Source organism: Watersipora subatra, chromosome 11, assembly GCF_963576615.1.
Source record: "Watersipora subatra chromosome 11, tzWatSuba1.1, whole genome shotgun sequence".
In the NCBI taxonomy this organism is placed as follows: Eukaryota; Metazoa; Bryozoa; class Gymnolaemata; order Cheilostomatida; family Watersiporidae; genus Watersipora; species Watersipora subatra.
This window is the reverse complement of record NC_088718.1, coordinates 44,360,230-44,648,587: the sequence shown is the minus strand read 5'-3', so window position 1 is coordinate 44,648,587 and position 288,358 is coordinate 44,360,230. Positions and strand designations below refer to the sequence as shown.

At 37.5% G+C, this 288,358-nt stretch overlaps 9 protein-coding genes across 14 annotated transcripts in view; 3 read left to right on the top strand and 6 right to left on the bottom strand.

Annotated features, from left to right (window-relative positions):
- Positions 1-20,126: 20,126 nt before the first annotated feature.
- Positions 20,127-33,519, bottom strand: LOC137408861 (T-complex protein 1 subunit beta-like). The gene is made up of 14 exons (XM_068095443.1): positions 33,432-33,519; positions 32,636-32,704; positions 31,932-31,997; positions 29,033-29,224; positions 28,811-28,923; positions 26,670-26,872; positions 26,325-26,425; positions 26,009-26,136; positions 24,528-24,631; positions 23,575-23,682; positions 23,275-23,409; positions 21,319-21,428; positions 20,574-20,673; positions 20,127-20,426 (listed from the first exon to the last, which is right to left on the bottom strand). The coding sequence occupies exons 1-14, from the start codon at positions 33,432-33,434 to the stop codon at positions 20,257-20,259; spliced, it is 1,602 nt and encodes a 533-aa protein (XP_067951544.1). The 5' UTR covers positions 33,435-33,519; the 3' UTR covers positions 20,127-20,256.
- A 3,418-nt stretch (positions 33,520-36,937) lies between these two features.
- On the bottom strand, positions 36,938-56,056 carry LOC137408859 (palmitoleoyl-protein carboxylesterase NOTUM-like). 2 transcript variants are annotated; one of them, XM_068095441.1, is made up of 11 exons: positions 55,904-56,056; positions 54,029-54,324; positions 50,418-50,566; positions 50,194-50,304; positions 48,710-48,812; positions 47,440-47,628; positions 46,883-46,980; positions 46,560-46,734; positions 45,772-45,819; positions 42,424-42,662; positions 36,938-38,168 (listed from the first exon to the last, which is right to left on the bottom strand). In XM_068095441.1, the coding sequence occupies exons 1-11, from the start codon at positions 55,961-55,963 to the stop codon at positions 37,789-37,791; spliced, it is 1,848 nt and encodes a 615-aa protein (XP_067951542.1). In that variant the 5' UTR covers positions 55,964-56,056; the 3' UTR covers positions 36,938-37,788. The 2 variants fall into 2 exon arrangements, with proteins under 2 accessions (XP_067951542.1, XP_067951543.1); XM_068095442.1 differs by having other exon boundaries at positions 42,433-42,662.
- A 27,516-nt stretch (positions 56,057-83,572) lies between these two features.
- On the top strand, positions 83,573-130,901 carry LOC137408896 (uncharacterized). The gene is made up of 7 exons (XM_068095516.1): positions 83,573-83,672; positions 97,149-97,355; positions 98,079-98,251; positions 103,527-103,660; positions 123,496-123,607; positions 125,002-125,188; positions 129,829-130,901. Exons 1-7 carry the CDS (start codon positions 83,651-83,653, stop codon positions 130,044-130,046), a joined length of 1,053 nt encoding a protein of 350 aa, XP_067951617.1. The 5' UTR covers positions 83,573-83,650; the 3' UTR covers positions 130,047-130,901.
- Positions 130,902-131,028: 127 nt separating this feature from the next.
- Positions 131,029-147,830, bottom strand: LOC137408895 (oxygen-dependent coproporphyrinogen-III oxidase-like). Its single transcript, XM_068095515.1, has 11 exons — positions 147,685-147,830; positions 146,609-146,708; positions 146,451-146,496; positions 146,101-146,331; positions 143,593-143,717; positions 143,045-143,114; positions 141,929-142,054; positions 135,230-135,341; positions 134,195-134,274; positions 132,544-132,753; positions 131,029-131,356 (listed from the first exon to the last, which is right to left on the bottom strand). The coding sequence occupies exons 2-11, from the start codon at positions 146,704-146,706 to the stop codon at positions 131,264-131,266; spliced, it is 1,191 nt and encodes a 396-aa protein (XP_067951616.1). The 5' UTR covers positions 146,707-146,708; positions 147,685-147,830; the 3' UTR covers positions 131,029-131,263.
- Positions 147,831-148,023: 193 nt separating this feature from the next.
- On the top strand, positions 148,024-158,717 carry LOC137408174 (uncharacterized). The gene is made up of 8 exons (XM_068094574.1): positions 148,024-148,108; positions 148,435-148,614; positions 149,042-149,145; positions 150,845-150,918; positions 155,155-155,597; positions 156,024-156,609; positions 157,171-157,310; positions 157,711-158,717. Exons 2-8 carry the CDS (start codon positions 148,441-148,443, stop codon positions 157,957-157,959), a joined length of 1,770 nt encoding a protein of 589 aa, XP_067950675.1. The 5' UTR covers positions 148,024-148,108; positions 148,435-148,440; the 3' UTR covers positions 157,960-158,717.
- Positions 158,718-158,836: 119 nt separating this feature from the next.
- On the bottom strand, positions 158,837-200,267 carry LOC137408172 (protein-associating with the carboxyl-terminal domain of ezrin-like). Of its 3 annotated transcripts, none has more exons than XM_068094572.1 (13): positions 200,172-200,267; positions 189,523-189,746; positions 189,220-189,405; positions 184,265-184,441; positions 182,288-182,369; positions 180,316-180,499; positions 178,539-178,681; positions 175,822-175,994; positions 175,243-175,407; positions 172,315-172,429; positions 169,527-169,744; positions 167,072-167,435; positions 158,837-160,135 (listed from the first exon to the last, which is right to left on the bottom strand). In XM_068094572.1, the coding sequence occupies exons 2-13, from the start codon at positions 189,700-189,702 to the stop codon at positions 160,035-160,037; spliced, it is 2,088 nt and encodes a 695-aa protein (XP_067950673.1). In that variant the 5' UTR covers positions 189,703-189,746; positions 200,172-200,267; the 3' UTR covers positions 158,837-160,034. The 3 variants fall into 3 exon arrangements, with proteins under 3 accessions (XP_067950673.1, XP_067950672.1, XP_067950674.1); XM_068094571.1 differs by having other exon boundaries at positions 182,288-182,372; positions 200,172-200,191; XM_068094573.1 differs by having other exon boundaries at positions 169,536-169,744; positions 182,288-182,372; positions 200,172-200,191.
- A 7,663-nt stretch (positions 200,268-207,930) lies between these two features.
- LOC137408396 (uncharacterized) lies at positions 207,931-237,007 on the top strand. Of its 2 annotated transcripts, none has more exons than XM_068094911.1 (17): positions 207,931-208,041; positions 209,823-210,017; positions 211,321-211,506; positions 211,668-211,796; positions 215,515-215,658; positions 217,408-217,452; positions 217,705-217,830; positions 220,268-220,401; positions 220,820-220,865; positions 222,997-223,250; positions 224,783-224,895; positions 227,826-227,991; positions 229,399-229,579; positions 229,705-229,799; positions 234,620-234,749; positions 234,919-234,964; positions 235,910-237,007. In XM_068094911.1, exons 2-17 carry the CDS (start codon positions 209,850-209,852, stop codon positions 235,960-235,962), a joined length of 2,016 nt encoding a protein of 671 aa, XP_067951012.1. In that variant the 5' UTR covers positions 207,931-208,041; positions 209,823-209,849; the 3' UTR covers positions 235,963-237,007. The 2 variants fall into 2 exon arrangements, with proteins under 2 accessions (XP_067951012.1, XP_067951011.1); XM_068094910.1 differs by having other exon boundaries at positions 220,817-220,865.
- Positions 237,008-246,143: 9,136 nt separating this feature from the next.
- LOC137408277 (MFS-type transporter SLC18B1-like) lies at positions 246,144-274,225 on the bottom strand. The gene is made up of 12 exons (XM_068094734.1): positions 274,041-274,225; positions 271,062-271,341; positions 259,734-259,807; positions 258,697-258,844; positions 256,943-257,011; positions 255,046-255,133; positions 254,620-254,762; positions 253,424-253,519; positions 252,660-252,769; positions 251,828-251,923; positions 251,083-251,254; positions 246,144-247,103 (listed from the first exon to the last, which is right to left on the bottom strand). Exons 2-12 carry the CDS (start codon positions 271,335-271,337, stop codon positions 246,834-246,836), a joined length of 1,542 nt encoding a protein of 513 aa, XP_067950835.1. The 5' UTR covers positions 271,338-271,341; positions 274,041-274,225; the 3' UTR covers positions 246,144-246,833.
- Positions 274,226-278,296: 4,071 nt separating this feature from the next.
- LOC137408334 (threonine synthase-like 2) overlaps positions 278,297-288,358 on the bottom strand; it is a 10,077-nt gene continuing 15 nt past the window's right edge. The window contains exons 1-11 of one of the 2 annotated variants that reach the window (XM_068094826.1): positions 288,309-288,358; positions 287,893-287,961; positions 286,656-286,826; positions 284,295-284,492; positions 283,720-283,872; positions 282,927-283,078; positions 281,242-281,311; positions 280,415-280,557; positions 279,947-280,072; positions 279,217-279,347; positions 278,297-278,671 (exon numbers count right to left, since the gene is read on the bottom strand). The exon at positions 288,309-288,358 is cut by the window's right edge and continues 15 nt beyond it. In XM_068094826.1, the coding sequence (XP_067950927.1) occupies positions 278,440-278,671; positions 279,217-279,347; positions 279,947-280,072; positions 280,415-280,557; positions 281,242-281,311; positions 282,927-283,078; positions 283,720-283,872; positions 284,295-284,492; positions 286,656-286,826; positions 287,893-287,941 (1,425 nt within the window). In that variant the 5' untranslated portion in view covers positions 287,942-287,961; positions 288,309-288,358 and the 3' untranslated portion in view covers positions 278,297-278,439. Of the gene's footprint in view, positions 278,672-279,216; positions 279,348-279,946; positions 280,073-280,414; positions 280,558-281,241; positions 281,312-282,926; positions 283,079-283,719; positions 283,873-284,294; positions 284,493-286,655; positions 286,827-287,612; positions 287,631-287,892; positions 287,962-288,308 lie in introns of those variants that run through there. The other variant, XM_068094827.1, reaches the window with a different exon arrangement.

The window sequence follows — 288,358 nt, the reverse complement described above, 5'->3', positions numbered from 1 at the left end:
AACTGTAATTCCAGTAGTCATTGGGGCACTGGGCACAATAACACCTGTGCATCAAATGTGGCTTGCCCAGATACCGGCAGGAATCCACTCAAGTGAGTTGCAGAAAAGTGCACTATACAGTAAATAACAGCTAAGATCCTGAGGCGAGTGCTCAAACTCCCAGGTCTCGGGTAGGAGACCCGAGTTAGAGCAGAATTTACCACCCATACGAGGTATCCGGGGTGAGGAAACAATTTTTTTATCTCAGTGTTTGTGTGTCTGTTATTTTGTGAATTGGTGTGCCCAGCTATAGCTATTAAAATCTTGGAATGAAGAAACCATATAGCAGAATATTTCATCTTGGTACCTTTCATCCCTCAGGCGATATGCTAAACCATTGAGCTACCCGAGATTGATGGATTCATTGGGTGGTATGAGTCGTTATGTCAGTTAAAATACCTGTAGCGACTCGGCATCACGTTACAGTATAATGTCAGTAAAGCTTGCTCTCATGGCTCTTGTTAATAAGTTTAGCAATAGGGTTACTAGTTTATTCAAATTAGCCATTGGCAATGAGCCAGACTAATGGCAATTGGCAGACAACTACATTACCTGCGACTGTTTATAAGCTGTTTTTAATACCTGTGCAATGTCGGGTTTCCGCTATTTACGTATATATACGCATGATATAATATTGTGGAGGACTGGTGTATTATGTACTCGTTATTTACCGCTTATATATTGTATCCATTATAGTTAGACTCTTATATAGAATAATAGGATAGCCTGCCCGAACTTGCCTGCATGCACTTATGTAATCTTTGTGTATTGTCCATTACTTAGGTCACGCATGTATCAATAGATGTTTTTTCTATGAGCATAGATAGGACATTGGGCAGAGTCAATGCTGTTATATAAGCCAGTGCACGAGTTGCACCGGCCCACTTGGTACCATTCTATGCTGTTATACACATGTACTCAAGATTATCATAATAAACGGAATAACTATACTCAAAAGAACTGATCGTGTTGACGCCTGCCTGGGTGTCTTAGAGGTTGTAGAAAGCAGGCTTTAATCCAATGCAAGACAGAACTGCCGGGGTGGATCTATAAGGCTAAGAATTGGTCTACGCTTCAACTAGACCTAATCGGATATGCAATGGCATAAGAGATCAGGCCCTAGAGTGAACTGCTAGTAGACCTAGACTAGTCGAATATAGAGAAACAGAGGGCAGGCTAGTTTGGGTTCTGAGTAAACCTGACTGCTGGATACTTGTCGTGGACTGGCCTGACCCTTTGGGTATGTCAGGCAGGCCTCAGATAAAGTATATCAGGAGTTTAGGTTACGCCTACCTGTTAGTGTGGTAAAGCAGACTAAGCTACCGGAGTCCAGGCTTTAAACTGGTGGCAGCAGTGGGATTGATCTAAACTCTCAACAGGATAACTAACAGGAGCTGGGGAGACACAAGTATGGTCAGACGCGCTCGTAGTGCAGAATGACCTGGAGTTCCCCAAATGGAGGGACTAGGGGGTCTGGTCCCTCCATTTGGGACCAGTCCCTCCATTTTTTAACCATCTGTACCTAGAGACCTTTAAAGCTCCAGAATACGATGGGAGCAGTGATGTAGAGGCTTTTATCAGGTAATTTAACGATGTAGCCATTGCAAATGACTGGGGAGCAAGATCAGCGCTACTACACATCTTAGAAAGACTGCGAGAGCAGGCTATGAAGTGTGGGTACGGACAGACCTTACAGGCTGTATTTAACAATCTCTGGGTTAGGTTTGGCATGACGCCTAGGGAAGCTAGAAACAAACTACAGAGCCTGAAGAAGGAACAGCACACTTCTCTGTTTGAGCACGCTACTCAACTAGAAGATCTCACTGACATTGCATTTGAGGACTTATCAGACCGCATGAAAGAAGAGATGGCTGTGGACACTTTCTGCGGATCTCTTGGAAACGTCTACTTACAGAGACGCCTGCTAGCAGTGCCAGTCTCAACCCTAAAAGCGGCTGTGAGAGCTGAGAATGAGTATCTACAGATACGACCTAATATGGCTCCTAATCTGGCTCACCCGCTTAGGTCTGGTATAAGGGCAGTTCAGCCTGATGAACTGGATCAGGCTGAGGAAAAGCAGGCCTTCGGAGAGCAGGCGGTATTGGCCCAGACTACGCCAGACACTATGGAGATGCTGCTGACAACTATGAAAGACTTAACGAAAGACGTGGCTAACAAGAAGATCTGAGTCAAAGAAATGAAACCAAAGAAAATACTGTGGTTAGATACTGGAAATGCAACCAGGCAGGCCACTGGAAGAAAAGTTGTCCAAGAAGGCAGACCGTTGGTAACGCACCCCGAATACAGAACCATGGAAACGCCTATTGCACGCAGCAATAGGTTTACCTACTGGCTGCAATAGGACACCAGGACTTCCAAATTACGGAATACCCAAAAGAGCAGGCCGAAGGAAGTCGGATGTTGACCCAGGAGGCTGGCAACATCCTTTTAGATCGATTGTTCCTGCCCAGATGACTCCAGTAAAGATGATTCTCGTCTACAATCCTTACCAAAGCCGTTGGGATCTAGATGAGATAGAGGAGAAAATTGAGATAAGCCCTCAGGGCTCGCTACAGACGGCCAAGCAGGCTCAGAGACAATACCACCAGCAGATCTAAAGGCAGGCCAGACAACGAAAGGTCTCCAGACATGCCTGGAATCCGGAGGAGATATCTGGAGAGGCTGAAAGACCAAGAGTTGAGAGAAGGGGAAAGAAGGGACGTAGAAAAGGAAAAATGGAAACTGGCAGCGGTATGGGAGAAGGCTTGACTGAGGTCAAGCCCTCTGGGCAAATTAAATCAGGATGGAAAGAAGGCTTAACCAGAACTGATCACCCCGAGAGATCTGGGCGGCGCGGGTCGAGACAGAGGGCAGATTCAGCATTAGCTAAAGCTCTCGAGAGACCTGAGCAGCACAAATCAAGACGGGGGAAAGCTCAGCACCGGTTGAACATCTCAGGAGATCTAAGCAACCTAGGTCAGAAAGAGAAGACCAAGCAGGCGCTGATCCTTTCAAGAGATTTGGGCAGGGCAGATCAGGAATGAAAGCCAACTCAGCGAGAGCTGAGGCTCTTAAGAGATTTTTACAGCCGATATCGGGACCAAAAGAGGATCCAGCAATAGTTAAACACCTCCAGTGATCAGGGTTTTACAGATCTAGGGGAGAAGAGAGCTTCAACAAAGCCGAACTTCCCAGGGGATTTGCGCCAGAAGGGAAAGAAGTTCTGAGCAAAGTTGATCCTCTCCGGAAAGAAGAAGCGTGTCAAGACATGCGTCTTGTGTCTGATACGGCAGGCCAGTACGGGAAAAACTCGACAACGACTACTCCTGTGGAAAGCTTGGAGGACCATCAAGAGGGAAGCCCACAACCGGGCAGGCCTCGGGGGAGGATGTATAACGCCGCCACAGATGAGGAAAAATTACCCAAGATTGGCGCCTTAGAAAAACCTCACAAGTCGAGTTATTTTCTGCCGGGGAAGGTGGAAAGGCAAGACTTACTCTTTCTCGTAGACACTGGATGTAACACTAACCTGTTGTCTAAGAAAGTGTTTGACAGGATGCCAAAGAGAATGAGAATACAATTAGAGGAGAATGACCGGTATGGACTCATGGCAGATGGTAGCAAGCTCCGGTTTCATGGACTGATCAGACTATCAGGGGGATCAGAGATGTGCCTATTGAAGAGAAGTTCATTGTGGGCCAGATCAGCGTGGATGCTTTTTTGGGAATGCCTTTTTTGATCTCCCACAACTGCAACATAAATTTTGTCAACTAGTCATCTCCCTAGGAGACAGAAAACTCACCTGCACGAACAAGTATGGTAGTATGATAGAAGACTATGACCAGAATATACTTGGGGCGTATAGTTTTAACCAACCAGGAGTCAAGGGCGATGTAACCATACAATGTCTAAATCCAGGAAATCAACCAATAGAACTAGTCGCTGGGCACATCATAGGCTCATACACCGCCATTGAGAAAGAATGTGTGCAGACAGAACTCTGACCAGACCGGGAACACAACTGCACGGAAGAGCCAGGAATTGGATGTGCAGCCATGCAAGCTGAGGAAACGGTTCCGGAACATCTGGTTGAGTTGTATGATCAGGCCATTCGGGGTTGCATGCATGGCCAGGAAAAGCAGAGTTTGGCGAGTCTGTTGACCAGGGACCAGAACGTGTTTAGCAAATACGATGGTGACATGGGATGGACAGATCTGGTTGAACATAGCATATCGCTGATAGAGGGAGCGAGGCCTGTCAGACAACCTCCTCACAGATTGGGACCCCTCAAAGAAGCAGAGGCAGACAAGCAAGTACAAAAACTACTAGAAAAGGGTCTGATCGAGCCTGCCAATAGAGCATGGAGTTCTCTAGGCGTCATGGTAAGGAAGAAGACGGCGGATAGAGATTCTGCACTGACCAGAGGCAGTGGAATGCTATAATCCAGCAAAATGCCTATCCAATTCCTAGAATCGACGATAGCCTAGACGCCTTAGCGGGAAGTTCTTTAGCACCCTAGATCTGACCAGTGGGTACTGGCAACTACCATTAGACCTGGAGGTGCAGGAAAAATCTGCTTTTGCGACGAGGAGTGGACTATGGAAGTGGAAAGTGCTGCCCTTTGGCTTGACTTCTGCTCCTGCCACCTTTCAGAGACTGATGGAGTCAGTATTACAGGGACTTCATTAAAAGACCTTCCTACTGTACTTAGATGACATCATAGTGATAGCTCCGGACTTTGATACTCACCTGGCCCGTTTGGAGGAAGTTTTTCAGAGGTTAAAGGCTGCCAGACTGAAACTGAAACCCTCCAAATGTGAGCTCCTCCAGGAGAAAGTGAGATATCTTGGCCATGTAGTAAACCCTGAGGGAGTATCCACGGACCCAAGCAAAGTGAAAGCAGTTGCGGAATGGCAAATTCTCAAGAATGTCAAAGAACTTCAAGCCTTCTTGGGGACTACAGGGTATTACAGACAATACCTGAAAGACTACGCTAGCGACGCCAAGCCACTCACTCTCCTGACCGGAAAATGGAAACCATGGAAGTGGGGAGAGGCTGAACAACAAGCCTTTGAGACCCTCAGGCAATGCCTGATCTTTGCACCTGTGTTAAGATACCCCGATCCTAAAAGTAAATATATTCTGGATACCGAAGCTAGTAAGTTGGGAGTGGGAGCTGTCCTGTCTCAGAACCATAAAGGTGGGGAGAAGGTGGTCGCTTATTATAGCAAGACACTTAGCCTGGCCAAGCAGAATTATTGCGTAATACGCAGGGAACTTCTGGCTGTAGTGAAGGCAATCAAACATTTCCATCCCTATTTGTATGGAAAGCAGTTCGTACTCCGCACCGACCATGCTTCTCTGAGATGGTTGTATAGGAGAAGGGAGCCATCAGCTCAGGTGGCCAGATGGCTAGAAATCTTGTCAGATTTTACATACCAGCTGGAGCACTGACCAAGAACTAAACATGAAAATGCTGACGAATTGAGTAGACAGGCCTGCTCAGATGGCTGCCGACAGTGCACAGGGATAAAAGAAAGAGATGGAGGTCCTAGCAAACAAATGTTGTTGGAAGGGGAATCCGACACGGTGGCAGCCATTAAGCTATCAGGAGATTGGAACTTCCGACATTTGGTGCAGTGTCAAGTAGAAGGTATACAGGTGGTGGAGTCCGAATGTATTGGGCAGCACAAAATGACCAAGAATTGTCGGAAGAAGAACTAACCCTGGAGAGCAATGAACTCAGTATCTTGCACAGGAGTCGGGAGGCCATGAGGTTATCTGTGAACGGCGTGCTGGAAATCAGGCTGTCGGCAAATGGACATGCTAGGTGGTGTACCGTATGCCCCAAAGCTGACAGGAACAGAGTAATCTGGAAAACCCATAAACTGGCCCATGCGAGAGTACATAAGATGGTGAAGAGACTGTTGCTAAACTGGTACTAGCCAAGGTTGAATGCGGACATAAGAAGACTCATCAAGACATGTGAAATCTGCAAAGGCAAGCAGAAACCATGCGGCAAAAAGTAAGCACAGACTATATGCCGGACGGCCCTGGCAAAAGCTTGCAGTTGATCTGGTGGGACCAATGCCGGGAACAGAGAGAAAAAACGAGTGGATATTGGTGATTAGTGATCATTTTTCCAGATGGCAAGACGCCTTGGCAATTCCAGATGCAACTGCCCCAGTGGTGGCAACGGCTCTGGACGAAAAGATCTTTTGCTACTTTGGCCTGCCGAAAGAACTACACTCCGATCAGGGTGCGCACTTTGAGTCCAAACTCACGAGTGAGCTATGTAGCCTGTGGAACATAGACAAGACTCGGACAACCCCATATCAACCCCAAGGAAATGGTATAGTAGAAAGAAACAATAGGTCGTGGAAATTCCTTGAGAGCACTGCTCTTGCGCAGAAGACCTACAGAGTCGGACTTACTACTACCCCAGATAATGTGGGTCTTCCGGGGCGCCCCCTCTCTCCCCCCCTCCCCCATCTACTCAGCCACAAGAGAGACGACCAACTATATGATGATGGGTAGAGAGCTCAGGCTACCAGATCAGCTCTCAGAACCTGTGATGACAGATAGTCAGTCTGTGCAACCTTATGTGCTGGAGCTAGCCGGTAGATTGGAGGAGACCTACGAAATTCTCCGGGAGCGACAAATGAAAGTCAGGCTTGAAGAAGAATAGGAACCACCGTTGTTTGAGGTAGGGGACTTGGTGTTGTTGGTGAACAAGAGACGTAGGCGTGGGGAGAACCCAAAACTACAACATAAGTATGTAGGACCATATACAGTCACCAGGTGCAATGCCAACAACACATATCGAGTAGAAAGACAGGGCCAGGTGTCAGTACAAAACGAGGAATGCCTGAAGCTATACTTTGCATGCCCAAAGGCTGACGGAAGGGTTCCGGCAACCAAAGAACCCACCAGTAGACCCAACATGAAAGGTGTCACCGGGAAAAGAGGGAAGGGCTGGGTGGCGTTAATAGAATTGTTGCCAACTCTGGAGTTTACCAGGAGAGAGTTTCCTTCGGTACCACTAATTCAACAAAAGGTAACAAATTTGCCTCCGCAAGGAACCAACACTGGCATGTTCAAGAGACAACTCCTAGATGCACTTTCTGAAATAGTAAGACCAACTCCATTAGGCAATGGCTCTACTGAGGAAACCGAAGACGTTGCAGACCAGCCGGGCATCACCAGTACTAGGCCTGATGGGCCTGATCTGGAGTTGGGCCATAAACTTCTAGCTGAGGCCCCAAGGCCAGCCTCGATGGAGAGAGGCGGTTGGTACACCAACAGACGATGTACAGACACCGTGAGTTGCCGGACCGGTAGATTTGTCACGACCTGATAGCTCTAGACCGGCTCAGGCTGGAGGAGAGGTACAGGTAAGACCAGAACCAATGGAGACAGAAGGACCTATTAGGAGGAGGCGAGATGGAAGACCAAGCAGAAAGGCAGGACCACCTGTGAGATACGGACAGGCGGTATGCCATCAGATCGAACCCGAGACAGAACAACCAACCAGATCACAGGAACCTGAGGCAAGAGGAGGGGATCCTGAACTGACAGAGCAATACCAGTCAGCAAAAATTATAGCCGGAGAGTTAGAAAAAACGTTTGAAGATGAAAATCTGAACACCAACCAAGAATTAATGAAACAATACCGGGTGATAAAGGAATTAATTGCGGAATTAGAAAAAGCGCTAGTCATCAATAGCCAGGAAGTGGGAGAACAACTAGGATTAACTGAAAATGATCGAGATACTTCAAAAGAGAGAAAAAGGGTTGGAGAGTTCATTAAAATTCAAGAAATAAAAGAAAATTCAGTTAATTCAGTCTGCATATAAACCTTGGCAACGAAGTCACAAGAGGCCGATGCAGATATGCAACCGGAAATTGGAAGCCATTTAATTTTGGCGCTAATCCTTGCAAGTCCGTTCACGATACCTTGACAAAAAACCAATTCATATTACCGCTGAAGAGCTGCATCGATCAAATCAGCATGAACAAAGAACAAATAGGTGAGGGAACTATCGAAAATAGTGAATTCCAACAATTATTAATGGAACTGGACTCTATATTACAAGAGACAGAAATTTCAACGATTCTAACCGAGCCTGATCGGAATAAATTACATAAAAATATGGAAATTGGTAAAAGCACTGTGCCTATAGCGTATAAAGGAATAAGGCCTGCTGAACCTACTGTCTCAAACATTAGGGTGATACACCTGGCCAATAATGTACCCGAAAAAGCTAAAGGAGGTTTGGTCACCGAAAGTACGCATGGCCAGATGATCATGGAAAACGTGCGCTCTAAAGGGGTCACCACAGGACCAGACTTTAGGAGACACATAAAGAATAGCGAGGAGAAAAGGTTCCCTGGACAAAGCAGTAAAGGAGAATAGGGTATCCAGGGGTGACGTCGACCTAAACAAAGGCAGCCTGATCCCACGGATCAGAATTCTCAGGTCAGGAGCAAAGGTGCATTACCCGTAGGTAGACCTTCGCTAGAGAACGAGGGTGTGTGCCACCTGGGGGTCCCGCTGAAGGCTAAACAAATGGCTACCCCAAAATTGTTGGCTACAGATAATGTAGATGGCCAGATGCGGATGAGTTCTTGCGCTGTGGTAATGCAACCAATTCCTACCAAAAGGAAGCGGGAAGTGAAAGAGACCGTGGATGGTGTAGCAAAGGATGTATGGTATACCGTCACATCCTACGGAAAGATGGAGGCCGCCGAGGACAGGGAAAAAGGAGAATGCCGTCTTTGTGGATTCCAGAACAAAGAAAGCCAGGTAGTTAGACAGCACATCCGGCAGCACTACTGGTGGTTCTGGTGAAAATGTCAGAAGAATTCTCCATCATTCTTTTCAGTCTATAAGCACCAGAAAAAGGCAAAGAATCCAGATCTCCACCCCAGTATAGTATACCAGGTAGACCAGAAAATGTTTGCAGACTTTTGCGAATGCATCGAATGGAAGGAATTTCCCACCTTCGGAGACTGCCTGCCCGTGAAAGATGAGGCTGGTTGGGTCAAGGGCAGAAGGACGAGACAAAAAAGAGCTAGGCCCAACCAGCCGGAGAGGATAGTATGCTCTTATTGAGAAACCACCAAGGAGAAGAAGGCAGGCCTCCCTAGCCTAAGGGTACAAGTTAACAACTGCCACTTGACGGACAAGGGGGTGATCTCAGATAGACCACCCTTGCGAGGGTACACGACTCCAAAACTGGACCGAAAGGTACTACAAGAGGTGAAGCGCACTGTACCCATCAACCAGGGAGCGCGCTCACCACCCAGCATGGTTTTGTGCAGAGACCCGAGGGGACGCTGGTACCCAGTTGAAAGTAATAGGACCTGGTGACTCGATATTGGTTGACCATGTCAGTGCGGAGGATACAGCAGGGATCTATTCGGACCCCGACACGGAAGTCTGCACTCTTGTCTGTGTTGGTGCTGAGTGCCGTGGGACAACTAATGGAGGAGACAACGCTGACACGGGACGCGAGCGGGAGGAGTATATTCGCAGGGCTGAGCGTGAAGAGTGCCACCACCAGAGATACAGTCGACTGGCCAGGGAATGCTGACAAGAAGTCCAACGTTTGAGAGCCTGCGCTGGGAACTACGAATGACACGGACTAGTTATATTTAGACTTAATTGTTTCACCCCTGGGCTAAACATTTGGGGGGAGAGTGTGGAGGACTAGCGTATTGTGTACTCGTTATTTACCGCTCATATATTATATCCATAATAGTTAGACTCATGTATAGAATAATAGGATAGCCTGCCCGAACTTGCCTGCATGCACCTATGTAATCTTTGTGTATTGTTCATTACTTAGGTCACGTATGTATCAATAGATGTTTCATTTATGGGCATAAATAGAATAGTGGTCGGAGTCAACGCTGCTATATGAGCCAGTGCACAAGTTGCACTGGCGCGCTTGGTACCATTCTATTCTGTTATACACATGTACTCAAGATTATCATAATAAATGGAATAGCTATACCCAAAAGAACTGATCGTGTTGACGCCTGCCTGGGTGTCTTGGAGGTTGTAGAAAGCAGGCTTCAATCCAACGCAAGACAGAACTGCCGGGGTGGATCTATAAAGCTAGGATTGGTCTACGCTTCAACTAGACCTGTTCAAATATGCAATGACATAAGAGATCAGGCCCTAGAGTGAACTGCTAGTAGACCTAGACTAATCGAATATAGAGAAACAGAGGGCAGGCTAGTTTGGGTTCTGAGTAAGCCTGACTGCTGGATACTTGTCGTGGACTGGCCTGACCCTTTGGGCGTGTCAGGCAGGCCTCAGATAAGGTATACCAGGAGTTTAGGTTACGTCCACCTGTTAGTGTGGTAAAGCAAACTCAGCTACCAGAGTCAGGCCTTTACAATATAGACCAATGATGTAAAAATTATTAGCATTGCCAAACCACTGAGAACGCTCACCAAAAAACCAAGTCCTGATCAAACAAGGGTGAAGAGTCATGTTAACAGACATATAAGACGTCTATAACAGACGTCTATGGTATATAGTTGATGGTAATAAGGTTTAATATTTATTTAAACTCCTTTGTTTTAAATTTAATTTCTACCAACCTTGGTATTTCTACATCCAAAATTGTTGTTTTTTATTGCTTATTCAGACATTTGATTTTAGAATTGCTTTTTGTGTCAAAACAGTTATTTACTCAATCTTTATTACGTGCATTATAAAATTTCTACGTACAATGTAGACATAATTGTAAGTTGAGGTTGAGCTACTTTTATTGTATTTTCAGCATTTTGAAAGCTGTTGTTTGATAACACCACCATGATATTGGCTTCTATAAAGGTTATCACAAGGGAAACAAGACATCATATTTATAAATACTGCTTCAATATGTCAAGAACCTTTGTATAGTGAATACCATTTGATATCATGCATTGCTTCACAGGTATTGCATAAATATGTCTGCCATCATGGCATTGTTAGGGTGGCACCAGATGCACCCTGCAGGATGAAATTATTCGATGGATTTAATAATTTGCAAATTCGCTGACAGTAAACTCTGCGAATTATTAAAATCCGCGAATAATTGGTCTTATTTTTAACACTAGGGAGAATAACTACTACTTCAAAATAAAAACTAGCCGCTAAGCGAAGTTAGTAAACGTAGCTGAGTTCCAAACTCTTTTAAAATCATCGCCGGGGCTCTGAGTTAAGCAAATTGCCAATGTATCACTTCTTTACAAAATTATGCAAGGTTGTCACAAGTTATTCGGAATAGCATCTTCATTGCAAAAATCTCTCCTGCAGTTCTTTACATTGAAAAAACTCGTAACTCAAAAATTTATAGCTTAGCATGATCGACATAAATTTTTCAGCTAAATAGAAACCTATTCATGTGGTATACGCACATGAAAGTTTGACTCTATTGCTAGCCGCATTCACGGATTAATTTGTTCGCATATGTCTTTATCCGCGAATAAATTAGTCTGCGAATATGCATGAAAAGATAATTCTCGCGAAATTTAACTCCACGAATCATTTCATCCTGTAGGGTATATTATGACATATAACAAGACATTATGATGTTTGTGAGTACAAAAAATGTATTTATTATTGCAAGATGACATCTAGTCATATATAAGGATAGACAACAAGAGTAAATGTTTCATGACTACGCGCTTGCATTCGTAAGACTAGCTGAAGCAGATGATAATAGAGTTACAATATCAACATTAGCATGCTATAATCACAGAATAAACAGATATATAAACCACAAAACTGGCAAATAAACTATGTATACAAGTCTGAGTTACTCAATGAGTTATGTCCTCCTGACTCTTGGTGGCTTTGACACAGTCTTAGTAAAACTCATCTCAAGAACCTTCACATTTTCATGCAGTAATTTATACTAAACACTTAAATTATGGCTGGTTTGAGAGTTTAATGTTAATAATATATTAAAAAAGGGAATGTTAGCCATAATAAAAAGGACTGAAGTGTAGTTTCCTTTAATCAACTTCAACATGCAGTCTTCTGACTAAAGACAGTAAATATACTGATCAACAGTTTTATGTATGCATTAGGTAGATTCCTTCTGCAGTCATCCAGATGAATCTGCAATGAAAACATATAAACAATAACTCTCAACTAAACAGTTTAAAATCTTAGATGATTACAGCGTATATTTTCTCAAGCTAAGGACTTCATGAACTATACAAGTAGAATATGTGACCAAAGGATTGTCCATCAGACAGATAGATGAACCTCAAATGTCTGAGTAAAATTAAACAAAATTACATCAAATGCATATATCTATATTATATACATGTATATATATATATATAAAATATGTATAAGTGGAACTTCATTCTATAAGTTAAACATTTTATTACTAATAGTTTCATGTGGTACAATAAGTATCACACTCTTCAGATAAAATGTCTAAATTCATTTTTAGACATTTTATCTGAAGAGTGTGATACTTATTGTACCACATGAAACTATTAGTAATAAAATGTTTAACTTATAGAATGAAGTTCCACTTATACATATTTCATAATTTAGCTCTGATTTATCATTGAGCACTCTGTAACGAGCTGTGCAGTATCCACTTTGTATATATATATATTTACTATATATATATATATATAAACTATAAATTCCTAAGAATTTTGAGCTAGTATTACTAAAATTAGAGTGCTCAACAATATATTGGAGCAGCTATATACTAATAAATCATTTAAAAGCAATACTTATCTTTTTTTCTCAGCTACTGGCAGTTTCATGACTTTCTCATTCATCAGGCTGTGTTGAAATAAAGATTCACCATCTTGTTTATTTCAACACAGCCTGATGAATGAGAAAGTCATGAAACTGCCAGTAGCTGAGAAAAAAGATAAGTATTGCTTTTAAATAATTTATTAGTATATATAGATATTATATATATATATATTATATATATACATATATATATATATATATATATATATATATATATATATAGTACATGAAGATAGGTAAAAGTCCCTGCCCAAATCAAGTCAGCTGACCTACCAGAATCTTTCTATTTTGTTGATGAATCATCAGATTCAATCACCCCAGTTTTTTTCATGATGTTTGAGAGCAGTGCAAAGAAATGTGTGAAGGCTTGAGTCATTTCATCACTCCAATCTTCTTCCCAACCATCTTTCATTACGGAGATGAAATGAAAGTGAAATGCCTAAAAAATGCATAAAGATACATCTAGTTATTGTAATGGAAAGTGGGAAAATAAATTCTTTAAAAGCTGTGAAGAATCAGAATCCACCAGACATCATGACAACTTTTTAGAAAGAAACATTCTGAAATGATTGGTGATTGTCTGCCCCTTCTAGTAAAACTAAACTCTTGATGTAAGCTAGCATTGATAAAAAATATCAACAGTATAAATGGAAGATTTAGGGCATTTTCTTTGAAAAGCAAAATATTAACGAAAGGTCACACTCATTCAATGATCAATTTTTGAATTTTGTTTACTCATTAAATTCATAAATTCATATTTCAAATTATCCCCACTATTTAGTCAAAGGAAACTTTTATCATTGGACTTAGATACATTTAGATTAAAACAAAATAGCATAATGAGTAGGCAACTCCATATAATTTTGGATGCGAAGAAATTACAGTATGTAGAGCCTAGATATTAGATTGAACTCTCATAGTAGCTAAAGGCTGGTTGGCACTGTATCGCCGTATTTCGGCATTGATGTCATAATACTTTGATGATCGTTGATGATAGCGATGTTCGCACTATCATAAACCTATCCGAGTTTGCATCAGGAAATACTCCGTGAAGTAGTGCTCTCATTTTTCTTTTTAAATGTTCGCCAAGAAACCTCTTTGTTTTTGTGTGCTAGAATCAAAAACTAGTCCCGCAGCGACTATCATAAACGGAAATTAATACTGAACTGGTTCACATTTGAAAGGCAGTCGTCGATGCTCGACAAAATATCGAGAAAGTTTGACAGCTGCAAGCTTTCTCGACGTGTCCGCATTGCTTCATCGATAAGTTACTTATCTTACACTTACCATTAACTACATTGTATGTTACTTATCTTGCCATAATCTATTTTACCTACCTTCCGATTAGCTATGTCATTTACCTCGTCATGAACTATGTTACACACTTTGCCATGAGCTATGTTACTCGCCTTCCTATGAGGTTGCCAAGACCACAATAGCTATATGGTAGTAGATATAATGAGCCAAAAGTTGTAAAAGTTTACATTAAATATTGTAATAGGGTGTAGATTCATTCTGACAATACAAAGCCTTAGTTCTTTTAGAAAAGCAAGTGCTACCTATATTTTACTTACTTCTACAGTTGACTCGCTGCAAGGCAGGCCTTGATCTTTTGCGTCTCGTATTACTTGTAGCATCTTAGCCTCGTCTTCTATGCAATGAACTAGTTTCCTCACAAGGTTCAGCATGCTGAGTCCGTGTTTTGAAATTTCTGCAGATGTGTAATCTTGAAAAGACGTATTCGTGGTTCTGACGGGTGGCAGAGCTTCTTTTTCTACCACTTGAGCACCCAATAAACTACATATAAAATTCATTCAAATGACATTAAAACAGAAAGTAAAACTGCCTGCTAAATGGTTTGAAGGCAGTTAATCCTTCAAGTAGTTACCGAGCACAATTGCTTGACATAAGCTATTTATAAGGACTTATCTCCACTTGCTTGGTACACAAAAACTTCACTCATTTTATGAAGCTTTTCAAACAAATTGAACTGTCTTATTTATAGCAAGTTTTTAGCTGCCATATTCCATAGTTTGAAATATGGGATCTCCAAAAAGAGAGTTTACTCAATTGAATCCAACTTGAGCAGTTTACGAACCGGAGGGAAAGTTCTTCGTACTTATTGTGGCAGCAGTTAGTATTAATCTACAGCAGTGTAGGTAATAACCAAGAGTGAAATGACTAGAACGCCTAGTTATGCTAGCCACTGTGCAACAATCTGCACTTTCTAGTTCTTGGAAAAACGGTGATGATGGCTGAGGTCAGCTTGAAGAGAACTTGAACTAAAAACAGTCAGCCTTCTTCACAGGCTGCTGACTTCTTCCTGTGTTTGTTAGTTGGTAAATTTTTGCCTCCCAGGTCATCCATCACGTTACGTACTTAGAAGAGTATCTGTGATTGGCTGATGCTTCTGTGTTGTCAAGCTCCGGCAGCAGAGATGCCTTTTTGCATACAAGAATGCTTTTGCTAGTTTTTGTGTTAGCCATGATGGCGAAACCTTTTTGCTAAGGTAACACTGAAGACCAGTGCAAGCCCTGTAATAGACTCACTACTCATACAAGAAAAAAAAAAAAACAATTTAAACAGTTAAAATCGTTGTATCAGATGAGTATTACCAAGGAGGTGAAGGAAAAAAAATTAAACATTTAGCTTGCATGTACACAGCGGCCTATAATCAGACATATTTTGTTTTAAAAAAATCCCAAAGAATTTGAACTTACCATCACTAGTATACATATCAGACATATAAACTTGAACATGCGTTACAATCATTCATATCCAATATAATAATTGGTTATTTTCCGATAATCATTTAGTAGACAAACAATTCTTTCGCTCTCAAGCAATTATCTTCAAAGTTACACGCATATACCAGACATAAATCTTAACATCTTCGTAGAAGGCATAGCAGAGATTATCAAAGACTTCTTATTAAAAACAGAGGTTACAATCTCAGCGGTTTAAACCATGTTTAGCTTAATATTTTAATCTAGAATGCTCAGAATTACTAACTGCGATACAACGTGGTAAACAGATTTTGGTACAAAAACTAAGATTAGGAAAGAATGAAAATTGGCCCACTTGAAGTATGTGAGGGGCTCAATCAGCTGGATCTCCAATTCTATCCCGAGCCATGCTTTTTTGATCAGAGTCTTCTCGGAGACAGAGAGAGATAGCGGACTGAGTCTATCCAAGCTGTTGAAAACACCTTTCTTTGACTTTCTTTCCCTTTGCTTTTCTCGTAGACCAAACTGCAACTTCCCCATTTTCCTTGCAACAAAGCGTAATAAAATATAGCAAATGTGTTCAAGTTGGAAGGCTTCAGCTAACTTTTATTTGGAGTTGTGTACTCAGTGACAAGTAACCATTATTCTATTTCGTAAATATATCGGTCTCATTTTACATAAAAAAGGTTTATTCCAATGATTCTGGTTATTTAGAGCTAAATGCTTGTTGTAGTTAAAAAAATATTGTGACAAACGAAATTAAAAAATTAATTGTAAGTCTGTTCCACATTTCATTGTTGTCTCAAGATTAACTAGCTAGCATTGCAGCCGAGTTTACTTGATTCGTTTAACGTGGTCTGCTCTGAGCTTTCTTGGTCTCTTTAAAATTTGAATCGAGTTTATAAAATACAAAACCTACCGTGCCACAGCCAGGGATTGTCTCGTCAACAACCGTGTTCCTTTGTTACCATTCGGTAGACAGCTGATTTCTCCACCCATTACTGTTTTTGCACCAAAATGATTTTGTACCAACAATATAAAACTTGGCTGTAGGAAAAGTGTAATGCTTAACCAAACTGCAAGTAGATCTGCTGTCCTTTCAAGAAGCTTATATAGTAATATATCCTACTCCTAATAACAAGCAAGACATGGTGAGCTCTATAATTAATACATATTTATATATAAACAAATAGCAAAACATGACGTAGAGCTAGATGTGTTTCTGAGAACTGGTATATATAATTATCTTTGCGTTAGCAATTACTTTCTTAGAAAGGTAAGAAAATCATTTACAGACAACCAGCTACAATGTTCTTTTTGTCAGAACTAATGAGATCTTCATGTTATTTGCTCACATTTCCACAGTTTGTATCAGAACCAATGAGACCTTCAGGTTATTACTCTAAAATCATGGCGTACCTTATTATCAAGGCAGTGACCCCCTCCCTATTCATGAACCGCTAAGAATACTCCGACTCATTCTAATAGCTCACGTAGCAGTTTTTAAATATTGATCTTGCAAAATTATGCAATCATTGATAGAGAGGCTAAAATATTCGCAGCTGACAATGTTCATGGCTCCTTTGTAACCATAAAATACTAACATAGAAGTGTCATACAAAGGTTACTGTACAGAATATCAGCTATTGGCTGGAGTCAGATTAGAAGATTCCATGATGTTATTAAATATATAAACACCAAATAATGTATTGAGTACCAAGCTTTCTCCATCCTATATGTATAAATCTCAAAGTCCGTCGTTCGGTCTGTTCAGCTATAGCTATTAAAATCTTGGAATAAAAAGCTCACTTCGTGCTGGATTTAAACTCACGGACATTGCATTAGCAAGTTTCTAACCACGCATTTAACTACTAAGCTTTTCTTACAATTCTAGCACTCTTATTATATACCGTAAACCTTTTTCTCGATTGCCCATGCTAAATGAAATATTAATTGATACATTGCACCCACGGGTTACGATGCCCTTCTTATAAACTATTTTTCACTTGACTATGAAACATGATGCTTTTTCATCCTTGCCATACTAGGGCGAATTTGTTTTCCGCCATACGATATCAACAATAATTACTCTCGTAATTCAATTTTGGCAATTGTTGTACTGATTACAACGAAATAACAAAAATGTTGATACGCTATTTTGGCGCTATTTCAGTTCAGCGTTATCCGTTACGGTAAAAACGGATTCGCAAACAGATGAGTGATAAAATTATAATTAAAAGTTTGAAGTTTACTAAAATATGTAGTAAAACTTCCTTCAAGTATGTTTTTAGTAAACTAAATTCATTTAAGCTAGATTCAGCGTTTATATTACACATCTGTTTTGAAGGTAAAAACTCTGCACATAGTACATTGTAATGTTACATTTTCTTTCAGATCATAACCACAAAATGCACTAAAGTTATTGTAGATAACTATAGTTACTAAGGTTATATTGTTTTGTTACTATTTTTTAATGATGAAGATTTTGATGATTTTTACTAGGAGGTGATTGTGTTAGATAATTACTATGGGTTTCTACACCACTCTATACGTCTATACAATGTTTTCGCCTTATGATACCAACACTGAAACGAACTAAAACCATATAATTGTATACCAAATAATTTTTTATTGTAATTGTAGCAAAACAAACTATATTTAGCTATTACTTAGTAATAATTTTACATTTAAACACCATTACAATTTTATTTCTCCTCTCAATTTATTTCAACAAACCCTTCTTTCATAATGTGAAATTTAAAAGTTGGTTGTTTGAAAAAGTTTGAAAGCCTTTAGTTGTTTTATTTTTTCTCTAACTTTATTTAAACTGCACAAAAAACACTTTTCTTAGGATATAAAGTTTAAAAGTTAAAACAGTAAATGTTGTACATGTTAAAGAAAAAGAAAAAATAAGTTTTCGGTCCAGACTTTTTGACTGACCTGGGAAACGCCAGGCAACCACCTAATCCTGATATACAAGAAAGCCCGAAACAATACAAAACTATGCAAAGTAAGATTCTGTGGTGAATACACAAGCACATCCCATCAGCTACATGCATTGGTCACAAATCAGTTGCAAGGTGCTAACTTGATAATGTTGTGAACCCTTGCAACTATTTCCACTGTTTTGGCATCCGACATCAGTGCTTGTTTTTTAACTTGAATTGACTCAGTAAATCCAAATTCAATCGTGTCTATTGTACCATTGCCCATGTCTGTGACAAAACTGATACAGTACGATGTTAGACGCTTGACTGGGTTTCAACTCAAAAAACAGCTGGGAATAAACAGTGTACAGAAATACTCAGCAATTACAGACGGAACCGTAAAATAAGATTCAAGATGGGTTAAAACAGACGGGAGAGTTGTACAGTGAAATGGACACATAATAATCTATATCCATTACGCAGTAATTCTATCATTTATCACACACCTTCACCTCAAACAGATAGACATTACCTAAGGTTCCTTTACATCATGTAAAATAGAATTCTGTGGTTTAATTCAACTACATTGTCATCCTATAAAACATGTGTGATAAAAGAATTTCAAACAGAAGTGAGACTGTCCTAATTTCAACTCAGCTGGTCCCATAAGAAGCGCCGAGTCGCAAAGATAGTGAAATCTCATACTGACACAGCCATGTCTCCGGATTTCTGGCAACAACTATGGTAATTAAACAATGCTCTATATGCATAGCATGGCTGTCTTCTTGTCTTTCTCTCAAGGACACCGAATAATAACTTTATGACTAGTTCAGTTAGCTATTTAGGGTTTTACCTGGGTAAGGCGCCTGCAGCTTTGTTTATGATCTGCTTGAAACCATAAAGAATTAATGGTACAAGCAAGTCTTCCAGGTTGTCTCAACGCACTGCACAAATGAGATATCTTTTCATGCTAAGTTTAAGGCGCTGTTCTGAGTACAAAAAGCCAGAGGAAATGCAAAGACCGATAAGGCTCGATTAATTAACCCTGTCACTGCCATCCATGTACAAATTTAGCTTTCGGCCTACTGCTAGCCATTTTATTAAAAATTGCCAATTTTGCAGCATAATACATACACACTTTTTTCCATTTCACACACTATCTAGAACATTTTTGTTAATATTTCATGTTGCCAACATATTGACGAACAGAACTATGTAAAAAAATTCAATGTAGAAATATATTGTCCATTGCTAAAGCTATGTAAAGCTAGAAACATTTATGAAGCTATTGCTGTCCTCAACAGTGTTTCTTACTCTTACAAATTACCACCTTCAACATCATCAGAGTCAATGAGTCACTTTCCTTGATCTGAGTAAACAATAGTTTGAATTTGAATTGGCTACAATGTCATAAACAAAAGCTATTCTTTGTCTAACACGGGAGGTGCTTGCGGAAGCCACATTACAACTAAAAAGTTTGAGCGTCCAAAACAATGTACATTTTTGACATTAAAATTCCTGATCATAGATAATGATTTGCTTTAGGAATATAGACTAATTTTCGAGAGAATTATTCGGGCATCACTGTAAATGCCGTAGAAGTACCAAAGGTCGCTTGGTTATGTTGTCACAAAATGAAAAAGAATATTTCAGAAGGTAAATGAGCACTGATAGCTTCATTTATTCGCACCCTGATAAAAATGGAGCGTACAAGAGAGAAACAATATAAAACCTATTAAAAGTAAGCATTAACAGTAGACACACACACAAACATCTCCTACATGCATTGGTCAGGCATTCGTTGTCTAGGTGCTGACTTGACAATATTGTCAACCCTAAGAATCATTTCCGCTGCTTCGGCGGCTGACATCAGAACTTGTCTCTTAACTTGAAACGATTCGGTAATTCCAAGTTCAACCATATCTGCTATTGTGCCATTGTTCATATCTACAAAAGGTAAACAGCATTGGACGTGAAGCTGCCAAACCACAAAATAAAGTGCGAATGAGCCCAGTAAATAAGGGCTATGTTCAGAAACACATTAATACAGAGTTGGAGCTCACAGAATTAGAACGAATACACTAGAAGACCTACCTAGCCCATACGTATCCTTGTTGTCATTATGTACAGCTCTCAACTGTGAGACTAGATCAGAACTGTCATACCCAGCATTGTCAGCTATTGTAGTAGGAATCTACAAGGAGACGTTATCTTCTCTCGTAAAGTAAACAGTCATGATTCCCCGGCACACCTGCTTGTCTCATGCATAATAGAGAAAGTGGTGCATGGATAGGCCAAACCAAACAATGCAGGAATTCTACTCACAAAATTACTGATGGCCACAATTAGGCGGCTTTCCCAATCTCTTACCCTTTCTGAACTACCCTCGATGCCAGCTAATAAAGTAGAAGGTTCACTAGCACTATTCTTGATACAAAATAAAATCCATCAAGGGAAAGCTTTTACTATAGTTACACAATCCCTCAATCTTTACTATAATAAGAGCCGTGCCCATCTGACCGAAGCCATGGTTGGTTGGGAAAAAAGACTGCGTCATGAGAGGATTCGAACCCACAATGATTGGCTTCACCAGCGGCATGCATCGTGTGTCGACTGGAGTGTCCCGTGACTGGTGCACGTTACCAGATGCACTAATAATTCGCCTTCAATGTATCAAAATTATTAGCACACCTGACAATCTCTCACAGCACACCGAACTTTCGGGGTACTAGTGTACATAAAACTTATCTATGTCTTGTCTAAATCAATATACATTCCACAAAACTAAAGTTGCTAACAGAAATGATACAAGGGCTTCACAGAAGATACACGGGCTCACCTGTCGGAGAGCTCGTGCGAATGCCTCCATAGCAACAGCCTCTTTCCCAGGCGTCGTTTCAGCAAGCTTTGTTACAGCGTTACTCATTACCATTTCGGAGCAGCCACCACCTTGACATGAAAGGATCTTGTGTTACAAGTCATTAGATAGCAGTGTTGGGCTACCTTTATATAATGCAACCCCATCATTTTGACAGAAGTTGTCTGTGGAATTATGCTCTCATTCTTCAATATTGCAAAAATAGAACTTCAAGTTTTAAAGTGTTCATTTACACTGAAATAGTTTTACTTTATTTTTATTGAAAATAATATGAACATTCTACAAGTATTAGCGTTAATACTTCAAGAGAGTCTAGTGTGCACCATTAAATCGATATACAGTGAGTGCACTCACAGGATATTATTACCCTGATATACGATTTTTTGACCTTACGAAGTGGAACATGATTTTTTCACTTCACCATACAAATTTTATTTCACCATACAAATTCAACAAAAATTTGGCAGTCGGTGTGCTTATTAAGTACGTCAAATTAACCAAGAAACCGAAATGCTGTTCGCCGAAACTATTTTCACAACACCTGAAAAAGACACGATGACTGATTTCTTCCGGTTCAGTAATTCCCGTGTGAAAACGGTAAGATTTTCCCTTCAAAACCAGTAGCAAAGTTGGAGTTGCGATCTCTTCATACAGAAAGTTCAGTGGTAAGAAAAACTTCTCTTAACCCGCTAACAAAAATCCACTTCATTACGAAAACAGCTTCGTTCGGGTTTTCTTGCCCACTTAGGTCAAAAACGTTTCAAACATGTCTGATATAAGTTATAGTGAAAGCGGAGACAGAAACTGATAAGTGATAAAATTTTAGTGATAAAAAGTTTAAATTCTGTAAAATAGTTAAAAATACATACTAAAACTTTAGTAAGCTATACTTATTTGAAGTGAATTCAAAGTTTGTGTAATACATACGTATGTCTTGAAGGTAAGAACATTCTACAGTACATAGACTGCTCATAGCAGTAACGTTACATTTTAATGCAGATCATAACCAATAAATTCACTAAATATAATAAAGTTACTGTAGGTAGCTATAGTTACTAAGGTTAACATACTGTTTTGTGACTAATTTTTAATATGTACAGCACTTACATAAAATTTTGACGATTTTTACCAGGGGAAGTTTGCATTATATAATTACTATGGTTTCTATACCCCTACATACGATTTTTTCACCATACGATGCCAACCCTGGATCGGATCAAAATCGTATCCTGAGGGTGCACTGTACCATCTAATATACCTCTCAGTTGCTTAAACTGTAGGTTAACAGCAAACTTTTCCAGTTTCAGTGATTCATTTTTCATGGAAACTCGTTAACAAATAAAAAATTATACATTCTTTAAACTAGAGCAAGGCAAGTAAGGAGATAGGGTTGGTAAGTCACGATGACGTAACTAAACACAAAGCATCACACATCCTACACTACACTGATAGAAGGTGATTTTTGATTCCACATGCACATCCGTGAATAGTCGCTAAAAGAATTGACAATGACACCATACGCATATCACCCCACCATAGAATACACAGAGGTATACATGTCCTCTATCACCCCAGCATAGAATACACAGAGATATACATGTCCTCTATCACCCCACCATAGAATACACAGAGGTATACATGTCCTCTATTACCCAGCATAGAATACACAGAGATATACAGGTCCTCGATCACCCCAGCATAGAATACACAAAGGTACACACGTCCTCTATCACCCCCATAGAATACACAAAGGTACACACGTCCTATATCACCTGTGCATAGAATACACAGAGGTGCACTGTCTTCCATCACCCGACCATAGAATACACAGAGGTATACAAGTCCTCTATCACCCCACCATAGAATACACAGAGGTACACATGTTCTCTACTGGTACACATGTCCCTTTTAACCTACCATAAACGACTCTCGTTTCTTTCACCGTTTCAGTGAGCACGCAGAGAGCATCGTGCAGTGAGCGCTCAGCCTCATCAAGTATCTGTTGAGTTGCTCCTCGAAGAATGATTGTGCAGGCTTCCCCTAAGGCCACCCCTATCAACATGCAACCAATTCATTAGGCCAAACAAAACAATCTAAAGGGTCATGACAAAGACACTATTAAAAAAAAATCTTGCCAGGACCGAGCAAAGAAGCATACAGCTATTTAAAACGATCAGCTGACAAAGAACCTGCAATGGAGCAGAAAAACTGACTTACCTGAGAACTTGAGTAGCTTATCCTCTCCAATCATGATCTCTTCTATAAGTTGACATGTACCTAATTTTACTGATCCTGGAGTGTCAAACGTTGAACATATTTCCCCGCCTGTTATCACACAAATAGAAGGTTGTAAAATTAAGGACAATTCTCCTACACACTATATGGCTAGGATAGTAGTTGTACACCAAAAGGAAGATGCCATCATATTCTTTAGAATAATTACCAGCTTTGCTAAAATTAAATGACTTTTACTTGAAACATATAGTAGCAAGAAAGATGTAGTCAAAACATCACAGATCGTGAACAAATCACAGTGGAAACCAAATGTGCAAAATTATTTTGTTTTAGTTGTCAAAACAAGAATTTGAAACTTGAACACCTTCGAGATTGGCCATAAGCCCATAACCATAAAGCCACTTCCTCTCCTTGAATCTTCTGTGTAAGTTAGTTGTTTTACTCCCGTAAACATTAATAAAATACTAACTTCACTTTCTACTAATCTGCTGCCTAATTAAATTGAGAACCAGTTTTTTGTACATTGCAAGATAATTTAGGACTCGCTACTCCGAGTCAATATATAATACCTCAATGACACCGAACTGCAACGTACACAAGCTTAGCACGACTTAAAGATCGGACGAGTGATAAACCTCATATACTGGATTATTTTCCTGAATATTATCAGTGAACATACTAATAGCCATGCCATGAATAGCAGAACCCGTAAAATGAGTTTCTCTCAAATTGTCTGAATGCTCATGCCTGTAGGTACAAAAAACAGTTTCCATCCTCAATTTAGGCTGTTATCGATTTTTAGAGACGTGACAGGTGTGGTAAACATACAAGTAACCATGGTGACAAGAGCTGCACTCAATGAAAATTGTGTGTAGGATTCTAGGCATAAGTGCATGTAGAACCACAAAACAGCAAGTTTAAAGGGAAAAATATACCTGTAACGAGTGCCAGTCTCTCCACGCCTTCAAAATCTGCATGCTCAATAGCCATGACACCCTTGTCAGCAAACAACTGCTCGGGGTAGTTGTATATCAGCTGCCTGTGAAAAAGGAAAGACAACTGCAAAATGCATAACACACTAGCTATACAGCCATGATAACTGTGAGATAAGAGGGTAAGCATTAGCATCTTCTGATCAAGTATACTTATTAATAGAGCATAGGCTAACAATCTAACAACCTCTACAACAGATTAACAATCTAACAACCTCTACAACAGACTAACAATCTAACAACCTCTCTACAACAGACTAACAATCTAACAACCTCTACAACAGACTAACAATCTAACAACCTCTACAACAGACTAACAATCTAACAACCTCTACAACAGACTAACAATCTAACAACCTCTCTACAACAGACTAACAATCTAACAACCTCTACAACAGACTAACAATCTAACAACCTCTACAACAGACTAACAATATAACAACCTCTACAACAGACTAACAATCTAACAACCTCTACAACAGACTAACAATCTAACAACCTCTACAACAGACTAACAATCTAACAACCTCTACAACAGACTAACAATCTAACAACCTCTACAACAGACTGCACTTTCACAATCCAATATATCAATCAATGCAAGGTGTATCAATGAGCAGTGAAGTCACATATGAGCTCTTATAATAAACCAAATCATTGGTTTCCTTTCAATTTCCTCATGCGCCTGAGAAAAATATACTGCATCTTATTATTTTAACTCAAAACAATCGCAAAAATCATTGTTATAAAATATATTAATGTATTATCACTTTTGTTATCATTTAAAACATCTTCAAAATAACAACTCAGGGAGCCTTTAAACCCTAGTGTGACAAATATTTAGACACAAAATATGGTTTCCAATGTAAAACTTAATTATATCATATGCTTGTATTTACAAATGAATAAGACCTATAAAGGTGATATGATGACACTGTTAGCTCACTAGTCATTTATCTCCCTTAGAATCACAGATTAATAAAATCTAGTTATAATATCATTTGAAAAGAAGATTTACTCAATTTTATACTTATTCAACAAGATAGTATCTGTTAGGAGATTACAATGGATTAAAATAGATTACCAATAATATTATCTGTACAATAAACGCATGTGCTTTCTTAGCTTATGTTTCAGTTGAAGACTGAAGCTTGTACGTATGCTATCGGTACTATGTTTTACTTGGCATATATAAACAGTACTTGCTAAACAGTTGTTTATTGTACACTCACTCTACACCGAATAATGCTTCATCAATGAAAATACAACAATTTCAGGGTCTTTCTGTAGATTACTAATTAACGTAAGGAAGCTACAACTGAATTAAATTACTGGTGTGACAATCTCTTCAGGGTGTCATGTCTTCCAATCAAATAGATTACGGTTGTACGGTGGAGATTTGGAGATGCTGATAGAGTGCATACCTATTAATAAAAACTGTAGGATTGTGTGAAAGAATGAGATCCACCTTTTCCTTCATCTTCTCTTTTTCTGCCAGCTCGAGTTCTGCAACCTTGGCGACGCCATCCACCCTCACCCTCGATCCAAACACCTAAACAATGTCAACATAGTGCTGTTAATGACGATAGCTTAATATGGAATAGCACAACAGTGTATCCTTCAATCACTACAAATTACTCTATGCTTTTAAAGCTAACACAAAGACTTGTCCCTCGATTCCCCGACTACTCGCATGACAGACTGTGTTTGAGGTAAGGTTGGTTCAAGGGATATCCTCACCTTTATTTTGTCTGTATCCATTGGCGTATTGGCAATTAATATCCGTGCATTTTCTACTCTTTTGGGTTGGTTTACACCCACTTTTTTGTCTAACAGGAATCCTGAAAAAATTTAGTGTATGGTTGAATCAATGCACGGCTCAAGAATAACTAATGAATGCTAGTGACCATTACAGTAAAAGTCAATAAATAGCCAAGTGAGCTGATATTGAGTGAAGACAAATCCTAAAGATGAATTTCAGCAATTCAGAATTCGAGCATTTGAAAAATATTTGGAACAGGACCACTTCAGCTAGAAATCGCTTAGACTGCGAAATTCAGACGAGCATTTTGAAGAGCAACTAACCCTCATCAAGATAACTGTCATGCAGGAACCCGCCAGGCTTTTTGATTATCTGTATGGCGTCCAGATTGGCGCTTCCCTTTAGCCTTAGCACTGCCTCAACAGCTAGATTAGAAAAGTAGTCCTTGTGTCCAGTAAGGATCTTAGATGAGAGGGTTGTACGAGCTATGTTCATGAGATCTTCTCTGAATTTCACAGCATCATCCCTGTGAGATCATTTAATGACACTTGAAATAACCCTGCTGAAAAAATCCTGATTGACGGTGGTGAACTTTGATGAACAATAACTAAAGGAAGATAAATCTGACACTCAATTACTGGGCTCTAAACAGACTAGGGAAGCTTAAGGACGGCAGATATGGAAAGCCAAGCCTGCAAAGACATCATGTAAGAGGTCTAGATTTGTAAAAATGTAAAAAGAGTTTAGTATTTGTCATCATTTCTCGCAGGTTGATGGCTTGGTGTAAGGGTAGACAAATCCTTACAGAGCGGATAGCTTACTGTAAAACCTGTATTTAAACGCCTTGGCACTCTATTTTTCAACCCTTTTTTTATAGTGGCCATCAAATAGAGATGGCGTCCAAACAGAGGTCGACGTTGTATTTCTCAAAAAGCTGGTCAGAATTTTGGGACGATAATTGACGCTTTTACGGGCGAAGCGATGTCGCTTATATTTTGCACTCTCCTTCAGGCGGAGTGACATTAGCCTTTTTAGATGCAACATATGCGCTGACTTCCAACTTACGTAGATCTCTAATCTAAAGAAATATGCGTTGAAAAACCGAGAAATATCTCTACTAGTTGATATGTATTGCTTGCAATTAACCTGCCATGAAATTATAGCCCGTGTCCTGCTTTGCAACTTGTTAGAGCGTTCTATTTTTTATTTCATTCTAAATTTGAAAGCATATTTTAATTATATAACTATAGTTAACAATGTTGCATAAAAGGTCATTGCACTCATTGGTATGTTTGCGACAGTTGGCAGCCAAAACTGGCTTTTTATCTGCAATAGAAGGAGTTACAAACGCCGTAACAATTTTTTGAGCAGAGCTAAACTTTTACAAGTTGCATTTCACACAAATGATAAACTTTTAGCAGCATTGCTAAGCACAACTGTTAGCCTAAAACGATTCATTCATATACCATTGTAAAAGTAAACCGTTTTCCGTATATATCGAAGTATCAAGACCCCGTTAAACAAGGAACTACTAATAGCCTGATACAATTATTAACTATTTCTATGGTGCTGCTTTCAAGTCTTTAGCGAAAAAACTGAAGTTGGAAATGCATTATTAATACCATTTTGTGTACTTTTTTATTGACCACTTGTTATTATGGATTTGTAAAGATCAAAGAATGTCAAAGTGGCAGTAAAATTGAGGTAGCGTCCAATTAAAGGGTGGCTCTAATTTTCAACCCTTATCCTATAGTGGCGGCCAAATAGAGGTGGCGGCCAAATAGAGGTGGCGTTAAACTAAAGGTGGCGTTCAATAAGAGGTTTTATCGTATATAAATCTCAGAGTTTGTTTGTCTTTTTGTTGGTCTTTCTGTTTTCATTTCTGTGTCCAGTTATAGCGATTAAAATCTAGCAAATAAAAATCCACTTTGCATAGGATTTCCACTCGCGACATTCAAATCACGCAAGTTTACAAACAAACGCGCCTAACCACTAGGCTGAGGTAGTGTAAAAGGTAATGCAGTAGGTAAAGTAAGGTTATGTTTATAAGCTATTTTTTCATTATCCATGCACCGCATGACATTCATCTAGTATAGTCATAAACATGAAAATATGCCTTCAAATTTAAATGAAATAGAAAAACTTGAAACCTCCAACAAATGGTAACGCAGGCTATAGGAATAAGATCATCTTAAGTTAATTGCAAGTCGTTGATATCAACTGGTAAAGACATGTATCTAGCTTCCTCGTGTATATTTACTTGGAGATCTATAACAAGTTGGAAGTTAAGAATTTCTTACATTCAAAAAGCTTAATGTCACTCTGCCACAAGGAGAGTGCAAAATATAAGTGTGCTACTCCCATGAGCACTTGTCAACATAACTTTAAAATTCAGCTTAGACACAGACCAGATTGTTGGCAGATCAGACACCCTATCCATACTGCCTCATCATTTTAAACTTACCCATGATTCCTAGCAAACTTTTGCAAAGCTTCCCTTGATGCATCTACCGCCTTTCTCCAGCCAGAAATGATTGTCTGTGGGTGCATCTTCTGCGATACAAGCTGTTCTGCCTCCTACAAATCCATTAACATTAGCTAAAAAAAGGTTACCACAAGAGACAGGTAAATGGTCTAGGACAATTGCTTGTGTAGGTGAATGTATGACAAACATGTGTGGGATTACCTTCAGGAGTTCGCAGGCGAGGACAACTACACTGGTTGTACCGTCACCAACTTCGTCATCCTGCACTCTACTGATGTCCACTAGCACTTTGGCTGCTGGGTTATCCACACCAATAGATTTCATGATGGTCGCACCATCATTAGTAACTGTTACCGTGTCTGTGTTAGGGCCTACGGATTGCAGTATCTTGTCCTGTTAACAGATAATGGGAAACGCATTGTAGAGTTAACTATAGAAAGCAAAGTTTTTCAAAATGGTTGCGAAAAATAAAGGCTCGGAAAAAGTTTCAAGTTACACAAGGAGAACTATAGATTAAATAAAAAATATTGAGAATTAAGTTTTTAGAATTGTTTTTTGAAAAGTATTTTTAACCCCTGTTTAAACAAGTCCACAGCTTTGCTTTATAACATTAATTTACACATTTTTAGTATAAAATACAAAATATACAATGCAACATATATATATAACGCAACAACAAATTCTCGCAAAAACTTCAAAATAAAAATAACCCTCTTATGACACAAATTCCTTTTTAACAACACACAGTCAGCAAAGGTTAATATAAGGAACCTAGGCTGACCTTGTTATATTATTTCTAGTCAGAAATACCAATGCTTCAACAATGAGCAAAATCAATTTAAAACAACAGTAGTTGATCAGCGAGATTAGCAGACAGAGAGTAACGTCGCAAGTATGAATACTAGATGGTTTAGATATATTTGAACAGAAGTTAACAGAATTCTATGTGTATAGTTGGTATGCAGGCATCCATATGCTTAATACATGGAACATTAATTTGCTGACATTGGCTTCATCGTTTTCCAAATACATATTAGATGGTGTTAGCCAACATATCACGCTAAGCACATTTGTAAACATTAATTCTAAGTAAAGAATTAGGGCTTTCGATACTAGAAGGTAACAGAAGTAAGATTTAATAAATATTTCAGACAGCTTGTCATCATGTCAATGCAAATACTTGCACTCTGCCGCAATGTTTGCTCAATGTTACCTTCACCCTAAATTTAAAGCAATATAACGAATATTAATATTACTACTCCATACAGTTACCTTCACCCTAAATTTAAAGTAATATAACGAATATTAATATTACTACTCCATACAGTTACCTTCACCCTAAATTTAAAGTAATATAACGAATATTAATATTACTACACCATACAGTAAAAAACAAAACTCTTGGGCAAACTTCAATTTTTGCTTTTGAAAAAAATATACTTTCCCATTCTAATTAAATGGAATATTTTGTTATTCACATTGTCATGTAGTATCGAATGAAGGTTAATTATCTAGTTTACTATATTGTAGTAATATTGGGATGACAAGATTATAGGATTAACACAGCGAGATCAGCGGTAGATGTTGTCTAGTTGTTGTTTGTTCAAACAAGCGTGTCATGAAATTATGAGATGTAATAATATGAGATAGAACAATGAGCTAGAAAACCAGATTAAAAAGCGATGGAGCAATTGCCAGAGGGGTCAAATATAACATCACAGCATAACATCGAGATTAAAGCTGAACTTGTAATCGGTTTTCTGAATGCAAATGTAGTTGAACCAATAATAAACCAATAATAAAGGATAAACAAGAAGTTATTTTTCACCTACACCGAGAGAGTAAATCTATGTTATGAATCTAGGTGGGCTGAAGCAAAATGGCGGCTTGACAGTGGAGCAATAGCGACAAGAGGTTGCAAGGTTAGATCAAAGAGTGGAAGATCATGGATTACAACTATCAGGGCGAAGCAAACTCAAGGATAAGATCTCACACAAAGACCGCCATCAGTCAAGTCTTGAGCTAACCAAATCATGATGACACAACCTTGAGGCTGACATAAATCACTGGGTTACCAAATTAAGTCTGCTGAAGAATGGATTTCAAGGCTGCATAGCTCGCGAGCAACCATTACAAACAACAACGATTAAACTGGGTAAAATATCACTAGTTGTGAGTTGTGGATATTAGAGAACAGATTAATCAACATTCACACCGGACAAGCTTTCTGGCAACTCCCGATGTCCATAGACGCCCTAGAGATTAGTTTCTTCTATGGCGTCTCACACAGAGAGTGAAACAGCCAACGCACTTGAGAATCTTTGGGAGTGGTTCCAGCGAACAGCTGGTGAGACACAAAGAAAAACACCGTATTATGAAGACAGCACGACACTGTGACAAGAGAACACCTAAAAAGGGTGGTGATGAGCATGCTGAAATGGTGTGAGCCTGATATAGAAGCCAAGAATGGACGTACCAAACACCAGTGCCACTCTCTACAGAATAAACTCAATGAGCTTTCCTGAGGGCCACTAATTCATTTAAGGCATTATTTGCTCAAAATGTCCTAATGCAAATACACAACATAATACATTTACCAATTTTTAATAATGGTCACATTTCCAAAGTTATTATTTTTCATGGTCTTTACAACAATTGTAAGCCTTGAAGTTCCTTGTTCTAATTATATACACATCCGCCACAGTTTTAACCAAATTAACAGCTATTTCAAGCGTACAAACTTGGGTTCCAGTAATTTTGTAAAGGCTTTCATCTTGTAATGTATATTAATTGCTAGTGTGAAACCCTGAGCTGCCATATTTTAGGCCTATGAAATGAAGGCCTAAGTTATTTCCAATAGAGAAAACATAAGAATGAACTAAATATGAATATACCAAAACATATCAGCGTTTGATGCAATACTGTAGTAGCAGTGTAAACATTGACCTTGACATAGTGGCTGCTACTTACACAGGTGTATGCCTAAGACTTAATATAAATGAATAACCAGCTGACCATTTATAACAGAAATATAACAAAAACAACATAAAAACATTACAAAAATCAGAGCAATATGATAGTGGAGTAAGGATTTACTAACCATTCCTTTGGGACCAAGTGTACTCTTCACTAGATCTCCAACAGCAATGGCACCCACAAAGGAAGACTAAAAAATTTATATAGATTCCAAGAAGCTGATAAACATTTGACAATCTAGACTAGTGTCTGGCCTAATAGACCAACCTACATATATCTAGGAACCATATCTATAGTTCGCTATAAATTTAGTCCGCATCCAACGGCTTGTGTGCTATTCGCATATATTTTGTTTGCACAATAAAAATGTAGGTCACTCTGGAGTTGCCTTTTCTTTTACTATTTAAATAAAACAAACAATTGGTTTAGTCTGGTAGTGTGATTACCATGAGTGTCTCACTTTTACTGGAGCTAAACTGTCTTGGCTTCCTGTTAATAACTAGAATTTTTCAATTCATTGTAACAACTTTCATGGTTTCAAGTGAGCAGTACTTATAATTGATGGAAGCAATTTTCATGTAAGTTGAACAGATACTGATGGTTAGTACCTGATAGTTAGTGATGGTCATTTACTCTTAGTAGGCCTCCTAATGATGCTATCTTGTGGAAGTACAAAATCAAAATTACGTATTGTTAATTTTTACTATCTACAATAAATGTTGGACATAGAGAAACACGAACCAAGTTTGAGCTGAGCCTCACGTAGATAAAGGAAAACTCAAATTTCATTTTATCATTGTAATACCGTAAAGGGCAATATGTGCATACCATACGAGCCATTTCTGACCGCTCCTCCTCAACACCAGCTTTCATGATAGAGACGGGCTGTAACGATGCCTGCAAGAAAAAACCTTGTGCGCGTAGATGCAAAGAATGTTCTAGCCAGCCTTTTGAGTAAACAGCGGTTTGAAAATATTATACTACTATACTGTAGCAAGTAGCTAGGACAGATGAGCTGCGTAAAGTTATATGCACCTATTTTACGAGTTTGTCTAGATAAAAGGCTACTAGTTGAAATTGCATTACAGAGGAAGCTTTGTATGGTTTAATAGTGACTACAACCTCATGGTTGTAAGAAAGCAATAACAGCTTTGAAAATTCGGCGAATAACAGCATAAAGAAACTGCACCATGTCAGCAAGAATAAGTTGGATCATGAAAGAACATAAAAATTAGATTAAGCCAGCGAACAAATGCCAGACCATAGTGACGAATAGCAGTCAATATAAAACTAACAGCTTTCCTTAATTGAAGTTTAAAAAAATTATCTGTTTATCCAGACACCTATAATAGCTTAGTGTCAATTGAAGTCTAAAACACTAACAACGATATCTCCTTTGTAGTACACATCACAATTCATTTTCTTTAGTTCTCATTCTTGAATATGTCTCGTGACCAAATTAGGTCTACCGAAAAATGTAAATAATTTGGGACCAACTGAAGGATTATTGTAATGGATGGTATGTTTTACGCAACTTATGAACTTCAGTTGCTTAATTGTTTAAAGAACACTTTTATGAACATAACTACTGCGCTAAATAACAAATTGGTGCTAAACGGCTTACCATTTTTGTTTAGCAGAAGCCTCGGTCCGGAATATTCGAGAACAAAACTAACGATTTGTTTCAATGAATGAACCATGCACAAACAAAATGGCAGCTGAACTTAGAAAATATCTCAAGGTCGCACTTTTTTGGGAGTCTGGCTCAGCTACGTCCCTTAAAAACTTAGTTCGCTGGTGCATAAAACTTCAGCGTATATATCATCCCAAATAAATATCGTAATGATTTCGGACATTAAAAGCCATGTAAGAAAGTTCGGATACCATAGTCACGTGATTTTCTATTCCAATCGAATGGCAAAGCGCTTACTAGCATGGATATTATAAAAACTGATGCCCATTTAGTGATTTACATGTATTTTGCTCTAATCTATGCGATGTGCAATATTTTTCCAGCTTTTTATGTTATTGTTCTAGTTGGCAAAAGCTTTATCAATATCATAAAACAATGCTTTCCTAGGAGCAACCAACTCCACAAAATATTTAACACACACACTTTAAGACTTAGCTATTCTTGTATGCCAAACATGAAAGCCAAGATAAATGCACACGGCATAAGCATTCTCAAAAAATCTAAAGACAAAGAAACTAAAACTGCAAAAACTTGCAACTGTAAGCAAAAATAGATCTTCACTTGATGACGATTGAGAGACAAAGAGCATAGTGCATCAAGCAACAGTGACTAGAACAGACAACAACATGAATGAAATATATGTAAGACTTTGTAAAACCGACTTTCAAGCTAGGTATAAAAACTGCAAAGCGTCATTCAACAATGCGAGTAAAATCAATTAGACTGAACTTAGCAAGTATATTTGGAGGCTGAAAGACCAAATGGTAGCGCCTTAAAAGGAAAAACGTTAAGCAATGTAGAGCCTACTCAAACACCACAAGTGCAATATATATATATATATATATATATATATATATATATATATATATATCCCTCTTGGAGAAGAGATTGAAAAATGCTGGAATGTAAGAACAACTGTAATCCCAGTAGTCATTGGGGCACAGGGCGCAATAACACCGGCGCATAAATTGTGGCTTGCCCAACTACCAACAACAATCAACTCAGGTGAGTTGCAGAAAAGTGCGCTATTGGGAACAGCTAAGATCTTGAGGCGAGTGCTCAAACTCCCAGGTCTCTGGTAGGAGACCCGAGTTAGAGCAGAATTTACCACCCATACGGAGTATCCGGGGTGAGGAAACAATTATTTTTTATTATATATATATATAATCTTTAGTAATAATATGAATGGCGAGATTACTAAAGATTGCGGCTGTAGAGTGCAATCTTAAGTAATAATAACAATTGCAGCTACATCTAGTTATTATTGTAAAAACTAGACCATCAACTCAGCTTCTCGCTAAGCTCAAAAAATAGGTGTAAAACCAAAGAGCCTATCACTCCTTTTCCAGAATCATTTATTCTCTATTTTGTCACATGCTGCTCCAAGCTGGTATCCCTTTGTATAGAAGACTAATAAAGAAAAATTAGAGCTGTCTAAAAGTATGTTTTAGGGTTATGCTACCTTGTATGGACAATAACAATCAGCAACTAAATGTCATTAATGCTGATGAGTCAGCTGTCTTATTAGATATTAGCTGTCTAAAATACTTAAATCATATCTCTAATCTGCCTGACTATCCACTACATTCCTACTTGCTTAAAAAGTTCACTACCTTTTGTACCAAACACCGACACCTTCCCTATTTACACTGTAGAACAGCATTAGACAAAATGAGTTTTCTCTTCCCATGTACGTAATTTTGCTCTACTATTCCTTATTTTATTTTTAATCTTATTTCTGTCTATTGGTCTAATTTACTTTCAATTTGATCAGTGATAATTGATCGGTAATAATTGATCGGTAAAAATTGATTGGTAATAATTGATCAGTAATAATTGATCAGTAATAATTGATCAGTAAAAATCTATCGGTAATAATTGATCAGCAATAATTGATCAGTAATATTAATCAGCAAAAATTGATCGGTAATAATTGATCGGTAAGAATCGAGTTCATATCTATCTCAGTCAACATATGCAGAATGGATCATAGAGAAATGGAAATGCTATTTTTCCTCAAAACACAAGAATTATTAGGGTACATAATTGTTGAGTAGCCAAGTTAGGTTTGAGCATCATGCAGCAATCAACAAGCAATATCTTTCAGTAGCAGTACTAGCCAAATAGCAGATGATAGTCCAAATAGCAGATGATAGTCCTAGAAAGCATGCAGGAAATTTAAAAGTGATTTATGACAAATCACATCAATATCAAAGTCTAAAAATAAAACCAAAGCAATTTTAAAACTGAATCAATAGAAGATGACTGACTACAAAAGATCCGAGATCTTGTGAAGCAAGAGTACAAACAAACAACAAATACACTCCTTCAGAGAAAGGTTCAACCCCTTAAAATTTCTGGCTCTACAATATGGATTCTTACACTCAACTTTGTAAAACTGAGTGCAGACAAGTTCCATCAACAGAATAAAATATTTTTGATTCAGCATAAGAATTCTACTTTTCTAACCTTGCCCTCTCTCATTTCATAAACAGTCAAAAATGTGCTGTGGATATTGGGTAAGCAAAGCTGCGTAAGATTAGGAAATATTATAAGACAAACAAGTTACTCTAAAAAGAAACCATGTATAGGTTATCCAATCATTAGAAGACAAACAAGTTACTCTAAAAAGAAACCACGTATAGATTCTCCAATCATGTCGTTATTAGCTAATTACTTTCAAACCCAGCTTCATCTATAAGAAGAAACTTTGCTTAGAATAGGGTTTCTACAGAATTCATATAGTATGCAATCATACAAGTGGTAGTACTGCGCTATCATCAGTACAAGCTCTGTACAGTAGTCAGGTACTGTAGTTAGGAATACAAGCTCTGCAACCTGGTCAGTAGCTAAGAATACAAATTCTGTACACTGGTCAGTAGTTCAGAGTACAAACTCTGTACACTAGTCAGTAGTTAGGAGTACAAATTCTGTACACTAGTCAATAGTTAGTAGTATAAGCTCTGTACACTAGTCAGTAGTATAAGCTCTGTATAATGATCGGTAATTAGGAGTACAAACTCTGTACACTAGTCAGTACTAAAAAGTACAAACTCTCTACATTAGTCAGTGGCCACTGCCGTAGCCTGTAATAATAACATCTGTGTTGTATCTGATACTGTAATCGCTGTCTTTGCATATAAGCCAATCTACACAGTTTCAGACCCATGTCTATCCCTGACCCCCTCCTCTTTCTCACTCTCATCAGTTTTTTTAACACAGAGAGCTTATTGCTTAACTTAGTATGAAGTCATGAAAAATGAGAAACTGAGATAAGCCTAGCTCAGCACCCATAAAATGCTAACAAATTTCTTTCATCTCTATTGAGAACAAATGAAATAGGGAGAGCATATCGACTATCAAACCATCGGAGAGACTAGAATCAACCTTGACTGAAGATGATAGTCGAGAATTAGTTGAATAGAATGAGAGAATAGTAAGCATCAATAAATATTTCTTATTTACAATCATGCAGAGAATATCTATTACTCTCAAAACTGAGCGGGAGGCATAACTCCTGCGTGTTTACAGCCATTTGTAGGCATAATATAATTTTAAATCTGACGAGATTCTTACAAATGTAGAAAGTAAGGAGAGGTGAAATAGTAAGTTCAAACCTCTCCCAGCTAGACGTGGATTAAAATAGAACATAAATTAATAGACTCTGATCGAAGTTCAATCATATGTAATAAAAGCTATAAATAGAGCAGGCTAGTACATCAACTGGTGTGATAATGCTCATCTAGGCAACCGCCAAAGCCATATTTTGTAATTTCAATTATGTAAAGTTACACAAAAAACCTGAGGGAAAAAATATAATTGAAATGAAATTAATTAATACAGAAATAAAAATTTTAGCCAATATGAATAAAAATAGCAGTAAAACTTGTGATTTACAGGTTAATTATTAGGTTGACTAGAGACGCATGAGAGAACAACTTCTCATTCTACACACAAACCAAAATATAATTATTCAAAAGAGAAAAATGGCACAAAAGTTTTTGTGTCGACCGCCGCCACCAGAAGCCTTATTACTTCATGCATTTTATGTTGATTGTCTTTCCGCTTGAAGTTGAGGTAAGAAAATCACAACCAAATATTATGTCACGGAGGAATTTTGAATCTTTTAGTTTTAAACTAACTATTGAAATAATGTTAGCACAACATTTCAAGTAGTTAGTATTACACAAAAGGATCCACGCCAGTTACGCAGCTATAGTCCGATGTAGCTGCGTAGCGATCCGTAATAAAATGCATGAAATAACTGCTTACAGGTGGCGCGCGCTAGTCACCTTTGCCGAGCTATGACCTCTTTAAGCGTTTCTGGGTCATCTATATAATTTTCTATATCTTCTAGACCAGCATTATAAGCACCATCGGCTTCGGAACTGTCAGACTGATCATAGTTGCCACCATTGCTACTAGCTAAACCAAAGATGTTGATATATGACGGGCAGTGAAGGTTACAGTTAGGAGTCGTACAGCTGTCATAGAGCTTATATACGCATTGTTCATGCCGCTCATCGGCCAATGAGTTGAGACTGTTGCTTCTCAATGCATTGGCTAGTATCTCATCATCCTCGTCTACGCTGCGCCGCATCCTTTGGAGCCGTCTGTGCCGATTCTTATAAGCTCGCTGCTTCTGCCTTGACTTTAGCTTGCGCTGCTCTAAAAAAGATATTATGAGGCAGCTGGTTAGTAGATCTTAATATTGAGATATGAGAATTCTAAAAGCTTTACACAATAATAATGTGTTGGTTTTTATGATAAATCTATTTCAGGTTTGTCTCCCTCGGTTGGCTCTTTATACGCCGGCGCTTGTAAATGCTGTTGACTGGGTGGTTTTCCTGGTGCTTAAGTAATACTTCCAGAAAGAGTGGAGAGAAAACGATGAATAAATGAGTCGTTTACATACTTCTAATGCAGCAAAAATAGGATATACCGCATATACTATTTTTGTAATATTTAATTAATTTTAATAAGAACAAACAAACAATAAAGTGATGTTAAAGTTTACTAATGTATTATTATATTAAATTACTTGAAATGATGAACAGCGAAATGTTATCAACCTAAATTTTAAGGATAGCCTACATTGTCGAAAAATTTGGTAACGCTGCATCTATAATAGTTTTTGTGGTAAGATTCGTTTCTGTGAGAAATACGTTAAACAAAACTATAAAATCCTTGGAATTGGTAATGAATTGGTAGTTACTCATATGTTACCCGAGTAGACAGTCAGATGGTGACTGCTCACAGGCAAGCATCGTATACAATTATAAATTGCTTCACGAGGAACTGATTCTCGATTACAGCAAAGTTGTCTGTCCTTTAACTCTTTTTGCATAACGTTTAAACTTTGCAAATCAAATGCGCCGTTAAAAGTGCAACTTGTCAATAAACCAGAAAATTTTGATAGCTCCCAAAACACAGCTATCTTGTGTGGTCCTGATTAGACAAAAATCATTCTCTTGGTTTCATTAAAAATGTTTTGTAGGTTTGGCAACATTATTTTTTACATTTAGAAGCTGGTTTCCTTCTTCCCGTTTCCTATTCTTTTTATTGAATAAACCAGACATTCTTTGAGGGTCATAAAAAGGTGGCAATCATTTTCCTAGCTAGGATGATGATGCTTCGGTAATTTGTTTAACATCAACCAAACAATACACAGGCAGGTGACAGCAGGTGATTGGGTGAGACATGGGTAGGCAGTGGCTTGCGGTAGCACTAAGGTAGCACTAACGCATGAGGTTAATGCTGAACGATTCTAATAAAAACCACCAATCAGCAAAACAGCTCATTACTCGATGTGAACGGAAGAAATATAAACAAAATGAGCTTTTCTAGCTAAAGATGAAAGAAAAAAGACCAAAACAAGATCATATTGAGATGAAAATAAACCGAGTAAACATTTGCACTGAATAGTCTGATTACGCAAACGGATTTTGTATAAACATGTCAATGGTCATCTAAGAAACTGAGAGTGGGGACAAAAATGTTGCCATGACAAGCAGGTGTTCTTTAAATTGTGTGCCGCTATTATTGCACTTCTGGGTGTTGGAAGGGCTTCAGGGTTTCAATACCATTTCCTATTGTGATTTTTAAAATTTTTCTTTAGTTTTAGTCACAAAAGGTTTACAAATTCCTATGTAACCTCTCAATATGGCTTACAGCTATATCACATTGATATCTTATGACATCATACATAACTGGTCATAGTAACATCATATGACATCATACATAAGCGCAATGATTGCTCTCTTTAGCCGTCTGTTATAACATTGTCGGTAGCCAAGAGTCACGATTAACCTCACTCAATTTAGTCACATTTGCCAAACTTAAAAAACTTTGACAATAAAAATATAAGTATCCAATTTACACAAATTTGTACTTTTCAAGTTTTAGCTAGCTATCCTAGCTAGCTAGCTTAGTTTTAGCTATCCTAGCTAGCTAGCTTAGTTTTAGCTAGCTATCCTAAACACTTTCTTTGGATTAGACCGCGCCTTGATAGCTCGACCAGTATTTTAAGATTTCCCAGCCTTTACTTTTTTACAATGTAATTATTGGTGCCATGATGTGACATTTATTCATGTTCAATCTGTCTGCCTAAGAGTTGTGCCACCATTGAGCATTCTATCGGACTTGATAGAGAACTTTCTCCCGAGGCGGATATCTAGTGGCTAACCAATCCAACATTGTTTATTTATTTTACAGTAAACTGTTAGTCACAAGTTTGTAGCCAGATCAGGTGTATAGTTGAGAACCTAACAGATCTGAGGCAGACTACCGGGCATTTACAAACCGTACCGTTTCTTGTCAGCGATCTAGTCAGGCTCCTGGTGCATGACTTAACGCATGATTGAGGCTAAGATAGACGATGCTTTAACATATACCAATATATTATATATAAATTCATTGTTTATTTTTATTTATCACTGGATTATATTAAAATCATTTTTATTATACAGTGGTGTGTGAAATAAACTGGACTCCTTCAATGAAGAACTAAATTTTTATTTATAATATTGTTAATCATTGAGAATTTAGTAAATAGCCATTAATAATATATTATATTAATATAATTATTCTAATTATATTCTATATAATATATATTAATATATTATATTAATCTTTATTTTGTCTTGATTTCAAATATGTAAACTAAACAGCAGTGAAAGTATGTTTTTGAATTATTATTTAGGATAGATTCTGAATATTTTTTTAATGTATTGAAGATAACAATCTATATAGATATTATCATACCGCATATATTTTATTTACTTATTTCAAACCGTATACATGTATAAAGTATAACATACCGCACAAGGTCACAACTGAGGGCTCTCTGCACCTAGGTTTGAAGTGCAATACTCAAACCTTATTCATTACGCATTCAAAACAACCTGCAGATAATGTTTTCAGCGTGCAGTTGAAGTTAATTTGTCTTTTTTGAACTCACGCTTGGCAAGTTCTCTTCTCTGACAGTCATTAGGAGAATGACCAATGAATAATTTGTGAAGAGATCTAAAGAGGCATTCATGTGGCAGGTGTACGCACAGCTGCCACATGAATGCCTCATATGAACAACATCTACAGCAAAAAAATTTGAACTACTTCTAGAATATTCTTTAAACTTTTAAATCACACAAATCTATTTAAAACTTTTATTTTTCAAACAATCATTTGTTTAAAATCAATAAACTCTAATAGCTCATGGGCAGAATGAGAAAAACTGATAGCGACAGCAACGCTGCCTTTATGAGTACCAGAACTCACTGTAATAAAGAGTTAACTAATTTACATGTTAGCTGAATGCATGCTAAAGTTGTAAGCGTTGTGTGTTCCTTGGATCCTTTCCTCGCCACTATATGACAGTAGACATAACAAAAGCAATTAATGGATCTAGCAAAATTGATTTTTTGTCATAATTGATAGCTGTTCATTTTATTGAATGCCGAACTCTTCTGCTAAACTCTTCTGGCAGATGTTAGTCCAAGGAGATACTTTTTGGAAAAAATTTAACAAAAATGTTTGTTATGATGAGAATTTTAATTTTCATGTACTAATTGTCATTATTAATTGTCATTATTAATAGTAATTAATAATTAACTATTTGACTACAAAGTAATTGAATTGTTCGTCATAACGAGCAAATACCGCTTTATTATACCAAAGCCAGGCCAAAAGGCAAGCATTAGTTGATATTTATTAATATTCATGCATAGAACATCCTTGGCTTTCCACTGATACCCATAAAACTATAATTTATTTAACAAATTTATAAGAAACTGACTTAATTACGAATAGTGTACATTTTTAAGCAGCCTCATATTATGATCACCGCTGTATAGGTTCTGCTTGGTGAATGCTGCCTGCTGCCGTTCCACACAGGTATTGAAAAGATTATGCTTATCCATAAAACTCAGGGATAAGCGTGTCTCTACAAACCTTCAGTCTTTAATCTAATCTGCAGACTTGTTATTTGTTTATTAGTTCTTTCTGGAGTTTTATGCTTCTTCAGTTCTGACTGGAGTTGCAAATTAAACTCCGAAAATCACATTTTAAAATTAAAATAAATCGTATTGCTGAAGCAACACAAATGGTTTTAAACAATTCACTTTTCCATTTTGACACAACCACAAACTGATTGTGTCAAAATAAACGAGGGAAATATTTTCTGTTCTCTCAGTAGGTGAACAACAAATTGCATATTTACATGTAAAATTAAATCAAGTGGCCTTTTTTTTCATTTGTCTAATTCTGTCGCAAAACTATCCAGCAGAAAATGTTTTACACAAATCACCATTCAATAATATGAGATCAGTTTGTTTTATCTGCTCGTGAGAAAAAGCATTTTCAAAGGAGATATTTTTTCGCTAACTTCAAGCAATAGTAGGCACTGTTACATATATGAAATACTCACTACGAAGGCGTCTTCTCTCGTCCTTGTCTTTATTCTTTGAATGTCGAATCTCATTGGCCTTTTCATTCTCAAAGTCTTCCGACAAGCTCAGCAGTTGAGGCATGTCAAAGCTGCCGCTTGTCCATGGGTAGGGAGATGGAGGCTCCTGACGAGGCCTGTTCGTCATCTCTTGACTCCCTTCCCAACATCTGAGTGCCTCGAACAACGTCACTTCATTTATAGATATGCTGTGCCACTTGCTGCAAAAAGACATGAAACTGGTTCAATATGATATTTGAGATGCAACGGGAATCAATATACAGAAAGTTCACGTTAGGAGAACCCAGCATTGCGGATACGCAAGTTAACTAACATGCAGAATGATGTCCCTTGTTGCTATCGTTGCTATCGTTGCTACATAGTTGATATCAGCTATTGTGTTCAAATTACAGCGTTAGTCGTCTCTATTCAGTCGGTCTTTTTGCAACTATAGACGTCATAATCGCACTTTCGCTTGTTCTGAGCATTTTAAATGGGATCAAGTTTTGTCAATTTTAATCTTGAAATGCCCTGGCAGTCAGATCATCTTAAAAATTAAAAGCAATTGCAAATGATAGAACAATATCGATACTTTCTGATAAAATTTACTAAAATTCTGTGTAAGTTCATCTGTAAATACGATATTTCAGTTACGATGGGAATCACCATATAGAGAAGTTCGTGTTAAAAGAATCCAACGTTCAATGACTGTGGATTCTTTTAATTATAACAAGAAACTTAAAATGATCAACTCAACTTTTATGACAATTTACAAACTGAAATAAAAAATGAGCAAAACAGCAGTAATATTGTTAACAATTCAAGTTTAAAAATGTGTTTTCAGCTAGAAATAGGTCTTTGCATCCTGTTTTGTTCTAAAACATGATTTAATTGACCTGTCAGGTGATGTCAGATTGATGCAAAACGAATACCACCTTAGCTGCGTAGTCAGGTTTAGCAGCAAGAATGTGTCATAAATTATTTCAATGAGATTTCTATTAACGAGCGATTGTTTTTTTAGCTTTTTAGTGACCTACAACCATATCTATATAATCAATATACGATTAGAGTCTCTAGGAGACTGCGAGGTATAATAGCGAGGAGATGCCTAGGATGTCTATAAACCGCTGGGGTGTCATGGCACACCCAATAAACCACTAGATTCCCTTCTCTCAGACTTGACGAGTTCTATAAATAGAGAGACACCTAAAAATAGGCTTTGCTACGCGTGTACAGCTTCACCCAACGCTCTATCAAATATCAAAAGATCTCTGCAAATACTATGCAGTATTTTCAATTGCCAATCACTGCAGAAGACAATAGATCAAGTATTGACTCCAGGCTTCTCCGGCCCTTTCATTTGATGGCTTGCCGCTGCGCGTGACCCTGCACCAATTGGCTACGGTGTGCCCATGCAAAGAGTAACCACCGAAGAGCTGTGGTGGGCGCCCGTCAACAAAGACTGCGAACATAACACACTCTTGTCACGTTCTCCTTGTTTGTTCCCCAAATAGCCTATTCACTTTGATGTCATTGCGTGTGCGGCATAACAACCATTGAAAAAGAGAGCATTTAGCCGCGGTCTCATTACAATAGGTGAATAATACATCTGCCAACTACAATGTGGTATTGAAGGTCAAGGCAAACTAAAAAACCCCACATCAAAGGACAGGAGATGAAAATGTCTGAAGCATCGCATTCCTCCAGGTGAGGTAGTAAGGATATTTGTACTTTGATCCTAAATCACTACCTCTGTATAGAGAGCATTTCTAAATCAAGCCTTGGACCATTTCTCTGCGCACTAAATTGGTAACTTTCATATTCCCTACACGTACTCTTCCGGGTGCTCTGGCTAACATATCAAGAGAATAACTATTTTTGAATATGGTATGCGAAGTCTTAAACTTAGAGTTATCCTCTGCATACCATTTTTGGCGACATGTGACCAACACATTAAGTAGTTGCTTTATCAAAAACCCTGAATGAATCCAACGAAACTATTTTGCTGCACACCGAGCAAGTTTGTTATTAGACAAGCATTCAGGTATCATGGCCTAAAGTTATTAAAATGTTTTTAAAGATTCAGAACCTCGAGTTTGATTAAGAGATTCCACATATTTACTGTCAATAGACGCAACCTGAGTCAATTATTGTCTACCCTTGTTTATCCGGATCAAAACAAAGGCTATCATCATTACCTAAATTTTGTGAAAGGTATGTATTAAAGACCAAATGCTTTACGTACCTTCCTACGGACTCTTTTATGTACCTTCCTATGTAGGCTACCTCCCTACGCACCTCCCTACGTATACTATCTATGCATAGGGAATCAAAAAGCACACTAATCTACTATTCATCTTAAATAAGCGTAAGCAACAAGATTTCTGAAATAAGAAAGAATGAATACCAGGCTATTGTCGAGATTGCAATAGATTTATTATTATTTTTTACAAATTGTTTAGCTCCTACCACAAGTAAGGCACATTTCTTGAAACGATTTTGAATCTTCATTTTGATTCTATGGAATCAAAATGAAGATTTTGATTCCGTAGAAATAATTTTGTATAGTTTTAAGTTTGAAAACTTAAAGCTATACAAAAAAGTATGGTAGTGAATGCTTTGACTTGTTCTAAAAAAAACAACTTTACATGTACTTTGGGTGACTGTAAAAAAACGATTATGATCTTTTTAAAAGTTGGAATGATGGTAAAAAAAAATAAAGATTTGCCTCCTTTGGCAGTCTTTCATTAAATATTTCCGTTTTATAACTGATAACAAATCATCACACAACTTTATGTAAGCCAATATATCTCAGCAACCTATGCATTAGCATTGACCGGTCAACTGAGATTAAAAACTCATTTTATATATGAATTTAGATAAAAATTAATACTACAAAAACATATAACAAAATTACTTATAATAGATATGTACAATATATCAACACAAAAAACTTTTAGTATTTTCACATACTTCTGATATATATAAATATTTACCATTTTATTCATTTCTATATTTAATGCTTAATAACTACATATTTTCTTTAATAATTATTAATACATGAATAGTTTTAAAATCTATCAACTCTAAAATGAAGCAAAACCTGTAAATTGGTGAGTAATATATTTGTTAGATTAAAATTTAAAACTAGTAAATATTGGTTTTTGAGGACTTTGTTTATTTTAATTATGTCAATGCTTGACAAGTCGCTTCACAATTAAATCACTTCGAACGAAAATGGTTATCTTCCCATGATCAATTTTACATCATTATCACCAATCTTGCAACTTACTGATTTCTCTTAAAGCCTTACTTTTCTGATAGTCTTACCTGTTTAATAAGAGCTCATGGTCTAAGCAGGAAGGAGCAAAGACAGCACTGCAACGAACAACATACGGATAGTTATGCAAACAGATTTGTCAAACATTAAATTATTTTATTAATTTAATAATTACGTGATAATATTTATAGTGAGTTTCCAATGCAAGAAGTTTAGATAATAAATATCATGGTTGCTAAAATTATGCGTGTGGGGAGTTATGTTATCTGGGGAGTTATGTTATCTGGAGAGTTATGCTTCTCTGAATCAACTGTAGGCTGCTAATAAAAAAGATGAAACTCGCTTTGACTGAAAGCATTTAGTTATGGATTTGAAAACTGATGGAAGAGTGTCAATACTCATCGTATAACCCTGCATATAAGTCGACTGTAAAACACAAAACTTTTTGACCAAACTAAGAAGTTCGGCTTATACACACGTACGGCGTGTGTATAAGCCGATTATACGATTTATAGGGTTGGCTTATATGCGAATTTTTATAAATTCTCTGATTTCAGGTCTGCTTTTTATATGCGAGGCTTATATGTGGGAACAGACTGTACTTAGAAATGTTCAACAAGCATGAAAGTTACACAAAAGGTAGCTAGTTTTGTTTAATAATAAAACATGAACAGGTCAACAGGGCAATATGCTTTGACAGATTTACTAAGATGCTAAATTTTATGAGAGTTAACATTCGAGAGAAAAAATTCTTCCAGTAAACCAAATTACTTCCCAAAACATGCCAAGAATCATCTTTCTAGTTGTAAGCTTGAGAATAATGACTAGGAAGACTCACGAGACGTTGGAGAGGGTGTGATTCATGAGACGAGCTAGCTCCCTCATGTAGGTGGCACTTTGAGTATTCCGCTTGGCGTGTGTGTCCTGCTGGGCCTGTTGGTAGCCACTAAAGCCTCCCATGGATGCCACCACCTGAGCCTCATCATATAGGTAGGTTATTACGAAGAGTGGACCTAAATAGAGATGCAACTATTTTCAAAACAGCTGAAACTTGTGAAAGAGTAATGAGACACAAAATCCAAAGTATAACATCTACTAATTCTTTTCTTGTTTTAGAAAGGGAGACAGATATAAACAGGTGTCTCGCTATTGGCTACTCACTCTTTATATAAGGGTACACTCGGTAACCGAAGAAGCACCGCCAAGGTTCAGCCGGGTATGCACGCCGACACCGTTTGGGAACTTCTGGCTTCCATAGTCTACAGCCAAAATATAATCATGACCGAGTCTTGAACAACAGTATTTCTGATCTTTTTAAAAAAGTGGCAAACTTCAAACCCTATTTGCAGCAGACTATCGACTCTCCTTACAAACCATTTTTAACTGAACACTCTTATTGCATATTACATCTAAGATGACGAAAATGAAAAAATAGAAAAACACTGGATTAATAATGAAACAATGAAAAACAACAGAAAATTCTATAGTCGTATCATAAGGCTGGTCAACATATATCTTGCGAAATACGAAAGTGAAAGACTTATCCAGGAATGGATGTGTTGCACCTATTTGAACACCTACACACACTAAGCGTTTATATCACTAAATACTTTGAAGCTTTCTTATTGCCTGGTAGCGCCAAAAGATTACTAGGACCATAGAAAATATATTAAAGAGCTTGCAAATATGACATAGGCGGACCAATCTTAGCCTCATACCGGAATCCCTTTTTGACAGCTTCAGCAGGTGGACAGTTGAGAGTGCTGGTGCACTCTGTGTTATGTAGCTGCTCTGGGTCAATGAACCAGCCCGAGTCAACGATTCCATATACATCAAGACCAGGGGCGTCTCTTGCAAGAGTATCAGCCACCCTGTCTATGTTTAGTAGGACTCCTGTAGCTCCAGCGCTGGAAAGTTGTAAAGTTATATAACTTGCCAAACATTCATCATCATACATAATAGTTGGCTTAAACAAATTAAGGGTTGTCCTATCCTACACCTCATAATCTTTAAAACAATTAACTTTGGTGGCCTTATTGAAAATACTCATGATGTGAAAACTTTTTTTATTAGTTAACTACGGGGTTTTGAAACAATAATATCTTTTTAATATGAAATTATGTTTTTTATTTTAAATGACAAAAGCATGAGAAATAGAGCTTCATGTTAGAGGAAATAGAAATAGAAAGTAAATGTATTGTGTTGTTAGTAGATATATAAGTAGTTGAGAGAAAGCGTAAGGCAATGAACAGATTGATTGCTCAGGTGTGTGTGTGTGTGCGTGTGAGAGATGGCCACTAGCAAACATCTGGCTTCAAGGGTATATAGTGGCAAACATAACACCTCTTTGAACTATGATGTGCCTCCATTGATGTTAGGCGTGAAGGGTATGCGATAAAAGATGCTAGAGTATCAATCGAAGAAGTACGAAAATATGCACTCAGAGGCAACACATCTTCTCTCCTCGCCGCGTCATAACATATACAAAACAGTGAGCTTTGAAATAGGAGGGGAGAGGAAAGAGCTGATAGATGATACTGAGCAATGGAGACACGTCTCTAATTGTTGAAGATTGCATTCAACAGAATGTTCATCAGATAAGACTAATGCAGCCAAGATAATTTGAGCATTATTTTACTTTTAAAAGTCTAAACTAGTTGAAGCAGTCATTGAGTGCTTTCGCATACACGCTGCCCAGAAAAACAACATTTACTGGCGCGGGCTAGTTGTAATTATGAGCCAATCATAACATCTCCAGACACAAAAAGAAGAGTGCTAATAGAGGTGTGATAGCATCATACTCTGATGATTCACATCAGGGTATGATGTGAATACCCTGGCTAAAAGACTCTCAGGCTAAAAGCCTCAAGATTATCGATTTGGACAAAAAGATGTCATTGAGATATCTATTTAACTTCAGAGCTCATAAAAACAAATGCTAGGAATGTAGGCATACAATTTGAACATAAAACGGACATGTCTTTTTACCTGCTGCCCGCGAAAAACAGCTTTTCTCCTTGTTGCAAATCATGATTATACAAATCCTTGACCACTTCTTCTACAATGTTGGCTCCCATAAAATACATCCCGTCTACAATAAAGATAGTTAGAGGAATCTCAACATTGGTATCTATAGGTCACAAAAGAGTTGAGAGAAAAGAAGCGGTCTGTGTGGTATTATACGTTTCTTTTCAGATTTTTGGTATTTCCTAGGCGTAGGGATGCACAGCTCAGGTTCATCTGAAGAATTTCAATTCAAATTGGTTACCTCTTAACAGAACTCCAGTAATTTTGGCTTGATTTGGGTACACAATGGATGCTTGGGGTCTACTGATAGTGAATAAGTGCATGTGCGGTGATGCAACACTAAAAGATGAGGCGTGAAACCTTGATAAATATTTCGATATTTTAGGGTATAATATAATAAATCTTTAATAATACTATAAATAAATTTATAACATAATAATTGAACGTTTATAACAAACACGTACCGTAACAAGTAAATCACCTTCCAAGTCATGGCGGGCATATAGAGGATAACTCCAAGTTTGTGGCTATGCATAGAAATACTTATCTCTTCTCACAATAAATATTTTATCAATATTTTATCATACACCTGTAAGTATGTGTAGGGAATCCTAAAGCGTCTTTGGTTGTATTATACGATTAGCCATTGACCACAGGAACTAGCAAGTGACAGACCTAAAGGTGAATGGCATTAAGCTAGCGATCTGTACTGAAACAGTAGAGCAGTTGTGTGGCTTCACGCATGAGGCAAGCTATGCACCAACCTCTGTGGCTCGTCAAAAAGCCTTTTTCTATGATGAATGAAAGACTCGATCAACTCTAGGCAGGAGGATCAAAGGAACCGGAATGTTAGAGATAGTTGTAATTAGTGGAATACACCAGTATAAAACAAGCCACTACAATAGCATCTCTATACATTACTCAGTGCAAAACCACCATCTCCCATCTACCTCCCCGAAAGCTCTCTTCCACCGACCACCTGCCGTGCTCATTAGCATAATGTAACAAAAACAAAGTGGCTTGCTGGCTGTTATGTAATCGTAGAGACAATTCATTAGGTAAAGGAAAAAAATTGAGGCAGAATGCAGATAAGGAGCAGGATTGGTTATGCTTCCATCAAAATTAGTATAAGATCAAAAGCCTGGTTTCCATAGAGGTCGCAAGCACAGGTGATAGGCTCGTCAAACTACCACCCTAACCTGAAGTGCTGTCAGAAGTCTGCGCAAAAGTCAAGCACTATCCAACTTTTACAAGAAGCCTCAAACAGAACTTTCCCACAATGCATTGTGCAGGTAAATGTATTTAACATTCTATAAAATAACATATTTACTAACATACATGCAGTAGAGATGATTTTAATATAGGAACTTAACAACAGATGGCACAATATTGGTTAACATCCAATAAGAGAAAAAGAGAAAAACCAATGAAGACGTAAAGCCTACTTTTAGTATTGTTTCCGGCAAAGGCGTCTGAGGAACAATAAGGCACGTAGACAACGTTGGCAGAATACAGAAAAGGATTTTCCTCTGGGTTCCAAGAAAGGATTCCACTGCCTGCAATGTATAAATAGCTATACCAAATGGCTGGAATACGCTCATATGAAGTTTGAAGGGTATGGAAAGTCATCAATGATGAAGTACCTAGAAATATTATTTAACATTCCTACCTTCTTTGGTGAGAGGCCAATACGTCGAGCTTGTCATATTTGGTGTGTTGTCTGATCTCGATCTGCAGGATCTCTTATCAAAGCAGTAATGGCCGCCATCCAAAAACAGGAGCCAACGCTTACTGCCAGACTTTTTCCTGATGTAGTAACTGCAACAAGTATATTATCTAAGACAGCACTTTCTTAAGACGATGACAGCGGTTGGAAACGAAGTAAAGCATGCTATGTAAGCAATAACAAGTGAGTGGAGTAAAGTGGGTATCTGCTAAATGTATTCAACACAACCGACAAGCCGATGAACGCATTCATTGGCTTAAAGCCAGCACTTTGCGTAGTCTGCCGTGTGTCCCGAAGAGCATCCTGTCAGCGGGTAGTAGCGGGTGAAGTGAGAAGTGGTTAGGTATAGGAAAAGAAGTGAGAGGACAGTGCAGTCCTGTGAATCAATGAGCTTGATGAGCCAGGGAGTCTTTTCTCATAGCTGACAATAGAGTCATCACTCTCGTACCAATCAAGCCAGACGGAAGTAGGTGTTGACTCAACTGAAAGCCGATGCATTAGCACCCAGTGGTCATCGAAAGAGAGAAGAGGCCTTCCTCTCAGTTCTGATGAGTTTGTAAAGGCAAGAGCAAAGGGATGAGTATGAGTGGAGTGTGGCCAATAGAGTATTCTCAGCCTGGATGCGTGAGAGCGATAGAAGACCTGAAGGGCCCTTAGCTCTCTCAAGCACTTTCAAGCCCGCAACCAATACCATTCAGCTACAATGATTGGGAGCTTATAGGACAGGAAACAGATGTTTTGAGTACAAAGTTGCTTGTCCTATTACTACTTTGTTTTGAAGTTCTACTAACAATAATATTAATAATAGTAATAATAATGCTACCATAGTCTATTATTATGAAATCTTTTATAAAAAAGGTATTATCCTTACTTAGTAGGTGGGAGTAAGGGTGTATGGCTGGTGTGTTTTACCAATATATTTAGCCTTGACGGATTTAGATTAGGTATAACAACCTCCAGCAGGTTCTGTTTACCTTCATCAAACGTTCGAAGGGTAATGCCTCGCTAATCTGCCTTGTACGAAACATCAAAGAATTATTTATCTTAACTCACGAAATATGTGATACTGTTGTATGAATAGGTCATAAGCCATAGAAGCTACGCATATCTTAAGAGTTATCCAATTGTAGTGACTGTGCCTCACCTTCCACACTCGCAACTTCTATGGGGCTGACAAATTATTCATACAACATGATAAAAAATGTTTTAATGCAAGAGATCCCATGTGGTTTACACTTTTTATCTAGTGTATTTATCCGGGCAACTTTGGCTAGACATGTTTTAACGCGAAGGGGATCGACTGTTATCTGTTAAGGATTACAATACCGGGGTATTTATTTTACTCTCTGCCTTGGTGAGATTCAATTAAACTCGATCCGTGATGCGATAATCTTATTTATCCAATGGCATGTCTGGGAGTTTAACAATTGTACTGAATATTTCACAAGACAACTTTGATTAAACCATCTAGGTTAAAGGAACACTAAATATCCTGAACTAGTGTTTCTTTCATACATCATCTGCTCATCAATTGATAAATGAAGACCTTTTACTTGCCCTTCAGCTATAAAAGCGATGCCAAGCCTGCCGACACAGGATGTATACCGAAAGGTATATAAAACTTGCCAGATAGTGTTGTTGACCAAAAGGTTAATCAAACTTGCCTACAAGCGATGTGATGTCGACCCAAAGGTATATAAAACTTGCCTCAAAAATTGAAGTTGACCGAAAGGTTCATCCAGCGTGCTAACACGCGATGTCAACCGATAGGTGTATAGCAATTGCCTACATGAGAAGTTGACCAAAAGCTATAGCAAATTTGCCAGCACGTGATGTTGACCAATAAATATATGAAATTTGCTGACACAAAAATTTGACCAGAAAGATATAGGCTATCAAACTTGCCAACAAACAAGGCCACCAAATATCCATAAAAAATTGAATTGATGAGCAATGAAGATAACACGGGTTGTGAGATATATAATGTAAGACCTTATTGAGCAGAACAAAAGTGTCTATCAACAAACTGGATAGGAATGAGAGAAAGAGAATAATAAGAAGCCAAGGTAACCCTATGTCGTTTGTCACGGAATAACATGAAAGCCTGCTAACAGCTCGCATTTATAATCTCTGGAGGCTGGTAGAGGCCAGACTTGCGAAGATGAGAGAAAGTAGGCGTGACGGCGAGGTGTTTTATTAGAGGTGGAGACAGGGCTGGTGTGATGCTGCCGCAGTATACTCAACAGCCTCCATTATCTCTTTCTAACAGGTAATTAATTGAGCAATTATGGCAACTTCAAAGGCAGCAGCTTCCTAAGCAACTCTTACCCGGATTGTATAAGACTTGGCAGCGGACATTAGGCATGAAGATATAGCAGCGTATAAGATATGGCAGCGTATATGATATAGCAGCGTATATGATGTGGCAGCGTATATGATATAGCAGCGTATATGATATGACAGCGTATATGATATGACAGCGTATATGATATAGCAGGAAGCATGAAAACAGCTTTTTAAACCGTGCAATGACGCAGAAATCATTGATATGTTGAGAAGGAATTATGACCAATGGAAGAGAGCTTCATGAGATTTAACTGCCAACTATGTTGTGTTTTGGCTGGTGTGCTAATGTTGAACTTCCATATTTGTGAGCTATTCCTTTGGAAAAATTGATAATAATTACTGATCTAGCTCTTGAAGGCTAGTCATTTCCTACCCAGGCATATTTTGTAATAGTTGTGGTATTATTGGAGGTCAGGGTGAAGGAAACGCATTAGTTGGTGTTGTGTTGTTAACAAACAAGATGAGAAGAAATGATTGAGTGCGAGACAAGTCCTTGTTAGTTCATTTACATCATATATAAACAACAACAAAAAATGCCTTAATGTAAAACAAGAACACTCAAAGAAAATAACTTGTTCTGGCAGAAACCCAGGCTGACAACTAAAAAATTAGCCATGACTTTCAAGTCTTCGAAAACCGCTCAATCGGTTAGACAAATGAGTAGCGTAGCCGTGTGACCACAGCTCATCCAAAATCGCCACAGTCCTATTGTTCTCTCACAATCAGGCGCATGGCCTTTGGCTCACAAACGAGTCCTCAAGCCCACCAGCCGCCTTCGTAATCGCATTCCTCTCAGCTGCTAAAAGGCCAAACACAGAAACTGCGTGCTGGAAGCCTGTGACCACAGGAAGCAGTGGACTGAGACCAGGTGAGGCTTTGCTTAGATAACGCTGTAACTATCTTTGTCAATGGATATCAAAGGAAGCCTCATACCAAAAACAAATGCTTATCTCTGCCAGATAAGAGCAAACAATGGCATCCTCTGTGTGAGAAATGACTGACTGAACCTTGTCAAATGTTCAACGCCACATGACGTAGTGTAATGTCACGAATACGCATGTGTCAAGTATTTCAGGCAAATGAATTCGACAAAAATAAATGCATTGGATGTTGGGTGACATTTTAAATGCCAATAGATAACCTTTGCATCTCAGCGTTAGAATCCTAGCACACAATCACTTGTAGAGAGGTGTCAATATAATACATACCCCGCTGTTGTTCCATCCATGCATTTAGCATTGCTATCACCTGGCAGCATTACTCGTTGGAGTTCTGTTATACCTCGAACATCTACTCCACATTTATTTAACGCCAACGCTAGACGACTGATCGTTGACAAAAGCACATCCGTATTACCAATTGACGCAATTTTTTCCACATTCAGTTCAATTTCCTCGACACCGCTCTCGATACTCCCTTCGCTACACAATACACTTGCGAGCATAGCAAACAGTAGCATTTGCTGAAAGTGTCCTTCCATCATATTGTATGTACACCTCGGGTTCTACAAAAGATAACGCTGAATGAGGACTTATAATTGTCAATACCCTATTAATAACCAGAAGGTTTCTGCGTAATAATCTAGTCAGTCGATTTATTACAAGAGAGGTGAACAGTTATTAATCCTCACTTGTCATTTGTCACCAGTCTCACCTCCAGTTATATCCGAACCTCGCTATTATTCGTCCCCTTCAATAATTATTATAGCTTATTTATTCTAAAAGGATATTGACAGAGAGGTTGTTCCTTTCTCATAGTACGGCGTGTCCCCAAATCGCTGTTTGTGATGTTGTTTCCTCGCTAAGATATATTAAAACTTCGAAACATTCCATTACTTTGCATTTATATCAATCCCGCTGAAATGATATATGTAAGTTCGGTTTACAAAGAATTGTATCACATCATTATGCTAATTTAAATATTAAACCAGAAATCTGGTCTAAGATATGTTACCTCATTAAACAAAGCAGTTAAAATTCTTTGCATTCTGGTATGCTATAAGCGACTAGAGCTAATCTGTTAAACACCCAATTATTGAATAACGGCGCAGTCTTTAATTTGATAGAGTACGACAATGTTTCACATTTGTGAATATAATTAAAAACCTCTACTTTTAGCCTGAGAGAACAAGTTTAATCTAAAAAGCTTCAAACCATAGATTATTACAACAGATAATTTTCTAGCTCGCTGAAAGAAAACTCAGGTGAGCATATTGCTAAAGGACTGCATATCAACTGATGAAGCTCAAGTGAATATTTAAGTAAAAAGTGAACTTTTACAATAGTGAGAAAATGCGGTGAGTGAGATAATAAAGGAATGGCATCGTTTATTCATGAAAGAGCTGCCAATAGTCTAAAGCATCTGACGTGTGAACATTGAACAGTAGGACAGAGTTCGATTTCCAGAAAAACCTATGGCGGTGTAGGGAAGGGCACGCTACCTCAAACTACTCTCTCAATCAAATAAATTTTTTCCTGAATTCTGACAGGCATCTAGAGTTCATTAAGAAAACTCAGTGAACTACGGTATAAAAAGAATTTAAAAATTCAACGCTAAATGATTCTGTTTGTTTAGATTATTGGGTCTCCAACTTACACAAGTAATAAACTACTATGAAAACTAGAAGCTTACACGCTAAAGATTTTAGTCAAGGAGGAGTTGGCCTGCTGAGAATGGTGCAAGCAGAAATAATCTAAGTTTTGGTTGGTAAAATTGTAGTTAACCCTCTAGAATCACAAGCAAGTATTGCTGAACCAATATTTTGCAAATACATGTTTTTCAAAAATGTCTTTTTTAGGAACAACAATAAACAGTTTATAGCTATTTATTAGTCTTTTGGCAATGATTCAGACTTCACCATTTAAACCATGAAAGAGCTCATGAACCACAAAACAATAATTTACTTTTAAACTGGGTGGGAGAAGTATTACACTTCTAACCATAATACAGCAAACCTGGTAAACAAATCTATCACCATAGAAATATTCCAACCCTAATAAGTAATGATAGTGAATAACAAAACTGGAATGCAACAATAAATCTTGCAGAGAGCATTTGTGCGCAAATTAATGTAAAGTTCTTACCAATGGGGCAGCGAATATATCTAGCAAGAATTCTGTTGCTCTCAGCGCATATCCTTGCATGGAGATACGAAATAAAGCTATATGGAGAGTGTATATGCAAATGGCAAACGTCCAACTGGTTCCTAGAAATCCTAAGTGTGTGATTTGCAGTACATTTCCACAGCGGTGCGTGTTAAACAATGAGCTGAGATGAGGCTCTCTATTAAAATGCTATAGGCGCAGGGGGCTGAACCCTTCGGGGAAGCTGATTGGCTCGCTCGAGATCAAAGGAATAGAATTCTTGTGATAATACCGCTGCGGTGAGGAGGCTAAGTGCCAAGCTGGTAGTCAACACGTGTGAGCCCCCAACTCTCACTTCGACACTGTGGCGATATCACAGTCTAAATAACTAATTTGAGTTAATCCTGAATAAAAGCAATGCAAATCGATGGCGTACTCGGGTATCTGTAAACAAGGGAAGCACTTAGACCGAGTTCATAAGTCCGTACAACACCAGAGTTCATGCTAGATTTTGCAACAACAAAAATGTAACAAGAGTAGAAGGCGAGATCATAACAGGAGTAACGTTGCAAGATATTAAAAATGCTAGGCTATGATAAACTCCTATAACGTATCGAGCCGTATGTACTGGGAGTTGTCTCTCTAATGAATGCCAGTGAGTTATCGAAGCTATGTAATCATTTCATGAGCAATTCATCAACTTGAAATATGACTTTAAATGTATGAATATCTAACAGATGCACATAGTATACTTAAAATAAATGATTGTTACAAAAAATTTAATTGTAGTGGAAAGATAGTCAACTACAGTAGAGAATAGAAAGAACTCAAATATAATTGAGCAAGTTATTTTTTGCAGGTTAGACTGTGTACCTAAGCTTTACAAACTTAACAAATTTCAGCAAAAAAGAAACAAATATGTTATAATAAATACATTAAAATAAATACGTCATAATAAGAGGAACAGAAATGAACAATATAAAATGATTTGGCTTAAAAATGTAACGCTTATGATATTAGGTATAATCGGATTTTTAAAAAAAATATAAAAAGCTCGTGTAAATCTGTAAACTATAACAAAAGGGATTTAGGTCAATCTTTTAGCTGCTCCATAGTACTTTGGCACTGCAAATGTTGCACAATCATGCAACGTGATATCACGGTCAAACATGTATGATTTACTCAAAGGCACTGCGTGAAGAATGGAGCTATGGCTAAGCGATTACCAATGATCAGATTAATGGGTGGAGTGGGTGGATGAGAGAATAGAAGTTGAGGGGTATGTGGGTAGGGGCAGTTCTGTGAAAATCTAAAATATACAAAAGCTTGTCATGTATAGACGATGAAACGCAAACGCATTTTCTTTTACCAATTCAACAAAACAAATTTAGAATGCTATCAGATGCTGCCAATGATTTGGAGCTAAATTTTTCTTGACCATGACCTTCCTTTAGACTGATCAACATAAGGAAATGATTCATCATATATGTTCTTGATAAACTATTCAATAGTACTCAAAATTATTTTAGTAGAAAATAGCAAACCATATCTACTGTTGGTTAACATACACTTAGATTGCTCCTTATTGGCTAGCACACAACCAGATGGTTTCCTATCAGTTAACATACAACTAGATGGCCTTTTATTGTCTAGCACACAACCAGATGTTTTCCTATTGGTTAACATACAACTAGATGGCTACCTATTGGTTAACATACAACTAGATGGCTCCCTATTGGCTGATTGTCGGTTGACAGACTCTAGCTGTTAGTTAAACTATTAGTTACTAAAACATGGCAAAGTTAACCAATGGCTTTCCTAAATCACTTCGGTGACAAGACACCGTTACACTATGAGTTTTTCTGAGACAGATTACAAAAATATTCAAGATCTTAATCATACCAAGTAATAAACATGTTTACTATGATTTCAATTAACTGGCCGAACTGGTTTTACTCTGCTTTTGCCAGAATTAACACTTTGCAGTAAAACGGATGACCACTTCAGCATGCTAATTTCTCAACATATGATAAACAACTTGATCAAATATTCTGCTCTAATCAAGCAGTAGTATTTAACATTCAACTTTCAAAGTATTCAAAGACACTCCAGTTTTTTAGGAGGAGATGAGGAAACTGGTAAAAACTGAAATTTAAAAAAAATTAAAATTTAGAAAGAACATAAACCAAGTTAGCCTAGACATTGGTAGACAAGTAGACATGCCTAAACATTGGTAGACAAGTAGACATGCCTAGACATTGGTAGACAAGTAGACAGGCTTAGACATTGGTAGATAGGCCTAGACATTGGTAGAAAAGTAGACAGGCCTAGACATTGGTAGACAAGTAGACAGGCCTATACATTGGTAGACAAGTAGACAGGCCTAAACATTGGTAGACAAGTAGACAGGCCTAGACATTGGTAGACAAGTAGACAGGCCTAGACATTGCATACTCTGTGTACCCTTTTTTTAATCTCGCAGTCTATTCACTATTCCACTATTGGAAAAACCTGGAAGTTTTTCCCAAACTTCCATGGTTTCTCTAGTAAAGTAATGGTAGAAACTAGAGCTGCACAACGATTATAGATATTAATCGCGATTAATAACTGATCTGAACCAGTTAATCTTTGATTAATCTTAGAATTAATCTAGCAAAAACCTGCATATTCAAAAACAAATAATACAGCTACATATAAATTAATTATATTTGAGACAATTATTGTTAACAGGAGTACATGTTATGTACAATGTACATAAGTTACCATGTATTAATTATTATGAGTACGAAAATAGGACATGGACGTCTCTAATTAAGCCAGCCAAAAGTTGAGGCAGAACAGTTAGTTCACATTGTCCGAATGAAGAGACAGGAGACAGTAGTGGCGTTAGTCAGCAGTAGTAGTTATTGTCTGCGACCGCTGGTGATGAATTCTGAGCTGTATGATGAGAATTAGTTAAATGACATCTTAATGATGATGTGCTGTGGTGGTAGACAAATTCTTTCTGGCATATACAGGTATTGCACTTCACTTTCTTGTTTATGCTTCCAACAACGTCTTTAAATGCGCTACCTAGTATGGAGAACATTTTTCTGCTTTCATGTTCCAATAAAGTGTCAATCTTATTATACTATTATTCTAAAGCTAAATATGATCGTGATTTTTTTGAAAAACCAAAATACATGTATAGTTTACCTAAAAAAGTGTTTAAATATAAAAAAATAGACTGTAAGATTTTAAATAATACTGAAATCGCTGTTGTAGCTATTACCTAGAAACATGTTGAACAACTAACAACATGTCCGCTTGCAACTAGATCGGCTCGGCACTTTTTTGTTGTATAAACAAGTTTTACTTATTGACTCACTTAGTATTTTCATAGTTGAGTGCAAAATAATTGTGGTTGTATTTAATTGGTAAAAAAGTGTTGCTTGTCATAAACCACCTCGGTTGCATTTTATTTGAAGATTAATTGGCTCAACTCAGTTAATCGTGTATTTGTATTGATTGCGTTAATCGGTTAATTAAAGCGATCATTGTACAGCTCTAGTAGAAACTATTATTTATTCATTTCCATCACTTGACTAATTTGGTTATTATATACATAGTTTCACAAAATACACTGGTTTAATAATATATATTATTATTGACGTTATATATATTATTATTTATGCTTTATATGATTAAGATTTGTGCTATCTATATATTATTATTTGCGCTATACATATCACTACGTAGGTTATATGCCTACACATTACTATTACTTATGCTATACATTATTATTATTCATGCTATATATTACTATTATTCATGCATTGTTATTCACGCTAATTATATTGTTATTTAGATCGTTATTGGTTATTTATGTATTATTATTTATGCTACATATAACATTATTATTCATGCTACATATAACATTATTATTATTTATGCTGTACATAATTATCTGAAGTATTTTCTGGGAGGTTCATACGGTTGTCGAACGAATTACGCTAATTACAGTGTGGTCATATAGGAATATTTGCTCCAACTTACGACAGTTTTGACATATGAAGCAGCATGTGGAGTGTAGTAACTTGGTATTTAGAGGTTTGACTAATTTAAAAATAATTTTACCATTCATACAGAGCTATTTAAATATTTTGCTGTATCTAAAGACCAAAGATTTGTCCTACATTAACATAAAAGTGTTTAAGATATTGTGTAGCAGTATTGCTATGCACACTGAACCAACTGACACCCTAATTATATAAACCTTTAGAGTGCAGACAACTCCAACAAAAAAGATCTATATAGCAACTGTTTTAAAAAAAATTAGTATAAAAAACATTACTCTACCCATATATAAATGTATACCAAACAGGAGCTCATGTAAGTTTAGGCTGAGCAAGCGCAGGAGCACAGAGTTCGCAGCTCTATTTTAAAAATACCTGCACTCTAGCCTTTCTTCCAGGGGCCTTTCTTCCAGGGGCTTTTTTTCCAGGGTCACATCCCAGACTTGCAAGTCTCAATTGTCTGATGCAGTCGTGTCTGTTTGAAGAATGACAACTTCGACCAATAGGTAACTTTCGTGACAGATGACACGAGGAACGCGTGTGCTTGTGTATTGTACTGTAATTTTTTTGTTATTATCACTGCAACTAATATTATTGCAGATAAAACCATATTTACTCTCTCATGTATACCGTATCAGCTGAATGTCTGGCATTGCAAGACTGGGTAGTAAAAAGATTTTTCACAAAAATTATATCTTTAATCGGTACTTCCCATTCTAGTTTTTAAATGAAAGTGTTTGTCTACTTTAATGTTTGCTATCAGTTTAATTAAGTTTATACTAAATCTATATACAGTAGATGCTCCTATAACAATATGTACCGCCTATAACAATATGTACTTCCTATAACAATATGTACCTCCTATAACAATATATACCTCCTATAACAATATGTACCTCCTATAACAATATGTACCTCCTATAACAATATGTACCTCCTATAACAATATGTACCGCCTATAACAATATGTACCTCCTATAACAATATGTACCTCCTATAACAATATGTACTTCCTATAACAATATGTACCTCCTATAACAATATGTACCTCCTATAACAATATGTACCTCCTATAATGTAAATTCCAAATGACGTAAAGAATTCATGTGAGGTTTTTGCTTCGTACAACGTAACAAATTCCATATAACGTAGTGACGAGTTTTCAAATTCGATTTGAATGTTTATTTACTTCGCCGCACTTGCGAGAGAAAAACGACGTGGGTATTGTGTTATATTTAATATATATACAACTTTCGCAACATTCTAGTTCATCGTGATAAATCGTCATGCGTGTCGACAAAACAAAGAATAGGGTAGTTGCTCAATTATTCACAAATACAAAGGCGATCGATTGGTGCAGGTGATACAGCGTCGGTCTACCAATCTGAATGTCACGAGTTGGAGTAACGTCGAAAGTTCTCTTGTATCCTGACCTTGACCCCCCTAGATACGGATAGCCAAAGAATAGGTAACACATATAGCCTACCGCTTTTTTATAGCAAAAATATTTTGCTGTTTTGCTTTATTGTAGATGTATAAAATATTTGCTATTAGCTTTACTTTGCTGTTTAGAAAAAACAAACAAATCGTTGTAAATGAACGTCAAAGATATGCGCTACCCATCAACTTATAGTAAACATTATTACAATCATGGTCTATAAAACCAGTGAGATTGATCAGAAGAATGAGAAAAGTTGTTGATGAGAACGAGTAAAACTGCAATTACGGTACAAATTAAAAAAAATTAAAAATTTTAATTTTTAAAAGCCCACAAATTAAAAGTGTTAAGTCAAGTTTTCTCTAGTTACATGGCCAAAGGGGAGAGTTTGGAAAGACCTTGGAACGGATTAGGCAATTTACACGCATTTTACTGTTCTCATGAAGTAAAATCCCTATAACGTAAACGTTCCTGGAACAGATTATTTACGTTGTAGGAGCGCCTACTGTATATAAATCTCAAAGTTGGCCTGCCTGTCCTGGGTATGTCCATTAAAATTTGATTTAAAATAAAATCTTAGAATGAAGAACTCGCATCGAAGATTTGATGTCGAAACCTCCTGTTCACCAGACAAATAAATGCCTTACCAACTTAGATGGACCAACCTTACCAACAAATTGATGGATTCATGGGGCAATATATCATATGTGGGTAAAAATACACTACCACTACACAATGTGATTCTATGTATTAGTAAGAGCTTGCTTAAATTAGCCATTGGCAATGTGCCAGGCAAATGGCATTGTTTATAAGCTGAGTTTACAAGTGTGGCATTGCTACTACTGTTTATAAGCTGAATTTTAATACTCGTGCAATGCCGGCATTCCGCCAGTCCACATGTATTTATAACCTTTTTCGGAAAGCTGAGGCATGCGTATTTCAACCAATCGCCATTTAAGATTGGCAGATAGACTAAGTAAGCCTATGTCCACAATTATTCCATAGTATGGCATTGTAGCACGATTAGCGCGCCTGTCTGCAAAACAAATGTTCCTGAGTTAAAGTTCAGGGTGTAGCAGTTTTTTCGAGCATATCTCATAGCTGAACATATGTCAAGTAAACTGACAAACGTTAAGCTTTATATACTGTATATATGGTAGATATGCGCATTGTACCATGTTGTAGCCTAGGAGCATGTGTGGAAAACAATATAGACTGTGTGATGCACAGTACAGTACTCAATTTCCAAATTCCGTACTTTTTCAATGCCCAGTGATGGCCTAGGCTGTATTAGTTTGAACAAACGATGGTCGACTGTACTAGTTGTTAAGGTCGACTACTAGTTGTCATTATTACTCTCAGTCTGCTGATATCTGCGCCGGTTGCACCCGACTACCAGCGAAATGATAACGATGACCGACAAAAAACATCCTTAACATTTTCATCTCTTAGATAGCTAAACCATTTGCAACATACATGTAATTGTTAAAAGGAGACGTTAATCTTAAAGCAATATTCAGTTAAGTTTGTTTAGAACGGCTATGAACCGTTAGAGTACAGACCCAACAGTATTTATTGAAAAAAACATGTGGACAGCTACCAATAAAGCTGCCATTAACTTTAATACATCAGTGTTCTTAGCAAAGAGATTTAATGAAATCTACTTTTAGAAATTTGAAGATGTTTTCACTTTTTAAATTACAATAACAATTGCGATTTCAAATCGACTGTTCAAGATTCTTTTAAAACAAGAAAAAAGTGAATTATTTGGTTTTAAGTAAAACTATTATAATATGGGTAAAACAGTTGAGGCACTACAGAACGAACAGCTGTAATTTTTATCTCGTGCATTTAGTACCATCGTTATTAGCAATTATTGTCATTATAAATAGCCACAAACACATTAGAGGTTATCATGCTTTTTTTTTAAATTGAACCTAGTTCCTCACGTCTGTAATCCCATAGACACTAATAGATTTATAATGAATCGTAAAAGTAACGAATATAAGCACTTTTTTGTTTGAACTGTTGTAACAATTTTTTCACATATTCACCCCAATCGTTAGTGTACTATTTCACATCCATGATAACAAATTAGAGACATTCTCTGCTTAAAAATGTGTCAGGCTAAATTTTGGGCACTTGAAAAATAATTAATTGCTACTCACATGAACGATCCAATAGATCAATAAGCTTGAAAAAGATCATAGTTTGCCCTCTGACAAGGTGAAGTTACTCTATGAATATGATGTCATGTTGTAGCTCTATATACAAGCGTTGCTTCACACACAGTTCGTGTACTTAAAGGGTTGGCTACTGAGCAACTGATAGTTAGTAATAACTAACAACATAAAATATGCTTATCACTCTCATATAAATATTATCATCGACTGGGTGATGCTTTAGTTCAGCGAGTGATTATTCAAAATGGTTTAAATTAATTGGTTTATTATTATTCAAAGAGCAGACAATATTACTATTAATTGGTTTACATAATTATGCATGCAAGTTGGTAAGGTGAAATCCCGGACTGTGAATTAATTTTAATATGACTGGCTGGATGTGCAAACTTCTCACTTAATTATTATTTTAAAACTTATAGGCACCAAAATTCATCAAAAAATGTGGCTTTGGCAGTAATTAAGACTATGATTTTATTCATATACATGACAGCCAATGGAAACTGACAGACAGCTTAATCTGGCATCACCAAAAGGTATGCTGTACCTAGATTACTGGACATCAAATAGATCAGCCCGACTATAACCTTTGATCTATCGGCAGCATAGGTCAAATGCTGTTGTATTTAATATAGAAGTACAGACAAAATGCTTTGCGATCAAAATATGTTGATTATGGCTAACCATAGATTAACACTTCATTCCGGTATATAAACTATGGCTGTGAAGAACATAGAGCAAGTTTTAGCCGTACATATTCTTGTCGACTTTCCTCCGGTGATGAATCTGGTGATAAAATCAACATCTTGTGGCTTGCCTTATATGGAAATGCACCAAATGACTCTTAACTAGAGATGCGAGACACGACACGCAAGCCAAGCGATAAAGCTTTCAAATGACCAAACAGGTTGCCAACCAAAACATCATGTAATTGGTAGTCTCACAGAGAGTGGACAGCGAACAAACATGACTTATGACCTATGAACACGGCGAGTGGCAGCTAAATGTATACGACATAAATATTCATTTTTATATATATAATTACATGAAATCACAAAGCCGATATGATCAACATTTTTTGCTGGCGAGTCTAAATAAGATAGATGTAGTTACGATAAAAAAAGTTAAGCAAAAATGTAAGCGACTATTGTTTCCTTGAGAGCAAAATTTAAATCATTTTAATTGGTCGAAAAACTTTGTCCTCGCCCTATGGCAGGAGTCGTGTGGCTTAATAGGATGAGGGTGTCAATTTAAGTAATAATGCCTTCTTACCCTGATTAATGGGAGACCTTTTATATAAGCTGCCAGGAATAACTTTTAAGAAGTTTATGCTTATTTCAAAAAAAGGTTCTATAAATAGACATGAAATTAAAACTCCTCGTCATCAAACTATCAGATATTTTATTAAGAACTTGTTACAAAAAATTGCGAATATATGCAAACATTTAACATCACTTAAACAATCTTTGAGTATTCCGTTGCAAAAGGTATGAGCAACAAAACCATACAATATTAACATTAAAACAATAATACTGCATGTCCAAAATTCTTATACCAGAAAGCTCGATAGATAGGAAAAAAATTACAAAAAATGTATCAAAAAATAAAACAAACTCTGCAGTAAATAAACAAGCAAATGTTGGCAGAATTTGAAAACATCAAATTAGCTTTGAGGTTTGACAGCCTCTTGAAGTCTACAATATAAGATATTAAAAATCTGTCATATTAAAACGATACAGTAGTTATCGTGTATCATGTGGAAAATGTGAAGCACCTTAATTACATAACCATGAATAGTAGAAATCTAATTAATTATAACTAATATAACCAGCACTGCAATCAACGTGTTTTCTCCTGGTACTAACAGGACTACAATACCTACACTTACAGTCACGGGTTGGTCAGTGGTTACAGTTAGTTAGTGGTTACAGCGAGTCAGTGACTACAGTTAGTCAGTGGTTACAGTTAATCAGTGGTTACAGTTAGTCAGTGGTTACAGTTAGTGGTTACAGTTAGTCAGTGGTTACAGTTAGTGGTTACAGTTAGTCAGTGGCTACAGTTAGTCAGTGGTTACAGTTAGTCAGTGATTACAGTGAATCAGTGGTTACAGTTCATCAGAGGTTACAGTTCATCAGTGGTTACAGTTAGTCAGTGGTTACAGTTAGTCAGTGGTTACAGTTAGTCAGTGGTTATAGTTAGTCAGTGGTTACAGTGAGTCAGTGGTTACAGTTAGTCAGTGGTTACAGTTCGTCAGTGGTTACAGTTAGTCAGTGGTTACAGTTAGTCAGTGGTTACAGTTAGTCAGTGGTTACAGTTAGTCAGTGGTTACAGTTAGTCAGTGGTTACAGTTAGTCAGTAGTTACAGTTCATCAGTGGTTACAGTTCATCAGTGGTTACAGTTCATCAGTTGTTACAGTTAGTGGTTGCAGCTAATCAGTGGTTACAGCTAGTCAATGGTTACAGTTAGTCAGTGGTTACAGTTAGTTACTGGTTACAGTTAGTCAGTGGTTACAGTTTGTCAAAGGCTACAGTTATTCAGTGGTTACAGTTAGTTACTGGTTACAGCTAGTCAGTGGTTACAGTTAGTCAAAGGCTACAGTTATTCAGTGGTTACAGTTAGTTACTGGTTACAGCTAGTCAGTGGTTACAGTTAGTCAAAGGTTACAGTTAGTCACTGGTTACAGCTAGTCAGCGGTTACAGTTAGTGAATGTTTACATACAGAGAATATTCCACTTATTCATTACATAAAATAGTTTCTGTAGACATTTGAAATGTTGAAAACATTAATTTCACAAATTATTTATCCTTAAACTTCTTAGCCATAAAAGGAAAAGTTGCACACCAAAAAACTAGCTTTGAAGGCATGAAAAACAACCAGATATTTCAATGAATGACGCAGAGCCACTCTTGACAACTTAATAACAAGTGCTGTTACCTAATACAGTATACCATAGACAAGCATAAATTAAAGACTGCCATATATATATACATACATGTATATACATTAGCAATAATTTTATTTTAAACAAATCATTTTTTCAAATAATTTAGAAAAAATAAAAGAATCACAAAAAATGCAACAGCTAGTCAATAAAGTCAAATAAATGGTTCGACATATAGCATTTAAAATACCTTTCTCTATTAATAGAAAGGATATTAGGTAGGATATCGTTTAAGCAGCTGGCAGTGATGTTTTCGCAATAATTTTAGAGATTGTATGCAATTTGTTCATACCACCAAAAGGATAAGAAAGATTAAAAACTATTTCTGCATAATAATTAAAATTAGCCGATTCACCGTTAACATTTAGTAGACGGTATCCGCCATTGCAACTCACACCTACCTATAATTTTACTCTTTTTCAAGTAAATATAATGTATTTGTTTCAATTTTCTGTATACTGGCTAAATGTTAACAAGTTTCAATAAGCCTTTTAGGTGATGGACTTAGATGAATTACAGTGTATGTTTTTAGAAAAATACTTGTCTTAACGATTTTAATATAATATATTTAACAAATATTGGAAAAAAACTAACTTCAAATATAGTGGTTGGACTGTATCGGTCACCCAGCGCCATTTTATAACAAAACGTGCAATTTGTCTTTTATGGAAAGATTATGTATTGCTAGAGCTATGAAACTGAGACAAAGATAAAAATAAAACAATGGTCCAAGTTTTATGATAAAAATGATGGATGACATTGTGATGCCAAGAATTAGTTGGCAACCCTTTTAACAAGCCCGTGGAGCTGATCCGCGTTTAGGTAAAAGGCTTTGAAACCTCCGCTAAATGTTAAAACAAACCTAATTTCTATATCTAACAAATAAACAGTCATTAGAAAGATACACAAATCCTAAGTATCATGTGATAACAATTATATAATAAACAAATGCCATGACTTTAATACTAAACAGTAACAAAAATGAAAAAAACTTTAGCTTTTTGCACAAAAAATAAAAACAGGGTTGAAGAGTATGCTGAAGAAGTGCTATGATGCTGAGCAAGACAAAACTGAAATCACAGAAGAGATAGCAAGCACAAGAGTAATCAGGTCACGACATCACAGATACAGTCTGTGTTCACTGTGACGCAACAGATTTTGGCTGCTTTGAAAAACATTTGGACACAAAAGCATAGAGCATCAAAATGCACAGGCAATGCTGTATTGTTCAAACCAAGATGATTTGCGCAACAGCCAAGAATGTATAGATGTTTGATTCTAAGTGCCCGATTAATTATTTTATACAATTGTCCATTTAACACTTGTAATGTTTGATTTATCTTTATTGATACTGTTCAGAATTTTAGTTAGTCATTTTTAGTGTTTTAAATGAACTTCCTATTTATTAATTAATGTTCAGTAATTGCTATTACTTATATTTTAGAATCGCGAATATCGACTGGCATCTGCTGGCTTTATCATATAAGGAAGCCCCATCTTTGAGCAAGACCCGTTCAGAGCTAGAGGCTGTCAGAGATTATGATCTGATTATTATAGTTATACTCGAGAGTATGGAAACTATTTTATTCAATCTATGGACTAGTGCAAGTGCACGGTTGAATAGAATAAGTCAAGCAGTTCCGTGTTCAATATAGATTTAAACAAATGACAATACTCATTTGCTATAAGTAGATGCTCGCCGACGCAGCATAAGTAGATGCTCGCCGACGCAGCATAAGTAGATGCTCGCCGACGCAGCATAAGTAGATGCTCGCCGACGCAGCATAAGTAGATGCTGCGTCGCAGCATCTACTTTTTAGAGCAGACTATTTTTCTTATTAGTTTTTTTCCTTTTTGTGAAAAGTCGATTGGATTATCCGACAGAGGAAAAACCACTCAGGACATAAGTTAAGATTTACAGTTACAAAACCTGCGAAAAATCTAGGTGACAGAAAACAGAAAAATACAGCTGTCCTTCACCAGAGCGGTAAGATATCAGCCAAAAAAAGTGGAAACCTCTCACAACTACATGTATGTGGATGCAACAAATTCACAGCCAGTCCCCAATTATTGGGTTCATGCACTTTCTCATTACTAAAAACAAACAAAGAGTACCTAACAACATATTTTACGAATCGAGTTTTAGAAACAAGCTCAATTGATTGCAGTCCGACCTTTCACTAGTAACATATAGGGAATGGCAGATATCTAACAAAATTCTTCTGTTCAAGGTTTAATCATGAGTTAAACCTCAGAACACAAAACGAATAAATGCATATACTGGCAACATTAATTGACACTTCTACTGGTACCGATAGTAATGGGCCTATGGAGGCAGCTCTAAAATACTGATGACATAGAGTTTAGAAATCATTTGACTTTGGTGGTAGCTAAGTTTTGGACCCTTTCCATCCTTCTCATTTTCAGAGAAACTGTTGGATTTTACAGTATGATATTACTACTGTTCACATACAAATAAAAACTGAACCTAAAACTATTTTTTACTCCCGTATACGCTTCTCATGCGTTCATTTGAAGGCATGGTAGAACTCCCATGAAAAACCTGACTAGCAGGATTTATTTTCAAGGTAGTGTAGTGGCTTGTGCCACACACCATGCTGCTAACATGGCCAAGGTATACTTGAGGCACAGGAGCAATTTAAAAAAATTAAATGAAGAAGTACCTATTCTTTATTTCATTTTTATTTTTGGTCTGAACATACAAAAGATTTTGGTCAGCAGCATTTTTCGTGATAGCGCAGTGATACCAATTATTCAGTGATATCAGTGCAGTCAGAGATAATAGAGTCTTCATCTAATGCTCTTCCTGACATCCTTAATGAGGATCGCACTGTACGAACAAAGGAATTGAACCACTGACCTGCTATTCAGCAGTCCAGAGTGCTAACCAGTGCACCCCAGCTGATCTGTAAATGAACTAAAAGCTGAATTAACTAAACTCAAGACATCAAAAAACCAGTTTCAGAAACCAGTTTATAAAATACCAGCTTCTGAAGATACAACAACTGATGAAATGAAAAAAAGGATTTTCAACTGATTGCTTCAATCGATGAAACCAAATGGTTTATAACCGAACACTTTCGGAAAACCTGACACTTGCAGAATATAGTTGACATCTATTTTGACTTTCAATCTTTCAGGCTAAACCAAATCCAATCACTTGACATTTCGTAAAGACGAAGATCAAGTGCTGTTTAACATATAGACTAGAAGTCTTTTAGAGCATCTGACAGAAGAATTTTTGAACATATCTTATTTGCTTGGTTACCAATGTTAACTCCATACTGCTATTTACATTAAAGAAGAATGGTATCATGCAGTGGAATATTCAAATTTGGTATATATGAATGGCATCAAATGAACAGGAAGGCAAACACGGTATTGCAAGTCTGTCATCAGCTAAAACACTTGTGATCCTGCCAAATTATCTTCTTCGGCGCTGTTAATATAATTTGTTGCACATGTTCTCCCGATAATGCCATGCTGCCCAGTTTTTCATCAAGCTCTACCTGCGCTGCAGCCTTCAGATTTTTCTTTTTGGCTACTGCTCTGGTACCGTTGATTTTTTCTTGGATCAGCTTGCTGATTACTCAGATTTTAAAGTGCTTCAGCAAATTCTTTTTTTAGCATTTTTCTACACTGGTTGTTTCTAGCTATGTTTATCCAAATTGCGACAGTCATTAAGTGGCTTATGACCCAATCATTTCAGTTCCCAGAATGATGAACACTCAATCATCTTGTTGCATGTACCTCCATAGTGCTTCTTAAGCACTTTCGCTAGCTTGTCAAGTCCCCACTGTTTCATACATCTGCTTTGGCAAACCCACAAAAAATATTAACCTTGATTTTATTGCTGTTCTCTTGTAAGTAAAATAGCTCTTAAATCTATCCATCAATAGTTTCACTAACCCTCAAAAATAGGAGCGTGATTCAGAGCAACCATTTTCATCTTTGTCGCCAATTATTGTACATTAAAAAAGAGCAGCATATCAAATCTGGCACATACATGTTACAGAAAAAAGCAGCTTATATATTGGCGAACAAACTACCAAAATGAAATCTTGCAATTTCTGAGAATGCACTTTGGCAGCTATCATTTTTTATCAAAAAAAACTGCTGCACCACTAAAGCGGATTTTCATGAAACATGTAGAGTGGGACTGGAACACAACCCATCTAAAGTCTTAGGTCAATCACACTAAAGTTGCTGTATCTGCACGGGTGATGATACACGTAAGCCTATCACTTTGACTTGTGATGCGTCTAAAGAATTCTAAAATGCAGCTTGACAACAAAAAGCAAACAAGTTGGTTATGCTAGTGATGTCATGACTGAAAATTGACATAATCAAATCGAGCCGATGCTAGCTTTCTTGTTTTCTTGCAAAAAATCCAGAGTGCTTCAAATTTTAGAGCAAACACCATAAGGATTTCATAATTTGAAATCCTCAGGTCAATGTTGATATGAACCACATCCTATTGGTATCAATCACGGAGCAGGCTTTTTCAACTGCTTATTTTGGTTGCTGACGCATGACACAAAATGTACAATTCTATGATCTTACTTTGGCCAATTAGAAGAGCAGACATGCTCAATGCCAAATAGCCAACATTTTACTGACAAAATTCTCATTTTTATGTACTTGAAGGGAATAATTGTAATCTACTATCTTTTGTGAACAGAACTCCAGGCACACCAAGAGCCAATGAGACCAACATCAGTTGGTCCCATTGTCCCCAACTGTTGCCCTGGTATAACGCTGAACGAACAAAATCATAGAGCTCTTAATGAGATTCTCAAACATTATTTTTCTCTCTGAAATATAATTGAGACTGATGAAATAATGCAGTGATATGCACATAGGCTTATGTATTGAACCAATATGTATTTTATTATTGAAACCACCACCAGAAACTGATATTTGTCAAAAAGCATGTAGCCATCAGCTGAGAATACCAGTGGGTAATTATTCTTTGTAGAGTCAACTACTTGAAGATATAGCCATAAACCTTTTGAGTGGCACAACAAATCCTGCCTTGTGACAGTTGGCTTGATCTAAAATTGGATCTATGTGGACATCTGAAGAACAAAGTGAAAGGTTACTTTTTTCGATTTGAATATCTTGTGCAAATCATTCTTAACAATAGACCTTGTTTATCCAAATAGATCAATGAATTCACACATCTAACAAATAATAGTCAATAAAATTAATTGGCTGAAAGGGCGGCTTAAATTATTAGGAATGTAACAAAAAAGACTTTTAATGACGGGGGACAAACACAGATGATGCACCCACGCGTTATGACACCCCTGTTAAGAAAAACCTTTTGTAAAGCTTAATTACTATATCTGAGGTCAAAGCCAATTCTCCTCACATGGAAAACTATATTGCCTCCGTGGGAAGAGCCTCAACATTATCTTTCCATTCGGTCAGGCAAAGACGGTATGTATCATCAACAGACCAGTATTGTTGTATTTAAAGTTTTGATGGACAGCTTCTGGTGGAACAGTAACCTTTTTTTATACATACACATTTCTATGCAAGAATTGCTATTATCAATTCTACATGTTCAGGATTTTCCTTTCGTTTTCTCAGTTTGTATCAATTGTATCATTACCGGATCATCTTTTATTGTAATCATAGCAAAACAGACTTAATTTAGCTATTACTTGCTAATTATTTCACATTTACATCTAAACCTTTTTTATAATCGTTTTATTTTTCTTTATTTTCTACCATTTATTTGACCTAGGAAACACCACGAGAATCTATTGGTTAATCAAAATGTAAAGATTTGTATACTTTCAAAACAATTGTAGATTTATCCTGTACAAATATACTCTTGCGCTCATAGAATCATTTAGTTGACAAAAAGATGATTTCATCTGTTTGCATGGTTATTCATTTCGGCATAAACACACTTGTGTGGTGATCAAACCAGTTTCCTGTTGTTTACACTAAAACTGTTTTGCTGACCTCGAGCTTGTTGTTGCTGACCTCGAGTTTGTTGTTGCTGACCTCATTACTGTTGCGTTTCTTCAGGGTAGCCCATACTGTCATTGAACCGGAGTATAGTTCCATGTCTGGTGGGACCAATAAGAAAGTAATAGCTAAATATCTTTGTTTTTTTGCCTTATACATTTTACCTGCACTCACCCTAGTCAGTCTAACTTTGCTCACCATTAAAAAAAGGATATGTTCTTACAAACTTCATTTAACATTTTTATACACTATTATATTTATCAAGTATTTTCAATAAAGTGCTAGAAAGAAGGCAAAAGGTATGTGTATTTTATTTTTTCTGCCTTTTGTTTACAAACTAGTGATCATTGAACTGGGCTAGCTTTGAATGTTTTCAGAATATCAACTGCTTGATTGATGTAATTTGCTTGAAGAATGCCTGTGTAATGTCTTAACTTGATCGCTTATTATAATCAATTACTTGTGACCTAATATTGCTGTTTATATTTAGTACTTAGAGCATTTTTATGTTTTCAGAATTCGCGGTGTTGGTGCTGGTCATTGTAATAAAGAAATAATCATGTCAAAAGTTCTAGCAATTTCAAAGGTTTAAAACAAAATTGCTAAACAAAAGAATACAGTATCAGTGAATGTTCAAAACGACTGATACCTAGACAACTCCCAGCCTTAAATCAAAACCTGCTGAAAACAGAAAGGTTCTACTCAACGTTGATTTTCAAAAAAGGCAAAAGAAGCACGGCTCTCAGCAAAGTCATATTAGCTACCTATAAGATAGTGACACCAGTTAAATGTAATATGACAAAGATATGTAAAACTCTGCCACGTTATTGCTCAAAGTCACTCCGACAAGTGTTGTAATTCGTAAAATGCCTTTAGATACTGATAAGCGTGCGTCACTGTTTTCCGTACTTGTGCCATTGCTACAAAGATTTGTTTTTATACAAGACAATATCTGTTCTGATATAAACAATTGGGAGTTTGAACCCTTGTAATGAACCACCTAGCTTTAATCTTTGGCATTTGCATGCAAACACATAACACAGTACCCAGAATGTTGTGAATTTAGATGTACCAATACTTTACAAAATATTTGGACACTCATTAACCCAGCATGGCAAAATTTGATAATAGCGAAGGAATTCAATTTTGACTTAACACACTGGACAAAATGGTTTACCCACAAAAACCGCTACAGTGCAGTATAGAAACTCCATGAGGAGCACAATCGGAAATTGAGTCTTTCTTGCCTAAAAAACAAAAGTGAAAGCATTTTCAACGGATTAAGCCTGTCTGAAGATGACGCCAAAAGCTACAAAGAAGCTACTAGTGATTTTCAGAATAATTTCATCTAATATAGCATATATGAAATATTATATATGAATTATCTATGAAAGACCCAGGCTGTTCAGACCCAATCGGCAACCAGGAGAAACAGTTGGACAATAGGTTTGTGTGGTCAATGACAAAGCAAAGATGTTAGTGTTCTGATGACGTTAGATCAGATGAGAGAATGAAAAGTAGTTGGCACCCTCGACCCTAACTGCAGCCATAACATGCAAAGAATGAATGTAGATCAGTTGACTGAAGGAGTTGCCATTAATCGAGCTATACAATCAAAGGAAGTGGATAAGCGTATCAAAGAGTTAGTTAAAAGCTGTCGGCCTGTTGCGAACCAAGCTGATGCTGTTGATGCCATCTCTGAGGCTGAAGTACCAGCAGGCACAAGAATAACAGCATCGACTTAGCAAGTGCTAACACTTCTAAACAAAGTAATATACCATGCCGCAGATGTGGCTATTTAACCCATATAAGAGAAAAATGCACTGCCAAAGATGCGAAGTGTAAGTCCAACGAAAAAGCTAGTCGCTTTGCAAAGATGTGTAGGTCTAAACCCGAACCTAGTATTTAGCAAGTAGGAGAAACCGAAAAAGAATTTCTTGAATAGTTAATTGACAACAGTGTGGGTATATGAACAAGAATGATATTTGTTGACAAGCTTAATACTCTGGTTGAGTTCAAATTGGACATCGACATAGATGTCCCCATACTACTTAATGCCTTTTGCACACATCTAGTTTTGGACAAAACAAACAGTGTGTACGTCTAGGTAATACTAAAATTTAAGGCCATCCTTTCTACCAATAATGCTGGTCACACTGAAGCCTTGTACGTAGTGGATCAAACTAAACCCTTACTTCGTCGCAGTGCATGAGTTGAAACTAAGAGTAATATCTTGTGAATGTGATGTTGACTCCCTTTTTGATACACCTAAACTTTGTGTATTTTGTAGGGAAGTTCCTAAACCCTTTCATGGCTTAAGTAAAGTGGATCAAGAAGTAGGCATGGAGTGGTTTTATGACTACAAGCTCTTTGCCATCAGTACCCCCGGTCTATACCCTAACCCCTACTGCCAAATGTTAAACAAGTGTGGGATATGGGTTCTAAAAGTGTTGTATTCCCTATTTGTAATCCTACCGATTGGAATGCCCGCTGGCAGTTGTTCTCAAAACTGACAGAAAAGTTCCGCATCTGTGTTGATTTCCTGGAACTAAATGGTGATTTGAAAAAACATTCACTCGATTGCTTACATTGAGTGAAGCCATGCTGAACTTAGGAGTGGGATGATGTTTAATGTCCCTGATGCAACTTCGGGTTTTTATCAGATTTCTTGTTCCCCTAAAGCAAAGCTGGTAACCATGTTTCTGTCTCTATTTAGTAGGTTTATGTTTAATTGGTAGCCCGTTAAGCTTTTCTCTAGCCTGAAGTTGTATTCAAGATGACATTTCGAGTCCTTGAAGGTCTCAACAGTGTAATACAGTAGTTCACCTAGATGGTGTATGAAAATGAGTAGTCTACTGCTGAGCATGATGCAAAAGTTCGTGCTGTTTCGAGTAGGATGGGCAAAGCCAGAATGCCGGACTCTAAACATTGACAAGTGCAAAATCTCTCACAACAAAATTTCACGACCATGTGATATTTGCGTCTGGTATTTGTGCTAACCCTAAAGCTGTTTAGGGCATAAAAGGTTTTGCTACACTGAAGGGGGTTGAGGACAGTCGAAATTTTAATCAATGGCCAATCAGCTCAGTAAGTTTACTACAAAACTTGGTGAGCTTGTATAGACAGATATGCGAGTTTTGTTTCCCTGTGCTTGTGCTATTGTTACAGAGATGTGAGATATTATGTGAATATCTGCCGTTTCCTCGCTATATAAACGGGCATGAATAAGTGGTGATTAGGAGAATCTTCAGTGATGAGAGCAACGAGAGTAAACTTCGATTTTCCTCTAGACCTCCTTTGATGGGGGTAAGGGGAGGACCTCCCTAATGATCTGTAATTACCTTTTTTTTACTAAAATGTTTTCTGCCAGTCTAGTATGAACATAGAAGGCATGAAAAAGCAGTATGGAAAATTTAAAAAGGTGGTGTTGATTTAGTATAAGTTCTCAAGTGGTACGTGGTAACAAACTGAAAAGACAATGATCAGCGTTACGCGCAAAGGCCTTGGCACCAGAGCTTGTTTGTATATTGGTAATGGTCTCAATAATCTGCTCATATGCATCATTTAGACTTGGATACTTACCATGATTGAACTAGTGGATACAAGCACTAGTTCTCCGTTCTTTTAGCAAATCTAGATCTAATACTTTTCTAACTACCATTACCGAGTAATTTTTCTTTGCATTTTCAATAAACTGATAGCTTGTGACTGAATTCTTCCAAGCTTATCTATGAGCTTTACCCGGTATGGATCCCAAGCTTCCATTGCATATTCTAGTAACAGTCTACATAAGGAAAGGTATGCTACGTACTTTACTTTGGGGATGAGCTTGAAATAATACATCTTTTATCAATCCAAGCACCCTGGATGCTTGGATTTCAATATGCACATCCTGAGTAGTATCCCTACTGATATTCACATCTAAATATTTTATAGTTTTCAACTAGCTCAAAAGTGGTAATTTTCAAGCATATATTATCCAAACACTATAACATGTGATTTTACAAAATTGACCTGCATCTTCCATTTATCTGTCCGTGTATTAAGTCTATTAAGGTCATCCTGAAATTCTATGCAGTCTTGTTTCGATTTAGTATCTCGGTAAAGCAAGACATCATCGGCATAAAGCCTGATTTTTGAATGCTCGATCATATTAACTATGCCATTCATGTGTATTTTTGAATGTTCAATCATATTTAATACATGTATGTCATTTATGCATAGGACAAACAAAACTGGACTATGAACAGATCCATGAGAAACTCCAAATGTAACTGGCAACATTTCTAAAAGTTTACCATTTACCACAATCTGTTGATACCTTTTGGACAGAAAATCTTGTATCTCCAACAAAAGCTTAGGATTTACATTGTATTGAGATTGTACCTTAAGTATTTGTTTGTTATGATCTATTTTATCATACACTTTTGAGAAGTCTAAGAAGGCAGTATGTACAATCTTTTGTTGTTTCAGGACTTCTGCAAGTCATTTAAGTGACGGTGACATTTGATGGTGACGCGCTTGTTTTGAACAACACAAGATAAATGTGTTCACGTGTGTCACAGCTCATTATTAAACTTTCAAATTGCGTAATATCAGCAGGATTGTCCAACAATTTGCTCGGGTATTTACAGGAAATGCGTGATGGTACTCCAAATAGAGTTGGCCTATCTGCTGCCAATAAAAATGCTATTATTGTCTCAATTGGTTCTATCTTAGGGAAACACTTCATATTCCAGTTGCTGATATATCTATATAAATGTTGATGTGTGTGTTTCATCTTGCGCTTCGATATTGTTTCATGGCCGAACTACTGAATCTAGCCACACTTTAGATAAAATATGAGAAGTCGGAACACTATGCTGCAGGAGCCTCAACTGTACAGAATGTTAACGCTTTTACTGATGCCATCACTGCTGCTCTCATTACTACAGATAGACAATGTAATAGTTATGTGGCCTCAATGAAGGACATGTTCACAAACATAGTTTGCCTAGTAGCTTATGTATTCAGAACACATGGGCACCACTATATGGACGGCTATGATGTGGTCTATGATCGTGTTTGGAGCAAACTTTGCCCAAAGAAAGCAAGCGGTATGCTAAAAGCTAAATGAACACAAATAGCCACCATAGTGGTACATGCAATTGCACTAATTACTTTAGATGTTTTCTAGCAATATTTAGCAGTGCATGGAAAATGTGCTGCAACTTTCGCAACTAAATTACACTTGCTAGCAGATGGAACAGCAGCTGTGTTTGCATCGCGTGATAGCCTAGATTATTCCAAGAATCTAGTTGTGCAGGGCAATATGGTGAGTTGAGCAGAAATGACTGGACTTATGACAAGGCTCAATGCTGTGATACATGAATGCACTGAAGAAAGATTGAGATATTCAGTTAATGCCCAATTATATGGACTAAATTCCGAAAGATTAGGCTTGGAGCCATTCCAATTGTATGTGCCATGGTCTTCGATGTTTATAGATTGATTTCAAAGAATAGCAATCAATCTATAAATCTACTTTTCCAATCTGAGTCACTCAAGAGAAGTGAACAAAAACCCATCACTGAAGGTTTAGCTGCATTACTTGGTCAGGCACTGAAAGAAAAATGTCGTTGACATACGTTAAAATTCCACTGTCTGAGCTCTCCCTGCACCTCCTGTGAAAGACATGGAAGAAAGTGATGCAAAATGACTAGCACATGGAACCGGGACTAGGTACACCACAAGAATGCAGGTAGAAACCAGAATTCTGATGATGAATACATCACGGCTGCAGTCGCCTATTCAGCGGTCTCCTGTTGTCAGGTCTCTGGCTGGGGCCGGTGACGCAACACCTCCTTCCGACTGAAGGCATTCGCTTTCATGTTGGTCTTTTTCTTCACCAAAGTCTCCGCATATGGCCATACTGCTGTCCTTGGACAGAGATGGTGGTAGTAGGACTGTAGCAGCAGACTTCTTCTGAAGTCTGGGGGTTTCGAGAGCCTGAAGAGTCAGCTGAAGCACGAATCTCCATGAGGAGGGGACTCTTTCATACTCTCATTTCCACGAAGCTCTCCCTGTTAGAGAGAGAATTGAAAACCTCGCTTTTCGCTTTTTCTGTCCCCATTTGGTCGAGAGCGGAGTTACAGCGAGTCGACCATATTACAATAGTCATTAAATAGTTTTTGCTGTTTTTTGACAATATTCTTTGCTCTTTTGTTAAACCATTCGGGTTCGTTTCCCTTAGGGATTCTAGGATTTATTTTACTAACAAATGGATTTAGAGCATCCATAACTATTTTTTGGAAAGTAACCCAAACAACATTTATTTCTTCAGCATTTGATATAAGCATATCTAATTCTGTTTTGAGTGATGGCGGTAGGATAGATAGAGTGATGGTGATAGGAAGAAAGATGAATGGTCAACTATTTATAGTCTCATACAGTCTTACTTGGCTTTTTTTTAGAACTACATCTGCCTAGAGAAAAACTAGCAAAATTTTGTGTAGTGATCTGATAAACCAGGATTTACAACTTTTAATTTATCTACTGCAATTTTATTGTTTGTACATGTAAAGTCTAGGATGTTTATTCGCTTTCACCATCTAGCATTCATCGTCAGCATCTGCTTGCAAGTACATAACAACATTGCTGAGGAATCCGAGAGTAAGGCTCATTGAAAATTGACAGAATAACTGTACTTGTTGTATATGCAGGTGTTTCCTGTGCGCCTGACTATGTTACAGAAGCTTGACCTAAGAAAGCCAGATAGGCTTAGGAAGGCAAAGCCTTTCACACAGGCTTGCAGGATTATGCAGCTTTCTCAGCTTATTAATAAAGCTAAGGAACAGCTATATAGAGATGGAGAGAGGTGTATATGAGAGCATTCTTCCTCCTGCTAGGGGGAGTGAAATCGTGGTGAGTGAATATACAACACGGCGTCGTAGGCAAACTTGGTTTGTGGAGGACAGTGATAGTGTTGCCAGTGTTTAGTGCTCAAATAGTCGCGTGGACATTTGAGAGTGGTGTAAAGAAAAAGGATACAATGTCAAGTGTTTAGTGCTCGAATCGTCACGTGGACATTTGACAGTGGTGTAAGAAGTGATACAATGTTTAGTGATTGTGCTACAGGATTAATTATCTATTCGCTTCAGAAAGAGCGAGGGTAAGTGTCTTGATTACTTTTGTGCAGTAATCAGATAGCGGCCTTCGTTATTTTTAATGATGGCAGAATTCAGGTTTAATGTTAATGACTTTCCCAGGTTAGTTATTAACTCTAAATATGCAGCTAATTCTTATAAGTCTTGGCTATCAGAATTTAATTTATGTGTAGAACTAACCACTCTGCAAATCGGTAAGGCTGAACGAGGTCAGGTTAACTTTAGCGGTCGCATTAAACTGCTTGCACTATTGAGTGTTATAAGTAAGGATGGCCGTGAGGCTTCACAGTCTGTAGAATTTAGTAGAGTCTCATGCTTCTACTTATGAGGCCATGGATCACCTAAATAGAATTTATGGTGGAGAGGAAACAAACATTGTATGTTAGTGTTATGAAATTCGTTACTTGCTCTCAAACATGTGACAAAAATGAAAGGGATTATATGTTAAGGGTTGAGAAACTCAGCAGGAATTTGAACTTTGTTGTTGATGATAACAGGAAAGATTTGGCTTTTGCGATAGCTGTTAATAGACTCAGAGAGTCAACACTATGTAAGCAATTAATGCAGGAAAGGGATTTAGATTGGGCAAGGTTATTTGACACTCTCGCAGCTAGACAACTTGCTCGCGATTCAGAAACAGCACTAAAAGTTGCTAAGGCTAAAGCTAGTGGTACAGAGGTTTCAGAAGTAGCGACTATTGTTTCTAGGCAATCTGAAAATAAAACTAAAAGTACTAGTCATTACTAAAGTGAAGGTGCATAAGTTCATAGAACTTCTCCGAAGGAGTGTGAGAACTATTATGATAACAGGTACCCCAAGTCTGGGTGTGGAACTTCAGGTCATGAGTCTACTAGACATGAATGTAGAAGCCGACATAGAAACTCTTTTTGATCTTCTAGAGCTGATAGACATAATTGGCGCACTAGGTCTAAAGAAGAACTTTCACCTAAAAGTGATAAATGTTACAACTGTGGTAGTCGGCAGCACCGGTTTCGCAGTTGTCCTTCTGCTAGGAGCTTTGCAATAAAAAAGGCCATACTAGTATTGACTGTGCTAGGAATGGTTCTGAAGACTCTCAGAAACAGGATGTTAACAGGTACCGCTATGATAGGAGTAGCATTAGCAAAAGTGACAGGAATATGGACAGAGCTACAGGTCAACACATGTTCCCGACATCTTAGTAGGAGTGTGAGGTTTTCTTCCTCTAGTCCTAAATGGCTAAACAATAAGATAGAACTTTAAAGGTAAATGACATGGAGATTATGTGCTCGATACAGGGGCTGAGGTTTCAACAGTAACCGAAAAAACAGCCAACAGGTTAGGTTTACAGTTAACAGCGCCATCAACTGTTTTGACTGCAGTAGATGGTTTCGTGTTAAAGGTAGTAGGTAAAACAGAGGTTCAGTTGAGAAGTAAACACAGATCTATGGTCACTCTGGTTCATGCTATGAAAATATTGAGCAAAACCTTTTTAGGCATAAATGAGTCGAGGCAGCAGAAATTGTTAGCTGTTTTGAATGCACTATGTACAAAAGGTTTTGAGCCAGTTACCTTGTTGCCTCCTAAACCTATTACTGCTGGCCTATGTTAGCATCTTTCAAATGATGGCAAGTTGCAACATTTGACAAATCTATTTGATAGAAAAGGTAACGGTTCCGGAGATGGGAAAAACAGGAAGGAAGGTTAACCTAGCAAGTTATTAATGAGGGGTGGTACCAGCTCAGAAAAAGCTGTTCCACAAACAAAGGTGCATGGTCGTAGCACCAGCTACGCAGAGGCAGCTCAGGGTACGCCACCACTTTTCCTGAATCAGGCAAGCAGCTTTCTTTATGAGGTTCAGTCTGGCTTCATGTCACGTGAGGTTATCCTACAGCGTAAACATGACTTGCTGAACGCAGGTCCAAGATAGAGGAGTACAGGACGGCTATTGCAGCCGTAGAAGTTGACGAGCGCCAGCTCTAACTGGAAATTGAGAATGAGCAGGAGTTCAAGGCTGCTTTGACAAACTTGGCTACCCTGAAAAACAAGGCCCTAAAGGACACTAGACTGCCTGCTCCCCAGGCTAAGGTAAAGTCACCTACAGACAAACAGCTGTCTGTGGGAAGGGAGGCCCACTTGGCTTCCCATACCTTACATCAGGAAGGTGCAGAAGGGACTGCTTTGTCATTAACCTGTTCTAGCCAAAAGGCTAGTAAGGCTCAGTCACAATGACCTACAGACAATCCGCTGTCTGTCGGCGGGGAAGCCCACTTGGCTGCCCACACCTCAAAACAGGAAGGTGCAGAGGATGCTGTCTCGACAGCAACCTGTACTAGCCGCGAGGCTAGCCATCCCAAAACAGGTGGCATAGTTGCCCAGAAGAATGCTTTTTGGACTAAAGATATATAGGAGGAGGCCTTGCTAGAGGATGAGCCAGGCTTTGAGAAGTGGATGATTCACCCACTCTATGATTCAGATGATCCGATGACGTGACAGAGGGTAACTTCGATGCCTATTCAAGGCACGGGAGCAAGTAATGACATGAACAGGTATATACTTGGGACTTGCAGGTTAAAACTGAACAAGACAGGTTAGGCTAGTAGGAGCTATTATGACATGTAGAGTAAGTATGGGAGAGGAAGACTCAACCTATACAGGTAAGGCCACTTTTGATTTTAGTATGGGTTAACACCTGGTTCACAGGTTACCCTTATGCTCGTGTACTTTTGCTAAGCTCCCGTTTGACACATTGGCGAGCTCATGATGATGCAGGCTCTATTAGTGTACCAGAGGATAGTATACATGCCTGTCAGACACCGTGTCTGGAGCTTGTTGACTTCCAACATGATTGGTAGTAAAACCTATGTTTGAACCCCATATAGTTACTTTGAACCCCGATAGTTACAGGTCCTATGTTCAGGCTTCGAAGAAAAAAGGGCGCGTTGCATATGCAGGCGTCTCTTGTGCGCCTGACTATGTTACAGGAACTTGGGCTAAGAAAGCCAGATAAACTTTGGAAGGCAAAGCCTTTCACACAAGCTGACAGGATTATGCAGCTTTCTCAACTTATTGATAAAGCTAAGGAACAGCTAAATAGAGATGGAGAAAGGCGTATATGAGAACATTCTTTTTCCTGCTAGGGAGAGTGAGGTCGTGGTGAGTGAATATTCAACAATATTCACACGCTATATTAGTATACCAAACTCGTTGTAACCAAGGAGTAAATAATAACGACCAGAAATAAATACTAAATCTGATACAGAATAGCTCTGTTGAGAATACAGTCTTTGAACAATGATTTAGACTGCCTCGTTCGGTTATAAATGTTTACTCGGCATGCACATGTTTAAGATTTACTCGTCACCTTGACTAATTTACACTGCAATTTTGCTGTCTAACTGAAAAAATCCAAAATATTACGCTACGTAAAAGCGATAACAATACTGCCACCTTTACCCATTTTTACTCCGATTATAGCGCATTACTGAAAAGAAAATACAGTATACGGAAAGATCAAAATACGAGAACATCTAGAAGAAAGCGCTTTTAGCAGTGCTAGACTATGTCTATGTAACATGGTTATATGACGGACCCTGCTCCCGTACCTAGTAGCTTGAAAGGTATGATTTGTGAACGGAAAACCCAGGCCAGTAAATAACCAGCCGTCGATTGAGAATTTCATTCATTGGCATCGAGTATGATGGCTTCAGCCTTTTGTCCTACACTAACATTTTTAACAGATGATTTTTGGAGAGCATGCAGTTGAAAAGCGTCACATCTGTGCTACAAACGCGGGTCAACCTATGACAGTTCTGAATAGCGGGCTTTCGCTCTGGGCGCGCTTAGTTAGTTAAATTTGTTTACTAGAGTACATAATTATTAAGTTAACGTCGTAGGCTTCGTGCGGTTTTTAAACATTTTATTCACAGCCATTTTGCACGGCATAGCTGTTAAGTTTGTGTCAACCCTCGTAAAACATCACAAAATTACTTAACCATTCACAAATGAAGGAGCAATCTTTTGCGGGTGAGGATAATGGATTTAACATATCAAGTGGCGCACTAGTTTTCTTGTTCTTGTTACGTTATTAGGTACTTTCCTTTAATATTGGCCTTAAACTTTTATCAAGGTTGTTTCGCACCACTTCTTGTGCATCCTAGCTTTTTGCTGTTAGAAGAAACAGAACAATTATTCTAAAGCAGCTGTGACAGTCTGACGTTGACTCGTTCATGCTTTGCCTTCTGCCCACATGACCGGCATTTACAACTTCCGCTTATTCTGCTAATAAACTATTGACATCTTGACTAGATATAATTGTGCTGGCAGTAAAAAAAGGACGATTAGTGTCACAATTGTGTGTATCATTAACTAATGCGTATAATCCATTACAGTCATAAAAGGGCTGAGACCATATATATTCACTCTTCAAATGTAATCAGTTTTCTGTATCACTGGGCTTGTAAAGAATATCAATTAATTTTACTGCAGTATAGTTGTTTGTTGCTGAATGGCTGTTGATAAAAGCTGTTAATATGGAAATCACTGGTTCCACTTTTATTCAATTGTATTCATTTTGCAATATTCAAAGTTAGTTATTCAATTGACTTAAAATTCTGCACAAAGTATGTACCTAACTAATACGCCATTAAAAATTATAAGGCTTTTTGTGTTCAACATACTACAACACTTTTTTTGAAGATTTAGGTATCATCTTGATAACATATAGAGATATCCGCATGTATGCTAAGTGTACACGTTTTACATTTAGGTTAGCTAATAAGATATAGTCGCTAAAAGGTAAATCAGTTTTCAGTTTACGCCACCTTTCCCTCGTCTTCATTTTGGTTTTGGAAGTTCACGACATTTGCACAGCGTAAATGATCATAATCAATATGTGTTGCTGTTTCTGCTCATCCATTAGTAGTTGTGCCCATATTAAAGGTTGACTTGCAATAAAATTCACATTACAGTTATTTGGTATCAAAAATTTCACCATGTCTTACTCTGTTGTGTTGTAGGTGTCAAATACGTGGAAATGTGATTACCAGCTCTTAAAAGCTCAAAAACGAAAAGCCGCTGTAGATTAGAATCTGTTTATTTATCTGACGTAGTCATTCCAGTTTGGTTATCGTCTTGTCACGTATGTTCTCACGTGAATTGAAAAGCCAATAAAAAGCTCAATATAAAACTTATCGTAGCACTAGTTTATGACAAACACTTCGGGTTTTACCGAAGACCCCATATCAAATACAGATGCTCACTACTTTACAGTTTTCTTTCGGCATTATTCAATCGTCAAGTCGTAATCTGATCACGTGACCCAATACTTCGCAAATGTTTTTTGCAGTTCTTTTCGATTATCACAGGTAACCAAAAGGCTCGTCATGATTATCAGACAATGATATATACTCCTTCGAGGTAAGGTTAAAAAGTTTAACGATTTTTTACGGTAAGTTATAAGATATCAGTGCTAAAAGTGACAGCATTACAATGACGATAAAACAGACGCGTAAAAACAATAGACATGGTTTTATTGAATGCGTGAAGTATATTTGTGAAAATATTTCGACGAATGAGGTTGCATGAAAGTGTAAACATAAACCATCTTGTAACAACTACGTCCCATTTGAGACGTTTTGGAAAGCGAATCCAAACTACGGCGATCTCGTGTGGCTGCGATTAACTGTTCGTTTTTGAGCTTTTAAGAGCTTGTAATCACATTTCCATATATTTTGCACGTACAACACAACAGAAGAAGACATGGTGAATCTTATGATACTAAATAACTGTAATGTGAATTTTGTTGCAAGTCAACCTTTAAGGTATTTCGACAAATATAAAATAATTTTTTCACAACCTTTTTTACTTTTAAAAATGAATGTAATTATATAGGCTAATGCGCATGAAAGTGTCTAAACTTTGCTTTACATACTGTTACAAGCCGTTATTGCATTACTGACATTACCAGTGTGTGTGCTGTTATCCTATTTTGTGTTGTCCAATGGGTGTTGTCTAATTTTGCTATTCAATTAGTACACAATTTTTTATTAGGCTTTGTTGCAATTACTTATTAATGTAATTAATTGTAGTAAAGTTAATTTGATTTGATAGACTGCTTTACCAAGCAATGAAAATTGCAAATTATATGGTATTACATTTCTAATTAAATCACCCCAAGATTCCAAACCTTCCGCCCCTATTCAATTTGTCTACCAAGTTGTAAGTCATTCTATGTAGGATAATTAAAAATCCACTCACTAGGTCAAAAATGCACCTGCTATTATAACATCAGGTATGTTTGCTGTATTTAGAATCAAATATAGGCTATACAGTATATGAAAACTGTATAGAGTTCAGCTTACAGTAGCTCAGTGAATTATACAGTATTGGAGAAAATTTCTACTGTCATTGCCTCATCATCTATATATTCACATAAATGATATTAGGCAATATTTACATGTATATTATATATATAATACTAGCTGGATGCCCGGCGTTGCCTGGGTATTAAGAATCAGCTTATAAACAATGAGAGGCACATAGCCTGGCATATTGCCAATGGATAATTTGAGTAAGATTACTAATAAGACCTCTCATGACTTTACGCCGTCACTTTGCGTCGGTCGTGACGGAAATCAGTAGCGTATTTGCTACCATATAGCGACATATCTATATATATATATATTTCTCAAAGTATGTCCGTATGTGTATTCTAGGTTTGATCGTCCGGCTATAGCAAATATTAGAATAGTTGTAGCTGGACAACAATACAGACGCAAAGTCATGGCTTACTGCCATTAAAAGCCTATCTTATTAAGCAACTTACTAGAATTTTCTATTGGCTGTGCGCCTGGCTAACAGCTTGAAAGTCACAGTTGTTCGACAAAGTTTTAAAACCTTTACAGTTGTTTTTATTGTTCTTTTAATTTATTTCAACTACACAAAACACTTCTCTCATGATATGTAATTTGAAATTTAGAATGGAAAATGTTGTTATATGTTAAATACAAATCAATTTCCTGTCCAATAGGTTTTTTATTACCCGGGCAACGCCGGGTAGCACAGCTAGTACATGTTTATGCAATGCCGTGCCTTCAGCTAGTTAAGTAATAAAAGGATTCAGGTCCACCAATAAGGTTTTGTTATTAAAGGTTTTCAGCTGAAGTGCAAAGCTATGCATCTTTACGAAGTAATATCGCCACTGCTATGCTACGCCACTCGACTTAGCTTGAATATAATTGGATATTTTTGATGAACGTATTTAAAACCATCAGTATGCTGTCAAACATGGTGCTATTCTAGAACTTGCTAACATTACACATGTGTAAGCATTAGACACTGCTGATTCATTCTCGAAAACAGAAGCAATTGGATCGCCAGCTTTCTTGATGTCTTAACAGCCCATCTTATTTTGACATATGGCTGTCACTAGCTCTATTATACTGGTTAACCAATACCAGTTCTACTTTTATACATTCGTAGCTGGGACAAATGGCTTTATATACTGAAGGTTTACACTTTAGATAATCCACATTGGTTCTTAGCTGTACAGCTGTAAACATTTTTGTCATTGTCAAATAATCTTCATGACTGTTTCTCCGTTGGCTTGGAACCCATAAATCTTTTTGAGAATACATCGCCAGCGTTTCTTCAATGTGCCTTTTCTTTCAGATTTTTGCGTTTGAGGTCACCACCGCAGCATATGACCTAGGAGTAACATAACTGCATGTCATGCAAGTGCCAAGTATTACTGGTACTTTGCCAACAAACATTATGCTTTTTAGCTAAAGCTTTATACAAGCTAATATTATATAGTACTGTCTCATTATAGCTATTAATAATGCTTGTAGCTTTTTACAAAGCTTTTCTATGACCAAACATATAAATACTTGGGTTTTCTGTTATCAAATCAGTTGTCTCTGGAGTGTGCAATAAACCATTCCTCTAATTTAATACTCTATTTAATTGCTTCTGTGCAGAAACATAACAGAAGCTAATTGGCGACAAGGATTTCTCTTTTGAACAGTTACAAAGAGTTTTGTTCAGATTTTATCATTGATAAAATCGATACAAAGAGTTCTAGTTTATTACAAGAGTAACTGTTCAAAATTGCACCACTACAATGGCAGAAGTAGCAGACCTGATCAAGCTAATGCAGAAGCAGCAGGAGGACCAGAGACAGCAGCAAGAGGAGCAGAGAAAGCAGCAAGAAGAGCATAGACAACAGCAGCATGAGGAGTTCAAGCAGCAACAAGAGGAATACAGACGTCAGCAAGATGAAAGAATGGAGGAGAATAAGAAACTGATGGAGCTACTACTACAAAACCTACAACGGAAACAAGAAACAGCTGCAACCGCTGTTCCAGCCTTCCCAGGTTTTGACCCAACAGCAGAGCTACTAACAGATTACATAGACAGATTCAACACATTCATTGCAGCAAATTCTATACATCAAGACAAGATTGCTGGCACTTTTCTCACCAACCAACAGCCTACACTCTACAAGCAGCTTAGTAATATGGCAGCTCAGCTTTCAACACCCAAGCAGATCAACGACCTCAACATGGATGAAATACTGGAATTTCTCAAAGACCAGTATGACCCTAAGCGCTTCATTGTTAGAGAGCGTTACAAGTATTGGAGTGACATGCAGAGGAAACCTGGAGAAACTATTCAAGAGTTAGCTGCCAGAATTCGTCAAGATGCAACTACATGTGCCTTCATAGACATTACAGATCCATTAGATGAGGCTCTCAGAACAAGATTTATCTGCTCTGTAAACAATGAAGCAGTTCTCAAATCTCTCTTCAAGGTCAAGGACAATGAACTCAACTTTAACAAAGCTATACAGGTAGCACAGGAAACAGAAGAAGCAGCTAAAGTTGCCAAAGAGACAGTTTATGGAAACTCGTCTAAAATCAACAAGGTTGCTCAACAGAAATCAAGATACAAACCAATCCAGAAAAACAACTCTACACCTGACAAGCAGAAGGAAGGAAAGCTATGCTACAGATGTGACCGAACTAACCATACAGCGGATGACTGCAGATTCAAAGCAGCCACCTGCAACTTTTGTTCTAAACAAGGTCACATAGAAAGAGCATGCAAGAAAAAGAAATCATCTGCAGCAGAAAAACCAGTAAAGATGATAGAATGCACATCAACCAAGATGGTGAAACTTGCTGAAAACATCAAACTGGAGGGAGACAACTTCACACTTGAACTGGACACTAGAGCATGTGACAACTTCATCTGTAAATCAATATGGGAGAAGCTAGGAAAGCCAAACCTAAAACCTACTACAGTTAACTACAAATCAGCCTCAGGACATCTCATAGAGACGCTTGGCAGATGTGAGCTAACTGCCCAATTGGATGCACAGAAAGAAGTCAGACTACCATTTGTGATTAGTGCTGTACAAGATCTCAACCTACTAGGAAGAACTGCTATACAGCAACTAGGCATCTCTATTGATGACAAGCTACAACAGAACCTTGTATCAACAATCACAGAGAACCAGCCAGATGGGAGGTTACAAATCAAGTGTAAGGAGATGTGCAAAGAATTTCCAGAAATATTCAAAGACGAGCTAGGATGTCTCAAGAACTTTGAACTAGAGATAAACTTCAAACCTTCAACAAAGCCAGTCTTCTGCCGACCCAGACCAGTTCCTATTGCCTTGACAGAAGAGCTCAACCAAGCATACGAAGCAGGTGTAGCTAAAGGCATATGGGAACCAACTCAATTCAACCAGTATGGAACACCAGTTGTACCTGTACGCAAATCTACAACAGGTCAAGCTGCAGGGAAGATCAGAGTATGTGGAGACTACTCCAAGACTATCAATAATCAGCTAGAAACACATAGGAAACCTATCCCACTACCAGAAGATCTAATCAGAAAACTAGGTGGAGGCTATTGCTACACAAAGATTGATTTAGCAGATGCCTACAATCAAATATTGTTGGCACCAGAAAGTCAACGACGACTAGCACTATCAACACACCGAGGAGTACTACTACAGAAGAGGTTGCCCTTTGGCATAAGCTCAGCACCAGGGTATTTTCAAGAAATCATGGAGCAACTGACACAAGACCTCCCAGGAGTAGCAGTATACCTAGATGATATACTAGTGAGTGGAGCCAATGCAGAGAGCCATCTACAAAACTTACGTCGACTTCTTCAAAGATTAGAAGAAAGAGGGCTCAGATGTAGAAAAGACAAGTGCTGTTTTGCTCAACCTACAGTAGAGTATCTGGGACACAAACTCACTTCAAAGGGAATCACTAAAGGAAAGAAGGCAGATGCAGTACAACAGATGCCAGTCCCAACAGACTTAACTCAGCTAAGATCTTTCTTAGGAGCTACACAATTCTACAGCAAGTTCATACCCAATCTGTCACAACTCACAGGACCATTGCACAAACTGACACGCAAAGGAGAGACCTGGAAGTGGGGCACTGAACAAGAAAAGAGCTTCAACAAACTGAAAGATATGCTATCAACTGATAGTGTCTTAGCACACTTCAACCCAGATCTTGACATTGGAATCTCATGTGATGCTTCAGAAACTGGACTGGGAGCTGTACTATTTCATCGTTATCCTGATGGAAGTGAGAGACCAATAGCCAATGTTTCAAAAACACTGACCAGCACACAGAGGAAATATGGACAAATACAAAAAGAAGCTCTCTCAATCATATTTGCTCTAAAGAAGTATCACCAGTACCTGTATGGTCGACGGTTTATCTTGGTAACTGACCACAGACCTCTTCTCACACTTCTAGGACCTACCAAAGGAGTTCCAGCTCTAGCAGCCAACAGACTAGCAAGATGGGCACTGGTACTAAATCAGTATGACTACACCATAGAATACAGATCTACCCAGCATCATCAAAATGCAGATGTCCTCTCAAGACTGCCAGTTGGACCTGATAAAGAGTTTGATGCAAGAGAAGATGAGGATGATGTTGATACAGTATGCACTATTCACACTATTGGACAACAGCTCAACTCTACAGACTACAATGTTCTAGCAAAGGAGACAAAGAAAGACCCAACACTAGCCACAGTAATGCGCTACACAGCAGAAGGATGGCCTGGTAACAAAGAGATGAAGGAGACTCAGCTGTCACTCTTCCACAAGATCTCAGATTCACTTTCTATCACTGAAGGTTGTCTTTTATATGGCAACAGAGTAGTCATTCCTGTCAAGTTACAACAGGAAGTATTAAAGATCCTTCACCTTGGACACTTTGGAATGGAAAGAATGAAGAAGCTAGCTCGAACTGTTGTCTATTGGCCTCGCATTGACTCTGATATAGAGGAGACAAGCCGACAGTGCACTGCCTGTGCTGAACACCAGAAGCTTCCACAGAAGTATCCTATACATCCCTGGATGCTACCTGAGAAGCCATGGAGTCGTCTTCACCTAGATCATGCAGTGAACTTCATGGGCAGCCAATGGCTAGTGATGATAGATGCCTACTCAAAGTATCAATGCATACACAGGACGTCATCTACTTCTACCAGAGCTCCCACAGACATCTTAGAGGAGATATTCGCACACTTTGGATACCCTCACACCATAGTCACTGACAATGCTACCAGCTTCACCTCAGGAGAGTTTCAGCAGTGGTGTCAAGAGAGAAGCATTGTTCACCTCACTGGAGCACCCTACCATCCAGCTACAAATGGCGCAGCTGAAAGACTAGTACAATCCTTCAAACAAGCCATGAAGAAATCGTCACTCTCACCTAAATCTGCACTACAACAGTTCCTGATGCACTATAGAAGGACACCACTTCCTACAGGATACTCTCCCAGTCAGCTGCTGAATGGAAGACAGATGAGATGCAAGATTGACACCCTATTGCCATCACCCGCACACATAGCACAGTTTCATCAATCCAGAGAAGTCAACCGATCGGCAGAAAAGACAGTTAGCAAGATACACAGCTACAATCTTGGAGCACCATGCTATGCCTTGTATCATGGACCTAGACGCAACAGACAACCTAGATGGGTTCCAGCCATTGTTACTAAGATATATGGAACTCGTAGTCTCAATGTCAAAGTGGTACCAAAGGGACCTACTTGGAGAAGACATGTTGAACAACTCAGACCAAGATACTCAACAGAAGAAGATCAAGACCCTGGAGATAAACCTGATATAACAGAGGAGACAAAACTGCAACTACCAGCCCCTACAACTGTAACAGAGCAACCTCCGTCTAGAAGAAGACCACGCAACCCTCGTCTACCTGATGGAGATGAGCATAGCAGAGACAAACCCCGAAGGTCTAAAAGAACCAGAAAGAACCTTTAGCTTAGTGAGGAGGTGTCATGCAAGTGCCAAGTATTACTGGTACTTTGCCAACAAACATTATGCTTTTTAGCTAAAGCTTTATACAAGCTAATATTATATAGTACTGTCTCATTATAGCTATTAATAATGCTTGTAGCTTTTTACAAAGCTTTTCTATGACCAAACATATAAATACTTGGGTTTTCTGTTATCAAATCAGTTGTCTCTGGAGTGTGCAATAAACCATTCCTCTAATTTAATACTCTATTTAATTGCTTCTGTGCAGAAACATAACACTGCATATGGTCCATGTTAACAATATCTCCTACACTTTTGGCGTAGGATGTATTGCAACCATTTGCTCTTGAGACTTGACACAAGAGCAATTGTGGTTGAATGCCCTTCCTAACACCACCAATGGTCCTTGTGTGATTCCAACAACCAACCTATTAATCACAAACCAGCCTTCTAACCTCTGAACTACCAGCTTTTTTTTAATGATATTCTTTATTGATAATAATTAAAAATTCATTAGATCTTTATTGAAAAGTTTGTAATTTTAAACATTTCTCTTTTCACTGGTTCCTATTCAGACTTACATTTACTTATATAGTTTAGATTTTGTATGATACCCTTTTTAACTTACCTTTTATTCATGTTTCATGTAGGAAGAGCTTTTAATTAACTTACAAGACTTTCAACCTGGCTTGCGCAGAGCCTGATACTTGAGGCTTTGAATTGCCAACCTTGTCAAATAAAAAAGCCCTTTCCTATATGTAGCTCGGTACTGGTTATATACTTTGTTCAAACAGTCGCTTTTATCGTTGACTCTAGACTGGTTTGTTTTCACATTCAGGTAGTGCTCTTCAGAACTCTCATCTGTTTTGGTTGTTTTGACTTATTCTTTCTGATTAGTCAACACACCGGTTCACGTGGATGTAGTTATTTTATAATAGGGATTTTCTTAGGTTGATTTTGCTTTCGTAGTTGATGCTATGCTGGGTGTCCGTTTGCCATTCCTGTATTTCGCCAATAAGTCACTTCTTAGCCAACAATCTGTTTTGTTTAAAACCATTAAATTTTGGTTATACTGCGATAAATTGTCAGTCTCTACTTACGACTCTGATTTAAACACAAATATATACGTGTATTGTACAATTTTATTCTGAAATACTCAAATTTTTGCTGAGAAAATAATATAAACATTGCAAAGATAATCGCTACTTTCATATGCTTTTGAGATTATCTTTCATAAGCATCTTGTGGTCTGTTGGCACAACTAGTACCGTTCAATCATTGGAAGGAAGCTTTTTCTACGAAGAATACATTATACCCTACGAAGAAAGAGTCTTTCAAGGTATGAACCCTGCAAAAGCTTCTTTGAAGAACAGATTCTATAAAGGATCATTCGAAGACCGAATTCTACAAATAGTTCTTTGAGGAACAAATTCTACTATAGGTTCTTTGAAGAACTGGTTTTAGAAAGTGTTGTTCAATGTACAGGTCCAACATAAAGTTCTCTCAAAGTACAGGTCCAACATAAAGTTCTCTCAAAGTACAGGTCCAACATAAAGTTCTCTCAAAGTACAGGTCCTACATAAGTTCTCTCAAAGTACAGGTCCTACATAAGTTCTCAAAGTACAGGTCCAACATAAAGTTCTCTCAAAGTACAAGTCCAGCATAAAGTTCTCTCAAAGTACAGGTCCAACATAAAGTTCTCTCAAAGTACAGGTCCAACATGAAGTTCTCTCAAAAAGTGGAAAATTAAACTTAAGCTCGCAACACCTTTGAGCAATATCCAGCTTTCACCAAAGACCCTGCATTGCAGTTTTCACTGGGCCTTTTGTATTAGTTTTCTATAAAAAGTTAATTGTATGCACATGTAATTTTAACTAATTTAACTAAAACCCAATTTTGTAAAAGCTAATTATTATTAACCTTTTGAACATAAATAGCCTTAACAAATAGTTTAAAGGTTTACTTGCAACAAAATTCACATTACAGTTATTTGGTATCAAAGGATTCACCGTGTCTTACACTGCTGTGTTGCAAGTACAAAATATGTGGAAATGTGATTACAAGCTCTTAGAAGCTCAAAAACTAACAGTTAATTGCAGCCATCACAAAACCGCCATAGATTAGAATTCTTTTCCAAAACGGCTCAAATGACGTAGCTGAACAAGAAGGTTTCTGTTTACACTTTCATGCAACCTCATTCGTCGAAATATTTTCAAAAATATACTTCTCGCATTCAATAAAGCCATGTCTATTGTTCTTACGTGTCTATTTCATCATCATTGTAATGCTGTCATTTTGAGCACTGATATCTCAAAACTGACCGTAAAAATTTGTTTAATTTTTTAGCTCGAACGAGTGCGTATCATCCTCTGATAAACATGACGAGCCTGTTGGTCACCTGTGATAGTCGGAAAATGCTGCAGAAAGTATTCGCGCTGTTTGGCAGGAAGTATGGGTCACATGATCAGATTACGACTAGACGATTAGACCAAGCCGAATCAAAACTAAAGTAGCGAGCATCTATATTTGATACAGGCTTTTCGGTAAAACCCAAAGTGTTTGCCATAAACTAGTGCTACAAGAAGTTTTATATTTGAGCCTTTTATTGGCCTTTCAATTCACGTGATAACATCACGTGTCAAAACAATAACCAAATTGCTTGAGTACGTCAGAGAAATAAATTTATTCTAATCTACGGCGTTTTCGTGATGGCGGCGATAAACTGTTCGTTTTTGAGCTTTTAAGAGCTTGTAATCACATTTCCACATATTTTGCCCCTACAACACAACAGAGTAAGACATGGTAAATCTTTTGATACCAAATAACTGTAATGTGATTTCATTGCAAGTCAACCTTTAAAGTTGGTGCCATTATAAATCAATAACGATAACTGATTGCACTAACTTATCAACTCAGTGTTAACTCAACTCAGTGTTAACTCAACTCAGTGTTAACTCAACTCAGTGTTAACTCAACTCAGTGTTAACTCAACTCAGTGTTAACTCAACTCAATGTTAACTCAACTCAGTGTTAACTCAACTCAGTGTTAACTCAACTCAGTGTTAACTCAATTCAGTGTTAACTCAACTCAATGTTAACTCAACTCAGTGTTAACTCAACTCAGTGTTAACTCAACTCAATGTTAACTCAACTCAGTGTTAACTCAACTCAGTGTTAACTCAACTCATTGTTAACTCAACTCAGGGTTAACTCAACTAAGTTGTTAACTCAACTCAGGGTTAACTCAACTAAGTTGTTAACTCAACTCAGTGTTAACTTAACTCAGTGTTAACTCAACTATGTGTTAACTCAACTATGTGTTAACTCAACTATGTGTTAACTCAACTCAGTGTTAACTCAACTCAGTGTTAACTCAGTTCAGTGTTAACTCAATTCAGTGTTAACTCAATTCAGTGTTAACTCAACTCAGTGTTAACTCAACTCAGTGTTAACTCAACTCAGTGTTAACTCAACTATGTGTTAACTCAACTATGTGTTAACTCAACTATGTGTTAACTCAACTATGTGTTAACTCAACTATATGTTAACTCAACTCAGTATTAACTCAACTCAGTGTTAACTCAACTATGTGTAACACACTCTCGGCAGTTTATCAAGTCATCAACCTGTTTTGTTGTTAACTTAACTGGAATTCGTGAAATTTGGTTACTTCCAATCTTCTTTGGTTATGGGAACTTGTGTGCAATTATTTATTCTAAAAGGAATAAAGGTACTTTCACAGTATGACAATTAAGTGATTCATCGCCATTTTTTGCTTATCCAGATACCTGGGATTGGCAAGAGTCAACTTGACAGATTTGTTGTTTAAAATTACTGGTGAAACCACACATTGATAGCTAATAGCTATATCTATTTGAAGTAAGTGAAATAGTTGGTGAAATGTAATTGGTAAAATGTAGTTGGTGAACCTTGGTTGGTGGAACCTCGATGCAATTTACATGCAAGTCAGCATGCAACAGCATGCTGACTTGCTTTGCTGTTCATTTAAAAAAACAGCATTTCAAGTCAGCATGCTTTTCTTTTAAATATATACATAAAAAGTTGACAAGCTTATATCATACACAGTGATCCAAATATATATGCAGTCAAACACTACCTATGAGGTTGATTCGTTCTGAGGTTTTCTTTGTATCTCAAAACTGATGCATGATGAAACACATTATATACCATATTCCACACGTTCCACAGCCCACAAACTGATAAATAAAATAAATATAAATATATGATAAATAAACACAATTTTAATGATAAATGATCAAATACTTGCACATAGCATTAAAAAAGGCATTATATAAAACTTTGTAAAATAATTGCAAAAAGATTATATAAAGTATTGTATATGCAAAACTGAAATAATGAAAAATTTTCTTTGATTATTTACCATAGCGACGCGTTAATGGAAGTAGAGGTGGAAGTGGTGGTAGAGCTACTTAGCATAGTTTGGTCTAACCTGGGAAAAGTCGAAGTAGTTTGTTTTTCGTTATTTAAATATTTTATTATGCTGTATATAGTTATATATATTTATTATTTATATATAAACATTGTGATACAAAAATGCAGTTCAAAGTCTTATTTTTTCTACCTCTATACATCTCTGCGTACATCTCAGCGTACATGTATGGCTTAAAGTCTTTGCTTTTTATTACATTCACCCCTAGAGCTAGTCCAGTTCATTAACAAACTTCTTTCATGAAGCTTAGAATAAATTAATACCTTCATTTATGAGTTTACATTTACGTAATTGCGATCAATTTATGTTCCCAAGTGTAAGATATAGCGGTAAGGAGAGTCCCTGAATTCGTTAGACTAGTCTGTACTGTCTCTATACCAAAATATCTGAATAATTACAAAATCATTACCAGATTGTGTGAAAATATGACACTTGTTATTGCTGTCACTTAAAGCTGTTATTAGTGGATAAGCTATTTATGATGTGGCATGGTTCAGTAAATGAGCGCAAGCGTAGCGGAGCAGTTCACTCCTCATTCATTATCATAATTTCAAGCTTGATTAACAATAATTGCTCTTTTATAAGATCTCTATTAAACCCATTTTAATACTGATTTCATGAACACGTATCTTCAGTAATTCAAAGCTTGGTTTAAGATTAATCCGCTGATTGCTGCTTTAAAAGTAGCCCTACTGAATGGTTGTAGATTCATACATCAACTTTGTAAGAGTATCACTGGCCGTGGCGATCATCAAAAATAAACCAAGCAATTTAAAAGACGGCGAGGCTTACGCGTTGCTTCTTAGTGGGCATGCGAAGGATGAACAGAATGACTGGAAACGAGAATATAACATACTCAAACATGAGCTGTTATGTCTGAAACAAGCTCAACTGGTAAAGGAGATGAAGGCCGGTAGGTACACTCCAACGCATTTTTTGTGTCTTGTTTGAGTTATTTGACGTGCCACCTTCACAAACTGCCCCGGACCCTTCATTATGCAACTTATCATCTCAACTGATTGGTCAGGGCTGGATTATTCAAAATACAGTCAAACTTCTACCTACAGGGTAGAGGTTTGACTGCACTGATTGGGTCTGAGCATGGAGTTATTCAGCGTGCAGCGTAAGTCAGAACCCCGGATAACAAGCAACTTAAAGACTTTGAATGATTTCTAAGGTTAATCATGTTATTAAAAAACCTTTGTAAAATAAATATGTTTTAGATCGCGACGGAAATTTTTTATTCTGTTTAAAGAACGAATTATGAAATTGCAAATATTTTGAACTTTGCCGCGTAATCAAATGATGAGCATATCGAAAAGCCTTATCCTCTTTTACGATTTTCCTTATCTTCTCTTACGGCTTTCCACATCCTTTTTCAATTTTCCTTATTCTGATACATCGAAGCTTTATTAAAGTAATGCATTTATTTTCCATTTAAATCCTTATTTTTCATCCTAATCTTATTTATTATTTTGATCTTATTAATTATTTAGTGATGATCTACCTGTAGGTATGTGATGAAAGATATTTAATACTCCTGCATTTAGCTATTTCCTTTAGTTTTTATTCTCTTCATACGCATGCAACACCATGGAACACTTCTAAGTAACGATACGCCGGTTTTTCTTTTGAGATGGAGGACACAAAATTGATTCCGTGCTGACCCCGCCTTTAACCCTCGAGTCTCAGCATCTCGACAGCCCAAATGATGATGACCACCAAGCACTGTCCTTGTCCAAGATGACCAGCCACAGTGTGTTTCTTAATAAAATTGCTGCTATGAAGGACCTCACCTCTGGCTCTCTGGTTTGTATTTAAAGGCTTTTGTACATACCTCGAATAATTTTTAAAATTGATTGAAAAGCTCTTTAAATCAATCTTTTCGGGATTGTCCGAGGCATCAACTGGGGTTTTGAATTTGAACCCCCTTCGATTTTCATTAAATGTAAAAAATTTAGTTGACTTGTACATAGTTCTGTTAGTGCAACGATTAGCAAGCCATTCTGGCAGCAAAGTTGATGTTGTTTTAAAACCATTAAAAAAGGGACAAATTTTGACGCTTGTTCTAGAAACAGTTGATGCTATAACATTACTTGGAAGTGAGCACCCGTATGGCTTCGGTTAAATTTATTTTTTTTATGATACGAAACAACTTTCTCACTACAAAACACCTATTATGTTTAGAGATTATTACCAACAATTTTTCTATCTTAGCAGTTCTAAATTTTTTACTACAGTGGAACCTCGGTTTTCGAACGACTTGCAGTTTGAACAAATCGGAGTCCGAACAAAAAATTCGAGAAATTCTTGCTTCGTAGTTCGAACAAAAATCGGAGGTTGAACGCCGGTACGACGCGTGAGTGCGTACGTGAGGGTGGGATGCTGAGCGGCGTATGGGTGTAGATCGCTCTCTCCGTGACCAACTGTTGTCGCATTGTCCGAGATTAAACAAATGTGTAGCAAATGGGCCGAGTTACAGAATTTCGTCGAACTCCACCACCCCGATAAAGCTGCAGCCACCAGAGTCATCAATGACTTTAACGACACTATCATGAACCACTTCTGAAAAGTGCTAAAAAGAAGGCAGAAGCAAGTGTCATTGGATAGATATTTTAAGAGAAAAGAACATCCTGTAGCCGATTAAAAAATCCTATTCATAATTCTTTTCTTTATCCTTTTGTTTTATTTTTACACGTTCATGTTAGCGTAATCTTTCGTATGGAAGATTACGACAACGCGAACGTACGATTAGCCTGGGTTACATTTATGTTTATGTTATTTGTGTCTGCCATTTTGCTTAACATTTTCTGAGATATACATTGCTTTTTATGTGTTGGTCAGCATTTTAATGTGCAATTTCATGCATACAATAATGTATAAAATACTAAAAAAGTAAACATTCAGGGTGTTGGAACGGATTAAAACTTATATATATTAATTCTAATGGGAAAACCTGTTTCGGATCCCAAACAACTCGGTTTTCGACCAACCTTCTGGAACGGATTGAGTTCGAGAACCGAGGTTCCACTGTAGCCTTAAACAGATTAATAGAGTAACTTCAAAGGAGACATCTGATTGGCTTGAGTTTAAAGAAGGTTTCTCTGATTGGCTTATCTTTAAAGGTTGATTTGCAACAAAATTCACATTACAGTTATTTGGTATCAAAAGATTCACCATGTCTTACTCTGCTGTGTTGTAGGTGCCAAATATGTGGAAATGTGATCGCAAGCTCTTAAAAGCTCAAAAACGAAAAGCCGCCGTAGATTGGAATCTGTTTATTTCTCTGACGTAGTCATGACAGTTTGGTTATTGTCTTGTCACGTGATGTTCTCACGCGAATTAAAAGGCCAATAAAAAGCTCAATATAAAACTTATCGTAGCACTAGTTTATGACAAACACTTCGGGTTTTACCGAAGACCCCGTATCAAATACAGATGCTCGCTACTTCACAGTTCTGTTTCGGCTTGATCTAATCGTCAAGTCGTAATCTGATCATGTGACCCAATACTTCGCAAATAATTTGTGCAGCACTTTTCGATTATCACAGATGACCAACAGGCTCGTCATGATTATCAGACAATGATATGTACTCCTTCGAGCTAAGGTTAGAAAGTTTAACGAATTTTTACGGTAAGTTATAAGATATCAGTGCTAAAAGTGACAGCATTACAATGACGATAAAATAGATGTGTAAGAAAAATAGACCTGGTTTTATTGAATGCGTGAAGTATATTTGTGAAAATATTTCGACGAATGAGGTTGCATGAAAGTGTAAACAGAAACCATCCTGTAACAACTACGTCACATTTGAGCCGTTTTGGAAAGAGAATCCAAACTACGGCGATCTCGTGTGGCTGCGATTAACTGTTTGTTTTTTAGCTTTTAAGAGCTTTTAATCACATTCCCATATATTTTGCACCTTCAACACAACAGAGTAAGACATGGTAAATCTTTTGATATCAAATAACTGTAATGTGAATTTTGTTGCAAGTCAACCTTTAAAGAAGGTTTCTCCGAGTGGCCTGTGGCGAAAGAAGGTTTTCTGAATGGCCTGCTGTTAACGAAGGTGTCTGTGATTGGCTTGTCTTTAACCAAGGTTTTTCTGATTGGCCTGTCTTTTAAAGTTTCTCTGATTGGCTAATTTTTGGACATGCTTTTCTGGTTGCTTCACCATTGTTGAACTGTTAAAGGTTGATCTATCCCAAGCATAATTATATGATAAAAATAAAGTAGAATTATTTGTGGTGTGGTAAGAGCCCTGTTTTGCTCATATGGGTAGAGGTTAAATTCCCCTACTACAGACAAACAGACAGACTTATTTATTCACTCTGCTAAACCTTCTTGTTGTCTAGTTTGTTAAAAATAAAAATATTGAAATATTACAAAAGCGGAGTTTGAAAGTTTCAATATCTTTTGTCAAGCAGATCTTCAGCAGACTTTGAAACAAAATTTTACTTTAATTTCAGCCAAAATGAGAAAATTTTATCGCTAAAATTTGTAAACTTCTTTTCATTAACACTCTGTTATCATGTCAATTAATATGATAAAATCAACTTGTTAGCACACTTGTTATCGTGTCAAGTAATCTAGCTCAGTTATTCACTGTTCATGCTGTTTTCCCTTAATCCACATTGCAAAGCGCTCTGGACCTAGAAAAAAAATACACTGATAGTGGAATTTAGTGACAAACTCATTCTGTATACATTTCTAACAGACTGAGGAGCAGGAAACTCCAACAACAGATGTATGGCCGATTCAAGCGCTTTAATCAATCTCTACGGAGTGTAAATTACTTTCTGGAGTTTACCGTGCAATCAATAATACTGTGGTTAGACATAAACCAAGTCATGCTTTTATATCCTTCAACTTTGACTTTTCATTAAACATTGTTGTATATCAATCAGATATTGGCATTCGGTTAGTTTGGATCCAGTATTGAATAATCGCTTGTGGTTTCAATTAGAGGTTCATCTATTATACAACATACTTGAAATGATGCAGTAGTTCATCTCAGGGCATTAATGACGTTCCTCCATGCTTTGAAGTTGGTAATAAGTGTTCATTCTCTTCATTGGTCAGATTAATATGCTTGATCACATATAGCCTTGTATAGCTGATGTGTAACCCTCCCATATCCCTTGCATAACTGATGTATAACCCTCCCATATCCCTTGTATAGCTGATGTATAACCCTCCCATATCCCTTGTATAGCTGATGTATGACCCTCCCATATCCCTTGTAGGCTATAGCTGATGTATAATCTTCCCATATCCCTGGTATAGCCCCGGGGTAGCCCTTGTCTAAACCTCCCATAGCTTTTATATGACTATTGTGTAACCCTCCTATAGCTTTGATATAGCCCTTGTACAACCTTCCCATAGCCACTGTATAGCCATCTTGTAGCCTTCACATAGCCCTTGTTTAACTCTCCCATAGCCCCTGTGTAACCCTCATGTAGCCTTTGTAGAATCCCTAGTAGCCTTATGGTAGCAAGTGAAATACAGTGAAACTCGGATAACTCAAACTTCAAGGGACCGAGCAAAAGTGTTCGAATTATCAGAGCGTTCAAGTTATCAGAGCACTGTCACAAGTCCATGTATTTACTTATTTATTAGTAGATACATGTACATATACAATCTATAATATAAATCCAAAGCACAAATGGCTTGTTTCAAATTAAATGCTTCTGATGTAAAATTTAAAACGTTTTTATCAAAGAGTATAGAGATTTTTCTATCACTTGAGATTGGTTTGTTGTTTGAGGTGATGTTATTGCCAGGACGTTTTTTAGATTGACATTGGCAAAACTTGATCGTTGTTGAAATGCTCAAAAGAAAAGACATCTTTTTCTTTTGAGCGTTTTACCCACGATCAATTTTGCCGATCTTTCTTGAAGTTTATGCAAAGATTACCTCACTTTACCTCGCTTCCGAAGGGCGATCGCTAAGCGGATGTTTGGTATAAATCAAATTTCACCAAACCTTTAGAAAAGTCGTTGACAAAAATATTTTGCCGATGGTGGTAATAACGACGCTTATGAATTACGAAAAGTTGAGGTTTACCTCTATGGCTTGGAATAAAGTGATTTTCTAAAGCGATAGCAACCGTTTCGGTAGCCGTTGGGCAAAAAACAGTTCGAATTAACAGTGTTGAGTTCGAGTCATATAGAGCCATTTATCATTGCGTGGTAACGGACCAAGCAAATCCATTCGAGTTAACCATGTGTTCGCTATATCCGAGGGCGAGTTAACCATGTGTTCGCTATATCCGAGGGCGAGTTAACCATGTGTTCGCTATATTCGAGGGCGAGTTAACCATGTGTTCGCTATATCCGAGGGCGAGTTAACCATGTGTTCGCTATATCCGAGGGCGAGTTAACCATGTGTTCGCTATATCCGAGGGCGAGTTAACCATGTGTTCGCTATATCTGAGGGCGAGTTAACCATGTGTTTGCTATATCCGAGGGCGAGTTATCCATGTTTCACTGTATAAAACTTTTATTAAGCACTGAATGCAGAGACTCTCAGAATTTGTAATTCATCACTATTATAAACACCTCCTGTTATTAATCAGTTGTACATGTATAGTTATATCTGTACACTGTGTATATCTGTATAAATACAGTGAGTACGCATGTATATGGCCCTACCATATATGAGACACATCGTGCACACGTGTACAGATCATGCACACGTATACACATCATGTACACATCATGTACTTAGGTATAACTAAACCATATACAAATATATAGCTTTATTCAGCATGTACATATACGCGTATATACACATATATTTAACCATACTGAACCAAGTGTAACTGTACACTAGTACACGCTAGTCATACGGGGCACTGTCAGTCAAGCCGGGTAAGCTCGCTGTCGCTTTAGGAGTTTTTCTAATAACTTTGTGTGCTTTCTTTGCTTTCTCCTATGACCTTCACTTGTATTTTAATGATTCTGCTGTAACCATGAATTGAAACTTTCTAACAAGACCTGCAGCTATGCTTCTCACAATTTATTCTACAGACTCTAATCCTGTAATTTTCCTAAATGCATCAGAGATTTTATGCCCTCGCAGGTGATTCTGAATTCAGCCGCCCTTCCAACAGTTGTTGAGACATTTTGCGACTCACTCGATTCCGTAAAACACAGTCTTCTATCCATGGAGATGGCGAGCTCTGAGATGAGAGACACGAGGGCGCAGTTAATCAGGTAGAATTTAATTATCTCTATTTCATCACCCCAATAACTGACGTCTGTTAAAAGTCTAAACAGTTTATCGGCGCAAGTTAGGGGAGGATTAGTCCTTATTGATTTAAAGGAAATTAAGAATTAATTAATACCTTATAGGTAGATTATATGCCGGTGATACCAAATCCATGACTTTCTCACTGCAAAAAATGAACAGTTTTTTTTCAAATAATGAATTTACGAAACAATGACTGCTGTCGGATGCAGGTAATGGTTGGTTGACGGATGGTATCACCAGCAATTATTCGAACAGGAAATCGATAAACAATGAAACCTGTCAGGTGTGAATGATGAAGCTGTCATCTTTGCTGACAACCAATAAATTGAGAATAGTTAACAAAATGCCTATATAAAAATGTTTGCCAAGCACAAACTATTTTTAGCATGCATGAATCTGTTTAGAAGAGCGGCAGGCCAGAGAGTAAGAGTTGAATACTATAGCTATGTAGGAGGCAAAGAATAAGTGCAGGATAACGATAATAGGAATGATGGTGCTGCTTATTCTCTATGTTATGTAAATAATAAAGGTCTCGCCATGTTGACCCTTTCCGGTGCTTTCCGTAAACTAATAATCATTGTTTGAATGATGCGGTTAATTCGCAAGTTGTCTGCAAGATGGAAGGGGCAAGAATCTGCAAGTCAACCGAGTTTTGTTACCAGCAAAATTTTATCAACTGTTTCATGCTTACGAAATATAAAAACGGCACTTGTGAATGACGCGCAAGAATATACCATACAAGCTATTCCATTTTAGACATTTTAACATTTCAATTGTTCCTATTTCGATTTGAGTGAGACAGGAATACGCCGCTATGACCTCTGATGTAGAATTCCTTATCTTTTTTAATAAAAGTGCCAGCGTTAATCCGCAACCCGCGAATGTCCGTTGAAACACTTATTGTGGTAACTCAATGTGTGCACAACTCCAAATATATCGCGTGGTAACTCAATGTGTGCACAACTCCAAATCCACATAATTCGCAAAATAAAATCATAGTGATAGAGATGTGTCCCAAATGGGTCTGCAGGTTTTCAGCTTAATCGAGCACTTTGTTATGATTGGTTTAATCTCTAATCATCGTCTCCCAAAACTATAATATTAAACAAAAATATTACCTGCATTGATTGTGATGGAAATAATCGACAGCAATCTAGCAGTTTGACAACTAATTGACCGATAGCGGACCACAGCTGTATTTTAGCTTTGGTCCGCTAAACTACAGCTATGGTCCGTCAAAAAAATCGGATTTTTTCAGATTTAAATCAGATTTTTTTAAAAACATCATTTACCAGCTTTTTTCATAATCCTAACGATTTTATTTTTTGACGTGGGCCACATGAAAATATTAGCAACATAACAAAACAACTTTGCATCCTTTAATTTATCAAAAGTTGTTTTTATTTTAATTTTGACCAAGTTGTGTAGTTCATATTCACAGTAGACCCTCTATAAGTCCCATTTTTCAGGGTCAGCCTTTGAGATGGGAAAGCTTTGAAAAAAATAAATCAAACATGATATTTTAGGATGATTTAAATCCACAGCCTTTGACATAAAAAAATCATCAAACATGATTTTTTAGGATGATTCAAGTCATGATTTAAATCATTTGATTTTAAACGGCCAACCCTGATTGGCTGTTGATTAAACTGATTAAACCCTGATTGGCTGTTGATCAGCCAATCAACACCCCTGATTGGCTGTTGATCAGCCAATCAGGGTTGTATGACCATATCTTTCACTCATATCTAGAGCATTTATTCATTTATTTATTGTTACCGTTAGCTGATACCAGAAGAATCTTAGCTTCTTATGTAACCAAGTGGAATTAACTCCCATCAATCTATTTCCTTTCAGAATTCACATCTCTGACTCACTTAGTTTAAACAGTTCATGAGGTCCATACTTCGTGCACTTGTTGCCCTCGTTTTCATTAGACCACTGTCTATAGTATTCATATATTATCGCTGTGATAACTCGTATGGAAAGTGACTGATGACATATCTGATGAAAGAAAATGATATAGTCCAAGGCGCTTGGCTTTAATCCACAGAAGGTTCCTGGTGAATTGTATGACTTGATTTATTACCACAAGAAGTGAACTAGCTTAGATGTTAGATGGGCGTTCCCTTATATTAAGACAGTCGTATGAAGGTCTTTGCGCTTGCCAAGGCCGAGGCCCAGATGTAATTTTGACTGTTTAAAATTTTAGCTAACATTAACTTAAGACTGGGTACCTCAACCAACAATTATTTAATATAAAAATGACAAGTACAGGGTCCAGACTGTACTATAGTATCTTATTAAAATAAATAAAGAACCATATATACCTCTATGATTGTTAAATATATTGATTACCTTGACTTACGACTATCTCTACTCACAAATCTTTTTATATATACATATATATATATATATATATACCAGAAAATTAGTGTAAAGATTCGTTTTGACATACAAAATAATTTTTAACATGTGACATTACAGTTTTATAAATCAACTAGCATTAAGCCTTTCACTGCCAATCATGTAAAAATTCGGCTATTGGTTTAGTGCCAGCCATTTTACCGAAAATTGCCGATATTGCTTCATGATATGTGTACAGTATTTTTTCAATTTCAATCTCCATCTAGAACATTTTTGTTACATATTTTATTTAGCCAACATTTTAACTAACATTGCTATGCAAAAATTCAATGGATCTATACTTTGTGCAATGATAAAGCTGTGTGAAGCTACGATCGATGCGAAGCTAAAACGATCCTTCATAATGTTCCTTATTCTTACAAAATTATTACTTTCACCACTATCAGAGACAGTGCTGCTGCTTTAATTATCTGTATAATCACGAAAATCTGAATTAGCTATAATGTCACCAACATAACTAATTACCTGTTTTCTGACTCGCGCGCGGTAATTAATGAACTCACACAAAAATTTTCGTTTTTAGATTAGAAATTCTCAAACAAAAGTTTAAAATTGCTTCTTTGTTTTAGGCTAATTTTATAGAGAAATCTTCGGACAACACTATCAATTTCATAAAAACCTTAAAGACCGTGGGTTATGCTGTCAACAAATAATAAAATTAAGTTGCTACGCAATTGCTGGGAAAGTCGCAAAAATGCGTCTATGGCAGTGGACCTAGAAAATGCATAAATGCGTTTACGGCAGCGCAAGGGTTAAGCCTGGCCATGCCCAGGGTTGCTTATATTTTCAATGAAAGAGCACACAGCCGGGTGTTTGACAGGCTCGCACGCACCAGACAGAGTTTTGAAATAAAATATTTTTGGCCACCTGGGGAGCCTATGCGGGTGAAGTTTGGACACAAGCTAGGAAAAATTGGGGAAACACACAGCATTTGCAGACTAACAGACAGACACTCTGTCTAAGTATGATATAGCAATACAGTATAGTATAGCAATACAGTATAGCAATACAGTATAGCAATACAGTATAGTATAGCAATACAGTATAGCAATACAGTATAGCAATACAGTATAGTATAGCAATACAGTATAGCAATACAGTATAGCAATACAGTATAGCAATACAGTATAGCAATACAGTATAGCAATACAGTATAGTATAGCAATACAGTATAGCAATACAGTATAGCAATACAGTATAGCAATACAGTATAGCAATACAGTATAGCAATACAGTATAGTATAGCAATACAGTATAGCAATACAGTATAGCAATACAGTATAGTATAGCAATACAGTATAGCAATACAGTATAGCAATACAGTATAGCAATACAGTATAGCAATACAGTATAGTATAGCAATACAGTATAGCAATACAGTATAGCAATACAGTAAAGCAATACAGTATAGTATAGCAATACAGTATAGCAATACAGTATAGTATAGCAATACAGTATAGCAATACAGTATAGTATAGCAATACAGTATAGCAATACAGTATAGTATAGCAATACAGGTTTATATTTCAAATAATTTAAGGTAAAAAAAGAGAACTGTAAACTTTGTGAATCGAATATATTAAAATACGCGGTTTTTGATTAAAATTTTCTGCGGCCGCTACAATGTTGTTTTACGCTAGGCACTCATCTGACTCTGACTGATGGTTTCTGTCAATCCGTCTGTGAAACAGTCAATGGCAGCCTGACGAGCGCCAAGCATGAGACAATGTTGCGGCTGTTGGGAGAAATTTTGGTCCACAAGCGTCTAGATTTATTAATGTGGATAAGCAGTTATCGTTCAGATAGTTTGGTTCTATGGTGCTAGAATAATATTGACCGGTACTTCTTACCCCCCTTGGTGTGAGGGGTAGCGGTTATAGTTCAGATAGTTTGGTTCTATGGTGCTAGAATAATATTGACCCGTACTTCTTACCCCCCTTGGTGTGAGGGGTAGCGGTTATCGTTCAGATAGTTTGGTTCTATGGTGCTAGAATAATATTGACCCATACTTCTTACCCCCCTTGGTGTGAGGGGTAGCGGTTATCGTTCAGATAGTTTGGTTCTATGGTGCTAGAATAATATTGACCCGTACTTCTTACCCCCCTTGGTGTGAGGGGTAGCGGTTATCGTTCAGATAGTTTGGTTCTATGGTGCTAGAATAATATTGACCCATACTTCTTACCCCCTTGGTGTGAGGGGTAGCGGTTATCGTTCAGATAGTTTGGTTCTATGGTGCTAGAATAATATTGACCCATACTTCTTACCCCCCTTGGTGTGAGGGGTAGCGGTTATCGTTCAGATAGTTTGGTTCTATGGTGCTAGAATAATATTGACCCATACTTCTTACCCCCCTTGGTGTGAGGGGTAGCGGTTGTCGTTCAGATAGTTTGGTTCTATGGTGCTAGAATAATATTGACCCGTACTTCTTACCCCCCTTGGTGTGAGGGGTAGCGGTTATCGTTCAGATAGTTTGGTTCTATGGTGCTAGAATAATATTGACCCATACTTCTTACCCCCCCTTGGTGTGAGGGGTAGCGGTTATCGTTCAGATAGTTTGGTTCTATGGTGCTAGAATAATATTGACCCATACTTCTTACCCCCCTTGGTGTGAGGGGTAGCGGTTGTCGTTCAGATAGTTTGGTTCTATGGTGCTAGAATAATATTGACCCGGACTTCTTACCCCCCTTGGTGTGAGGGGTAGCGGTTGTCGTTCAGATAGTTTGGTTCTATGGTGCTAGAATAATATTGACCCGTACTTCTTACCCCCTTGGTGTGAGGGGTAGCGGTTATCGTTCAGATAGTTTGGTTCTATGGTGCTAGAATAATATTGACCCATACTTCTTACCCCCCTTGGTGTGAGGGGTAGCGGTTATCGTTCAGATAGTTTGGTTCTATGGTGCTAGAATAATATTGACCCGTACTTCTTACCCCCCTTGGTGTGAGGGGTAGCGGTTATAGTTCAGATAGTTTGGTTCTATGGTGCTAGAATAATATTGACCCATACTTCTTACCCCCCTTAGTGTGAGGGGTAGCGGTTATCGTTCAGATAGTTTGGTTCTATGGTGCTAGAATAATATTGACCCGTACTTCTTACCCCCTTGGTGTGAGGGGTAGCGGTTATAGTTCAGATAGTTTGGTTCTATGGTGCTAGAATAATATTGACCCGTACTTCTTACCCCCCTTGGTGTGAGGGGTAGCGGTTATCGTTCAGATAGTTTGGTTCTATGGTGCTAGAATAATATTGACCCATACTTCTTACCCCCCTTGGTGTGAGGGGTAGCGGTTATAGTTCAGATAGTTTGGTTCTATGGTGCTAGAATAATATTGACCCATACTTCTTACCCCCCTTAGTGTGAGGGGTAGCGGTTATCGTTCAGATAGTTTGGTTCTATGGTGCTAGAATAATATTGACCCATACTTCTTAACCCCCTTGGTGTGAGGGGTAGCGGTTATCGTTCAGATAGTTTGGTTCTATGGTGCTAGAATAATATTGACTCGTACTTCTTACCCCCCTTGGTGTGAGGGGTAGCGGTTATCGTTCAGATAGTTTGGTTCTATGGTGCTAGAATAATATTGACCCGTACTTCTTACCCCCCTTGGTGTGAGGGGTAGCGGTTATCGTTCAGATAGTTTGGTTCTATGGTGCTAGAATAATATTGACCCATACTTCTTACCCCCCTTGGTGTGAGGGGTAGCAGTTATAGTTCAGATAGTTTGGTTCTATGGTGCTAGAATAATATTGACCCTTACTTCTTACCCCCTTGGTGTGAGGGGTAGCAGTTATAGTTCAGATAGTTTGGTTCTATGGTGCTAGAATAATATTGACCCATACTTCTTACCCCCCTTGGTGTGAGGGGTAGCGGTTATCGTTCAGATAGTTTGGTTCTATGGTGCTAGAATAATATTGACCCATACTTCTTACCCCCCCTTGGTGTGAGGGGTAGCGGTTATCGTTCAGATAGTTTGGTTCTATGGTGCTAGAATAATATTGACCCATACTTCTTACCCCCCTTGGTGTGAGGGGTAGCGGTTATAGTTCAGATAGTTTGGTTCTATGGTGCTAGAATAATATTGACCCGTACTTCTTACCCCCCTTGGTGTGAGGGGTAGCGGTTATCGTTCAGATAGTTTGGTTCTATGGTGCTAGAATAATATTGACCCATACTTCTTACCCCCCTTGGTGTGAGGGGTAGCGGTTATAGTTCAGATAGTTTGGTTCTATGGTGCTAGAATAATATTGACCCATACTTCTTACCCCCCTTAGTGTGAGGGGTAGCGGTTATCGTTCAGATAGTTTGGTTCTATGGTGCTAGAATAATATTGACCCATACTTCTTAACCCCCTTGGTGTGAGGGGTAGCGGTTATCGTTCAGATAGTTTGGTTCTATGGTGCTAGAATAATATTGACTCGTACTTCTTACCCCCCTTGGTGTGAGGGGTAGCGGTTATCGTTCAGATAGTTTGGTTCTATGGTGCTAGAATAATATTGACCCGTACTTCTTACCCCCCTTGGTGTGAGGGGTAGCGGTTATCGTTCAGATAGTTTGGTTCTATGGTGCTAGAATAATATTGACCCATACTTCTTACCCCCCTTGGTGTGAGGGGTAGCAGTTATAGTTCAGATAGTTTGGTTCTATGGTGCTAGAATAATATTGACCCGTACTTCTTACCCCCCTTGGTGTGAGGGGTAGCGGTTATCGTTCAGATAGTTTGGTTCTATGGTGCTAGAATAATATTGACCCATACTTCTTACCCCCCCTTGGTGTGAGGGGTAGCAGTTATCGTTCAGATAGTTTGGTTCTATGGTGCTAGAATAACATTGACCCATACTTCTTACCCCCCTTGGTGTGAGGGGTAGCGGTTATCGTTCAGATAGTTTGGTTCTATGGTGCTAGAATAATATTGACCCGTACTTCTTACCCCCCTTGGTGTGAGGGGTAGCGGTTATCGTTCAGATAGTTTGGTTCTATGGTGCTAGAATAATATTGACCCATACTTCTTACCCCCCTTGGTGTGAGGGGTAGCAGTTATCGTTCAGATAGTTTGGTTCTATGGTGCTAGAATAATATTGACCCGTACTTCTTACCCCCCTTGGTGTGAGGGGTAGCGGTTATAGTTCAGATAGTTTGGTTCTTTGGTGCTAGAATAATATTGACCCATACTTCTTACCCCCCTTGGTGTGAGGGGTAGCGGTTATCGTTCAGATAGTTTGGTTCTATGGTGCTAGAATAATATTGACCCATACTTCTTACCCCCCTTGGTGTGAGGGGTAGCAGTTATAGTTCAGATAGTTTGGTTCTATGGTGCTAGAATAATATTGACCCATACTTCTTACCCCCTTGGTGTGAGGGGTAGCAGTTATAGTTCAGATAGTTTGGTTCTATGGTGCTAGAATAATATTGACCCATACTTCTTACCCCCCTTGGTGTGAGGGGTAGCGGTTATCGTTCAGATAGTTTGGTTCTATGGTGCTAGAATAATATTGACCCATACTTCTTACCCCCCTTAGTGTGAGGGGTAGCGGTTATCGTTCAGATAGTTTGGTTCTATGGTGCTAGAATAATATTGACCCATACTTCTTACCCCCCTTAGTGTGAGGGGTAGCGGTTATCGTTCAGATAGTTTGGTTCTATGGTGCTAGAATAATATTGACCCATACTTCTTACCCCCCTTAGTGTGAGGGGTAGCGGTTATCGTTCAGATAGTTTGGTTCTATGGTGCTAGAATAACATTGACCCGTACTTCTTACCCCCCTTGGTGTGAGGGGTAGCAGTTATAGTTCAGATAGTTTGGTTCTATGGTGCTAGAATAATATTGACCCATACTTCTTACCCCCTTGGTGTGAGGGGTAGCAGTTATAGTTCAGATAGTTTGGTTCTATGGTGCTAGAATAATATTGACCCATACTTCTTACCCCCCTTGGTGTGAGGGGTAGCGGTTATCGTTCAGATAGTTTGGTTCTATGGTGCTAGAATAATATTGACCCGTACTTCTTACCCCCCTTGGTGTGAGGGGTAGCGGTTATCGTTCAGATAGTTTGGTTCTATGGTGCTAGAATAATATTGACCCATACTTCTTACCCCCCTTGGTGTGAGGGGTAGCGGTTATCGTTCAGATAGTTTGGTTCTATGGTGCTAGAATAATATTGACCCGTACTTCTTACCCCCCTTGGTGTGAGGGGTAGCGGTTATCGTTCAGATAGTTTGGTTCTATGGTGCTAGAATAATATTGACCCATACTTCTTACCCCCCTTGGTGTGAGGGGTAGCGGTTATCATTCAGATAGTTTGGTTCTATGGTGCTAGAATAATATTGACCCATACTTCTTACCCCCCTTGGTGTGAGGGGTAGCGGTTATCGTTCAGATAGTTTGGTTCTATGGTGCTAGAATAATATTGACCCATACTTCTTACCCCCCTTAGTGTGAGGGGTAGCGGTTATCGTTCAGATAGTTTGGTTCTATGGTGCTAGAATAACATTGACCCGTACTTCTTACCCCCCTTGGTGTGAGGGGTAGCGGTTATCGTTCAGATAGTTTGGTTCTATGGTGCTAGAATAATATTGACCCATACTTCTTACCCCCCTTGGTGTGAGGGGTAGCGGTTATAGTTCAGATAGTTTGGTTCTATGGTGCTAGAATAATATTGACCCGTACTTCTTACCCCCCCTTGGTGTGAGGGGTAGCGGTTATCGTTCAGATAGTTTGGTTCTATGGTGCTAGAATAATATTGACCCATACTTCTTACCCCCTTGGTGTGAGGGGTAGCAGTTATAGTTCAGATAGTTTGGTTCTATGGTGCTAGAATAATATTGACCCATACTTCTTACCCCCCTTGGTGTGAGGGGTAGCAGTTATCGTTCAGATAGTTTGGTTCTATGGTGCTAGAATAATATTGACCCATACTTCTTACCCCCCTTAGTGTGAGGGGTAGCAGTTATAGTTCAGATAGTTTGGTTCTATGGTGCTAGAATAATATTGACCCATACTTCTTACCCCCCTTAGTGTGAGGGGTAGCAGTTATAGTTCAGATAGTTTGGTTCTATGGTGCTAGAATAATATTGACCCATACTTCTTACACCCCTTGGTGTGAGGGGTAGCGGTTATCGTTCAGATAGTTTGGTTCTATGGTGCTAGAATAATATTGACCCGTACTTCTTACCCCCCCTTGGTGTGAGGGGTAGCGGTTATCGTTCAGATAGTTTGGTTCTATGGTGCTAGAATAATATTGACCCATACTTCTTACACCCCTTGGTGTGAGGGGTAGCGGTTATCGTTCAGATTGTTTGGTTCTATGGTGCTAGAATAATATTGACCCGTACTTCTTACCCCCCTTGGTGTGAGGGGTAGCGGTTATAGTTCAGATAGTTTGGTTCTATGGTGCTAGAATAATATTGACCCATACTTCTTACACCCCTTGGTGTGAGGGGTAGCGGTTATAGTTCAGATAGTTTGGTTCTATGGTGCTAGAATAATATTGACCCATACTTCTTACCCCCCTTAGTGTGAGGGGTAGCAGTTATAGTTCAGATAGTTTGGTTCTATGGTGCTAGAATAATATTGACCCATACTTCTTACACCCCTTGGTGTGAGGGGTAGCGGTTATAGTTCAGATAGTTTGGTTCTATGGTGCTAGAATAATATTGACCCGTACTTCTTACCCCCCTTGGTGTGAGGGGTAGCGGTTATCGTTCAGATAGTTTGGTTCTATGGTGCTAGAATAATATTGACCCATACTTCTTACCCCCCTTGGTGTGAGGGGTAGCGGTTATCGTTCAGATAGTTTGGTTCTATGGTGCTAGAATAATATTGACCCGTACTTCTTACCCCCCCTTGGTGTGAGGGGTAGCGGTTATCGTTCAGATAGTTTGGTTCTATGGTGCTAGAATAATATTGACCCGTACTTCTTACCCCCCCTTGGTGTGAGGGGTAGCGGTTATCGTTCAGATAGTTTGGTTCTATGGTGCTAGAATAATATTGACCCATACTTCTTACCCCCCTTGGTGTGAGGGGTAGCAGTTATCGTTCAGATAGTTTGGTTCTATGGTGCTAGAATAATATTGACCCATACTTCTTACCCCCCTTGGTGTGAGGGGTAGCAGTTATAGTTCAGATAGTTTAGTTCTATGGTGCTAGAATAATATTGACCCGTACTTCTTACCCCCCTTGGTGTGAGGGGTAGCGGTTATCGTTCAGATAGTTTGGTTCTATGGTGCTAGAATAATATTGACCCATACTTCTTACCCCCCTTGGTGTGAGGGGTAGCGGTTATCGTTCAGATAGTTTGGTTCTATGGTGCTAGAATAATATTGACCCATACTTCTTACCCCCCTTGGTGTGAGGGGTAGCGGTTATCGTTCAGATAGTTTGGTTCTATGGTGCTAGAATAATATTGACCCATACTTCTTACCCCCCTTGGTGTGAGGGGTAGCAGTTATAGTTCAGATAGTTTGGTTCTATGGTGCTAGAATAATATTGACCCATACTTCTTACCCCCCTTAGTGTGAGGGGTAGCAGTTATCGTTCAGATAGTTTGGTTCTATGGTGCTAGAATAATATTGACCCATACTTCTTACCCCCCTTGGTGTGAGGGGTAGTGGTTATCGTTCAGATAGTTTGGTTCTATGGTGCTAGAATAATATTGACCCATACTTCTTACCCCCCTTGGTGTGAGGGGTAGCGGTTATCGTTCAGATAGTTTGGTTCTATGGTGCTAGAATAATATTGACCCATACTTCTTACCCCCCTTGGTGTGAGGGGTAGCGGTTATAGTTCAGATAGTTTGGTTCTATGGTGCTAGAATAATATTGACCCATACTTCTTACCCCCCTTAGTGTGAGGGGTAGCGGTTATCGTTCAGATAGTTTGGTTCTATGGTGCTAGAATAATATTGACCCGTACTTCTTACCCCCCCTTGGTGTGAGGGGTAGCAGTTATTGTTCAGATAGTTTGGTTCTATGGTGCTAGAATAATATTGACCCATACTTCTTAACCCCCTTGGTGTGAGGGGTAGCGGTTATCGTTCAGATAGTTTGGTTCTATGGTGCTAGAATAATATTGACCCGTACTTCTAACCCCCCTTGGTGTGAGGGGTAGCGGTTATCGTTCAGATAGTTTGGTTCTATGGTGCTAGAATAATATTGACCCATACTTCTTACCCCCCTTGGTGTGAGGGGTAGCAGTTATAGTTCAGATAGTTTGGTTCTATGGTGCTAGAATAATATTGACCCATACTTCTTACCCCCCTTAGTGTGAGGGGTAGCGGTTATCGTTCAGATAGTTTGGTTCTATGGTGCTAGAATAATATTGACCCATACTTCTTACCCCCCTTGGTGTGAGGGGTAGCAGTTATCGTTCAGATAGTTTGGTTCTATGGTGCTAGAATAATATTGACCCATACTTCTTACCCCCCTTGGTGTGAGGGGTAGCGGTTATCGTTCAGATAGTTTGGTTCTATGGTGCTAGAATAATATTGACCCATACTTCTTACCCCCCTTGGTGTGAGGGGTAGCGGTTATCGTTCAGATAGTTTGGTTCTATGGTGCTAGAATAATATTGACCCATACTTCTTACCCCCCTTGGTGTGAGGGGTAGCGGTTATAGTTCAGATAGTTTGGTTCTATGGTGCTAGAATAATATTGACCCATACTTCTTACCCCCCTTAGTGTGAGGGGTAGCGGTTATCGTTCAGATAGTTTGGTTCTATGGTGCTAGAATAATATTGACCCATACTTCTTAACCCCCTTGGTGTGAGGGGTAGCGGTTATCGTTCAGATAGTTTGGTTCTATGGTGCTAGAATAATATTGACCCGTACTTCTAACCCCCCTTGGTGTGAGGGGTAGCGGTTATCGTTCAGATAGTTTGGTTCTATGGTGCTAGAATAATATTGACCCGTACTTCTAACCCCCCTTGGTGTGAGGGGTAGCGGTTATCGTTCAGATAGTTTGGTTCTATGGTGCTAGAATAATATTGACCCATACTTCTTACCCCCCTTGGTGTGAGGGGTAGCGGTTATAGTTCAGATAGTTTGGTTCTATGGTGCTAGAATAATATTGACCCATACTTCTTACCCCCCTTAGTGTGAGGGGTAGCGGTTATCGTTCAGATAGTTTGGTTCTATGGTGCTAGAATAATATTGACCCATACTTCTTAACCCCCTTGGTGTGAGGGGTAGCGGTTATCGTTCAGATAGTTTGGTTCTATGGTGCTAGAATAATATTGACCCGTACTTCTAACCCCCCTTGGTGTGAGGGGTAGCGGTTATCGTTCAGATAGTTTGGTTCTATGGTGCTAGAATAATATTGACCCGTACTTCTAACCCCCCTTGGTGTGAGGGGTAGCGGTTATCGTTCAGATAGTTTGGTTCTATGGTGCTAGAATAATATTGACCCATACTTCTTAACCCCCTTGGTGTGAGGGGTAGCGGTTATCGTTCAGATAGTTTGGTTCTATGGTGCTAGAATAATATTGACCCGTACTTCTAACCCCCCTTGGTGTGAGGGGTAGCGGTTATCGTTCAGATAGTTTGGTTCTATGGTGCTAGAATAATATTGACCCATACTTCTTACCCCCCTAGGTGTGAGGGGTAGCGGTTGTCAAAAAGGAGAAAACAATTCATTTTTTAGAAGTAAGACAACAAATAATACAGCAACCTGAGCAAGCATTTTTGTATCAGTTCTTTGATATTTATCTGAAAGTATCCTGTAGTTATCATGAGCAACATGGTGATAGGGAAGCGGTGAAAGCCTTAAATGTGTGAAACTGGATAGACTGGCTGTTATAATTAAATTAAAGTAAATACCAAATATAAAAATGTATATGAATATGTTATGTTAGTTTAGCGAGTTCACCTACTTTAAATTAGACCGGCTCCATAACTTGGTATCAATGTATCAGCTACGCATTAATTCATCAGTTGTTCAGACGTGAGACAATACAAACTTTTTTTCTTCATTGCTACTTCAGTAATTTAGTTTCTTTTACATATAATTTGGTTTTTACATTCAATGTTTTACATAGTATTATATAATGCTATAAGTAATTGCCGGGAGTTTTAATTATTATGTTTTTAATCTTTGGAATGAATTAAACAAACTGTAGTAGTATTCTTATAAGCGGTTTTTCTCCAACATATGACTATGTCGACATGCAAACCGAAAATAACAATCGATTAACTTTGTTTCTCAAAGTTTGGCCTTACTCCAGTAACATATCGGTCCCGCAGCTGACAGGAGAAGGAATGAAGACAGCTGGAGTACTTGAAGAAATTGTACTTATAATAACTAGTACCCCTAAGCCATAAGACAGTCATTGTTGACATGACCAACTGCGAGAGTGAGAGAGAGAGTGAGGGTACCCGGGCAGTGCGGTACGCCGTCATAGCTTGTCAGGTGTAATAACTAACTGCATAAGTATTCCAAAAATGCGACAAGGCGGCTGATTGTGGGAGGTAGAGCGTCAGGGTACGACGCCAAAAGTTGTGAGTTCGAATCCCATTGAAAGCAGTCTTTTTTCCTAACCTCAGAAGGTGGCTATAGACGAAAATTATAATATTAAAGATTTGTTGACCAGTGAAGATAAACGTCTACCATTTCCAAAAATTTAAGTGCACTATAAATTTTATCTAAAATTTATTTAGCGTTAATAAATTATTTCCATAATATAAATAATTATTTAATTAACTTAAGCAGTGAGCTCGCTAGTTTTTAGTAGCTGAATGTGAGATCTCTGTCCATAATAAAACAAGTATATTGATTAACTAAAGCAAGGAGGGGAGCTAACACCTTGACGTAGGTACCACCTGGCTCTTATTTCCTGTCATATCCTCGTTCATGCTGATACATGGGGATTTTCACGGGTTGAATACCCGTGCTGGTAACATCCGTTTGTTCGTATACACAGGTATCGACAGAAAAAACATTTTTATTTCTGAAATGAGTGAAATTCCTGAAGAAAATCTCCCATTATGAATTTACATATAGATTATAGATAGCAGGTTTGGGTGTTGTGGAAGCATTGGTATCCCACATATATGTTGCGACCTTTCAACGACCTTGAGTCATATGATTTTGCCGGAACCTATCTCTTTTCGATGTCGCTCCTTCATCAGCCTATTTATTTATTAGCCGACTTCCTGTGGCCGCCTAAGCCAGGATAGATTACTAATTGATTTATTGTTTCACCCTGGCTATTAATGGCGAGACACCTTATTCATTCATAAGTTATGAAGGGATTGTGAAAAAGTCAAAGCTTGCAGCGAAGATGGAATTGTCTTATAATTTATGCGCATTTTTTTGGTTCGTTCAATCATACGTTGATGGGCTTACTAAAGATTGATTTGAAATAAAAAACATGACGAAGATAAGTTATTAATGATAACTTTGTATTCAAGCTTAGAACTGAGCGCCGGTTGGAAATGAGCCATCGGGTCGGTCAACACCGAATGACTAATAATCAGTTCTCATGTTCTCATCGCAGCTGCGACTGACCATAATTAGCTCACTCCACCACCACCTGCCGGAGACTGTCACATTGTCGTGAGTAAATGCAGCTAATTTTGAACACAAGAACTTCTCCCAACGCTCGAGTCTGTCTCCTCTATTGTGCTATTGTGCTCAGGTTCTTTACATAACTTCTGTAGTCACGCTAGTTCAGCTCCTTTGCCGCATTCCCTCGGATAATGAGTTTTCAGTTTGGCCTTAATTTCCTGCAATCATCAGGTGCTGATGAAATTCTTCCTTGCCAGCACGAATATAATGACCTCTGAATTCTACCTCAAGATCATGTCTGCTCGTTTATCACTGCGGTAAAGGAGTAGATAAATTTAGCAACAGGAAAGTATTTCTTCATTTTACTGCCAGTCATACCTCGCATCAGTTTTTACTGCGGTGGCAGTTATACATATCTAGTCATGAACATGTAAAATCGACAGCTGTCAATATGGCAGCTTACAGCGGCGTGTCAAATATTTCGCCCATGACTGTCAATTTTTCTAGCCTGTTTGCAATTGCAGGAATACGCTAGCAGGATAAATATTCGTGTATTCTATATCCGAGTATCTTCTTTTCTGCTGTTGCGCTAGGCCTACTTATTTTTGCACATTTGTGGTCATATGCACGACTCGGAGCACCTGCTGCTCCTTTTTTGAAGATGTCGGATCAATTTGAAGATGGAAAGTGTAATGAAAATGATATGTAAATTTTTAAGAAGGAATCTCTGTAAACAGTACAGTTTCAGCATATAGCATTTTGCGTAGGCACAAGTGGCCATGTGTCACTGCTTGAACATTTTGAGTTAAAAATAAACAGTTACCTGCAGGCGGTTCTCTTGGACTTTTCTAACACTTCTGCTGCAACATCTTGCTTGTCCAATCAAAAATAGATAAAATTACAAAATGCCATACGATATCTCATGTGAACTGCCCGCCGCCGTTAGCCAATTCTGAAGATAAGATGTTCTGCGATTGTTCAAATATACAAATATATATTTTATTTGTGATTCAATTCTAACCACATTTTCTGTACTGAATATGAAACACGCCATTCAACTTGTTCCAATTTTAAATTAGAATTTTAATGAAATTTCAAAACATGAACTACTTAAATGTTTATAAAGAATTTTTTTGTTATGAATCTTCTGGTCAACAGTCATGATGCAGTAGCAGGTGAGAAATAAATCGACCAGCAACGGTCAATAGGTCACCAGCAAGGGTCAACAGGTCAGCAGCAATGGTTCTCTAACAGGTTTAATGATATTTTAGTACACAAAGTAATTCATCGCTGATTTTAGATTCCCAAATTGGTTACAGCCAACGATCTTATACATGTAGTACTGAGTAATATTTAGTGCGGTTTAGATGCACCAATTGGTTACAGCCAACGATCTTATACATGTAGTACTGAGTAATATTTAGTGCGGTTTAGATGCACCAATTGGTTACAGCCAACGATCTTATACATGTAGTACTGAGTAATATTTAGTGCGTTTTAGATGCACCAATTGGTTACAGCCAACGATCTTATACATGTAGTACTGAGAAATATTTAGTGCGTTTTAGATGCACCAATTGGTTACAGCCAACGATCTTATACATGTAGTACTGAGAAATATTTAGTGCGTTTTAGATGCACCAATTGGTCACAGCCAACGATCTTATACATGTAGTACTGAGTAATATTTAGTGCGTTTTAGATGCACCAATTGGTCACAGCCAACGATCTTATACATGTAGTACTGAGTAATATTTAGTGCGTTTTAGATGCACCAATTGGTCACAGCCAACGATCTTATACATGTAGTACTGAGAAATATTTAGTGCGTTTTCGATGCACCAATTAATATTATTATTTTTATAATTATTATTATTTGTGCCAATTTAAAGTAATTCAGCAACCTACTGATCAACAGCAGAAAGTTATTGTTTTTATTGATGACATATTTATCATTTAACAGTATTATGTTAACAGTGTTTTGTTAACACTCATGTTAACAGTGTTTTGTTAACACTCATGTTAATAATGTTTTGCTAACAGATTTGTTAACAGATTTTTAATGGTGTTTTGTTAGCATTGCTCTGTTAACAGTGTTTTGGTAATAAGGTTTTGTTCACTTTATATTTGTTAATACTGTTTTCTTAAGTGTTACCAAAACAGTGTTAACATTTGTTTACAGTGTTTTGTTAACAGTTATATTAAAGTATGGGTATGCAGAGAACTAATCTTTTGTTATCGGACCTATGCTCTTCACTAATGTGAATGGCTCATAGAATACGAAACCAAAGGGCTGATAACTAACATACAGCAGTTTTAGAGACTGTCAGCCATGATAAACTTACCTGTAGTTTCAGCTCTCAGTAGTTTTAGCTTGCCTAGCGGTCTTTTCTTTTGATTAATCTGAAATCTAAATATACTGACACCTTTTATACAGATGTGAATGGTGGAGTTGTTATCTGTACATACGCTAACGTGCAGGCGCTATACATAAATAAAATACATAAACATTCCCATCATATGTAGGTAGGTAGTAAATATAGCCATACGCTATACATAGATAGTATACATAAGCACTCTCATCACATATAGATAGATAGTAAATACAGTCTTACGCCATACATAGATAAAATACATAAGCACGCTCATCACGTATAGATAGATAGTAAATATAGTCATACGCTATACATAAATAATATACATAAAAATGCTCATCATATGTAGATAGATAGTAAATACATACTCATACAACACAAAATAGTTATAAATTTTTACAATTTTTGCCAAGGCTGTTCAACTACGAGCAAATCTTGCATGAAAATAATTTGAATAGGCGGAGTCATCTTTATAATCCTCTAAACATATTTTGTTTTGAGAAGTTTGGCCAAAAACAATAGTCCATAAATCAGATTTGCAAGTAATAACAATAACAACAAAAGCATTTGACAAATAATGAGTTTTTCTTCGAAATACAAGTAGGTGGTTGCACGGTTTGCGGTCTTGTTACCCTGACGAAAAACAAGAACTTATCGAAGTGGAGGGAGAAGGGAGGATGCAGTGAGGAAAAAATGTGAGGTTGTGAAGAGAAGTGAGGACGCGTAGAGGTCGGTGAAGATGAGGAGGGAAGAGGTGAGGATGAGGAGAGATGAGGTGAGGTGAGATGAGATGAGGCTGAGAAGAGGTGAGAAGGGAAGGTGAGAAGGGAAGGTGAGAAGAGGTGAATGTGTGGAGAGACAAGAGGTAAGGGAAGGTGAGGAGAGATGAGAAGTGAGGGAAGGTGAGGAGAGATGAGAGGTAAGGGAAGGTGAGGAGAGATGAGAGGTAAGGGAAGGTGAGGAGAGATGAGAGGTAAGGGAAGGTGAGGAGAGATGAGAGGTAAGGGAAGGTGAGAAGAGATGAGAGGTAAGGGAAGGTGAGGAGAGATGAGAGGTAAGGGAAGGTGAGGAGAGATGAGAGGTAAGGGAAGGTGAGGAGAGATGAGAGGTAAGGGAAGGTGAGAAGAGATGACAGGTAAGGGAAGGTGAGGAGAGGTAAGGGAAGGTGAGGAGAGATGAGAGGTAAGGGAAGGTGAGGAGAGGTGAGGATGAGGCAAGGCGAATGGAGAGCAAAGGTTTTAGAGGTCATAAAAGTATCAGTCTCAGTTGGAGAGAGCAATGAAATGAAGGTAATAGGCAATAGTGATTAAATATGCCATAAATAATTGTTGTTGAAGAGATCAAAGGAGCCGCGGTAGTGCATTGATAGAATGTTTGCATAAATACATTAAAGAAATAGATTACAAGCGATAGAACATCGGAGGTATGTTCAAGGTAATAGCTTTTGTTTTACCTTCAAGTATTTACCAGCAATAAATTATGTAGATGAATCTATTAAGGTGGTACCTTATTCAGGCTACCGAGTATATCTCTCACAAACTACTATATGATTCGCTATGCGTACAGGTATGAGCAGATGTGCACGCCTCATGAAAAATATGCATTTATTTAAATGCTATCGGAGAGGATAAAGAGTTACGTACAAAAGGAGACGAACTTTTTGCCATAGATCCCTAGTATATTCAACTTAAAGAAATGCTAGACCGAGTGCTCAGCAGGCGCTATTCACCGACATTATATTTATTGTTTTTTGTATACTAAGACAAAATCTTAAGCTATATTAAGACTTGTGTCCTACCGATCACGTAGTCCGGCTTACCACACTTCTACCCACCGCGTCACAAAATCTCTGAACATATTGTCTTATCCTAAACTCAGTCATTTATGGATTCATGTTACAGGTTTCAAAATCTTGCATAGACTATGCCCAGAATATTTGTTTTTATTCTCCCACACATATGACAAACATAGTTTTCTATTCTGTGACACCAACATACTACATCCACCATTGTATGTTTCAGTTTATAAACTTTCCGTTACTACACCCTACAATTCACTATCTCGACTTCTACGCAATACTTTTAGATTATCAACTTTTAAAACACATCATTTAAACTATCAATAATTCCTGATTTCTGTCTTTTCATTTTCTTTCTTTTGGTATGTGATTAAACAACATCATTTCGTTGATGATTATTGATTACCAAAGCCAATATTAAGTTATACATACATTGTACCTGTTGTATATAGCTGACTCCATGTTGTATATAGCTGACTTCATGTTGTATATAGCTAACTCCATGTTGTTCAACTAAAACTCAATATCTTGCGCACCTTCTAACACGTTTGTCGCTATCTAGCATGTTCTCCAAGCAAGTACAGGCATTACTGAAATGTTGCTCTTCAAATATTAGACAAATGTAGGGAAATATGAGAGGTTAGCGGTGTATCAGATATAGAATAAATACTAAGGGTGTAAAGAATATTAAGGATGATGACACGTTTTGCAGGTGTCTTGTGGATCTACTCAACTTATCAGCTGGCATTTCTACATGTCAGCAGGTGAACAAAGATATATGCAGCTTCCAAGAGGCCTGCGTTGAAATGATACTTTCCACTCAGGTATTGCTCACCTCACTCCTAAGTAGAAGTGGGTTAGCTAGCCGGAAGAAACAACATCGCATATAATTGTCATATATTTAGAAGTTTAACAGAGAACCTTTGCTTTTCTTAAAAAGTAACATCTCGTTTGTTTGTATACTAATTTATGCTAACACTCGATTTTAGTTTCCTTGGGTTGCGCTTATTTGGAGTACATTTAAACATTGCTCACTACTCATTCTGACAGCTGCGCACACAATTGTTCATGCATGCCTATATAGCAAGAAATAGGAGAAACTCTCTAGCAATGTTAAGTGGGAATTTTTACCGCTTTTGCAATACCTACAATCGTTTTAATCGAGGTATAAAATAATGCAAAGTTGGAAACTACTGACTTTTACAATGTTTCCACATACCGCAGTATAAAATTCAATCATATAATTATAATTTATGATCAGTATTATAAATTGGGGGTAAATAGTAAGCACAGATACAAGGCTCTATGATGACTCGATACGAACAAAGAGTGAAAGAGTTAGTGGGTGGATGCCTCTAACTCTAACAAATGCCTCTGAATCAAACTGGTCTTTGTTAACTTTAAACTTTGTTGAAAGTGTTAAACTTTGTTGAAAGTGTTAAACTTTGTTTAAAGTGTGAATTATTTTTTAAGAATGGCTTTCCATAAGATGTACATCCTAACGTCAGTTGCTGTACCCTCTTTTTCTCACATAAATACCAAAGTTTTCAGGAATAGCTGAAGCATTTATACAAAACATCTAAGGGTAGGTTTTAGGAAGCTTGAATTTTATCCCGTTGTTATTATAATTTCTCATTTTTAACCTGTAGTGTTTTATATTTACACAAAGGGAAGATTTTCTGTACAATAAATTATTTTTATATGAAATACTTGTTATATAATAAATAGCAATTATATTAAAATATTATATTTTTCAAATATTTATATTTATAAATAAAACTATATATAATATAGTTTTTTCCATGCACTTTGGCCAGAGAATATGGTCATCTCAATATGCAATAGTCAACTCAATCACATGTTCGCTAATCTCTAGCTTTGTCTGCCTCCACATGACAAGCTCATTATTTTAGCTTGTCACAACTCGGCAATCACAACTCACTATAAAAGGCAGACAACTCCATAGCTTGTACTACTGCCACCTAAATGAGAAATTTATTGCTTCTACAGTGTAACTTAGTGCAGGTGATCATTCAGACAAGTAAATGTAGAATGTCTAAACCTGTGTGATGGTTAAACACTGGTTCATCATTTAGCCAAGTGGTGCTTTTTGGATTTTTTTGGAAATATTAACCCGTTTCCCTTTCGACATTGCCTCTTCATTGATATCTTACAGTCTTTGTGTATTAATTGTGCTTTTCATGGCTTTTCCATTTAGGCTGGAAACTTTGAAACCATCTCCCAAACCCTAAAGTGCCTTTCGCGACACCCTCCGTGCGCCTTTTCTCTATCCCAGATGATACTGAAGCGAATCGTTGGTCTAACAAAACAGCTCGTAACAGCCTCTTTTTCAAGTCTGATGCGCAACCACTCCTTCCTCACTCAGCTCGAGAATGTGCCAAAGGGTGAGTATAGATTGATACAGATAGTTTGGTTCATAAAAAAGAATTTCGTGAGAAATTTATCAGATGCGCTACCTTGATCACATTCCAGTGAGAAGGTGAGCAGTCTTTGATCTCCGTCAAACTGTGTTTGGGTTTCCTTGACTTTCTTACACGCTGCCAAGTGCATTATAAACAGCCCAGCAAGCCTCAGCAGCCTCCAAAAGCGTTTTAAGATACGCCACACAGCAGACCCCGCAAGTTTTTGATCTTGAGTGGAGACGCATTTGGTGGTCCCAACTTTTTCCGATGCATGACACATACTGTACTCTGAATGTTCTTTATTGAAACAGCCCAAGGTATGGGAAGTTTGATACTCAATGCGTTGAAAATATTCGTTTCAAATTATTAATCTCAAAATCATCAGTTCAAAAATTAAGTAATGAAAGGAGTAGTATGTATTATTGTATAGTACTATTATTATAATAGTACTATTATTATATTATTTTTATTACTAGTAATATTTAGTAATTTCTTTATTCACTTTAATTATTTTTATCACTGGAAATCCCTTGCGCTGCAAGAGATCGTCATGTGTAATAACTATGTGTACAATTATTCCACTATGGTCCAAGGTAGTTGAGTGGTGCGGTTAGTGGCTCGCTAGGCTCTGAGCGCAAATATCTGGGTTTGATCCCCATGCGATGCATTCCTTTTTTCCAACTTATTAGCGTAGCCTCAGACGGACGGATGGATGGTCACGGCTCTTATGATATCGAAGACTATAATAAGGATTGTTGGTATTGCATAGCCAACAATAACAGTAGTAAACATGTTTTTTGTACAGTGCGACTCCGTGCATCCCGTGTCTATACTCTGCCTGCTAGGTTAAGACCTCCATCATGGTTATCCATACAGCCTTTTTGTGATCTCTTGAAATTAAACCTGGTTTTGGAATGCATTTTTGCTGCATAGCTTGCTCAGTGTCTTAAAAACTTGAACATTTTAAGCGTTCACTAGGTTACTGCAATATGTATGATGTACTAACTATCGTAATCAAAATGCTGTTCCAATAAGGAAAGTTCTGGCGGTTTTATTAAATACTAGAGTTTTTGAGGTTTCACAAAGCTGATAAAATCAGTAATTCACAATTGTTGAAGCTCTCTAAAGCAACGCATCATTTGCTTTTCATAGCTACTCTCGTGTAAATAAACATGTGGCTAATTCGTGGAAAAATCATGTCTAGAATTGGAAAAGCTCAAGAGTGGAATTTGTAAAGTATGTGCAAAACCATCACCATTAGCAAAAGCTGTGCATTTCGCTAATCGTGAAAATTTTCACCTGCAGGAGGCTTGAAGATCCTCCCTGCGCAGGCAATCAGCTCAAACATGAAGTTATATCATGAAGCTTCGACCAAACCTGTGTAATTTATGTCACATCATCAGTCTGCAGGCCAGACAGCTATTATCCCGTGTTTTCTTGTCTCCATTTTGAAATCTATGATCTTGTTATTGCTAACTTCAGAGTTATGAGATCCCTTTATCTCGCCCGCCTGCATTCCTTCACTTCTGAACCTCAATTTATTGTATTGCATAATATCATGAAAACTGTATCAATTTTCCCTTTCATGATTTTTATTGGCTTATGACTGACAATTGGTTTGAAAAATATGGATTCATTTTTTTATCCACTGATTGATGTAGCCAATAGTTATGTAGATTTTTACTCATCTATTGTCGAGATATGAATTGGGTAAGATTAGCTAATTGATTCGTGATTTAAAAGCAAGACATCTTACGCTTTATTATCTAGCTGCGGTTTGTTTGTTGTTCTCCCAGTTCCATTCCTGTCAGAAACTCCCTTTTCAGATGAGAGCTATTTTTTGCCGTTTTTTGTTTTATTCAAAGACTATCGTAAAAGCCTGTTGACAGGAAGACGTGTACTACTGAGATATGAATGTTACTCCATTAGCCAGCCTCTAGTAGTACAGCTGCAAGACAAGCCTGAAACCTAGAAACACATTATTCCAGTGAAATTATTTCAAATACGGTAGACATTCTGACAACGTATACCTTCTATAATGTAAATTCCGCATAACGTAATACCTAATGCCTTGATATGCAAGTGTCTAAAAATACGAGAAGTTTGAGATTCGAGGAAAATTCTAAACAAATTTTACTTTGAGATACGAGACAAAGTTGAGATATGAGCATACAAGACAGTTTCTGATCGGCAGCTATATGGCTGAGTATGCGGCAGGCTGGTTACGAGAACAGCATCGCTCGATCTTTCTTACTGTCATTCTTGTTGTCACATTTTATGCGGATCAGAACTACTAGATAGGTATTTGTTAATTATTGAGCTTAAGTGGTAAATTAATACAATTAAAAACACATTTTTTTTAATATCCTGTTTTTCGGTAGCTTGTTCAGAGAGTGGGAAAGGATTAATTTGTATTTAGTTATTTATATAGGAAAATTGATTTGAGATACGAGTGAATTTACATGAGTAATCACCTCATGAGACTAAAAAATTAAATTCGCCATTTGCATTTAGCAATTGCAATTTGCAACACGGCAATTGCATTGTTGCAAATTGCAATTCGCATTTTTGCAATTTGCAACTGCATGGTTCACATTTATGCATTAAGCTAAAGATACGATGTGTCTGTACTGCCATTACTAAACTATAAACCTATAAACCCTCTCCAAGGACTCGCAACTTCTATGAGATATGACTTGGAGAATAGACAATAAAGAGATCCCCAGCTACAAACTGAGGAGTTATCACACCGTGTACAACAGGTCTTTGTTAAAGCTAGAGGCTGATAATCGTTCTCTGATAAGCCATTAACCCTGCTTCAAAACTTATAACAAAAATTATTTGAAATTTTGGAATCTCTGTTCTGCTGTTTGTTATATATTAATGTTTGGCGATGAAATTGTGTATTTTTATATAATTATAATTTAAAACTGGAATAAAAAACAATAATAAAATCCATAATAGTTTAATTAAAGAGTAAATAGATTTTGATTGTAAGATGCATGGAAATAATGAAGCTCCTGAAAATTTGCTACTCGAACAATTTCTCTTACGCATAGTCGTTTACAATGCTCTCACTTTAATGAGAAAAGTTGAAAATATGTCATAACACAATTTTTAGAAACGCATGTTTGTCCGTAGTTAATTTTAAATATTCAGTTGCTGATCTGGTACATAGCTAGTTTGCTGATTCACCTCCCCCTAACGTTGCTTCCATAACTTTTAATACTTGTGGCTCCTGTACATTCGTTAGATATACTATGTTACCGGTTGATTGGTTAGACTCGTATATGCTCTATTATTGATTGGATAGGCTGGTGTATACGCGGCTGTTAATTGGTTAGACTCGTATATGCTCTATTATTGATTGGATAGGCTGGTGTATACGCGGCTGTTGATTGGTTAGACTCGTAGATGCTCTATTATTGATTGGATAGGCTGGCGTATACGCGGTTGTTTATTGGTTAGACTCGTATATGCTCTATTATTAAATGGATAGGCTGGCGTATACACGGCTGTTGATTGGTTAGACTCGTATATGCTCTATTATTGATTGGATAGGCTGGCGTATACGCGGCTGTTGATTGGTTATACTCATATATGCTCTGCTATTGATTGGATAGGCTGGCGTATACGCGGTTGTTTATTGGTTAGGCTCGTATATGCTCTATTATTGAATGGATAGGCTGGCGTATACACGGCTGTTGATTGGTTAGACTCGTATATGCTCTATTATTGATTGGATAGGCTGGCGTATATGCGGCTGTTGATTGGTTAGACTCATATATGCTCTGCTATTGATTGGATAGGCTGTCATATACTCTACTGTTGATGGGTTAGGCTGGTATATACTTGGCTATTCATTGGTTAGGCTAAAGTATACTGTATTGCCTTGATTGGTTTGGCTAAGGTATACCGTATTGCTCATTGGTTGGGCTGGTTTATACTATTTCATTGATTGGATAGGTTAAAATATGTCGTAAGAGTCGTTAAGCTCTATGTCATTGATCGGTAAAGTTAAAATATACTTGATCGTTGATTATTTGGACTCACTGAGTCCGCTATCTCTGCAGCAGTTTGCAAGAATCTCTGATGTCTGTATGTGGAGATAACTGCTCTCCTGTTCCATATGTTTAACTTTAATGCTTGTAAACTAATGGTTGTTTATTATTACTCTCTTGAACCTATAAGTTCAATAACCAATAGGTTCTCCAATAAGCCCGCAGGGTTACCAAATACCAAAAAAAACGAATAACCTTGAAATGTCAAAAACAAGGTTGAAGTACACTGCTTCGATTAATAGTAAGAATAGTCTATAATAATTATTACCTAATCTGCGAGTCAGCAGTCAGATCTCTTGCACAAGCTGTCTCTCAGCCGTGTGGCTATGCAATAAATATTCTAGGACATCCATTTATTTTCACCATGTACTTATTTCAATGGCCAGAAAGTCTAATGAATTTAATGATTTTAAGAACATCTAAGGAAACAGAATTGTTCTACCACGGCATACCAGCCATTGCAATCATGTTAATATACAACCTGATCAGGTAAAGATAACATGTTTATGTGCATCTCTTGTTATAGTCTTCTAGCTATTCCATTTTATTCATTCCTTTTAGTAACAACTGTATTCCTGTCAGCCCACAGTCTGCGAGTACAATCCGCTAACTGCGCCAAGCTTCAACCATGTCTGACGCTTCTCGACCTCATGACCTTGAGGGATGACCTAGATAAGACGTTAAGCAAGTACCCTCTATATACGGTGCACATACGAGAAATTCTCACAAAAACAGGACACCTGCTGCCCAATGACGGTGGATGGTTGGATGCGGAATGATGACAGAACTTTACATTGTGGTAAAGGACCTGCAACTGGTATATTGTACGAGGGTGCTGTAATGCTGATTATGCTGTTTTAGTTTGAAATTGCTTGCCTAGTGCCGTGGATTAGCAGGCAGAGCCAGTTATTCCCTTGCATGTCAATGTTACGACCAATTTTCTTGTCAACAAAGCGAGACAATCGTAGACTGAAGCGTCCATCTCACACCTACTGCGAGCTTAATAAACTCCTGCGCAGAGATTCTTTGATGTATTGTCACACGTCTCTTTCTTTGCCTTTCAAGTGGTCCGTCTCTCTATTTCGGTTCATTGCAATTTCGCATAAGTGGCTCTGAGAGACACTATTTTATGTTAACAAATAATCGGACTGCTTGATCTGTTGCCGTTCCCATGAAGTTCCAGAATAGGCATTAATCAACAGGTGCTTGTAGGTACTTGAGCATTCTTTGCCTATGGCGCATGTCTCAGAACATTCGCATAGAGAAATTGGTGTGGAAATAGCCTAAAGCATGCTGCCATTAGAACAAAGTTGCGCGGACACGCACTCAGTTTATAAACATCAGGTAGTCAGGTTTTATTTCTATCTGCACCCTCTCAATAGGCTTATGTACAGTTAGATTAATCCCCAAAAACATGGCAACCTGGACCATAAGCCAATAATCCACTGGTAATAACGAACTAAGTCCTTAATGATTGTAAGATTATCATGCTAGAGCATGGATGAACGCGAAACAATCACCAACAAGGAACTGTTATGCAGGTCATCAGAAAAACATCGAAATGTTTCTTCACTGTCACTGCGTACAAAACGATTTATTCAAGTCTATCTATGGCAATACTCTTTGCGCGGAGTTGTAGCCTCTAACTGTACACTCGTAGACTGAGCTCCCTGATGAATTCTTAGTAGGGGGATTTTTTACGAATAAGACTAGCTATATTTTTCATGAACAACCCCTGACAGGTAGGCAACAACAGACAGGTGGATTAGATAAACCGCTAAATTGGGAGATTTAATAGTCATTGGCAGTCAGCTGCATATGATGACAAAACTAACAAAAAAGAACAGAGGGCAAGAGCTTAATCGAGTAAACTCTGTAAAAATATTAACAAGACATAGATCTATAACAATAAAGCCGTAACAAATATTGCGTCAATAGACAGGAAATGTATAGAAGCTTGATATCTCTAAGAGCAACGGGTCTAAACAGTAACGGTCTAAACAGTCACCCATTCCTTGGGGTGACGCAGTACCTCGAGTAGCTCAGCCTCCTCACTTCCTTTAGACGGCTCGTGACAGTACCGCCATGTCTACAATCATGATTACAATATTCATATGTACAGAACCAGAGCCTCAGATGTCCATAAATATAAGTGTGAAGCATTGAAAATATGTATTAAGGCTAAAAATTAGAGTCCTAATGCTAGGCAGCATTATTTTAATGAATACAATTCCTGTGGAGTAATTTTTGACAGGGTTACACACAGGCAATGCAGCTATCATCATTATTGTTACATGTATGGTATACATGGCAACTATTTACCAGGCTAGCTGAAAAATATAATTAACATGGAGTGTCGTACATCATTCTACCATAATATAGAACTACTGCTATACGCAGACACTATTTCTAATTTTCAACAACAATCAATTTGTTATCGCTAAAAATGAAACGTACAGACTGTTATCTTCGCTATACTAGAAACATATACTAGAAAGTATGCCGCATCAGTCTTACAACAGCGCAAAATACACAACAATATAACTACAGTAAATCTAAATTTAGTTTATTTAATAAAATATAAATAAAAAGTATAAAAATATATTATTTCCCCGAAGTTTAAATTTTTGTTTCCCTCTAATGAAATGGAGTCTACATTTCTATTTTCTGGATAGCTGTAAGGCAATTGGACTCGGAAAGTGACCTTGAAATGTATACTATTATCCATGAAAATATATGAATCACACAAAAGTGCTGTTATCGAGTCGTAACTGAGTGGGATAATTAGCAACAAACAAGAGAATGCACAGAAGACAAGTCAGTAGGTTTGCAAGCTTTACAATTGAGGATACACCTAAAACTATTTGACCATAAATGCTGTGAACACCAACCATCTTAACTCTGAAAGTGAGGGGGAAATCGTCTGGCTTATTAAAATTACAAAAATCTTAAAATATTACTAATTTAGTCAGTGAGGGCAATCTCAGTTATGATTCCAATATCAGTTATCAAACAGCCATGAGATCTATCGGCTTCAGGAAATAATTAGTGGAATTTTGATAGTAACGCATTCACAATGTCAATGCCTTGACTATTCCAATCTTGCATGACAAACAAGATTTCACAGATGTTACTAATTTGTGATGAGAAGATAACTCCAAGTTACTATCACATAGGAGTGGCATTAGTCTAGGTTTATTGGGCCATAGTTCAAAGGTTAAGATGTCTAAATGCTCTGCTAATGACTTTAGAAAAGCTCGAATCACTGAAACTTACGGCTCGAGGAGGTAGAGACATGAGAATGCTTTCATATCTTGCACCAGGGGTGGTGAAACCAAACTTGGTACCCCTATCATAGAGAAGGTTGAATTCGACATAGTGACCTCTTCGGAAGAGCTGCCATTCTCTCTCCCTCATACCGAATGGATCATTCTTATGGCGCTGTACTAGAGGAAAGTAGCTGGGTATGACTGCATCTGCGCATGACTGCAATGACAATTAGTAAAACACACAAGTTCTTACGGATATATGGTACATCTCAGGGTGTTGCTAGCTGCCCAGCTTGAGGTGTCAGTTTAATTTTCCTTGAGGTATTTTCAAACAGAGTTGTCTTCTCTGTGTATAGCGACGAGTTGAAAACTGCTTGTATATCATGATCATTCCAAGTCAACATTTATAACACAATTATGCTTATTATGTATAATTATACATGTATAGGTGTATATATATACATGTACAGTCAAACATGGATAACTCGCCCTCGGATAGCTCAAACACATGGTTAACTCGAACTGTTTTTTTGGTCTGCTCCCACGTAATGATAAATTGCTTAAGATAACTCGACCTCAAATCTGTTAACTCGAACAGTTTTTTGCCCAACGGCTACCGAAACGGTTGTTATCGCTTTAGAAAATCACTTTATTCCAAGCCATAGAGGTGAACCTCAACTTTTCGTAATTAATAGGCGTCGTTATTACCACCATCCACAAAATATTTTTGTCAACAACTTTTCTAAAGGTTTGGTGAAATTTGATTTTTACCAAACATCCGCTTAGTGATGGCCCTTCGGAAGCAAGGAAAAGTGAGGTAACCTTCGCATAAACTTCAAGAAAAATTGGTAAAATTGATTTTGGTTAAAACGCCCAGAGAAAAAATATGTCTTTTCTTCTGAGCACTTCAACAGCGATCAAGTTTTGCCGATTTTGATATAAAAAACGTCCCGGCAATAACATCACCTCAAACAACAAACCAATCTCAAGTGATAGAAAAATCTCTATACTTTTTGATAAATATCTTTTAAACTTTACATTTGAAGCATTTAATTTGAAACAAGCCATTTATGCTTTGGATTTATATTATAGTTTGTATATGTACATGTATCTACTAATAAATACATAGACTTGTGACAGTGCTCTGATAACTTGAACGCTCTGATAACTTGAACACTTTCGCTCGGTCCCGTGAAGTTTGAGTTATCCATGTTTGACTGTATATATATATATATATATATATATATATATATACATGTATATATATATATATATATATATATATATATATATACACATGTATATATATACATGTACATATTTATGGAAAGGGTAAAAAATGAAATGAACAAACATGATACTCTGAGATTAGCAGAATCAAATTCCACCAACTGTTTTCAGTTGTCAGCATTATGCAGAACAACTGATGCCTGTGATACTTTGTTATTTTGCTAATCAATATATTTAAGGTGATATTGTTACGGTTGATGAGATTTAAATAGTACCATTTCCTAGCTACTCAAGAGACACTTGCACAAGTTGAAGTCCTCCGTATCAAAACTGCGGACTTGGGCCTCAGGCTACAATCGTATACTCACACACTTGACAGTTTTTGTTTACAGACATTATTAGACACGCACCACACCTGATTTTCTTACCTTGACAAAACTGAAGCATGCGTCAGCATTCTTAGATTTAAAATCATCAAAGAATATCCCTCCAATACCACGCCTCATGCCTATTTAAAATGAACAAATGTTTACATGTTTCCAGTTTTTCAAACTTAACAAGTTTATCAGAAAACAAACTAACCGAAATGTTACAACGCTAATTACACAACCAGAGTCTCAATTGTAAACATTGAAATGCTAATCACCAATGCAATAAGCAACAGCTTAACCTAGTAAAATGAACACTGTTATTAATAATACTTTCAATGCAAGTAAAAAGTATATATATTAGTATACTCACACAACTAGTATAAACTGTATACTAGTTTACTTGTACTATGCGTACAGTCAAGGACTTACGGCCGATGACCTTGACATACAAACTTTCTGACCGGAAATCAAAAACTTTAGCAAATATTTGTCTTGACATACAAAGCAATTTCCAATGAATGACGCCTGAAATTTTTTAAAACATTAGTTTAACTACATATAAAAATAAAAATGATAATAAAAATTAAAATAAGTGGTAAAAACAATAAAAATACACAAGAAAAGTAACTTCAGTATCAGTATATTTACTTCATGCTCTTCTAGCACTCTACCATTGACTCCAAGCCGAGTCATTACCAACTACATTACCGAGTCTAAACTTCTATTGAGGGTCTAACTTAAAATAACAAAGGCCATTTTCTACAGATTATTATGTACGGTAATTATTTAACTTTTATATATAATTTAAAGTTTCATTTTGTTTTTACATAGTTTTGTGCCATGTATTAGTTTTAATACCTCGACTAATTTTGCTTTCATTGGGCTCTGGAATGAATTGAGCGAGATGTAGTGTATTTTTATGACAATATTTCAAAAAATTACAGTTCACCACACAAAGTAAATATTGCGCAATAATCATTGACTTAGGAAGAACTTTATAAGCCGAGGTTCAATAATTAAAATCTTTGCTAATCTAAAGTTCTCTCTAATCTACCTCCTGCAATAACTTCATACTATGAGTTGTCTACTCACAGCGATGCTTGATGTAGAAGTAGTCATCGCACCACCTTTTAAACCTGGCATAGTAGGAAGGACCGTGCATGTCACACGCTGACTTATAGGTGCAGTGGAAGTGCTTAGCATCCTAAAATAATAAAAAACCCGATTAATATGACCAAACTATAATAATACAGTAGACACTTCTACACCGTAAATAATTCATCCTGGAAATTTTTACATTTAAGGATTTTATTTCACATGAACAGTAAAATACATGTAAATTGCCTAATTAGTTTCACGATTTTCCAAAACTTACCCATTTGGCTCTTCAAAAAGGGAACAACTAGACCTAAATTAGTGATGGTAATTATGGGATCACTTAGAATAAACCAGTTTTTATTGTTAATTCATATATTGTTCCATCAGTATTATGTGAATTATGACAGCATGCACATCGATGGAAAGCTCAGAATGTAATGGATAAGAATATTATGTAAAACTAACTGATATTTGCTTTATTAGTTTGATTTTGGTACGATGTGCCATTTTTGTCATAAAGCGGTACAAAAATCCAAAACAAATAATTTTTGAGTTTGTGGAAAACGCAACTTGTTTCGACATAATTTTAAAACATAGCTCTATAAAAGTGGTGGTGTTTTTAAGTTTCTTCAGAGTATTTCTAGCATCCTAGTGTTTAGTATGTCACCATAAGCCTAGACTGACCTGATAGGATATAATTCATGCCCATTAAACATATTTTATTACTAGAGTGCATCTTTGCTGGTAGACAGAATGTCTAGAAACTTTGCTTTTCAAATATGTATAAGATGTATGGTCTGAGACTATGGGGAAAAAGAGTTTATGCCATAAATGAAAAAAATTATTATGAAATTACCAGGCAGTCCCATTATTATAATCACCACTGTACCTTTTTAGTTTAATGACTGCCATAACTGTTTTATTATTGGTTTGTATTGACAAGTTTTTCTTACTAATTGCACTTGGTTTACAGTCCATGATTATGGTAATTTTACTAAAAGTTAGGGGAACGCAGACCTTTAATGTCAATTCGCATCGATCTTTTCATTTTGTTCTAGAAAGCATAGTCTGCAAAGGAAAATGATAAACAAATATGTTATATGTTTAAAAGTAAAACAAAAATTTGTCTTTACTATTCGTAATAAGAGCAGTGTCTGTCTGTCTGTTCATCCATCCATCACCAGGGGTGGTGGTTAGGACAAAAGGCTGCTTTCGATGAGATTACAACTTGTGACATTTACCTTGTAGAATGTAGACCAACACTAACACCTGCACCAATCAACCCCCTTCAGGTATTTCTGAATAATAGTCCAGCAAACCTTTCTCTATGCTTTATCTACTCATCTGACTATCTCTCATGGCGCACTAGATTGTCAGGGTACTTGCATGTATATGTATATAATAGAGATAACACTCTGCGTAGTTTTCTCCTCCAGTTGGGGCAAGTGAGAAAGTGAGATTTGTAAGGCTATCTATGAGATTTCCGTTAAGCAAATTGAATTTGAGAACTTGCACTGACTTGACACTGCGCAGTACAAAGTAAAAACTTTATATAATTTATTAATGTTGTGTGGGATTTACGTTATAGGAGTGTCTACTGTTTAATGGAGAAATATAAAACCGTTGCCGCAATTAATGTTGTTATCGATGATCAGATTTAATACATAACAAATAAGCATTACCCATAGATAGATAAACCCATAGATATATAGGTTTACATATCGATGGCATTACCATACTTACTTCAATGGAGATTACTATCAGCTCCATTTGATGTAAGAGTTATCATCTCATACACATAAACTAGGAGTAGTCACTAATGACTACAAGGTACTCTACATTTGTATATCTACCAACATACAGAATAAGAGTTATCACCTCTTGCAAAGTAAAAACACCCTGTAATGTAGTGTAAAAGTTTTTGGCTCCTACAGGTAGAATAGAATATTTAGTTATCACTAAATATTTATACATATACATATTTATCATCCTACTTATAATGCACAATAAACAGAATAAACAATATAGAAAAATCATATTTAAAAGTAAACATTAACTGAACCTCAGAAGATAGTTCGGGAAAATGATAAGTTGGATAGATGCATATCTAATAACTCAAGTTGCACTAAAAACACTTTTTGTTGCTAAATGAAATGAGGGAAAAGTTTGGTACTGCAATATTTCAACACAAGGCGTTAAGTATTACGATTCAACAGTGTAAAGAATTTATTTGTGTGACAAAGTCAAAATGGGATTTATGTTACGTTCAGTGGTAACAATGATGACTGGATGCAAAGTTAAAAAGATTTGATTTTGCCAGCAATGTAGGCCACTCTAGGAGAAAATATGTTCAGTTATAACATCAGAACAAATTCTGAGGTTATAGAGAAGTGGAAAGAGAGCGGTTGTAAATGTTGGAGCTGATTTGTAGCAGAAACTTTACTTCACAAAATACAGATTAAATCTTGAAACTCATGCATTTATTCTGATTCTGGGAAACATGATGAAAAAGGAGGTTTTAACTGCAATACTATGCCAGGTGTTAACTGTTCACATGATCTGGCCATTTTGCTGATGAGCCCTGTTGTGGTAGCTATGACAATGAGCACCATGTCCTGTCAAGTGTCTGCAGTCAATAACCAAATAATAAGAGAGACATTTGGGCGTTTGACTCCACTTCCAATATGATGACTTGAAAATTCACACTATATTCTTAAATTATAATTTTTATATTTGTTTATTATTATTGTATATAGGTATATTACTGTATCATATATATTACTTGTACACATTGTATTAGTATTGTATTATATGCATATACTATCATTGTACTATATATATTATTTGTATATATACTGTTTGTATGCATATAATAATTATTGTAATATAAGTATTATTTGTATATATTATTATTGTATATATATATTGTATTGCAGGAGATGATTTTAGTTCATTGCAGTGTTGACATCGCAAGGCGAAAATGTTGTATAGAGTGGTATAGAAACCCGTAGTAAATATCCAATGCCAATACACCCTGGTAAAATCATCAAAATTTCATATATGTACTGGACATATTAAAAATTAGTAACAAAATAACATGTTAACCTTAGTAACTATAGTTACCTTTAGTAACGTTAGTGTATGTAGTTGTTATGATCTGCAATAAAATGTAGCATTACAATGTACTATGCGCAGTACATACCTTGGGGAGTTCTTACCATTGAAACAGACGTATAACATAAACGTTGAATTTAATTTGAATGAATTTAGACTAAACACACACCTAAGGCTAAGGTTTAGTATGTATTTTTAACTATCTTACTGAACTTAAAATTCTTTCACCGGTTTCCGGTTTCGTTTTCACAATAACTAATAAAGCCAAACTGAGAGAGAGATCGAGCATCGTATCTCATTTGCGCGTTGTGGGAAGGATTTTGGCGAATAGCATATCGGCATATTTGTTATTTCGCCATGCTCAGCACACTGACTTCCAAATTTGAACTTCGAGAAAATTTTTTGTATATATCGTATGGCGAAAAATATTTCGTTTAGAGAGAGCGACAAATCATCGTGTTGTACAGTGCATCGCAGGATGAAAAAATCATGCATACCTATCTCAAGTGGTGATAACTCCATTCACCACAAAGGAATTAAATAACTAACGCAGGTACATGTGACGCAGTGAAAAATGACTTGTATGCATGACCAGTATGAATGATTCTATTCTGATACCGTATGGTAGCACTGAAATGAGCACAGGTCTTAATCGTGGCTCACCACGCGTGCATCTATAGCCATCAATCACAAACCGCTCCTATTACGGATAGTGAAGATATATCTTGAATGTGATTAATGTAGAATATTTGAGCAGCCATCAAACCTCGGTACACTCGTATCTCAAGGTATAAGCAAATAAACCTCAATCAAACCGAAACAATCAATCTCAGTATGTGAACCAAACTACGCGTGTTCACACACTGAGATCATCAGAATGACTAGTACTCTGGCAGCCACGTGTGCTGTGAGAGAGCATCAGGTGTGGCAATAAAGCAGAGAATAAGTATGCACACAATTATTCTAGTACTAGAAAGCGAATGACTGGTGCAGGTAGTGTGCCAGGCGGCAAGGCCAAATGCTACAGGCTTGAATCTCATATGATGCAAATTTTTTTTAACCTCCAGCTGTGGCTTCGGACAGACAGACGAACAGACAGATGGACAGAGCTTTCATTATACATGTAGTAAAATTGTATATACTGAAGTTGTGTTAGTCGGACCCCCAACATGTCAGAAGACTTCAACTGGTACATGCCTTATATTTATTTGTACTCATATCAACGAGTTTTTAAGTTGCCTGTAACTGGCAGCTTCAGTTAATTGACAGCTTCAGTTAATTGACAGCTTCAGTTAATTGACAGCCTCAGTTAATTGACAGCTTCAGTTAATTGACAGCCTCAGTTAATTGACAACTTCAGTTAATTGACAGCTTCAGTTAATTGACAGCCTCAGTTAATTGACAGCTTCAGTTAATAGACAGCTTCAGTTAATTGACAGCCTCAGTTAATTGACAGCTTCAGTTAATTGACAGCTTCAGTTAATTGACAGCTTCAGTTAATAGACAACTTCAGTTAATTGACAGCTTCAGTTAATTGACAGCTTCAGTTAATTGACAGCTTCAGTTAATTGACAGCTTCAGTTAATAGACAGCTTCAGTTAATTGACAGCCTCAGTTAATTGACAGCTTCAGTTAATAGACAGCTTCAGTTAATTGACAACTTTAGTTAATTGACAGCTTCAGTTAATTGACAGCCTCAGTTAATTGACAGCTTCAGTTAATTGACAGTTTCAGTTAATTGACAGCTTCAGTTAATTGACAGCCTCAGTTAATTGACAGCCTCAGTTAATTGACAGCCTCAGTTAATTGACAGCCTCAGTTAATTGACAGCTTCAGTTAATTGACAGCCTCAGTTAATTGACAGCTTCAGTTAATTGACAGCCTCAGTTAATTGACAGTCTCAGTTAATTGACAGCTTCAGTTAATTGACAGCCTCAGTTAATTGACAACTTCAGTTAATTGACAGCTTCAGTTAATTGACAGCCTCAGTTAATTGACAGCTTCAATTAATTGACAGCCTCAGTTAATTGACAACTTCAGTTAATTGACAGCTTCAGTTAATTGACAACTTCAGTTAATTGACAGCCTCAGTTGATTGACAGCCTCAGTTAATTGACAGCTTCAGTTAATTGACAGCTTCAGTTAATTGACAGCTTTAGTTAATTGACAGCCTCAGTTAATTGACAGCCTCAGTTAATTGACAGCCTCAGTTAATTGACAACTTCAGTTAATTGACAGCCTCAGTTAATTGACAACTTCAGTTAATTGACAGCTTCAGTTAATTGACAGCCTCAGTTAATTGACAGCTTCAGTTAATAGACAGCTTCAGTTAATTGACAGCCTCAGTTAATTGACAACTTCAGTTAATTGACAGCTTCAGTTAATTGACAGCTTCAGTTAATTGACAGCTTCAGTTAATTGAAAGCTTCAGTTAATTGACAGCTTCAGTTAATTGACAGCTTCAGTTAATTGACAGCTTCAGTTAATTGACAGCTTCAGTTAATTGACAGCCTCAGTTAATTGACAGCCTCAGTTAATTGACAGCTTCAGTTAATTGACAGCTTCAGTTAATTGACAGCTTCAGTTAATTGACAGCTTCAGTTAATTGACAGCTTCAGTTAATTGACAGCCTCAGTTAATTGACAGCCTCAGTTAATTGACAGCTTCAGTTAATTGACAGCCTCAGTTAATTGACAGCTTCAGTTAATTGACAGCCTCAGTTAATTGACAGTCTCAGTTAATTGACAGCTTCAGTTAATTGACAGTCTCAGTTAATTGACAGCCTCGGTTAACTGACAGCCTCAGTTAATTGAAGCACCAGCCATGATGCGAACCTAAAGCTGCGTTCAAACCAGTCGATTTTCTGCCCAATTTTCTCACTGACCGAAAATCGCATCATGTGAACAGAGCAAACAAGCTTGAGACAGATTATGTCCCGAGAGAAATTTTATCGGGCAGTGCCAGATCGATTCTAAGCCGATTTTCAATTTGAGTAGACAAAAGAAATCACATTCACAGCGAGTCACACAAAGTAATAATTCTGTTGATAGCACCCTGAATGTTGCTATCAACAGAATTATTATTCGGATTTGATTATTATAGCAACGGCATGATAATTGAAACATCTGCTTCAATTATTATACCGTTGCTATAATAGTTGCAGCAGATGATGTTAGCAAAAGATCGTCCTTCTTATAGTTATTCAGTATTAGTGATGAACTGAGCAGTGCAGAATAATCAGTAAACTCGCTAAAACATCAATGAGAAACCTGTGGAAAACAGTCAACAAAATGCAAAGTATGGCTCCCTGAAAATATATTAGCCAAAGTCATCTAACCCTGCAAATAAAAATTGGCAAAATTTTGGTCCAAACTCGGCCTGGTGTTAACAAAAAAAATCTGGCCGCTAGCTACACCCTAAAATTGTTCAGAGAAGATTGGGCACAAAAATTTGGTTTGTAAATCAGTTGGTGTGAGCGCAGCTTTAAACTATGCATATGACCAGTTTAAACACGGATGGAACGGAAAGGTCTGCGAAGAGGATTTGCCTATGAATAATTATGTTATGTAGCAATTCTACCTTCTCATTGAGATAGTAGGGAGTGAGGTCAGACCCTCCCCCAAACCACCACTGCTTCTCACTCATGTCAGGATTCACTTCAAAGTATCGGTAGTTGAAGTGCATTGTGGGTACCATTGGATTTCTCTGTAACAATAAAAATGTGAAAAGTGACAGCAGGTTCCATGGAGTATGCTCTATCAATGCAATTAGTTTACACGGGAATGATGCTAGCCTGACAAGCATTGTAACGAAACCTTTTTGGTGTGTCAATCAGTTTGAATCAGAAACAAATTTGGAGTCGAGATCAGAGCCAGTTGTAGATCTGTAACATTTCTGATTCACACAAAGATATGTTATGCAATCCCTGTCCACACGAAGATCTGTTATACAATTCTTGTCCACACAAAGATATGTTATGCAATTCCTGTTCATACAAAGATATGTTATACAATTCCTGTCCACACAAAGATATGTTATACAATTCCTGTCCACACAAAGATATGTTATACAATTCCTGTCCAAACAAGGATATGTTATGCAATTCCTGTTCATACAAAGATATGTTATACAATTACTGGCCATACAAGGATATGTTATGCAATTCCTGTCCACACAAGGATATGTTATGCAATTCCTGTCCACACAAGGATGTTATGAAATTCCTGGCCATACAAGGATATGTTATGCAATTCCTGTTCATACAAAGATATGTTATACAATTCCTGTTCATACAAAGATATGTTATACAATTCCTGGCCATACAAGGATATGTTATATAATTCCTGGCCATACAAGGATATGTTATACAATTCCTGGCCATACAAGGATATATGTTATACAATTCCTGTCCACACAAGGATATGTTATACAATTCCTGTCTACACAAGGCTATGTTATACAACTGATGTTTACCTATGAATATTACTTGTATAAAATGGGAGAATAAAGACAATGCCTAAAACATGCCATAATGTGTATTTCACATGGTGATGTTTTGCTATGTGCACGAAAATCATGGTGCAGTTCTGTTAACATGTCACCGAAGTGATCCAAGTCGGTCTCCAAATTGACATGCACTAATATGAGGTCAACAACAGCATGAGAACAAATGGTCTGAAGGCCCTCAATACTTACGGGGTGGATTACCGAGCTGACACCAACAGCAGAAAATGTCATGGTTTCTTCAACTGGCAGGTCTCGACCCCTAAAAATAGTTGTTGGTTAATATTTAGAGAGGAGATAGAGTTTTCTGCTGTTACCATTGTTGTAGCAGTTGCTGTAATACTGGCAGGGAGTACACTTACTAACTGTTCATAGTAGTGATAATACTAACAGACAATACTGACTGACTGTACACAGTAGTGATAATACTAACAGACAATACTCACTGACTGTACATAGTAGTGATAATACTAACAGACAATACTCACTGACTGTTCATAGTAGTGATAATACTAACAGACAATACTCACTGACTGTTCATAGTAGCGATAATACTAAAAGACAATACTCACTGACTGTTCATAGTAGTGATAATACTAGCAGACAATACTCACTGACTGTTCATAGTAGTGATAATACTAACAGACAATACTCACTGACTGTTCATAGTAGCGATAATACTAATAGACAATACTCACTGACTGTTCATAGTAGTGATAATACTAACAGACAATACTCACTGACTGTTCATAGATTTGACCGCTTCAGGTCTGAGGTTGCCAGACACTACTGAAATGTTAACACCAGCTCTCTCAAAGACAGCGCCGTCTTCAAGGATGCATGTGATGCCCCCTCCCTCTATCCCCTGCCAACAGCATAGCAAGGTGTTGATATGGAAAGAGGTGAACTAGTCAACTTCCACAAAGAAAAAATCACAGAAGTCTGAATAGCGGAAGTACAACTGAAGCTAGGCAATTATTAATCTGGCTACTAAGATACACGGATAAAAGTTAACAAAACGGAAAATATGGGTCACTATAAAAACTAAAGGAGGTTCATCAGACCACGGCGACATTTGGTGAATGATAACAGTGGATGTAAGAGCAGACAATGATGAATGAAAGCTATGGAGTTCGGAGAGGAGGTGGTATGTATGCATATTAAGTTATCACAATGTCTAAACGCAATCCTTTCTCTTTAAGACTGAGAATTACCAACTATATGTATAAACCATTCATTGAATATTATAAAGAATAACATGACTGTTTGGTAAAATAAACGAATTAAGTGTTCACAACGCTATGAATAGCTCTAAATCATTTTTAGATGAACAGTTCATAGTAAACACACCCTCACATATAGAGAGCTCCTAGAGTACATAAATAGTAAACTACCTCAAACATTTCTTCATTGCCCGATTTTCTGTCAATGAGCATCGGGTAGGCAGACTCTTCCCAAACCCTTTTTTGGCAGCGAACCTCTTTGCCAGCCCCCATCACATGTGTTTTACGTTTGTCAGACTGATAGTGGGATGAAAGTTGAGGAAGTATGAAATTAGGAGAGAAGAGTGAACAGAGCCAAATGACAATCGCTGTATTCTCATGTTTAAAGATGGTCTTTCATAACATTTTTGATGCATAATATCATGTAACAAAATATTTCTGATATGTTTTGATATTTGAAAATTGCTTTTTTTTTAACTCAACAATATAATAATTTAAATAAAAAAAAGCTGACTCGTTGTCACTGTCAATCTCAAGCGATGAGTATATTGTTTGCTTAAAATGCTTTACCATATAATCTTCTACAATATCTAAGAGCGTGTTATCAAAGAGAGGACAACTTCCACAAATGAATTATGGAACCACACTGATGAGAAACAGAGAAAGGTGATAGTGAATATGAGTCTGCTTGTAATATGCTAATATTCAAACAGAGAAGGCCATTTTACATGCTAATTAATATTTTACACCATTATTGTAATTTTTTTTAACTAATAAATACTAGCGGAAATACTCGGTGTTGCCGGGCCGCTTTTACGAAATCAAATTCGCACTTTGCAACTTTATTCATCAATCACATATCCTACTATAATTTCAAATTCCAAGTATGATTTTCTCCAAACCGTAAATTTTTTTATTAGGTGGCATTTTACAAAACCCTTTCACTATCACAATCGATGAATATAATCGCTAATCACTGAATATACGTTCAAGTAATGTTGTCCTGTTCAATGAACAGCTACAATTTTATGAAATAAGCTAAATAAGTAAGATCTTCTCCTTATATACACCCTCCAAGAGACTTCTAGAAGCATCTGGAAGTATCTGATATAAGTAATTTACCTTAAGGAGATGATATAATTATTCTGAGGTCTTGAATGTTGGCTGATTAGCTCAGTTAGTTATAGTGTCAGTCTTACATGCCGAGTGTCATGGCTTTGAACTCTACATTAGTCAGTGTTAACACATGCGTTAACCCTGTTATCAGGGTTCACACTGGTGTTAACACTGTTATCAGGGTTCACACTGGTATTAACACTGTTGACTGTTAACAGTGTTGACAATATTAACAACGTTAACACTGGTGTGAACACACTTAACATTGTTAACACCAGTACTTGCGAACAGGTCCTTCTTCATAAAGTGATCCGCTCATCTAATCCAAATCGTAAATCGCTTTATTTGTTGTTCAAATCAAATTCCAAACTCATACATCTGTACAACTCATACATCTGTACAACTCATACATCTGTACAACTCGTACATCCGTACAACTCGCACATCTGTACAACTCATATATCTGTACAACTCATACATCTACACAACTCTAAGGTAACTTAAAGCATTACCAAAGGAAATTGTTACAGCACTGATATGGACACAGCCCTACTAAAGGTACCCCCCAACAGCCTTGTCTTAGCATGAAGTTCAAAGATATGTGGAGACAGGCCTGATGATGGTCGCATGCATGATATAAATAGCCTAATCAAATATTCATTAAATTCCAAGTAAAATGAGGGAATACACTATGCTAATTATGCTGAATCACGCTGGTTAGTTCTACAGTTGTTCTACAGCCAAAGCAGTATGTGACCAGAGCAGTATCAGCTATATAGACCGACGCTACGTGACAACTGCAGGCCACTACAAACAAAGCCAATGAGTAACATGAAGCTATCAGTGGCTAAATGAGGTATCACTATTGACACAGTCGATAGCTCGTTAGCAAGATAAAATATGCTGTACCTCACATTTGAGCCACCTGTCAACTTTGAACTTGGTTGTGCCCTCGATCCTCTCTATCTCACGGCAGACATCTCCTTGTACTTTCAGACAGAGGAGCTCCATGCGATGCATCATTTCTGAAGATGTTTCAAGGATCGCGCTGGGTGTAATAGGCGTGGCCATAAACTCTTCCAGATTGAGAGCTGTGTCATCCTCATCAGATAGTCCTATCACCAACTCCTTGGCACTCACCTGACAGTTAGCATAACATGGTGAAAAGCGACAAAGCAGCCTAAACAAACACTGCAATTTAAAACATGAGTTACAATGCAACTAGTAACACCCGTCAGACAACAAAACTGTGAGCTCACCGTAGATATGCCAAGCAAAGAACCTCCAGTGATGCCCAATATAAGTCTACAAACAACAACAATTATGATATGAAAGAATAATTTCATTTGTAACAAATATTAGCAACACCATATTTGAAAAAGTTGTGTACAAGATCGTTTACTTTTGATCACCTCACCCTGAACGGTAGAACTTTCTTGAATTCCGACGCAGACCAACAGCGCCAGCTCGAAATGTGTTCGATAATAGAAACATTAGTCCTCGGCGAGAAGCCATCTCTAGAATAAACTGATGGCATGAAAAACAAAAAAGGTGAACAATTATTTAAACTGATTAACTAGATGAAAAAATTTGAGCTGATCACTTAATTCAAGATAGAAAACATTAACTTGATAGTTACTGTGCCTTTGAGAGAATAATTTTTGGTAAAAATGAACGGAACCTCTGTGAGTAACCACAAAAAGCTTTTTTACATTGCTATTATTACATTGGCTTCCAAATACAAGTTATGATTTTAATTGTATTTAAAAAGTATATTATAAAACAAAACTACTGTTAAGAGCACAAAAATTTCTACATCAAGACATTAGAATTACAACAACAGAAATATAGTATTACATATTAGGGTTGGAACATTTAAAAATGAGCAGATTACATACTGCATTACTTTTTATACAGTAGACAAAAAATATGACTGATCAAAGCATAACAAGAAACCCATTAAAATTTTTAAATACTTCAGGAGCAACATATGGGTTTCTCAATTATTTATGCTATACGATCAGATAATAATGGCAAAATCTCAAACACACCGTAATACTTTGTAAACGTCTGTACTAGACACCTTCTTAATTGTGATTACAGATAAAAAAAGATACCAAATGCCCAAATGCTTTTGGGCATAAAATAAAAAAAATGGTTGCCAAAAACAAATTAAATTAGCGCAAACAGAAATCCCAATAATAATAATATTTATCTATTATTAAATGCACAATAAAAACTCAGATAGCTGCAAAAAATGGTCATAATCTTAGTAACACAATGACACACGACATTCACACAATAGCAGAGTCACCCTCTTCAAACTAACAGTTCAATTTGAATATTTCTTAAAGCGTTTCCAGATACTTCTTTGCAAATTTTTAGCAAAAATTAACATTGTAGTAAAAAAACCAGCGAAATGTACTACTAATCTATAACCTGGATTTTTATATGATCGAAGTTGCTGAACACTTAATATGTTGAAACAGTTACCTTTAAATCTAGACAAGTCGTTTTCACTTATAAAAATTAAATTTGTTAAAATACAGCCATTGAGACTATAAAAATCTGATTAAAGAAGTGATTTTATCTTAAATAGCTAAAAATTGCGTACAACTCAAATGTCACGTCCATATGAATGGAAGAAAAACCGGATGTACATGGCTTCAAAATGGCAATCTGCAAACAATCACAAATGCTAACTACAAATAAATTCTGTTGATTTGTGTATTGAATACTTTTATAAATTTTTAATGTAAAATGTTGCAACCTTTTAAGCAAAGCTAAAATTGTTGTAGTTAGTCTTTCTTTTAAGAGTCAAGGTCACCACACTAGTTTTTGGTTGTTCCTCTGCTTTGTCACAGAATTATATAATTGTTTCTTGGCTAAACTGACTTCCAGCGCTTTGCATTAGGGGGTTAGTATATAAACTTTTAATTAGCTTAAGAAATAGATGCTAAGATTTTTCGCTTTACCATAGGGAGTGTAAGCTACCATCTGGTAGGCCTCCTACAGGTGTGCGTCGTTTTTTGTTTAGGTTTTGGTTGTTTTGAATAAGGTTGATGTGATGATATCTTATTGTAATATTTAGTGTTTGTACTGTATTTCTACCGAGTCAATTATTTAGTTGGTATATGTAGATATGTATTTTCGTTGGTAACCTCAACATCCAACAATATTTGTTTTCCTTTCAGCCTAAGTATATAAACTCTTGCTCATTTTAAAGATGTGTTATATTTTTAGGCTATAATGACCGACGTCGGAAAAAATGGAAAAGAAACGCAGATTAGTTTGACTGAAATGAAGTTGCTCATTACAGCTGTCATCTCCTTTGATCCTCAACAAATTGTCTCAGCATTCCTTGATGTTGAAAGACTCCGAGATTCTCTGCTCAACCAGCTAGGCAAAACATCCATCGCATCGGTGTGTTTTTTATAGTACATAAAGCTGAACCAATTAGCACTTACAAGAAGTTTTAAACTACCACAAGTTACACAGTCCATGACTGTCGCTATTAGTGTTAAACATTGTGTGTGTTAGCTTGCTCAGCAGTTCTAAGACTGCAAGATAATTTATAATAGTAATAATGACAAGTGCTTTGTTGTAAGGCTGCAAGATAACCTTCATATAGTGGCAAGGTTTTAGCGCTAAAGTTAGAAGTAATGATGTTATACTGAGAGGTTTTTCGTGCTAAGGTTACTAAGGTAACCTTGTTATAATGAACAAGATAACTGTATGATTGATAAGTATTTGATTTGCAAGACCAATGCTTAGTTGAAGTTCTCTTTTTTTTGACTGCCTATAGCACTGCAACCATCCACCATGTCTATACACATCCACCTCCTTGCAGGATTCAGGGCAGTCCGTCTCTCTCGCGGATCAGATGCAGTCAGCATTCCTCAGGCCAGACACTCCTCTGCAAACAAACGTATTTCAACATTCCATTACAACTGAGTAAGCATTACTTTTTGTACAAATTTTCTGACAAGAGTGGGGTTAGTTTAGACACGGCTGTTTATTAGCAAAGTAGAACAAGTTATTACCATTTAATGCAACAGTTAATACCATTTAATGCATTTAAGTGGAGCCATGGCCCTCTGCAGGTAGAATAAAATAAGAGTTATTACTTCCTACATATCATACCCACAAAAATACAAGTAGAATAAACAATCAAATCATATTTAAAAGTAAACATTGGCTGAACTTCGAAAGGTTGTTCTGGCAAATGATAGGTTGGATAGATGCATATCTAATAACTGTTGAAAATTGCACTAGAAGCACTTTTTGTTGCTAAACCAAATAGTGTGAAAGCTTGAGGGTAGTTTTTAGAATTTCAACAAAATAATAAAAAAAAAAAATTTTATAGCATAACCTATTAGGAGTTGAATAAGAAACACTTACCTTTTCAATGTGGAAATTTAGAAGTTGAGAGTTGCGTTTTTCTAGTGGCCGCAAGAAACAAATGTTTACGCGACCTTCTCGGTACACGTTGGCAGTAAATATTAATTGCGTGTAAATTACTACGCACTAACCGGATATGACGTGTTTATGTAGAAAAGATGATTAAGTTATGTATAATAGAGGCATGTACTAACCGGAGATTCCTGTTAATGCGCCCTAGATACCTAGTAGTGGGTAATAGTCCGAAAAGTACGGTACTCTATAACGTGGACACATGCACACATGCACACACACAGACAACGATTGCCGTTTATATAGTAGATACATGTATATACTAAACTAAAGATAATAATTTTACTATTCATGAACATGTATACTAATTAAAAAAATTATAATTTTTTTGCTATTACCAATCATTGTTTCATTACTTTTTTATCATTTCACCTAGCTATATTGCTTCAAAGTTTCTATGGCAGTTTTAGCTAGTAAACTAGATTCATGATTAGAAGTTGCGTTCACTTCTCAATTGTAGAAAGTGAGGAAAATCAATTGATCAATGCTCATCTTTAACTCCCAGAAACAAAGCTTTGAATTATTGGCTTGGCATACTTATGCTTTTGTTAAACATATGTTCTTTTTGTAATTTTACAGTCTCAATCTATACAACTCCAGGGGCTATATAGTGGCCATCGAGAACGGGCTCGTATCTCAAAGGTTATTCCTATTATCAACAAGCGGATAAGACAACACCATTTGTCTTATTGGCGTGTTCAAAAGCTGAGCGTATTGTTTTCTAAATATATAAATTTTATGGTTTATACTCTGATCTATTGAGACAGTAGCAAGAATCTATTGCAGTAATTTTCATAATTGAAGAGTTGATGAGAATCGAATACATACAAAGTTTCTTTACAGTTTTGTTGGGGGCTTGTATTGGTTAGTTCGCTTTCGTTAATAGAAGCATTTTTTACATCTCGATTGGGGACATGGCTAATCCTTGTATGATGTCTAATCATCATTGTAAGTGACCTTGCTGTGACCTTGCTATAGGCCTGCTCGATTTGCTTATCCTCATCTCATCGAAAGCTATCGATCTGTTCTTAATCATCAGCAGTGCCTTTATATGTATAGCTAATAATTATGTATTAGTTTTATTGCATTCTTTCGTTTAATTATTGATTAAATTGTTTAATTATTGGTTATCGATTCGTTTAATTATTAATTGTTTATTGTGATGTTTCACTATTTGCAGCGACAAAACTGAACAAAGTTCCTACATCCATTCACTTCCTGATAACAAAGATCTCCAAGCATCGCCAATACTTGGTTAGTAGACACAATAGTTTATAAATCAACCATTCTACATGTGAATATCCTATCTGTAACCCTCTCTAACACACCTAACATGTCTATCACTGAGCACGTGAAATGCATTCATTCAAGTTGTTACTTGGAGTTGTCTTCTGCTTGCCACTTAGCGATATGCCACTAACACGGAAATTACTCTATCGGTTAAGAGTCATTCCCAAGTGAATCCAACAAAAAAACTTTTTAGCATAGATCGAACGTATTTGTTATATTACCAGCGTATCATAGCCTACAATTATGAGCTATTTGTGTAAAGATATTGGGGCATGGGTTTCGAGGCTTCATCTTCAAACATGTTTATATGCTCGCAACAAACCTTTTCGACTTGGTTATTGCCCACTCGTTGCTAGCCTGATCGAGGCAAAACTATAATAGATTTTTGACACTTGTGAAGGTTATGAAATGGAAATTCATTGCAGAACCTGAAACCATTCCTATGAAATGAATCTATGGTATAGAGAATGGTAAGATGTTTTTGGGATAATTAATTTATAGTAAGTATAATAATTGAAGGCCACAATGCGAAAACCAGTGATGTCACATTTTGGGTTTTTGGAGTTATTGCTACCTTCCTGTAGTTTTGGCACTGTAGAATTGTATGGTGAATTAAAAAGTTGGAAAAACCAGTGTTGTGCTATGGAAATCTGTGTTTAGATTTTGTACTCAAATGATTAAACAGGAGATGTCCAAGTCGTAATATAGAAAAATCGGATAAGTCCAACAGCTAACCAATCAAAAAACGTTTTGTTCGTTAACGTGGCCTTGCATTGTTTATTATTACTTAGCTAGCATAAATGATCGATACGTAACTCGTGCTTGTTCGTTAAATTATTATTAAAAATGATGACATCTGGAGATAGATCTGAGTATTCACAATAAACAAAAAAGCCTAGAAAACAAAAAAAAAGATGGTAGTGCACAAAATAAGGCTAAAAAGCAAATTAAGGTTTCTAGCCATACAACAGGATAAAATTGCTTATGCAAATGGTCAAAATGCTTTGAAATTGTGTGTGCCGCTGACAGTCAGCAATTGTTTACTGATTTTAATCAATTTTATGCTACAAAGAATCAACAAGAAGCTTATTTATTTTTGCTAATAAACGTGTGTAAGGTGGAGAGAAGAAGGCTCCGTTGAAAGTCACATTGGTCCCGAAGTAGTGGAGTTAGATTTGTTCTGTGATGGTTACGCTGGACAGAACAAAAACTACACACTCATTCACTATTTTCGTTGGCTTGTGGATGAGAAAACCTTTGTTAACAAGATCACAATAAGCTATTTAATGTGTGGACATTCCTACGTGAAATGTGATTGAGACATGACTGCAGTGAGTTGCAAGTCAGATGTAGATCTACCGTCTGATTGGGTAAAGTTGTTTCAAAATGCTAGCAAACATCCTAAACCCTTTAATACAATTTATCTAAATTTATTGAATCTGCAAAAACCTAACTTCTAGAGTTAGAGTTCAGCTATTGTAGCTGCAAGTTGCAGGGATTTGTTGTGCAAAGCAGTATAGATAAACATGTATTATGCAGTTGTATGTCTACTTGATAGTCAGCATCTTCTGACTTGCTCCACAGATTATTTTCAGTGCCCATCCTTTTCAGACATGGCTGAACATTAATGTTATCATGTTTTATAAGAAACGGATCAGTCTCCAACCACTCATCTCTTCTAACTGAACATGTCTATATTATTGTATGCTTCTTAATGACTGCTGTTTAAAATTATCCAGGCTATTTTGTGATATTTATCTTCACTGAGGCTGTTCAACTTAATTGGCGCCTTCACTCCATGTTTGATTGACCTTAGTCAAGGTCAAATCAACTTTGGTACAGTTGTTCAATGGGGCTGCAGTCACATCTTGACATACAAAGCTAATCTGTTCAGATATTTCATATGTCAACACTTGTACGTTGAAGCCAATTTTTTATAAGAATATATGAAGTTATTTTACTTAATTCTATGGCTCAAAAACAATTATAAATATAGTAGGGGCTCCTCTAAACCTAGACTCCACTTAACGTAAGAATTTATTGAAATGTTTTGCGTAGCTCTATGTAAAAATTCCATACAACATAAAGTTTCAAGTCGGTACAAGTTGGCAAATTTCATTTGAATAACAAGAATCTCGTAGCTAGCCTTAAACATATCTTGGCACACTTGGGCGTATAGGGGTAGCTCTATTAATTGTACTGTATCTCTATTAATTGTACTTTATCTCTATTAATTGTACTTTATCTCTATTAATTGTACTTTATCTCTATTAATTGTACTTTATCTCTATTAATTGTACTTTATCTCTATTAATTGTACTTTATCTCTATTAATTGTACTTTATCTCTATTAATTGTACTTTATCTCTATTAATTGTACTTTATCTCTATTAATTGTACTTTATCTCTATTAATTGTACTTTATCTCTATTAATTGTACTTTATCTCTATTAATTGTACTTTATCTCTATTAATTGTACTTTATCTCTATTAATTGTACTTTATCTCTATTAATTGTACTTTATCTCTATTAATTGTACTTTATCTCTATTAATTGTACTTCATCTCTATTAATTGTACTTCATCTCTATTAATTGTACTTTATCTCTATTAATTGTACTTTATCTCTATTAATTGTACTTTATCTCTATTAATTGTACTGTATCTCTATTAATTGTACTTTATCTCTATTAATTGTACTGTATCTCTGTTAACTTGATAACTCTGTTAAAATTGATCTACCGGTCTGAATGTCACGCTTTCTCTTATTTTAATCGTGAACCCTGACGACAGATCGGCGGATGTACAGATGACATCGCTCTTATTATAATAAAGACATAAGTTTTTCTTTATTTTAGACCTACAAAGTTTGAATTTAAATTTTATGCAGAATAGCCTTGCTGTCTAAGAAAAGGAGAAAATTGATGTACATTGACATTCAAGCTGTGCGCTCCATTTAACTTACCATATTATAGAAGTACTGCAATCATGGACGCTAATAATACTATAGTAACACTACAGCCAATAATACTACAGTAACACTACAGTCAATAATACTATAGTAACACTACAGCCAATAATACTTCAGTAACACTACAGCCAATAATACTACAGTAACACTACAGCCAATAATACTACAGTAACACTACAGCCAATAATACTACAGTAACACTACAGCCAATAATACTACAGTAACACTACAGCCAATAATACTACAGTAACACTGCAGCCAATAATACTACAGTAACACTACAGCCAATAATACTACAGTAACACTACAGCCAATAATACTACAGTAACACTACAGTCAATAATACTACAGTAACACTGCAGCCAATAATACTACAGTAACACTGCAGCCAATAATACTACAGTAACACTACAGTCAATAATACTACAGTAACACTACAGCCAATAATACTACAGTAACACTACAGCCAATAATACTACAGTAACACTACAGCCAATAATACTGCAGTAACACTGCAGCCAATAAATAAAAATGTTAAGTTTAGATTTCCTTTTTTAACTGTCGAAGGGGTGAGTTTGGGATGATCTTATAACGAGTTAGGTAGTTTACATGTATTTCACAATAATAGTATAACATAAAATCCTTATAACATTATTTACGTTGAAGGAGCGTCCACTGTACTTGAAATAATAACATGAAACATTAAAACAAGGCCATTATATAAAATTATGCATCGCCAACTGTAAATATCTGAATTATGTGTAAAAACTAAATTAATAATTATGATAAACAATAAAAAGGTTTATCTTGTTAATTTACATTAGAGACAAGTAGAAGTAATCTCGGTAATGTGTAGGTTTGGTGGTGAGGTTAATAATAGTAATAAGGCATAGCTTACTGTAACTTATACTGAATATAATTTGAATTATTCTATAAATGTATTTTTGTGAATTTATTGTTCAATTTTACCAGCTCTATACTTATATTATTTGAAGTTGTTTTCCGTTTGCTGATGAGCTGATCTGATGGTATATTTTGAGAGCATAAATCTTTCCTTATGTGTTCCTGTCTGATATATAATATTCCTTATGTGTTCCTGTCTGATATATAATATTCCTTATGTGTTCCTGTCTGATATATAATATTTGTCTGAACTAAGCACTAGTTGACATGCTCATCATTTTAAATAAGATACGATTTAAAAAACTCAATCACATCCTTGTTTACAGACTCCATGCATAATGACACAGAAATCCCAGCTGCAATAGCTAAAACTATGCTGCCAGCCCTCCCATCACATCACTCATCTACGAGCATCAACACAGAGCCACCTGTTACTAGTGTCACCACGGTAGCGTCTAGTACCTCAGGCGACCCCCTCACAACAGTGCATTCTGCTACTTGCGGGAAATCTTGTGATCAGGAGACACCCGTAACTGCTGACAATGGCTTGTCAGTTGCTGCTGTGGATTCTGAAATTAGTAGTAACTCGGTGACACCTGTCAGCTTGATGCAGCCTCTCAACATTATACGAAGCGCTAATCTAACGTCCATCAATAACAGTTTGTCAAAGAAAAGCAGCCGGCTTGATAAGATGTTAAGGAACCACCTAACAACGAATTCATCAACCCATTCCGACAGCAAGCGTAGGCATGAACTCTGCACTCAGCAGGTGAAAATCCTTGGCTCTCTGGCCACAATATGTAAGATAGGATAACTCCATTTACTGTTTTATCTGAATCAAGTGCAGTTTGAAGCAGTTTGTAGCATAGGATCTGTAAGTGTGAATACAAATCGGACTCAGGATGAAAAGTTGCAGTAATTGTCATGCTTTGCGCGTATGAAATACTTGGAAGAATCTTTTAGCGACACCTTGCCTGTTGAATCTATAAATAATATTTAATAATATAAAAACTTTTGGTGCAGACACTAAGAATTCTGGTTCAAGAGTGCTTGAGGTCTCATCCATATTTGCTCTGTTATTTTGTCTGGCAAAAGAGGTTTTTACTGGGTAAAACTGGCCATATTCAACATTCTTTTACAAGGAAGTGATTTTCTTAGGTGTGGTCTTTTCTACTTTCTCTTCTCTCACCTCCAGGTGCACGATGCAGTGGAACAGTCTTCAGTCATTCCCCGGCAGCGGAAAAGAAAGAGCGCTGCACCTCGCTATAACCCCTACCAGCCAGTGTATCAGCCAGTTGCGCAATGTGATGATTCCATCTCCGACAGCAGCCATAATGTCAGCAGTAAGATAGCCATGCTGCTTGACAATCAATCATCCAATGCACAGCACAGTTCTGCTTCAGGTGTCATTTTAAACAGTACATGCTCTGATCTCACTCGGCCTCAGCCCGCCGCATCACTAGTTGAGTCCCTTAATGCCAATGTGGAACTCATGGCAGCTGCTGACCGCTTGCTTCCGCCATGCGGTCCTTTTGTCACCCATTCGCAGTCTGAGCTGCGTCCGACGCATCCACACAATGCTGACTTGGATTACCAGCTGTCCGCGATTGGCTACACGGACAATATAGAGCTGCCGAGCTTAATGTTAGAGGAGTCGGGACTGACTGATGTGTCGCTTTTCTCCGAAGTCACGCAGGACAGGACCTGCTTGCTAGAGAGTAAAAAGGTGAAGACAAAAGCGAAGAAAGGCAGACCGAGCAACCTTAGTAAGATAAAAACTGGTAGGTGAATGTTAGTAGCTTGCTAAACACAGCATCTGACAATTTTGTACAAATACAGATACTTGGAAATTATCGAGCAAACCGTGAATTCTACATTATCATGCTTTGCTTGCGGGAAGCAGCAACTGATAGTGTTAGAAATGTATAATTCCTGTTCGAATAAGTGACATTTAATATATTAAGCATTTTTAACATACCTACTTGATATTGAGCATGCCATGACATCTTAGGGTACAGTATATTTTTAGCTCCCGAGTAAACAATATGGTTTATGCTCTTTATGTAGCAAATAAAACTCTAACACCCTGGTCATTTGTTGCTCACAGCCATGCAAATAGGACTGCTATGGCTATTTGATAAAGCCTGCCCCTGTGTCTCATTAAACAAAGACCATTATCTTTTAAGGAATAGCAAGCTGTAAACATAGTTGCATACCAAGTTTAAAAACTTTCATTTGTATTCGTTCAGATAATTGTTTGTTGCACTTGTTGTTGCTTCCATCATTGCTTTTTCTCAAGACATCATTGATAGAGGCCTGGATGATTGTGATTCTTTTCTTAGACAATGTTCTTGACCTGTCAACGACCTTTAAATCTGAATGTGAAACCAAGTCTGACAGCGCTCTTCTGCGGCTCCGGTGCCGGCGGTGCAGCGAGCGATTCACATCCAAGTCGGATTATCAGCTTCATCTAAAATCTCAGGTAATTTTTATTTTTTCTCTGCTCCATATGAAACAGTAATAAGCATGGTTGTATAGAACTGGTGCCTTTATTATGTTCTTAATTATGTTCCTAGCAGAACAGAGCAGCACTGTTCTGAATTTGGGAAATTTAACAATAAGTTTATAGTGAATAGATCAATCATTTTGGTTGATGGTTTTATTAGCAGTTGAAGATGCAAACAAAACGGACTCGATTTTGTGTTATGATAGCCTATAAATCTATATAGGCTAGGTCAGAGGCGGTATCACTATGTACCTGAATGCATTAAGCACTTCTACCACACTCCTTCTGTTTTACTCATTTGTAAAAGGCTATGCATCCTCCAACCCAATCTTTTTTGGTGACTCACATCATTTTGGCCATCTCATTTGTATTTTAGATTTGTTCTACTGGTTTCACACAGACCTACACTTGCCAGGCCTGCGGCTATTGCGCACTTACTCGCCAGCGACTCATTGTACATATGCGCACACACAGCGGGGAACGACCCCATCGCTGCCCTTTTTGCAGCTATGCCGCCACTCAGCAAGCCCCGCTCAAGAGGCACATGCAAAATATCCATCTTAAAGCTGGTGCTGTCTCCTTGACTGCTGCCAAACATCCATCCAATCCTCCACTCGCGTCTTGAACGGACTACATGATCTCTTTAAAAACCCATCCTTTGTGCAATAGTTTTTCTTGTAGTGGGATTGCCTTGGTTTTTTAGCTTTTATCCTATTTGTATTGTTTAAAGTATCACATAAGCTAGTTTCTCTCCTAGTTAGGAACCCCGGCTAAGAGATATTCAATATGAATTTAAGCAGTAAAGCACAAGTACAGTTACGCGTGTACTAGCACCATTAACATTAAAGATTGAACAATGGTGAAACTTTCTGTTTCTGAATATCATTCATATTTTTATATGGAGGGTATGGTCTTAAAAGTCAGCATTCTTGTATCTGATACAAATTGGCTGCATTCGATTTTCGTACTCCATGCGTATCCTACCAACAATATCCTTCCATTAGCGTTTTGCAGTACAGTGGTAAAAGTATCACTTCAGTAACCCTCACTGTGTCATCGGCTAGTAGATGTACTACTTGGCTAGTAGATGTACTTCTTGGCTAGTAGACGTACTACTCGGCTAGTAGATGTACTTCTTGGCTAGTAGACGTACTACTCGGCTAGTAGATGTACTACTCGGCTAGTAGATGTACTACTCGACTAGTAGATGTACTACTCGACTAGCAATTGTTCTACTCAACGGTTTTTCTTGTTTATTTACCTGTGACTTTGGCCATTAATGTTTCTAGTATTTTTGTATATATCATATATGTAACGACATTGTAGAAATGTACAGGTCTTAGCGTAGGTGACATGCAATTGTAATAAATATCGTCTAATGAATTGAATTGTCACATGTTCACAGCCTCACATCACCGATGTGTTGATAAATTATAAGATATCGTTTGAGATTGAGTGTTGTTACACCTTGAACAACATCGGCTGTTCTTTGGCCATACCCTTCCAATTTCTTATTTGTATAGGCCTCGCGGTCGCCAGGTTGTTCATAAGGGTGTTGATAAATGTGGTAGCTGTCAGCAAAACTGGTTAAATTGTTAACTTCATTGTGAATTTCAAAGAAGAAAAAATAATTTGATACAATCTTGTTTAGTGTTTTACTCCAGTTTTAGGAGATTCTGCAAGCGAGCCACACATCTCACAACTTATGTAAAATTTACAAAGAGCTCCATGACTTTTGAACCTGCTGTTTACTGGCGTACTGTTGACTGGCGTACTATTGACTGACGTACTGTTGACTTGCATTCAGTGCATTTAATAGGAAGTAAAACGGCTTGAACATTTTCCTATCAATGGGTTGCCTACTTTGTCACATGGATTGAGCGCATTTTGTTATATGAAAAACATTCTAGCATGCTATTTTCAAGTACTAACTTTGAATGGAGTTAGTCTGCCTATTGAATTTTAAGCATTTTTGAACATGTGGAACATTTTCAGTTACTGCATTCTGATTGTTAGCAACGGTAAGTGTTGACGAAGACACTATGTATGTTTTTTTCATCAACTAACAATTATCTTGCACCCATGAAATGTACCCTGTACCTGTACTCACAGGCTTTAGTACTTTGACTAGCTAATTTGACAGAATGACATTAGAACTTATGTGAGCTTGAACAATCTGCCACTGTATAATGCCGTTTTGTTTTCATTCAAGTTTTTATTGTTTTTATGCAAGAACATACAAACACACTTGACTATTTTGTTGAAAGCAGATCTGGAAGTGACTATGTAATTATCTATACAATGAACAGTAGGACAGCTTCCAAAAAATCTATAGCATGAGAAAACTAATACAGATGTACAAAAATAATTGATTTGTTTAGTGTGTACATAATCGCACAAAAACAGAAAAGACCAGATACAATTGCCTTAGTCTTAGCTAAAGTAAGTAACGTGGTAAAGGAGGGGAAGTATATAGGTTGTCCTCTCTGTTCATAGTTATAATTATGGCTAATAAAGACAATGCATGGACGCACAACTCAGTAAATTCGAAAGAATTCATAACAACTATACAACATGTAATATTAGGGAAAAATAGCATGACACACCACTTTGTTGCGACTGCAAATATTGTAAAAATAGATAACTTGGTAAAAGAATTTTGAGCTTTTGACAGATGTTTGTTGAGACCTATCAAAAAGTTCACCAGCCAGACCAGTCGTCCTCATCCCAGCCGTTCTTAATCTCACTAGAATCGGCCAGCGCATGGGCAAGGTTAATCGCTGACTTATTTGTTGACTTGGCTGGAAAAAGAACCAAGCTTGACATAAAAGTGATCATGAACCCAAACAAGTAATCATGAACCCAAAGAAGTAATCATGGAACCATAGAAGTAATCATGGAACCATAGAAGTAATCATGGAACCATAGAAGTAATCATGGAACCATAGAAGTAATCATGGAACCATAGAAGTAATCATGAATGGAACCATAGAAGTAATGGAACTATAAAAGTAACCATAGAAGCAATCATAGAACCACGGAAGTAACATAACCATAGAAGTAATCATAGGAACATAGAAGTAATCATAGAACCATAGAAGTAATCATATAACCATAGAAGTAATGGAACTATAAAAGTGATCATAGAAGTAATCATATAATCATAGAAGTAATCATATGACCATAGAAGTAATCATGGAACAAAAGAAGTCCTCATGGAACCATAGAAGTAATCATGGAACCATAGAAGTAATTATAGAACCATGGAAGTGATCATGGAAGCTTGGAAATAATCATGGAACATCCTGAATTGCAAACAAATACTGTGCCAACTATGAAGATAAACAAACTTATATGAAACTAGCATATTCATATGACACAAACTTAGTCATACGAGACTAACATAGTCATATGAGGTTAACATATTCATGTAAGACAAACACATTCATATGAGAGCACCAGTAATAACAGAGCAATATAGACAGCGATATTAGACAGTCCAACATAGACAGCGATATTAGACAGCAACATAGACAGCGATATTAGACAGAGCAACATAGACAGTGATATTAAACAAAGCAACATAGACAGCGATATAAAACAGACCAACATAGACAGCGATATTAGACAGACCAACATAGCCAGCGATACTAGACAGAGCAACATAAACAGTGATATTAAACAAAGCAACATGACAGCGATATAAAACAGACCAACATAGACAGCGATATTAGACAGACCAACATAGACAGCGATATTAGACAGAGCAACATAGACAGCGATATCAAACAAAACAACATAGACAGCGATATAAGACAGACCAACATAGACAGCGATATTAGACAGACCAACATAGACAGCGATATTAGACAGACCAACATAGACAGCGATATTAGACAGAGCAACATAGACAGTGATATTAAACAAAGCAACATAGACAGCGATATAAAACAGACCAACATAGACAGCGATATTAGACAGACCAACATAGACAGCGATATTAGACGGAGCAACATAGACAGCGATATTAGACAGAGCAACATAGACAGTGATATTAAACAAAGCAACATAGACAGCGATATAAAACAGACCAACATAGACAGCGATATTAGACAGACCAACATAGACAGCGATATTAGACAGAGCAACATAGACAGTGATATTAAACAAAGCAACATAGACAGCGATATAAAACAGACCAACATAGACAGCGATATTAGACAGACCAACATAGACAGCGATATTAGACGGAGCAACATAGACAGCGATATTAGACAGCAACATAGACAGTAATATTAAACAAAGCAACATAGGCAGCGATATAAAACAGACCAACATAGACAGCGATATTAGACAGACCAACATAGACAGCGATATTAGACGGAGCAACATAGACAGCGATATTAGACAAAGCAACATAGACAGCGATATTAGACAAAGCAACATAGACAGCGATATTAGAAAAAGCAACATAGACAGCGATATTAGACAGAGCAAAGGGTAACATAAGACAAACACTGGGTTTCCACGCTTCGAATGAATTCGGAGTTGACCTCTGCTGATGAATTCGCACCCTACCGTTTCGATGATTCAGAGTTGCACTTTATCAATTTTCCAAGACTAGCGATGTACTCCTCTAAACAGAACTTTTTAAAGTAGACTCGCTCACAGGTCACGGTCACTTTTCAATTCGGGCTTTGTACACTTGTTGCACTAATTCAGACAGGATACCTGATCAGAATTTTCTCTATTTATACTTGTATTTATAAATCTAAGTTTTTCTGCCATCTGTCATTCGTCTGTCCAACTATAGCGTATGAGTATTAACAACGAAAAATCACTTCGTACGAGATTTGAACTCATGACATTCAAATCACAAGTCTACTGACAAGTGTGCTAACCATAAGGATTAGCCATTCTTATTACATGCATCACTCTTACCATATATTGCATATCCTCTTTCACGATTGCATATGCTATATTATTAACTAGTACAGTGCGCCCTCGGACTACTATGCCCCTGTTGTAAGATTTTTCTCGCCTTACTTTATGGAACATGATGCTTTTTCGTCCACCTTGATTCTTTTTCACCACACAATATCAACAGAAATTTCTCTCGAATTAAAATTTGGCAGGCAGTGTATTGATGACAAAATAACGAAAATGCCGATATGCTATTCACGGAAATCCCTCCCAGAAAATCCCTCGCCTGAAAGAAATTTTCGAAAGCCTGAAAGAGATACGATGCTTGCTATCTCAGTTCAGCATTATTCCTTATAAGTTATAGCAAAAACCAAACCAAAAAAAGATAAGTTTTAGCCGATAAAAGTTTAAAATAAGATAAAAGAACTTTTTAAAAATAAAAGCCGATAAGTTTTAAGTGATAAAATTTTAGCCTATGACAAAGTTGAAGGTTAGTTTAGTAAAATACATACTGAAACTTAGCTTCAAGTATTTTGTTTAGTAAGCTAAAATCATTCAAATTTAATTCATGTTATACGTCTGTCTCGAAAGTAAGAACTCTCCACAGTACATACTGCACGTAGTACATTGTAATGTTACATTTTATAGCAGATCATAACAACTTAATACACTGAAGTTAGCGTAAGTAAATGTAGTTGCTAAGGTTAACATATTGTTTTGTTACTAATTTTTAATATGCAATGTACGCATATAAAATTTAGAGGATTTTTACCAGGGGTGGTGGCATTAGATAATTACTATGGGTTTCTATACCACTCTATATGACACTTTCGCCTTACGATGCCAACACTGAAACCAATTAAAATCATATAATTGTATACCAAACAATTTTTTATTGTAATCGTAGCAAAACATACTATATTTAGCCATTACTTGCAAAAATGTAATTATTTCACATTTACATTTAAACACCTTTACAGCTGTTTTATTTTTTCTATTAATTTATTTAAACAGCACAAAACACTTTTCTCATAATATGAAGTTTGAAAGTTAGAATGGTAACTTTTATTATATGTTACATAAAAATAAGTTTTTTGTGCAAAGACCTTGTTATTACTCGGACAACGCCAGTATTCAACTAGTTATTAATAATATTAACGTACCTCTATATTACTAAACAGCAACGAAATTTACTAGGCCTACTTGTTATACAGTTAGTACTTCACTTCGAAGAACGCATGAATGACAATATCTTTTAGTAAAAGTTTTCTATGCTAAAAGAGTTAAGGCTAGGAAGAGGTCAGCACAAGTGCAGTTGGAATCTGTACAATTGGTAAGTGCAGTTAATTAATGAATCTATCTATGTATATATATTTCACATATGCGAATAATTATATTGAGTAAAGACTGAGGAATCTATATGCCCTACAAGATGAAATTATTTGATGGATTTAATAATTTGCGAATTCGCGTACTGTCAATTCCGCGAATTATTTAAATCCGTGAATAATTTGTTTTACTTTTCAACACAGGGGAGAGTAACTACTACCTCAATTAAAAACTAACCGCTAGGCAGTGTTAGTAAACGTAGCTGAGTTCCCAAACTCGTTTAAAGTCATCGCCGGGGCTTTGAGTTAAGCCCATTGCCAATGCATCACACTTCTTTACGAAATGATTCAAGGTTGCCACAAGTTATTCGGAATTCAGCAGTGTCATCATTGCAAAAATCTTTCCTGCAGTTCTTTACGTTGAAAAAACATATAGCTTACCACAAATGGTTGGTTTACCAAAGGCCTTCAAATCGATGAGTATTTATGAAGACCTCTGGTTGCAGCCAAAAATGTATAGCTTAGCATGATCGCCATAAATTTCCTAGTTAAATAGAAACCTAAAGGCATGGTATACGCACGTGAAGGTTTTACTCTATTGTTAGTTGCTTTCACGGATTAATTTATTCGGGAATGTGTTAATCCGTGAAGAATTTAGTCCACAAATATGCATGAAAAGACAATTCTCACGAAGTTTAATTCCGCCAATAATTTCGTCCTGTAGGGTATATATTTCACAAAGTTTGTGTGTATTTCTGTCGCTGTGTATGTCCAGCTATAGCTATTAAAATATTGGATTAAAAGTTAGCTGGTCGCTGTATTTAAACTCACGGTGATTACACACACAATCTTCCAATACATGCTCTTAATCACTGAGCTAAACAGACTTTATATATGTGTTGCACTCATTATATAGTGTATACTGTACACATACGGCGCAAAAGTGCACGCCAAATGTGCACTTTTGATTATTAACTAATATTACCTTCTGCATTTGTTGTTTTTTCAAAATGTTGAAAAACTAATTTTTTGCTACCATTTTTTTAAAATTTGTAATTTGTAAATGTGCCGTTTCAATTTCAAATGTGGGTTAGACTTCTATTTCTAGTTTTTCGTAAGGTTTGATTGCTAAATTGGTAAGGGAAAATATTTTTCACTCGGGACAATTGTATTATCTCGAGTGAGAATAGCCTCTACATTCTCTCTCCGTTCGATCAGACAAAGTACCGGACAAAGACAGTCCGATATCTCATTTTTACATTTGTACCAGTATCGATAAGTACCAGTATTGTCGTATTCAAGGTTTTGATGGATAGCTTCTGGTAGAACAGTAACATTTTTTATACAGACACTTCTATGCAAGAATTGTTATTATTAATTCAACATATTCAGGATTTTTATTTTGTTTTCACAGTTCGTATCAATTGTATCATTACCGAATCATCTTTTATTGTAATCGTAGCAAAACAGACTTAATTTAGCTGTTACTTGCTAATTATTTCACATTTACATTTAAACACTTTTACAGTTGTTTTATATTGTTTCTTAATTTATTTGACCTGCACAAGACATTTTCCTCATGATATGAAGTTTGAAAGTTACAGTTGGTTGACAAAGTTTAAAAACATTTACAGTTGCTTCATTTTTTTCTCTAAATTTATTTAAATTGTACAAAACACTTTTCTCATGGTATGAAATTTGAAAATTAGTATGCTAATTGTTATTATATGTTAAATAAGAATAAATTTTCTGTGCAAAGACTTGTAGGCTATTACCCGATCCTAATCGCCGGGCATTCATCTAGTAAGGTGACAAAGGTAACAAAATATAAAGGTAATTATCTCCTCGTTGTCGTAAGAGCAATCTATCGTTGGCAGTAGTAGTTAGAATATACCCGGGTGGTAGTGTGATGAAATACATCACATTTTTTCCCTATACTGGGGAGAGCTTCACTGAGTATTATTGATCCAAATCCATCTGCAGTGAGCGTTCCTGTGACGTTGAATAGTAGGCTCACTGTGAATGCATTTGCACAAATTTTGCGGAGCGGAATAGCGTCAAATCCATTCAGATTTTCCTATGTTTATAGTTCGGAGTGAAAGCAACTCCGGAGCCATTCGAAGCATGGAAACCCAGTAAATGTAGTAAAAGATAAGATTGTGGAGAGGGTGATATAAACCGGTGAAGAGGGAGACAGGAGACACAATAGGACCCATTTCTATTGTGAACTATGTCTATAGTGAACTATGGCTATACTGAACTATGGCTATAGTTCACTATGGCTATAGTGAACTATGTCTATAGTTCACTATGGCTATAGTTCACTATGGCTATAGTGAGCTATAACTAGAGTGAATCATAGCCATAGTAAACTATGGTTATAGTGAACTATGGCTATAGTGAAATATGGCTATAATGAACTATGTCTATAGTAAACTATGGCTATAGTGAACTATGGCTATAGTGAACTATGGCTATAATGAACTATGGCTATAGTGAACTATGTCTAGATAGTAAACTATGTCTATAGTGAACTATGGCTATAGTGAACTAGGACTATAGTGAACTATGGCTATAATGAACTATGGCTATAGTGAACTATGGCTATAGTGAACTATGGCTATAGTGAATTATGGCTATAGGAAACTATGGCTACAGTGAACTATGTCTATAGTGAACTATGGCTATAGTGAACTAGGACTATAGTGAACTATGGCTATAATGAACTATGGCTATAGTTCACTATGGCTATAGTTCACTATGGCTATAGTGAGCTATAACTAGAGTGAATCATAGCCATAGTAAACTATGGTTATAGTGAACTATGGCTATAGTGAAATATGGCTATAATGAACTATGTCTATAGTAAACTATGGCTATAGTGAACTATGGCTATAGTGAACTATGGCTATAATGAACTATGGCTATAGTGAACTATGTCTAGATAGTAAACTATGTCTATAGTGAACTATGGCTATAGTGAACTAGGACTATAGTGAACTATGGCTATAATGAACTATGGCTATAGTGAACTATGGCTATAGTGAACTATGGCTATAGTGAATTATGGCTATAGGAAACTATGGCTACAGTGAACTATGTCTATAGTGAACTATGGCTATAGTGAACTAGGACTATAGTGAACTATGGCTATAATGAACTATGGCTATAGTGAACTATGGCTATAGTGAATTATGGCTATAGGGAACTATGGCTACAGTGAACTATGGCTATAGTGAATTATGGCTATAGTGAACTATGTCTATAGTAAACTATGGCTATAGTGAGCTATGGCTATAGTGAGCTATGGCTATAGTGAACCATGGCTATAGTCAAACAGCTATACCTAACACTTGTAAAGTACACTGCAGTACAGTACAACCATGTACTGTAGTCTCAATCTTTTTTTTGGCTATTTTATCACAAGCTTCATGAGCAAAAAATAAAAAGGGTAAATGAGAAAACAGAAATGCTATGATGACTTACAAGAAGACGTTTCTTCTGCCATGTTTGTTGATTGGACGCTTGCTTTCTGGGTGCCTAGAGTCGGTGTCATTCCAGCGAAAAAATCTATTTCCTCCACCTCCTTGCCAGAACCAGTCTTGATGTCCAATTTGGAAAAATCCCTGTTTATCTTTGTCTCCTTTTTGGTGACTTTAGAAACAGAGTGTAGAGATAAAGGTTTTATTGTATCCTGATCACGCTTGTGGTTAGGCGTAGGTTGACTAGCTACTGACTTTGGAGGGCTGACGGGTGTCTCCCAATCGGAGTTGTCATCTTCTGTCGTGAGAAACTCACTCGGAACAGGGCTGCTCTCTACTTCCTCTTCCTCCTCCTCTTCCTCCTCTTCCTAGCAGCAATAAATCTAGGGTATTTTCACCAAAACTAGCAGCATATTGGTTACGGCCAAATGCGCCAAAATTTTCAAAAGTTTTGACCAAAAAACGAACTATATGACAAACACAAAAATATATGGTTATAACTCACAGAATTGTCAAAGCTGCGCATGCAACCCGAAATCATCGACGAAACGCTTTCAACTGGTTGAACAAATTATTTGCGAGCGTGACTTTAGCAGCTATCGTGATTGATGTGGTGCGAGACACATATAGCAATACGCAAGAAAAATACCAACGCAATTCAAGATAGTAAATACGATGAAATTGATTAGATTGTGCTAGAGATGGCACTTCTTTTTAATCATTTGCCTTGTATTTACTGTGTTGAATTGTGTCGGTATTTTTCTTGCATGTCATTATATGTGTTTCAGACTAGACCAATCATGAAAGCTGCTAAAACGGTTTTCGGTAAAACTGATTTCGATGTGCAAGCGCAGCTTTGACAAATCGTTGAGTTTCAGCCAAATATTTTTGTGATGCTGGTTTATTTCGTGATTTCGACCGAAGCATCCGAAAATTTTGACCGAAACATCCGAAAATTTTGACACGTGTGGCCATACCTTATAAAAGCTAATCTTGACAGAACAGTTTAAGCAGTCTAGTCACTCCCATAGCTAGGAGTCAGGGCCAAAGTATTATCAAAAAGCTAGAAACAAAGGGGTAAGTAGCATCATGTTCGATCATGAAGATATCAGATTTCCTAATACACTTTGTGTGAATTAAAACCTCTAGATTGAAAGTTTGTTCAAAGATTGGCTTTGTATGTCAAACACTTTGTATGTCAAACACTTTGTGTGTCAAACACTTTGTATGTCAAACACTTTGTGTGTCAAACACTTTGTATGTCAAACACTTTGTATGTCAAACACTTTGTATGTCAAACACTTTGTATGTCAAACACTTTGTATGTCAAACACTGTATTTCTTTTCATTCCTCAGCCCAAAAACCCATTGAAGCGCACAATCAGGTATCATACATAGTAATCGAATATATAAAAAATCTCAAAATAAAAACTACAAATAAAAATATAACAATATACATACATGTATATAGTTTTCATTTATCTCAAAGAAACTGGCTTTTTAGACTTGGAATGTCCAGCATTGCTTTCCCATGCCAGGGTATCAAAGTGAAATCCCAAACAAAAGGCAGGCATCGTCATATTATTAAAAATGTCCCGCGCGTCACAAATACTTCTACTCTTGTATTGACTATAAGAGAAAAGCAAAATTTATTTCAGAGTGAATAGCAAAGTTTGAGAGAAAATGACCCATTGTCCCACGCGTCACACGATACCAGGAAAATCTACTCGCACACCCAATATCATCATGAGAGATTATTTCATTATAAAAATTTTGTTTTATATTATTAAAAGAAGTGTGCAGCAAGTCTGATGGCAACTACCCAAACATTAAATTAACTTACTGCATAGATTTATCTCGGTTATATATACTATTACCCTAACAGTCTAGTTCGCCGTGAGAAATCGTCATTTGTGTCGATAAAGCACCGATAACAACTAGCTGCGCAATTATTCGATTAGAGTATTTTCAACTCGTGCCATTCAGGTCTACTGATTTAAATGTCATGAGTTGGAGTATCATCAAAATCAATTTTTTATCATAACCTTGAACCTGCTCGACGAATAATTTAATAGTTTAGTTCGATTAGATTTAATTTGACTAGATTTGATTTAGTTTAATTTGTATGTAAAGGCACCACTCATATTTTAATTTTTATATAAAAGAGACGTTGGTATTTTAATTTGTATGTTGAGGCGCTGCTCATAATTTAATTTGTATGTGGAAGCGATGCGCATATTTTAACTTGTATGTAGAAGCGACACTCGTATTTGAATTTGTATGTTGAGGGAATGTTCATATTTTAATTCATATGTTAAAGCAACGTTCATAGCTTAATTTGTATGTAGAAGCAACACTTGTATTTAAATTTGTATGTTGAGGCAATACTAGTATTTTAATTTGGATGTTGAGGAGACACTCATATTTAGATCTGTAGGAAGAGGCTACAGTAACTAGACAGCCAGTACCTGAGAAGTAGAGCGTACTGGAGACCCTGGAAGAGACTCTGAGAGTGCGGCTCCATGCGCAGTCTCAATGTTATTCGATCTTGTCTGAACATCAGAGAGACTCTCCCTCAGACCATCGACTGGTTCTTCAAAGCAATTACTGCTGCCTTTGCTACTTGTACTTAATCGTCTCTCTACATCCATTTTCTTCACACCCAGTTTAGGTCTCTCTGTACGATATTATCACTGCGTTTCATACCATGTCATCTTTTGTACCAACATATCATGATAGATACCTGCCTAGATACTGCCTAGATCAAACTACAACTTAGGTACGTAGATCTCAACCCTGGCTGAACATTCAAAAGATTAAAGAACTCATCTAGCCCAGCGAAACTAGAAAAACACCTGAGCTGTATGAGATTGAACCGGTTTCTATGGCAATCAATAGACAAAATTAAAATGTGGAAAGTAGGATTTTTACAGCTTCCTTTTACCGTTATTATTTTTAATGCTATTTTCCATTTAAAAAAACATTTTTTAACCATGCCATTTAACTTTGGTAGAACAACATAACGCTATCGACAGAACTTTATCGATCATTATCATGCTATTAAATGCTTAGAGAGAACATAACTTTTACTACCACCAAAGCAAATGCATGTCTCTATTTATATTTATTATTTTAATTTATAATTTATAAAAGAGGGTATATATATATATATATATATATATATATATACTATATGTTATATAGTATATACGAGGGGCGATCGTAAAGTTCCAGGAATTGTCTCAGTACACAAAAACCGTTAATCGTAATTACCTAATTTAAACTGTCCCCTTCAAAGTAATCGCCTGAGCTTGCTATGCACTTATCCCATTTGTGTTTCCACTGATCCATGCAATGCTGGAAATCACTTTCCGTGAGGCTTCGGAGTTGTCTCATCACATTTTCCTGAATAGTTGGTATGTTGTCAAATCTTTCACCTTTCATTGTCAATTTGATTTTGGGGAATAGGTAGAAATCACATGGTGCTAAATTAGGTGAATAAGGGGGATGGTTAAGCACAGTCGCCTTATTTTTTGCCAAATACTGACATACCATCAATGAGGTGTGAGCCGGAGCATTGTCATGGTGTAGGTACCAGTCACCTGAAAGCCACAAATCTCGACGTTTCCTTCTGATACTGTCTCTAAGTCTTATCAGAATGTCTTTGTACCATGCTGATTCACAGTTTGACCATGTGGCAGAAATTCAGAGTGTATCACACCTCTAATGTCGAAAAATGTTATCAGCAGCGTTTTTACATTTGAGCGAGACATTCTAGCTTTTTTAGGCCTAGGAGAGCCAGGGGATTTCCATTGAGAACTTTGTGATTTGGTCTCTGGGTCATATTCATAGACCCAACTTTCATCCCCAGTCACAACTTTTGAAATAAAGTCAGGATCTTGTGTTAAAGCATCTTTTAGTTCGATACAACAGCTAACTCTTTTTTCTTTTTGGTCGTCAGTGAGCAGTTTGGGTACCATCTTTGCAGAGATCCTTCTCATGCCTAAATCTTCAGTGAGAATAAAATGACATGTACCGTAAGAAAGCCCACTTTCTGCTGATATAGTCAATCGCCTATCTCCCATTACCTGCTGCCTCACAAGGTCTGTGGCAGTTGTGGTCCTTGAAGTTGCCGGTCTGCCCATGCGGTCATCATCTTTAGCACTTGTTCTTCCCTCTCTAAATCTTTTGTGCCATTCATAACAGGCTGTTTTCTCAAGGGCAGAGTCTCCATAAGCTGTCCGTAACATTTGGAGCGTCTCAGCACCGGACTTTCCAAGTTTAACACAAAATTTTACACAAACGCGTTGCTCTTCTACTTCAATCATTTTCGAAAAATTCGACGAACGATAAAAAATGACCTTGACATTGCCTACTATAACTTCATTGCAGGTGCTCTGACAAGCGTAAAACTTTGGCTATAGGGAGATTCCGTGTTGCTTAGCAACATGGAACAATCAAAACAACTGCACATGGTCTTATATTTGACTAGGAAAACGATTCCGGGAACTTTATGATCACCCCTCGTATATACTATATATATATAGTATATATATACGTATTATATATGTATATATATAATATGACAGACAAGTGCAGGCACACAGAGAAGTGCAGGCAGATGTATGCATAAGGTTAGTGTGGACAGACAGGTTACATGGAATTTAAATGCATGTAGTAGTGCATATTTCCTTCCACACAAATACCACCAGGTTTTAGCTCACATCACTTGAAATCACCTCAAATTACTTCATACCATATAGGCCTACCCTCTTGACACAACACACACCTGTCATCTTATGCCATTCGCGCCAATAGATTTTATTTGTTACAGTGTAATTGAAGCTTTGAAAAGTAATAGTCTTACTTCACTGAAAGTGATAACAGTTGTACTGATTATTTAACCGGTGGCTAAGGTGAAAAAACTGAGAAAAAAAACATTTAGGGCTGCGACTAATCAATATTCTATTAACCTTTAAAACTCCTTAAAATATTCTACTAGACTTTCCATCAAGTATTTTGACAGATATTTCATTAAAAATCAAACTCTATTATTAATTATACTACTAATTATTAATCAACCTAATTTATTATAGGTTTTGATGTTATGGAAACCTTCAAATGTTCAATAGCTCCAAATTAGACGCATCCATTATCCTCTGCCTTAAGCTGCAATATACAGGTTGGAATAAGAGTACGATTTAGATTTCGTTGCTCTCGACTAACCTAGATCCTGATGGCTCTTACCTTGATGGCGCACTCTCGGTTCCCTGGGTTTTCGTAAAGGTCGCTTAGGCCTTCCTTTAGGTGGGTCCACCAACGCTGGCTCTGGTGGAACTTCCTCAGCTTTTGGGAGGAGAGGCTGCGTATGACAGAAACAAATATGCACCATAGTTACACCGCCATAGACATGTCTGAAGGATACATTTTTATGCTTTGAGAAGAGTACAAAACAATGGGGATATACATGTTGTAAAGTTGCTGGGTTGACGGTATCAGCGAGTGACTTAGGTAGGTAGATTTAATAAATCAATAGTGAAATATTGTAGGTTAAATGTTCCATGCTCACGGACCGGAAACTAGCCGCCGCGCATGGTCACCTTTTATTTCATATATAAAGTTATAACAAGCGAGTTTATACCAGACTCGCTAAAAAGTCCAAATGTTTTGTATAACAACAATCGCTAAAATCATTAGCGATTAGGATACTCAACACATGTATAATTCTTCCAGTAAAATGATTAGAGATTTGCTGAATGCTTTCAAAGCACTAATAACAGACACTGAAGGTAGGTTTACACCGATCTGTCTTCAGCCTGTCTCCATATTTTCGCCTTCCTCTTTCAAAGTAAAACGGTTTAAACTGACCGGCATTCATGGCAAGACAAAACGGCGTGCGCCGAGTTTTTACCTACAAACCTCCGTCTCAGTGAATGATTTTTCAAAAGTCAATTAAAGAAGGGCCCGAAGTTATAATGAGACCATGACCATAAATATGGCTGAGATAGATAAGCGAAACTGATTTGTGTAAAATGGCTATCTGGAGCGGGTGACGGAAGTTGAAGCATAGAAGGACCCTTGTGAAAAACTCAACGTTTGCCTCAAGCGGAAGCAAAGGCTAAAGAAGGATTCGGATGTAAAGCCTACTTCAGTTCAACTGTAGGCGGATCCGTTACCCTTTTACAGGTTCACGAGCCAAAGAGTAAAGGGGTGTGTGAAACACTAAAACCTTGAGATGCCGGTGTTTTTGGTGATGTGTGTCATAAACTGTCAACGTAAGCGGCAGCATCCACTGCATTAGCAGAGTGAGCGGGAGTGTTGGCATCTAAATGCATGAAATGAAAAGGTGTCTCATTTTGAGCATTTAAACACAGTTTGATGGCTGATCAGAGCTTGCTCTGCCAAAGCATTGATATCGACTCCGATGAAATCAATCCATACGATTGGTTTTCTCTTCAGTGTGGGTAGTTCTCACACATTATGTATTAATTTCAAGTATCTATTACACACAATATGAATGATGAAATCGATAACACTGTTTCTAAGGGAAGGTTTAGAAATGAGATATTTAGGGTGATAAAAGGTACCTTTCTTGGACGAGTCAGAGTATTCTGAAAAAGCCATTGGCTTACGGAAATAAATTTCTGGGTAAAGTCAAGCTTTGCTACCACAGCAACTGCAGCAGATGAACCGCATTGAATAGCAACTGCTCGGCTATTGACTGATGTGCAAGAAGAAATCGGAGTGCACATGCTAAGTGCACGTGTAGAGTTATTATCTACAGCGCAAGGTGTCTATGTTAGGCGATCAGCGTCTGTCACTAATCCCACAGCATCTAACTGTAAAAAGAGACCATTACAAGGCCGATAGCGCAAACGCACTTTTATGGCAGTTTCAGACTTTCTACCTTGAAGTGAAAAATATTGAAAAAATATTCGCAGATTATGCTATGCTATAAGCGTTTTTGAAAGCCTTTTGTGTTTTTTTTTGTGCAGACAAAACTTAGTTTGACAATGCGTCCGCAATGTGTTGCCGGTTCACCATTACGAAACAAACCTGTCGGCTTATGCCTGTAAATATTCAACCGACGCACAACTGATGGCAATTCTCATTGGTTAAGATATTTACGATTTTTGCATCGTCCAGTAGTGTTGTGTGTGTGTAGCCACCGAAAATATCTACTCTAAGTATCGGCGAAGCATTTTGTCGGTGTGTAACCAGCCCTTTTACCCGATGCCAATGATGTGCAATTGACATGGTGATTATACTCTATTGATGGCATGTGAACGAATGCAACAAAACATTGTTGCATTTTTTTTCAACAAGCATTTGTTTTACAACAAGCTTTTGGTTTTCTTGGCCTAAACCATTAAAATATTTATAAACATCTGTGAGCCTTTGGCTTTTGCTAATGCATTGCCACACATGCACTTATCCACAGACCCTACCCACCTCTCCACTGTACACAGGCCCTACCCAACTCCACTGTCCACAGACCCTACCCAACCCTCAAACCTCCACAGACCCCACCCAACTCTCCACTGCCCACAGACCCTACCCAACTCTCAAACCTCCACAGACCCCACCCAACTCTCCACTGTCCACAGACCCTACCCAACTCTCTACTGTCCACAGACCCTACCCAACTCTCCACTGTCAACAGACCCTACCCAACGCTCCACTGTCCACAGACCCTACCCAACTCTCCACTGTCCACAGACCCTACCTAACTCTCCACTATCATCGTCATGCATGATGATGTACCTCGATAAAAAGACAAGCAACAAATCTTTCCTAAAATCTTTGGGCTGAGTGATTAAAATTCAAACACCTCACGCATACCCTAATCACATAGCCTAGTAGATTCCGCAGCTCCCCTGTCTTATCTTATAAGTGGCTCATGCACAGTTTTTGAGCTTGTGTCTCAGAAGTTACACATACATTGAACACAGCATTTCGTAGCTGGTAACCTTATCAAAATGACACCATCAAGCGCGTTGACTAAGCCACGCTTTAACAAAACCGCTGTTACAAACACAGCCTAGTATTAGTACCTAGTCAGAATCTATGAAAAGGCTCTCCATCAGTGAAGCCAAAAGTAGAGAGCAAACAACTCTTGCACACTGAACATACTATAGGAAGGAAAGGAAAGAACTATAGGACCCAACAACCAACCTCATCAGGCTCAACAGAAGTCTTGACTTTGCCAGCAGACACAAACATTTCCTGCCTTTCAGTACCAATGACCACCTCTCCGCCGAGGACAGGTACTAGGTCTGCGAGGGCCCGTAATGAGAGTGCAACTATGCTGTCATCAATGTCATGCAGACCTTGCAGTACCTAGTTAATGACAGACCTTTGAATTATCTCTGTGAATTACTCTTTATGAGAGTAACTTTACAATATATTACTTCTCAGTGCAGAAAAGTCTTGCATGATATACAGAGTTCATATGTTATGTTAACACAATAAATATGTTATTTTAACACAGCAACTATGTTAACACAGTAACTATGTTATGTTAATAAAGGAGCTATGTTATGTTACCACAACATATATGTTATTTTACCACATCAAATATGTCATATTAACACTGTACATATACACAGCGAATATGGTAAATACACAGTGTAGGTCATGGATATACAAGAGAGAACAAGTCATGTATATATAATGTATATAAATAGTGCATAATACATAGAGAATGTATGAAATATGAACACTGCGCACATGGCGAACATGATTAAATCCTACCATAGGCATGACATAATGCTCCAAGTCTGTCACATCCAAAAGAGAACAATAAGTTCCAAAGTGGCGCAGCAGTAATATCCTGACATTGTGTTCCCTCACAGTGAAAAGCTTGTATAGCACAGGAGCAACATATTTGGAAAACAAGGGAGGTGACAGGAGCCCTTCCGCTTCATCTAGACGTTACAGAGAAACGCAAGTCAAGGTTCATCAAAGTGTATCTAAAACTTCATCTGACTCGTGTAGCTAGTAATGATATCACTGATGGACTGGAGGTAGAAAAATGGCGCAGAGACAGGTAATCCTTTAGTTTAAAAAGACAGAATGTGTGTGGCTCAATATAACTTTATAAATTACTAGAGCACAGGCTAAATGAGAGCTTATATACCTGCACATAAGCTAAATGTAACCTTGTCTACCTGCACACAGGCTAAATGCAAACTTGTTTATTAAAATGTGACTATACCTAAGCGTGAACTTTACCTAAATGTGAGAATATCTACCCAGACACTGGATGCGTGAGACTGTCGCTACCTGCGCACAGACTCAATTGAACTGTATCTACCTGCGCACTGGATAAATGGGACTATATCTACCTGCACACTGGATAAATGGGATTATATCTACCTGCATGCAGTATAAATGGGACTATATCTACCTGTACATCAGATAGGTGGGACTATATCTACCTGCACACTGGATGAATGGGACTATATCTACCTGCACAGAGACTAATATGTTCCACAGGTACACACACACGCGCGCACACACGCGCGCGCACACACATACACTCATGTAATAATAATGCCTACCAACTGAAGTTGCATGGAGAATGAGTGTTAATTAATGAGAGTGAGAAAGGACATCAGTGCACAATGACAGGCGCTAGGCCTGAGATGGTGGCAGACGAAGGGACATTATTACCGGCACATTCAACAAATCACTGACAGTTTTCCACTCTGAATAACTTATTAAAGAAACACAGTTACGCACATAAACTGAGCTTCAATAATGGAAAAATTTCATCCGGAAAATAAGGCTGTCAACTTATTGTAGGGCTCTCCGGTGTCTACTGTATGCTAGACAGTCTTCCTATAGCCAAAGCCATTACAAGTACGGTTGACTTTGGCACAAACAAGCGACAAGTTTTCCTTATGGGGCGCTAAAAGAAAAAATTTCATACAAAGAAGAACAAAACTCAGCTGTCTCGCGCCAAAAGGAAATTATCATGGGACATCAAGCAAAAGTTGATATTAAGCCTTATTTGACTTAGCATATATAATATATATATATATGAATAATGTATATATTATATATATCATATATAGACGTTACATATTAAATGTAATATCTATATAATATATATTATTTATAATAATATATATCATATTATATACTAGAAATTCCACTGTCATACAGCCCACGACCAAAGTGATATTGGAAAAAAAGGGGTACTGATGGTTGAGAAATGCAATATTAACAGTCAAATAGGATAACAGCAATGGTAGCTGTAATGCACTGGGTGTGGGTGTTATTATATACAACAAATAGCAATAATGAAAGGAAATGATTATATGTTTATATCTCTCCTGCAAAAAGAGAAATGCAATATTGGCCAATACTAGAAGTAAAATGCACTGATATTATTAGAATAACCAATATTATTAATATAGTAATAATATAAAACCAATGCACAATTTTGTTTACATTTCAAAACGTTATAGCTATCAATATCACAAAGTTGTGATATTTATATAGATTTTTAGAAAATCTGTACTATGTAGTCATTGTTCTGTAGTCATCCAAACTTATAATTAATTATTGTAATAATCTCATTAGAACCATTAGAAAAAATATCATCGTCATTCCCTTTACTTACACTGCGTTAGAATTTTAGAAAATCTGTACTACGTAGTCATTGTTCTGTAGTCATCCAAACTTATAATTAATTATTGTAATAATCTCATAAGAAAATGAAAAAATTGAAATCGGCAAAAATGAAACGATTTCTGTACTCCTATGTTAATTGCCGAAACCTTCGGCAATTCGACAATGCTATAGACTGGTGAAAAGTGCACGTTATTTTTTCGCGAAATGCGCATGACTTGATCGTTCTATTATCTGTCGACTGCCGTTTCAATTTCCGGTCCTAACTTTGATTAAACCAAGCTTTTCAAGCGTTTTGTGACGATTTTCGTCCTAATAAATCTGTCTATTTGTGTAAAATCTGATCAGATGGGTAAGTTTTAAGAGAATTTTGATAATTTACAAAGACTTGGTAACATATTTAAATAGGCCTATATGTGTTTTGTATTGTTATTATACTTCAACTAATCTACAAAACGATGGTCAAATTTGTTGATGAAATTTTCAAACAAGGGTTCGTCTCATCGTTGATGAATAATTTTCGTAAGTTGTGTGCACATGCATTTATCATAAAAACTCCCTAACTGCGCATCCGCTCATTTGGTCGTGGGACAATATACATAATATATTTATTAATAATATATAACCTTATATTTATAATACATAACATTATAAATGTAAGGTTAAAGTATCACACACCTCGTACACCATCTCAAAGATTCACTGGCTAGAATAAGCAGGCAAATGATTATAGTCGCAATATAAACCATATATGAAAAAGTATCAATAAGAGATGGACAGCTACAAACAACTCAGTGAGCAGTAACTGCCGAATGACTTATGAGCGAACATACCGGAGAGCTTGGGGGTGAGCAGGACGGGAATAACATATGCGCACGCCTCCTCATTTTCCACTACAAACCGTTTAAGCAGAGGCTTGACTAAGACCTTTGCTATGACTTCCTCGGGGAGCTCTCTGAGGCGCCCTACCAGTGAGCTATAAAAGGAAACAGGCAATAGTTTTCTGCTAGTCTGGTTAGACGTACAGATACAGTGACGGCAAACTAGTTTAGACGCAACTGTTTAAAAGGCAAAATCAGACCACATTTGTTATCTCAATATATTTGTTGTCTCCCATTCAAATACTATGTATATTTATATATCAATAGGATGCTTAGACTCTGAGCAACCCAAACTAATCTAGCTTTCAAAAATTTAATCTCCTCTCCATTTAGAGAGCAGTTTTCTTATAACTCAAATGCTAAGAGGATTACCAAAGTTACTCGCTGGATAATGAGCCTACCAAATACTAAAACAAATTTCCTTGACCCAACGACTATTTGCAGGGACACCATATTACAAAAAGTTGTTCAAATCGCTAGAACAAATACCATTAGGGAGTTTTATTCACATGTTTTTTATTACAAGTGCAACAATTGGTGATACTTGTAGATATGCTCCCTTAAATGGAGTCAAACTTGATCAAACATGATAAAATTAACCACACTAAATTATTACTAATATAAGGAATCAGAATATATATAGTTTTAGGAATTAATTTGTAAAACTTGAAAGTTATTCAAGTCAAAAGCAGAAGAACCATGCATTGCTGATTGTGTGCCACAAACATTTTGTCCGACACTCAGTGTTGACTGCAAACTTAAATGATAAGAGTAAAAAAAGGAATAAGATTAATTAATCCGATTAAGAACAGAGCTGAGCTCAAGAAGGATCTATTCGCCCTGAAAGCATTGGAGAGATTCTATTGTTAATGACTCAATCGCCTAACTGATATCTCATCGCTACCTTACACCCCCACCTTATATCAACCTGTTATCAAATAAAAGTTCATCTGCTGTGGGTAGCTAATTACATATAACTATTCTATGGTTTGTCACAGCTTTGTGTGTAAATATTCCAATAGACATAACCCTAACATGATGATAGTATATATTCTAGTACATATAGCCCTAGTACAACCCTAACATTATGATAGTATATATTCTAGTACATATAGCCCTAGTACAACCCTAACATGATGATAGTATATATTCTAGTACATATAGCCCTAGTACAACCCTAACATTATGATAGTATATATTCTAGTACATATAGCCTTAGTACAACCCTAACATTATGATAGTATATATTCTAGTACATATAGCCTTAGTACAACCCTAACATTATGATAGTATATATTCTAGTACATATAGCCCTAGTACAACCCTAGCATTATGATAGTGTATACTCTAGTACACATAGCCCTAGTACAACCCTAACATGATGATAGGTATGATATATATTCTAGTACATATAGCCCTAGTACAACCCTAGCATGATGATAGGTATGGTATATATTCTAGTACATATAGCCTTAGTATAACCCTAACATGATGATAGTATATATTCTAGTACACATAGCCCTAGTATAACCCTAACATGATGATAGTATATATTCTAGTACATATAGCCCTAGTACAACCCTAACATTATGATAGTATATATTCTAGTACACATAGCCCTAGTATAACCCTAACATGATGATAGGTATGGTATATATTCTAGTACATATAGCTCAAGCGTAACTCTAGCAGGTTAATATCTATAAAAGTGAAGAAAGAGAAACTGTACCTAAAGAATTTAGTTCTCTCCTTGGTGGTCTTGACAGCGATGTCTTCAATAAACTGGAGAGTAGTTACAAGAGGATTTGAAAGTAGAGGCTGGGCAATAACCTCAGCAGCTGTTGGCACTTGGCTAGGGTCAGTAGACTGCATGGCATCTATTATGTCAGTGAACTGTGTCAATAAGTCTTCCTCTACAGAAACAACCGAACTGATTTATCCTCTCCAGTCACTTATAGCAAGCAATATACATGTAGTTGAAGACTATGATTATTCCTACAACCTAAACTATAAAAGGATACAAATTTTACACATCTATTATTACCATTTTTCCAATATATCTAGCTTTTAAATTTATCATAGCCTACTGGATGCTCGGTATTAGGCTCTTTAAATGTGTACACAACTCCTGGTCATGTGAGTAACACATTTGAGCTCTGTTCTATAGTGCTACTTTTGTATAACAGAGTAGAGTTGAATGTATATCAGATGACCTCTTATACAACAGAGTAGAGTTGTATCAGATGACCTCTTATACAACAGAGTAGAGTTGTATCAGATGACTTCTTATACAACAGAGTAGAGTTGTATCAGATGACCTGTTATACAACAGAGTAGAGTTGTATCAGATGACCTCTTATACAACAGAGAAAAGTTATATCAGATGACCTCTTATACAACAGAGTAGAGTTGTATCAGATGATCTCTTATACAACAGAGTAGAGTTGTATCAGATGACCTCTTATACAACAGAGTAGAGTTGTATCAGATGACCTCTTATACAACAGAGTAGAGTTGTATCAGATGACTTCTTATACAACAGAGTAGAATTGTATCAGATGACCTCTTATACAACAGAGTAAAGTTGTATCAGATGACTTCTTATACAACAGAGTAGAGTTATATCAGATGACCTCTTATACAACAGAGTAGAGTTGTATCAGATGACCTCTTATACAACAGAGTAGAGTTATATCAGATGACCTCTTATACAACAGAGTAGAGTTGTATCAGATGACCTCTTATACAACAGAGAAAAGTTATATCAGATGACCTCTTATACAACAGAGTAGAGTTGTATCAGATGATCTCTTATACAACAGAGTAGAGTTGTATCAGATGACCTCTTATACAACAGAGTAGAGTTGTATCAGATGACCTCTTATACAACAGAGTAGAGTTGTATCAGATGACTTCTTACACAACAGAGTAGAATTGTATCAGATGACCTCTTATACAACAGAGTAAAGTTGTATCAGATGACTTCTTATACAACAGAGTAGAGTTATATCAGATGACCTCTTATACAACAGAGTAGAGTTGTATCAGATGACCTCTTATACAACAGAGTAGAGTTATATCAGATGACCTCTTATACAACAGAGTAGAGTTGTATCAGATGACCTCTTATACAACAGAGAAAAGTTATATCAGATGACCTCTTATACAACAGAGTAGAGTTGTATCAGATGATCTCTTATACAACAGAGTAGAGTTGTATCAGATGACCTCTTATACAACAGAGTAGAGTTGTATCAGATGACCTCTTATACAACAGAGTAGAGTTGTATCAGATGACTTCTTATACAACAGAGTAGAATTGTATCAGATGACCTCTTATACAACAGAGTAAAGTTGTATCAGATGACTTCTTATACAACAGAGTAGAGTTATATCAGATGACCTCTTATACAACAGAGTAGAGTTGTATCAGATGACCTCTTATACAACAGAGTAGAGTTATATCAGATGACCTCTTATACAACAGAGTAGAGTTGTATCAGATGACCTCTTATACAACAGAGTAGAGTTGTATCAGATGACCTCTTATACAACAGAGTAGAGTTGTATCAGATGAACTCTTGCATAACAGAGTAAAGTAAGCAAGCAAACAAACTCATAATGCATGAAGTTATAAGTGAATCACACAATTTTTGTCACTGAAGACAAAAAATATTGCTGAAAGAAACAAAAAAGCTCACCGAAATCTCCGAGGTGATCGAGGAGAACCTCACATACCCTCCCAAGCCCATTGATGTCACGACAGTGAGATGGTGGAAGTGTCTGCTGCAAACAAAAGCCACATGCATTTTTGCAGAATATTAGAATGCCTTCTAACATCAAAAGGTTTGATAAAAGCGTCTCATTCAGTACAAATGTTAGCATCAACCAGTGAGTAACAACTACGTCTTAGCGATAAAAAACAGACATTTAGACAAGTTTTTATCTTGCGTTTGATTACTCGAACATGATCTAGCAGAGATTTATGTCCCCCTACTCCACTTTATTTATAAACATTTAATGGTGGCCAATGACCACATACCCTTCATGTATTGAAAAAAACTTACAGGACAGAAAAAATCAATTAAGGTGGCAGTAATGTAGTCATAAACAGTTTGTTACTAATTTGGGGCACACTAACGCCTCCATTGCCTTCTTAAGCCACTCCTACATCGACCAGCCTCACTTTACAACCTTGGAGGTATTTGAAATCAATGTTGCGGCTGTGTCAAGGTCTTGCCATAACATTTGTTGTGAAATTATTTTGCTTGTTTTTTATATATACACGCTAAACTACAATCTTTTACAGCTTCAAAAAAACTTACGCTGCGATGTTTACAATTGTGCTTTCGGCCAGCTACATCTTGAGCTCTGCATGACAATGTTTATACAGCCTCATTTCCAAGGAAGGCAAAGAAACTGAAGGTTCAAGAATTGGCATAAAACAGACCTCAAATGTTACAATATCTTATAATATATACACCTGTGCCCTTATAAAAACAGATATTCAAACTATGACAACTAGAGTTTTAAGTTATGGCGATTTTAATCTTGAAACTTCCTGGCAGTCAGATCACCTCAAACATCATAAAAAATCACAAATAATAGAAAATACTGTTACTTTCTGATAAATCTATTAAGGTTTTGTGTAATTTCATCTATAAACATTGTTAAGTATGATATTATGAAAGTTCCATTGAAATTAGGATTTTATAATTCACTAGGATATGAAACAAAAGCTCTTCAGAAACTTTATATCCATTAATGATTGAAAACTAGGAACTCGTACAGCAAAATATTTCGTTAAAAGTTTCCAAATCTCATATTAGCCGATATCTGAAAACAGGCTATTGCAGAACTGGGTAGTCATGGCGTTCAACTCTCTGCGTACTGCCAAGCGTGTACTGCCAAGCGTGTAGTACAGCTCAGCACAGTCTTAGCGTATGACCATGAGCTGGATGTAGCTTTACTTATCTTTGTACAAAACGTTTCTGATTAGTGAGTAGTTAATTATCCAACCGTAACTGGACTTAAATGAAAGGAAACAATCATCCGCTAAGTCAAAAGAAAATATGTTTCCAACCAATCGCAAGCTTAGTTTTGCTTTGCGAAAATGTTTTTGTTGCAATTACTCCTCCGCAATGATCAGTTGTATCAGTCTTTACAGCTAAGGAAGTTCCCTAATTGTAGATCAATGGACTTCTGATGATTATGTATTGAACAATAGTACTACTGAGACCGACTATTTAATTTTTAGCAGTAATAATAATAATGCCGCAGACTGTAATAATATTGATAACTCGTCCGGCTCTGAAACGCTCATGGTTGTAGCGAACACGGCAAAAGGTATCCAAGCAAATTCTGCAATACATTTATGGCATTTTTATAGCATCAGCTGGTGTAAAATTTTATGCTGATTAATTTGGTGTCAAACATTTTCTTATGGTTCAAAAGTTATATGTCAAATATTAGATTTTATTGAATAATTAGTCACGTAAACAAATAATTTAATATAACTAAATTGTGTTTGGTAAATAAATTAATCTGGTAGCAAAAGAGTCAAGTTATATCGGCATATTATATAACAAAAGCTGACAAGTTATATCGGCATATTATATAACAAAAGAGTCAAGTTATAATCTGGCATATTATAACAAAAGCTGACAAGTTATATCTACCTTGGTGCTCCTCTGGCCTGTGTAGATGTTGGAGTCGCGCAGAACATGAATGAGAGATATATAATCGGAAGTATTGGCAGCCTGCTTCCTGGCGCAATCAAGTCTAGCGAGCTTCCAACTGCCATCTGGCGTTACGTATATCGACTCCAAACTTATGTTGTTGTGGCTGAAGCCTGCCTGTTAACACACACTTGTAATAATAGCTCCTGCTGTCAAGTGTCACAACATTGCAGCAATCCTATGAATATACCCATTAATGTGAAATGAATGTGTGTATAAAAACAGGCAATAGCGGACACTTGTGATTATAACACAGCCACACCTTGATGTGCCATGTTAATCTGTTCCAACTTTTGCTTTATATGTTGACATTTTTTTTAGAAAAATAAATTTTTATTATTTAACTCAATTGACAGCTTAACAATTTAATCATAGTATTTAACATTGAAATAAATGAGCCATAAGATGAACTATGTACAAAAATGTTATAATACTGAAATTTTACGTATAAAACCAACAAATAAGTAATGAATTGCGAAGTATTGAGTAATACCCACTTCACATTCATGTTGAAGACTGGCGATATACAGGAAACAGACGGTGTGAAGACAGAAATCTCAAGATAGTTTATCTCAAGACTGTAAACTTTAAAAAATTTATACATTCCTTTTTTATACTTGAATGTTTTACATTTTCACTTGACCTTGACCTAGCAGTAATCACAGCAATGCCAAGGATTTCTCTTTATTTTAACCAGATAGTTTGCAGGAGGCTGGTTCTCAGGACCCAGATGGAGTTCTGCAACTAAATATTTTAAGGGACCTGGCGGAAGGCAGAGCTTATACTTGTGAAGTTTGGAGAAAGTCGGCCAAAAACCGACAAACAGACAGAGGCACACAATGAAAAAGTGGAATTTATCTATAGATATACATCCCGATGTTTGTCTTATCTTGGTCTGTTGTCCGTGTATCCAGTTACAGCGATAAAGCTTAAAGCACAAAAAATCCACTCCGCTTCAGTTTGATCTCAGAACCCCCAGGTTTGCAGACCAATGACTAATACACTAAACTGTATGTCCTACTCACTGTAGTGATGAATGTTTGTGATGACATTCACTACATTGGTTAAAATACCCATGCTAAGTGCTTGGGGTTTTTAACTAGCCCCATGCATCATTAAGCATGCATCTCATCATGTAATCAAGCATGCAACTAATAATCAAACGGCTCAATAATCGTTACAGTACTTTAAGGGAACAATTATTAAACTGGCTTCAAACATGGCTATTGTTTAAGTAAAGATTTAGACTACTAATTCACCAGGTGCTTCCTCACTTCCTTTGGTTATTATTTTATTACCCGTGACATTCTGCTAGTAATGCATATTATCATGGCTAGTTTTTCCACTTTCACTAGGATCAGCCATTTTTGTTCAAATCAATTTCATTGTCTTCCATCTGATAACAACTAAATGGTTTAGGAGAGCTTTTAAATAATCTGATTTGAAAAAATGTTTCCATTACTTGTTGCTTCAATATGAAGAAAACATTGTTTTCTTCCTTTCATCACCACTACTACCACTCACCATAGTCTTCCTTTCATCACCACTACTAACACTCACCCTAGTCTTCCTTTCATCACCACTACTAACACTCACCCTAGTCTTCCTTTCATCACCACTACTAACACTCACCCTAGTCTTCCTTTCATCACCACTACTAACACTCACTCTAGTCTTCCTTTCATCACCACTACTAACACTCATCCTAGTCTTTCTTTCATCACCACTACTAACACTCATCCTAGTCTTCCTTTCATCGCCACTACTAACACTCATCCTAGTCTTTCTTTCATCACCACTACTAACACTCACCCTAGTCCTCCTTTCATCACCACTACCAACACTCACCCTAGTCTTCCTTTCATCACCACTACTAACACTCACTCTAGTCTTCCTTTCATCACCACTACTAACACTCATCCTAGTCTTTCTTTCATCACCACTACTAACACTCATCCTAATCTTCCTTTCATCACCACTACTAACACTCATCCTAGTCTTCCTTTCATCACCACTACTAACACTCACCCTAGTGCTCCTTTCATCAACACTACTAACACTCATCCTAGTCTTCCTTTCATCACCACTACTAACACTCACTCTAGTCTTCCTTTCATCACCACTACTAACACTCATCCTAGTCTTTCTTTCATCACCACTACTAACACTCATCCTAGTCTTTCTTTCATCACCACTACTAACACTCATCCTAGTCTTCCTTTCATCACCACTACTAACACTCACCCTAGTCTTCCTTTCATCTCCACTACTAACACTCACCCTAGTCCTCCTTTCATCACCACTACTAACACTCATCCTAGTCTTCCTTTCATCACCACTACTAACACTCATCCTAGTCTTCCTTTCATCACCACTACTAACACTCATCCTAGTCTTCCTTTCATCACCACTACTAACAGTCACCCTAGTCCTCCTTTCATCACCACTACCAACACTCACCCTAGTCTTCCTTTCATCAACACTACCAACACTCACCCTAGTCTTCCTTTCATCACCACTACTAACACTCACCCTAGTCCTCCTTTCATCACCACTACCAACACTCACCCTAGTCTTCCTTTCATCACCACTACTAACACTCATCCTAGTCTTCCTTTCATCACCACTACTAACACTCACCCTAGTCTTCCTTTCATCACCACTACTAACACTCACCCTAGTCTTCCTTTCATCTCCACTACTAACACTCACCCTAGTCCTCCTTTCATCACCACTACTAACACTCATCCTAGTCTTCCTTTCATCACCACTACTAACACTCATCCTAGTCTTCCTTTCATCACCACTACTAACACTCACCCTAGTCTTCCTTTCATCACCACTACTAACACTCACTCTAGTCTTCCTTTCATCACCACTACTAACACTCACCCTAGTGCTCCTTTCATCACCACTACTAACACTCACCCTAGTCCTCCTTTCATCACCACTACTAACACTCATCCTAGTCTTCCTTTCATCACCACTACTAACACTCACCCTAGTCCTCCTTTCATCACCACTACTAACACTCATCCTAGTCTTCTTTTCATCATCACTACTAACACTCACCCTAGTCCTCCTTTCATCACCACTACTAACACTCACCCTAGCCCTCCTTTCATCACCACTACTAACACTCACCCTAGTCTTCCTTTCATCACCACTACTAACACTCATCCTAGTCTTCCTTTCATCACCACTACTAACACTCACCCTAGTCTTCCTTTCATCACCACTACTAACACTCACCCTAGTCCTCCTTTCATCACCACTACCAACACTCACCCTAGTCTTCCTTTCATCACCACTACTAACACTCATCCTAGTCTTCCTTTCATCACCACTACTAACACTCACCCTAGTCTTTTTTTCATCACCACTACTAACACTCACCCTAGTCCTCCTTTCCTCACCACTACTAACACTCATCCTAGTCTTCCTTTCATCACCACTACTAACACTCACCCTAGTCTTCCTTTCATCACCACTACTAACACTCATCCTAGTCTTCCTTTCATCACCACTACTAACACTCATCCTAGTCTTCCTTTCATCACCACTACTAACACTCACCCTAGTCCTCCTTTCATCACCACTACTAACACTCATCCTAGTCTTCCTTTCATCACCACTACTAACACTCATCCTAGTCTTCCTTTCATCACCACTACTAACACTCATCCTAGTCTTCCTTTCATCACCACTACTAACACTCACCCTAGTCCTCCTTTCATCACCACTACCAACACTCACCCTAGTCTTCCTTTCATCACCACTACTAACACTCATCCTAGTCTTCCTTTCATCACCACTACTAACACTCACCCTAGTCTTCCTTTCATCACCACTACTAACACTCACCCTAGTCTTCCTTTCATCACCACTACTAACACTCACCCTAGTCTTCCTTTCATCACCACTACTAACACTCACCCTAGTCTTCCTTTCATCTCCACTACTAACACTCACCCTAGTCTTCCTTTCATCTCCACTACTAACACTCATCCTAGTCTTCCTTTCATCACCACTACTAACACTCACCCTAGTCCTCCTTTCATCACCACTACCAACACTCACCCTAGTCTTCCTTTCATCACCACTACTAACACTCATCCTAGTCTTCCTTTCATCACCACTACTAACACTCACCCTAGTCTTCCTTTCATCACCACTACTAACACTCACCCTAGTCCTCCTTTCATCACCTCTACTAACACTCATCCTAGTCTTCCTTTCATCACCACTACTAACACTCACCCTAGTCTTCCTTTCATCACCACTACTAACACTCACCCTAGTCTTCTTTTCATCACCACTACTAACACTCATCCTAGTCTTCTTAAAACTCATGATTTTAATACTAAAACTGAAATTTACATGTATGAAGAACTGATTAATATGATTTGAGCACTGCATATAAACTGTAGAGTAAAACAATATAAAAGAAAAAGGCATTTATATATATGCACTGGTTAACAATTGCAGGAGAAACTTCACTTGTATGTTAGACATATGCTTTGTATGTCGAGGCAAATATTTGTGTGTAAATAAGAATGATGATAAGTAAATAGGAACGATCTCGTGCCATAAAATACTAGTAAATAAAAAGGGTGTCCTTAACAATGAAGCGCTGTCTGGTACTAGTGTGGCTTTGCCATATATATGTCAACGGGATGCTCACAATTGTTGGCACAAGTCATGATTTACTGTAAATTCAAGACTTCTTGGGCATGTGCCGTTTAAAACTATGAAATGGTTCAGAAAACTGCAAAACTTTGTAGCAGTAGCTGTACCTTTCAGGGTACAGATATGAAACCATGTTACAGCAGATATGTAGCATTGTGTTCAAGGAACAGAGAGACATACATACAATGATTTAATGTATACGTTACCGTCTTATGGAGGAAGTCGAGAACTTGAAGAATCTTGACCAAGCCAACGGTTATTTCCCACCTGTTAACATACTCTAGGCAGACAGAGAGAGGAGTCGCTGGCTCTGTAACCACATGGCAGGTGTGGGCCGGCTCAGTGCAGGTCACAAGTTTAAGGATGTTAGGGTGCCGCAGAACTTTATGCGACTGTAGGTGTAAGATATAAAGAAGTATGTTAGTAACTGAGAGCTTTACAAAACTCTGTATGTCTTGTAACAAGTGGCTACCATGTATCTAGAGTACAAAGATATACCTGTAATATACCTGCATTGTATTTATAGCGACAGGTCTATGGTCCCTGTCCGAAGTGTACGTGAAAACCGTAACGATCTCATTTTCCAGTTCAGCTGAATGCACTTGAACCGCCAGAGAATCGTCTCCTCTTTCAAATAACAATTCGTCGAATTGATCCTCTTGTATATCTGAGCTTTGGCCAGACCCCATACTTCGATGGTCCAAACTTCACAGAAAGTGGTAGACCTACATTTCTAAGGAAAGATCATATGAATTGCATTATCAATACTGTTTCCTATCTTAAAAAGTATGTTAAACATAAGCCATTCAAATTAAGTGTTTTGCAGACCAGACTGAATCTATTTAATAACACTAATACTAGTCCAACCAGAGAACATTTAAACCCTTTTAATCCTGGCATCAAACATGCTGTAAACATTACAAAGCGAGTGAAAACTTTTAGTCAAACAGAATATGACAAAACGACTGAATAGCAAGCAATGATCTTTGGTAAGACCACTTCAGGCTAGGCTGTTTTTGTGGATCTGCTGAAACAAACTACAGTCAAACATGGATAACTCGAACTTCACGGGACCGAGCGAAAGTGTTCAAATTATCAGAGCGTTCAAGTTATCAGAGCACTATCACAAGTCCATGTATTTACTTATTTATTAGTAGATACATGTACATATACAAACTATAATATAAATCATAAGCACAAATGGCTTGTTTCAAATTAAATGCTTCTAATGTAAAGTTTAAAACGTTTTTATCAAAAAGTATAGAGATTTTTTTATCACTTGAGATTGGTTTGTTGTTTGAGGTGATGTTATTGCCAGGACGTTTTTTAGATTGACATTGGCAAAACTTGATCGTTGTTGAAATGCTCAAAAGAAAAGACATCTTTTTCTTTTGAGCATTCTACCCACGACCAATTTTGCTGATTTTTCTTGAAGTTTATGCAAAGATTACCTCACTTTACCTTGCTTCCGAAGGGCAATCGCTAAGCGGATGTTTGGTATAAATCAAATTTCACCAAACCTTTAGAAAAGTCGTTGACAAAAATATTTTGCTGATAGTGGTAATAACGACGCTTATGAATTACGAAAAGTTGAGGTTTACTTCTATGGCTTAGAATAAAGTGATTTTCTAAAGCGATAACAACCGTTTCGGTAGACATTGGGCAAAAAACAGTTCGAGTTAACTGTGTTGAGTTCGAGTTATCTATAGCAATTTATCATTACATGGGAAAGGACCAAAAAAACCGTTCGAATTAACCATGTGTTCGAGCTATCCGTGGGCGAGTTATCCATGTTTGACTGTATATCATAATTAAGTTTATGTTTGCAAACTACAACAATCAACAATTATTTAACAGTTACTAATAAAATGAAATGGTGAAAATAACCATTTCTATCAAGACAGCAAAAAGATTCCAATTCTCATTTAAAAAACTAAAAGAACTTTTGATAAGCCGAGTTTTTATATAAACAAGCTGCTTTAATAAAACAGAAATTGTGTAGCAACATAAGAAAAAAATAGTTATGTTTTGATAATAAGCAGGCCAGCCAGTCAAGGTTTGAACGTTTTATTACAAAAAAAATGAAACAAATGAATAGATTTTGAGTTTAAGCCAACATCTCCACGTAGCTTAATGTGCTTTTGTCTCTATTCGTATTTAACAAACAACTCTATTTTGACTTCACCATCTGATGTGATCTGCCCAGCTCGCCTGCCCTCGTGTTGCATAAACACAGATCCCTCTAATCCAGCAAGCCATCAATAAGCAGCTTCCTTGTGGAAACCAAATGCATCTAAATTAGAGCTGTAATTTGGTCGTATTGGTTAACGAACAAAGACAGTCAATTAATTTCAGATTAATTTTTTAGAACAAAAATTGGCCAAAGTTAGTCTAATATAATTAACAATTTTTTTCTATTATATTAAATTTAATTTGCTTGAAATAAAAAAAGAAGTTTCAATAAAAACCAAACCACTCAAGTTTGAAAGTGTTTCCATTTGGTCGCCATGTGAAATAAGCCATTAGTGAATGGATTGCTTATCCCGGAACAAAATGAATGAGTCTTAGTAGGTTGCACAGTTTATATAAACAGTAAAGTATCATCCCTCCACTACAACTATAAACTATATTTTTTAAATCAGTCATCTTTTCATTCGCGTAAACAGCAAAAGATGGAAGCACAAAGATGATTGTGACGCTGCTAAGGCTGCATCTTTCTTGACTGACAACAACAGCATCTATTGATTGACTGCCAGTATCACCGTCACACCTTTATTGGTGGAAAATAGACTATATTCGACGGTTCTTTCAGCCAGGAAAGAATAATTAGTATGCATTACTAAAATAAAATTAAAGCATTGTGTCTATGGATAGCCCCTGACATGAGACCAGTAGCTGTACCAAAAGATGCAGGCTTAACAGTTGCTGAAGATGGCACCGGGTGATGAGATTTTTGCGCCAGGTGATGAGTCTGTGGCACCGGGAAATGAGACTGTTGCACCGGGTTAGGAGACTGTTGCACCGGGTAATGAGACTGTTGCACCAGGTGATGAGACTGTTGCGCCAGGTGATGAGACTGTTGCACTGGGTGATGAGACTACTGCACCAAGTAATGAGACTTGCACCGGGTGATGAGATTGTTGCACCCGGTGATGGGACTGTTGCACTAGGTGATGAGACTGTTGCAGCAGGTGATGAGATTTGCACCGGGTGATGCGACTGTTGCACCACCTGATGAAACCAAGTGAACAGCTTCTCGCACTAGCTGTTCTATCATAGTTAAAGATCATAGATCTCTATGACAGAACATCTAGTGAGAGAAGCTGAGGTGGCAAATCTGTTGCAATGCAACACACAATCTCAACCCAGTCAGCAGATCGAGATGCTCCAAACTTGAAGCATTCAGTGAACGACTAGCCCGATGTAAGTGAGATTCAAAGTTGTTTGGCAAGGAGTACTATTTTGCTAACTCTATTGCCTTGGTTATTCTTGTCTTTTTAAAGAAATGCAGAGTAATGATGATGATCCAGGATACATGAGAAAATTAAAAGAAAATGCTTGTAGTGACTTTCTCAGTCGTGTGAATAAGCTGTCTGACAACATCCTTTTCCATGTTGTCACTGCCCTTGATAATCGTTTAAAAAACTAAATCTATGAGAACAATCAATTGTGGCAGTGCGGAAAAAGTGTGATGAAAGAATTGAACTCAAATGGCATCAAATCGTCAAAAAAATGATTCGTTCTAGTGGCAGTTTTGTGTGGGTCTGGTTGGCAGATTCGTTCTGGTGGCAGTCTGCGTGTTGAGCTCCTTTTGTGACTAATGCTGATAGTATATCATGTGAACTGAATCTGTGTTGTGTCATACCTGCTGACCCCGATACCTCAATAAATCCTTTTCAAGGAATCAAGTTTCTGGTGTACAATTTAATAAAGGGATCTATTGTTTCAAAACAAGCAGAAAATTACATTTCCCTTCCTGCAGCCTCGGTTGTAGAGTGGAAAAGCTTTTTTCCCGCTAGAGATTGGATCTTACAAAAGCGAATTGCTTTTCATCCTGGTCAAGTGAATATTCCTCTTCATTTGTATTCATGGCTGAGAGATCTTTAACTAGACAGCAAGAACTATATGAACAAGCATATTTCAACGATGTATAGTTTACAAAGCTGCTATTATGTTTAGCCATGCTTATAGCATGTTTTAAATTTTTTCAGAGCAAATAGCAAGTTGGCTATATGCTCTAGATTATGTAGAGTGCTTACATGTACGTATGACTGATTACCTTGTAATTCTGTTTGGTTTTTCTGAATTTTGTTGCATCATTGAACACATTGTTTTCAGTATTACGTCTTGCAGTTTATTAATTTTAAATTAATAACGCTTCTGTTATGTTTCTGCACAGAAGCAATTAAATAGAGTATTAAATTAGAGAAATGGTTTATTGCACACTCCAGAGACAACTGATTTGATAACAGAAAACCCAAGTATTTATATGTTTGGTCATAGAAAAGCTTTGTAAAAAGCTACAAGCATTATTAATAGCTATAATGAGACAGTACTATATAATATTAGCTTGTATAAAGCTTTAGCTAAAAAGCATAATGTTTGTTGGCAAAGTACCAATAATACTTGGCACTTGCATGACACCCCCTCACTAAGCTAAAGGTTCTTTCTGGTTCTCTTAGACCTTCGGGGTTTGTCTCTGCTATACTCATCTCCATCAGGTAGACGAGGGATGCGTGGTCTTCTTCTAGACGGAGGTTGCTCTGTTACAGTTGTAGGGGCTGGTAGTTGCAGTTTTGTCTCCTCTGTTATATCAGGTTTATCTCCAGGGTCTTGATCTTCTTCTGTTGAGTATCTTGGTCTGAGTTGTTCAACATGTCTTCTCCAAGTAGGTCCCTTTGGTACCACTTTGACATTGAGACTACGAGTTCCATATCTCTTAGTAACAATGGCTGGAACCCACCTAGATTGTCCAATAGTGTGAATAGTGCATACTGTATCAACATCATCCTCATCTTCTCTTGCATCAAACTCTTTATCAGGTCCAACTGGCAGTCTTGAGAAGACATCTGCATTTTGATGATGCTGGGTAGATCTGTATTCTATGGTGTAGTCATACTGATTTAGTACCAGTGCCCATCTTGCTAGTCTGTTGGCTGCTAGAGCTGGAACTCCTTTGGTAGGTCCTAGAAGTGTGAGAAGAGGTCTGTGGTCAGTTACCAAGATAAACCGTCGACCATACAGGTACTGGTGATACTTCTTTAGAGCAAATATGATTGAGAGAGCTTCTTTTTGTATTTGTCCATATTTCCTCTGTGTGCTGGTCAGTGTTTTTGAAACATTGGCTATTGGTCTCTCACTTCCATCAGGATAACGATGAAATAGTACAGCTCCCAGTCCAGTTTCTGAAGCATCACATGAGATTCCAATGTAAAGATCTGGGTTGAAGTGTGCTAAGACACTATCAGTTGATAGCATATCTTTCAGTTTGTTGAAGCTCTTTTCTTGTTCAGTGCCCCACTTCCAGGTCTCTCCTTTGCGTGTCAGTTTGTGCAATGGTCCTGTGAGTTGTGACAGATTGGGTATGAACTTGCTGTAGAATTGTGTAGCTCCTAAGAAAGATCTTAGCTGAGTTAAGTCTGTTGGGACTGGCATCTGTTGTACTGCATCTGCCTTCTTTCCTTTAGTGATTCCCTTTGAAGTGAGTTTGTGTCCCAGATACTCTACTGTAGGTTGAGCAAAACAGCACGTCTTTTCTACATCTGAGCCCTCTTTCTTCTAATCTTTGATGAAGTCGACGTAAGTTTTGTAGATGGCTCTCTGCATTGGCTCCACTCACTAGTATATCATCTAGGTATACTGCTACTCCTGGGAGGTCTTGTGTCAGTTGCTCCATGATTTCTTGAAAATACCCTGGTGCTGAGCTTATGCCAAAGGGCAACCGCTTCTGTAGTAGTACTCCTCGGTGTGTTAATAGTGCTAGTCGTCGTTGACTTTCTGGTGCCAACAATATTTGATTGTAGGCATCTGCTAAATCAATCTTTGTGTAGCAATAGCCTCCACCTAGTTTTCTGATTAGATCTTCTGGTAGTGGGATGGGTTTCCTATGTGTTTCTAGCTGATTATTGATCGTCTTGGAGTAGTCTCCACATACTCTGATCTTCCCTGCAGCTTGACCTGTTGTAGATTTGCGTACAGGTACAACTGGTGTTCCATACTGGTTGAATTGAGTTGGTTCCCATATGCCTTTAGCTACACCTGCTTCGTATGCTTGGTTGAGCTCTTCTGTCAAGGCAATAGGAACTGGTCTGGGTCGGCAGAAGACTGGCTTTGTTGAAGGTTTGAAGTTTATCTCTAGTTCAAAGTTCTTGAGACATCCTAGCTCGTCTTTGAATATTTCTGAAAATTCTTTGCACATCTCCTTACACTTGATTTGTAACCTCCCATCTGGCTGGTTCTCTGTGATTGTTGATACAAGGTTCTGTTGTAGCTTGTCATCAATAGAGATGCCTAGTTGCTGTATAGCAGTTCTTCCTAGTAGGTTGAGATCTTGTACAGCACTAATCACAAATGGTAGTCTGACTTCTTTCTGTGCATCCAATTGGGCAGTTAGCTCACATCTGCCAAGTGTCTCTATGAGATGTCCTGAGGCTGATTTGTAGTTAACTGTAGTAGGTTTTAGGTTTGGCTTTCCTAGCTTCTCCCATATTGATTTACAGATGAAGTTGTCACATGCTCCAGTGTCCAGTTCAAGTGTGAAGTTGTCTCCCTCCAGTTTGATGTTTTCAGCAAGTTTCACCATCTTGGTTGATGTGCATTCTATCATCTTTACTGGTTTTTCTGCTGCAGATGATTTCTTTTTCTTGCATGCTCTTTCTATGTGACTTTGTTTAGAACAAAAGTTGCAGGTGGCTGCTTTGAATCTGCAGTCATCCGCTGTATGGTTAGTTCGGTCACATCTGTAGCATAGCTTTCCTTCCTTCTGCTTGTCAGGTGTAGAGTTGTTTTTCTGGATTGGTTTGTATCTTGATTTCTGTTGAGCAACCTTGTTGACTTTAGACGAGTTTCCATAAACTGTCTCTTTGGCAACTTTAGCTGCTTCTTCTGTTTCCTGTGCTACCTGTATAGCTTTGTTGAAGTTGAGTTCATTGTCCTTGACCTTGACGAGAGATTTGAGAACTGCTTCATTGTTTACAGAGCAGATAAATCTGGTTCTGAGAGCCTCATCTAATGGATCTGTAATGTCTATGAAGGCACATGTAGTTGCATCCTGACGGATTCTGGCAGCTAACTCTTGAATAGTTTCTCCAGGTTTCCTCTGCATGTCACTCCAATACTTGTAACGCTCTCTAACAATGAAGCGCTTAGGGTCATACTGGTCTTTGAGAAATTCCAGTATTTCATCCATGTTGAGGTCGTTGATCCGCTTGGGTGTTGAAAGCTGAGCTGCCATATTACTAAGCTGCTTGTAGAGTGTAGGCTGTTGGTTGGTGAGAAAAGTGCCAGCAATCTTGTCTTGATGAATAGAATTTGCTGCAATGAATGTGTTGAATCTGTCTATGTAATCTGTTAGTAGCTCTGCTGTTGGGTCAAAACCTGGGAAGGCTGGAACAGCGGTTGCAGCTGTTTCTTGTTTCCGTTGTAGGTTTTGTAGTAGTAGCTCCATCAGTTTCTTATTCTCCTCCATTCTTTCATCTTGCTGACGTCTGTATTCCTCTTGTTGCTGCTTGAACTCCTCATGCTGCTGTTGTCTATGCTCTTCTTGCTGCTTTCTCTGCTCCTCTTGCTGTTGTCTCTGGTCCTCCTGCTGCTTCTGCATTAGCTTGATCAGGTCTGCTACTTCTGCCATTGTAGTGGTGCAATTTTGAACAGTTACTCTTGTAATAAACTAGAACTCTTTGTATCGATTTTATCAATGATAAAATCTGAACAAAACTCTTTGTAACTGTTCAAAAGAGAAATCCTTGTCGCCAATTAGCTTCTGTTATGTTTCTGCACAGAAGCAATTAAATAGAGTATTAAATTAGAGAAATGGTTTATTGCGCACTCCAGAGACAACTGATTTGATAACAGAAAACCCAAGTATTTATATGTTTGGTCATAGAAAAGCTTTGTAAAAAGCTACAAGCATTATTAATAGCTATAATGAGACAGTACTATATAATATTAGCTTGTATAAAGCTTTAGCTAAAAAGCATAATGTTTGTTGGCAAAGTACCAATAATACTTGGCACTTGCATGACAGCTTCGCTTGATGTGATTAATTGGATTAAAACTTTTGGGTGACAATTAAATGGATGGCCATTTATTGTAAGCAGATTAAGTGTACATGTACTAACAGCAAGTGTTGGAAAAACTGGGCAAGCTCACTACATAAACCATCTAGATGAAACGTTTGTTTGATAAATCTGTGAGAATCTCAACTGGTGATAGCTAGCAGAAGGCCGTGAGGGTCTTAATAAACGGACTTGAAGAAAGTGGTACTTGAAAAATAAGTGACTAGAAGTGCATACCGAGTTTATGACACAGTAAAGCAGTATCAGATGTTGAATCAGCTCTTTTTGGATATTCATTGGGAAAAATAGTTGTTGAACTCACAGGTTACTTGTTGCTGAAGTAAACCATGCGACATTGAACAATGTCAAAAAAACAAATCTCTCATCAGGTATGTGTAAAGAAGCAAAATATGGCAAATAGCCCATTGTGTAATGAGGAAGCAGGGTACAAGCAGTAGTAATGCCCTGTTAATAAATGATTTAAGGAAAAAGGCTGAAAATACCTATGAATTTAAAAAATAAATGACATTCTTATACATGAATCTTCTGATATAAAACAAAATTTGAGTCATATCTATCTAGAGCATCCAGCACACAACTGAGATCTAAGCTGGTGTTAACAGACATCCGCAGGAAATCTCCAGCAAGATTGGCTTAAAGGGATGAGTGGAAAAGTACCTCAGAAATTGCCTACTGCCATTAATAATTCAATGCATCTAATCATGACAGCTATGGATAAATTCTAGTAAAGAAAAGCTGTCAAGCTTAAATACTAATTATCTTTCAACTGTCTATTATGAAGTCTGGCCGGAGTTGACACACATTAAAGATTGTCAGAGAATTTTCTACACATTTAAGATCTGCTGACACATGATCATGGCATAATCTCACATCTACCCAAGCCGATAGGAATATGGGCGTTATTAACCAGTTCATTCATACGCGAATGTAAAAAAAATATAAATTCTACTAGTACAAGCTTGCAGACGGTTGCTATTTTAGCCCTAACACCGAGTGTTAAACGAGCGAAGAAATGAAGCCCAATGCTAAACTTAATATCTCTTAACTAACTGACAGCTTTGGAGTCAGTTTTGATCTCGACTAAGTGCACAGTCTCCTATGTCCATCACACCTGTTTATACATATTATCAAATGTCAACTTACAAGCATGATTTGTTAGTTTATCATTCGTCAGCATCACAATCAGCTGTAACCTAGATTTAATCAACAAACTTTGAGATCTTTGTATTAGGCTATAGTGATTTTGGATGTGTATACAATAATGTACGGTTTATTTTGATTGATGTGCATTTCAGTATCAACTTCTTTACACGCCATTGTACAATTCTCTGGCCATCTACATCCTCAAACTGATGAGACAACATCTTGAAGACTTGGGTAAAATTTTGAGAAGGAGATGTAGAGTAATCTAAGAATTCTAGAGTTAAACCATAACTGTCACGAACAACTTTTATTGTATTTACTAGGTAAATCAGACACGCCGATTCCGATTTTGTATTCAAAATAAAGATTAGTCCACTAACCTTCAAAGTCATTTAGGCTTTTTTAAAGCGTTTCAATATCCGTTTCGAAAACAACACAATCGGCATTACAAGCTCCGCCCAAAAATATGTGACGAAACCTAGCTTTTTCAGAAACGGAAGTTAGGAAAGTTTAGTCCGATTTAAAATAATAGAGATGGGTGTCTTAAAACCCATTATTGTCTAAATCCAGCCTGTAAAATAATTTCAGTTTTTTATGAAAGGGATATAAACTATTTAAAATTGCTCGCAGCTTGTTACATGACGTTTAAATGGGCTGGACGCCGAGAAAAAGGAGCTCAAAAAGCGCGGTTTTATCACGAGCTAGCGTTGTTATCGCGCTTTTTAAATACGCAATGCTGAATAGCTTATCTACCTTTCAGAAAAGACTGATATTATTTTTAAAGCTGGATTTAGATATTAATAGATTTTAAAACACCCATCTCTATTATTCTAAATCGGTCTAAACATCTTTACGTAACTTCTGTTCCTAAAAAGCCAGGTTACGTCAAGTATTTATGGGCGAAGCTTGTTATGCCGATCGTGTTGTTTTCGAGACCGATATTAAAACGCTATAAAAAATCCTTTATTACTCTGAACGTTAGTGGCCTAATCTTTATTTTGATTACAAAATCGGAATCAGCATGTCTGATTTACCTAGTAAATACGATAAAAGTTGTTCGTGGAAGTTATGGTTTAAGGAATAATCCAAAATCGATCAGCAAGAATGGCAGCTTAGGGATGACCTGATGGGATCAGATGGGCGAGGTTGGGACCTCCACAGAAAGATGGAAAAATTAATTGGCTTACATTAGTGCGAGATTCATGCATGGCTTGACAGAGAGACACTCCGAATCAAAACTGAGCTTCATAACGGGTGCTTGACACTGCATGTTTCTGTGTGTGGCATTCAAACAAAGACTAACCCAAGTGAACCGCTATAACTATTATTGCTTTCAGTGTAAGATCTAATATGTACATGTAAGTACGAAAAGGGAGTGTTACAGTTGGTATAATTAAGAGTTATAATCCCAAAATGTTATTAATACAAAAATTATCCTTCTCTTTTAAATCATGCTTTTGGTGCCTCTTGCACTAGAGTAAACGGCATGTGGGAGCGCAATAAAGGAGAACTAATCCTCACACTATGAGATTTAAACTGCAGTTAATTAGGGCTGGCCAGCTAATTAGGTTCAGTACAAACAGTCACAACACGTAAATATGCTAACATCTAACAGTGCAGATAGTTTCATGTAGCTTAGGGTTGTTGTACATATATCACCAAAACGAAATACAAACATGGAGTGAAGCCAGACCACAAAATAACCATACAATACGTACACGTGGCAGAATTCCCAAGACATCGAAAGATTCAATAGTTAGAAAACTTCCTCTGTCAGACATAACCTAGATACCAAGAGTAAGTCACGAGCTCCACCATACCTGTCTACATCACGTACATCAGCTAGAGAATTACACAAACAAGATATTATCATACACCTGACATGAAGCATTGAACCTACTCCCAACAGGCTAGCTTTCCCATATGCTAGACAGCTAGCCTTCCCACATGCTAGACGTCTATAGAAAAGAACAGCTCCAATGACTCAGCCTCTTTTTCCCAAAGGCCTGCAGAGCTCTCTTTCTTTCTGGAAGGCCTGCAATGCTTTTTCTTTCTCGAAAGCCTGCATTGCTCTCTTTCAAAAGCCTGCTTAGGGCTCTTCCCTCTACCTGCTGAGGAGCCTATTTCTCTCCTACCTGTAGAGTCTCTCTTTCCCGAGGGCCTGCTTAGGCGCTCTTTTTTCCGCCAACTGAGGCGCTTGTCTTTCTCTTGCATGTAGAGTATTTTCCTCCAACATCTTCTAAAGCTCTTTTTTATTGACTGTCATGACTATCGTTTGACTGTCAAAACTCGAAGCCGTACGGACTGAGCAAACGAACATGGACGACCGTTCGAGTAAAGGTGTAACATCAGCTGTTTTAACCTTTTTCATTAATATTATTGTTCAGAATTTTGATAGTTGTGTATTTTATTTGCTGGACTTGTAGAATAAAGAAATGACTTTTAGTGGTAAATATCAATATTGCTTACAATAGGTTAACACTTTCAAGATTACCTGAACCAGTAACATTCAAATTGGTTTCCACAGTGTATGCAAAAGTGCTCAAACTTAACATAGTCAAGATAGAATACGATGGCAAAGCAAATTCAACACTGATGTTGCGTGTTTTCGGATTAATTATGTATAACATACTTTCTCCATGTCCACCCATAACAGGGCTAAACCTAGTCTCAATACAATATTAAATTTTGTTTTCTTTTACTATTATTGAAAGTAAAAAAAACTTGATGCATTGTATTAATTACATGGTATTAGTTTTACATATTACGACATAATCTGTACGATGAAGATTTGTACATTAGGTACAATCTATCTCCTTCTGCCATATCATTAATCTACTTCACCAGAGTAAAAATATTGTGCGAAATACACAGCTATTTTCCCTTATGCTAAAAAAAGCAATTCAAAAGTAAGTCAATTACATGTCTAAACTAATTGCTCTTAAAGACAACTAAGGTAAATAATACGAATTTTATTAGAGGTGTTGCGTCGTCAAACTGATCAATTTTGCATGCAGAGTTTACCGGAAGTTAAAACAAACCTATTAAAAATCCGGCACGCACCTTTTTTACGGGTCTGCGGCTTTTCTACGATACTCTTTACGTCTGGAAATAAGAAATCTAACTTCTACGATTCCATCAGAAAATATGTTTCCAAAATAAAATCAGCCCTTGTATTTGGTGCATTCTTGCTTGCGCAAAGATAACTCGATATTTTTGTTAAAAACCATTTTTAGTGCTTAAAAATATCATTTGAAATTTTTTTTTGTCTTTGTATACTAAATAATAATCAAATAACTAATCAGACTTTATATCAACCGATCAAACAGTGTCTATTGAAGGCAGAAGCTACACACTAAATGATACGCCATTCACCCGAATCTTAAAGTATGGCTGTTTAACTAAACTGACAAGCAAGGTTCAGAAAGTTTCAAAAATTTTAACTTCATCTAATTGAGCTATAATAAAGTTATAATATAATAGCTGGCCAGATAAAAAGTATCATCTTGATAAAAAGTGCATGTTCGTGGCCACAAAAAAACTAAATCAACAGACTTTGCTTCACACAAAGCCGCAAGAGCTATTGGTGTGTAAATAAACCCGCCTTTTATAGTTAGTAACATAGGTAAAACAGGGTTTACTAACAGGTCTTTTTATCTTGATCTGGATCTGGATGATGTTTAGTCCCTAGAGCCTCATGAGAAGCAAGAGAGGGACCCTCCGATCACTAGGTCTTTTTTTTTTGTTAGTCCGCTACAATCTCCCCAGTGCGGATCTCCCGAGATGTCCTGAGGATGAATCCCTGCAAAAACTGACCAGAGTCACAGGAAAGGGCGTTTAGATTGTTAGAACGTGTGGTCATGTAGTGAGTAGATGCGTTCATTTCGGTCAGTGTGTCATGGATGGATGGAAACGTATCTTTGTTTGATACGATATTAATGTACAAAGACAATCTCTGTTGCTGTCTTCTGTGTTTTAAAGACTTTAAGCCACACATGAATTTTTCTTCTGAGACGGACACCTCTCTGCCTTTAATATTTTTAATGAACCTCACAGCTTTATTTTGTATGCGTTCCAGCATGTCGGAATGCGTGGCTGTATGAGGGTCCCAGACCTCGGCTGCGTATTCAAGAACAGGTCGACACAGCTGCTTATAAGCAATCAATTTCACTGCGACTGGGGCATCACTAATAGTATTTTTTAACAATCCAAGGATGCGTGATGCTTTCATACAAATATATTCAATATGTGTATTCCACTTGTTGTCTTTTGAAAGGTACACACCAAGGTATTTTACAGTGTCACATGTGATTAAAGGGGTGTTCCCGAGATGGTAATTTATGAGGTATTTGTCTGTAAGAGAGGTTTTCCCGAATGAAACAATAGTGCTCTTTTTGGCGTTAAATAACATACCATTGGACTGTCCCCATTGAAATAGGTTATCGAGGTCAGTTTGTAATAGTGTCATGTCGTTCGAGTTTGTAATAGGGTGATATACTAGAGTATCATCGGCAAAGAGGCGTATAGAACTATTGGCAACACAGTCAACTATATCATTTATAAACAAGATGAACAGAGTAGGGCCTAGTACGCTCCCCTGCAGGACTCCTGATGTGACCTGTACTGGATCCGACATCATACCTCCTACCAGAACTCGCTGAGACCTACCTTTGAGGAAGGATGCTATCCAACGTATAAGTATGGGATTTATACCGAAGCCTATAAGCTTAGTTAGGAGTTTGCTATGATTTACTACATCGAACGCTTTAGAGAAATCTAAAATGGCTGCGTGTACAATGGATCCGGAGTCATTAAATTTGAGTATGTCATGGTTTACTGTTATCAGTTGGGTACAACACGAGAGACTTTTTCTGAAGCCGTGCTGGTTTGAGGAAATTTTGTTTGTAAGCTGCGCATTTAGCTGGTGAACGATTATATGTTCCAATAATTTACAGCATATACAAGTTAGAGAAATGGGGCGATAATTGGATGGTGAAGTTCGACTACCTTGTTTATAAATAGGAGTCACGTGGGCAATTTTCCATTCTTCGGGCAAGGTACCTGTTTGAAGTGAATAGTCAAATATGCTCGTCAAAATAGTGGCTGTTCCTTCGGGGTCTAAAGTGAGTTGATTTTTTCCAATCTTGTCTGGGCCTGCGGCCTTACCAGTTTTCAGGTTATCTATTAATTTTAATACTCCATTGGTTGAGATCGAAATATTTTGGGGATCGGCAATAAATGGCAGTGTAGGTAGAGGGGAAGGTTTCGAGAAGACGCTCTGAAAAAAAGAATTTAGTATATTAGCAGTTTCATAATCATTTTCAGTCAATACTCCATTGTCTTGTTCCATCGACACAATTTTGTTTGCATTTCCTTTTAATTCTTTTATATATCTATAGAAGGGTTTGGTGTCACCCTCTACCAGTGGATTGTATAGTCTATTGGTCATGTAGTCTTTTTTGAGGTTTTTAAATAACTTTTTGTTACTTCGACGTAGTTGTTTGTATTTATTAAGTAATTCACTGTCTCCTTTTTTCTTATACAAGGAGTATAACTTACGTTGCTTGTTACATGCACGCTTTGCAGATTTATTAAACCAGAGTGGTTCGTTTGGCCTTTTAGGCTGTCTTTGTCTGGTAGGAACATGATCATTTATTGCATTATGTAAGCCAAGTTTAAAAATGTTCCAAACGTTGTCTATGGTACCTCCAATGCCTATACACTCCGTTACCCGTTTGTGAATTGCAGCTAGCGACTTCTCAAAATTGGGCAAGTCAACTTGCTTGAACAGTCTAATAGGAGGTAGGTCTACATTGTTTTGAAGTTCCGCTGTCTGCGAAGTGGATATGTTTATTTCGATCATATAGTGGTCACTAAGACCAGGCTGTATGACGCTTGTATTCGTTATTCGGTAAGACAGGTCTGTACATACCAAGTCTAACGTGTTTCCAGCCACATGAGTGGGATCAGTTATTAGCTGGTCAAGTTGTAAGTCAAATAAATTGTCAAGGAAGTCTTTGTAGTGGGACCGGTTTGCCCCAACTATAACTTTTTGTTTCCAGTCTATGCCTGGCAAATTGAAATCACCAACGACTAGTAATTTGTTTGCTGGGTATGTTTGTTTGAGCTTATGTATGTGAGAGAAAAGATCATCAATACTGTTTTTGGTAGGAGGTCGGTAGTAACATAATAAAGTACAAAATTGTTTTTCATGTATTTGGAAAGCAATTGATACTATTTCTGCATCAACAGTTGTGGCAACGATTTTGTGAGATATATCAGTTTTCACAGCTATGAGAACTCCGCCCCCGTGATCATCTCTATCCCTTCTGTAAATTAACTTATCATTTGGAAGGAAAAGTTGATTATTTAAAAATGATTTATCTATGTGTGTTTCAGTGATACATATTATATCATATTCTGAAGAAAGAGCTTGGATTTCGGTGAGCTTTCCTTTTATAGATCGGGAATTCACAGAAAGGAGTCTGATTTGATCTGATAACTTTAAATCTTGGGGCCTGTCTTTATTATTTTGCTGTTGAAAATCTTGTAATTGTTTTCCGGGTCCTGATCTCTCTGCTCCCTTAACTCCTTTCTTAGAAGAAAATCCCTCTCTTGCTCTTCTTTATTCAAATCAAGGCGAGCAAAAACTCCAGTTATTTTTTGTGCATTGATTCTTTTCAATAAGTCCCATTTCTGAGTTTCAGAAGACAAGCACACTCTGATAGGTCTGAATTTGCTCTCTTTTTTAACACCTAAACGGGTGGTGTTTGACTTTGACACCTCCACGTTGAGACTCGCCGATCTAAAGAGGTCGGACAGTCTCTCGATAGATGCCTCGAGAGTAGTGTCCTTATCCTCTTCCACTCCAAAAATAATGACATTTTTAGCACGGGATTCGCTGGTGATTTCGGTTTTGAGAGATTGCATTTGAACTTCTTGTACTCTTAACTGATTGTTTAGCACACTTGTAGACTGGTCGACTTTTTGGACTATCTGGGCATACGTTTGTTCGTGTTTTTGAGACTGCGTTTGAAACTGCTCTCTAACTTGGGTTTCAATGTTTTCCATTCTAGAGTCAAGCGACTCGACAATTCTAAGAATAGACTCTTCTAGCCGGTCCTCAATAGTGCTAACTTTGGCAGTAAATAAATCTTGGACCGAGTCACAATCATTACAGTACCAATGAAACCCCTTCTTCCCGGCCGTGATCAGGTCACCTTTATCAAGAGCCACGCATTTCGCATGCAGCCACGCTAAGCATTTCTCACATTCAATAGCAGGTTCAGAGGCGTCAGTAATGATTTTGCTGCATATTTTACAGTGATGCAGTTTGTTGGAGCTCCTTCTAGAGTCCCGTCTATGAGTCAGAGATGAATCAGCACTGGATGCGCTGTTCGATCTTGGTTTATCTTTTGCATCTTTTACTTTAACAGGCATTTTCAGTTTTTACAGAGATGATTAGTACACAAGTGATTAAATTTTACAAGACAAAAGAAAATTATTAATAAAATGGGAAATAAATAAAGAAAATAATTAATTTGTCCTGAACAATGGTAAGCAATGGCAGATCACCAAGACTCAGCTGGCATCTAAGACAACCCAGCAAAGGCTCAATGGCTTGATGGCTTGATGGCTCAGGCTTGATGGCTGAGTACACTTCCTGTACCTAGCATTTGGTGACAAAAACACGCCCAAAATGTTACGTGTGGTATTTTAGGAATTTACTCACTTGAAAACTGCTCTAGCATCATTGATTAATAACTACTATGTTCTCGCTTTATTCAGACTATGCTTCTATGATTGGTTACTCAAAGGCAAGCCGCCTTATTTTGATATGGCTATCAATAGTTGAGAGTTCAATTTATAGAACTTGACCTAGATCTTTAGTGAAAGTCTAACTATGCTATTTCCCATATGTTAATGTAGCAATAAAAATATTCTTTATTCTCATAACCAAAACCTAATACATAAGTAGCAAAATTCTAGAATATAGCAAAGATATTCACAAGTAGTAAAAGCAAAGTATTATAAAATATATCTTATGCCAACAGCCGTATCTGCTCTTAAGCTCCATCTTGCATGTTTACAAGGCTTCAACGTCAAAAAAGAATGAGCTATTATAATTGTTCTCTTTTGTAGACATTTGATTAGCTTGAATGTAGATGTATGAGCGATCAGGGTTGTGTCTATATGTTACTGAGGTTGGTCATTGAGAGAGCATTGTCTTTGGGTACGTCATCGGAAGTTTGCCAGATTAATGAGATGGCATATTCAAGTTATTTTGTCAATTTTCGGTGTTAGCTGGCAGGGGAATGGATTTCAACTTCTCTTGGTGGTTTCTTTGGTGTGTAATAAGCTCATCTTCTGTGATTGGTTCTTCTCAGTTTGGAGTTTCTAATTAGCTTGTTGCTGTTGGGTAGTTAATGGACTTTGGATGCTTTCAGGGGTCTTGTTGCTGGTGTGGCTTGCTTTCTGTACGTCCCGTTGCATGCATTGTATGTATATATTTTGGTCTTACTCTATTCTTTGTCGGTGTCTTAATATCTCCAAGCAACGACATAATGTATGTATATCCAGTGGTCTGACTCCATTCCTTTTCTGTATCGAGTTAAGAGCATGCTGCTATCAAATGGCTACATTGATAGTAATGGAAAGCCATCATGTTTCAATCATGTCATCAACAAAGACCTGAAAACAAGTTTATAGTATACAGAGCTATTGCGCTAACACCTTTAATTTCTAGTTCAGAAATCTGGATAACATAGTCAAGTCATGAGAACAATGCCATCAAAGCTACCTTTTGAAAGTTATGAACACACACTGTTCAAAATAACACACAAACGGCAACATTCACATGCCACATAGGATTCATAGCACAAAGCCATTCTTCTCTAAGAACCTTCTGATAAGGAGAGGTTATATTATCCTGATATAAATCATAGACACTAAAAATAGTTTCTATTTAGAGAAATCAAGGAAGGTAAATGATAGCAAAATAGTCAGGGAAGATATTTCGAAGACAATCTCAAAACATTATCCGAAAAGATATTTTTTGACCTTAGCATTTTGAAAACTCTGTGGAATGTACGTAAAGTTAAATGGAGAACACAAATATATCCAAGTGTGGAGACTTATTGAGATTGAAGCATGCAGCATCAGGAAGAGCTAAGATGTGCTTAGAAACGGTAACAGATTTTCAGTATTGACGAAAGTCGAGACTTCAAGTGCCTCCAATGCTCAAAAATTCGCAAGTTGAGAATTCTTTTAAAAGAGATTGCAAAGGAAGGTTCTTCTATACATTTCACACATACGGAAAACAATACAAGCCATAAATTATCAGTTATTCGTCTGCAATACTTGTTTGCCTCTTTATTTATGTAGTGCTGCAGCACTGATGACACAGTCACCTGATTTGTGCTCATCGGTATGTTTTTGTTAATTCACAATAGGCATTTTATATTAGAATGTTTCATTTTGTAGAGCAATGATTGCAGTGAGGGTAACAAAGAAAAATAGGTAATTACACTGCCTTTGCAATGTAGCATCAGCTGAAGCATTTGAAGTGTTTCATCAACACCAAAACAGGTACCAGTTGATACTAGCCAGTGTCTATGTACTTTTTGGTGATACTATATTGTAGGTTATAATAGAGGCTCTTTTTGAAGCCGCTGTCTTCCATGCAGCCTAATCGGTATTTTTCTGAAGTGGCTAGAAAGAGGAAGTGAACTAGAGGAAGAGTGAGCATGTGCTCCTCTTCCTCTAGTTCATTATCAATTTATCTGTCACTTGTTTTTATCTTCCCTATAATGATAGTGCAAAGATACCTGCGCTTCATCGACCTTTCATCACCATTTTGGTCTGGAAATAATAACTTTTTATTGCAATCACAGAATTTTTTCCAGTTGGAATTTTCTTTTTAAACCACAGTTTGGCTATAAAACATCATAAAAGGCATTGCTGTCTATAAATTGGCTAAGCATCTAGTGGCATTTATGAATCATTTAGTGTTATAAATAGGCCTTTCTTTATCTGTCACATATAAGGAAATTTTGCATCAGTTTCTTTTTGCCTTTTTTTCCCACCATGGTAACACGCTTGTTGCTATGGGCTTTTCCATTTATCCCTGTACCATGAACCAATTGTGAGACGGCCACTAAGGTGTTTGCTTTAATGCTAGGCACCAGTACTTCGTGGCCCACGAATTTTTCGGGTATCAGGTTTGTTGATACGGGTTTTATGTCTAAAATTTTCAACCATCAGACATTCGAAAATTTACAATGCTATTATAATTCTATTCAGTTTATTGTATTTTACTATTTTCTAGTGACCAATATTTGTGCTCGCAGCCTTAACCCTTTGAAGTTTAAAACCAACTGTCGGTTTTCAGGCATTGTGTAGGGTGTGTCAGAATCTCTATCGGTCGGAATTCTGGCATTCACATGGCTTTGTTTACAAAAGCCGTTTTGAGTAACAGCGTAAACCAATCAAATTAATTTTTGCACAAGATATCAGACCAAAAATTTCACTTCTATTTGTAACAGTTTTCAAAAATCTTTACCTACTTCCTTCATTTTAATAACAAAGTTTATTTGAACTATATTGCGAAAAGATCGACATGACTCGTTTGTGGTAGGTCATAATTAATTGTGATGCAAATAAAAATTTTTATAGTACTAGTTATAATTTTCCGGTATATTTCGAGTCATAAAATAATGATGAACATGTGCTCAATAGAAATGATGCTATTGTACATGTTTTTACGAGTTTTCTAAAATTGTACAAACTTTATAGTTTTAGCCCGAATAATGGTAAAGTACTGTTTTTTTTTGTTTGATGACATTTGCTATGGGTTGCCCGACGTTTTTTGCTAGTGTTTTACCAAATATTGTATTATGAGCACGTTCAGATATACGTATAATGAAAGTTTAAAAACTTTGGACCGTTGGATAGATTCTAGGCCAGGGCTAACAGGCGGGTTATCAAACAATGTTTAGAGCACAAGGCGAAATAGACTGAGTTTTTGTACACTCTACTCGACGGATCCGTGTACTAGAACCCGAACTCGCAAACCAAAACCCGAACCCGCAAGATCGAAATACTCAAAACCTCTATTACCCGAGATTCGAGAGAAGATGAACTCACGAGTTCAACGAGTTTTATTAGCCGTGCCCAGCACTATTTTTTTTACATTTATTACAAGCGCTGAAGATTTGTAATGTCTGTAATTTTATTCTATTGTCAACAATCTTTAAAAACGAACAGAGTCATATGCAAGAAAAACATATGGGGGTGGTCTAGGGGCCTCCTACCTATCAAGCGACAAGCATTTAGCTGCTTGAGCACCTGCCATGTGACTTTCTGTTTAGATGGTTACTGACAGGGAATAAAATACTATGATCTATGGAATGGCCGAGGTATTGATGAACCAAGAATCATCTGATTCATTGCCTTGTCTTCCAAGTTTTCTCCAGCCACCTGTCAATCCAATTACCAAATCGCGACTCTATAGAGATTTTTTTATGCTCACAGAATTCACTGAGGACCTGGGACCTGTGCCCGTGGTAATATATTAGTTACCTTTCTACCTTCTATTTGTACAATTTGTAGTTTCATGCTGCTTTAAAGTAAAAAATGGAGAATTTTAATCTTCAAGCTCTCAACCAATTTTGCTGTCCAATTCAACACCTCACACGCATGCGCAAACATGAGTCCTCATATATGTAGGTTCGCATACAGAAAACTGTGCATATATCTTAATGTGTAGTTTATTGGTAGCCAAGCAGTTTATTTTTTGTTTCCCCCATAGGCTTAGTTACTCATTGACTCGTGTTATATTGCTGTGTTGCTAGGCAATCAGAAACTGTTGGATGCGACATATTTTTTATCATGAGAGGCAAACTGTAGAAAACTCTTTGGAGGTGTAATTTGACATCTGAAACATTGACCAATCAATGTCACTCGAGTTCTTTTACAATGCCAGTTTTATCAACAGATAATTTGTCGTTGCGGTGTTGCTCAATCCAAATTAGTAGACAACTAGTAATTGTCCGCTCGTGCGGTCACTTCCACTAGAGCGCTATTGAAATCTATACAGAAGTTTATGCAGTTTGTGAAGTTTATAGAATTCTTAGTATTTTAGAGTAGCTGTTTTGCAATGCTAGCTCTATTATAGCCAACAGTGATTAACTCTGTTACAAAACCGTGATAGCTTTTGGGTTAAACTTGCAGCTCAATAAATGTTGAGTGTATGTACGCTGTTAACCTTATGTGTTGCCCTACAGTACCCGATGTGACATACATGTATATATGTAACAACAGTTTTATAGAGTTGTTCTACCAGGAGTATACATTCAAGTGGCAAACTTTCACTTAGGCGAGAAAGAGTAATCTGTCAGCTACACGATGAAACTGAATTTGATTGGTTTGCAACAAGTCATGTGACCTGGGAACCATTTTTATTTAGTTTCTCCCTAGTTCGAAGTAACTGGTTAAGCACACCAGAGCTATCAAGTTCTGGTAAACATTGTAATATGTCAATATATGTTACATAATAAAAAGTTGTGTAAGATTATAGAATGGCAGCCTTTGTCCTCATATTACAAAATATAGGTGAAAATTGATATAAGTTGAAGTAAATCATTGAATGTTCATCTTAATTTACACAGTCTGGATACTGCAAGGTCAAAAGTTTGATTTAAATGTATAATTATTGAATTGTTTTGTTATTACATGTAGTTCATATTTGTAACGTTTGCATTTTGACATTAGACCGTGATAGATGCACATCTTGTTTTCACTTTCAATAATGAAGCTAACATTATCTCTGAAAGTGTCTCAGTGTTGTACATAGCAAATATATTGTAGAGAGACTACATAATACCCGACCGACATACCATTGAAAATGAGCGAGCTTTTAATCTCGATGACTTCTCCATTAAAATCATGTCAGCAGACTACTTCGTACAGGCAGCCAACCAAGCAAGCTTCTTCCGTATGCCGGAGGACATGCACGCTGTGATCAGTCATGCCGGCACAGACTGCTACACCCTTGTATGTTCAGCATCACCCGTCACTTACTCTGTTTAATTAAACCTTTGATATGCGATGGCCATGCCAAATTATTATTTCTAATTCTCATTCAAATATCGTTTGTTGGTACAAGTTGATTGTGATTATTAATAGTTGTCCTAACAAATTTATATTCTTTGTAGCTCTATGCATTCACTTTGTATGATATGTATGGACGTGGTTACGTCAGGCCTCTCTACCTGGCCTACACTTCGAGTGTCAGAGACAAGATCGTCTCAATGTACCATTTACTAAGCCAGGCTATATCCAAGGTATGTCACTATCCTCCGTAGGGTTTTCTCACCATCGTAGTTTTGCTATCTACATGTTGTTCTTCTATCCCATAGACATAGGCAGTAGTTGAGTAGACATAGACAGTAGTTGAGTAGACATAGACAGTTGAGTAAACATAGACAGTAGTTGAGTAGACATAGACAGTTGAGTAAACATAGACAGTAGTTGAGTAGACATAAACAGTAGTTGAGTAGACATAGACAGTAGTTGAGTAGACATAGGCAGTAGTTGAATAGACATAGACAGTAGTTGAGTAGACATAGACAGTAGTTGAGTAGACATAGACAGTAGTTGAGTAGACATAGACAGTAGTTGAGTAGACATAGACAGTAGTTGAATAGACATAGACAGTATTTGAGTAGACATAGACAGTAGTTGAGTAGACATAGACAGTTGAGTAAACATAGACAGTAGTTGAGTAGACAAAGACAGTTGAGTAAACATAGACAGTAGTTGAGTAGACATAAACAGTAGTTGAGTAGGCATAGACAGTAGTTGAGTAGACATAGACAGTAGTTGAGTAGACATAGACAGTAGTTCAGTGGGAGTAATCACTGCATGCTATGAAGCCATTTGTGTGAGGATATTTTAATGACCTCGTGTCACTAAACACCTAGTGTCACTAAGTACCTCGTATCACTAAGTACCTCGTGTCACTAAGTACCTCGTGTCACTAAGTACCTCGTGTCACTAAGTACCTCGTGTCACTAAGTACCTCGTGTCACTAAGTACCTCGTGTCACTAAGTACCTCTTGTCACTAAGTACCTTGTGTCACTAAGTACCTTGTGTCACTAAGTACCTCGTGTCACTAAGTACCTCGTGTCATTAAGTACCTCGTATCACTAAGTACCTCGTGTCAGTAAGTACCTCGTGTCACTAAGTACCTCGTGTTACTAAGTACATCGTGTCACTAAGTACATCGTGTCACTAAGTACCTTATGCCACTAAACACCTCGTATCACGCAGTACTGAAATATATAGTGCAGAGATGTATTTCCAGAACCCTAGTTTATGAACAGAAAGAAGCTATTAGAATAAGTATAAGTACTAATACTAATAAGTATTAAAATAATAATATAATAAACATATTAGGAAGGCAAGTGGTTGAATAAGAATGATCTGCAGTATCTCATGGAGCTCCTTTAGCATAAATAAGTCTTTCCAATGTTATGCAGAACTACATTTACCATTCTAATTACGCTATACACGATTGCTTGAACGAGAATCTTCTGGGAACTCACTGAAGTATGTTAAATAGTAGAACTGGCTCATTTATAGTGATGTGTGGACTTCATTACTAAGTTTTAACTTTGAGTTGTGCGCAAGTTAAGATACCGCGCACTTGAGTGGTTTAATAAACATCCGCACGATGCTCATTTAAGATGCTCATTTAACGCCAGCGCTTTGGTACAAATACTAAACTGTAGCGAAGCAGTGTTGCCACGCTTAGCAGAATACATTCGGAACATTAGCGTATTGGAACGGGTCAAATCGAAATACAGTGCCCCCTCAGGATACGATTTTAATCCCTTCCAGGGTTGGCATCGTATGGTAAAAAAAAGTATGGAGGGGTATAGAAACCATAATAATTATATGATGCAAACATCCCCCTGGTAAAAATCATCAAAATTTTATACAATACTGTACATATTAGAAGTTAGTAACAAAATAGTATGTTAACCTTAGTAACTATAGTTACCAGCAGTAACTTTAGTATATTCAGTTTATTTGTTGGTTATGATCTGCATAAAATTTAACATTGCAATGTGCTATTTGCAGTACGTACTATAGAGAGTTCTTACCTTCAAGACAGATGTGCGTACAAGATAAACTTTGAATTCACTGTGAATAAGTTTAGCTTACTAAACACACACTTTAAGCTAAGTTTTTGAATGTGTTTATAACTATTTTACTGAATTTCATCTTTTTATCACTAAAATTTTCTCACCTATTAGTTTCTGGTATCGTTCTCAATGTAATTTTAGCTGATCTCATTAATAGATTTTCAACCTAATTTGGCAAGAAAGCTCAAACGAAGCTGTTTCCGTTATGAAGTGGATTTTTTTAGCAAGTTAAGGGAAGTTGTCTGACCACTGACCTTCTATTTGAAGGGATCGTAACTTCAACTTTGCTACAGGTTTAAAAGGGAAAATATTACCGTTTTACACACAATAATTGCTGAACTAAGAGAAATTGGTCATCGTGTTTCTTTCAGGGGTTGTGAAAATGTTTTCGGTGAATAGTATTTCGGCATCTTTGTTATTGACTTACATAATAAGCACGCCGACTGCCAAATTTGAACTGGGGTGAAAATTTTGTTGAATTCGTATGGTGAAGTAAGATTCATATAGTGATGTGAAAAAAACATCATGTTCCACTTCATAAGGTGAAAAAATATATATCAGGGTAATCGTATCCTGAGGGTGCACTGCAAAAACTACGAAAACTTGAAAATGTTTCGAATGGAATAGCCTGTGTGATATAATGCGCATCATTCACAAGCACAGTTTCCATTATTCGCGAGCACCGTTTCCATTACTCGCAAGGCAAAAAACATTTGATAAGGATTTGTGAATAGTAAAACTCGTTCAACTTGCACATTTTTGCTGTTTCTATCGTGCAGATTGACTCAAATTTGCTCGTCATGAAAAAATAGTGTAAGATGATGAGTGATGAACCAATCGACTGAAGGAATAGAATAAAGCTGATTGATGTTTCAATAAAAGCAATGAGTATCCTTGAACTTGTTGAAGAATGATAATACTATTTCAGAGTTCTCTCACCTAAAAAAGTTTTATTAATCAATTCTCAGTTTTTTTATTCAAGAAATTTATTGTACTGCATGAGTTTTAAATCAAGTTTTTTTAAATTTACATCATTTGAAATCGATTCAACTTTCCCAGGAGTACTACTGAAATCAACTTACTCTCGGGTACTACTTTAGTCGACTCATTTGATGTACTATTCAAATCATTACACTCTGAAGTACTGCTCAAATCAATTTACTCCCGGCATTATTAAAATTACGTCACTATATAATGTAGTACTTAAATCAACTCACCCTGTTGCACTCATTCAACTCACTTTTGGGCTCGGCTCAATTCACGCTAGGCTGCTATTCACTTTTGGTTACTTCTCAAATCATCTCATTCTGGAGACTCAAATCAATGCACTTGGGTGTACTACTTGAATAAATTCACTCTGGGGTAGGCCCTACTATTCAAAGAAATTCACTCTGGGGTAGGCCCTACTATTCAAAGGAATTCACTCTGGGGGAGGCCCTACTATTCAAAGGAATTCACTCTGGGGTAGGCCCTAATATTCAAAAGAATTCACTCTGGGGTAGGCCCTACTATTCAAAGGAATTCACTCTGGGGGAGTCCCTACTATTCAAAGGATTTCACTCTGGGGTAGGCCCTACTATTCAAAGGAATTCACTCTGGGGTAGGCCCTACTATTCAAAGGAATTCACTCTGGGGTCGGCTCTACTATTCAAATTAGTTTACTCTCAAATTCTACTTAGATCAATTTGTTTCTGAATACGGAGTACCAACACCCAACACAATTTGGCTTTGCAAACATTATATAAGAGATTTGTAAATAAGCTTCAACTCAGCATATTTTACATCTTGCCCAAGACCACAGAGGGTTATGGTACGCAGAAGACATAGCCAAGTTTACGCCTTGTCTTTCAGGCAGTTCACCGTCTCGTACACGGAAATATCCGTAGGTTTGCTGATGAGCTCCAGTATGACACTGAGTTACACCCGATCGATCCTTCCCTTCAGGACGAGGTTCCCTATGTCAATATTGTTTTGGAAAGTGTCAAGGCCAAACTGGTTAGTGAACATTTATTGTAACTTGATCATGGTAAATGTGGCAGTGAAGCCGATAAAAAATCCAAACAAACAGATTAGACAGGCAATCGTAAAGTGTTGGTTAATTCATTGACTCGTCAGATAAGTTAGCAACTAATTCTCACCTTTTAACTCTGCCTACATGTTCTTCGTTAGCCTCTATTGTTGTAAGTGTTGTTCCTCGCTTTTGTAGGTCGTGGTTGATGTATTTTAATCACTTCTTCTAGTAGGTTTATCAAACCACTTCTTCTAGTAGATTATTGAAACCACCTTTTCCAGTAGGGTTTTTAAACCACCTCTTCCAGTATGGTTTTTAAACCACCTCTTCCATTAGGGTTTTTAAACCACCTCTTCCAGTAGGGTTTTTAAACCACATCTTCCAGTAGGGTTTTTAAACCACATCTTCCAGTAGGGTTTTCAAACCACCTCTTCCATTAGGGTTTTTAGACCACCTCTTCCAGTAGGGTTTTTAAACCTCCTCTTTCAGTAGGGTTTTTAAACCACCTCTTCCAGTAGGGTTTTCAAACCACCTCTTCCAGTAGGGTTTTTAAACCGTCTTTTCCAGTAGGGTTTCTAAACCACCTCTTCCAGTAGGGTTTTCAAACCACCTCTTCCAGTAGGGTTTTTAAACCACCTCAGATTGTTCAGGTAAAACAAACAATCTGTTCAAGCAGGTCGTAAGCAGAATATTTATATAGTTGGTGAAGTTTCAGTTCATTTAGTTGAAGCATCAGTTTCTTGTTACTGGCTAAACTTACGCACGCGTACTTGGCCACGGCTCAAAATACAACTTTCGTCTGAATTATTCATTTTGAGACATATATAAAGATTTGTCTGTTACTGTTTACATATGCTAGTCCGTGATCCTCAACGCTTCGACCAATCACAAAGACTTTTTAGAGTAAAGATCTCTTGCTAGCGTTATGCGCAGAACATTTCAGTATTACATTCACGAAGGCACCCAATGATGTTTAAGGGAACAAGCGCGATATTTGACCTTGAATGATAAACCTCGCCAGCGCATTGTTGTAATATTTTAGAAATCTACAGATTCAACGAAAAGAGTGATATTATTTTAAACAATCAAAGGAGATGCAAATGAAAGTAGTCCTCTTTCTGCCTCAATAATGACTTAGTTTTATTCAATGTGATAACTGAGAAATTTGGCTATCGCTTTTGGTATGATCATGCTATACGTAAAAGTAGAGTGCTTTCAATTCACAGGCCACCTGCCTAATCAATGTAGGGCAATTATCATTGTTACACATCAATTAGCTGGTTGAAACCTCAGTTGTTTTTTCTAACCGTGGCTAAAGGTATACCTATGTATATGTTCACTTTAGCCAGTTGCAAGAAAACTGATGTTTCAATCAAACTGAAATTTAGTGAATTTAAATACAAGCCTACGTAACAACATGGTGTTAACAGATGGTTTCACCTGAACACTATGTAACAACATGGTGTTAACAGATGGTTTCACCTGAACATAGCTCAACAAAACCATTAACTTAAGAAAACTAGTTACCAAAAAAGAGGTGTTTTTTATACCCACATTTTTACTTAAAGATGAAGCTGGAGAAATTTTATGCTTACCGTGTTGTAGTCATACAATAACTATGGAGCTCTCTTATCAAATTTTTATCTTTTGCAGAAACATTTTACATGTATATGAGTTGCCAGCTATAGCTTTCCTGGAGAGTTCTATTTTATTGATTTACCCCTTAATTGTAGGACACAATGGGCAGCTGCTGCGACCTGCTTTTGTCCGCCAGATCGGTAGGTAACCCTATTGTTTATCTCTGTATCATTATAGTTGGGAGTAGTGGCTGAAAGTAGTACAGCTGAGTCATTACTAGTACCATAGCGTAACTGCAAGGTCAGCATACAGCACTGCTACTAATGTAAAGCTCCGGTAGTGTGTTCAGGTCTGAAGACTGCATTTTGGCTCTACCTTAGTTTGCATTCAATCTTGCTGCATGCGCTTGTCAGGTAGCTCTCCTAAAATCACTTGACCTTGTACCTTTGCAGAGATCTGGCTCAGTTGGCTCTGACTGGTGTCCGACTCAATCAAAGGGGGATGTGGAACTTAGGCAGATCAGTGAGCTCAGTGACTATTGGTCAGAGTTTCAGCAGGATCTTTACAAGATTTACAGCGTAGGTTTAGAAACCTTTTTCTAGGAAATATATATGAGTGGCATTTCTCCTTTCAATCTTTCCTTTACAAGATGTACAGCGTAGGTTTAGAACCTTACTCTAGGAAATATATATGAGTGGCATTTCTCCTTTCAATCTTTCCTTTACAAGATTTACAGCGTAGGTTTAAAACCTTACTCTAGGAAATATATATGACCTCTCTACGAACTCTGTGACGTATATATATGACCTCTCTACGAACTCTACGACATATATATATGAGTGGCATTTCTCCTTTCAATGTTTGTTTACTATGCGTCTGGAAGTTGTTTATTATTGACCTTGAGCTGCAAGAGATTGCAATAAACTCTAACAAGAACAAGTACATATGGAGATGGTACATCTCATAGATGGGACACACACAAGTTTTACAAAGCTAATGACCATCTATTGCTAGCAGATAACAGTCCATCTATTATAGCTAGCAGATAACAGTCCATCTATAGCTAGTGGATAACAGTCCATCTATAGCTAGCAGATAACAGTCTATCTATTATAGCTAGCAGATAACAGTCCATCTATTATAGCTAGCAGATAACAGTCCATCTATAGCTAGCAGATAACATTCCATCTATTATAGCTAGCAGATAAAAGTCCATCTATAGCTAGCAGATAACAGTCCATTGATAGCTAGCACATAACAGTCCATCTATAGCTAACAGATAACAGTCCATCTATTATAGCTAGCATATAACAGTCCATCTATAGCTAGCAGATAACAGTCCATCTATAGCTAGCAGATAACAGTCCAGTTAGACTACAACAAAGTATCATAATAATTCATTTGTATTGAAATTTTTAGCAAACTCAGGTGAATGTGGTATTTTACTCGGCATCAAACAAAAATTATGAGGAAATCAAGATAGGGTATATTATTACCTCTAAATCAAACTCAGTCTTGCTGATAGAACTCTGCCAACCATGAGAGCTGAATGTGGAGAGTATCTAGTAATGATGGGATCTACTCCTTGGAATACGCGTGTTATCACTCTATGGATCATTCTCATTTGAATAAGTGTGTTATCACTCTATGGATCATACTCATTAGAATGCGTGTGTTATCACTCTATGGATCATACTCATTAGAATACATGTGTTATCACTCTATGGATCATACTCATTAGAATACGTGTGTTATCACTCTATGGATCATACTCATTAGAAGGCGTGTGTTATCACTCTATGGATCATACTCATTAGAAGGCGTGTGTTATCACTCTATGGATCATACTCATTAGAATACGTTTGTTATCACTCTATGGATCATACTCATTAGAATACGTTTGTTATCACTCTATGGATCATACTCTTTAGAATAAGTGTGTTATCACTCTATGGATCATACTCATTAGAATACGTGTGTTATCACTCTATGGATCATACTCATTAGAATACGTGTGTTATCACTCTATGGATCATACTCATTAGAATACCTGTGTTATCACTCTATGGATCATACTCATTAGAATACGTGTGTTATCACTCTATGGATCATACTCATTAGAATACGTGTGTTATCACTCTATGGATCATTCTCTTTAGAATAAGTGTGTTATCACTCTTGATCATACTCATTAGAATACGTGTGTTATCACTCTATGGATCATACTCATTAGAATGCGTGTGTTATCACTCTATGGATCATACTCTTTAGAATACGTGTGTTATCACTCTATGGATCATACTCATTAGAATACGTGTGTTATCACTCTGTGGATCATACTCATTAGAATAAGTGTGTTATCACTCTATGGATCATACTCTTTAGAATAAGTGTGTTATCACTCTATGGATCATACTCTTTAGAATACGTGTGTTATCACTCTATGGATCATACTCATTAGAATACGTGTGTTATCACTCTGTGGATCATACTCATTAGAATAAGTGTGTTATCACTCTATGGATCATACTCTTTAGAATACGTGTGTTATCACTCTGTGGATCATACTCTTTAGAATACGTGTGTTATCAGTCTACATAGTTTAGTCTCTGGTAAACCTATAGAACTTGCCAAATTTACATTACTGAATCATATATCATACTTGTTAATACTCTTCATCACCCATCAAACCTTGCTCAAATCTGCCGCAGTGGAGAATCTAATCGAATCCTAAAACATGATGAAAGAGTAGAACTGGAATGGTGTTACAGTGCCAGCTAAAGGTTTCGTTCTGGTTGCTGTTTTATGTAGGAGTTTGACTCTGGAGTTGATCTCCATTTTGAGACTAATTCTGATAGTATATCACATGAACTGGCACTTTATTGCGCTATTCCCACTGACCCTGATACGTCCATAAATCCTTCACATTTTTGGTGCCAAAATTAATGTATCTATTCATTTCAAAGCTGGCGAAGAATTGCAGAAGTACCTTTCAGCGCTTGTCATGTTTTGCAGCTGTTCAGCCAGCATACCTCACAGATAATGCAGTGTTTGAGAGAAGAACAGTTGGCTTGTGATACTTTCAACTCACTCAATATTGGCGGATCTACTTTTGCCTTGCTCAGATCTCATAAAGAAACAGAGTCAAGGTAGGAGATGATATATAGATAGAAGGTGGAGTAGGTGGGAAGCTGAAGGACAAATATTGAAAAGGAGTATAGGTCATGGTAATAGATGGGAGACATGTAGGAACATGCAGTCACCTGTCAAGTGGTTATAGTTATATAGAGATTTATATGAGTCAAGGTAAGTGAGAGCAATTTAGATACCAAGGTATTTCCACTCTGTTTGGTGCATTGGCAACGCATCTGTCTAAGTCAAACATGTTGGTCTTTCAAACAACAATGGCAACTGGACCTCACACAATTAACCATTTATTTCTGTTCTTTTTAGCTGGATGGTCTTTCTTTCCAGTTCTTGAATCGACATTTTAGCTGAAGTACTGAAAGTTCAGTTCCATATGGTTTGTTTCACGCAAAATTTAATGAACATCAATTTCTTTAGCAGGTCTGATGACAAGAGAAGTCTCTCTCAACATAACTCAACAGCTAGTGTAAGTCTCTAACATTTCGATTGATTGGCATGATCTGATTGGATGCCTCTGAAGGGCTTAAGATTATTTCATCAATGCAGCTCAGCTTTTTGAGTTTGTGAGAAAGGCTGGATGCTTTCGTATTTCTTTTTCACCAGGTTCTTCCTTGCTAAAAGTTTGACTAGACACATCTACGAAATATGTCTTTTGCGTAGCCAGTGCGTTGGCAACGCGTTGTCGATGCATCATTTTGTGTCAAACACGCTGATCTGCATTTGTAAGGATAAAACCGATGCATCCGTGATTGGCTGAAATAGCTTATTTAATGATATCGATTCAATTTTATTTGTTATAATCAATGCTAGTCACGTATGAGTTTGTTTTTCAAATAACAAGCGGGTGTCACACAATCCACCATTCATATGTGCACAGAGATATACTCACTTGTAACATAACATATATATGTGCACAGAGATAAGCTCACTTTTAACATAACATATATATGTGCACAGAGATATACTCACTTGTAACATAACATATATATGTGCACAGAGATATACTCACTTGTAACATAACATATATGTGCACAGAGATACACTCACTTTTAACATAACATATATATGTGCACAGAGATAAACTCACTTTTAACATAACATATATATGTGCACAGAGATATACTCACTTGTAACATAACATATATATGTGCACAGAGATATACTCACTTGTAACATAACATATATATGTGCACAGAGATATACTCACTTGTAACATAACATATATGTGCACAGAGATACACTCACTTTTAACATAACATATATATGTGCACAGAGATAAACTCACTTTTAACATAACATATATATGTGCACAGAGATATACTCACTTGTAACATAACATATATATGTGCACAGAGATATACTCACTTGTAACATAACATATATGTGCACAGAGATACACTCACTTTTAACATAACATATATATGTGCACAGAGATATACTCACTTGTAACATAACATATATGTGCACAGAGATATACTCACTTGTAACATAACATATATATAGGCACAGAGATATACTCACTTGTAACATAACATATATACTGTATGTGCACAGAGATATAATCACTTGTAACATAACATATATATGAAAGCTTCTAGCTTACAATGTAAATTGGAACTGTTTACAAAAAAATTTAGATAACTTTTCAGGTAATTGAGTCTGTTGAAATCCTCATTACTACGGTGAAATTTATGGTATTTTAAGGTATTTTTGTATTTGGTTGTTTTCATCAGTAACAGGCGCTATTTGTTCTTAGAGTGTGTTGGAGCAAATAGCTGCACAAATGCTGTGGCTATCACAAGTAGCTGATGATCCATGTTACAATACAAATGTCTAACGATACTTCCATAACTCTGCTGGAAAATTCAACAAGGATGTCATTGCCTTCACACGACGGAGGCTGATTCTAATTGGTCAATCTGTTTGTCAAGTCAATGAATCATTCAGTGGCGTCAGTGGGTATAGCCACAGCGAATATCTACACTACATTTTGTCAGCGTGTAGCCAGTTCACGCATGGATCAGCTATAATCATAACAATAGAAGTGGGTCATGAACCCATCCAACTTCTTAAAAGTAGTAAAAGCCTGATTGGTAGCATGTTCTTTATTTGCGTGATGTTACGGGTTTCATCCATAACGGGAATACAACTCCCTTATTTGTAATTTACCACTTAACTTTACTTAGACTATCCTATATTGTAACAGCATATATGTATGTTTACAATATATAATATATATATTGGAAATATATATATTGTAAATATTTTCTTCATATTGCACTTCAAACTGCTTGGTAGCCAAACATGTACATAACTTATAATCATATGTAGTATAATGTAAAGTATAGTATATAGTTGTGTGGCTTATTTATTATTTGTGGAGTTTTGTTCTCTTATTGTGTAATCTAATGCTCCAGGATGTAAGGCTAGAAAAAGAGTTTTAGGTTAGTCGCTACGTTATGGAATATGCATCAATGAGATAGAGTCAATGCAAGCTAAAGGTGTGGTAGCCTGGTTTAATCGCTAACTAGCTTATGAAGAATATCTTCCAATCTTAGGGATGCCGAAAATGAATGCTCTATAGGTGATCTTTACAGACCGATTCATTACACTCCGTGTCAAGTGTGCATCATTCTTCAACTGTCACTTCTCCGATTACAACTGAAAAGTTTATATTTGACGACGTTACTTTGCCATCCAGCGAGTCTGCTAATACCGTTGAACTGCACAGTCATATCTCCAATTTAGACGCTTGCAGTCTTGGTTCTGATGGCGCTGAGGGGTTTGTTTGTGAGCAAATCTCTTTTGAAAAGGACTACTATAGCATATCTACAGATTCCTTGCTTTCCAGGTGAGTGTCTACAGTAATATTAAATACTTTTTCACTTGCATAACTTTGGCAAACTGCTTTTCAAGATAAGGTTTGCAGGCTCTCATTTTCAGGGTAGCACTAGCAGACTTTTCTTTCTAAGGTAATGCTTGCAGACCTTTCTTTCCAGGGTAGTGTTGGCAGACTATCCTTTCCAGGGTAATAGTTGCAGACCTTCCTTTTTGAGGGTAATGTTTGTAGGTTCCTTTTCATCTTCGGGTCTTCAGACTCTCTTTTCTAGGGTGGCGTCTACAGACTCGAAATGTTTCTACAGCATCGTCACTGACTCATGATTTTTCAGACATTTTGTCTCCAAGCTAATAATTGTGGATTTTTTTCAAAGGTGCTTTTGAAAACTTTCTCTAGGGTAGTGTTTGCAGACTGTGTTTTTTGGCTCTTGTTCCCATAATCGTAGGCCTACAGTACACCCTATATACCCCATATATGTTCACCCTGGTATATGATTTTTTCACCTTATGAAGTGGGACGTGATGATTTTTCACCTCACCATACGAATCTTTTTTCCCCCATACGAGTTCTCCAAAATTTTCGCGCGAGTTCAAATTTGGTAGTCAGTGTGCTTATTACGTACGTCAAAATAACAAAAACGCCAAAATGCAGTTTACCGAAAATATTTTCTGAACACCTGAAAGAGACACGATAACCGATTTCTCTCAGTTCATCAATTCTCAAGGGTAAACTGTAATACATTCCCTTTAAAACCAGTAGCAAAGTTGGAGTTGCGATCTCTTTAAACAGAAGTTCAGACAACTTCTCTTAACTTTCTAACAAAAATCCACTTTACAAAAACAGCATCGTTCAAGATGTCCTGCCGATTTAGGTTAAAAAAAGTTTTAAACAGGCTCGCTAAAATTAATAGTAAAAGCAGAAACCGAAACTGATAAGTGATAAAATTTTAGTGCTAAAAAGTTGAAATTCCGTAAAATAGTTGAAAATACAAACTAAAGCTTATCTTTAAATGTGTGTGTTTAGTCTCAAGTGAGCTAAACTTATTTGAGGTGAATTCAAAGTTACTGTTATATGTATGTCCGTCTTGAAGGTAAGAACTCCCTACCGTACATTATAATGTTACATTTTATTGCAGACCATAATCACCGTAACTATAGTTACTATGGTTAACATACTATTTTGTTACTAATTTTTAATATTTACAGCACTTACATAAAAATTTTGACGATTTTTACTATGGGAAGTTTGCATTATATAATTACTATGGTTTCTATATCCCTACATACGATTTTTTCACCATGCAATGCATTTTTTCACCATGCGATGCCAATCCTGGAACAGATTAAAATCATATCCTGAGAGAGTACTGTACCTAACTGTGGATTGAAATCTTGATATTAAGATGACTGCAATCCTTTACAAGTGGGAAAAACTAATTGAGTACGCTGCGCAAAGACAGGTGTGTATGTATTGAGTATGCTGCGCAAGGACAGGTGTGTGTGTACAGGAGGAAAATGTATTTGTTCTTTTTAATCTTTGTACAGAAATGATAGTTTTGAAAGCGGAACACTCGATCCAACTAGAAAGCTTTCTGTTCTCTCCGACTTCTCCAGCAAACTGATTGGCTACAACCTCCCTCTTGACCTTAAGCATCAGGGTCAGTCTACTATCTTTATCACTAGCTTTGGATGAGATTACATATCACACTCACATCTGTTGAGTTATGTTATAAACTCAATCACATAGTTAGCCATGCGTATTGTCTAATGTAGCGCTGCAACACAACCGATCTTTAGTGAGGTTGACTACCACGCTTGTGTACCAAATAAACTGGACCCTTTTGTTGGGAAACTAAAATTCTCATTTACAACATGGCTACTCATTGTGAATTTAGTCAATTAGTCATAAATTCTATGTTATATCAATCCTTATTTTGTCCGGAGTTGAAATATTTAAATCAAACAGCTGTAAACCTATGTTTTTAAGTTATTATGCAGGTTGAATTCTGAACATTTCATTCTTTTAGGGTTAAAGATAACAATTTGTACAGATATGATCACCCCATATACATTTTTATTAGCTTATATATGACTTGAAGTGTGATTAAAACTAATTTAATATCTAATTTATGGGTATACAATGAGCAACAATGCTGTAAATTAAATTTTTGGTTTGCCAACAAAGCGGTCCAGCACATCGTGGCAGGTCTGTCCGTCTCTACACTCGACATTGTCTATCATTCATATTTTTAATTAGTTTCCCTTAAGCAGTCGAAGGGATAGTGCAGGGTCAAACCACTTGTACTACAGACTTGACATTTTTTTGCTTTGCCAGGAAAGCTGCCCTGAGTGGACTCCTATAAACATAAAAACAAATTGTCACATTTTATCCAATTTGGTGTTTATCAACTTTTGTAGCACTGAACAAGAAAAGAACAACAACTCTCATTGGTTGATCTATTACCTGGTTGTAAGCTGTGAAGAATTTTGTATTGCTTCATGCCAAGTTTGAGTGGTGGATGTGACTAATATATGCAGTATGCACAATCTGTGGGTCACAGTTTGATTGGTGAATGTGACTAGTATATGGGTCGCGGTCACAGAAACCATGGTTAAGTCGCAAATCACGAAGTTGAGTTATTCGACTTTGAAGTTGCACTAACTGAATTTATAATTTTGGTAAAGATTTTTGTAACACGTGCTTCTGGACCAATCAAAGAGCGATCTTTCTGAATCTGAAGTCAGTTTAGATAATAAATGTCTTAAAACCTCAGAAAAAACCCTTAAAACCGTTGCTATGCTAAACAGGAAATACTAAAAAATGGCGTCCGAAAAAACGTGATCGTTTCTTTTTTGCCGATTTGAAGGATATTCAGACATTTTGGACACTTATAATGAGTACTTTGGTATTCCAACTGATGCCAAAAGCAGTGTAAGTAAAGGGAATGACCATGATATATTCCTAACCATTCTTATAAGATTTTTACAATATTTAATTATAAGAATAATTATTCGATTTTATAAGATTTGATTATAAGAAAAATTATTCGAATTTGCAAGATCAAAGTATAGAGTGACCGATTATGTGCAATATGTTGCTGTTATTATTTTTTTAAACATTTTGTTGATCATACTACGGTTGTGCTCAATATCGCGGCACTGCCAAGCCGTTTTTAATATCTGCAAAATTAGGTAATACATTTTCTTATAGATATACAGCCATTTCTATGACAACCAGCCAAAATCTGTTTAAACTTTTAAATTCAGCAAAATGTTTTGGTATAAAGACAGAAATCTAGATAAATATCACAACCTCTTAATATTGGTTGCTATGACGTTTTGAAATGTAAACAAAACTGTGCATCGGTTTTCGTTTCTCAGACTTTAACACCAGTTTTCTCGGAACTATGTTTTCGCACTGATGGTAAACATGCATTCAGTTTATTGACCGTAAAATCTGCTGTATTTAAGCTAGAATCAAAATTTTTTTTGCAAAATAACCGTGAGAATTTTCTCCTTCTGTTAACGCAGTTAACTCTAAATCTTATAATCCCGACTTGACCATGGTTTCTGTGATCATGACACATATGCAGTATACACATTCTGTGGGTTACAGTTTGAGTGGTGAATGTGACTAATATATGCAATATACACAATCTGTGGGTTACAGTTTGAGTGGTGAATGTGACTAATATATGCAGTATACACAATTTTTGGGTCACAGTTTGAGTGGTGAATGTGGCTAGTATATGCAGTATACACAATCTGTGGGTCACAGTTTGAGTGGTGAATGTGACTAGTATATGCAGTATACACATTCTGTGGGTTACAGTTTGAGTGGTGAATGTGACTAGTATATGCAGTATACACAATCTGTGGGTTACAGTTTGAGTGGTGAATGTGACTAATATATGCAGTATACACAATTTGTGGGTTACAGTTTGAGTGGTGAATGTAGCTAGTATATGCAGTATACACAATCGGTTGGTTACAGTTTGAGTGGTGAATGTGACTAATATGTGCAGTATACACAATCTGTGGGTCACAGTTTGAGTGGTGGATGTGACTAGTATATGCAGTATACACAATCTGTGGGTCACAGTTTGAGTGGTGAATGTAGCTAGTATATGCAGTATACACAATCTGTGGGTCACAGTTTGAGTGGTGAATGTAGCTAGTATATGCAGTATACACAATCTGTGGGTCACAGTTTGAGTGGTGAATGTAGCTAGTATATGCAGTATACACAATCTGTGGGTCACAGTTTGAGTGGTGAATGTAGCTAGTATATGCAGTATACACAATCTGTGGGTCACAGTTTGAGTGGTGAATGTAGCTAGTATATGCAGTATACACAATCTGTGGGTCACAGTTTGAGTGGTGAATGTAGCTAGTAAATGCAGTATACACAATCCGTGGGTCACAGTTTGAGTGGTGAATGTAGCTAGTATATGCAGTATACACAATCTGTGGGTTACAGTTTGAGTGGTGGATTTGACTAATATATGCAGTATACACAATCTGTGGGTCACAGTTTGAGTGGTGGATGTGACTAGTATATGCAGTATACACAATCTGTGGTTTACAGATTTAAAGGCAGTTATATCAGAGCACAGAGAACATGTTAGGGATCTCATATACAGTGTGCTCACAAGTCGACCAGTTGTCCTCATTGAGCAGTCGACTACTAGCAAAGAATCGGAACACGAGAAAGTGGCCAAAGCTCTCACTTCCTTTATTCCATTCCAGATGAGGTGAGGGTTCCCCTCTCTTGTTTTAGCTCTGCACTTCTTGTACTCTTTATCCCTTCTCATAAATTGTAAAAGTGGTTTATTGGAATATGTTATTAGCCATCTACTCAGGGAAGATTTTTCTTAAATGCAGACTTTCAGGCAAGCGCCAATAACATATTCAACATATTTTGGTTTAATCAGAGTGGTTTTTGCATTGATCTTTGAGACTGACTGGAGGTACATGCATGTCATCTGTGCGAGTTATCAAAGATAACGAGCTGATAATTGTAAGAACTTTAATCTCGTAATATTAGTGAGTGATTTGTTCATTTGAAATTAATTTGAACATGCATGATCATTAGGTAATGCCCTACCTGCGCAAGTATATTGAAAAGTTGTTATCTTACCCAAAACATAGTGAGGAAAATATTGCTCATGGTAATTCCTCTAGATTAGATGGATAGTTTTACATTGGGTACAAATATGTGAAGCATCATTCTGTTTAGCCAGATATTAAGACAGTTCGATATCGCCTGGCTGTAGCTATGTAGAGCTGTGCGCTCATGTATTTTATTAACGGTTGTCGATTTGAAGATGTGATCACATCAAATGCTAATAGATGTCTTCCCAAGGTATAGATATTTATCCGTCATTCAGGATTTTGTTTGTTTGAGGTGATCTGACTGCCAGGATGTTTCATGATTAAAATCAACAAAACTCAATCGCAGTTAAAATGATATGAAAAAAAAACTTCTCCGAAAATGGCGTCAATAGTCAGGCGGCTGCCTGTTCTTCTCGTTGTTGCCATCAGCTAATACGTTCAAATTGCAGAGTCTCATGTCTCTGTTGATATACATTTTATTTTATATTTGCTCGTGATTGTTGGAATAAGACTTCAAATATAGCCTCAGATATATTGTAAGAGACATTTAAAATTATTTGAAAATGGGTTGGTTAAAATATATTCCAAAACATATAATAAATAAATATATTTAAACATATAATCTATATGTTATATGTTTTTCTTCAAATGCTGTGTAAACATATGAGTACTCAATTCTAATGAGGCCATATATCTATCACTTATTAACAAAAAGCGTGACTATCGACGTTATTTTGGGGAATTTTTTTCAGAGCCATTTAACTGCGACCAAATTTTGTCGATTTCGATTTTGAAACATTTTGGTAGTCGGATGACTTAAAACAAACAAAATCTTAAATGATGAAGAAATATCTTGACCTTTGATAAAATCTACTAGAATTTAACGGAATCACTTCTTTAAGCAGTTTTGAAAGGTACAAGTGAACCAGTCATTGAGACTTGAGTAACTCTTCGATGCACAGACTCCAAATACACTTTTATGTCAAATAGGGTTAAGAATTATTGCTTCTTCAAAGTGTTCAACTCGTGAGCCCATATGTTGCCAGAGCGCGGACTCATTGTGGTTTCCATATTGTGCGCCAGCTGACCCTCAAGTCTATCTGCACTCTACCAATCACCTGCTTTATAACGTCAGACAAATCCGAAAAAGTTGCAGAAAATGTTAAGGCCTATGCTTCCGTCTACCATATACAGAGCAAGTCATACGAGGGTCTCCGTTATGCTATGGTTGGTACCACGTTCATATACCTTCTCTAGCCTTGGCTCACTTGATCTGTTATGTTTGGGCTTCTTTTGTTTAATATCACAGTCTTTTGTTGAGCTCTTTATGTCAATGTGGTTAAACTTTTCAGGACGGTCAAGGTGGCAAGAGATCTCGAGGTGCTCTAGATTTGTTCTATCGTAAACGGAAACACTTGTCTCCGTACTTCACTTATCTAATAGAGAGGTGAGTCATCTGTCATTTGCTGAATCATTGAGATTATGAGTATTACTAGCATCAACTCAATTGTTGAGACTAGAAATTTCTCTGTCATACAGCCTACGACCAAAGTGATAATGGAAAAAGAAAGGGTACTGCCAGCTGGGAAATGCAGTATTAGCAGTCAAATGGCACTGCGGTCCAATAGGATAACTGTAATGGTAGCTGCAATGGTAGCTGTAATGTACTGGGTGTTATTATGTACGACAAACAGCAATAATGAAAGGAAAAGATTGTTTATATCTTTCCCTGTAATAGGAGAGATGCAATATTAGAAGTAAAATGGCAAGCTTCTGTGTAATATACATATATCTATATATATATATACATGTATATATATAAAATTGTTTCCTCACCCCGGATACCCCGTATGGGTGGTAAATTCTGCTCTAACTCGGGTCTCCTACCAGAGACCTGGGAGTTTGAGCACTCGCCTCAAGATCTTAGCTGTTCCCAATAGCGCACTTTTCTGCAACTCACCTGAGTTGATTGCTGTTGGTATTTCGGCAAGCCACATTTTATGCGCCGGTGTTATTGCGCCCAGTGCCCCAATGACTACTGGTATTACAGTTCTTACATTCCAGCATTTTTCAATTTCTTCTCCAAGAGGGTGATATTTCTCTACCTTTTCTTTTTCTTTGCTGGCTATATTGTAGTCATTGGGTACTGCTATATCTATTATAGTAGCCCTCTTGTTCTCCTTGTCTACCACCACTATATCTGGTTGGTTTGCTAGGACATGCTTGTCAGTTTGGATGTAGAAGTCCCAGAGGATCTTAGCCCGGTCATTTTCATTGACCTTACAAGGAGCTTCCCACCAGTGTTGTGGTTTATTAAGGCCATATTCATCACATAGACTTCTATACACAACACCTGCGACATGATTATGCCGCTCGGTGTATGCGTTCCCTGCTAGCTGCTTGCATCCACTGATGATGTGTTGGATGGTCTCAGGTGCATTTTTGCACAGTCTGCATCTAGGATCGTCTCTAGTGTGATAGATTTTCGTTTGGAGTTGCCTTGTTGGGAGCACTTGCTCCTGGGCTGCCATGATTAGCGACTCTGTATTGGCCGTTAGGTTTCCTTTGTTCAGCCACATATATGTCTGGTGAAGATCGCCAACCTTAGATATTTTTTGGTGGTAAGCACCATGAAGAGGTTTCGTGTGCCAGTCAATTTCCTCATCATCAGGGCGTAGGTCCGTTGTAAGAGCAGCCGATTGAAATTCAGCTAGCAACTTATCTGAGATGGCCATGGAGGCTGCATATGCTTTGATGCTTTGCTCCTCCTCTTTCACTGTCTGCTGTACACTTTTGAGTCCCCTACCGCCATCTTTCCTATCAAGATACAATCTAGTAGTATCAGATTTTGGGTGGAGTGCTCCATGTATGGTCAGCAGTTTACGAGTTGCTATATCTGTTTCTTTGATGGCTTCCTCAGTCCACTTTATTATGCCTGCTGGATATCTTATCACTGGCAGTGCGTAGGTATTTATTGCCATGACTTGGTTCTTGGCATTGAGCTGGCTCCGTAAGACCTGCCGAAGGCGTTTCTTGTATTCGGTAATGGCTTTGTGACGTACCTCGGCTTCGTGGTTGATGTTGCTTTGCATAATCCCCAAGTACTTGTACCCTTCTTCTATATCTTTGATGGTACCATTTGGCATTCTTAGGCCATCTGTGAGCATAGAATGGCCTTTCTTAAGAATTAGCCTTCCACATTTCTCAATACCGAAGGTCATTCCGATGTCCTTGCTGTATACCTGAGTGAGGTGTATTAGGTGTATATATATATATATATATATATATATATATATATATATATATATATATATATATATATATATATATATATACATGTATATATATATAAAGTATATTAAGAACTGAAAACTTTTAAAACTGTTTACTACTTAAAGTTTCATGGTTGTTACCCTTCATCAGGTAAAACTAAAATCTTTTTTAGTTTTACCTGATGAATGGTAACAACCATGAAACTTTAAGTAGTAAACAGTTTTAAAAGTTTTCAGTTCGTAATATACTTTATATAAATGATCTATTTTAATATTGAGCACTCTCTTCTAGTGGACTACAACCTTCTTCATCAATATATATATATTATATATATGATATATATATATCTTATATCTTTATATATTCTTATTTTATATTCTATTTCTCAAAGTCTGTATGTCGGGAATCCGGCTATAGATCTTAAAATCTTGGAATATCTATTCCGTACCGAAGAGGATTCGGTCTCGGACCCAGCCGTTTATCAGTCTTACGCCTAGCCCTCTGGTCACGGATGTCGAATTGCAAGCCTGCTAAAATAAGTCAGTATATCAGAGCAATACCTAACTGCTTTACGTATTCCGCGGGTCATAGCATAACGTCACGAGAAGCTGTTCGCTCACATTATTAAACTGGCTAACAGCAAAACTCTCACTACTTCTCATTGTTTATATGACAAGGATATTTTTTCTCATGATATGTAGTTATGTAGTGATGAAATATGTAGTGATATGTAGTGATGAAAGTTAGAATGGCAAATGTTGTAATATGTTAAATACAAATCAATTTTTTGTCCAAATACTCTTCTATTACACGGGCAACGCCGGGTGGCACAGCTAGTATATATATATATAGCTGGGGGGCTGTATATCATTGGTCATAGCAACCAATATCAAGAAGTTGTGGTATTGATCTAGATTTCTGTATTTATATCTAAAAGATTATGCTGAATTTAAAAATCTAAACAGATTTTAGCTGGTTGTCATAGAAATAGATGTATATCTATAAGAAAATGTAGGCCTATTACTTAATTTTGCAGATATTAAAAACGGCTTGGCAGTACCGCAATATTGAGTACAGCCGTAGTACCATCAACAAAATCTTTAGAAAAATAATAACAGTAACATATTGCACACCATCGGTCACTATATACTTCGATCTTGTAAATTCGAATGATTATTCTTATCACTAAATCTTATAAAATTGAATAATTATTCTTACAATTAAATATTATAATAATCTTATAAGAAGCGTTAGAAAAATATCATCGTCATTTCATTTACTTTCACTGCTTTGGACATCAGTTGGAATACCAAAGTACTCATTATTAGTGTCCAAAATGTCAGAGTCCGGTAGAATCGGCAAAAAAGAAACGATTACTTTTCAGTACTTCTACGTTAATTACAGAAACCTTCGGCAATTGGACAATGCCATAGACTGGTGAAATGTGCACGTTTTTCTCGGGAAATGCGCATGACTTAATGGTTCTACTCTATGTCGCACGGCCTTATCGGTGTTTCGTTGGCCGGTCCTAGTTTTGATTAAAAAAGGTTTGTCAAGTTTTAATAGCGATTTTAGGCCAAATTAATCTGTCTATCTATGTATAATCCGATCAGATGGATTAGTTTCAGGATATTGCGTCAACTTTTCAAAGACTTGGTAACATATTTAAATAGGTTTATATGTGTTTTGTATCGTTATTATACTTAAACGACTCTACACAAAAGTGGTTAAATTTTTTGATGGGATTTCGTTACAAGGGTTTGGTAACGGCCATTGACAGATAATTTTTTGGGAGTTGTGTGCGCATATGCATTTATCATAAAGCTCCCAAACAATCGCTTCGCTCGTGTTTAGTCGTGGAGTTATGAATTTTACTAGTATTGACTCACTTGTTGAGATTATGAGTATTACTAACATCAACTCAATTGTTGAGATTATGAATATTACTAGCATCAACTCAATTGTTGAGATTATGAGTGTTACTAACATAACTTAATTGTTGAGATTATGGGTATTACTAACATCAACTCAATTGTTGAGATTATGAATATTACTAACATCGACTCAATTGTTGAGATTATGAGTATTACTAACATCAACTCAATTGTTGAGATTATGAATATTACTAGCATCAACTCAATTGTTGAGATTATGAGTATTACTAACATAACTCAATTGTTGAGATTATGAGTATTACTAACATCAACTCATTTGTTGAGATTATGAGTATTACTAACATCAACTCAATTGTTGAGATTATGAGTATTACTAACATCAACTCATTTGTTGAGATTATGAGTATTACTAACATCAACTCAATTGTTGAGATTATGAGTATTACTAACATCAACTCAATTGTTGAGATTATGAATATTACTAGCATCAACTCAATTGTTGAGATTATGAGTGTTACTAACATAACTTAATTGTTGAGATTATGGGTATTACTAACATCAACTCAATTGTTGAGATTATGAATATTACTAACATCGACTCAATTGTTGAGATTATGAGTATTACTAACATCAACTCAATTGTTGAGATTATGAATATTACTAGCATCAACTCAATTGTTGAGATTATGAGTATTACTAACATAACTCAATTGTTGAGATTATGAATATTACTAACATCGACTCAATTGTTGAGATTATGAGTATTACTAGCATCAACTCAATTGTTGAGATTATGAGTATTACTAACATCAACTCAATTGTTGAGATTATGAGTATTACTAACATAACTCAATTGTTGAGATTATGAGTATTACTAACATAACTCAATTGTTGAGATTATGAGTATTACTAACATCAACTTAGATATTTAGAGAGAGTCAGTGAGATTTGTGAAGCGAGTTAGAGAGGTCTATAGAAGGAGTGAGAGGGTCTGAGTTAGAAGTCACCAATGATAGAAGTCATCGATGATGGAAGTCATCGATGATGGAAGTAATCGATGATAGAAGTCAGCGATAATAATGTTATAATATACTTGCAGCCAACTTATGATGCTGGCTACGAAGGCACAGCTCCTCCATTCTATACTTCAGGGTAAACAAAAAATAACAGATGCAGAGTTGTTGACTAGGCTCGCCTTTAAGACAACCTCCGACCTCAATATTGTAAAGGTAAGGCAGGTTGGTTTAAATTCAGACAATGTCCTTCAGTCTTTGATTCTGGATTCCCCACGGAGATCTTGTAATCGGCGTAGCTAAGACTACTGCAGTGCGAAATCAGGTGTTACTAGTGCCTGCTCCTTCTTTGTTCCTTCCTTGATTCTGTTTCCTGTGTTTGTAGAATTTGGTACATGTGGTCTTGAAGCAACAGTACATCAGTTCTCAAGGTGAGAAAGAGGGAGGGAGGGAGGGAGAGGGGGAGAGAGAGAGAGCATTTGCTCAAGCACATGTCATGTCATAAGGGCCAGTTTTTGTTGTAATTGTCAACAAATGTTAGTTAGGCCTGTAAATTTTATTTGTGTTGTCAGCATGTACCATTGTAGGTGTCTCTACATTGCACTTGCCGTTTGATGCAGTAGTTGTGCTAGAGCTGTCACCAGAGTTGGACACTCTTACCTGCTGTGGAGTGTCAATTCGTGTTGTTCTGGCCATCTTTCTTATTTTAAACTTCAAACTAAGTCATTCTATAAGAGAGCAATTCTATATAAACCACATATAAAAACAAAAATGAATTAAGTTAAATTTTTTAATTCATCAAAAACTGTAAAACAAATGGATACATGTGAATGTCAGGTGCAAAGTTGCTATTCGAGTAGTACTTGCTGTTCGCTAGTTGCTTAAAACGCAGAGTTTCAGCGAACTTTCATGGAGTGTTAAGGTTTATGTTAGACCTGTATTTAGACATCACAAGTGCATTCTAGCTTAAAATAATAGGAATAAGTTGCAGCCTTGCACACATAACTGCCAGTTCTTTCTTGGTGCTTAGGCTAGCGTTAGTAAATTTACTCTTTTGTTAGTCTTGTTCAGTGCATATGCACTCAAGAGATTAGAGTTCACTCTCAATCATCAAATGATACTAAGTATTTTCCTTATATTACGGAAGTGGTATAAAATTCAGCATGACCTGTTATACGGTGATTATCATGCTCAATACAATAATACAAGTTTATGTAATTATGTACTATCCACAAACAGATACTAGTCTACAGCTATTCATAACTGTATGATTGTTTAAGTATTCTTGACACGAGTGAATAACTCCACAAAAACATTCTTGTAATCTTAGGAAATTGGCTATTTTTCACTTTTAATACTTTTTTCATTTTTTACAGGTCTTAAAGAGGAAGACATCGCTGCCATGTCACTTATGCTGACTTTGACCTAGATTATTTTGACAACCGTAGACCAAAGCCCAAAGAATACAGATTTGACATAAAAGCTTATTTTGACTCCGTGCATCGAAGAGTTACTTACGTCTCAATGGCTGGCTCACTCGTACCTTTCAAAACTGCTTAAAAAGTGATCCCATTAAATTCTAGTAGATTTTTTCAAAAGGTCAAGATATTTTTTTCTCATTTAAACTTTGTTTGTTTTAAGTGATCTGACTGCCAAGATGTTTCAAAATTGAAATCGACAAAATTTGGTCTTAATTAAATAACTGAAAAAAAAACTTCTCAAGATGACGTTGATAGTCACGCTTTTGGATATGGACGCACAGAGCTTAGTGTTGAAAGGGTTTCTTACCATAAAGTGGTGTCTAGCGTTCTTCAGACAATAGATTTTTGTATGTTGGCGTGAAGGGTTATATATACTCAATTGCAATCAGAACATGTATTAACTATGAAATTTACAAGGTGCTATGGTTACATGTACTAACAATTTTATTGCTTTTGTATTTTGTTTCAATGTAGTTTTGAACACACATTTGAAGAATTAGTTACTACCATGCAACCCGCGAGTAGACAAATCCCAAATCTCAAGCTTCCAAATTAGAAGCGTTGTTTATTGTAGGTGTATAATGCTTATGGCTACTTATTATGGTGTATTACCTGCGTAGAGCTCAGGTTCCTTCAATTGTTATAGGTTTTTCTAGTGCCTCTAGTCTCCTTGGTCTTTTCTTATTTTTATATAAATTTTTAATATATTGTTTATTGCCTATTTAGTTACATAATTTTGTTTCATTCATCTATTTATACCCTTCATCTAGAGTTGTTTCATTTGAAAGCCTAATTTTGATTAATGCTCTTATGTATCTGGCAATCATACTAGAAAGTGACCTCATGCAACAGTTGGTTGTATCTATCAACTTGCCTTCAGATAATCTGTACCGATGAAGTTTTTAGCAGGTGATTTCTCAAAGCAGGTTTAGCAGCGTCCATACGATGAACTGTAAACTTACAGTTTTGTAACTTAAGGAAAATTTTAATTGTTTCTTCGTACATGTGAAATTCAGCTAGCGAATGGTTGCAAAGTGAGAGATTAAACCTGTAAAGTTATGGACAAAGAGTAGATGAGCAACAATTTGGCCCAAATGATGGCAGGCTTTAATATCGTAAATAAATTACTTATGCGTCACTCTATGGCTTCAGTAACAAATCAATTGATATGCACCACTCAATGGTGTCAGATACAACTTTCTTGTTTTATGATGTTTCATAGTGTTATATGGCTTCTCTGCTTTGTGTTAGCCAATGGTAATAGAAACCATATGACTGTCACACAGCTCACTTCATGAAGACTCCACCATCAGGAACTTGCCTTTCACCATATATCACTTTATGGCAGTTAAGGCCAACCAACTTCCTTTGTTTCTCTATTTAATATTAGAATAACGCGATGGAAATGTATTACTTTATATATTTGGGCGAGGTTTCTTGTTCTGTTGTTCTCCATTGTATTAAAATAGCTCACATTGTATGTATTGTGGAGGACCGGGACATGCCTGTGTACTATTTACTGCACTCATATATATATCCGCACTATCATTTAACCGAACCTCTCGAACTTCCCTTATTGCATGCTTGAACTGCCTTTTTATTATTATATAACTGTATCACTGAACTGCCCTTGTATTACTGAACTGCCTTTTTATTATATAACTGTATCACTGAACTGCCCTTGTATTACTGAACTGCCTTTTTGTTACATAACCATCATGTTGTATCTGGCATTCCTTTGTGATATAAATAGATCAGTAGGCGGAGTTAAACGATAGGCGCTGGCTATATAAGCCAGCGCGATAGACAGGCAAGGTGTGCTTGATTTCACTCATACTTGTGCATACTTGTATTGAAGATATCGATAATAAACTGCTATATACTCATACGAACTGCTTCTATTGACGCCTGCCTGGTTGGCTCACCGATTGTACAAGCAGGCTCAGTGCAACCAACAGACGGAACTGCCAGGGTGACTCTAAGAAGGCTAGGAGGCGATCCACGGCCTTGTCTAGACTCGATCGGGTGTGCCATGGCACTAGAGATCCAGTCTTAAGACCAGCCATTAGTGGATCCAGACTAGCCTGGGATAGAGATCCAGAGGCAGGCCGGGGGTTTGGTTTCGGAGCAAGCCTGACTACTAGATTCTTGTCTTGGACTGACTTGACCGCCACAGGCAGGTCAATCAGGCCTCGGACAAGGTCAGCCAGTAGCCCAGGTTGCGACTCCCTTGTTAGAAAGTAAAGCTGACTCAGCTACCGGAGTCAGATCCTTTACACTGGTGGCAGCAGTGGGATTTGCTTAACCCACAACAGGACGACTAACAGGGACTAAAAAGACGACGCAGGTATGACCAGACGGACTCGCAGCGCGGAAAGACCGGAAGCTCTCCGAACGGAGGGACTAGGAGGTCTAGAGCGACTGACAGGTGTCTTGGAAAGACTGCTCGTCAACCAGGGGACACAGGGACCCCCTGCACCAAGAGAAACATTCAGAGCCCCAGAATATGACGGGAATAGCGATGTAGAGGCCTTCATCAGGCAGTTCAACGATGTAGCCGTTGCAAATGACTGGGGGCCAGGGTCCGCGCTGTTACACATCCGAGAGAGACTGCGAGGGCAGGCTAAGGACTGTGGACACGGGCAGACCATACACGGCGTATTTAACAACCTCCGGGCCAGGTTTGGACTGACACCCAAAGAAGCCAGAGCCAAACTGCAGGGCCTAAAAAAGGACCAGCAAGCAACGCTATTTGAGCACGCCACCCAAATAGAGAAGCTGACCGACATCGCGTTTGGGGAAATGTCAGATCGCCTAAAAGAGGAGATGGCCGTAGACACGTTCTGTGGTACGCTGGGCAATGTTTATTTGCAGCGACATCTGCTAGCGGTGCCTACTCCTACGTTGGAGGCAGCCGTGAGAGCAGGGAACGAGTACTTACAGGTTCGACCTAGTATGGCGTCTCACCAAGCCCAACCCTTCAGGTCGGACGTCAGGGCAGTCCAGCCAGGCGAGACAGGACAGGGCGAGGGAGAACAGGGCCCCGAAGAGCCGATTGTGGTGGCTAGGACTACCCCGAATACCCTCGAGCTGCTGTTGACCTCGGTGACGGACCTAGCCAAAGAAGTGGCCAAGTTAAAATTGTATATCCATCGACCGCAGTCTATTACAGAAAGCGGGACGAAGAAAAAGGAAATGGCGAGATGCTGGGGGTGCAACCAGGAAGGCCACCAGAGGAGAAGTTGTCCGCGGAGGCAGGCAAATCAGAGGACACCCTATAGGCAGGACCAGGGAAACGCCCACGGCCCGCAGCAGTAGGTCTACCTGCTGGCTGCACAAGGGCACCCGGACACGAAAAACACAGACAACGTAACAATACAAGTCAAAGGGAATCTGGAGTTGATCCGGAGGGTTGGCAGCATCCGACTAAAACGGCGGCACCAGTCAAGAGACCCCTGGTAGAAACGATTCCCGTCTACAACCCATACCAAAGTCTATGGGAACTGGACGAGGAGGAAGAGGGATGCGAGGCGAGCCCCCGGGACTCACCACGGGCGGCCAAACAGGCGCAGCGGCAGTACCTCCACCAGATCCAGAGACTGGACGAGAAACGAAGAGTTTATGGACGTACCAGAGAACCAGAAAGGCCAGGGCGGAAGGGAGGTCCCACTAGGGCCGAGCACCCCGAGCGATCTGGACAGCAAGGGTCGGGACAGAGAGCAGATTCAGGGGTAACTGAAGCTCTCGAGAGACCAACGCTGTACAGATCAGGAAGAAGGGAGCTTGCGACCCAGATGGAACCCCGCCGTAAGCCTAGACAGGTTAGGTCAGAGAGAGATGGCCCCACCGGCGCTGATCCGTTCAGGAGATCCGTATCAACCGGATCGGGATGGAACGAGGACCCAGCAATGGCGGAGCATCTCCAGAGACCGGAGTACCATAGACCCAGAGACGAAAAGGGCTGGAATGAAGCCGAACCCCCGAGACGGGGGCCGACCCGAGGCGGCCATCTCCGAGGAGGGAATCTAGGCCAACCCACGAGTCCGGTGTCGGGTCCGACAGGCCGGTACGGGGAGAGCGCAAGGCCAGCTACTCCCGAGGAAAGCCTGGAGGACCAGCTCGAAAAGAGTCCACCACCGGATAGGCCTAGGGGACGTCCGAGGAGGAAAAAATCGGAAGAGATGCTCGATACCGCCGCAACGGGGGAAGGGTTGCCAAGGGTTGGAGCTTTGGAAAAACCCCATAGGTCGAGCTACTTCCTACCGGGGAAGGTAGAGAGGCAAGACCTCCTGTTCCTCATAGACACCGGCTGCAACACTAACCTACTCTCCAAAAAGGTGTTCGACAGAATGCCGGAGCGAGTGAGGGTGCAGCTAGAAGAGAATGACCGGTATGGACTCATGGCAGATGGTAGCAAGCTCCAGTTTTATGGACTGATAAGGCTAACCGGAAGGATCAGGGACGTGGCTATAGAGGAGAACTTCCTCGTAAGCCAGATCAGCGAAGACGCTATTCTGGGTATGCCTTTCCTGATCTCCCACAAGTGTCAGATTGAATTCGGCCGACCCGTCATTTCCCTAGGGAATAGGCAACTTACTTGCACCGACAAATACGGGAGGATAATGGTGTCCAACGTTCACGCCTGGAAGAAAGTTACTATCCCTCCCTTGTCAGAGGTAAGAGTGACGGGGAAGATCTCCGCCAGAAATTACGTGCCGATGGGCTTGATAGAGGGCTCTGATCCACACCTACCTGTGGCATGCAGCCTGAACAGGCCTGGAGAGGGTGGTGATGTCACCATACGATGCCTGAACCCCGGACGTCAACCGATAGAGTTGGGCGCCGGACACGTCATTGGCTCATACACGGCTGTGGAAGAAGAGGACATACAGACGGATCTCTGGCCTGGGCCGGAACACGGGAGCCTCGACGAATCAGGAGTGGGGTGTGCCACTGTAAGGACGGGGGAAGCCGTCCCGGGTCACCTGGTTGAGCTATATCAGCAGGCCCTCCCAGGATGCCGGCACGAAGGAGAGAAGCAGAGCCTGGCCCATCTTCTGACCAGGTACCAGGACGTGTTTAGCAAGTATGATGGCGACGTAGGAAGGACCGACCGAATCGCCCACAGCATACCCCTGATGGAGGGTGCCAGGCCGGTCAGACAACCCCCCCACCGGTTGGGACCCCTCAAGGAGGCAGAAGCGGACAAACAAGTACAGGAACTACTGGAAAAGGGTTTGATCGAGCCTGCCAATGGGGCATGGAGTTCCCCAGTCGTCATGGTAAAGAAGAAGGATGGCGGATGGAGATTTTGTATTGATTATCGACAGCTGAATGCGGTCACCCAACAGGATGCGTACCCCATCCCTAGGATTGATGAAAGCCTGGACGCCCTGGCAGGAAGCCGATTTTTTAGTACGTTGGATCTGACCAGTGGATACTGGCAAGTACCGCTAGATCCGGACGCTCAAGAGAAATCCGCCTTTGCCACGAGAAGCGGGTTGTGGAAGTGGATGGTGCTGCCCTTCGGATTGACGTCGGCACCCGCCACCTTCCAAAGACTGATGGAGTCTGTACTTCACGGGCTCCATTGGAAAACCCTCTTGCTATACTTGGACGACATCATCGTAATTGCTCCAGACTTCGAGACCCATTTGGCCCGTTTGGGAGAGGTCTTCCAGAGACTCGCCGCCGCGCAGCTGAAACTGAAGCCCTCTAAATGCGAGCTCCTCCAAAGGAAAGTGAGGTACCTTGGCCATGTGGTGAGCCCGGAGGGAGTGTCCACGGACCCAGAAAAGGTAAAGGCAGTGGCCGAATGGCAGACCCCTCGAAATATAAAGGAACTGCAGGCCTTCCTGGGGACCACGGGGTACTACCGACAGTACCTGCGAGATTACGCCACTATTGCCAAGCCACTCACGATCTTGACTAGCAAAGGGAAGGCTTGGAGGTGGGGAGCAGAAGAGCAGCAGGCATTCGAGACCCTCCGACAAGGCCTGATCTCGGCACCAGTGCTGGGGTACCCCAACCCAAAGAGTCAATATACTCTGGACACCGATGCCAGTAATGTGGGAGTGGGGGCCGTCCTGTCCCAGAACCAGGGGGGCAGGGAGACCGTAGTGGCATACTACAGCAAGACCCTCAGCCCAGCCAAACAAAATTACTGTGTAACGCGCCGAAAGCTCCTGGCAGTAGTAAAAGCCGTCAAGCACTTCCGGCCCTACCTGTATGGTCAACAGTTTGTGGTCCGCACGGATCATGCCTACCTGAGATGGCTGTGTAGGAGGAGGGAGCCGTCGGCTCAAGTAGCTCGGTGGCTGGAGATTTTGTCAGAATTCTCGTACCTACTGGAACACCGAGCAGGGGTCAAGCACGGGAATGCCGACGGCCTGAGTCGACAGGTCTGCCCAAACGACTGTCGACAGTGTATCCGAATAGAAGAGCGAGACGGGGGCCCTAGCAAACAGGCATTGCTGGAAGGAGAGTCCGACACCGTGGCCGCAATTAAACTACCAGGAGACCGAAATTTTCGACAGCTGGTACAGAGCCAAATGGAAGGGACACAAGCTGTGGCCAGGATGTACTGGGCAGTAAAAAATGATCAAGAGCTACCAGAGGAGGAGCTGACTCTAGGGAGTAACGAGCTCCGGGTCCTACACAAGAGACGGGAGGCTCTGAGGTTATCCCCAAACGGCGTCCTGGAGGTCAGACTAACGACGGACGGCCACCCCAGATGGTGTACCCTATGTCCTCGGGCGGACCGGAGCCGGGTAATGTGGGACACGCACAGGCTTGCCCACGCGGGGGTCCACAAGACGGTAAAAAGGTTACTACTCAATTGGTATTGGCCGGGACTAAATGCTGACGTGAGACGACTCATCAAGACGTGTGAGATCTGTCAAGTGGCAAAAACTGGCGGGAATCACGCAACTAGGAGCAGACACCGATTGTACGCCGGGCGACCATGGCAGAAGCTAGCGGTCGACCTGGTGGGACCAATGCCAGTGACTAACCGAGGGAACAAGTGGATCTTAGTGATTAGCGACCATTTCTCCAGATGGCAGGATGCAATAGCGATCCCGGAGGCAACTGCCCCGGTGGTAGCCACAACCCTGGACGAAAGGGTGTTCTGTTATTTTGGCCTACCCGAGGAATTACACTCCGACCAAGGGGCTCAATTTGAGTCTAAACTCATGGGAGAGTTATGTAGTCTATGGAACGTAGACAAAACACGGACTACACCATACCACCCCCAGGGGAATGGCATTGTAGAAAGAAACAATCGGAGCTTGGGAGATTCCTTGAGAGCCTTGCTCCTGCGCCGTGGGCCTACAGAGTGGGACTTGTTGCTGCCACAGATAATGAGGGCTTTCCGGGGCACTCCCCACTCCGCCACGGGAGAAACCGCGAATTACATGATGATGGGCAGGGAACTGCGATTGCCAGACCAGCTCTCAGACCCCGTTGCAGTCACTGGCCAGGCGGTACAGCCCTACGTACTGGAACTGGCCAGCCGGCTGGAGGAAACGTATGAAATTCTCCGAGACCGCCAAATGAAGATCCGGGTGGAGGACGACGAAGAGCCCCCATCGTTTGGGACTGGTGACTTGGTGCTGCTGGTCAACAAGAGACGTAGACGTGGAGAAAACCCCAAGTTACAGCCCAAATATGTGGGACCCTATACAGTCACTAGGTGTAATCCACACCATTCGTACCAAGTAGAGAGACAAGGACAAATCTCAGTACAGAACGAAGAGAGATTAAAACCATACTACGCGTGTCCAGAGGCCGATGGGCGGGCCCCGGCCACTAAGGAACCCTCCAGGAGGCCAAACATGAGGGGTGCCACTGGACGAAGAGAGAGGAGGCTGGAAGAGTTAGGGGAGATGCTGCCCGCAGTAGAATACACTGGAAGGGAGCCTCCCCCGCCAACACGGCAGGAGAGGATGGAACCTCCCCCGGATATGGACAGTGACACGTTCAGGAGACGACTTCTGGAGGTCCTGGCCAGAGAAAGAGAGTCTGCCTCGGGCAGTCACGATCCCAACGGAGGGGTTAGGGAGGCAACAGAGCAAACCGGTATAACCAACGCGGAACCAGAGGAACCAAGTCTCGGGCCCTGTTCCGAACCCCCGGTGGAGCCCCCCGGACAAGAGTTGACGGAAGGAGAGACAGACAATACCGCAGTCGACGAGGCCTCCGACTCCGGGGTCACCGAACAAAGGGATCCGCCCCAACCCGAAGTTTCTACACCAGCACCAGCTGAAGAAGAGGTGCGAATAAACACAGAACCCAGGAGAACAGAAAATGGTATGGGAGAAAGACGAGACGGGAGACCACGGCGAATGGTGGGTCCTCCTATCAGATACGGCGAGACTGTGTGCCACCAAATCGACCCTGAAGAAGAAGGACCGGAAGCCAGAGAAAGACAGGCCGAACTCAGGGAACGGTATCAGTCTACCAAAGCTATGGTGGAACAACTGGAGACCTTGATAGAGAGGGAAGGTCTGAAGACGAACTTAGAACTGATGTCTCAATATACAATTCTAAAAGAGTCGGTTGCCGAACTAGAAGAAATGATGGCCGCAAGCCGCCACGGAGGAGGGCAACCAGATACAATCATACCTGACCGAAATATCCCGGGAAAGGGGACAGAGACGGAGGCAGACGAAGAAAACCAAACAGGAGAAGAACCATCCGGCAATGAAGGCCTTCGACAGCAGACTCCGAACGATAGAACAATTCAGGAACAAGAGCACGGTAGGACCGGAAAGCGGCCATCTTATGAAACTGAGACAGCCTCCAGTCACTTCAACCGTTGCGCACTAACGAAGAACCAGCTCTCTCCACAAACCTATATCACGAATATGAGACCAACTCCAGATGAAACCAACGCCATCGAGGATCCAGAACTGCAGGTATTATTAACAGAATTGGACGAGATCTTGGAGGGAACTGAGATAACGGCAGGGAAGCAAGACTCATCAATCCGGAAATAAACATACCGCCTAAGGGAGCTGGGACAGAGATAGCGGGAGAAAGCGAGACTGCCCTGGAGATCCACGTCAATGCGGACGACATCGCTGGGGTATACGCCGAAGCCGATGGCAAGACCAAGGAACCTACCAGCAGCAGGGTAACCAGGGCCATCGAGAACACACGGGCCCGGCGAGAAGAGTACAACCGTAGAGCGGGAAGAGAAGAGGACCAATACCGACGTTATATCCGGATGGCCGAGGAATGCCGGGTAGAAGCTCAGAGGTTGAGAACACAAGCGCGGCGTTTCCACTGAGATCACTTAATTGTTCACCCCTGGCCAAACAATTGGGGGGAGAGTGTGGAGGACCGGGACATGCCTGTGTACTATTTACTGCACTCATATATATATCCGCACTATCATTTAACCGAACCTCTCGAACTTCCCTTATTGCATGCTTGAACTGCCTTTTTATTATTATATAACTGTATCACTGAACTGCCCTTGTATTACTGAACTGCCTTTTTATTATATAACTGTATCACTGAACTGCCCTTGTATTACTGAACTGCCTTTTTGTTACATAACCATCATGTTGTATCTGGCATTCCTTTGTGATATAAATAGATCAGTAGGCGGAGTTAAACGATAGGCGCTGGCTATATAAGCCAGCGCGATAGACAGGCAAGGTGTGCTTGATTTCACTCATACTTGTGCATACTTGTATTGAAGATATCGATAATAAACTGCTATATACTCATACGAACTGCTTCTATTGACGCCTGCCTGGTTGGCTCACCGATTGTACAAGCAGGCTCAGTGCAACCAACAGACGGAACTGCCAGGGTGACTCTAAGAAGGCTAGGAGGCGATCCACGGCCTTGTCTAGACTCGATCGGGTGTGCCATGGCACTAGAGATCCAGTCTTAAGACCAGCCATTAGTGGATCCAGACTAGCCTGGGATAGAGATCCAGAGGCAGGCCGGGGGTTTGGTTTCGGAGCAAGCCTGACTACTAGATTCTTGTCTTGGACTGACTTGACCGCCACAGGCAGGTCAATCAGGCCTCGGACAAGGTCAGCCAGTAGCCCAGGTTGCGACTCCCTTGTTAGAAAGTAAAGCTGACTCAGCTACCGGAGTCAGATCCTTTACAGTATTACATGTACTTTATGGCATTGGGGCAATTTCAAATGAAAAAAAATGCTCTTAGTAAAAAATTTATTTTTCAACAAAAAAAAATTCTGGGTGTAAATGAAAACATCAGTTATCAGTGCTGTACAAACAAATATGTCCTTTTTACATTAGAGAGCAGTACGTGCATTGCACAAATAATCACATCACTTCTTTGTGAGAGCTCAGCATTTCATAAGAGCACTGAAATCAAGTTTCAATATTAAGTTGGCAGCCACTAGACTCAAAGATCACAGCAGCATCTGTTCTCATATTACTAACCTTTCCAATCAAACATTATCAAGGGATCACCATATCAGAAATAGGCTGTGTCTACTAGTGTGTTTCAAATTGGGGGCAAGATCCTTATTAAATTTGATTGGATATTTCCATTACATGTGCAGAAAAACAAACAGAATGCAAAAGCTATCAAAACAAAGATTGAAATGATTTGGGTTTAAATTAATACATGTGCATCCCGCCCACAAAATCTTCATACCACTTCACAAAACTGCTTGATACTTTAACATGATATTTTAGCGGCATATAAAAATATTAGTTGTGCGGCAGTTTTTAGTTCCTCTGTGCATCTATATAAAAAACACTTGCAATGCTTTTAGAGTTGATGGTCAACTGTTATTGGCACAAGTTTGTCATAAAGTGATCTCCTATTTCACTCTATTATTTTTTCATAAAGTGATCTCCTATTTCTCTCTATTACTTTGCTACTAGCTGGCTGTTGGAGGTGGATCTTAGTAAAGTTTGCTGATGGCCCTGGGCATTGCTCTATGACACATCGATTGACTTTCGCTGCTTGATCTGACATATCTTTATCCTCACAGTCGTCCTTTACAGTTGATGAGAGATGACTATCAGTATCATGAAGCTTTGTTGGCTGATTGGTTAATTTCATGTACAGATAATAAACTCCAATGATGAAGCCCTACAGAAATAAAGAATATTCTAGAATAACGAGAGTGTATTTAATATGCTGACGACAGCGCTTGGCTGTGGTCATTCTTTGGCTGTAAAGACTTTCAAAACCTTATAAAATACTAGCTGTGCCTCCCAGTGTTGTGTTGCTCGAGTATTAAAAATCAGCTTATAAACAATGAGACGTGATAAGATTTGCTTACCACTTGCTGGCAGGCAACTCTCTAGCAAGTGGCAGGCTATTGCCAAGTGGCCTGGCACATTGCCAATGGAAAATTCCACTAGCCTAGTTAGTAATCTTCAAATGCTAGTAGGCAATGACATTGCATCAGCATTGTTGCCCAGTTAGGCTATTCTAATAATAGCTATAATCGGAATGCAGACAGACATACGACACACGGACATACTTTGAGAAATATATATATAGACTATGTAATAAAATGAAATTGTAGTACAATAGTTGAAATATTTCTAAATCTACACTCTGCATGGTTTTTCACATTAAGATGTAAAATTATGTCAGCGCGCAATTATACTACGACTAGGATTTATAAGAAAACCGATTTGTGTTTATCTACCACCCATCTGATTCTATACACTATCTACGAGAGAGAAACAAGCAATAGTGGAAACTGTTTCATCAATGATTTTCGAATACTTTGTTGCAGTTTCGTAGAACTGTGAAAAGAGAAGGAAACATTATTCTAGCGGTGACTACCACAATTATTTAATTTAGTATTTGCCAAAAGGAACTCAGTAAAATGCAAAAAACAATATTTCTTTTCAGGAATCGTCGGACCAAGGCGTAACAAAGTCTTTTTCTAGATTTAAGGTATTTAGTTATGCCTGGTCAAGACGTTGTTAGTCTAATGTTGTTAGTCGTTTTTATTATTTTTTATAAGTGAGAAAATCCGGTGATGACTAAAAATCTCATAACCATTTGAGTGTGACTTTTAAAAAATTGCAGTAAAATGTAAGGATTTCAAATCGCTTAGCAATTATCTCAAATCTGAGCATATATTATTACGCCTAGATTTGAGGTCTTTTTGAGCATGATGCACTGCAAAACTGCATCTCTTAAACATTTTATTTTTGACAAAAAATTTTTGCTTATCACTGAAATAGAGCGATTACACTAACTTAAAAACCAGCTAATTCACAGACAACTAGTAATTGATCAAACTAGTTTAATTGACCAGCCATTTTGGAGAACAACAAGAATGAGAATTGTAAAAGGCTTCTTCCTTTGTTTAGGAAAAGCTAAAAGTTAGTTGATTGAGCTTGGTGTCTTTACCCACCATTTGTACTTACTGGGTATTTGTTGTACTTACTGGTTCTTTGTTGTACTAGCTGGTTTTTTGAACTTACTTTTGTTAAAAAAGAATGTATTCAACTGATACTTATTACAGTTTAATGATCTTTCAAAATTCTAGTCTAGAAATTGTCTAGTCTAATGCCTTTAACCATGGGGAACTTACCTTAGTCAATATACTCATACCTATGTAGAGATACTTACTCTAGTCAATATACACATACCTATGCAGAGACACTTACTCTAGTCAATATACACATATCTATGTAGAGATACTTACTCTAGTCATTATACACATAACTATGTAGTGATACTTACTCTAGTCAGTATACACATACCTATGTAGAGATACTTATTCTAGTCGATATACACATACCTATGTAGAGATACTTTTTCTAGTCAATATACACATACCTATGTAGAGATACTTTCTCTACATAAGTAGAGGTACACAAGATGTACAGGTACTTTCTCTAGTCAATATACACATACCTATGTAAGGATACTTACTCTAGTCAATACACACATACCTATGTAGAGATACTTACTCTAGTCAATATACACATACCTATGTAGAGATACTTACTCTAGTCAGTATATACATACCTATGTAGAGATACTCACTCTAGTCAATACAGACATACCTATGTAGAGATACTTACTCTAGTCGATATACACATACCTATGTAGAGGTACTTTCTCTAGTCAATATATACATACCTCTGTAGAGATACTTACTCTAGTCAGTATATACATACCTATGCAGATATACTCACTCTAGTCAATACACACATACCTATGTAGAGATACTTACTCTAGTCAGTATATACATACCTATGTAGAGATACTCACTCTAGTCAATATAGACATACCTATGTAGAGATACTCACTCTAGCCAATATACACATACCTATGTAGAGATACTTACTCTAGTCGATATACACATACCTATGTAGAGGTACTTTCTCTAGTCAATATATACATACCTCTGTAGAGATACTTACTCTAGTCAGTATATACATACCTATGCAGATATACTCACTCTAGTCAATACACACATACCTATGTAGAGATACTTACTCTAGTCAGTATATACATACCTATGTAGAGATACTCACTCTAGTCAATATAGACATACCTATGTAGAGATACTCACTCTAGCCAATATACACATACCTATGTAGAGATACTTACTCTAGTCGATATACACATACCTATGTAGAGGTACTTTCTCTAGTCAATATATACATACCTATGCAGATATACTCACTCTAGTCAATACACACATACCTATGTAGAGATACTTACTCTAGTCAGTATATACATACCTATGTAGAGATACTCACTCTAGTCAATATAGACATACCTATGTAGAGATACTCACTCTAGCCAATATACACATACCTATGTAGAGATACTTACTCTAGTCGATATACACATACCTATGTAGAGGTACTTTCTCTAGTCAATATATACATACCTCTGTAGAGATACTTACTCTAGTCAGTATATACATACCTATGCAGATATACTCACTCTAGTCAATACACACATACCTATGTAGAGATACTTACTCTAGTCAGTATATACATACCTATGTAGAGATACTCACTCTAGTCAATATAGACATACCTATGTAGAGATACTCACTCTAGCCAATATACACATACCTATGTAGAGATACTTACTCTAGTCGATATACACATACCTATGTAGAGGTACTTTCTCTAGTCAATATATACATACCTATGCAGATATACTCACTCTAGTCAATACACACATACCTATGTAGAGATACTTACTCTAGTCAGTATATACATACCTATGTAGAGATACTCACTCTAGTCAATATAGACATACCTATGTAGAGATACTCTAGCCAATATACACATACCTATGTAGAGATACTTACTCTAGTCGATATACACATACCTATGCAGAGATACTCACTCTAGTCAATACAGACATACCTATGTAGAGATACTCACTCTAGTCAATATAGACATACCTATGTAGAGATACTTACTCTAGTCAATATACACATACCTATGTAGAGATACTTACTCTAGTCAATATACACATACCTATGTAGAGATACTTTCTCTAGTTAATACACACATACCTATGTAGAGATAATTACTCTAGTCAATATACACATACCTATGTAGAGATACTCACTCTAGTCAATACACACATACCTATGTAGAGATACTTACTCTAGTCAACATGCTTATACTTATGTAAGTGTACCTGCTATAGTAAAAAAATATTGACTTATGAGATGATACCCATGCTATTTTTGGTACATGTAATAATGAAAAAAACTAAATAACACATCACTACACAGTTTTCTATTTTATGTATATCTTCGCATCACTATTTGTGCTTTTGTTGAAGGAACGTATTTAGTTCTCCTCTATTATATATGCAGAGCTTAGGTCAAGTATTTCTGCATAGGTAAAACACTTATAATAACTAAAATACACTAACCCAGATGTAAATGTAAAGGCTAGATGTAAATTCTCTAGTCATGGTGAGTGAGAAATCTTAATGCATGTTGGAACAGCAACAGCCATAGCAGTTTGGACCTCTCTAGAAACTTTTAGCATTTACTATTTTGTTCAGGCATTCATCATTGCTTATGTAAAGTTGTAAGTAAAAACAAAAGCCTACTTACCATTACAAATGCAGCAAATGAGAGATAGGTAAGATTCCACATAGCATTTTGAGCATCAATAATAACGCCTGATATTACAGGGCCAATGCTGGCTCCAAGACCCCAGCCACTGTTTATGAGTCCAGTTATCATGCCGTAGGTATGGAGGCTATCTCTTTTGTATCCATGTACTCTTTAAAGGATAAAAACAATGCAACAAAACAAATACAATTATGAAGAAAGAAAAAGAGAAGCAAGGAGTTGTCATTCTACAATCAGTTAGACCAAGCTATACTAAAAACCTCCAAAAAGGGTTTTTCTAGCTAATGTATTTCCAGAAAATAAGTTTCCTGGATCAAAAATTCAAGTTTTTGTTAATAGGAATTACATTCTCTTGAAAAATCAAACTGAAGATAAAGCAATCTTCTTATACACTACACTTGTACACCTGTACAATGTAAATTTGTATCAACTGTATATACATTTGTACACTACGGTCTGATATTTACACTATCAACTTTATATACACTAGTACACTACACTTGTACACTTGTACAATGTACACTTGGATCAACTGTGTATACACTTGTACACTATGATCTGATATTTTCATTATCAACTTTATATACACTTGTACACTATGATCTGATATTTTCATTATCAGCTTTATATACACTTGTACACTATGGTCTGATATTTACACTATCAACTGCATATATCTAGAACTGCAGCAGAAATATCTACAGCAATTCTAAAATATACTTACTCTGCAAGATTCAAGGCGATTACGAATGGTGGTAAATATACGAGAGGAAAGATGGCGTCTATGAATACCATGTCAATGGTGCTCAGCCAGAAATACCTGCAAATTAGTTTATATAGAAATCAGACAATCAGCAAAGTTTATAGTTTTTATCCCAGAAGGATAAACTTATCCAAGTGCCGTGTTGCAGCTGGTGGGATACATATAAGGTACATGTAGGTTGAAACATAGAAATATACTCTCATGAAGGGATGTAAACATTTCATAGAAGATGCGAAATGGTCATTCAAGTAGCTGAGGCTAAAGAGAGCTGCCTTCTAAATGTTCAAACAAAACGCTGCAACAAGGTAAATAAGTGGTGACACGCAGTGTATTTTCACTGAGCACCATAGCCATCAAAACTTACCCTGACCTACTATACCTTACATGACCTAACATGACTTACCATATCTTTAAATTATTACAGTCTACCTCGACCAACCACAACCTACCATGACCTACCAAAATCTATCATGAATCACCATAACCTAACACAGTTTACCATAATTTATCATGGTAAGTTGCGGCCAGTCACACCGGTCTACCATGACACACCATCACCTTGTACAACTCACCAGCAACCACCAAAACTGACCACGACTCACCTCGACCTGCCATGATCAGCCATGGCCAATTGTCCAAACATAGCACCAGACAAAGACTATTGTGAGGCTCACATTACTATTCAATAACTTTGTTTTTTGTTTAGCAGATAAGATAGTGACACGTTTGTTTGGTTTCTCATTTGCTTATGAGTGAAAGATATTTTTCTCTAGTAGCTGTAACAACTACTCACAGTCTTCCATGAAAGATGAATTCAAGAAGAGGAGATGGTCCTAGCAGCATCAAAGTAACCCCTACTAGCATCCACCCAACAATCAAGGATGAGTAGTCGATCTGTGGGAACTGTAAAACACAGAATAATCCAAGAATAACAAAGTGATCATGGTCATTATTATATCAAAGCACAAAGAATAATTTGGTATACATAATTAAATATATAGTATAATCAAATAAACTACAATATATTATAGAAAAATAAATATTATAACACAAAGTTGTTTACCATATAATAGAATAAAAAACAGAGCTATGTAATACAATGTAATAAAGCGCTGTATTGTGTGACAAACTCAAATATAATATGATATGAAATAATAAAATAGAACTCTCTATATCATAATATACTCTAATATAGTATAACATAACATTGCATTAATATACAGCATAATATATTTTAATAAACCATAATAAAATATAATACACATTATAATGCAAAACATTAAGCTGTAGTACAACATAATATATTATATTACACCCTCGCCTAATGCAATATAATAATAAAATAACATTACAATGTGTAATTTCGGGCCAGCTATACTCGTAATCATATACATCATAGCCATTTATAATTATATTATAATCATAATATAATAGGTATCATATTATAATATCTATAGCATAATATATTACAATTGCATTACAATGATGCCCAGCTTTGAGTCAGTTATACCTGTAATCACATTTGTGATTAGGCGAACAAATTATCTCTAGTCTCACCTTATTGAAGAACTTTGTGAAGACGGCGCAGCAGAGCATGTAGACAGCGGACCAAATAGCGTAGAGCAGACCTAGTTGAGCAGACGAACGCTCCAGCTGTGAAATAGTCATCAACCACCGCATCAGATTCAATTTAAGAATATACACTTATAGTCACTCAGTTGATGCCAGTTTTATCACAAAGTGTCACATCTATCAGACTATCACAAAGTGTCACATCTATCAGACTATCACAAAGTGTCACATCTATCAGACTAGCAAAGGGCACAAACTTGGAAAAGTAGACAGGGAAGCGGTTTATTGAAGATTAGAGGAACAAAATATGTTTTTGCTAAATTTTGTAGACAAGGTCATTACAAGCAAAGTTGAATGTTAAACTAAGCAACTAAATAACAAAAACTAACTCAGCCAGGAGTTGATAGAATCAGTAAACCATTACCAGAAACCATTACTGAGACCACCGTCAGCAGAGTCAGAAGCTGTCTGCAAGTGCATCTACTTGTGTAAGTCAAACAATTATAGCCAACATCTATGTTAATAAACCTCACTTAGTCATTGGGTCTGTCTGTTAGTCTACATGAATGCTATGTGTTTCCATTTTTGGTCAATTTTATTTAAATCTTACAAGCATATGCTTTGTGGCTTCCAACAGCTAAAATTATTTAATTTTCAAAACTTCATCTGTTTCTTAAGAACGAGTTTCATGAATGAAGTAAAAAAGAGGGTAACTCCAAAATGAAGTTAACTTTAAATGTGGTAAGCTGAGAAATGAAATTTAGTCAAAGAGTTTGTTTTGCGAATTTTTAAATACTCAGAAAATCAAACAATCCAAACACCTAGTTGTTAGTTTCAGGAATAGCGGTAAACATTTGTTATTTGGATGTACAAACGAAAAAAAAGGAAATAGAATGAATATAATCTGAGATTACTTAAGTAAGGCCTATTATGGATGATGTTATTTGCAGTCAGCAAATCTGCTGACTGCAAATATCAGATCTCTTCGCCATATATTAACACGCTTTCAACATTTGGTTTTCAGGCAGCTAGTTCTTCGATACAAAACTCAAATAATATAAACAACTTTCAAGTCACGGCTGCAGGCTTTTTCAAGTTTTTCGTTATTTCACAAAAATATTTCTAGCTAAAAACAATGTTTGCAACACAGTGTCTTAACTACCTCTCAACTGTTGTCTTACCTCAAATCGGTATAAATCTGCGAGACAGACGTTACGACTAGAATCTTGCACTCTCACCATAACACATGCTAAGTACATGATAATACAGCCAGGTATTGTCATCAGCTTGAAGAAATTCTTTTCAGAGCTTTTTTCTTTTTCAACTTGAAAAATATAGGAATTCAAGAAGATTGTCAATTTAGAGTTTGAACATAAAGAATTTAAATTGATAAGAGATTTGGTGATTTATTTTTAAATTAGGTAACTTGTTGTTTACATTTGAGTGTATGCAGTGTTCATAGATTATATTAAAATAATTGAAGTCTAAAATCATCTGAAATAATGTAAATAAAATAAAGACTAAATAGTAAAATATGAAATAACAAAAATAAGATTTAAAGACTACTTGCTGATCCAATACAAAAATCATTTCACTGAATTTCTCACCAATATTGGGCGTGACGACTCCAAAGGGAAGAAGGGCTACGATTGTTACTCCTCCGATTATGAAGAAGACGGCTATATAGCCTACAAACTTAATCATATACAGTTGTACAGTTTTTGACAAAGTTTTTGTGATATTGCGCTAAATTATGCTAAATTTAACTCCTTCTAATTTATTATAATGAACTGTATCTTTAGAATACTGCAGAAAACTTTTACATGTTAGATTTAATATATTGTTAGTTTTCGATTTATTTGTATTTTATTTTACTATAGCATACTGTATCTGAATATTTTATAATAGTAAAATATGTGTAGGCTGTAATAATAACAGTCGTGTATTAAGATAATGCAAAATAATATATTTTGCAACATTATTCATTATCAAACAGTATATAATAATATAATTATTATATCTCATTAGTACTAAATATTACATTTATATGTACTGTATATACTGCAAGCCAAACATAAAATGTAATATTTACCAAAAATGTATATATTACATATAAATGTAACATTTAATACTAATGAGATATTATATATTATTATATACCCTTTTATAATGATACAAATTTTACTATACTGTGTTATATAAATACACGACGGTTATTAAAGCCTACATGTGTTTTGTCCATAAGTAAGAGAATTTTTTAACTAAAAACAAAATTTTAAGCTACACAATTATAGTTTTTTTTCAGACAAAAAAGCTGTGCTATGGTAAATATATGATGTAACTCCACATTGTTAATTCCGAGTCGCAGAAGTCTGCCACAAAAGACGCTTGCTCATGTTTGATAAAAGAAATACCAATAACACGCTTATAATTTAAAACTATCTTAAAGAGGAGCCTGCTAGCATATGCAAGCATTATTAAGTGTTGCCATGTGGTCACTAGTGCGTATATGTATAACTTTTTACTGGCATTTACTGGTAATCACCGACAAAAGAATGTTTTGCGCTACAAGCCAAAATAAGAAAAAATATAGAAACACCGAAATCAGAAATTATTGAGTGAGTTGAGCAAATGTTTTAAAAGTTGATAATCTATTAGTATTGTGGAGGCAGGATAGTGAATAAAAGGTCAATACTAACACTAGCAGGTCAATAAAAGGTCAATACTAACACTAACAGGTCAATAAAAGGTCAATATCAACACTAACAGGTTAATAAAAGGTCAATACTTACACTAACCTGTTGATAGTGAATAAAAGGTCAATACTAACACTAACCTGTTGATAGCGAATAAAAGGTCAATACTAACACTAACACTAATACTGACACTAACACTAATACTAACACTAATACTAACACTAATACTAACACTAATACTAACACTAATACTAACACTAATACTAACACTAACACTAATACTAATACTAACACTAATACTAACACTAATACTAACACTAATACTAACACTAATACTAACACTAATACTAACACTAACACTAATACTAATACTAACACTAATACTAACACTAACACTAACACTAATACTAATACTAACACTAATACTAACACTAATACTAACACTAATACTAACACTAATACTAACACTAATACTAACACTAACACTAATGCTAACACTAATACTAACACTAATACTAACACTAATACTAACACTAACACTAATACTAATACTAACACTAATACTAACACTAATACTAACACTAATACTAACACTAATACTAATACTAATACTAACACTAATACTAACACTAATACTAACACTAGCACTAATACTAACACTAATACTAACACTAATACTAACACTAATACTAACACTAATACTAACACTAATACTAACACTAATACTAATACTAACACTAACACTAATACTAATACTAACACTAATACTAACACTAACACTAATACTAACACTAACACTAATACTAACCTCGTATAAAAATCCTCCAAGAGCAGCACCAAAGGCATAAGCCACACCAATAACAATCTCAGTCACACCCTAAAATCATCAGCACATTGGAAAAATGATCATCAGAGGTTATATAAATCTTAGATGACTGAACAGAAAACCATCAAGACAAAGAGTTTGGAGCTTGGACAAAGTAAGTCCAGTAACTGAAAATAATCTTTAATATTGTGCTACTGGCATTAGTGTTGTTGTTACAAATTGTGTGAATAGCGTGTCATTTTGGTATCGTAAAGTTAAGCAACAATTTGGAGTATGTAGTGTGACTGCCATAAATTCGTATTGGTGTTTTTACCAGGTAAATAAAACCAAGATATTGAAAAGTCCAAAGCTTCAGCTCTAGCTATCAATTTCTATGATGAACTAGCAAATAAATTAAACAGCAGTTGCCTCTTATTTACAATCACATCTTGAAAATATGTTTCAGTGCTAGTTTGATTCTGTTGCTCGTTGTTAATTGCTGGATAGTGCCAATTAATTCCTTTTAGAATTAATTGTAACATTTAGTATCTCTACAATGAAATCCTTGTAGCTTTGTTATCTAAATTATTGTAAATACCAAAGGAAACTGCTTAGACCATTTGTTGTAAATATGGTTGACCAATACAGGTAGTCCAAAAATGGTTTGTTATGCAAGAGAAAACTGTCTTTCTAAGTTTGAAAATATGACTACCGCTAAAAACAGACTTGGGAGACAATATCAAAATATACGAAACTGTTTTTGCAAGCCTTTTCAGAATGCAAAGCTGCAAGGTGTTTGAACGCGCATAACTAGATAAGTTCATCGCTTTTACATGTGATTTTTTGTCATTTTTGTACATTTAAATGCGATATAATTATCACTTTTCAGTTGTTCATCGTAATAAGATAACCCGACAAAAACTGGCTATTAGACCGGAACACAGATTTCCTAATGTACTTACTATGATAGTATTAGAAAGGGAGACAGATATCTTAATGTACTTACTACAATAATATTAGAAAGGGAGACATATTATTTATTTTACTTATTATGACAGTAATAGAAAGGGAGACAAATATCTTAATGGACTTACTATGATAGTATTAGAGAGGGAGACAGATATCTTAATGAACTTACTACAGTAATATTAGAAAGAGAGACAGATTATTTATTCTACTTATTATGACAGTAATAGAAAGGGAGACAAATATCTTAATGAACTTACTATGATAGTATTAGAAAGGGAGACAGATATCTTAATGAACTTACTATGATAATATTAGAAAGGGAGACAGATATCTGAAAGAACTTACTACGATAATATTAGAAAGGGAGACATATTATTTATTTTACTTATTATGACAGTAATAGAAAGGGAGACAAATATCTTAATGAACTTACTACAGTAATATTAGAAAGAGAGACAGATTATTTATTCTACTTATTATGACAGTAATAGAAAGGGAGACAAATATCTTAATGAACTTACTATGATAGTATTAGAAAGGGAGACAGATATCTTAATGAACTTACTATGATAATATTAGAAAGGGAGACATATTATTTATTTGACTTATTATGACAGTAATAGAAAGGGAGACAAATATCTTAATGGACTTACTATGATAGTAATAGAAAGGGAGACAGATATCCTAATGTACTATGTAACTATGATAGTATTAGAAAGGGAGACAGATATCCTAATGTACTTACTATGGTAGTATTAGAGAGGAGACAGATATCTTAAGAAACTTACTATGATAGTACTAGAAAGGAAACCAGATGATTTGAGTAAAATGCTTGTTGTAGATATGCTAATCATTGCTGATCCTACACCAGCTAGTCCTCGGAGTAAAATACAGAGAGCGAGAAACAGCCCACTGTCCGTAGTTGAATCTATACACCTACAAACAAGTGCTAGAATGCAGGCTATGAAACAGAAATAGAAAGCTGAGCACAAATATAATTTTCTTATAACGTCAAAAGTTGAAAATATTTATACTTGCAAATCACTAGACTTCAAACCTTTAAGCATAAGTGCTTGTTATTTATCTACTAGTTGTGGGTCAAGATACTAACAAATTTGAAACACCAACATCAATGACAAAATCTTATGATCTCAACATGTTCGACATAAAGTTATAGAATAGCATATTAAAATTAAAGACAAGCAACATAAATAGGAGCAGAAGACTCCAAAGCATAAACAAACAAATGTAAGCTGATAGTATAATGGGCAAGTTTCTTTCTCTGAACTAAACTTTGTGGGAAGGCTATTACAGTGCCTACTAATTTAGTAAAAAGGCATTTCTACTAGTCAGTGCATTTATATAACATTCTGTTTTCTGATGTCACAGGTCTGCTCTTTTATATCCCAAACAATTCTATGAAGCGTTGATCAAAAATTACAAAAATAAAACATGAATTCTTTTATTGTCAATTCTTTATAGTATTACAATATTTGAATCACTAGAATATTAAAATTAATTGTAGATTCTTACAGTTAAGACGTAGAAACTCTTATGAAGAGATGTTGTTAACAAAAACAGACATGTGCACTAGTTGATAGAAGCACCTAACGAGTCAGCCAACTGACAGTACCTTCAATGCTTTTATCTCATCTCTAAACTATAAGGTGATTGATGGTGACAGGTGTTAGCAAGTGATACCACTACACATCTATACTCTGCTTTGCAACTAAGTAAAAAATTTTAAGTGGTACTAAGGATGACTTATTAAGTTGTAAAGATCATTTTCATGAAAAGACTAGTTGCTAATGATGTTGCAACTTACCCAAAAATGATGGAGCCACCACCAGTGATCAGAGTTCCAACAAAGCACATACTTTTGGGAGGCCATTGTAGCAGCTACAGAAACAACAGGAATGTTCAAAATATTCCCAAGTGAATTTACTTTACTAGAAAAGGACAATTATCAATACTGCAAAATGTTTCTCTAACTTTACGGGTCATTAAAAAACTGCTACGAAACAATAGCTATCCCTTCCACAGTTTGGGAAATCATAAAAGTATAATCGGTTGATAGATTAGAGCTTAGCCAGAGACAATTTTAGACTTTCTCTTCTAGACAAGTCCTTCAGACAACTCAATTTCAGCCTTGTCACTACCATACTTCAGTATAAGTGTCGTTGAATAACATGTTGAAATACTGTTAGCGCAGCTCTCCAATTATCTTTTCTATTTGCTCTAAGAAATCTTTGACTGTTATCTCTTAAAACATTCAATGCATGCAACATAAAACACAATCAGGTAAACCAGCAGAAGCCAGCTTAGAACACAACCAGGTAAACCAGCAGAAGGCAGCTTAGAACACAACCAGGTAAACCAGCAGAAGGCAGCTTAAAACACAACCAGGTAAACCAACAGGAAGCAGCTTAAAACACAACCAGGTGAACTTGCAGAAAGCAGCTTAGAACACAACCAGGTAAACCAGCAAAAGGCAGCTTAGAACACAACCAGGTAAACCAGCAGAAGGCAGCTCAGAACACAACCAGGTAAACCTGAAGAAACAGCCTAGAACACAACCAGGTAAACCAGTAGAAAGCAGCTTAGAACAAAACCAGGTAAACCAGCAGAAAGCAGCTTAGAACACTACCAGGTAAACCTGCAGAGAGCAGCTTATAACACAACCAGGTAAACCAGAAGAAAGCAACTTAGAACACAACCAGGTACACTTGCAGAAAGCAGCTTAGAACACAACCAGGTAAACCAGCAAAAAGCTGCTTAGAATATAACCCTGTAAACAAGCAAAAGGCACTTTAGAACACAACCAGGTAAACCAGCAGAAGGCAGCTTAAAACACAACCAGGTAAACCAACAGGAAGCAGCTTAAAACACAACCAGGTGAACTTGCAGAAAGCAGCTTAGAACACAACCAGGTAAACCAGCAAAAGACAGCTTAGAACACAACCAGGTAAACCAGCAGAAGGCAGCTTAGAACACAACCAGGTAAACCTGAAGAATGCAGCCTAGAACACAACCAGGTAAACCGGTAGAAAGCAGCTTAGAACAAAACCAGGTAAACCAGCAGAAAGCAGCTTAGAACACTACCAGGTAAACCTGCAGAGAGCAGCTTATAACACAACCAGGTAAACCAGAAGAAAGCAACTTAGAACACAACCAGGTACACTTGCAGAAAGCAGCTTAGAACACAACCAGGTAAACCAGCAAAAAGCTGCTTAGAATATAACCCTGTAAACAAGCAAAAGGCACTTTAGAACACAACCAGGTAAACCTGCTAAAACCTGCTTAGAATACAACAAGTTAAACTTGCAGAAATCCGCTTAGAACCCAACCAGGTAAACCTTGCAGAAATCCGCTTGAAACACAACCAGGTGAACTTACTGAGAACAGCTTAGAATAGAACCAGATAAACCTACTGGAAGTTGCTTAGAATACAACCAGGTAAACTAGCAAAAAGCAGCTTAGAACGCAACCAGGTAAACCAGCAGAAAGCAGCATAGAACACGACCAGGTAAACCTGCTGAAAGCTGCTTAGAATATAACCAGATGAACCTGCAGAAATTTGCTTAGAACACAACCAGGTAAACCTGCAGAAAGCAGCTTAGAACACTACCAACTGAACCTGCTGAAAGTTGCTTAGAATACAATCAGGTAAACCTGTAGAAATCCAATTAGAACACAACCAGGTAAATCTACTGAAAGCAGCTTAGAACACAACCAGGTAAACCAGTAAAAAGCAGCTGAGAACGCAACCAGGTAAACCTGCAGAATGCAGCTTGGAATACAACCAGGTAAACCAGCAGAAAGCAGCTTAGAACACAACCAGGTAAATCTACTGAAAGCAGCTTAGAGTACAACCAGGTACACCAGCAGAAAGCAGTTTAGAACACAACTAAGTAAACCAGCAGAAAGCAGTTTAGAACACAACCATGCAAATCTATGAGAGCGACTTAGATTGCAACCAGGTGAACCTACTGGAAGCTGCATAGAATACAACCACGTAAACCTACAGAAAGCAGATTAGAATAAAACCAGGTGAACCCACTGAAAGCTGCTTAGAATACAACCATTTGAACCCACTCAAAGCAGCTTAGAATAAAACCATTTGAATCCACTCAAAGCAGCTTAGAATACAACCAGGTAAACCTGCTGAAAGCTGCTTAGAATACAACCATTTGAACCCACTCAAAGCAGCTTAGAATACAACCAGGTAAACCTGCTGAAAGCAGCTCAGAACACAACCAGGTAAACTCACTCAAAGCTGCTTAGAGTACAACTAGGTAAATGTACTGAAAGCTGCTTAGAACACAACCGGGTAAACCCACTAAAAGCAGATTAGAATATAACCAGGTAAACCCACTGAAAGGTGATCAAAAGGAAAACACTCTTCTGGTGTTATCATTAAACCTTCTAACAATCTTTTTTCTAATCCTGGCTCAGGCCTGATTAAACTTTTGGATTTTATAGACTGTTATTATATTGTTATTGTTATTATATTGTTATTGTTATTATATTGAACTTTTGATAATCTGATTAAAAGAAGAACTTACTCTTAAGAAAGAATCCAGATTTACGCCAAAAGAGAGAATGCACATAATAACAGTTTGAATCTTTTTTCAAACACTTTTTCCAAAAAGCATTTCTAGCAAAATTAATCTGGTCTACTCCTTTCTAGTGCAAAATACAAATAAACTCCTTTTGAAAAAGCAGAAACTCTTGATATATTTTGCTACCTTAGTTAGCCACAGGAGATATGAGATACTGCTGTATCAGAGATCAGTCACATGAGCCACAGGAGATTTGATATTAGCCACAGGAGATATGATATTAGCCACAGAAGATATGAGATACTGATGTATCAGAGATGAGCCACAGGAGCCACAGGAGATATGATATTAGCCACAGGAGATATGAGATACTGCTGTATCAGAGATCAACAATCTTTCACCATTTGACATAAAAATCTAGTTCTATGTTTATATCTATGTACTCCTTTGAGCTGAGGTTAAAATATGTCAATATGTGGTTGCGTCAAAAAGGTTGATTTAATGAAATTGAGACAAATAAAAGGCTAAAACATCAGCTGCAATTCGATGTCATTTTTGTCTTTCTAGACCAATCCTGTCCAGAGATACATGCGTTTGAATGAGGCCATCTTTTAAAAAAGCTCACATTCCAGCGGGTGCTTCATTCGTGACGTAACTAGTGATACATCTGAAAAGAGTTCACAAACGATAAATATAAGGTTGCTTCATTAGCCAATCATCAGCACGAAATTTTTATATAGGTCGTAATAAATGTTATCACTTGTAAAACGCGTTGTCTGTGATCTCAAATTTAGGTACTTTACTCTATTATTAAATCGCATGGACATCGATATTTACTAAATTAATTAACATCGGTACTTTAATGGATTACTCAATCAACACGTTTCATTGACTAACAACAGAATTGTAAAAATTGCTGTAAAGTTACTGCGAAGGTGACTCCAATTTTTTTGGGCATCAGGTGGTTAAAGTGCTACGGAGGAAGATAGGAGAATGGAAGTAAATTTATCTTTTACTTTGAGTCTCCTATAGATATACTGTTGAGCTTACATTCAGATTATATTTCCCTGTTTGAGGTTATAATATAATTTTCTGCGCGTGCGAGATTACAGTGAGTTCTTGATGGCTTCTTTTTAATCCATAGCATCTAGCAATACAATGGCTTAGATTGATGAATATACTAAAGGTAATATTGTTAGTACCCATTAATACATGTACTATTTAATAAAATTATAACTGTTTGCTATCACTAATCATAGTTTTATAATTTTTTATCGGTTCACTTAGCTATATTTGCTTCAAATTTTCTGTGGCAGTTTTATCTGGTAAATTAGATTTATGATTTGACTTTAAATGTTCACTTCTCACTTGTAGAAAGTGAAGAAAATCAATTGGTCAATGTAAATTGTTAACTTCCAGAACCAAAGCTTCGAATCGTTGACTTGGCGTACTTATGCTTTTGTTAACCATTTATTCATTTCTAAAATTACACTCGCAATCTATCTAACTCCCAATTTGAAAGCTTTCAGTAGATACGCATTAGAATGACATATCTATGAATGACATATACATGTATTTATTGCATTTGTTTTACTGGTTACAGGATGTTTATGTGGTCCCACCAGCCAAAGCAGCTTTGTCAGTGTGGTTACTGCTATAAATGGGAAAGAGAGACTTGAATGTGTGCTGCATAAACCATGATGTTTTGTTTGAGTTTGCTGCAGTAGATGAATTTGCCCTATTGTATGAGCTGTAACTATGTGAGTGGTTGCGACTTGGGTGGATATTTTTAATAAAAGCTTTATGCCGGTATGAAAATTTTTTGCTTGTGAAAATTAGATAATAAAATAATATTGTTGAAGATAATGCAAAACATGATTTGCAGAACATTGAATATATCATAGCTCCGTTGACCCCTGTGTTGAAATCTTTTCTGATAGATGAATTAATAAAGTGCAATCAGAGCTGCATGGACAGGCACTTTTGCATAGCTCAACAAGTTGTTTAGTACATGAATCAACTAATCAAATGTGACCAGTGAAATTTTTTACACATTGGTACTGTGAGTTAGTATTCATGTGGTGCTCAAGGGAAGCTTGGAAGGGTTTGTGGGCATGTGCCACCAGACGAGTGGCATTGGCCATGTTGTCATGGTGAATCAGAGCTCTGTTTGCGTAGCTCATGACTATTGTGCTCTTCGTGGTGTCACAGCTCGAGTATCTTTTACATCTGTTTGAGTCTTGGTGACTCGTGAGTAAATTATCTTGGAGTAGTCTGGCACTATGGTGTTTTCTGGGAAAACGTGCAGGTAGAGTAGGAGTGACATAAAGGGAGGTTGGAGTGTCACCACTGGCAGTCTGGTACTGCGTAATTTGTGCTTAGAAGCTTACAAGCTATTTCAGCTTATATATTTGTTTTGCCTTGTTGTTAGGTGGTGCCACTCAGCTGGGCTGAAGTAAGCATGAGCGGGCCATGAGTGAGCCCGGGAGCAGCTAAAAGGCTGAGCCATCTACCAATGGCGTAGGGGGTCAGCCACCCGAGGGCGCTGCGAGCGCTGGAACAGTACCGCTGGTACCGCTGGTGCCGCTTTTTTAGCGAAGCTGGTTAACCAGGCACGAGGGCCTATTCTAAAAAGGCTGAGTCGGCAAATGCAGCCATTTGCCGGTGATGGTACAGTTGAGGTAACCGCATGGTTCTCACAGTGGGAGCGGCTGTGCGAGCTGGAGCACATTGCTCCGTGCACACTGATTGTGTACATGCTCTCTGGCACTGCTGCCAGAGTGAATGGACACATGAGGGTGGGCGAGGCATTCCAGTGGGATGTCGTGAAGGCGGTGCTGACTGCCGAGTACGCAATGCTTCGACAGGAGGCATGGCGTCATTTTGTTAGCTGTTGGCTCAAAACCGGGGAGACAGTTGAGGCGTACCTGAACCGCCTGGAGCGGCTCAGCGGTAGACTGGGGTGGTGCTGGAGGACATGGTGTTCAAAACTAAGTTCTATAAAGGGCTGCCCAAATCAGTCTACGAATGGGCAGTAACGTATGATCAAGCATATACTGCTGATTTTGGTTCGGTGCTGAACCGAGTGAGGAGGAAGTTGGTTTCCCGGAGAGCTGTTGAGGGTCGCTCCTCAACAATTAGCTCAGCGGCAAGTTCTGGTAACCGGCCGGCGACTGCTTCTGGCAAGCAGCTGGGGCCTGCTTCTAGCCAGCAGCCAAAAAGCAAAGAGAGTTGCTTTCGATGTGGAGGTTCACACAAAGTGAAGGACTGCCCACAAGTTCAGCAACCTTCATCTGGTACGGGGGCGGCAAAGACCTCTTCTGGCAAAAGGGTTGGGTGTTTCCGGTGCAGTCACGCGGATCACTTTGTACAGGACTGTTCTGTACGGCCACCGCCTGGGGCAGCGACAGGGTACCTGCGGGGCAGGATACTGGGGCTAGCTAAGCAAGCAGGGTGACGAGGGTGGCGCTGTTGTCAGGGTTTGGTAGTGATCTGGTGTCACTGCGAGTCGACGACCCTGACTTTGTTGCCACTTTCGCCCAAGGCTGATGGACCGTTAGCTGGCGGTGGTTCGGGAAATCTCCAAAAGGATTACAGACCTAGGTCGCAGAGTACAAGTGTACTCGGGATCCTAACTTGCATGAGCGGCACTGTGCTGAGATTGAGAGCTGGATCTCAAAAGGTTGGTTGAAAAAGTGGAGTCGGCCTGTTGAGGGTATTATTCCACTTTTGGCAATGTTTCAACCAACGAAAGACAGAGTGCGATCAATCATGGACTACCTTGAACTCAACGCATTTGTTGAGAGTCACACGGGAAGTGACGCAGTCGCTGTGTGCAGCGAGAAAATTCGGAAGTGAAAACAGTTGCGTGGCAAACTTAGGGCAGTCAACTTCTAGTTCGCATACCTACAGATCCATGTTTTGGAGAACTTGTGGACATACCAGGTCGTGAAGTATAAGGGGGTTCCTTATGCGTTGATACCTTTAGGCTTTGGGCTTTTGTGTGGGCCTAAGATTATGACCAAAAACCTAGGCAAGGTTCTTTCGCTTGACGAGCGGATCCGACAGAGGACTGATCACTATATCAATGATATAGTAGTGCAGGAGTCTGTACTTGGCATAGAGGAGCTGAGGAAGCACCTTGTTAAGTATGGACTGGCGACAAAAAAGCCAGAGAGCCTTGATGGGGGTCGTTGGTTGGGCATTTCTCTGAAGAGAAATACTCGTGGACATTTGCAAATGTCAAGGGGAACTGCACTCTCTGAAATATATCTTGACTCAGATGGGCTGACTAAAAGAGAGCTTTTCTCGTTTTGTGGCTAACTGGTCGATCATTACCTAGTGGCTGGGTGGTTACGGCCCTATTGCAGCTTCTTGAAGCGACTGAGATGCAACGGAGCCTGGAATGCGCCTATTGAAAAGGAGCCCAGCTCGTTGGCTAGTGAGCTTTTCACAAAGGTATGTCAGGAGGACCCCGTTAGAGGTCCGTGGCTCGTAAGATCGAATGGTTCAGTCGTTGTGTAGACGGATGCCAGCTCTCTGGGCCTCGGTGTAGCAGTTGAGCTTAATGGCAGCGTTGTTGAAGATGCCTCATGGCTAAAGAAAGAGTCAGACCATTTACACATTAATGTTGCCAAGTTGGAAGCTGTGGGACGAGGTATTAACCTGGCAATTGCCTGGGGGTTCAAGACTCACTTTGTCGGTTGATTCTCTTACGATTTTCAATTGGATGTCAAATACAATTGATGGGGGCCGTCATGTTTGCACAAAAGGTGCCGCAGAGATGCTGGTGAAACCTCGGCTAGGGGTGATTCGTCACACGATCACCAAGTATGGCCTATCGGTCACAATGCGTCATGTTCCTACTGTAGAGAACAAAGCGGATAAAATGACAAGAGTGCCCAAGAGGTGGTTTGGGCATTGAGGGATGAGTGGAGGTGAGGCTGGGAGCATGGCTGCTGCCATTTTCACCAATGAGAACCTTGGGGATGCTGCGTGGGCAGCTCATTTGCTTCACAATCTGGGCGTCGAAAGGACGCTGTACCTTGCTCAGCAAGTACGCAGTGATGTGTTACGGGAGCAGGTCAAGCGCTAGCTGGCTGGCTGTGAGGCCTATAAGCGCATTGACTTGGCTCTGAGAGATGAGAACCTCATGGAAACAGAGAGCTTGGCTGTCGAGGGGAACTGAGGCCGGTGGCCATAGACATGACTCGCTATGGCGGCCAGGTGTTCCTGTCAATGGTTGATTGCGGGCCATCATGTTTCGCTATCTGGTGCCGCTTTCTAAGTGAAACGGCAGCGCACATCGTGGCTTAGTTACGCACTGTTGTAATTGAGCGAGGGTCGTGTGACGAATTGTTGATAGACAATTCCGTCAGCGACTGTTGCGCAGCTTGCTGATGAGTGAAGGATTTATTTGAGATTTCGTGCCACCTACGCTCCTAGTGGCAATGGAATCGTAGAGAGGAATCACCAGACAATCAAGGAGATTGCCAAAAGGGGAAGAATTAGCCCTGAGGAGGCGACGTTTTGGTATAACGTCACGCCTCGCAAGGGTACAGATGGGGGTTTGGTGCCGTCAAATAATCAGTATCGATATTGATGGCGAGTGCCTTTTGATGTCAATCTACGCGGGATAGACGAGGTCAGTCAAGGCAAATATGCTGTCAGTGATGAAGTGTGAGTAAAACCTTTACCTCCTTGGTGCACTCTGCAGTTGGCACTGGGAGCAATAACCGGTGTCGTCTTAAAGCACAATGTGTGCATGGATGGCATGCTGAGGCATATGAGGGATGTCCGTAAATGGCTGCTTGGCACTGGCCGTAGTAGGGAAAACGGCATCCGTGAACTGGTCATAGACGACCGGCCTAATCTAGACAGATTAAGTAGTTCTGTTGCTTTCGCTGCCTCAGCTGCACCCCTGTGAGGTAGCTGAGGTCTCGGAGGGAGATGCGGAGGATGGTCCTCAGATTGCCGAGAATGGAGTTCAAAGCATGGATGGTGAGCCTCAGGCTGCTGAGGTTCCGCCTGGAGATTTAGATCCTGGTGAGCCTGAGCTTCAACCATTGATGCTCAGGCGGTCGCAGCGGGAGCTACGACGCCCCCAGTATTTGGATGACTATGAGAGATAGCTGGTAGCTTCTTAAAAGCTGGGGGAAATGTGAGTTAGTGGTCACGTGGAGCTCGAGGGTAGCTCGGAAGGGTTCGTGGGCATGTGCCACCGGACGAGCGGCAATGGCCATGTTGTCATTGTGGATCAGAGCTCTGTTTGCGTAGCTCGTGACTCTTGTGCTCTTCATGGTGTCACAGCTTGAGATCTTTCACGACTGTCTGAGTCTTGGTGACTTGTGAGTAAATTATCATGGAGTAATCTGGCACTACGGTGTTTTCTGGGAAAATGTGCATGTGGAGCAGGAGTGATATAAGTGGAGGTTTGGAGTGTCACCGCTGGCAGTCTGGTACTGCGTAATTTTTGCTTAGAAGCTTACAGATACCAATAATGACTCGTTAACGTTGACAGTCGACTATACATACAATGTAAATGACTTTTAGGGATGTAGTTGGTTTCGCCATATATTTTTTTCAAACACAAAGCTTGCTTATTTTGCTTACGATAGTTAGAAACTAGTTTTTGGTGTAGGCAATGATATCCAGCCTCACCACCAAGATAGGCGACAGGCATAATGTGAGTGGGAATTTTGGGAGGCTGTATACCGTTTGTGTGAGTAGCGACTGAACTGTGCCGATACAAAGACTTTATTCTACATAGTTTGCTTGACAGAATTATCGTAAACTGGTAGAATTCGTAGTCGGTAGTAAGATGTTTACACAGCAGTTAGAAAAATCTAATATGACAAGTTTTTAATTTTCCTTTTTTGAGGCCTTTGAAACATTGGTAATAATGTATCTGTAGCTGGATTTAAAATTTTATTTTAGCCAACACGAGCAAATACAAGATAAAATATATGCCAATAGAGCCGCATAGGACTAGACTTTTATTGCAATAGCTGATGTGGATACGAGAGATAGAGACAGGTTGAATCACACGTTACATCATTTTGGGCAAATCTGGGCATGTTTTTTTGACGTGAAAGTTTTTACAGCAATAAAACTTTTTCGATTTTAATTTTCAAATATCTTCGTAATGAGATTGCCTAACAGGACAAACAACATATCAACTGATAAACAAAGAAAAATACTTTTTTTAAAAATCAACTCAAATTTGACGCAACCACATTTTTAAATGAATTTTCACGATAAGTTATAAGATAGCAGTGCTAAAAGTGACCACATTACAATGACAATAAAATAGACACGTAAGAACAACAGACATAATTTTATTGAATACGTGAAGTATATTTGTGAAAATATTTTGACGAATAAGGTTGTGTGAAAGTGTAAACAGAAGCCATCTTGTACAACTACGTCTCATTTGAGAAGCTTCGGAAAGGGATTCTAATCTACGGCAGTCTGGTGATGGCGGCGATTAACTGTTCGCTTTTGAGCTTTTAAGAGCTTGTAATCACGTTTCCACATATTTTGCACCTACAACACAGCAGAGTAAAACATGGTGAATCTTTTGATACCAAATAACTGTAATGTGACTTTAGTTGCAAGTCAACCTTTAAGTGTTTGTTTGTCTGTCCCATGTTTAGTTTGTAGTGATTGGTTAAAATACACATACATGCAGCCTTTGAGCTACTAGAAGCAGACTACTAGAGACACGTTTGAAATACTAGAAGACAAATACATTGTCAGACCTCCCCAAAAAACAACACTTGCAGTCCGATACGCCGTGAGAGATCATTTTGTGTAACAGTTGTAAGCACAATAATTCCAAATTTGTGGCAAGATGGCTGCATTGCTTAGTAATGACGAGCTTATCTTAATTTCCATGTTTAAAAATGTACAGGTTCGATTCCTGTGGTATGTAATCTTTTTTTAATATCTCGATGGAAGGACGAACACGGCTTTTATTATAGCAAAGATTTAGGCTAGCTTAAATTACTAGCTTAAGTTACTCAAATTCATTGGGTAATTATTTTACTACCCTTGTAACACTCTGCATTCAGCTGGTATTTTTAGGATTCAAAATTGATTGAAATCATTAACTGGACTAGCTACTCTGAAGCTCTAGCCAATCTTGTTGGCTTCTAAACTTTCATTCAAAAAATGGAGAAGCTGGTAAAAGGGATTTTTCTGCAGGTGTTTTTAAGTACACCTTGTTATGATTCATGAAAGATTGGTGATAGAATGCATGACCAGTAAAATGATTTGGCAATCAGGTGCTGCTAACCTTCGCATAAATTTTTTTTTAACAATAATGGACAATGCAAGAAAACTTTTCATAACAGGATAGTAGACAAGGACTCTATGACTAGCAGTGAAGTAATGCAACCATATCAGTTTATTACTTCAGCTTATGAGTTTCCATGTAATTGTGCATATAAGTACACTCTACACTTTATCAGCACACTTGTCACGACCTGTCACTACCTGTCACTACCTGTCACGACCTGTCACGACCTGTCTTGATCTACTGAACTGCCAGGTTACTAGTAGCATAATTATTAATGGGCCAATTTACTTACGATTGAGCCTAAGATGGGAGAGAAGATAAATCTAGCGAGGTCGTAAACTGCGTAAACGATTCCGACATCTTTCATTGTCAGACCTTTGGCGAGAGCTTTTTCTGGGTAGAATGGAAAAACCATAGTGTCGGCAGCCCTAGCCATGAATTGTAGAAAAAGGAGTATAACAATGATTGTATACTTCTTGGCTGTAGAGATTTCATTGTCATTCAACTCTTTTTCGGAAGGAAGCAATTCCTTATCTTCTGCACTTGATTCCATATCTGTAGTTGACATTTTCCTGCAACATGGGCAATTCTATTAAATTTTTTACTACAAAAACCTGAGTTTTAGAAAAGTGTGAGCTATGTTTGAATAAGCTAAAACAATGGTAGATAGATTTTTAAATTTAAACCCTATTAAATTAGTATATAATGCTATAAATTTGTTATTTGTTTGGCTGCTGAAGCGGCTGAAGCTAAAAAAAGCTAAAAAAAGAAAGGATAAACTTTTGTTATAATCTTTGCAGACTGGTGAATATGACAAAGTTTTATTTCTTGTTGAACTTGATACATTTGCTTATGGAAGTCACCTGTAATTTTATTGGCTATCAACTGGTGGGAATCTCAGCGGTGAGTATTATTGGCTATCAACTGGTAGGAATCTCAGCGGTGAGTATTATTGGCTATCAACTGGTAGGAATCTCAACGGTGAGTATTATTGGCTACCAACTGGTAGGAATCTCAACGGTGAGTATTATTGGCTATCAACTGGTGGGAATCTCAGCGGTGAGTATTATTGGCTATCAACTGGTGGGAATCTCAGCGGTGAGTATTATTGGCTATCAACTGGTAGGAATCTCAACGGTGAGTATTATTGGCTACCAACTGGTGGGAATCTCAGCGGTGAGTAGGTAGTTGCAAATGCAAATACTAGTGGTAAATTACAGTGATATAAGTGAGACAAGCTAGTTATTTGCATGCCTTGATAACCGCAATAACAAATATATTTCAGGATTAATCTGCATGATGATTCTGTTTTAAAAGTCACAACTAGGTCAAAAACATTAATCATGTCGAAATGTCAGAGACGGAATTTTATTTAATATCCCTTCATGTATGATATTACTGATGTGAGAGCTAATGGTCAAAGACGAAACACACTGCAGGTGTTATAATAAATGGCTTCTAAACTTACCAGTTGCTGGTCACTAAGGAGCTGGATTGAAATACTAATAAACATCAGGTCACGAAAATCTTGCAAGAGCTTCGTAAAATGACAGCCACTCGTAGCCTATATATATTCGGTAAAGCTTTTCATTTTAGTACAACTGCGTCTGATGAGTGCATCGCATGAAACAAATTTGTAGCACAATTACTAAAAGTTTACTTTCTTCTTAATATTTTTTTCAAATATTTCATACTCCACTGATTGTCTTTTAGGTTTTTAGTGTAGAGTTCTCTATTTATATGCTTTTGCACCTGCTTTTAATTACTATATATATGTATATGTATATATATATATATATATATATATATATATATATATATATATATATATATATATATATATATATATATATATATATATAGTAACCTACTATATATCTATGTATATACTATAGATCTATATACATCTATATATATACTTTTTGATACTTGTGTTGCACAAGTATCAAAAATTGAGAAAATAATACGCTTATAAATATTGAAATATTGAAAGGGAATGTCGTTGCCTGTCACTCGCTATTAGCCTGGCACATTGCCAATGGATAATTTGAGTATGCTTTTTCATAAAAGCTAGCTACTTAACTAAAGCTCTCCATGATGTCATGACGCAATGGCATGAAGTGCAGTAGAGTATTTGCACCCATAAAGACATTTATCGCCTAATGCATCGATCAACCTAGTGCGGCTTATTGGTAAGGTTTTCGGACTGGCGAACGAAAGTGTCCCTTCGGGTTCTTCATTTTGAGATTTGAATAGCTATAGCTAGACAGACACAGACACACTTACAAACTTTGAGAAATATACATGTATATATTATTCAAAGTTATATATATAAATATATATATACTAATATATGCTATGTATATATAAAAAAATATATTATATACTTACATAACAGTACAATGAATAGAGTTGTCACTGCGCATTTGAAAAATTTATAGTAAATAGCAGTCTTGTAATTTATAGCACTTGAAGTCAAATGCTTTTAGAGCAAAAGCATTAATTAAACTCTTTTCATAAAAACACCAAAGTACATGTAGCATATAACATGCCTGACCAATGAGTGATAAACATTACTTGACTTATAAAGTCTGTTATTCTGCTAATATTATTTGCATTATATAATGTATAAATTTATTGCTATATTTTTTCTCAACTCTCGGGTTGGTTTTCCCTTTCTGTCTTTCTTTCATTCTTGCACATCAATTTTATAACAATATTATTCCCAGCAATATTCAGCAATATTAATATTATTTGCACAACAAAATTTGTATAGTTAGTGATCAATGCATAGGCATGTCAAACCTGCATAAAATATGAGACAAACATCGATATAGATGACTTGCCCTAATTATACAGTAGGATAAATTGCCCTAACTAGATGATAGGATAACACACCCTAACCAAACATTAGGACGAATTGCCCTAATATGACAGTAGGGCGAATTGCCCTAACTAGCTAACAGAATGACATGCCCTAACTAGACAATAGGATGACTTGCCCTAACTAGACAGTAAAATAATTTGCCCTAACTGGACAATGGGTTAACTCATCCTAACTAGACAGTAGAATAACTTGCCCGAACTAAATTTGCCCTAAACTGTCCAGACAAGTTGCCTCACATGACCAACTAGTGCAAAATTAACTTATGTGTTATATGTTCGGATTAGCCCCAATGCTTATGCAAATAGTTTCTACTTCATCCCCTCAGAACATCACAAAAATATTGAAGAGATATATCTGCTGGCTTGGTGACTGATTGTCAAGTACCTGTTTGCGTCTTTCTACCTTCACTGTGCATGTATGCGATATGACACCTTTAGATCACTGCTATAGTTCCCATCTTGGTTTATCACAGTTCTAGATATTAATCAACACTACACCGCGTAGTTCAACACTACACCGAGCTCTGAAGATATAGCTAGAAAAAGCCAGCTGGCCTTTACAAACTTAATTAAATGCATTACCATGAGTAAGTAGAGTTGAAATACCGAGTAATACTTGGCCAATCATGCGTATCCTTAAAGGTATGTAAGGGAATTATAAGATGGATCGGTTGCTAGCCAACATTCTGTATTGCTGAGCCATAAGGGGTGGGAAATGAATAGTCCCTCAATTGCTAATTGAATGATTTATTTATGAATCGTTGTGAATATTTATATTTATTGTAAGTCAATTTCTCACTGCTTTTCACTTACTTGGGTTTGATACCAGCTCTGTATCCATAAAGATGGTCTAGTGGTGCCATGGCAAACTACTACTCGAGTCTCAAACTATATTACGAAAAATGACTGAAAACAGATATTCTATGAAAGTTTTCATAGAACATGCGAGAAATTCTATTTTCAAGGAAAATTGATTGAAATGCCGTTTACTTTGCCACAGGTTCAACTGTTTGTGAGCTGTCTTTTTGAATATGGATATCAATTTTTTGAATAGCCTAGGCTCTGTGATAACTCTATAAATAGCTTTATGAAAGTCGGTGTGATAACTCTATAAATAGCTTTATGAAAGTATATTCTCCTAACAAAATGTTTAGACTAATTGAAGCTGAATAATCATTTTTAACTCTCATAATTTTGATGGTATAAAACTTTATGTATGTTAGTAGCTTTTATCTGTAAGAAAAATTTATTTGTAAGAAAGACTTATATATAAACAAATAAAGGGCTTGCTATCTATATATGTAAATGTCAAAGTTTATTATTGTGTGTCCTGATGTCTGCCTGTGCAGTTACAGTTATTTAAATTTTGGAATGAAAAGCTCGCTTCATGCTGGATTTGAACTCGCAGAGTTTGAGACCACAAGTTTCTAATCGCGCATTTAACCACTGAGCTACACAGTCCTTAGAATTCTGTTGCTTTTCCCATAAACTGTATAACCTTACCTCGATTGCACACGCTAAATGCCGTAATAATCAATACATTAATCCAAGGGATTATAGTGCCTCTGTTATAAAATATTTTTCGCCTGGTTCTGTGAAACACGATGCTTTTTCGTCCTTGCTATACTAGCGCCAACTTAGTTTGTGGATCTGTTATGATGAAAACGGATTCGCAAGCAGGTAAATGATAAAATTTTATTTAAAAGTTTACTAAAATACATACTAAAAATTCCTTCAAGTATGTTTTTAGTAAATTAACTTCATTTAAGTTAGATTCAGTGTTTATGTTACACCTCTGTCTTGAAGGTAAGAACTCTGCACGTAGTGCATCGCATTGTTTCATTTTCTTGCAGATCATAATCACAAAATGCGCTAAAGTTATTGTAGGTGACTATAGTTACTAAGGTTAACATAATGTTTTGTTACTATTTTTCAATGATGATGATTTTAATGATTTTTACCAGGCAGTTATTGCATTAGATAACTACTATGGATTTCTATACTACTATACTTCTATACGATATTTTCGCCTTATGATGCCAAGACTAAAACGAGTTAAAATCATATATTTGTATACCAAATAGTATTTCACTGTGATTGCAGCAAAACAGACTATTTTTAGCCATTATTTGCTAATAATTTATCATTTAAACACCTTTACAGTTTTATTTTTCCTCCTAATTTGTTTCAACAAAATACTTCTTTCATGATACAAAATTTAAAAATGGCAGCTGTTTGAAAAAGTTTGACAACCTTTACAGTTGTCTTCTTTTTGCTCTTACAACATTTGATCTGCACAAAAACACTTTTCCAATGATATGAAGTTTAAAACTTAAAATGGTAAACGTTGTATATGTTAAATAAAAATAAATTTTCTGTCCAAAGACTTTTTTATTACCCAGGCAATGTCGGGCATTCATTTAGTACATGTATATACTGAAAAGAGAGGGCAGTTATATAACTGACAAAAAGATAAGTGATAGCGGACGGTTTGAAGAACAAAGTTGAATGAGCTTGCTGCTAAAAGGGCAATAGGCAAAAGTGAAGCCCTCTCCCACCACCATGAACTTCAATGACCACAGCAAACTTCTAACAAACCGCAAGTACATAACTATTTCAACCAAACAGTTGAAACCCTTATGACCAAAAAGCTCTACTTCACAAAAGCCAGGTCTGTATTTCCTGGGGCAGCTGGGCGGCCCCAACCTTTTAGTGATTTTTGGCTGCTAAGTACTAACAATTGCAGTTTAAGCTCATTCACTTGGAATTTCCAACAACTAGTTTACAGTACTAGCAACTAGCGTTCTATATTGTCTCCGTGGGTTCGCGCCAGATGAGTTATCTTGTGAGACTTGTTAAGACTTGGAAACTGAACTTTATTGCTTATAGTGAGGGTGTGAAAAAGACCCCCAATCTTGCATTTTCTTTATCATATAAAACTTAACCAACGTAGAGTCAAAACATCGACGAGGAGCACTATGGGGCAGGCTCGTCTAAAAAATCTTCTAATATTGCAGATATATAAAGATGTTTAAATAGATACAAACTCATTTGTGAAAGATTTCTGCTATGGATACATTGACAAAACAAGAGCTATTGCAATAAAAAAGTAATAGCTTTTGTCCTGTCAATGTCCCTTACAGAAATATGTAGGGTCACGAGTTTTTATATCATTCGTAGAATAAAGAAAAAGTTTTGCCTACCATGAACCATAAACAATATATTTATGTAGAATTTGATGCTGATTGATTGCATTTATGCATACTTTGAGGGTTGTTTATGCTTAAAAGGTTCAGGTTACACGCTTACAGCTTGCATGCTTACAGCTAAGATGCTTACAGCTTACATGCTTACACCGCCCCCAAACCCCAGGTGTTCATAACTAGTCACCTAAAATTTGCCACCCCAACTTGCAACTAAGGAATACAGGCCTGACAAAAACCACTACCCCTCTAAAAACGGAATACCGTGGAAACCTCTACTTTTGGAAAAATAGAATACTACAGAGACAACTTCCTGTCTTAACACCACTACAACTAAAAGCGATGTCTACAATCACCACAACCTTTCCAACTATCACAACATCGTCAAGCACCACAACACCTCCATACACCACTACGCCACGAAGACCACTACCACAACACCTCCATACACCATTGCACCATGGAGACCACCACCACAACACCTCCATACACCATTGCACCACGAAGACCACCACCACAACACCTCCATACACCATTGCACCACGAAGACCATCACCACAACACCTCCATACACCATTGCACCACGAAGACCACCACCACAACACCTCCATACACCATTGCACCACGAAGACCATCACCACAACACCTCCATACACCATTGCATCACGAAGACCACCACCACAACACCTCCGTACACCATTGCCCCACGAAGACCATCACCACAACACCTCTATACATCACTACGCCACGAAGACCACTATAGGCTCGTTAATTATTAGCAACTGTAGGCTCTCTGTAGGCGACAAATATGCAGTCTGTAATTCATCATCTATCAGATAGTCACTCGTTTATTGCTTAGTTATAAACCGCATCAAGCTTCAGGTTTACCTTTGACCAAAACCTACACAGACATGCAAATACCTAGCGTATCTTTTTGCTGAGCCGTGTTAATAAAAACATGCACTATCTTATTCTATGGTTTCATGAATGTATCATAGTCTAAATGAATGCAAGTATTCAACATCTCGTTATTATGCATTTTTCTTCTGGCAAAGCAAGGAAGTAAAAAAACTTGCAATGAGAATTTGTAACAAGCAAAAGGAAACAATAGGAGACCAGCTGTAACAGTAGCAATAAACGAAACAATGGGAAGTCGACTGTAACAGTAACAATCAAAAGGAAACAGTTGGAGACTGACTGTAACAGTAACAATCAAAAGGAAACAACGGGATACTGACTGTACCAGTGTCAAGTAAAGGAAAAATTTGGAGACCGACTGTAACAGTAGCAATCAAAAGGAAACAGTTGGAGACTGACTGTAACAGTAACAATCAAAAGGAAACAACGGGATACTGACTGTACCAGTGTCAAGTAAAGGAAAAATTTGGAGACCGACTGTAACAGTAGCAATCAAAAGGAAATAATTGGAAACCAGATGTAAGAGTGCAGCAATCTTTTATTTTTTGCAATTCCATTGACAGGCCAGATACTTTTAACAGCAATGCCAAGAACAAAAACAAAACTCAAAACATCATATCAAACCAGTAAGCAACAAGTTCAAACAGAGCATGACGCATCTAATTACTTTGAATGCGCAGATCTACGAGCATGGATGGTATCAAGAAGCTCCAATAATTTCTGCAGCCAATCATCTGAGGCCTCCCAGTCAGTATACCGAACTTCCTTAGCCGCGAGTTCTTCTGCAAGGTTTCTTCCTGTCCACTGTACACCAGCTCGTTCAAGCGCATCGGAGAACTTTGCAGGAGAGGCAGCAGCATAAATAACAGCATTGTGGTCCTTTAAAGCTTCTAAGCTGAAACACAAATGACACGCTAGTACGGTAGCAATAGGTTTTTAAAGATATAGATAAACCAGAACTTTACCATGGATGGCACACTGGTATGTTAGCAGTAAATCCTCAGATTTAGACTGAAGCATATCTAAAGGATAAGTAACATAACGGACTCCTCCAGTATGTCTATATTCCAGACTGAACTGCTACACTGAATACTGTATTTTTATAGCATTACCTATAATAATTACAACAAGTAATTACCATTGTAATATAGAGATGAGGAAAAAGTGCTATTAACAGCAAAGATCTCTCACCTATTAGATGTAAGGAGCCATGGAATTTAGACATTTCAACACGTTATTGTTATGAATGAACAAAATGCTACCAGAATATATGAATATTATTTTGTTTGGGAATGTAAAACACTGCTGATGTTTTGAGGTAACACATACAACAGCACCTTCCCTTACTTTGGTAGAGCAGCATACAAAGTTCTATCTCTTTAACAATTCATCACACTGCAGAGTGTTATCAGAGACTTGCTGGTGGTGTTAATCACTCACCTGTATGCTGCCGACAGAGCCGATGCTGTGTGTGGACAAATGACATACCCTCCATTTTCATCCGCACACCTTTTAATAGTCTCTATTATATCCTCATCTGTGACCTTTGTCACTCGCATGAATTCTTTTAGCTGCAGCAAAGTTTAGGGTTACATGGGATTTTCCTGTACATATTCCTGCACATATCTTTACAATACAATTGTTTTTAATACTACGCTACGGCACAAGTCGGTAACACAAAACACTTATTGCTCTTATTTTTGTGTGTTGGCTCTATGGAGTAAATGCAAGCATGCAATATAACAAATAAAATCGGAGTTATAGGAGGACACAACTACTAAATTGCAGTACACTAATACTCCGCAACCATCTTGCAATGCTTCACAAGTGTTCAACTCTAATTAAAATTTAGTGCTGCAATTCAATAATTACACAGGAAACTATACTTTATTTACACCAGAGATTCTAAACAAAATTATATAAAAATGGACAGTCTAAAGAGTTTGTATCTGGGCTATCCAAGCCAGATTTGTATAAATTGTTTCCACTTTGCTGCAAGTTCAAATAATTTCACATGACTCCAACCAAAACTGTACCTACTGTTTCCAACATATCTTATCAACCAACCAACCAACCAATCAATCAATCAATCAATCTAATCGGTCCAATCAATCATTGGATAAATCGATCAATCAGTACAACATGTTAAATAGAAACAATGTTGAGCTACCTTGTTAACCAGAGTCTCTGGGATTGTGCTCTTATTTCGTTCCTGGTAATCTTCTTGTATCTTTTTCACTAGAGAAGTGTCCATGTCAGAGAGAAGGTATAGAATTCTTTCGAAGTTGTATATTACCTGCATTTAATAAATGAATTGCAGATTCAACAGAAGGCTAAGATGCTCTGCAGAGATACCTGCTCATCAGCAGCAAACAGTTTAAAGTTCCACTTTTGAATCTTTAAACTGTTTCAAACTTTAGTTTCACTTTTGAAATTAAAACTAATTAACTCTTGGCGTATTTAATGGATTTTAATTCAAACTAAAATCTAATTTGATCGGCCATCTTTTTACATCCGAATTTTATCAATTCAAATAATTTTATGAATATTTCAGCAAAAGACAAAGCTTTGGCAACCGTCTTTTCAATTGTGCGTATGAAAGCATTCGACCTCTTTGTCTCTCCATATCTTTTCTCACCTGCAAGTTCATAGCAGAGGCCAGTGACACTGTCAGCTCAGTGACTGAATAGTCGCAGTTGTAGACAGCTCTGTGCAGAGCATCGTTGGTCACAGCACAGACCATCTGAATTGGCAGCCCCATTTCTCTCGCAATACATCCAGCTGCAACCGACCGAAAGACTTCATATAGAAATGCTTAGCTTAAAGTTGGTAATGGAATAGACATACAAGCTAGGGCTGCATAACAGGTGCTAAAGTGGGGCTAATAGCGTGTAATGCTACATCAGCAGATAAAATCGAGCTCAAACACTTATGGCAGTATCCGTACTTTCGTCCATCCGTCCATCCGTTCGAAACTATGACTGGTTGTTAGAAAAACGATTGCAGAGCATGCAGGATTTGAACTTGTGACATTCCGTTTAGCAACCAGACACACTATCATGTGTACCACACTAAGCTATATGTAGGAAAAGACAACTCCGGCTCTATCAAGTATCACTAAACGGTAAACAACTTTAAGATCACTGGCGAAGTTTAAGAGTTTCAGTGAATACAGCAATTATATTATTTGATACTTAACAAATAAGCATTCCGATAGAAAGAAATTACAAGTGGGAGATTCAAGTGAGAATTTAAAAGAAACAAGAGCGTTGTCAACAAAGAGCAACTAACTATGGGACGTTTTTGTGCAAATATATCTGGAACATGAGAGTTACCAAGAACGGAATACCTAGTCTTAACACAAGTTGAATACGAACACAACAGAAAATACTCAATCTACAGATCAAGAAATTGTAACAAGAATCCCAGCAAGCAGCCACGGACTGACCCGACTAACAGACTTACCTGTGGCATTTCCAAGACCTCCGGTAGGAATAAATACAACTGTATCTGTTTCAGGATTAGTTCTTTTTCCCTGAATAATCACAAAAATGATAATTATTTTGTAGTAAAAGCAGGTAAACCCCAGTCAAATAATGGTCTGCAACTAAGCCGGGCAGCCCATAGCTTACTGCAACCAAACCTGTGACATCAGGACATGCCTAAACTTGTTCAAGCAAGACATGAGCAAAACATGCTTTAGTTTCAACTTGGCTTTGAAACCCAAAGCAAAGAACTGGCTCGTCACATAGCAAAGTTGGAATTGAATTACCAAATAAATTTCCGGAATGTTTTACAACAGTATTTATATTTTATACAAACTAGCAAGCCTATCCAGGAAATCCGGTGCACATTGGGAAATTAGCATTTGTAATGATTGACTTCAAATTGTTCTGAAAGACAGATATGTGGTAGAGTGGTGCGGATGGCAGCGTACCCAGCTGCTGACCTGAGTGTTCGAGTTTGAATCCAGTGGCACGGATTCCGTGGCAATTTGGACGGACACGGCTCTTATTATTATAGTAAGGATTAGCTGATTGCACATGACTAGCTGGTTGCTTGGCATTGCACAGGTAATAAAAAAGTCCTTACACAACAAATTTATTTCTATGTAACATATACAACATTTATCATTAAAAATTTTTGAAATTCATATGAGAAGTGTTTTTTTGCAGTTCAGACAAATAAAAGAAAAACTGTAAATGTTTTTAAACTTTTTCAAACAATTGTAACTTTTAAATTCATGACATGAATTGTTCTGTTGAAATAAATTAGGATAAAACACAAAACTGTAAAAGTGCTTTAATGTAAATGTGAAATCATTAGCAAGTAATGGCAAAATATAGTTCGTTTTTCTGTGATTACAATGAAAATTAGTTTAGTTTAGTATTAGTCCCTTTGTTTTAGTTTTGGCATCGTAAAGGCGAAAATATTTTATATTTTGGTATAGAGTGTTGTAGGAACCCACAAAAATTATTTAATACAAACACCTAGTGAAAATCAAAATTTTATGAGAACATTAAAAATTAGTAACAAAACAATATGTTAATCCTAGTAACTATAGTTACCTACTAAATGTAACATTACTAAGTGCAGTATGTACCATAGAGAGTTTTTACCTTCAAGAAAATCGTGTTAACATAAACAGTGAATTTGTCTTAAATGAATTTAGCTTACTAAAAACAATAACTTCACTTTTAGCTAAAATCTGTTTGCGAATCTTGTTTTTATTATAGCAAATAGCGGTGAACTGAGATAGTGAGCAACGTATGTCTCTTTTAGGCATTAGGGATATATTTCGGCAAGTAGCATACCAACACTTTTGTTATTTCGCCGTTATCAGTACACCAATTGCGAAATTTTAAATACTCAAGAAATTTCTGTTGGTACTGTACGGCGCAAAATAAATTTGCCCTAGCATGGCGAGGACACAAAAAGCCTCGTGTTTCAAGGCTTTATGCATTTTTTCGCCTTCAATATATGGAGGCAAAAAAGTCATATCACAGAGGCATTGTAACTCATGGGTGCACTATATCGATTAATACGTAATTTAATGTGTGCAATCGGAAAAACGGTATACAGTATATATAGATATATATATATATACAAATATATATAAATTTGTATATAAAAAACTTAGAGAAGAATACCTCAAAGTAGGCATAAACATGATGTGCGATCTGTACCATCATTCTGCTCCAGTTAACAGAGTTGAGAGTGCCGAGCTTGTGTTTCTTCACCAGCTCTCCGTCAAGGAAAGCTTTCCTCAAAGGTACATCTGTGTCATCCGAAGTCCCATCAGCTGGTAGGAACATTAACATAAATTTTTTCATGTTCATTTTTAAAACAAAAAAGTATTATATTAACCTGATTCTGCCAACTCAGGTGTATCACACCACGGCTATGTCAAGATCAACAGCTTTAACCAAAAAAAGTCGCCTTACAAAAAAATATTATTAGGTAATACTTTAAGTACATAGCTACTTTGACTAATATGAGAGGATGGCTCCAAAACCTGCTACTCACCACTATCATCTGTACAACAAAAACTTGGGGGAAATTAAGGACAACTCAAAGTGTTCGAAATTACAGAGAAATTCGTATCGTGGTTTAAAAGGTTCTCCATATCAACTACAAAATACGACAGTGACCTTTACTACTTTACACTGCATGACACTTGTCAACACTTGTCAACACTTGTCAACACTTGTCAACACTTGTCAACACTTGTCAACACTTGTCAACACTTGTCAACACTTGTCAACACTTGTCAACACTTGTCAACACTTGTCAACACTTGTCAACACTTGTCAACACTTGTCAAACCAACTGCTAGATGAACCAAGCACTGTTTTACCTCGGTTGTTCAATAAGACGTAAATCCCAATTTTATATCTCAAGACAAAGTGACACACAAACAGAAACTATAGCGAAAGTTGCTACCTCTTATGACATGACAGTTGTCTGATACTACGGAGGTCATCTGTCTCTCCTGTACTTGTGAGATCCGGTCTTTTGGCAAAAGCACGATGATGTCAACTCTCTCAATGCTTGACATTGCGTGAAGGGCAGATGAACCCGTGTCACCAGATGTTGCTGCAGCAGTGTTAAACAGTCATTTATGTTTGCATTTCTAATAGAATATGCATTGTAAGAACGAGTAAGAACTAGGCACACTTGGTAGACTTTATAAGTTAGTCACACAATCAGGTTTTCTAATCTAAATCTTATCAAATCACAGAGTGTTGCCAAGCAAACATTTGTTTTTTAATAAGTTTGCTAGGAAATTTGGTAAACTGTTTCTGACATCAATTTATGGCTTAAATATTCTTAGCTGATTTGCTTTTTTAAAACCCTAAGTACCACATTTTTGCAATGACGTGCTCTTGCGTCGTTGCCATTGCGTATTTTACTATCAACAACTTGTAAGACCATGTAGAATTTAATGATAAAAGATATTAGCACTAACCAGTCGTAATAAACGGTATCGCCTGGCATCACTACTACTGGCGACTTACCGATAAGGAGAGTAGCGGACGAATTGGATTGATCAAGAAAATAATTGATAAACTGTGCAGTGCAGCACATAGAAAGATCTTTGAAAGCTAAAGTCTTGCCATGAAACATCTCAAGGAGTTTGACATCTTCTGCAAGTGTCTTGGTTACTATAGGGCTGCTAGGATCTTTAAAGGTTTCAAAGCCAGCATCTATCAGCTCTGAGAAAAAAAAACAAACTTCATTAAAAGCGTTGAGGTCTGTCCTAGTTTAAATATACACTGCATACACATACGTAGTACATATCTTATAATTTACGCAGAGATTAATATCTGACTAAACATGAATATATAAAGAAATATAAAAATAAATATTAATGGATTTGACTATATTGTATAAACGATACGTGTAAGTAAAAAAATACATAGAAACAAGCTTCAATATACTAACATATATGTATGTCAATATACTAACATATATATAAGTTAGTATATGTATATATATATATATATATATATGTTAGTGTTATGTTATATATACTAGCATATATATATACTAGCATATATATACACTAACATATATATACTAGCATATATATACACTAACATATATATACTAATATATATATACACTAACCTATATATATATATATATAAACTAACCTATATATATATATATATAAACTAACATATATATATATATATATACTAATATATATATACTAATATATATATACTAATATATATATACTAATATATATATACTAATATATATATACTAATATATAGCGAAGTGAGAGTTGACTAAAAAGCTTTATTACTATTAGTTTCATATACATAGTAAAATGTACAATCCTCAGATAAAACTCATTTACTAGTGACAAGCAGGTAAGATGTACCTTGAACACCCCCACTATAGGATTAAAACATAATTATATGAAAGCCTATAAGCCTTTTAATCTTGTAGTGGAGGTGTTTAAGGTACATTTTACCTGCTTGTCACTAGTAAATGAGTTTTATCTGAAGATTGTACATTTTACTATGTATATGAAACTAATAGTAATAAAGCTTTTTTGGTCAACTCTCACTTCGCTATATTTCAGCTCTTGCTTTTAGTAATTGAGCACTATGTCAGAAAGGTTTTGGACTGACATTCTATTCTATATACTAATATGTATATATATATATACTAATATGTATATACTAATATATATATACTAATTTATAGATATATAATTAGTCAGGCCTACTGCTAACAGCAATCTACAATCTGGAAAGTGCCGAGTGTTATAGAAGTAACTAAATGTTAGACCAGGGTATTGTAGGTAAAATCGCTTATCTTTTTTCGAGGTTGACGTTTCTCTCTTTAGTCTTGAAGGTCCGTTTTCTGCTTCTGTATTTCTCAGGCGACTGGTATATACAACAGCAGTCACCTGAAAAATGCAGAAGCAAAAACAGAGCTGTCATGACTCCAAAGAAAAACATCAACCTGAAAAAAAGTACTATAACCCATTCCAACTTTCCAGTTATTAATAAATACATTTTTTTTTCTGGAAATAAATTGGATTTTTAGTCTGGATCATTCTGGCTAGAATCGAATGACCCAGGCTGACAATCTTTCCTGGCTGACAGACAACCACCTAACTGGAGTTTGATGAGGAGACGGAAGGCAATTTTTTTAGAAGAAATTAAGTTAAAAAAAGAGAACTCAAAACTCTGCGAGTTAAATATATAATATATTAAAATATATAATGTATTAAAATATATAATATATTAAAATTGATGATTTAGATTTACTTTCTGGCGGCAACAACTTTGTTTCACGCTTGGCACTCATACCGCTACTGATCAGTCAGTTTGATGAACACGAAGCAACAATGTTGCAGCTGTGACGGCAAAGTTTTAGACAAAAACATATAATTTTGCATAGACATATGTACATTCAAAAGAGAATTTGTGCAGTAGAAGTGAAACTTAACAAGCAAATCATTTCCCGGTTAAAATAATATTTCATGTAACTTTTAGATTAAGATGAACTATGGGAGTTCTAATCAAAGTTCATTCATTTGAAGCTCGGAGTTTGTACGAAGTAACAAGCTTGAACCCTTTTTGATAGCTAAAACCAATTTAATCAGTATATATGATAGCTATATCAGTATACCATGAACTCGATGCAATCTTTAAAATGTCTTTTTCATCTGAAACTTTTTATTATACACCCTAATATGCCTGCCCTACCATATACTACCAATATATAGCCTTATATACCTATGCCCTACCATATACTACCAATATATAGCCTTTATACCTATGCCCTACCATATACTACCAATATATAGCCTTATATACCTATGCCCTACCATATACTACCAATTTATAGCCTACCACAGATTTTCTCTGCAGGAATTTCATCCTCGATAAAGAGTTTAGAAATTTCTTTTACAATATCTTTGTAAGACAAGTTAGCCCAGCTCTTCAATGTCTCCTCTGATAGTTTGGGTATCTCCATAGGCATGTACATTCCATTGTCAGAGGCGTACCCACTCATAACAACATCTGAAATTAAATATAAAACTATATCAGAGCAAAAACCAGCAGTACGGTCATGCTTGAACGAGAAAGGGAGAACCAGTGGTCCTTGGCCTTCCCGTGGGCAGTAAACTACTCTAGCAGAGATAAGAGATTTTATAATATCATTAATCACCAATTAAATAAATTTATCTAATCGTTAATAGCTTTGTGAGCTTCAAAGTAAGTAATCACAGCCTACTGAAAGCTTAATTAGCCTATTAGAACAAGTCTTTGTAGCTGGTACTGAGTCCTCCAGAATTGTGTACAGAATGGACTCACACTCAATAACAAATACAATCAACTTTATAAGAAAACCCGTTGCTTGAGGAGGTTTGAATTAAAAATGTTTACTTCCGGTTTTCAATGATAACTACGGCTAAAATAAATCGAGAAAATTTTTAGGTAGCGTTACATCATCAATGAATTTAAAAGATGGCCGACTTGACAGATAGTGTAGTATGTCTGATATGTAGTTATGTAACAAAAAACAATGGAAGGCTGACTTCAGCAGCTAGCAAAACAAGATGGCGGACTTTCCTTACTATAAGGAAGCACGTTTAACAATCAAACACCTTCTGTTCAAGTTGTTTGTAAACTGAAAAAAGTTACAGCAATAAGAATGATCTGATAGATTGTAGGTCAAACTCATATTATATTTCAGAGTTCTACTTTCTGCTGTTGTAACTGCACGAGTCGTGTACCAACATGAAGCTCGAAGATCTAAGGATTCACTAAACTGAAATTACAACTAAATAGATAGGATGAAACAACCTTGAAATGATAGCCCTGAAACACAAACCTTGAAATGATAGCCCTGAAACACAAACCTTGAAATGATAGCCCTGAAACACAAACCTTGAAATGATAGCCCTGAAACACAAACCTTGAAATGATAGCCCTGAAACACAAACCTTGAAATGATAGCCCTGAAACACAAACCTTGAAATGATAGCCCTGAAACACAAACCTTGAAATGATAGCCCTGAAACACAAACCTTGAAATGATAGCCCTGAAACACAAACCTTGAAATGATAGCCCTGAAACACAAACCTTGAAATGATAGCCCTGAAACACCGCCTCTTGTTGATTGGAACTTCATATTCTCACTCTAGACTTTCACTAAATGATATAAAATAACTAAAGACTACAACATTTACTTACGTACAGATATTTACTTACATGTAAATATTTGTCACTATTCATAAACATTTCAATGTTAAGGTTATTACCAAACAGCAGTTCCATACGTAAACTTTACAAACTTTTAATAAAAATACTAAAATTCAAACTATTACATTTGTTGGAAAGTTTTAGAGCAAAGACAGATATTAAAACGTATTATGTTGCAAAAACCAACACTCTGTCAGAAACTAATAATTTGAATAAATAATATAGAATAATAAAAAAAATAGAACATCGTAATGACCAATCGATGCTTAGAACAACACTAGTAAGGCACAACGTACAGCAACCTTGAAACTTTCCTGTGTGCCAAATTTTCTTGAAAAACAAGTTT

What these genes read in the sequence shown, in the direction of transcription:
- LOC137408861 (XM_068095443.1), bottom strand. An exon ending in TGGATACAGACAAAATAAAG is followed by an intron (nt 26,137 to 26,324) that starts GTGAGGATATCC and finishes GACATTGTTTAG; the next exon opens with GTGTTTGGATCGAGGGTGAG. An exon ending in TAAGCTACTCAAGTTCTCAG is followed by an intron (nt 23,410 to 23,574) that starts GTAAGTCAGTTT and finishes GCATGTTGATAG; the next exon opens with GGGTGGCCTTAGGGGAAGCC.
- LOC137408859 (XM_068095441.1), bottom strand. Translation starts at nt 55,963, where the DNA reads ATGCAAGGATATGCGCTGAGAGCAACAGAATTCTTGCTAGATATATTC. An exon ending in ATATATTCGCTGCCCCATTG is followed by an intron (nt 54,325 to 55,903) that starts GTAAGAACTTTA and finishes TATCTTTTGTAG; the next exon opens with AACCCGAGGTGTACATACAA. An exon ending in GCTGTCAAAAAGGGATTCCG is followed by an intron (nt 46,981 to 47,439) that starts GTATGAGGCTAA and finishes TTTTGGCTGTAG; the next exon opens with ACTATGGAAGCCAGAAGTTC.
- LOC137408896 (XM_068095516.1), top strand. Translation starts at nt 83,651, where the DNA reads ATGAAGGAGCAATCTTTTGCGG. An exon ending in GAAGGAGCAATCTTTTGCGG is followed by an intron (nt 83,673 to 97,148) that starts GTGAGGATAATG and finishes GAATGGTTGTAG; the next exon opens with ATTCATACATCAACTTTGTA. An exon ending in AAATGATACTTTCCACTCAG is followed by an intron (nt 123,608 to 125,001) that starts GTATTGCTCACC and finishes TTTTCCATTTAG; the next exon opens with GCTGGAAACTTTGAAACCAT.
- LOC137408895 (XM_068095515.1), bottom strand. Translation starts at nt 146,706, where the DNA reads ATGGCTTCTCGCCGAGGACTAATGTTTCTATTATCGAACACATTTCGA. An exon ending in CTTTGCTTGGCATATCTACG is followed by an intron (nt 146,332 to 146,450) that starts GTGAGCTCACAG and finishes GCTAACTGTCAG; the next exon opens with GTGAGTGCCAAGGAGTTGGT. An exon ending in TGTCTCTACCTCCTCGAGCC is followed by an intron (nt 131,357 to 132,543) that starts GTAAGTTTCAGT and finishes TCATGATTGTAG; the next exon opens with ACATGGCGGTACTGTCACGA.
- LOC137408174 (XM_068094574.1), top strand. Translation starts at nt 148,441, where the DNA reads ATGACCGACGTCGGAAAAAATGGAAAAGAAACGCAGATTAGTTTGACT. An exon ending in CAACATTCCATTACAACTGA is followed by an intron (nt 149,146 to 150,844) that starts GTAAGCATTACT and finishes CACTATTTGCAG; the next exon opens with CGACAAAACTGAACAAAGTT. An exon ending in CCAAGCATCGCCAATACTTG is followed by an intron (nt 150,919 to 155,154) that starts GTTAGTAGACAC and finishes CCTTGTTTACAG; the next exon opens with ACTCCATGCATAATGACACA.
- LOC137408172 (XM_068094571.1), bottom strand. Translation starts at nt 189,702, where the DNA reads ATGGGGTCTGGCCAAAGCTCAGATATACAAGAGGATCAATTCGACGAA. An exon ending in CGATCACCTCGGAGATTTCG is followed by an intron (nt 180,500 to 182,287) that starts GTGAGCTTTTTT and finishes TTGTTTCTGTAG; the next exon opens with AGGAAGACTTATTGACACAG. An exon ending in GGCAGAAGAAACGTCTTCTT is followed by an intron (nt 160,136 to 167,071) that starts GTAAGTCATCAT and finishes TTCTTTTTCCAG; the next exon opens with CCAAGTCAACAAATAAGTCA.
- LOC137408396 (XM_068094910.1), top strand. Translation starts at nt 209,850, where the DNA reads ATGATCTATGGAATGGCCGAGGTATTGATGAACCAAGAATCATCTGAT. An exon ending in AACATAACTCAACAGCTAGT is followed by an intron (nt 220,866 to 222,996) that starts GTAAGTCTCTAA and finishes TGATCTTTACAG; the next exon opens with ACCGATTCATTACACTCCGT. An exon ending in TCTTGACCTTAAGCATCAGG is followed by an intron (nt 224,896 to 227,825) that starts GTCAGTCTACTA and finishes TGTGGTTTACAG; the next exon opens with ATTTAAAGGCAGTTATATCA.
- LOC137408277 (XM_068094734.1), bottom strand. Translation starts at nt 271,337, where the DNA reads ATGTCAACTACAGATATGGAATCAAGTGCAGAAGATAAGGAATTGCTT. An exon ending in TCACAAAGTTCTTCAATAAG is followed by an intron (nt 252,770 to 253,423) that starts GTGAGACTAGAG and finishes TGTGTTTTACAG; the next exon opens with TTCCCACAGATCGACTACTC. An exon ending in ATCGCCTTGAATCTTGCAGA is followed by an intron (nt 251,255 to 251,827) that starts GTAAGTATATTT and finishes TATCCTTTAAAG; the next exon opens with AGTACATGGATACAAAAGAG.